At 45.3% G+C, this 288358-nt stretch overlaps 2 protein-coding genes across 4 annotated transcripts in view; both read left to right on the top strand.

The window, feature by feature from the left end:
• The first annotated feature begins 26630 nt into the window (after positions 1–26630).
• Positions 26631–230195, top strand: FEZ2 (fasciculation and elongation protein zeta 2). Of its 3 annotated transcripts, none has more exons than XM_040350753.1 (9): positions 26631–27178; positions 53405–53513; positions 69148–69264; positions 95882–96026; positions 125533–125801; positions 155409–155489; positions 173155–173230; positions 192526–192591; positions 230073–230195. In XM_040350753.1, exons 1-9 carry the CDS (start codon positions 26838–26840, stop codon positions 230168–230170), a joined length of 1302 nt encoding a protein of 433 aa, XP_040206687.1. In that variant the 5' UTR covers positions 26631–26837; the 3' UTR covers positions 230171–230195. The 3 variants fall into 3 exon arrangements, with proteins under 3 accessions (XP_040206687.1, XP_040206688.1, XP_040206689.1); XM_040350754.1 differs by lacking the exon at positions 230073–230195 and adding an exon at positions 210288–210930 and having other exon boundaries at positions 26632–27178; XM_040350755.1 differs by lacking the exon at positions 155409–155489 and having other exon boundaries at positions 26632–27178; positions 230073–230192.
• A 49978-nt stretch (positions 230196–280173) lies between these two features.
• LOC120937490 (multiple coagulation factor deficiency protein 2 homolog) overlaps positions 280174–288358 on the top strand; it is an 11791-nt gene continuing 3606 nt past the window's right edge. The window contains exons 1-3 of the mRNA XM_040350757.1: positions 280174–280380; positions 283670–283756; positions 286731–286855. Of these exons, the coding sequence (XP_040206691.1) occupies positions 280223–280380; positions 283670–283756; positions 286731–286855 (370 nt within the window). The 5' untranslated portion in view covers positions 280174–280222. The remainder of the gene's footprint in view (positions 280381–283669; positions 283757–286730; positions 286856–288358) is intronic.

Consider the following 288358-nt stretch of genomic DNA (forward strand, 5'->3'; position numbering starts at 1 on the left):
GGTGCTGAGTGTTGGGTGAGATGGCACCAAAGAGACGAAAGTTGAATTTTTCTGTGCGAGAAAAGCAAATACTTGCCAGGGCCATCACCCGATTTGGGCGATATTTACATGGCCCTGAGAGCCGGGACACCCCCCCGGCCAGGAAGAGGGTGATCATCCAGGAGATAACTGATCAGATCAATGCTGAGGGGGGGGAGACGAGGACCACCAGTGGGATAGCTAAGAAGATCAATGATCTCAGGAGCCTGGTCCGTGACAAGATGGCCAAGATAAATGCCCATGCCACAGGCACTGGCGGAGGACCACCCTGCTCCGTCAGGTGACTGAGGAGGAGTGGGCAGTGGCCCGGTGCTTCCACAGCCAACAAGTGGTGGGCCTGCCTGGCTTTGACTCAGAGGAGGGCGTGAGGACAGGTAATTTTTTTTCTATCTTGTGAGTAGCATGTGTGGGGGGGGGGGAATATGTGCCAAGTGTGTGGATCCTCCAACCTGTGTATGTTTTGTGTCATCCACAGATGGCCAGGAGATTGCTGGGCCATCAGGCCAGTCTGCACCAACCCCCGGACAACAGACTGCAGAAGAGCCCCAAGAAAGGCAGGAGTCCTCAGGGGAGGGGAGTGGCCACACCTCACATCATGAGGAGGTTGAGGGGGAGGAGGATGAGGGGGGGAGGATGGGGATGAACGGATGGACCCTTGCCAGGGAAATCTTTTGACTTTGGATGTGGTTCCCCCTGAGGCTACCCCTGAGGCTGGCAGCAGTCAGGCCTCCATCAGGGGTAGCCCTTCCCACCTGCTCCCTCAACAGGGCTCCCCCACAAGGGTCTCTCTCTCCCCTCTTCCCCAGGCACAAGCCTCAGCTGCAGGCAGGAAGGCTACCAGAAGACCAGGGGGTGGCTGAGTTCCTGCCGGCCAATCTGCGGAGGGGACCAGGCCCGGCAGACCCAACAATCTGGGTCAGGTCACCCGGACTTTGGCCCAGATGGAGGACAGCCTGGGCTTAATTAAGGACTCGGTCAGTGATGTGGGCACAAACTCCTTGGCGGTCATAACATGCATTTGTGACCTGCAGACCGCCACAATCAGGCGTGTCCCTGGAGGTGAGTGCCTGACCCAGGCTGTCCACGCAAACACCCAGGCTGTCCAGGCCAATACGGCTGCCCTCACTGTGGTCTGACCAGGATAGCCGTGGCCTTGGAGGGCAGGCCAGCAGGAGGACAGTCACCAGGGGAGGCTCCTCCTTCCCCTGCTCCCCCCCCCATGAGTCTCCCCTGGTTGGCCGTGGCCGCGCCCGTGGCCGGCCCAGGCATAGCTCACGCCGCCGCCGTTAATTTTGGTTGTACTTTTGATTTTTGATTTTTATTATTTTTTTAATTATACTGTGATTATGATTTGGTTTATGTGTGTGAATGATGTATGAATGTGGGGGTGACATTCCTGATGAAAAAAGGGTGTCACCACTCAGTTTTGGTGGAGTAGGGAGAAGTGATCCCAGGTCCATGTGAATGGTGTATGAATGCACAGTGACATAATTGGAGCCGTGGCATGGCGTTGCTGCTCCCTAGTACCATGGGGGGTACTTGGGTCTAATCCAATTCGATGAGGATGTGATGTGTCTGTGCTAGGGACCACAGTGGGTGTGCATGCATGCATTCTCATTGTGCCATGTTTAATGTGTGTGTTTACTGTGCAAAGATGCATTCTGCGAGGTGTCTCCTGGCTGCTGTTCCCTCAGAAGAGGGGGGTACCCTCGGTTACTAAAGTCACTAGTATAGCTATGAGCATGGATGCCCCTGGCTGTTGGAATACAGATTGTTTGTCCTGCAAGTGTGTGTGCTCAGCTCTTCCCTAACGGTGTTGCTTTAGCTGACATTTACACGGCTGGTGATTAAAGTTAGGGCAGCTTTTATAAGGTGTAATTTTACACCGTGAAACTAGCAGATGCGCACAGGGCGTAGCCTACGCCACACAAGCGTACTTTTGTGGATCGCCCTATCTCCCTCATTTGCTTATTAGCATAGAAAATCAATGGTGTGTCTAGCGTATTTTGCGCTTCAAAGATGCGCCGGTGTAATCATTTACGCTCGGACAGAAAAATCTGGTTTTCAGGCGTATTTCGTTTGAGGATCAGGCGCAAAGATACGCGCGGCGCATTTTTCAATTACGCCGCGCATCTTTAGATACGTCGGCGTAAGTGCTTTGTGAATCTGCCCTGTATGCTTTATTAGGTGTGTCATTAGTTATGCAGTGTGTATATTACTTTAGTGTATGCAATAATTTTAGTAAGCTCTAGGGGTGACCGTTGTAACATTTTGTCTCTGGTACAGTCACAGAGCTCTGAGCTATGATGCCAAATCAACCATCACACACAGATGATGTTGTTCATGCACAGATAATAATTTTTGCATGGCCATCTGGACTGAAAAATATAAGCTCCAGTAATATGGCAATGTTATCTTTGAGTCATCAAAGACAGTTGTATGAATATAGCAGACAGTCTTACATTGTTTATCTCCATAATATTGACGCCCCATGTGCATAACTCTATGTACCCTCTGTGTAGTGCCCTACCCCCCAAGTGGCCGCTGATGTGTCCTCTAATTCCAGAAAACAACGATCCTTCTGGAAATGCAGAACCCTCTGACACACCAAAGCTGGAGAAAAGGAGGATTTATTTCAGCTACACACCCAACAAAGCAACAATAAAAAAAAGTGACAGCAATAAATAATAATTAAAAAAAAAATCTGTACAATGCAACAAACAATGAGAGGATCAAGTATTTTTGTACCTGAGCCCTAACTTTAGTGACATCCTAACTAAATGCAGTACTATAAGCTAAAAGGTCCTTCAGTTTCTCCAAAACCCCTCCCATTGTCCAATATGGTCCCTCCACGGGCCACATCAATGAAGCCCTGCAAATGTGTCTGGCAACACTGCAGCTGTGATCACCTGCCTGGGGAGCTGCAGGCCACAAACCGCTACCCTCGTGTCAGAGGTGAGGTTCCCTGACTAGGCCGTCCAGGGCAAACACAGCTGTTATTGAGGCAGAGGGGAGACAGTCGCGGCTGGTTGCCAGGCTGAGACTAATACCAGCCTCACCCGCATTGCCGTGGCTTTAGAGGGGCTGGCCTCCAAGCCAGGGAGAGACCGGTGGATGCTCTCCACCTGATGCCTACCCCACCTGAGCCTTCTAGCAGGCAAGTTACAGAGCCGTGGCCGTGGCAGCAGGCTTGGTCCACGACAGGCCACTGATTTTTTGGATTTTCCTTTTTTTTTGCTCTGGTGAAGAGCGTTTTTGTTTATTTTTGCTCAGGTCATGAGCTGTTTCTTTTTCCTCAGGTCATGAGTTTTTTTTTTGGAACAAATACTGCACACGATGAGGCGTGCAGATTATAGTGTGACTGGTGTGTGTGAATGGGGGGGTGCCACTCCTGCCAGCAAAGGGGTGTCACCCTCGGTCATTGGGGAGAATTAATCCCCACAACCCATGTGAATGTGGTATGAATGGATGGAGTACTACGCGCTCAGGGTGTTTGCACAAAACAATCAACTAAAGGGTTAAAATAAATAAAAATAAAAATAAAAATAATGATAATAAAATTGATTAAAAGGATCGATTAGTTTGAGATAAAAATCACAAAAACACATTGGGGATATACAGTATGACTGTTCATAATCAAAAAACCATGATAGGTTCAGTCCCAGCAAAAATGCCTAAAAAGGCTGTGATTGATGAAAATGAGGAACTGATGTGGTTTGAAGGCAGTAGTTCAGGGCTGCTATCCAGGAGCGAAGCCAGCTCGGTGTATGCAAGAGGAAAGACAAAAGAGGGAAGCGCCTCTGAGTATGCCTGCTTTTAATTTAAAACATAAAATATATCCAGCACTTACATCATAGTAATATGGTGCAGTCGTGGAAGCTGGCGTGCATCTGTAGCAGACAGTCCGCAAAGCGTCAGAGCTGGGCAACCGGAGAGAGCCGGGGAGAGAGACGGCTGAGTCCTAGTTGTTGTGCCGCTGCTGGGGCAATGGATTCATCAGCTGTGCGTGACGTCAGGTCGGACGGAGGCTGAGGTGGTCCCCCTCAGCCTCCGTCCGACCTGACGTCACGCAACAGCTGATGAATCCATTGCCCAGCAGCGGCACAACAACTAGGACCAGCCGTCTCTCTCCCCGGCTCTCTCCGGCTGCCCAGCTCTGACGCTTTGCGGACTGTCTGCTACAGATGCACGCCAGCTTCCACGACTGCACCATATTACTATGATGTAAGTGCTGGATATATTTTTATGTTTTAAATTAAAAGCAGCATACCTCCAGAGGCGCTTCCCTCTTTGTCTTTCGAATGTGGTATGAATGGTTTAGCGACATAATTGGAGCCTTGGCGTGGCGTTGCTGCTCCCAAGTCCTGCATGGTGGACTTGGGCTAATCCAATGTGATGTGGTGTGTGTGAGCTAGGGACCACAGTGGTGTGCATGCGTGCATTCTCCTTGTGCCATGATGAATGTGTGTGTTTAACGTGCAAAGATACGTTCCACGAGACGACACCTGACTGCTGTTCCCTCAGCATACGGGGTAGCCTCGGGCAGGGGGGGGAATGTCTGGTTTGGGGGTCAGGTCATCACGTATGTCAATCTCCAGGCCCTTTCTCTCGGCAAAGTTGTGCAGAATGCAACATGCCCCCGATGATCTGGGCACACAAAGTTTGGGGAATACAACAGGGTACCCCCAAACTTATCCAGGCATCGGAAACGGGGACTTTAGGATGCCAAATGTGCGTTCCACCACTGCACGGGTACGTATGTGTTGCAGCATTGTAGTTTTGCTCTCCTGTGGTTTGGGATCCCGGAATGGAGTCATGAGATGGGGTCCAAGTGCATATGCAGAGTCACCTGTAAGGGAAAAGACAGGAGAATGTTAGTCATGCATGTGCCCCTCGTGATGTCTGCATCATGGGGTCGAACAGTCATGCCTGACACCCATGTCACTCACCAACCAGCCAGCTGTCCCCGTACACATTCTGTTTGAATTCTGTTGGGATGGTGCTTTGACGGTATATGTAGCTATCGTGGCTGGACCCTGGGTGTTTGGCACGGACGTGCCATATGAGGCATTGGGCATCGACTATCACCTGTACATTGATGGAATGCCAGTGCTTCCGATTGCGGTATATGTGCTCTGTGGCACGGGGGGCCGTAGTGCCACATGTGTGCAATCAATGGCCCCCACGGTGCGTGGGAATCCTGCAATTCTGACAAAATCCGCCATTGCCTTATTCCGCAGGTGCTCCTGGGTGGGTCTGATGATGTGGTGGGACATGCGTCTGAGGATTGCGGGGACAACCTGGTGCACACATCTGCTCATGCTGGTTTGTGACATCCCAGCCACAACTCCACTTGTACGCTGAAAAGATCCACTGGCGAGGAAATGCAGTGTTGCCAGTACCTTGACCAGTGGCTGCACTGCATGTGAGCGGTGTGTCTGGCTGGTGATGTCATCCTGCAGGGTTGTGGCTATTTCCAGGATGGCATCAGTGTTGAATCTGAAGATACGATACACCTCCAAATCCCCCATGCCAAAGATGTTCATGCGCGTTCGGTTTATCCTCTCCCGTGCCCTGTACATTGATGGAATGCCAGTGCTTCCGATTGCGGTATATGTGCTCTGTGGCACGGGGGGCCGTAGTGCCACATGTGTGCAATCAATGGCCCCCACGGTGCGTGGGAATCCTGCAATTCTGACAAAATCCGCCATTGCCTTATTCCGCAGGTGCTCCTGGGTGGGTCTGATGATGTGGTGGGACATGCGTCTGAGGATTGCGGGGACAACCTGGTGCACACATCTGCTCATGCTGGTTTGTGACATCCCAGCCACAACTCCACTTGTACGCTGAAAAGATCCACTGGCGAGGAAATGCAGTGTTGCCAGTACCTTGACCAGTGGCTGCACTGCATGTGAGCGGTGTGTCTGGCTGGTGATGTCATCCTGCAGGGTTGTGGCTATTTCCAGGATGGCATCAGTGTTGAATCTGAAGATACGATACACCTCCAAATCCCCATGGCCAAAGATGTTCATGCGCGTTCGCGTTTATCCTCTCCCGTGCCCTCCCACCTTCTACGCGCCTGGGCACACACTAGTAGTGCTATGACCATGCCTGCCCCTGGCATGTTGGCATACGGATGTGTTGTCCTGCAAGTGTGGTTGCTCCAGCTCGTCCGTAACGGTGCTGCTGAAGCTGCCTCTCCAGCTCACCTGCACACGTCTGGTGCAAAGTTACCCTGCTTTATGAGGGGTAACTTTAGGCCGGACGTACAGCTTACGCGCACCGCGCGTAGCCCTGAGGTCGGGCGTACGTACGTTCGGGAATCGACGTATCTCCTCATTTGCATATTTGAATAGGAAATCAATGGGAGCGCAAGATGCGCCCAGCGTAAATATGCGCCCACGCTACGCCGTCGTAGAAAAGTTACGTCGGTCGGAAGAAGCCTATTTTCAGGAGTATCTGGTTCTGTGGGTACGGCGCATAGATACGCCGGCGTATATATACACCTTACGCCGCGCATTTCGAGATACGCCGGCATAACTTCTTTGAGAATCTGGGCCCTTGGTGTATAGTGCAAGTGTGCTAATTACTTTGTACCTAAACGGCAACGGCGCTCCGTGGAAGCTGAAGACCCAGCTCGACCTCTATGGTTGCCATTTTGGGTGCTGGCATGCCCTTCCTGACAGTAGGTGTACGAGGGGCTACGCAGGAATGCAGGCAAAGAGATGCACATGCGGTGCTAGAGCTGGTGTGCTTGGGAGACAGGAGCTACACTGGGGCAGAGGTTCTGTCAGCTCTGCAAGGGCAGGCTCAGAGGTGGTTGATGCCACACCAGCTTAAGCCAGGGAATGGTGGTTACGACAATGGCACCAACCTCCTCTCTGCCCTGCGACAGGGACAACTGACCCATGTGCCTTGTTTTGCTTCATGTCTGAATTTGATGGTGCAGCGGTTCTTGGGCAGGTACCCGGCTTACAGGATGTACTGAAGCAGGCCAGGAAAGTGTGTGTGCGCATTTCCGAAGGTCATATAATGCAGTGCCCGGCTGACAGACCTCCAAAGGGAATACAACCTGCCCAAGAACCGCCCTAAATCTGTGACATGCCCCACCAGATGGAACTCTACATTGGCCATGCTGCAGCGGCTGCACACGCAGCAGAGGGCCATCAATGAGTACCTGTGCCAATATGGCAGCAGAACTGAGTCAGGGGAGCTTAGGTTTTTTCCCCACGCCAGTGGGCCTTGATCAGGGATGCATGCACTGTCCTGTCACCATTTGAGGAGGCCACGAGGATGGTGAGGCAGTGACAGTGCATGCATCAGTGAGACTGTCCCTCTTATTCACATGTTGGAGCACACGCTACGTGGAATAATGGACAGGGCCCTTGATGCAGAACAGAGGGAGGAAGAGGAGGACTTCCTTACCTCTCAAGGCCCCCCTTTATCCAGACATTGGTCCTGCTTGCCTGCCTAGCACACAGGAAGAGGAGGATTGTATCAGCCAGCATGGAGGTGGAGCCTAGCACTCAGCATCAGCAGCAGCAGTCTTCAAGGGATCAATTACAGTCTCAAGGAACCCATGGACTTTTACGTGGCTGGGATGAGGTGGCTGCGGATCCTGTCGTCCTCAGTGACCCCAGAGGACTGTGCCCCCGAATGCCTCAGCAAACCTACGCTGCATGGCCTCCCTGATCCTGCAAAGCCTGCGTAAGGATCCTCGTATTCGTGGTATCAAGGAGAGGGATATTACTGGCTGGTACCTCTCCTTGATCCACATTACAAAAGTAAAGGTTGCGGACCTTATCTTGCCGTCGCAGAGGGAGCAGAAGATGAAACATCTCTTGGGAGACCTTGCAGAAAGGTCTGTGCAATGCGTTCCCAGACCTGGGGGGATTACCAAATCCTGGTCCTGGTGGACAACGGGTTGCTGAGGCTTCGGTGAGTCACAGAAGGAGCGGGTGGAGAAGGGTGGCCGTCTGATCGATGCGTTCAGACAATTTTATAGTCCACAGCCCCAAGGTATGACCGGTTCCAGCAACCATCGCCAGCGTCTGTTTTACATACCTAGGGGCAAGATCAAGTCTTGGACACCTTTCCCCACCGAAAATCCTCTGGCTTACTGGGTCTTGAGGATGGATCACTGGCAGAGCTTGCACAGTACGCAATTGAGCTATGGCTTACTGGGCCTTTAGGATGGATCACTGGCCAGAGCTTGCACAGTACGCAATTGAGCTACTGGCTTGTCCTGCATCCAGCGTTCTTTCAGAACACACATTCCAGTGCTGCTGGAGGCTTTTGTGACCGATCACAGGGTGCGCCTCTCCACCAACTTAGGTCGATGACTGACCTTCATAAAAATGAATCAGGCTTGGATCAACACAGCTACCAAGCACCTGATGCTGATGTAACTGAATAATTTTTTTTGAAATGTCAGATCCCTCAATGATCTGCTGGATAGCTAGTAAGAACATTGTTGGTTCTGGGCACCGCCACCAGTGCCTTAGGCCCAATTTTTCTGCCCCTGTTTAACCGCGGCGTATCAATAACAATTTTTGATGCAATACTTTGCATGTGGCTCTTTGCTGCGCTCCAATTACAGGTATCTGTGAGGGGTTTGCAGTGTTGTGGCAGTGCCTAAGGCCCAATTTTTTCTGCCCCTATTTTAACAGGGGGTATAATAAAACATTTTGATGCAATACTTTGCAGCAGGGCTTATTACTGCGCTCCAACTAGAGTATCTGTGAGGGGTTGCAGTGTTGTGACACCAGTGCCTAAGGCCCCATTTTTCTGGCCCTGTTCTAGTATTTTCTTTGTTTGATTATTTCTGATTTGGGTTTATTGTAGCTTCTCCTAGGTTATCTAGTGCCATGTTTATTTTCCTGTACTAAATACTCATCATTGTCAATGTAAACACCACGGGGCATATTCTTATAGATCTGAGGCGGCGGAACGTATGTCCTTTACGTTACGCCGCCGCAAGTTTAAGTGGCAAGTGCCTGATTCCCAAACCACTTACCTGTAAAGTCCACCCGCGCAAGCCCTCCTAATTCAAATGATCCTGGTAGGGGGCGTGGATCATTTAAATTAGGCGCGCTCCCGCACCGATCGTAATGCGCATGCTCCGTCGGGTAAATTACCCGACGTGCATTGCGCTAAATGACGTCTCACGGACGTCATTTGTTTTGACTGTAACGTAAATGGCGTCCAGCGCCATTCACGGACGACTTACGCAAACTACGTTAAATTTTCAAATTTCGACGCGGGATCGACGGATTAACATTGAGTACGCCGCCTAGGGGGCTTCTTTATCTTTACGCCGCGTATCGCTTACGGAAACGACGTTAAAACACTACGGCGGGCAAGCGTAGGTTAGAGAATTGGCGTGACTAGTCATTTGCATATTCTACGCTGACCGCCACCTAGCGGTCAGCGTAAATATTGCAGCCTAAGATACAACGGCGCAGGCCGTCGTATCTTAGGCATGTTTAAGTGTATCTCATTTTGAGAATACAGTTAAACATAGGATCGGACTTACGTCGGCGTATCTGCTGATACGCCTGCGTAAATTATTTGAGAATATGGCCCCACAAATCTAGATTTGTTATTTTAGGCAGCATTGATATAATAATAAGCCACACGTTGTTGAGTATCCAATAATATTTATTGTTTCACCGTTTAAAAATGTCATTATTTTTTTTTTATCCAAAAAATATCTTATTAGAATTTTTTTTTTTTTTATTATCAAGAAATAATTTTGTCATTAAATATTTGTCATTGTTATTTTTTTTAGAGATATCTTTTTTTTGTATTTTCTTTGAGGAATAACAAAATTAACAAATTTCTGGTTAAAACGCTTAAAACAATGACCAACTTTTTTAGCATTTGTCATTGTTCATGCTTTTTAGCCAGAAAAACTAGAGATTCCACTTTAAAAAAATTAAAACAAAACATACATATAAAAACAAAGAAAACTAAAAAAAAAAAAAAATTTAAATCCTCCCCAGAAACATCCATTAAATTCTTTAGTTTTCGCTCCATCATTTGTGTTTTCTTTCTCATCTGCCCTAAACAGATGTGGATGTCCTCTATTTCAGCCCTGCAGGACAACACCTCTCCAATTAACAGCTGGGCGCTGTATGGCTTTGGATTCACAAAGCACTTACGCCCAACGTAAATCACTTTAGATCGACGTAGTGCAAAATGTGCGCCGTACCACAAACTAAGATACGCCTAAAAACAGGCTTAATCCCGCCGACGTAACTTGCCGGGCGTAGGGTGGGCGCACATTTACGCTGGCCACATGGTGGCGCTGCCATTGATTAGCCATTCAAATATGCAAATGAGGAAAATATGGCGATTCACGAACCTGCGCGCGCCCGACGCAGGCTAAGAGAGGTGCGCGTAAATTGTACGTCCGGCGCAAAGTTAAGCCCCATAAAGAAGGTGTAACCCAGCAGCAGACATGCAAAGGTCTGCACCAAGAAATACAAGCTGGCGTATTTTACGTTGGTCGTGTGTCTGGATAGGCGTAGGTTACGTTCACGGCGTATGCAAGTGATCCGGCGTATCTTAGGTAGTGTTCCGACGTGGTTATGAGCATGCGCACAGGGATGCGTCCACGTCACGACGCATGCACAGTTCGTTCAACGTACTTGTCTGGCTCTCAAACCCATCATTTGCATGGGGTCTCGCCTCATTTGCATGGGTTTGCATGGGGCAAGCCACTTCCACCTACGCGGCCTGCGCCTTCGAAACCTACGCAGCATTGGGGCACTGGCTTCATGAATTCCTTGCTTCGCCTCGCTGCGCTGCGTCGGTGTCAGTGTTACATTGGTTTGCGCTAACGGCAGCGTAATGTGCGGCCGCTCTCTGTGAATCTGGGCTATGAGTCCAATCCACCATCAACAGCATGAATACCTCCTGAAATTGGAAACCAAACCATGTATTACAATTATGCAGGCCTACATCTATTACCTGAAGCTGTGCTGTATGACACTGACCTGATGTGGGTGGCAGTTTCCACTTCCTGCACATCCTGTGGGGGTGGGGCATGGGTATGTGTGGGGTTTCTCTGCTCCAGTCTTGAAGCTTGATTGCGCCCCTATGGAGATTGTAAAAAAAATCAATACATGAATCAAAAAGATTAGAGGCCTGAAAGAGGAATATGAATCATTCTTTTTATAAAGTGTGGTAAAATTGTCTGTTTTTACAATCCTTCTAAGCTTAACACAGTATTATATCCATTACCAAAGCTGCTACATTTCTCTATCTTTGGCCAAGTTTCCTTACATGAAAACGCACCAAGTATCCACTGGATCACCTCTGTGTGACACCCTAAATAGGTTGTTCTTGTGGCCAAACACTCAGTGCCGATCCTGACCTCCCTGGGGCCCTAAGCAAATGACATGGCACATTAAAAATGAGAAGCGGGGGGGCGCTGACAACAGTGACATGTCACATTAAAGAAAGTTGAGAAGTGGGGGGGGAGGTGGTGTTCTGCTGTCGGAAATGACATCTTACATTAATTGAGAAGCCGGGCGTGCTGACTTCTTACCTCTTCTCCCATGCAGCCAGCGAGGTTGAGGTGAGGGGGCGAAAATTACTTCTCACCAAGGCGGGGCCTCTAGTAATTTGGGGGGCCTTCGCAACTTTGCAGGGGTCCTAAGCGCCTTGCATAGTGAGTCTATAGGGCGGATCGGCCCTGCCAACACTTGCTGCTACTGAGTCCATATGTGTAACCAACTGCTGAGCATACTCTCCTTTTACTGTATATTGACTTAAGTTGGATTATTTAAATCTAGTTAAGAAACACATCTACATTAAATAAAAAATTGGTCTCACATAAATAGATCATAAATAGAATGAACGACGACTCATACGACCAATTATTATGCCCGCAAACATGAACCTTGAGACATCTATTCTTGAACTGTATATATACACAACCTGAAAGAAAAAGCACATGCTGCACAATAATAAAAAAACTAATAAGAGTACACATGAATATTACTTTATTTCTTCTGAGACTTTTTTAATCTTCTCCATTTGCTCCGGCTCTCTTAATTTAAGGTCAGACCACCTTTTGCGGAGCTGTTCCCTTGACCTGCGCACCCCGAATTTATGGTGGAGACTCTTCTGTATATTGTCCATGATTGGGCCTTCAGTTGTTTGGGTTCTTGTAAGGGCCATGTTTTCCATCATAATCCTCCCTCCTTAGGATTGTCACCATTTCCCACCATCTCCTCAAATGCCATATTTGTAGCCTTGTGCTCCTGTGTCTGGTGTGTGCTACCGCCTGGCTTCGCTCCTGGCTTGAGGTTGCAGCTTGCTGTGTGTCCTCCATGGTGTAATTGCATTGAACGACCGAAAAGGGGCGGGGAAAGTAATAAAACGACGTCAGGGGCGGGGAAAACGTGCGGAGCTTCTCGCATTTGCAGTGTATAAAGGGATATCGCATGAGTGAAAACGTCGTTCACAGTCTGTGGAAGAAGGCGGAAGAAACGATTGTGTAGTACGACGGTACGTAACTTGATTTTGGACTTTATGATCAGTGGATGAGTTTGTGGGTTAGATATAGGAGAAAGCTTAGTAGTAGAGGCTTGACTGACATTAGCTTTTTTTGCTCAATTTTGACTTGCAAAAATAATGGAGGCCTTCAGAGAACAGGAGTTCTTCACAGAATTTGTTCAAAGGGGGCCCCGGATGGCAACCACCCTTTTTTCTAGAATTTTTCTTTCCCAAAAAAATAATTTATTCAGCCAAGATCTGGCATTGGAATGGATCCCCCTACCCCTAAAATAATCGACATATTGTTGCCGCACAGCATGTGCGCTTTGGGGGGCCATGCCTGTATAGCCAGAATCCGGGCCGCCACTGGAACATCAATGGCCTCATCAGGCACAAGTGTCATGTAGTTTGCTGAGTGTCTCTTTAGGAAATTGTGCAATATGCAGCAGCAAAGTATGACATGGTTCAGATTCTACTTAACAACAAACCTACAGTCCCTGTCTCTGTTTGTATACTGCTGTTCAAAGTATAATAGGGCCAAAGGGTCTTGTAATGACCTGGGGGGAGTGGGGGCGGGGAAACCATGATACTGTTTTATGTGTGGAATGTGACTTCTCAGCTGTAGTAATTAGGTCATGTTAAATCGGTGCCAATGTCTGACATAGAAATGTGTATTCTGCAGGTGAATCACTTATTGTCGGAGACGGAATGTCTGGTGAATAATTAGCTCAACGGGATGTCATTGTCTAAGAGAGTGTGTATTGAAGTGATGTGTGGGTGGAGAGTTTTGTTCCTTTGATTACTGTAACATGTTGTACTGTATATAAGACTTAGGCCCCGTACACACGACCAAACATGTATGCTGAAACTGGTCCGCGGCGACGACGCGGACACGCCCCTGCGTATTGTTTACGCGCGGACTTCTGTACGATGGTTAGTTACAAACCATCGTACAGAAGCCCTCTGGCAGGCATGTACGGTGAAAACGGTCCGACGGACCGGTTTATCGTACATGTTTGCTCGTGTTTGTACCGGGCCTGAGAGTTACCAATAAAAGTGTTTCATTCATTTTGAAACCAGAGACAGAGCTTGTGTTGTCTCGGTTATTCTGGGAAATGGGATGGATGGTTGGAGTGTCAGATAAGCTGTTGTGGTTGATGGAAGGAAAATCGTAACGGTGGTGACCGTTTACACCGCTCATCCACGCTTCTTCCCATTGAAAACAATGGGCTATGTATTAACCCATTGATCCGTGACCCTCATGCGTGTGTGGTTCACACGCATGCATTGTGGGGGATCTGACCCGGTGACGTCACACGCTGGCGTCACTCGGCCTGGTGTTAGATGCTGGGTCGGGAACTATATCTTGTGGGGCATGCCCGCTGGATGGTGCGGTGGATGGTTGTACAGGGGGGATATTGAACGAGGCAATACATCAGTTGAGTAGCAGCATTTCTATCTATTTAAGTGGAATGTAAATCTAAATTTTACTCTTTCTATTCTACAGGCATCTTAATATCCCCAATTCGTCGCTCTTTGTTTTTTGTCTTACTGCTTCCTTCTCGGGATATCGGCGATATACCCGAGTGGTGACGTCACTCCGCGGCATGCGCCATCTGATCGGTTAGACCGGCAAGCCGAGCGCTGCCGGACACAAATTAAATTTTCTATATATATATATATATATATATATATATATATATATATATATATATATATTATATATTATATGAGAGAGAGATATATCTATATCATAACATAAGATTATTATAATCTCTCTCTCTCTGTGTAAGGGCTTACCTTGAGTGGAGTCCATTTTGCAGAGTTGTAAGCTCACCCTTGCAGGTACACACAGCCCACGGTAATATAGGTAAGACACTACCTGGGCTGTGAGCCTGTGGCACGGGGGCTACATAGGGATTAGCCAAGGAGAGTCCGGGATTCCAGAATTCAGAGTAAGGTCCAGAAGCCGGGGTCAGTCTTGCAGCTGAGCAGACGTGGTATACTGATGATAGCTGAGGGTCAGGTAACTACTGACGGAAAGTTCAGGTTTGCAAACAGAACCAAGGACAAGTCCGGGGCACAAGCCGTGGGTCAAGGGCTGGAGAAGGTAGAGAAAGTCCGAAGGTACAGGCTGGGGTCAAAGGGCAGGAGACAGCAGCAATCCAAGGTACATAAGCCAAAGGGTCAGAAAGTATCGGGTGAGAGGAGAGTGGTCAGGAAGTCGGGTCAAGGCAAGGAGATCTGGCAGCAGGTAAACAAACTAATAGCTGAAGACAACCACAGGAACCCGTTGGCACAGACAGGACAATCATAGAACAATGAACTGACACATCCCTCATAGTGAGGCAGTGCTTTATACCCTGGTTGATTGGGTAACCTGCCTCAGCTGGACAAGGATAGACAGGTGCAGATTGCAGGGAGATCCAGAAAACAGGCAATCAGCACATAGTTCAGAACCAGGCTTCGATGGACAGCAAGCAGACTACCAACTGAGGAGTGGCTCAGAGGCAAAGACCTGGAGCAGCAACGGAGAGGTCCTGGGTTCAATTCCACCCAGAGCCATTTGGGGCGTCACCACGCCTCGCTGTCTGTTTGGCATGGTAGAGACCATGAAACTATCTCTCTCTATATATATATATATATATATATATGTGTGTGTATATATATATATATTGTGACAGGAAGTCAGGTAAATCTGTGGGTGTTGTCACAGACGGGAGATACATTTCTTGCCTTGTTTAGACATTACACCATAGACAATTGTTATTAGGCGTCGGCTGCAGAAGTAGCCAGAAAAGGTTTAAGGGCGTTGGAAACTTCAGCTGTTCAGAATGAGGCAATTAAGGTCTCTATAAGTAATCCAGAGGATTACCACTGATTTTGCTGCATCCTGAGGCTTTGTGAGTAAGGAGAGCAGTAGCTGAAAGTCTTTTGAAGAGGTTAGGTGGTGATTGATTTTTCTGTGTGATAAAAATCAAAAAGAGACGATTGTTTTTCTGCTGTATGACCAGCAGTGTCTGCCCAGCACTAGGCTGTGCCAGACTCCATAGATAGGTTCCTGTGTGGTGAAGGTAGACGCCCAAGTGGCCAGGGTTTATTTTTTGGGTTTGATTTTGTTTATGCTGTTGGATGCTTGCACTTGTTGCCAGCAAGATGGAAGAATAAACCAAAATCTATGTTTTCAACCGTCTTCGACTGCCTGTCTGTATAAATTCAGTGTGTAGTGAAACCATCTAGGGGGTCACACCACCCCACAACTACCGAGCTAACCCCTTACACATGGTGTGAGTGCCGCAGGCAGTTAAAGTAAACCCAAAATGGAGGGAGATACTGAAACAGCTGGCTATAGCAAATGCAAATCAACAGCAGACGAATGCAGGTTTGCAGCGGAGCCTTGCAGCTCAACAACAGGCTCACGCAGCTCAACAACAGGCTCACCAAGAGAGCATGGCAGCTCAACAACAGGTTTATCAAGAGAGCATGGCAGCTCAACAACAGGCTCACGCAGCTCAACAACAGGGCTCACGAGAGAGCATGGCAGCTCAACAACAGGTTTACCAAGAGAGAGCCTTGCAGCTCACCGAGAGAGCATTGCAGGCTTGGAACAGAGACACCAGCAGCAAATGGAGGCCATCGTGAAACAGCTTCAGAGACAGCAGACCGAGGCTGGGAGTCAGGCCAGTAACATACCGACTTTTCGGGTAAGACACTTATTGCCAAAGATGACTGCAGATGAGGACCCTGAGATGTTCTGACCACGTTTGAGAGAGCAGCGGAAAGAGAGAGTTGGCCTAAAGAACAGTGGGCTGGACTAGTGGCCCCCCCTATTATCTGGAGAAGCCCAAAAGGCATAATTTTGATTTGGAGCTTGCAGATGCAAAAATTTGATCGATTAAAAGAGGAAATATTGGCACATTTCGGTTGTAACCCTGGATGTCGTGCTCAGCGGGTCCACATTGGAGTTATCAGCAGAGGAAGCCACCTCGGTCGCAGATGTATGACCTCATCCATTTGGCTAGGAAATGGCTGCAGCCAGAAACTCTGTCCGGACCAAAAATTTTGGAGTAAGTAGTCATGGACAAATTCATAGGTCTCTTCCTAACACCCTGCAGAAATGGGTGAACCATGGTGGTCCGGATACTGCAGACAAACTTGTAGACCTGGTCTAAAGGTACCTAACAACAGAGAATTTGTCCTTTTCCACAGAGGACGCACAGACTTTCCACCCTAAGACCAGACCCTCCCCACCTATAGGTAAGACTGCATCAAGGGATGGTGGTGGAGAGAGGGACCAAGGAGCAACTAGAGGAATTATCGGGACTACTGCTAATGTTTGGCGAGAGCGGCCTGGAAGACCCATCCCACAGGAGAGGACCAAAAGGTTGATTTGTTACCGTTGCTGGGAAGAGGGACATGTAGCAGCGGTTTGCCCAGCGGGTGATGAAACCCATGCAGTGTGACTTTCTGACAGAGAGACGACAGTCCCTTTTTGCAACCACATGCACTGCAGTAAAGGGAAATGAGAAACCTTTATATAGAATGTGCTTAGATGGTAAAAATGTTGTGGTATTGTTGGATTCAGGTAGCCTGGTAACCTTAGTGAAAAGTGATCTAGTGGTGGGAAAAACCTTACATCCTAGGAAAATGGCTGTAGTTTGTGTACATGGGGACACTCGAGAATATCCGGTGACTACGGTTTCCTTTGAAACTTCCCTCGGAACTTGTGTACACCAGGTGGGTTTAGTTCCCAAACTGCCACATGACGCCATTGTGGGAAGGGATTTCCCAAAAGTCTGGGAACTCTGGACTGCCAGATTCCCCAGTAGGTGGTTCTGAGCCTGAACATCTACTCCAGAAACCTCTAACTGTGAGGATTCTCCTAAGTTTCCATTCTCAGTCTTAGCAGGGAAACACCAGTCCCTAGGAAGGAGCCTGCTACCTCAGAAGAGGAACAGCGGCCGATAGGGTTTGATGACCTCAAGGTGCACAGAGAAAATGTTGTCACTGAGCCAGTGGCGTAACTAGAACCTTCAGGGCCCTTCATGAAACCATGAAGGGCCCCCCTGACCCCCGGACAGGGCTCTTTTCTCTGAGCCTGTTGGCGGAACAGGACCCGGTTGCAAGTGGGTGGCTGCATATAAAGGAATCGATTTCTCCAGTTCCCCCTGCTTCTCCTCCTCTCCCTCCTGCAGGTATTCAGCGGCTGCAGGAGGAAAATGGAGGCATCGGTTGCTCTATGTCAGTGTTTCTCAATCTTTTTCCAGTCAGGGCACCCTTGAAGTATACCCTAGGTGAATGGGGCTATACTGCAAACCCCCCTGCAACTGTGTGCATTGCGTGCAGTTGCAGCATAGCGATGATGCATTTAAGGGGTTAAAACAGGCGGTCAGTAGGCAAGATATTGCCTCTTTACCGGCTGTCAAATGCCTCTGAAAAGCGATCTGAGCATGGATCGCTTTTTGGAGGAACAGCCTTTTTTTGCTGGTGCATACTAGCTGATTATGGCTTTTGCTTTTCAGGTTTAAAAAAAAAAAAATGACAACCGCTTTAACATACATACATATGCACACACACATGCATACATACATATACACACACACATATACATACACCGCACACACACATGCATGCACACACAACATGCATATACACACACACATATACATGCACATTGCACACACACATATAAACACACATACAGTAGATAGATAGTCATAAAAAAAACGGGCAGACATTTTCCTTGGCTCTTCCTGCCAGGTACTGCACTCTAGGGGGAGACAAAGAGCACACACTACTTTCATGTGACGAGCTCCTTCCCTGCACTGTTCGGGCTGACGATCGAGAAGCTCATCTCAGCCGCACCTGCCGCTCAATTGGCCTCTCCTTCTATCGAAGAGTACAGAGGGGCCTCAAGGGCCCCCTGCAGCAAGGGGCCCAGTCCCATTGCGATCTCAGCGACCCCCACTAATTCCGCCACTGCACTGAGCATTGATGTGACCCCACAATTGCTAAGAGCCCGGGAGAATGTAGTGACGATAGATGGGGAGTTAGTTAACCCTGACGAGAGGGTTGCCCTCCCTTACTTCATTATTGAAAGGGACCTGTTATATCGAGTGTCACAGAGTATAAGAGGTACACCTTTGAACAACTGGTAGTGCCTAGAAAACCGTCCGCAAGATGGTTTTGGAACTGGCCCATGGGCACTTTCTTGGGGGACATTTGGGAGGTTTTATTGGCCTGGGATCAATAAGGAAGTGGAATTGTACTGCTCTTCCTGTCAGTGTGTCAGAATTACTGCACCCATGCCACATTTCTGCAGTCCGTTGTACCCACCTGCCCATTTTCGAGGTCCCTTTTGAGGGATCGCCATGGACTTGGTTGGCCCCTTACTGAAGTCCACTAGTGGGCACCAGCACATCTTTGGTAATAATGGACTATGCCACCTGTTACCCAAGAAGCGATTCCTCTCCGAAAAACACCTCTGCTAAAACCATTTCAAAGAGTTATTTCAGGTTTTCAGCCGTGTGGGTCTTCCTAAGGAAGTCCTAACTGACCAGGGCACCCCGTTTATGTCTAGGGTGACCAAATAACTTTGTAAACTCCTGAAAGTGACCCAATTACATACATCAGTATATGACCCTCAAACAGACGGGTTAGTGGAAAGGTTTAATAAAAACCTTAAAACAAATGTTGAAGGTGGTGGATAAAGACGGAAAGAATTGGGATTATCTGCTCCCTTATCGGGATGTTTGCCATAAGAGAGGTTCCCCAATCTTCCACAGGGTTCTGTCCGTTTGAGCTACTGTATGGGAGGCACCCCCGGGGCCTACTGGACATTGCAGGGAAACATGGTGAGAGTGAGAGTTCCCCTCATCGAAAGAGTGTGATTGAACATGTGGCCCAAAATGCAAGACAGAATTATCCAAGTAATGACGATTGTGAAGGAACATTTAGTCCAAGCCCAATGGCTCAACAAAGATTTACAATCGTGGGGCCCAGGTCTGTAACTTTGCAACTGGTGATAGGGTGTTGGTGCTGGTTCCCACAGTCGAAAGTTAAATTCCTAGCCAAATGGCAGGGTCCCTATAAAGGGTTGGAGAAAATGGGGGTGGTGAATTATAAAATTAGCCACTGGGAAGACGAAAGCCTGAAGCAGCTCTATCACGTGAACTTGCTGAAACCATGGAAGGATAGAGAGTCCTTGGTCGCTAGACTAAACCCGATTTTCTGCTCCATTTAACCTGGCTGTCCCTGAAGTTGGGATAGCGGAGACTCTATCCAAAACTCAGCAACAGGAGGTTAAAGAATTTGTGCTCCATAATAAGGAGAAGTTTTCACACCTGCCAGGTTGGGTCTCCGGAGTTGAACATGACATTAACACCACACCAGGGGATAAGGTCAAGTTGAAGTCTTATAGAATTCCAGAAGCCCGACGAGAGGCAATTCGCCCAGGAAGTAAAACAAATGCTTGAGCTGGGGGTGATAGGAAGAGTCAAATAGTGATTGGTCCAGTCCCATTGTCTTAGTGCCCAAACCAGATGGAAATTGGCAGTTTTGTAATGACTTTCGCCGCCTGAATCAAATCACTAAGTTTGACACCTATCCTATGCCCCGCATAGATGAACTGATGATCGCCTAGGCACTGCCCGGTACATGACGACGTTAGACCTGACCAAGGGTTATTGGCAAATTCCTCTCTGAGTCGGCCAGGAAAAAAAAACAGCATTTGTAACTCCAGACGGATCTTTCCAATATCGGAGGATGCCTTTTGGGTTACAGAATGCTCCGCCACATTTCAACGCACCATGTATAAGACCCTTCGGCCCCCCTCACCGAGCCTATGCTGCTGCATACCTCGATGACGTTATCATCCACAGTGAGGATTGGGACTCACACCTTACCAAAAGTTCAGGCTGTGTTGGATTCCATCTGGAAAGCCGGGTTTACAGCAATCCAAAAAAATGTACCCTATGGGCTAGAAGAGGGGAAGTATCAGGGGTATAATTGGAAGAGGTCTAATCAAGCCCCAAATAAACAAAGTTGAGGCTATTCAGGAATGGCCACGTCCCACCAACAAGAAACAGGTTCGTGCATTTTTGGGGATCGCGGCTATTATCGCCGCTTTATCCCCATTTTGCCTCACAAGGCTGCTCCCCCTGACCAGTTTGACCAAAGGGAAGGAGTCTGTCATGACCAAATGGATCTCCGAAGCAGAAACAGCTTTTTCATGCTTTAAAACAGGCTTTATGTAGTCAGCCAGTTTTAAATTCGCCTGATTTTTTCACGGGACTTTGTGGTCCAGACAGATGCGTCAAATGTGGGATTAGGAGCTGTACTGTCCCAGATTTATCAAGGGGGAGGAACACCCTGTTTATGTACCTCAGCCGAAAGTTGAAGGTCCATGAGGGAGAATTATGCCACCATTGAGAAAGAGTGCTTGAAAATGGGCCTTTTGGATTCTCTCCGGTACTACCTCGTGGGTAGACAGTTTGAACTGGGTGACGGATCATGCCCCATTGAAGTGGATGGCACAGAACAAAGGAACCAATAGGAGAATAAATAGTGGTTCCTGGCCCTCCAGGAATTTAGTTTTTGTGGTAACCAGCATCACCCCGGTGCTAAAATGGGGAATGCAGATGGGTTGTCCCGAGTACATGCCTGCCTGGCAACCTGTGTCCCAACCCTAGGGTTGAAACAAGAGGGGGGGTATGTGACAGGAAGTCAGGTAAATCTGTAGGTGTTGTCACAGTCGGGAGATACATTTCTGCCTTGTTTAGACAATTACACCAATTATTATCAGGTGTTGGCTGCAGAAGTAGCCAGAAAGATTTAAGGGCGTTGGAAAACTTCAGCTGTTCAGAATGAGGCAATTAAGGCCTCTATAAGTAAACCAGAGGAATTACTACTGATTGCTGCATCCTGAGGCTTTTTGATGTGAAGGAGAGCAGTGAACAGAAATACTTCTGAAGAGGTGAGGTGCTGTTGATTTTTCTGTGTGATAAAAATCAAAAAGACTATTTGTTTTTCTGCTGTATGACCAGCAGTGTCTGCTCAGCAGTAGGCTGTGCCAGACTCCATAGATAGGTTCCTGTGTGGTGAAGGTAGACGCCCCAAGTGGCCAGGGTTTATTTTATGTTTGATTTTGTTTATGCTGTTTGGATGCTTGCAATTGTTTCCAGCAAGATGGAAGAATAAACCAAAATCTTTGTTTTCAACCGTCTTCCGCTGTTTCTCTATATCGTTCAGTGTGTAGTGAACCCATTCAGGGGGTCACACACCCCCGCTACCGAGCTAACCCCTTACACCCCAAAAAGACATACTGGGAGAATTCGCTCTGTTCACAATTTCAGCACTAGGCCTGTGGCAGAGGTCTCATCTAACATCCTAATTTAATCAGAGCCAAGTCGGTGGCAGAGATTTGTTCCTCCCAGAAGCTTTAAGTGACGCTTTGGCTGCCAGGCCTGTGAGAGAGGTCTGTCCAGGGGGCACTTTACCCACTCCGGCTGGAGTGGCGACGTGGACGAATACTGATTGCAAAAGAGTCAGGACTGCCTTTACTATCCATAGCCTGATACTGTGAAGTTGCTCTACCTTCACCAACCTATCCTGTCTACCTCAAGTTACATGTTGGTCGTGTTTGACCGGGAAAATAAAACATTTGAAAATGTAACCAACGGTCCTGGACATTCTGTTACTGCTCTCTTCACTACCATCACCCCTAGACACAGAATAGAGGTAACTTAAACACGCCGATCCCAAATCTAATCAGCGGCTCCTCCAGGGGTAGCGCTACATATATATATAAAAAAAAGGAAGTGCACCCCCTAAGGGGCCGTGAGTAGAAAGGGATCCCCCACCCTGCACAGCCCGGAACACTGCATCTTCACAAGCACACTGCAGTCAGGAAACAGTCCAGTGCCTTTTTTTTTTTGGTGTTTTATTTAGGGGAATAAACTTGGATGGGGATAGGAGTATTATAGGATGCCCACTTGACTTGCAAAACTTCAGGGGCAACTTCTCGTGTACAAACTATTTACACACTCCACCGCTCCTCAAGCACATCACTTGCTTGCAGCACAAAAATCCCAGGACCAGCTGGCACACTGTTAGGTGATCTGACAAAAAGGGTACAGACAGATGAAACAAAGGCCCATTACAGGCAGGGACAGTGGGCCCATTGGTTGTGTAGAAAAGTCCTAGTGCCCAGCTGTTCTTTTGTGGCTACTGATCCAAGCACCACCTCTTCAGGCACTGCCAGCCCACCTGGCTGCAGCTGTCCCTTTCATTAGTTCTCCTGGCTAATCTTCCACATTCCTCCCAGACTGACTCTGCAACCATCTCAGACTGCTCTTCCCAGTCCTCTCAGGCTGTTTCTCAGTTCTCCTCAACTGTCTCACTCACCAGTCCTACTGGCTGTCTTCTCCCTGGAGATCTCCGATAAGTGCTCACTGGATCCTGCTGTCCTTACACCTGCTCCCATGCCACTGGACAGGATTCCACCTTGGGTTATCAGAGGTATCCTCCTGCACCCGAGCTCCCAGGCCTGAGATCACCCTCCCCAGACTAGGGGGTTACCCTCAAGGGCTGACCGTCAGCCACCTAGCACTCCAACTTCCACACAAACTCTCCTGCCCTGCTGGGCTTATCCTGAGTATTTGAGGGGGCCTGTCAACCCTTCATGAATACTCCAGGCAGCTCCTCCTAACCTCCCTTTCATTCTTCTGTAAATTTCTCACAAGCTCCAGAAGTAGGGGGAGGTACCAGAGATGCTGCCTGCTTAGTCATACCAGCTTCCCTGGATCACTCACCCGACCCAGTTTTAAACACAGGCTTGGCTGCCAGCCAAGCCAAAACATTGTACCTACTCACGCACACTAGAGCATGCTACAAAAAAAGGAAGCCCAATTTGCACAGAAGAGGCGAGTAGGGGTGGAAGGGAGGCAAGATTCTATTAACGGCGAAGAGCCACTTCAAATACTATCTGTTCACATCTCTGTGCTGCGTTTTTTTTAAAGAGCACTGGCATTTTAAAAAATCCTGATTGCTGCATCTTTGATGCTGTTTGAGAAATGCACTAAAAACATACTACATGTTTTCATATGTGCGTTTTTTGAATCACATGCCCTTTGGAGACAGCTGATAAACAGATCAGGGTAAAGGGCCAATGACAGCCCGCCCCAACAGTGCCAATCAGTGCGGCCTTTAAGTGCCCATCGGTGCTGCCTATCAGTATCCATCAGGGATGCTTATCACTGCCCATCAGTGCCACCTATCACTGCCTATCAGTGCCACCTATCAATGCCTCCTCATTAGTGCCACTGATCAGTGTCCATCAGTGCTATATATCACTGCAGCCTCATCAGTGCCCATCAGTGAAGGAGAAAAAATACTTATTTGCTAAATTTTATAACAGAAACTGAGAAAAAGTTTTTTTGTTAATTCAAATTTTCGGTCTTTTTTTGTTTTTCAAAATTTTCGGTCCTTTTTTGTTTAGCAAAAAATAAAAACACAGTGGTGATTGATTACCACCAAAAGAAAGCTCTATTTGTGTACAGTGTTGCATGACCACACAATCATCATTCAAAGTGTGACAGCACTGAAAACTGGCCTGGGCAGGAAGGGGGTAAAAGTGCACAGTATTGAAGTGGATAATATTAGGAATAACAATAAGGCCCCTTTCACATACTGGGGTGCGTCGGCTATTTTTTGTGGCGCTTTACCATCAATTTTGCGGCGCTAGTGGGGTGCTTTTAACCCCCACTAGTGGCCAAAAAAGGGTTAAAACCACCGGCAAAGCGCCGCTTTGCCGGTGGTATAGCCACGGTGCCCATTCATTTCAATGGGCAGGAGCGGTGGAGGAGTGGTATACACACCGCTCCTTCACCGTTACAAAGATGCTGCTAGTAGGACTTATTTTAGCGTCCTGCCAACGCACGGCTCCAGTGTGAAAGCCCTCGGGCTTTCACATTGGAGAGACAGCAAGGGCTCTTTCAGGCTGCTTTGCAGGTGCTACTTTTAGCGTTATAGCGCCTGCAAAGCGCCCCAGTGTGAAAAGGGTCTAACATTCTCCAGTGTGAGCCATGGGCACCTGTACCGTGTTTCTGTACTCGTTATGTAAAGTTAAAGTTGTATAGCCGTGAACCTCCGCTTGCTCAGCGGGGATCGCTCCGTTGATCCCCGCTGAGCCGGCGGATGACAGGGTGGTCCCCGCACACTGTGCAGGGACCGCCCTGTCTTTTCTCCACTCTCCCCAATGGGGGGGATCGGATGAACACGGACAGACGGTCTGTGTTCATCTGATCCGATCGACGGATGGAAAAGTAGGTTTTTCCTCCGTCACACTTTGGCGGATCGGAGCGGGTCGGATGTCAGCGGGCATGTCACCGCTGACATCCGCGGCTCCATAGAGGAGCACGGAGCACCCGTTCAGGTCCGCCTAAAAAACTGGCAGGCGGACTTGACCGGGCCTCCCGTGTGAAAGAGCCCTAAGGCAAAAGGCATAATCAGCTAGTATGCACCTCATACTAGCTCATTATGAAATACTTACCTGATCCACGCCGAGGTAGCTGACATGTTGCCTCAGAGTGTCTTCTGGATATCGCGGCTCCAGCGCTGTGAGTGGCTGGAGCCGCAATGTCGTCACTCCCGTGCATGCGCGTGGGAGACTTGTTTTCGGCAAGGTCCGACGCCTGCCGGGCTTTCAGCCGAGAATCTCCTTTGCTCATGCGCAGCTGCAGTCAGCGGCTCATTGCAAAGGGAATATCTCCTAAACCTTTACGGTTTACCTACAGGTAAGCCTTGTTATAGGCTTACCTGTAGGTAAAAGTTAACAAAATGATATACAACTGCTTCAGCGGCAGTGAGTCCATAGTGGGCGCAGAAGCGTCGCCCCCTCTCTCCCCTGCACCGTGACTCAAGTCTACAATACATAGAGATTCATGCATTGCATGAATCTCTATGTATTGTCGCCGGCGCCGCTGCCGCCCACTATTTAGATGGCCGGCCCCCTGGTGAGCGCCGGCCATCTGAATAACATTAGTTGGTTGGCTTTTGGAAGTGCCTATCAGAGCCAGCGGCCTGTTGACTCTAATCGGCTTCCAAATAGTTAACCAGAGGATGCAGGGGGTGTGCGTTCCCTGGTTAACACTGACACTTGTCTCAGCCAATCAGGTTCACCGGGTCTGGTTACCGGTAACCTGATTAGCTGAAGCGACATTGAGGGCGGGACTCGGGAGAAGACATCGAGGGAGCGCGGAGGGAGGATGGTTGACCCGAGAAAGGTAATCTGGTGGTTTTCAAAGGGGGGAAACTGGCGGCAATTGATGGGCACGTGGTGACAATTGATGGGCACAGTGGCGACAATTGATGGCACAGTGGCTGCATTTGATAGCATGGCACAGTGGCTGTGTTTGATGGCATGGCACTGTGGCTGCGTCTGATGGCACAGTGGCGACAATTGATGGGCACAGTGGTGACAATTGATGGGCACAGTGGTGACAATTGATGGCATGGCACAGTGGCGACAATTGATGGGCACAGTGGCGACAATTGATGGGCACAGTGGTGACAATTGATGGCACAGTGGCTGCGTTTGATGGCATGGCACAGTAGCTGCATTTGATGGCATGGCACAGTGGCTGCGTTTGATGGTATGGCACAGTGGCAACAATTGATGGCACAGTGGCTGCGTTTGATGGCATTGCACAGTGGCTGCTTTTGATAGCATGGCACAGTGGCGACAATTGCTGGCACAGTGGCAACAATTGATGGGCACAGTGGCTGCATTTGATGGGCACAGTGGCTGCATTTGATGGGCACAGTGGTGGCAATTGATGGGCACAGTGATACTGCAATTGATTTTTTTTGTTTGTTTGTTTGCGCCTCCCCAAAGAAATTTGAGCACCAGCCGCCACTGAACCGCTTTAAGGTACATGAAAAAACACAGTCGCATCTAGGACACAAATGTCACTCCACCTTCCTGTGACAATCCAGACGTAGCTCGGTAAATACAGGTGACGTCGCTCTGCCAGGAACTAAAATGGAGAACTGCAGCAAAGTTTATGCAAGTCACGTGGTTTGTGCTCCACCCACATTCCCCTTCATTCAAGCCTGGGAAGCTCTCACGGTCCCAGTGTAAACACGTCTAGAGAGTTCCCTAGTTTCACTAGTGACAGTCAGGGAGCGGACACCGCCCCCCATCTCGTACACTAAGTGTACGAACAGTGAATACTTCTAACAGCAAGAGGGGGAGAGGTATAGAACCGGGGAGCGTCTGCTTCCCCCCCGACATGGCGGCACCGCTAGCCCAGTTCGATGAGGATTGGCAGGATTTCTATGAGTTCCGTCCTCCGTCCAGCTCTGGGGAGGCCAAGAACAGCCTTGACAAGGTGAACTCGAACCCTGCCAGTAGCCAGCCATGCAACCAGGGAGGCCTGAGTACCCTGGAGGACCTGGCGGAGCTGGACAACAGCTTCACTGTGGACATCATGGGAGGCTTTAAGTCCATGGAGGACCTGGTCAATGACTTCGATGAGAAGCTCACTGTTTGTTTCCGCAACTACAGCACCGACACCGGGAACATCGCCCCCGTCAGGCCCATCACCGAGGAGGGCATCATGAAGGATGACGAGTGAGTGTGAGCCTGTGTTATGTTCTATCATTGATTGCACAATCCAGGTAGTCTGGCTGTGTATCAGCACTGTGCACTTGAACTTCACACCAGTGCGTTGTGGCAGGGCAAAATTGCGTGCTTTCCCACAATGCACAAAAACACGCTGCCGCTTTGCAAACGTACGGCGGTGCAATTTGTTCTTGCTCTACATCTTGCAAATGCGCGCAGTGCAGTGCAATTTTTAAACCCGGGCTGGTCGAAATGTGCATTAAATGTGCATTAAAACGCATGAGCTTGGTCGCACCCCTGTTGTGTGAACAGAGCCGAATGCACTGCACATAACCCATCTGCCAGTTTTTGATTTGCATGCCTTTTTTTTGAGAATATGTACAGGAACTCTACCAGCACCCAACGTCGTAGCAGATGGTGGGTGTGGCCAAACTGCACGAACGGTAGGGCATTGTTAACGTGGAGTTCCACCCAAAAGTGGAACTTCCACTTATACGCTCCCCCCCTCCGGTGCCACATTTGGCACCTTTTCAGGGAGGTAAAAAGGGAAACATACACTGCGCTGTCTAAATAACCATGTAGCAGCCAGCTCAGCAGAAGATTAGTTGCAAAATGTGACAAAAGGGTAAATAAGTGCAGCGCTAGAATAGATAGTCCTAGAATTTTACATGTGCCACTTAAAAGAACAGTGACGGTGGTATCAGCAGAGCTTGCTGATGCGTTTCGTCTTAGACTTCATCTGGGATGATGAAGTCTTCTAAGACGAAACGTGTCAGAAAGCTCTGCTGACACCATTGTCATTGTTCTTTTATAAGAGCTTTTTTACTACAGAAATGTGACTGTAACTCCTCCGTTTTACTTATTAAATATTTACTGATTTCCTTACGGAATTGCGCTATATGCCTTCCTTCCTCTTTTTTACAAACTGAATGTTTGGGCTGATTGCTCATATAACTAACCAATTGAGGTCCACCTTTCTGAACCTATCACCTATCTGGAGGTCGTGTCTGCTGAGGGAGCCATCACATCCTCGAACTATTTTTGGTTCGAGGGGAAGTTTTACAAACAGGAAACGGGTGTGGCCATGGGGGCTAAATATGCCCCCAGTTTGGCCAACCTGTTCATGGCAAAGTGGGAGGAGGATGTCATCTATGGTGCTAATGTGCCTGAGCTCATGTTATGGGCCAGGTACATTGATGACATCCTCCTCCTATGGGATGGCCCTCTGGACAGGTTGGAAGATTTCATGCTTGGATTGAACCAGAATCAGAGAGGTATTCAATTGAAGTTTGAAGCCAGCCAAACAGAGGTACACTATCTCGACCTTAATGTCCGGATCAAAGGTAATGAGTTCAATACCTCCACCTTTTTCAAGGTGACGGACCGCAACTCCTTTATACCGCTGGGAAGTTGTCACCATGACCAGTGGCTTAGATCGGTTCCGAAGAGCCAATACCTTAGGCTCCGTAGGAACTGCTCTGATCCCATTGAATTCTCAGAGCAGGCTAAGGTGCTGACTAGCCGCTTTTTAGAGAAAGGGTATGATATTAACTCTTTAGAGGAAACTTTGGGGTCTGTTAGATCTATTCCGAGAGAGGAACTTTTGGTTGAGCGACCCCGAGAGCATTGTGAGCAATTTCAGGGTTGTGCCCCGTTTATTACTACATTTTCCATTCAGCATGGAGGTGTCAAACAATTAATAAATAAACACTGGCACCTGGCGAAAAATGACCCTGTTCTCAAAGAACTTTTGCCAGATAGACCGAGGGTCATCTTTAGAGGAGCACCCTCTCTACGCAATCGCATTGCTCCTAATATCCTAAATCCTCCTTGTAGGATTTCAAGTTTTTTTGACCAGTTGACGGGTTTTTACAGATGTAATCGGTGCAGGGTTTGTTCCAACAATTCCTGCAGAAGTAGACGTACCACTACTTTTGTATCCACTGCCACTGGCAGTGAGCATTGTATAAAGCCGTTTATTACTTGTGGGACTACAGGCGTGGTGTATTTGTTGCAGTGCCCATGTGGCCTGCAATATGTAGGCCGGACTAAGCGTCCACTACGTGTTCGTTTGAACGAACACATCACCAATATTATGTCGGGCTTCAAAAATCATTCAGTGTCGAAACACTACCTCCTAAAACATAATAAAGATCCATCAAACACTCTATTTCTAGGCATAGACACATATAAGCCCAATTGGAGGGGTAGTTCTTTGGTGAGGGAAATATCAAAGTTAGAAATGGCCTGGATACACCGCCTTAAGTGCTATACGCCCTATGGTCTTAATGTGGATACCGATGTTAATGCGTTCATTAACAATGCTTGAATGTTTAAATGTTTTATCCATTTGTAATAATATTTTATTTAAAGTGTTCTAGCCTTGCTTTGATCCCACCAGGATAGAGCCTGTTTTTTTAATATACAAAGCACGTTTTATTACGCACATGATTTTTGTAATTTACACATTTTTGCCCCTGTTTGGGTGGGGGCCGATTTAGGGGCATATATATACACGTTTATATTTAATATATATTTTTCTTCTATATTTATCTATATATATTTAAGTTTGGGAATGATGATTCATTTACTATTCCCTTAATTTATTTAGTTATAAATATTAATATTTTTATAACCAACTATATGTGGCACTTATTCACTTTCTATATCCTAGGCGTATTAATTAGGCCTTTGGATCACTGTAAATGTTTTGATATGAATATTTTCTTTTTTTGAATAAAGGCTTATTATCCATCGAATTAGATGTTTATGGCATGTGATTCTCCGCTTTTTCCAGAAGGGGGAGTGACTGCCTCTTGTCTGTTATCGTCACAGACATATATTTACATTTTTGGCCGCACTAAATTTTTAATGTTATTTGTGATAAGTCACATTAAGATTTATTTATATTTTTTGATATGCACACCTGCAATTTAAATAATTCTATGGAATATTCACATGTTTTTTCCGTATAGATACATTTTTCCCTGCTGCCACTATGAGACCTCCAGTCTCAATCGCTGTTACAATACAGTTTCCCATTTCCAAAATGGCGTTTTCGCCACTTCCGGTTCCTGGCGATCAAAGCGAGGCCTGGCTATTTAATGCGATGCATCACTGCAGAGCCCATCCCATTGAAAAAGTTATTGTATAACGAAACGCGTCTGGGTACGGCGTGCATTGACGTCATCCGCGGTGTTGACGAGGAGGAAAGGGGGCTCCCTATTCATTGCGGCCGGCATCTCATTTATGCTGCTATTACATTTTATGGATGTAAGTAGATTTTAATCTGTTTTTAAAATAAACTACGTTGGACGTATTACACATGTGCGCTTTCCTTTTTACAAGATATGCTGCTGATTCCCTGGAAAGGTCTTAGAGGTTTTTGTCTGTGCTGTTCCAACCACATCCCTCCGTGGATGAGCTGTATCCCTGATCCCAACCTGTGTGTGTTCATGCTATCTGGATATCTGCTGTGGATTGTATTACAACGCTTACATTTACCTACCATCTGGTAAGCCTCTGTCCGTTGTGGTGGTGGCTCACTATCAATATCGGTGCACCGGGTGTTGTTTGTCACAAGAACTTCATTAATTTTTGGACTTTTTTATTCACTTTTTTATTCATTTATTTGTGTTGTTCACAATGGACTTGAATGTTATTAATTAGTGGCGCAAAATTTTCTTTTCCATATATACTGGTGCTTTGTCACGGGTTTTTAGCTTGCCTTTTCTCATATTTATTTATTTTTTGTTTACAATTGGTGTGGTATATGCGCGATTTTTCTTTTTCCATCCCTGGTTTAACCACTCGCTACTGCCCATTGTCATAATCACGTCCCACAGATGTATCTCCCAACCCTGGGTTGACATCATATGGACGTCCTGGGCTTCCCAGCTGTCTAGGGGCGCGCCGGGGACACAGTGCGCGTGCCGAGCGGCCGCGATGTCCTGCTGGGCACCCGCGATTGCCCGCAATCACGGCAGGACTGTGAATCTGTGTGTGTAAACAAACAGATCCACGGTCCTGTCAGGTGAGGAGACCATTGTGTGTTCCCAGTACAGAGGAACACACATCAGTCTCCACTCCTTGTGAGTCCCCTCCCCCCTACAGTTAGAATCACACACTAGGGAACATATTAACCCCTTCAGCGCCCCCTAGTGTTAACCCCTTCCCTTCCAGTCACATTTATACAGTAATGAGTGCGGTTTTTATTTATTGCGCTATAAACAAAAGTACAGCGACAATTTTGAAAAAAAAAATCTATTTTTTACTTTTTGCTATAATAAATTAGTGCAATTTTTTTTTAGCGCTAATCGCTGTATAAATGTGAATGGTCCCAAAAATGCAATAAAACTATCCCCTATTTGGTTTGCGCAAAAGTTATAGTGTCTACAAATTACGCTTATTGCGATTTATTATTATTTTTTTTCTTACCAAAAATATGTAGAATACATATCGGCCTAAACTGAGGGGGAAACAAAAAATTTTTTATAGATTTTTTTTTTGGCATATTTATTATAGCAAAAAGTAAAAAATATTGAATTTTTTTCAAAATTGTCGCTGTATTTTTGTTTATAGCACATATAGTGACACCAGAAGAGGGGGGGGGACACCCAGTGACACCAGAAGAGGGGGGGGGACACCCAGTGACACCAGAAGAGGGGGGGGGACACCCAGTGACACCAGAAGAGGGGGGGGGAACCCAGTGACACCAGAAGAGGGGGGGGGAACCCAGTGACACCAGAAGAGGGGGGGGGACACCCCCAGTGACGCCAGAAGAGGGGGGGGGACACCCCCAGTGACGCCAGAAGGGGGGGGGACACCCCCAGTGACGCCAGAAGAGGGGGGGGGACACCCCCAGTGACGCCAGAAGAGGGGGGGGACACCCCCAGTGACGCCAGAGGAGGGGGGGGACCCCCAGTGACACCAGAGGGGGGGGACCCCCAAGTGACACCAGCAGAGTGGGGGGGACCCCAAGTGACACCGGAGGGGAGGGGGACAACGGTGATACTAGAGTAATTATAGTGATTAGGGGCAAGTGGACATCTTGTTACACCCAACAGAGTTTTCGATTCAGTTATTTTCAACACAAAACGGAGCTTATGTGCTTAAATACAGTATATGTAAATCTGACAGACTGTTTACATGTTAAATTTTAAAAGCCGCAGCAAACCTTACATGTTTGCTAATGTGACAGAACACCTCTGATTTTCAAACATGTAAGGTTTGCTGCAGCTTTTAAAATTTAAAAGTCTGTCAGATTTACATATACTGTATTTAAGCACATAAGCTCCGTTTTGTGTTGAAAATAACTGAATCTAAAACTCCGTTGGGTGTAACAAGATTAGTTCTTTTTTTTTTTTTTGCTGATCCGAAAAATGATCCGATCCGTGACTCCTGATCCGAGGATCGATCCGATCCGTGAGTTTTTTGATCCGTTGCACCCCTACGAATAATAGTATAAAACATATTTATTTGAGGGTTGTCAAATGTCACAGTTAAATTACAATGAATAAAACATGTAAAACGGTCGGGCCAGATAAATTCCTGCATATTCAAATATTACCATACATGCAAAATGTAGAACAAGATTACCATACATGCAAATTGTAAAACAAGATTGCATAGCATATGTATGTGGGTATATATCCCCAATGCGTTTGGACCATAGGGTGGTCATCTTCAGGGGGATCGTTGACTCTGAGACACATAATATGACTTCAAATACTCAGAACATATAATCATACATCAGGCCTCGACAAAATCCGGGCGCGAGGTCGCAATTGTGACCTGGTGCCTGGAGAAGCTTAGGGCCGGCCGGTAATTGAGGCAGTGGCTTTGCGGCTTTCACAGAAGTAAGCTTGAGGCCTGCAGAAGGAATCTAGAAGTGGCCATCTTGTGGTGGCCGTTGGCGTTGCGTACATTACAAGTAGCAAAAAACAGCAGTTCTAATGTGTTTTTTTCACTGCCATCTCCTTCCCTCTAATTAGAACCTCCAAACATTATATATATTTTTAATTCTAACACCCTAGAGAATAAAATGGAAGTCGTTGCAATACTTTCTGTCACACCGTATTTGCGCAGCGGTCTTACAAGCAGGGCTGTGGATTCGGTAGATAAATGTTCCGACTCCTCAGTTTTATGTACTTCCGACTCCGACTCCTCTGTATTAATATGCAAATGTATTTTATACATTCCTTGAGGGAAAGAAACGCAACCTACCACAGGACTACTGGCTGGGAAGCCAACAGTCTACTGTATTGCACAGTTTAAGCAAAAGACAAACACAATGAAAACAAAGTTTTTTATTAATTTTTTTTTATTAATCAATCAAGTGGCTGGATAGTAGCAGCAGGCATAAACATCAGGAACAGGATCTTTACCAGTTCAAAAATACAAACCACATTATTTGGTTGTTTTAGAACAAAAACAAAGCTTATCTATAATGAACCAAAAACAAAATCTGTAAAACCTAGAAAAGGTTTATATTAATCTTGAAATGTAGTTATAGGCTTAGCAAATGCAAAACAATTCAATGTAGAGTTCTAAGGAAGAGAATTGCCTCTGCCAGATCCTCTTTCATAGAGGCTCTTAAGTCAGACTTTATTATTTTTAGGGCTGAAAATAATCTTTCGACACTGAATGACAGCAGTTTTTCCAATGGTTTACAGCTTCAGTCTTGAACTATTGGCCCTCCATTCCCTTCACTTATGCAAGTGTCTCACTCTCTAGTCCTGCAAAAAACATATTTATTTAATCCCTTATCAGTGAGAGGCTAGGTTACACATGGACGCTGCGTTCCCTGTAAAAGCAGAACACAACACTATGGAAAGTATAAGTATTGCAGCTCCTAATTGTGCGTTGCATGCCATATAGTGAAGCACATGAAAAGCATGCTTCTTCACGGTCACTTAACGTGTTCGTTTTGCGGTTACGTGAGGCACTGCATGCATTGGTCTTTATTCTTACAGTAGAGAAGTCATTAATTATATCTTTTTGTGAAATGGGACATTTAAACTTGCTTTTTTTTTTTATTCCAATCTAAATTTAGTAGGAGTCGGAGTCAGAGTGGGTGCATTGTTTGCCGACTCCGACTCCAGGTACCCAAAATTTCCTCCGACTCCGAAGCCCTGCTTACAAGCGCACTTTTTTTGGGAAAAAATACACTTTTATTAAAAAATAAGACAACAGTAAAGTTAGCCCAATTTTTTTTTATATTGTGAAAGATAATGTTAATTGCGTCCGCTCGTGGAATGGCGACAAACTTTTACCCTTTAAAATCTCCATAGACGACGTTTAAAAAAATTCTACAGGTTGCATGTTTTGAGTTGTAGAGGAGGTCTAGGGCTAGAATTTTTGCTCTCGCTCTACCAATTGCGGCGATACCTCACATGTGTGGTTTGAATACCGTTTACTCACGTATGCATTCGCTTCTGAGCGCAAGCTTGGCAGAATGGGTGCGTTTTTTGGCTCCTAACTTTTTTAGCTGGCTCCTAGATTCCAAGCAAATTTGTCAAACCCTGTCATACATCACAATACAAGTATGGCATGGCGATATAGTTACTGCTTAAAAATGGAGTAGACAGTTGCACGGCCAGGAATGTCAGGAAACCGTGGAGCAATCGGGGGGGATCGTGTCATCGCCCGCCACCCCCCCACACAAGGGGAAGGAGCCCAACCCTGTGGGCTTACAAGAAGCCACACTGGTGACGCCTGTCAGAGGGCAGGTAAATAAGTACAGAGCTAGAATAGATAGTCTTAGAATGAATTAGGACTAAATTTACATGTGCATAATAAGTGAACTTAAAGCGGAGGTTCACCCTAAATTTCATGTTTGTCTAAATCTAACCACTAGCCATCGTTTAAGCACAATCCGATTTTTTTTTTTTATTTTTTTTTTTTTAATCCGATTCCTTACCTTTTGTAATGCTGCATTTAGTGTTGTGTCAGTCACCCATTCCCCGCGGGAGTGGGTGCGTATTATCTTTTCCCCGACAAGCGCTATGTCTCCTGGGAGTGAGTGATGAGAATCCCAGGAGACGTGCTGTACTGTAATCCCGCGATATCTCGCAGGTCACGTGATTCGGCAACTGTGCAGTGTTGACGGCGACGCTCGCCGTCAACCCTGCACATGCGCGGGATAGAGCGGTGAATGCTGGGAAGTCGGCATTCACCGTATCCCGGAAGGACATCCTGGTGGGCTTCAGAGTGCCCACAATCAAGATGGAAACGTCCATCTATGAATTTTATAAAGTATCGTTTTGCAGGACAAAAACAATGCTGGCGGCTCCACGATTGGGACACACGAGTTGCCAAATACCAAAGGTAAGGGCGCCAGAAGGATAAAAAAAAAAACGAAAATCTGCGGAACCCCCGCTTTAATACATGAGCATGAAAATATAAAAACAGTGATGATTAAAGTCCAAAGCAAAACGTCCTTGGAAATGAAACCATCTTTAAAAAGTGCATCAACATGTGAACATGAAGGGAGGAGCAGCACCTGCAACAAGTTCCCAAATTAACTGCTTGCCGACCAGCCGCAGTATAACAGTTATACGGCGGCAGGTCGGCTCTCCTGGGCGAGATGACGTAGCTATACGTCATCTCGCCGAGCAGCCAATAGGGGCGCTCGCTCGCCTCCTGACGCAGACGCGCGTGCCCGGCGGTCCTGATTGCTCATTACAGAGCGAGAACCGGGAGATGTGTGTGTAAACACACAGCTCCCGGTCCCGTCGGGGGGGGGGGGGGGAATGACCTATCGTCTGTTCATACAATGTATGAACAGCGATTTGTCATTTCCCCAGGTCAGTCCACCCCCCCCTTCAGTTAGAACACACCCAGGGAACATGATTAACCCCTTCCTCGCCCCTAGTGTTAACCCCTTCACTGCCAGTGTCATTTTTGTAGTAATCAATGCATTTTTATAGCACTGATCGCTATAAAATGTGGAAAAACTGTGGAAATTGGGGAAAAACATCAACAATCTCAAGGTTACAAGTCCATCTCCAGAGATCTAGTGTTTCTTTTGTCCACAGTGCGCAACATTATCAAGAAGTTTGCAACCCATGGCACTGTAGCTAATCTCTCTGGGCGTTGACAGAAGAGAAAAATTGATGAACGGTTGCAACGCAGGAAAGTCCGGATGGTGTCTAAGCAGCCCCAAACAAGTTCCAAAGAAAATTAAGCTGTCATGCAGGCTCAGAGAGCATCAGTGTCAGCGCAAACTATCCATCGACATTTAAAGGAAATAAAACGCTATGGCAGGAGACCAAGGAGGACCCCACTGCTGACTAGGGGTGCCGAATTTAATCGGTGCATCGTAAAATGGGGTGTCCCCGATGCGGCACTGATGCATGCGACCGCAATAATCGATGTCTAGCCCCGCCCCTCCCGGGAGAGTGCTCCGTGTGGATGTTGCCTAATTTCATAGTGTAGTGTTTGTATATGCCGCGCTCATGTGACTGACTGCCCGACCCGCCTCTCTCTTCTCTCCTCTCTGCTCTTACGTCTCACCTGGCGTCAGCCCGGAGAGAAGCGAGACGTAAGAGCAGAGAGGAGAGAGGCGGGTCTGGCAGTCAGTCAGTCACATGAGCGCGGCATATACAAACAAACACTGAGAATTCCCTGATGACTTGGGGGGGATGGTGAGCAGGCAGATCACCCTGGTCAGAGGGACAGCAATGACACAAGTAAGTTCCCTCCAATCATCCTCTATCGCCCGAGTAGTGTGCGCAGAGCAGCATGTAAGAACAGAGGAGGAGGGGGGTGCTGTGACGGGGGGGGGGGGGGTAAAGGCATGTAGTGGAATCTGATGTGTCACTTGTGATAAGTCATTGTCGCTGCAGGCAGGGACTGGGCTGTATGGAGGAGAATAATAGACAGGAGGAATTAGGGGTGCAACGGATCGTCATTGATCCGTGATCCGAACCGAAAAAGATTGATCCGAACCGCACACACGTGATCCGAGGATTGTTTTCTAAAAAAAAAATAATAATAATAATTTGCGCATGTTCAGTCCACACACAGCGTGGTAATGGCGAATGGAGGAGCTTGAATGCCCCGCGTCATTTAAATCCCCTGTATGGGAGAATTTTGGCTTCCCTGTCAAATATAATGATGAAGGAAAGAGGTTAGTGGATAAAACTGTGACGGTGTGTAGGCACTGTGGCACAAGAATGCCATATGACAGTGGGAACACATCAAGTATTGTCACTAGGGGTGCAACTGATCCGTACGGATCAGCACCTTCGGGTCGGGACACACGGCGATCCACGGGCCTCCCGGTCCATAGGAAAGGCCGTGGCTTCGGCCTAGCTATCGAAGCGGCGGCCATCGAGGTCCACCCGGCGCGGGGGATGCAGGCTGCTCCTCGGAAGTTTGTGGGCACTTGAGCTCAATATGTCATTGACTCCTAACAGCCCAGCGATGAGCTCCATGCTGCACCTTGAGGAATCCACACGGGGAGCCGCTGCCGCCGCCGCACCGGGCGTCCTGCTGCTTGCCAGAGAAGAGAGAGGAGGCGATCGGGGGGATCTGTATGGATTGAGCACGTAGGGGGGATTTTCACTAGACACTCAGCCCGCCGCTCAATGACACTAAAGGGATCTGATGATTGGGATAGTTCAGGTCACAGTAGGGAACTGGTGACACCACTTTCGTACATGGGGCTGCGACTTCCACTTGGCTGCACATATAAGTATTGCGAGATGCAGTTATTTCAACACAAAACAGAGCTTATACGCTTAAATACAGTATTTGTAAATCCGACGGACTGTTTAAATGTGAAAATCAGAGGTGTTCTGTCATATTAGCAATAAACAGTCCGTCGGATTTCCAAACACTGTATTTAAGCACATAAGCTCCGTTTTGTGTTGAGAAGAACTGTGAAATCTAAAACTCTGGTGGGTGTAACAAGATTTGTCTTTTTTTTTTTTTTTGCTGATCCGAAAATTATCCGATCCGTGACTCCTGATCCGAGGATCGATCCGATCCGTGAGTTTTTTGATCCGTTGCACCCCTAGGAGGAATAGTGCGATATCTTCCTGAATGTGAAAACGGCTTGGGAGGGGACACAGGATACCATTAGATTGTCAGAAATAAAAACACAAAATGTCTGCTCTTATTATTCCCAGTATGATGCTGTGTCCGCAGTCTCTGATCATCTCCTGTAGCATGTCCGCTGTCTCTGATCATCTCCTGTAGCATGTCCGCTGTCTCTGATCATCTCCTGTAGCATGTCCGCTGTCTCTGATCATCTCCTGTAGCATGTCTGCAGTCTCTGACCATCTCTTGTATTATGTCTGCAGCCTCTGATCATCTCCTTTAGTATTTTGGGGGGAGAGCCTGGAGCTCCTTTAACCACTTAAGGACAGCCTCCTGCGCATATACGTTGGCAGAATGGCACGGCTGGGCACAAGCACGTACCTGTACGTCCTTTTTAAGTGCCCAGCCGTGGGCCGCGGGACCAGCGGACCCGATCGCCGCTGGAATCCCGCTATTGGTCCCCGGAGCTGAAGAACGAGGAGAGCTGTGTGTAAACACAGCTTCCCCGTTCTTCACTGTGGCGCTGTCATTGATCGTGTGTTCCCTGATATAGGGAAGCACGATCAATGACGTCACATGTCCAGCCCCGCCCCCTACAGTTAGAAACACATATGAGGTCACACTTAACCCCTTCAGCGCCCCCTAATGGTTAACTCCCAAACTGCAATTGTCATAAACAAGTAAACAATGCATTTTTATAGAATTTTTTGCTGTGAAAATGACAATTGTCCGATGTGTCCGCCATAATGTCGCGGTCACGAAAAAAATCACTGATCGCCGCCATTAGTGGTAAAAAAAAAAAGATTAATAAATATGCAATAAAACTATCCCCAATTTTGTAAACACTATAAATTTTGCGCAAACCAATCGATAAACGCTTATTGCGATTTTTATTTTTTTATTTTTTTATTTTTTATTTTTTTACCAAAAATAGGTAGAAGAATACATATCGGCCTAAACTGAGGGAAAAAAAAGTTTTTTTTTAATATACTGTATTTATTGGCGTATAACACTCCACTTTTTTTCCTCTGAAAATAGAGGGTAAACTGTGCCTGCGTGTTATACGCAGGGGGCTGTGGAAAGTTTTTTTCCTGAAACTTCCCCCTTAAAGTTAGGGTGCGTGTTATACGCCAATAAATACGGGTATTTTTGGGGGATATTTATTATAGCAAAAAGGAAAAAATATTGATTTTTTTTTTTAAATTGTCGCTCTATCTTTGTTTATAGCGCAAAAACTAAAAACCGCAGAGGTGATCAAATACCACCAAAAGAAAGCTCTATTTGTGGGGGAAAAAAAACGCCAATTTTGTTTGGGAGCTGTACGTACTGACAATTGTCAGTTAAATCGACGGAGTGCCGGAAGCTGAAATTTCGCCTGGGCAGGAAGGGGGTATAAAAAACTGGCCAGGTCCTTTACCTACATTTTAGTCAAGTTGTCTGCTGTGTTTAGACTTTGTGATGGGCCGTACAGACGACCGAACATGTCTGCTGAAACCAGCGGGCAAATATTTCTGGACTTCTTTTAAAACAGTCCGCTGGAATCCTGCCCGCTCGGACATGTTCGGTCGTCTGTACAGACCTACCGTACATGTCCGAGCGCCCGCCATCTCTCGCATGCGTCGAATGACTTTGACGCATGCGTGGAAGCATTTAACTGGCAGGGCCGCCCACGTCGCCGCGGACACGCCCCGCGTATTGTTTACGCGCGGATTTCTGTACGATGGTTAGTACAGCCATCGTACAGAAATCCCTGGGCAGACGTACGGTGAAAACGGTCCGGCGGACCGGTTTCATCGTACATGTTTGCCCGTGTGTACGCGGCCTTACATGCAGGAAGTGTTGTGTGTGTGTGTTTTTTTTTTTTTTTTTTTTTTTTTTTAAGAACAGACAGAATAAAAAAAATGGAGTACTTTAATTTTTTTGGATGAAAGCCATGCGCACTTGCTCTGTAATCGTGATGCATTGCGGAATCGAATCGTTGACATGATAATCGTAATCAAATCGTGTGGCCAGTGAAGATGCTCACCCCTACTGCTGACACATAAAAAAGCAAGACTACAGTTTGCCAAAATGTTCTTGAGTAAGCCAAACTCTTTCTGGGAAAACACCTTGTGGACGGATGAGACCAAGATTGAGCTTTTTGGTAAAGCACATCATTCTACTGTTTACTGAAAATGGAATGAGGCCTACAAAGAAAAGAACATAGTACCTACAGTGAAATATGATGGAGGTTCAATGATGTTTTGGGGTTGTTTTGCTGCCTCTGGCACTGGGTGCCTTGAATGTGTGCAAGGCATCATGAAATCTGAGGATTACCAAAGTATTTTGGGTCGCACTGTAGAGCCCAGTGTCAGAAAAGCTGGGTTTGCGTCCGAGATCTTGGGTCTTCCAGCAGGACAATGACCCCAAACATGCGTCAAAAAGCACCCAGAAATGGATGTCAACAAAGCGCCAGAGAGTTTTAAAGTGGCCAGAAATTAGTCAGATCTAAATCCCATTGAACACCTGTGGAGAGATCTTAAAATTGCAGTTGGGAAAAGGCGCCCTTCCAATAAGAGACCTGGAGCAATTTGCAAAGGAAGAGTGGTCCAAAATTCCGGCTGAGAGGTGTAAAAAGCTTATTCATGGTTATAGGAAGCGACTGATTTGAGTTATTTTTTCCAAAGGGTGTGCAACCAAATATTAAGTTAAGGGTGCCAAGAATTTTGACCAGCCCATTTTTGGAGTTTTGTGTGACCAAAATTTCCAATTTGCTTTTTTTCCCTCCCTTTTTATGTTTTGTTCCAATACACACACAGGGAAAAAACGTGTATAGCAAAACATGTGTTACTGCAATACTTTTCCCAAATCGCCTTTCAGGACAACCCTGGAGAGAGCGCAGCTCCGCCTCTTTTACAGGAAACGCATGTCTCCTTTATTTTCCTCTTCCACCATGGCCTCAGTCGTGTTTCCTCCGCCAGAGCTACGTTCTCTCCAACCTTGTTTTTGTGCTGCCTGGAGTGCAGCGACCATCCCAACCCCCCCCCCCCATCTTAAGCAGGGGGTGCTCCGGAGTCCCCAGTTGCTCCTGCTCAGTGGAGCTATGGACTCACAGGAGGCAGCATCGTTGGTACCTGGAGGCCGCGGTTTGACTCTGGTGGTCGAGCGGGGGCCATTGTTGATCAGCGGCGTATACCACATATAGTTTCCGGGTCCCGGCTTGCGGGTGACGTCATGCACGGTGATGCAGCTTCCTGTGGGGGCGTGGTGCTCGTGGTTCCAAGCGCCTGGAACGCAGTGATCAGGGGGCGGGTCTTTCGACCAGCGCTTCAGTTTCTGGCCCTTGTCGATGACGCGGGAACCGGGAAAATTGAGAAACTCAGCATTTCTCTTGCACCTCGCTGCGATCTCTGCAAACACGGAGGAGAGACAGACAGCAATGGCGGATACAGGCGCCGCAACCACCGGTCAGGCCCAGGTAAGAGGGGTACAGTGGTACCTTTATTCTGAACCTTTGTGGGCTTATTGTTTTTGTTGTGTATTCTTCCTCTTTGAAGGGAGCCTGTGGCTACCGGACAGAAGTTTTATCTTTCGGTCCTGGCAGTCTTAATGGGGTGGTTGCTATCTACTTCTCACTGGGGACACTTTTTTTCTGCTGGTGGTGGTTTAAAACCCTAAAGTGTGTTTTTGGGTTTTAAAAAAAAAAAAAAAAAAAAAGAAAAATAGGTGATTTGGTTATTTTGTCTCGTTGCAGGAAAAATCTGTAGGGAAAACTAGGCATTTAAATCCACCAAACCAAAGGAAGTGTTCCTCCTGCAAAAATCCTCTAAGAGATTCATGGCAAAAAGCGTTGTGTAGATCAGGGCTCGACAAATCCCGGTCGCCAGGTCGCCATGGCGACTAGAAATAGGGTCCTGGCGACTTGGCTTGAAAGGGGGGCAAAAAAAAAAATTTTTTTTGTGAGCTGGGGCCATCTGGTGGTGAGCCGTTGGTATTACAAGTTATTACCACCAGATGTGAGCTGGCGCCATCTGGTGGTGGCCGTTGGTATTACAAGTTAAGCATTACAAGTTAAACAGCAATTCTAATGTTGTTTTTCACTATTTTTCACTGCTATCTTCTTCCCTCTAATTAGAACCCACAAACATTATATATATATTTTTTTATCCTAACACCCTAGAGAATAAAATGGCGATCGTTGCAATACTTTCTGTCACGCCGTATTTGCGCAGCGGTCTTACAAGCGCACCTTTTTCGTGAAAAAATTACACTTTTTTAATTAAAAAACAAGACAACAGTAAAGTTATCCCCATTTTTTTTATATTATGAAAGATAATGTTACGCCGAGTAAATTCATACCCAACATGTCACGCTTCAAAATTGCGTCCGCTCGTGGAATGCCGACAAACTTTTACCCTTTAAAATCTTCATAGGCGACGTTTAAAAAAAATCTACAGGTTGCATGTTTTGAGTTACAGAGGAGGTCTAGGGCTAGAATTATTGCTCTCGCTCTACCAATCGCGGCGATACCTCATGTGTGGTTTGAACACCGTTTACATATGCGGGCGCTGCTCACGTATGTGTTCGCTTCTGCGCGCAAGCTCGTCGGGACGGGGCGCGTTTTGTGGCTCCTAACTTTTTTACCTGGCTCCTAGATTCCAAGCAAATTTGTCAACCCCTGGTGTAGATCATGCATTAAGGATTTGGTTGAGGAAGAAGCATCCAACACTATAAAGATTTGTCTTCCTTAGTACAAGAACTTACAAGCTCCCCTCAGTTCAGTCAAATCTTTACTGGCACAGGGTCCAGCAGTTCAGGCGGAGCCCCAGCAACCACCATCCAGCTCGAAAGTCTCCTTATCTAGACCAGCAGAGGGGGATGAAGGGGCTGGTACTCTTTCCTCTCTCAAGGACCCGGATGAGGAAGATGATAGCAGAGCCTCCAGATATAAACTCTCTGTAGACGAAGTGGATGATTTACTGAAAGCAATCTACACTACTCTGGATATCCAGGAGGAGAAAGTACAATTATCTATTCACGATAAGATGTACCAAGGTCTGGACGACTCTAAACAGAGAGTGTTCCCAGTTCATAGAGTCCTGTCGGACACGATTAAAAAGGAGTGGAAAGACCCTGAGAGGGGTCCTTTCTTTTTTAAAACCCTTAAGAGAAGATATTTCCTTTTGAGAATCAAGATACGGAGGTGTGGAACAAGAAGCCACGAGTAGATGCGGCTTTCTCACAGGTTTCACGTCGCACAGACCTTGCTTTCAAAGACATGGGGGTCCTGAAGGACGCAATGAACAAAGGGGCAGATTCCCTTTTGAAAAAGGCATGGGATTCTACATCAGCCGGTTTCAAACCTGCTATGGCTGACACAGTGGTTGCTTGAAACTTAGAATGTTGGGTGAAGAAGCTGATAAGTCATGTAGAGGCAGGCACACCAAGAAACGACCTCTTGGAATCCTTTCCCTTGGTATTCAAAGCTGTCAAGTATATGGCAGATGCGTCAGCCGAGTCAACCAAGATGGCGGAGAGATCAGCAACACTTGTGAACTCAGCCAGGCGTGCAGTCTGGCTAAAAACTTGGTCAGGGGACACAGCCTCCAAGGTTAAACTCTGCGGCCTACCTTTTTCAGGGGGTTTTCTTTTCGGTCCAGATCTGGAAAAAGTTTTGGACATAACAGCTGACAAGAAGAAGGCTTTCCCTGCCAAAAAGAAACGGACTTCAAAAAAATGTTTTCGTTCCTTTTCAGCAGTCCTACAAAAATAAAGAAGACTACAAAAAACGTTGAGTTCCCCAAAAAGGTAAAGGAAGGGGTGGGGCTTTAGATCTCCCCCAGACCAAACCCCCAAAAACAAGTGACCATCCTACTCCAGTGGGTGAAGATTGTCTGCCTTCCTTCATCAATGGAATCGGACGTCCACAAGTTCCTTCGTAAAAAAAAATTCATTGCAGAGGGGTACAGTCTGGATTTTACAGAATGCCCTCCGAGCAGATTCTATGTTACAGCCCTCCCACGGGATCAGGAAAAGTCTTCCGCTATGATGAGCCTATTACAGGATCTGATTCAACAGGAAGTAATAGTTCAAGTCCCGAAACAGGAGGGCCGGGGGTTTTATTCCCATATATTCTTGGTAAAAAAAACTTCAGGCAAGTACCGTCTGATTCTGAATCTGAAGATCCTAAACAAATCAATACGGTACAAACTAGGCATGTCCCGATACCAAGCATTTCCCCGAGTACTTGTACTCGGGTAAATGCTCCCGATGCTTCACCCGATACTTGAGCGGGCAGGCAGGGGAGTTGCAAATCTTCTCTCCCCCATGGTCAGTGTTTTCTTCCCCTGTCCGTGCTGCTCTCTCCCCTTCCCCCCCGTCCGTCCGTGCCGTTCTCTCTCCTCCCCTTCCCCCGTCCGTCCGTCCCGTTCTCTCTTCTCCCCCCCCGTCCATGCAGTGCTCTTTCCTCCCCTTCCCCCGTCCGTCCCGTTCTCTGTTCCCCCCCCGTCCATGAAGTGCTCTTTCCTCCCCGTCCGTCCCGTTCTCTCCCCCCCCCCCCCCCCGTCCGTCCCTGCAGTCTCTCTCCATCCATCCCGTCCCCGTCCGTGCCGCTCTCCCCCCCTCAATCTGTCAGAGGGGAGAGCGGAGGTAGGAGCCGCTAAGCACGGCTCCTACCTTTTCTGAATGAACAGAGTCGGTGATTACCGACTCTGTCCATTCATATAACTGAGCATCGTAAACCGCCTGTGTTTACGATGCTTCAGTTTATGAATAGAGGAGCTTCCCTCCATTCATTTCATCTGAAGCTGCTGAGAAAGGGACTGGGGAATCTGTTTCCCTAGTCCCTTTCTCTGTCTTAAAGGGGAGATGCCAGAGGTCTGTTAAGACCCCTGAAATCTCACCAAAGCCCCCCAACAGGGCTGATTATTTTTAAAATAAAAAATTGCAATAAATATTAAAAAATAAATAAAATGTAAAAAAATAAATAAATAAAAAACACACTGATAATTCACCCCCCACCCCCCCCCCCTTAAAAAAATAAATAAATAAAAATCACTGTAAAAAAAAAAATAGTAAAAAAAAAATGTCACTTGACATTAAAAAAAAGTATCGGTATTCGGTATCGGCGAGTACTTGAAAAAAAGTATCGGTACTTGTACTCGATCTCAAAAAAGTGGTATCGGGACAACCCTAGTACAAACACTTTTGCACCTTCATGTGCCTATAGCGCCGACCTCCCAACGGTTTCTTCGCTTAGCTATCAACCTAGGGACCACGGTCTGGCATCTCCAGTTCAAGGCCCTTCCCTTTGGTCTTTCATCCTCCCCCAAGATTTTCATCAAAATTATGGCGGAAGCCCTGGAACCGAGGGGGATCTTGGTCATTCCATATTTGGACGACCTTCTGTTTTTTGCGGATTCCAGAGATTAGGTTGTGACAAACCTCCAAATGTCGCAGACTCATCTCAAGAGTCTAAGGCTGTTGTTAAATCTAGATCCAACACAGGAGATGAGGTTTCTGGGTTACACCATAAATTCGGTACTTCAAAAAGTGTTTCTTCCCCAGGAAAAAATAGAAAAGATCTATTCCGCTGTGAGTCGGGTTCAGACAAATCTCTCTCCGGACAGCTATGGCAGTATTGGACCTTCTTACGGCCTAGATTCCGGCTGTGCAATGAGCGAGATTGCATTCCAGACCCCTGCAGATGAACATCTTACAGGTTTGGTCGCACCAGGAATCGCTAGAAAAGCACTTTAAACTAACATCAAATGTAAAACGAGCACAACGAGAACAACCAATCTGACAAAGGGTGAATACTAATTTGGACTAGAAAAATTGACTTTAAACACACGGGTCATAAATATAAAAATCCTATAGATATTGTATAAATTTGTATAAAAATACATTCATAGATAATAATTATAATCATCATCAAAATACGACCCGACAAGTACTATAATCACACTTCCACAATGTTATAATAGTATAGGTACACTCAAGTATATGAGAAATACATAAACAATAATAATATATATAGAGGGCCAGATTCACGTACGATCGCGTATCTTTGTGCGGGCGTAACGTATCTGATTTACGTTACGCCTCCGCAACTTAGACGGGTAAGTGCTGTATTCTCAAAGCACTTGCTCCGTAAGTTGCGGCGGCGTAGCGTAAATTGGCCGGCGTAAGCCCGTCTAATTCAAATTTGGAACAGGGGGGCGTGTTTTATGTAAATGTTGTGTGACCCGACGTGATTGACGTTTTTCACGAACGGCGCATTCGCCATCCGTGGAAATCTCCCAGTGTGCATTGCTCCTAATACGCCGCAAGGACGTATTGGTTTTGACGTGAATGTAAATTACGTCCAGCCCCATTCACGGACGAGTTACGCAAACGATGTAAAATTTTCAAATTTAGTTGCGGGAACGACGGGCATACTTAACATTGGTACGCCGCACTTAACGCCACCATATAGAATGGGTAACTATACGCCGGGAAAAGCCTAACGTAAACTGCGTAAATGTACTGCGTCGGCCAGGCGTACGTTCGTGAATTTGCGTATCTAGCTAATTTGCATACTTGACCCGGAATTCGACGGAAGCGCCACCTAGCGGCCAGCGTAAATATGCATTTACGATACGACGGTGTAACACAGTTACGCCAGTCGGATCTATGGGAAATCTATGCGTAACTGATTCTAAGAATCAGGCGCATAGATACGACCGCGCAACTCAGAGATACGACGGCGTATCTCGTTTGAGAATCTGGCCCAGAGTGTATAGCCTTGATGAACATTGGGTACAATATGTAGGATTTTTATGCTTGCTCTGCTTATTTTTTCTAGTCCAAATTAGTATTCACTCTCAAATATATCGGGACGTTGTCACATGTATACCGATGCATCCACAGTGTCACCCTGTGAGGCTGCACATTTAAGCAATTATTTCCAATCTGACAAAGGGTCTTTCCTGGATCTTTCCTATAGACAAACGTCTAACAACGGACACAAGTTCCTGGGGCTGGGGAGCCCATCTGGACGGTCAAACCGCACAAGGAACTTAGTCCAAAGCGGAAACCAGAAAATCATCAAACTGGCGAGAACTAAAAGCCACCTTCCTGGGTCTCCTCGCTTTTCAACAAGCAGTGAAACAGGCTTCACATATGTGAGTAGCGCCCGCATATGTAAACGGTATTCAAACCACACATGTGAGGTATCGCCGCGATCATTGGAGCAAGAGCAATAATTCTAGCTCTAGACCTCCTCTGTAAGTCAAAACATGCAACCTGTAGAATGTTTTAAACGTCGCCTATGGAGATTTTAAAGGGTAAAAGTTTGTCGGCATTCCACGAGCAGACACATTTTTGAAGCGTGACATGTTGGGTATCAATTTACTCGGCGTAACCTTATCTTTCACAATATAAAAAAAATTGGAATAACTTTACTGTTTTATTTTTTTATTAAAAAAAGTGTATTTTTTCCCCAAAAAAGTGCGCTTGTAAGACTGCTGCGCAAATACAGTGTGACAAAGTATTGCAACCATCGCCATTTTATTCTCTAGGGTGTTGGATTAAAAAAAAAAAATATATATATATATAGATATAGATATAGATATAGATATAGATATAGATATAGATATAGATATAGATAGATAGATGACAGTGAAAAAAACACATTAGAACTGCTGTTTTACTTGTAATGCCAACGACCACCACCAGATGGCGCCAGGTCACAGAAGGAAGCTTGGGCCTTCACAAGGCCGCAAAGCCGCGGCCTCAATTACCGGCCATCGCGGGCCCACCGCGATCGTGCGGCGGGGGGAGGTGGGGGCGCATAGAGACACAGGATCCTGTGCCTCCGTGCGCCTCCACCTCCCCCGCCGCGGCCGGTAATTGAGGCCGCGGCCTCAATTACCGGCGGGCGCCAGGTCACAATTTCTTGTCGCAATTGCGACAGGGCGCCCGGATTTTGTCGAGCCCTGTTTTACAGGGTCTCACGAAAGTTCAGTTTGAACCCTTACAAAATGTATCTTAAAGAAACTTGGTTCTCAAAACAATTTTTTTTAGTTGCCATCACAATGGCAAGAAGAGTCAGCGAGCTTCAGGCCCTGGCAATTACAGAACCTTTTCTTAGAGTTTTTCCAGACGGATCCAGCCTTCTTACCAAAAGTGTCCTTGACTTTCCATCGGCCTCAAGAAATAATTTTACCTACCTTTTCCTCAGTTCCTACCAATGCAGGAGAGGAAGCTTTCCATACACTGGACCTGAGAAGATTCCTGCTTCATTTTCTTTCCGTTACTAAAGAATTCAGGAAATCGAACACTCTTTTTTTGTAATATTCTCAGGCCCCCGCAAAGGGGAGAAAGCTTCTAAAAGTACGTTAGGCAGATGGCCTAGACGAGCAATTACGGAACTTAAGAGAACAGTAAAACCAAAACATTTAAAACTAAAAGTCCCAAAGTCTTATGTAAAACTGTAGCAGCGCAACTGGTGTTTGAAACTCTTCTATATGCCACACGAATATAGGGAGTAGATGATAGTGCAGATGCAAAACCACAGCAGAAAAAATCCTTAATTAGTGCTCCTTTCACCAAGGGGGGGTGTTCACCACGTGGGGGAATGTTAACTCCCCTTTTGGAGATGCACTCATCACAAGACTGGAAATAAAAGGCCTGGTATATAGATCTCTGTGTTTATTCTAGAAGATGCACTCTCCACCGGCAGGTATGTTATGTTCAATCAAACCGCCATCACTACATCCTATATTCCAGGCCTTTTATTTCCAGTCTTGTGGTGAGTGCATCCCCAAAAGGGGACTTTACATCCCCCCACGTGGTGAACGCCCTTGGTGAAAGGAGCACTAATTAAGGATTTTTTCTGCTGTGGTTTTGCATCTGCACTATCATCTACTCCAGCCGTCACTAAATGGCGGCCCGCGGTCCGAGTGCCGCTTCTGCCCGGACCGCCAGGCTGCCAGTATAATCATTAATGTCCGCAGCTGTTTGTTTGCTGGGACCGCGAGTTACCCCCAGTGACGCTGCGTGCGTGCGTGCGTACGCCGGCTCCCCACTCCTCACCTCAGGTCTGAGATGAAAAGCTTGCATAGCCGCAAGTAGGGGCGTGACATCATGTGTGCGACCCGCCCCCCTGCTGCTTGCGATTCCCGGTGTTCTGACGAGACAATTGGTCCTGACTCTTCTTGCTAGTAGGGGCGTGACGTCACGGGTGCGACCCCCCCCCCCCTGCTACTCGCGGTTCCTGGGTCCTGTCTCCTTATCTTGCAGCTTCTGCCCCTTTTGTTGTGCCCTCATTCAAGGTATGTGGGCCACATGTTAGCTGGTATTTACTGCTGGGCATATTTTTTTTTATGTTAAGGGGCACTCTGATGGACAAATTTTATTTTAAGGGGCTCACTGATGGGTATATTTTTAATGTGCACACTGATAGGCATATTTTGTTAAGGGGCACACCGATGGACACATTTTGTTGTGCCCATTAGTGTCCCTTAACATAAAAGGTGCCCACCAGTATGCACATTAAAAATAAACCCATTAGCATGCCCCTTAAAATAAAATGTGCCCATCAGCGTGACCCTTATTTTATGTTAAGGGTCACGCTGATGGGCATATTTTATGAGCAACACTGATGGGCACATTTTGAATTAAGGGGCACATTTTGTTGTGCCCATCAGAGTGCTCCTAATATAAAATGTGTCCATCGGTGTGTCCCTTAACATAAAATGTCTGATGTAAGGAGGCATTCTGACAGGAATGCCTGATGTAAAGGGGCACCGTGATGGGGACCCCTGATGTAAAGGGGCACCGTGATGGGGACCCCTGATGTAAAGGGGCACCGTGATGGGGACGCCTGATGTAAAGGGGCACCGTGATGGGGACGCCTGATGTAAAGGGGCACCGTGATGGGGACGCCTGGGGACTTGAGATTCGGACCTCGAGCCAAAATTTTTTTTTAGTGACCGGACCTCCTTGAATTTTAATTCAAGACCCCTGATCTACTCCCTATATTCGTGTGGCATATAGAAGAGTTTCAAACGCCAGTTTGAAAGTAGCGCTGCTACAGTTTTACTTAAGACTTTGGGACTTTTAGTTTTAAATGTTTTGCTTTTACTGTTCTCTTGAGAGCCGGTTCACACTGGGGCGACTTGCGATCCGACTTCATGTCGCATCAAGTCGTCCAAAGTCGGGCTGTAGAGAATAACAATGGAAGTGAATGGGAGCGTTGTTAATACACACGACTCAAGGCGATCCGACTTCAGAAAAGGTTTCTGTACTACTTCAATCCGACTTGTAGGCGATTTGTACCCATTGATTTCAATGGAAGTCGCCTCAGAAGTCGGATCACTGTCTTAACTGAAGTGACTTTCCAGGAAGATAACATACATTTCTCAGGCAAACCTCTCCTGCCCCCCTCCCTCTCCCAGAGCTGATTGTTGTTTTATTGGCCACTGGAAAGTCTCCTGTCCTGGAGACGACTTCAAGTTGTGTTGTAAATCTCCCCAGATCGCCCTGTGGTTCATGCTCAAGTCGTGTCAGAGTCGCCTCTGAAAGTCGCGCTGGAAATCGTGTCGCCCTAGTGTGAACCGACTGTTGTTGTTTTTAAGCAGCTGCTATGATTTTCACTTATCTGACAATCTGTCGCTGATTGATCTTGAATTTACAAATCCTAAGCGATGATCTGTGCTATACTGAAGGAGGGTTGACATTAGCACTCATTTTATCAAGCAATTACGGAAGCCTATCAAGCTAAAGGAGAAACAGCAGTTTCCTGGGCCGAAAGGACCAGTGCCACGCCTGATCAGATTTGTAAGGCTGCGTCCTGGTCCAACTACTCAACATTTCTCCGACATTATAGGTTGGACTTGCTGTCCGCCGCAGAGCAAGCCTTCGGCAGGAAGGTACTGCAGGCAGTAGTCCCACCCTAGGGTAAGTTACTCGGTTATCCTCTCCAGGGTTGTCCTGAAAGGCGATTTGAGAAAAACATAGTTAGACTTACCGGTGACGGCATTTCTAAGAGCCTTTCAGGACAACCGCTATTTCCCTCCCTAAGTATATCATTGGAAGTATGGTTTAAGTGTCTATCATGGTTGTTGTGGTTCTTCTGTGCTTTTGTCTTCCAGTTTGTCGGAGACCACAATAACTGAGGCCATGGTGGAAGAGGAGGCTTAACCACTTGCTTACTGTGCACATATACCCCCTTCCTGCCCAAGGCGATATTTCAGCTTCCGGCACTGCGTCGCTTTAACTGACAATTGCACGGTCGTGCGACGTGGCTCCCAAACAAAATTTTCGTCCTTTTTTTTCCCCCCCGCAAATAAAGCTTTCTTTTGGTGGGATTTGATCGCCTGTGCGGTTTTTATTTTTTGTGCTATAAACAAAAAAAAGCGTCAATTTTGAAGAAAAAAACAATATTTTTTACTTTTTGCTATAATAAATATCCCAATTTAAAAAATAAAAATAAAAAAATTCTCAGTTTAGGCCGATACGTATTCTTCTACATATTTTTGGTAAAAGAAAAATGAATAAAAAACAAATCGCAATAAGCGTATAGTGACTGGTTTGCGCAAAAGTTATAGCGCCTACAAAATAGGGGACATAATAATTATTCTTTTTTTATTATTTTGTATTTTTTACTAGGAATGGCGGCGATCTGCGTTTTTTTTTTTTTTTTTTTTTTACATTGGGACTGCGTCATTATAGCGGACACTTTTGACACATTTTTGGGGCCATTCACATTTATACAGTGAACAGTGCTATAAATATGCCCTGATTACTGTATAAATGTGACTGGCAGAGAAGGGGTTAACACTAGGGGGAGAGGAAGGGGTTAAATATGTAGCCTAGTGAGTGATTCTAACTGTAGGGGGAGGGGACTGACTGGGGAGGTGACCGATCTGTGTCCCTATGTACAAGGCTTTAACCTCTTGACCACTGGGCACTTAAACCCCCTTCCTAACCAGACCAATTTTCAGCTTTCCGTGCTCTCACAATTTGAATGACAATAACTCAGTCATACAACATTGTACCCGTCTGAAATTGTTGTCCTTTTTTTCACACAAATAGAGCTTTCTTTTGGTGGTATTTGATCACCTCTGCGGTTTTTATTTTTTGCACTATAAAAGAAAAAAGACCGAAAATTCTGTAAAAATTGCAGAGTGTGGGGGGGGGGGGGGTATTGCAGAGTGTGGGGGGGGGGGTATTGCAGAGTGTGGGGGGGGGGGGTATTGCAGAGTGTGGGGGGGGGGGTATTGCAGAGTGTGGGGGGGGGGGGGTATTGCAGAGTGTGGGGGGGGGGGTATTGCAGAGTGTGGGGGGGGGGTATTGCAGAGTGTGGGGGGGGGGTATTGCAGAGTGTGGGGGGGGGTATTGCAGAGTGTGGGGGGGTATTGCACATAGTAGGGGTGATATTGCAGAGTATTGCGCAGGGAGGGATGGCTGGATCTGTGACTGCAATAGTCACAGATCCAGCCCACAGCAGCTGCTGCTGACACCCCGCGCTCCCCCCCCTCCTCTCACACTGTACCGATCGGTACAGACAGGAGAGGGAGGAACCGGCGTCATTACATGACGCCGGTTTGTTTACAAGTAATCGCTCCGTCATTTGACGGAGCGATCACGTGGTAAACCGCCGCTATCAGCGGCGATTTACCGCGATCTGTGAAGCGCCGGGTCTTCTAGACCCGGCGCTCACAGATGATTCCGGGAGCGCGCGAGTGAAGCATTCTGGGAGGACGTCCCAGGGACGTCGTCCCGGAATAACTCCACCGCGCTGTAGCAGTAAAATCGCTATGGCGCGGTGGGGAAAAGGTTAAAAGACGAAGACGTCATATGACGTCCTGTCAGAACAATTGAGCTACTGTGCCGCCATCAATTGACAGCGGCCGGGAGTAGAGTGGTTAAAGGAGACATGTGTTTCCTGTAAAAGAGGCGGAGCTGCGCTCTCTACAGGGTTGTCCTGAAAGGCTCTTAGAAATACTGTCACCGGTAAGTCTAACTAAGTTTTTCTGTGAGAAATACTTGATTTTCTGGAAAAATGTCTGGGGTGCCAACAATTACGGCCATGACTGTATATACCCCCCCCCCTTTTTTTTTATGTAGCGACTTCTTTGGAGTTGGGGGTTGTAAATTTGAGTAGACTGCATATCGGCTTATTCATTTACAGTTTCTTTTTTTTTTTGTATATTTCCATTTCAGAATCTGGAACGCTTTGAATGACAACTATGGCAATGTAATGCCTGTGGATTGGAAATCCTCTCATACGAGAGCATTGCACTTACCAACACTAAACCTTGCAGAGAAAGCTGTAAGTATGCAAATTGATGGTGGTTAATTTGCCTTTATGGCCTCTTTACACTTAAAGCGGTGGTTCACCCATAAAAACGACTTCCCCCTATTACACTGCCCCCCCGCATTACAATACGAATATGCCATTAATTTTTTTTTGACTGCTGTACATACCTGGGTACAGCTATTCACCCGTGTCCTCCGGGTTGCGAGTCCCGCGGGAGTGGGCGTTTCTACCATGGCGGTGATTGACGTTTTGACTAAAAAATGAGCTCCCCCCCGTCGCGTAAGCCGCGTCACGACTGGCGAAAGAAGCCGAACTGCGATGCGCAGGCGCAGTATAGCGCCGACTCGCCGTTCGGCTCCTTCCGCCAATCGTGACGCTTCTTATGCGACGGGGGGAGCTCGTTTTTTAGTCAAAACGTCAATCATCGCCATGGTAGGAACGCCCACTCCCGCGGGACTCGCAACCCGGAGGACACGGGTGAATAGCTGTACCCAGGTATGTACAGCAGCCAAAAAAAAATTAATGGCATATTCGTATTGTAATGCGGGGGGGCAGTGTAATAGGGGGAAGTCGTTTTTATGGGTGAACCTCCGCTTTAAGTGCATTTTGCAACAGTTGTACATGTATAAAGAAGAAAGTGGGAGAAAAAAAAAGGCAAAGCTAAAAAATCCCAGTACTTTTTGTAATCCTTTTTTCATTTTCTCCTGACTGGGGGGAGAAGAAGAAACTTGGTATATTGTTGAGCTTTTCTTAAAGTAGAACCTAAACTCCCAGAAATACTTGCCTCCACTTCAGGGATGTAATGGGTAAATCCCTCACCGGCTGCTGCCATTTTCTCCCAGGGTATATCACAATGTCAGGCTTTCAGCCTCTTGACTGGCTGATCAGGGGGTGGCAAGCGCATAGAGGTCTGTCATTCTGGCACAGCCGGATTATGCCGGGAATGCACGCTGAGCTGCGCATAGAAAGGTCAGTGGGCATTAAGTAGAATACTGCGAGCAGGCAGGTAGGTGTGTTCTTACTGCCTATTTCTCCTGCAATAAAGGGTTGCCTTCTTGCAGTTATTAGGTAAAGTGAAAGTTCAGTCAAACACCAACTATGCTTAAAGTGTTTGTAACCCTAAAAAAAAAATGCATCCAGTTTCTTTAAAGTGATCGTGCTGTGTAATTTGGCCCCCTGTATCACCTTAAATACCTGTGTGTTATGCATACTTAACCACTTAAGACCCAGACCAATATGCAGGTAAAGGACCAGGCCCCTTTTTGCGATTCGGCACTGCGTCGCTTTAACTGACAATTGCGCAGTCGTGCGACGTGGCTCCCAAACAAAATTGGCGTCCTTTTTTCCCCCAGAAATAGAGCTTTCTTTTGGTGGTATTTGATCAGCTCTGCGGTTTTTATTTTTTGCGCTATAATAGAGCGACAATTTTGAAAAAAATGCAATATTTTTTACTATAATAAATATCCCCCAAATAATATATAATTTTTTTTCCCTCAGTTTAGGCCGATACGTATTCTTCTACCTATTTTTGGTAAAAAAAAATCGCGTTTATCGATAGGTTTGCGCAAAATTTATAGCGTTTACAAAATAGGGGATAATTTTATTGCATTTTTATTAATAGTTTTTTTTTTTTTTACTACTAATGGCGGCGAATAGCTATTTTTATTTTTATTTTTTATTTTTCGTGACCTGCGACATTATGGCGGACAATTTTGACACACTTTTTTGGGACCATTGTAATTTTCACAGCTAAAAGTGCTATAAAAATGCATTGTTTACTGTGAAAATGACAATTGCAGTTTGGGAGTTAACCACTAGGGGGCGCTGAAGGGGTTAAGTGTGACCTCATATGTGTTCTAACTGTAGGGGGGGGGGGGCGCTGAACGTGTGAGTCATTGATTGCCTTTCCCAGATTGTGCCCAGCTGTGCCCCAGGTACGTGATTGTGCCCAGCCGTGCCATTCTGCCGACGTATATCTGCGTTAGGCCGGTCCTTAAGTGGATTAAAGAGGGCCTGGTAGTGAGGTGTGTGTGTGTGGTGTTTTTATTTTTTTTTTATTTTTTTTTTTAGAAGGTTACAAACACTTTAAATTTACGCCCACCCTAATTTTAAGCCTTGTCTGTCTATCCTGTAAAGAGCTTTTTGTACTTGCCTATGCTGAGAGTGCTTTAGTCTGGGCACATGATCGGGTCCCAGCACCAGCTTCAGTGAAGAGGAGAAATGACCACCACCAACAGCTGCGAGCCTGTGCAATGACATTACCCAAAAGGCTAACTATGGGGCATCCGTTGTATGCTGTCCTACCTCTACACTGAAGAAGGCGTAAAAACCCAATCATGTGACCTTGACTAGAGTGTTTCTGAGAATAGGTAAGTACAATGGAACCTCGGATTGCGAGTAACGCGTGTTTCGCAATATGAACACTGTATTCTTAAAAATCCTAAGTGTTGTCGCAAATGCTCATAATCCAAGGATCCACTGTATACAAATTAGGGATGCACCGTTACCAGTTTGATTTTGCTTTCCATAAAGAGGACCTGTCATCTTTATTTAATATTACAAGGGATGTTTCCTTTCCCTGTAATGGGAATAAATATGATCAAAAAAAAAAATAAAATAATTAAAGGGACAGTAAAAATAAAGTAAAATAAATCATTTATTCAAAAGCCCCCATTCCCTCTGTGCACGCAGAAGCGACGTTCCAACGAGAGCATTAATTCTTGTGCTAGACCTCCTCTGTAACTGTTAACAGATAACCGGTAAAAATGTTTAAAACGTTGCCTGTGAAGATTTTTAAGTAACATTCCAAAACGTGTGCGAAATTTAAACTGTGACATGTTGGTATCTATTGAATCGGTGTAACATCATCTTTCACATTTTACTTAAAAATTGGGTATATATTTAGTTTTTCCTTTTTAATCATTAAATGTATTTTTTTCCCCCCAAACGATCGCCATTTTTATTCCCTAAGCTAAAAAAAAAATGTATAATATTTGGAGATTATGAGTTAATTTTATAGCAAAAAAACTCATTTAAATTTGTAAACAAAAAGAAAAAGCCTGGTGTTAAAGTGGTTAACTGATAATTGCGCAGTATATAACAATGTCCATAAATAGAGCTTTCTTGTGGTGACATTTGATCACCAGTGTGTTTGTGTGTGTGCGCGTATTTTTTTTGCACTATAAATTAAAAAAAAATTGACAATTTTGAACAAAAAAAATATTTTTTACTTTTGATAAAAACATATTTAAAAAAAATAAAAATAAAAAATCAATATTTAGTCTACTACATATTGGCAATATGTAGTCTGCTACATATATTTGATAAAAAAAAAAACAATAAGTCTTTATTAATTGGTTTGCGCAAAAGTTATGGAATATATGAATTCTATGTATTTTTTTATATACTAGTAATGGCGGCGATCAGTGACTTAATGCGGAACTGGGATATTGCAGCAGACAAATGGACACTGACACTTTTTGGGAACCAGTGACATGGATAACCGTGATCAGTGCTAAAAACTATTCACTGTACTGGGATGGTATCAAACCAACTAGGATGATCAAAGGGTTAAATATGTGCCATACCAGTATTTGGGTGTACTATGTGTGGTGCTTTTTACTAAGGGAATTCATGGATTTGTTAAATTATTTTTACAAATTAATTAAGTGTTTAACCCCCAAACAAAAAGAGATCCTGGTCCCTTAACCACTTGACTGGGCACTTAAACCCCCTTCCTAACCAGACCAATTTTCAGTTTTCGATGCTCTCACAATTTGAATGACAATTACTCAGTCATGCAACATTGTACTAATGTAATCTTTGTCTCCCCCCCCCCCCTTTCTACAAATGGAGCTTTCTTTTGGTGGTATTTAATCACCACTGGTTTTTTTTTGTGCTAATAAAGAAAAAAAGACTGTAAATTCTGTAAAAATGAAATAAAAAATAATATAATTCATTTTTCTTTGTTATAAAATTTTGCAAATTAGTAATTTTTCTTCATAAAATTTTGGCCAAAATATATAGATGCCCTGACGATATGCATATAATTAACAAGGAAAATCAAGAAGTATGTTGGCGATGCCAAAACGCAAGAGGTACAATGTCACACATGTGGTACTATTGCTCGGGGGTGCTGGCATTTTGGTAAAAAATCTACAACTATATCAGAGAATCACAGGACTCACTGCACAACCAGATGTTTTTGGCCTCTGTATTGTCAATGATTCTGGGTTTTATAAAATCCATAAAAGATATTTTAAGACATATGCTAACAGCAGCACGTACAACTAGTTCTAGCTCGAAATTGGGAGAAAGGCAGTAGATCCCTCATTTGGCGAGATGGGTATGTGAGATGGACGAGATGCAGTCCCTGAAGATGATGATAAAGACAGAAGCAGGTTTTAGAGAACAATGTTTGGAGATATGGCAACAAAGGAAGGAGTTAAGAACCTCTGTAGCAATGATAGAATATATATAGAGCTATATTATAATGCAACTTGTTGTAAGATTTTTCTTCCTTTTTTTATTTATTTTTTTGTGTTCATGGGGGGTGGGTAGGGGTAGGACATTTGGAGTTATGTTTGTATGAGTCTGGACAAGACGCTTTCCCCGACTTGTTCATTCCCCGACTTGTTCATTCCCCGACTTGTTCATTCCCCGACTTGTTCATTCCCCAGACCCCTTGTTCATTCCCCGACTTGTTCATTCCCCGACTTGTTCATTCCCCGACTTGTTCATTCCCCGACTTGTTCATTCCCGACTTGTTCATTTCCCCGACTTGTTCATTCCCCGACTTGTTCTTCCCCGACTTGTTCATTCCCGACTTTGTTCATTCCCCGACTTGTTCATTCCCCGACTTAATTTGGGTAGGCGGAACCACTTTGGTGGGGGTGTGTCAGCCACGCCCTGTGACCTTTGACCTCTGGGAACCCTGCCTTTTGACACTTTGACCTTTAGGGGAGGTCCCTGTTCCAATTCCTGAGTCCTAGCCATATTCTTCAATGGGAAACCCTAACCCTAGCTGACCTTTGACCTAGACCTTTAATCCTAAGTGCATCTCCACTTAGTAAACTCTCCCCACCCCAAAACCCCTACCTTTCTCAGAACCTGCTCGGTTTGTCGGGAAGAGGGGTAGCCCGAGTGGAAACTCTTAGAAAGCTTTATAAAAAACATTTGCGCGCGACGCTTTCCCCGACTTGTTCATTCCCCTTAGTTGGGGTAGGCGGTACACTTTGGTGGGGGTGGGTCAGCCATGCCATGTGACCTTTGACCTCTGGGAACCCGCCTTCTGACCTTTGACCTTTGGGGGAGGTCCCTGTTCCAATTCCTAAATCCTAGCCATATTCTTCAATGGGAAACCCTTACCAGACAATTTGGGTATCCTAGATAGAGATATAAATCTTAGATTGTATATTCTAGATATAGAAACATGAATTAATGTTAATACAGATAATTGCAATGGTCAATAGATCTGTTTACAGAATACCCCAAACAAGTTCTCTTTTATGTTATGTATACTTGTGTAAAATGGAAAATTTTATAAAATAAAGATCTAAAAAAATATATATTTATCTCTACATGTCTTTGATAAAAAGTGACCAGCCTATTTCATTTCTTGAGATTCTAACACACCAGAATAGCACAGTACTCGGGTAAATGCTCGTATCGGTACCAATACTAGTATCGGTATCGGGACAATTCTAGTAATGTTAACGCGGCTTGACGCATTTTAGCCTTGTTCTTTGGTGGTTTTCATTTTACTGCTCCTGGAAGCACAGGCTGTTGTGTTTGTGTGTTTTTTTCCCTACCCCTAATCGATTATGCCTCCAAACGCCTCTGACCGTTTGTGAGCATGGACACACAGGCTAATAGGGGTGCAACGGATCAAAAAACGTACGGTTCGGATCGTTTCTCGGATAAGAGTCACGGATCAGATCATTTTTCAGATCAGCAAAAAAAAAATGTGTAACGTGGCTCAAGCACTTTCAGCATGTGTTTAAAGCCCTCAGTTTGCACATCCGAATATGGCCTCATGTCTGCACCTATAAACACATCAATGGCGTTTGTGATGGCTTTAGCCCGGTCTGATTGTGCAACAAGGGGCTGCTTAAATGCTGCGCTGATGAGCGGTTGTTGAGCAGCTTTCGTTTTCTCTCCTATCAGTGAAACACCAGGGTGATTTAGCTTCATGCGTGGCCATGCTTGATGTGTTTCCACTGTCATATGGCTTTTTTGTGCCACAGTGCCTACACACCATCACGGTTTTATCCACTAACCTCTTTCCTTCGTCATTATATTTGACAGGGAAGCCAAAATGCTCTCATACAGGGGATTTAAATGACATGGGGCGTTCAAGCACCTCCGTTCCTCCACTCGCCATGACCACGCTGTGTGTGGACTGAACATGCACACAACTTTTTTTTTCCAGAAATCAATCCGCGGATCACACGTGTGCGGTTCGGATCAATATCTTCGGTTCGGTATGCGGATTGATGACAATCCATTGCACCACTACAGGCTAACATGGAGGGGCTTTTAGAGGCAGTTAAAAAAAGTCAAACACACCTAACAGCAGCTGTAAAAAACATGAGCCCTTCATGGCGTAGTGTGTTGCCAATTGTTTTCTTGGTGACAATGGGCTGCCTTGACAAGATTCTCCTGTGTAGTTCTGAGGTGATTCCTCATCGTTCTCATGATCATTGAAACTCCATGAGGTAAGATCTTGCATGGAGCCCCCAGACTGAGGGAGATAGACAGTTATTTTGTGTTTCTTTTTTGTTCGTTGACGGACACAGCAACTTAAATCTTGAACTTAGGGTTATATCGCCACCTTCAGGAGAGGACTAGGCAGAACATGTTAAAACAACAACACTGCACAGTACCCAGGGGGTGGTCCTACTGGCTATAACCCCTCACATTGCATCCAGCAGCTCAGTTTTTTTTCTGCCTAGTGTAGGAGAAGGACCTGGCTCCCGGTGAGGACCATTGGTCTGGAGATTTTTTTCTTTTATAATGATTTTCATTCCCTGTGATCTACTATCAACAGCCGGGCTGGGTGACAGGCTGGATAATATAGATCGTGGGTAATCTCCCCAGCCCGGCAATAGAGCGTGAGCAGGCCCCTAGCTCTGCGCTGGGTTGGCCACGACATGCCCCGTTTGATCCAGGGGTGGCCGGCGAGCTATATGCTCCGGGGCACACACATGACCGGGCTACTGCTGTCCGTGTCACAGTGTGCCGTGGCCGACAGCCACCCCATACCGCTCGGGTGATGGGTCTGTCCGGAATGCGCCCAGTAGTCCCCACAGGAGGGGTAAGTATGGTTCATCCTGTCTTGGCAGGACGGAGCAGCTGGACATTCCCTGGGAGGTCAAATTGGGGGTCTCTCATGCTCCTCTTCTTCTCTCCCTGTTCTTTCCCTCCTCCCCATGCTGCGCTACTGAACGGGGGTCTTCTGGGGGCTGCGCTGGGTGCTGGGGGTCCGCTGTCTCTTCCCTTGTGTTTTTTGGGGTGTTTTTAGTGTGCACAGGGTGGGAGGCCTCTGCGCGGACGGGCAGCGTGGTCATGCCATTTTCCTGTAATTTTTTACTCCGTGAGGGAGTGCGGACGGCAATGGCACAGTACAGCACAGCGCTGTACTTAAACCGGGGTGGTGAGTCCTATTGGGGGGCCCTCAATCTGTGGCAGCAAGGTGTCGCGGAAGCATGAATCAGACGTACAACAACGGATAAATGAAATAGGAAGGCTTTATTAAAAACCAAACAGCAATAGCGGGGGGGACTAGACCGTCAGGGGACCGACATTCCCTCCTGTTCCACTACGGGAGGGTGTGGAGTGTGGTCTCGACCAGACTTGCCATCTCGTCCCCGCATGGCTACACCTCCCTGTGGCACAACGCTGCCCTCCCGGAGATGGAGCTCATTCGGGATTCTACAGTGTGGAGCTCTAGGGGAATATACACTCTGACGCACATCACCAGAGGCGGCAAACTGAAATCTTTTGACGTATTGCAAGCTGAATACAACTTACCTGACCATATGCTATTTCGATACGCACAGCTCCAACACGCCTTTCGGGCCCAGTTCCCACAGGACGACTTAGTGTTGGCTGACAACCCTCTTATGGCAGCAATTAAATACCCCGACCCCAAGAAATTGATCACTCAGTTCCACACCATGATTACACTACCGAGCGCGACAGTGTCGGCCTATGCCCTGAAACCTAGGTGGGAGCGGGAGGTGGGCTCCATGGAGGATGATGAATGGAGCGATGCTCTGGATGCCTGTAAGCTCGTGTCCCCAAAACTATCGGATCGCCTTACACAAACCTTTGTTATCAACAGGTCCTATCTTACGCCCCTTAGAGTTTCCAAATACAGAAGGGACTTCCCTGCCACTTGCCCAATGTGCGGCCAAAACACGGGTACCTTCTTTCACCTAATATGGGAATGTACTAAGATCCAGGCCTTCTGGGAACAGGTGGTGAAATTCCTGCACGATAAGATGGGGTCCCCCATTACCCTGCAGCCAAAGCCATGCCTGCTGGGGATCTTTCCAAATGCTGAATTGAACAAGTTCGTCAAAATATTTTTGCATGAAACACTCTTTGCAGCCCGGAAGGTCATAGCGAGGGTGCGGATGAGAACAGACCCCCCGGAGCTCTCTCACTGGCTGGTGGAGGTCAACACGGTCCTACCATACAAAAAACTGGTTTATCAGGAGCCAGAAGGATAGTCCGAACGAAGCCGGGATCAGGAGCCAGAAGGATAGTCCGTGGAAGCCGGGTTGGTAACCAAGCAGCACAATCACAGGAGAGTGTAGACGAGGAGGCCCAAGCAAGGGAATGCTGCAGCAGGCCTCAATATATATGCTGAGCATCCAGCTCCTCCCAGTGGGAAGGAGGAGCCGCAGGGTGTGGTAAGTTATAAGAACCCCAAGAAGCAAGATGGCTGCCAGCACATGTCAGTGATAAGAAGCCTGCAAGGAGGTAATACCATGACACAAGGAGAGTGGACTTTTTGTGTAACTGGCCTGCGGTCCCTACCGGGTGTCAGGCGAGTGTGGGTCAGCATGGCGTCGGAAGCTGGCGCTCCTTCCACAGACATACCTGTGGTGGCAACCGGTTCCCCTGCACCTGCGGTGCCTATGGACGCTTTGTTGGCAGTCCTGGAGTCTTTTGTTGCCAGGGTGGAAGCGGCGTGCAGGTGCAAGGGTGGTAAAAAACGCCCCCTCCCCCCACTGTCTTCTGGGGAAAGCTCTGATTCAGACTCTAGCCTTGCTGTGGCACACGGCCCCTGTTCTGACGTGTCAGAGGATGCGGACCAGAACCATTCAGACAGTGAGGATGACTCTGTGTCCGGGTCAGCGCAGGAAAAGGCGCTTGTAGGAGCAATTATAACAGCAGTGTGGGATACCCTAAAGATAGAGGATATGGCGGGGACATCTACAGAGGCGTCGGCCCCTTTTTGGGTCCCACAAGCCGGTCCGCATGGCTACGGTGTTGCCCTACTTGACTAACTTTGATGACTTTATTTACAAAGAATGGGAACGACCACAGTGGGCCTTTTCGGTCCCAAAACACATAGTGGTACGTTACCCCTTTGAGGCGTGTTTCCTGAAAAAATGGACATCTCCCCCATCTGTGGACCCCCTGGTCTCCTGGGTAAACAAGGTGACCATGTTTCCGGTGGAGGGGACCCTGGCTTTTAAGGACCCTGCTGATAGGAGGGCCGATGCGGTTGGCCGGTCCCTATTCTCATGGTGGTGGGGTCAGAATTACGGCCTGTATTGGCCCCTGCCCTGGTGTCCCAGACGCTCACTGAATCGGCAAAAATGTTGTGCCTTTCGAGTCTTTGCATGAGGCCTCCTTAAAAAAAAAAAAAAAAAATTCTTGAAGATTTCCTTCCTTTTGGCTTTTGCATCAGGGAGAAGTATTTCTGATCTACAGGCTCTTTCCTATAAAGACCCCTTCCTGAGGATTCTAGAGGACAGGGTAATGATTAGGCCTGATCCTTTCTATTTGCCCAAAGTATCTTCGAACTTTCATAGGTCCCAGGAGGTAGTCCTTCCTAGGAGGAGGAGGACAATTTTAGTCTTTTAGACGTGAAGAGATATCTTCTGCTTTATCTAGAAAAATCCAGTGGGTTTAGGAGTTCCTCCCAACTGTTTGTGTTCAGTGGCCCCAAGAAGGGGTCCAAAGCATCTAAAAGTTCTATTGCTACGTGGATTAGGGGAGCTATTTGTGAAGCGTACAAAGCATCAGGTCACACCCCTCCTAGAATTAGGGCTCATTCAACGAGATCCATGGCCACTTCATGGGCAGAAAGAGCGGGGGCATTATGGGAAGAAATTTCTAATGCTCACAATCCTTGTGGCCTCCTTAAATGGTGACAGGACAGTGCATGCATGCATCCCTGATCATAGCCCACTGGCGTGGGGGAAAAAAAACCAAGCTCCCCTGACCCTGTCCTGCTGCCATATTGGCATAGATACTCATTGATGGCCCTCTCCTGCGTGTGCAGCCGCTGCAGCATGGCTAACTTAAAGTTCCACCTGGTGGGCATGTCAGAGATTAGGCGGTTCTTGGGCAGGTTGTATTCTATTTGGAGGTCTGTCAGCCAAGCACTGGCATTTATATGACCGTCGGAAAAGCACACAGAGTTTCCTGGCCTGCTTCAGGACATCCTGTAAGCCCGGGTATCTGCCCAAGAACCGCTGCAGGGCGGAGATGAGGTTGGTGCCATTTTCGCAAACCACCATTCCTGGCTTAAGCTGGCGTGGCGTCAACCACCTCTGAGCCTGCCCCTGTAGAGCTGACAGAACCTCTGCCCCAGTGTGGCTCCTGTCCCCCAAGCACACCAGCTCAAGCACCACATGGCATCTCTTTGCCTGCGTACCTGCGTAGCCCCTTGAACGCCTACGAAGCACCGCTGGTTCCGAGGACACATCAGCACAGGAAGAGGTCACAGAGGAAGAAGAGGAGGGGATTGAGGCGAGAGGTGTGTCACAACTAGTAGTTGCATTTTCGAGGCGTGGTGGCGGAACAACCTCCAACACTACTGTACCTTGTCCTGCATCCTTCCCAGCTACCAGCAGAGTCACCCAATGTGCCGTGAAAGTTGGGTAACGTCCCTGTCCATGCCTGCTGGACCATAAGTCAGCAGTAATATGCACCTTACTACTGACCGCCCGCTCCAGTGAAGCATGGACATTGCCTTCCACATGCCGGTAGAGAGCCGGAATCGCCTTCCGTGAGAAAAAGTGGCGTTTGAGAACTTGCCACTGAGGTACCGCACATTCCACAAACTCGGGGAAAGGTGGCAGAATATACCAACTGAAAAGGCAGCATTCAACCGCTGGGCATGTGGATGGCTGGGAGAGAACTTCTTTCGGCGCTGCAGCAGCTGGGCCAGGGAAATTTGCCTGGTACAATCTGACGTTGGTGTACCGATAGTAGATTGCCGGCAAGTACTTGGCTGTGACGCACCTAATTCTACACCTTCAATCCCATCAGTGCAGGCTTCATAGAGGACTGAGGGTATAGTGGGATTGGAGATCCCAGCTCATGAGTGTTGTAATATGTTGGCCGATTTATGTAGGATATTTTATTACATTACCATATTGACCAGGAATTCAGTTGAACTGTCAAAGCCAGCTGATTTCTAACATATCAAAGGGACAGCTGAAGACCCTTTGATGTGTTAATCTTATTCAAGACTACCTAGGTGTGTGAGGTGTGTCCTGTTAACCTCAAAGGGTACATTGTTTACATATGTAAAAGTATTTTATTGATGGTAATTAGACTTGAGGGGGTATTCATTCATGGGAAACATTTGGTTGACCTGGCAGAACCCCCCTCCAGTGTGAGACCAGTATTTGAGACATTCAAGCTGGCATTCAGTCAGTCTTGTCACTCTGTATGACTATGAAGACACGGGTATAGAATTGATATAGTCAAATGGGACTTTGAATTATATTTACTCTGTGGATTTGTATCGTCTGTGGACTTTTGGACTTTGTTCTGTATTGAAAGTCAAATAAAATGCACTCTCTGGAGAACTTGGGTGTTGCTACGAAACATAACTTATAGTCATCATACCAGGGGTTGACAAATTTGCTTGGAATCTAGGAGCCAGCTATAAAAAAGTTAGGAGCCAGAAAACGCGCCCCGTCCCGACGAGCTTTCGCGCAGAAGCCAACACATGCGTGAGCAGCGACCGCATATGTAAACGGTGTTCAAACCACACATGTGAGGTATCGCTGCGATTGGTAGAGCGAGAGCAATAATTCTAGCCCTAGACCTCCTCTGTAACTCAAAACATGCAACCTGTAGAGTTTTTTAAACGTCGCCTATGGAGATTTTAAAGGGTAAAATTTTGACGCCATTCCACGAGCGGACGTAATTTTGAAGCGTGACATGTTGGGTATCAATTTACTCGGCGTAACATTATCTTTCATAATATTAAAAAAAATGGGGATAACTTTACTGTTGTCTTATTTTTTAATTTAAAAAAAGTGTAATTTTTTCCCCAAAAAAAGTGCGCTTGTAAGACCGCTGCGCAAATACGGCGTGACAGAGTATTGCAACGATCGCCATTTTTTTCTCTAGGGTGTTAGGATAACAAATATATATAATGTTTGGGGGTTCTAATTAGAGCGAAGAAGATGGCAGTGAAAATAGTGAAAAATTACATTAGAATTGCTGTTTAACTTGTAATGCTTAACTTGTAATACCAACGGCCACCACCAGATGGTGCCAGCTTACACATCTGGTGGTAATAACTTGTAATACCAACGGATCACCACCAGATGGAGCCAGCTTTTTTTTTGCCCCCCCCCTCCAAGCCAAGTCGCCAGGACCCTATTTCTAGTCGCCATGGCGACCTGGCGCCCGGGATTTGTCGAGCCCTGCATCATACTAATACCTGAATATCAATTATCTACTGGACACACACACATATATATACTTCACTACAATGAGGAGCAAGGAGAAGTCCACTTTGTTCTTTGGTGTGGGTCTTTGAGGTACGCTTGCCCAACGAACTACATGGCAATGCATATTCACGTAGCTTTAGGTGCACACTGTGCAGAGGACACAGTACACCACGTAAGAATACTTGCTGATCAGCCACTGCCTGTGGTATTAATATGAGAACAACAGCAATTGTATTCACGTAGCTTTAGGTGCACACTGTGCAGAGGACACAGTAAACCCAGTGAGAATACTGCAGCTAGCACAATCACCTGCCTGCCTGTCAGTATATTAGGAAGAGCGGATCTAGCTAAACTGAATACAGTGTATAAATATATATATACAACACCTGGGGTGCATATATATCCCCTACACACTGTTACTCTGACTAGCCTGCCTGCCTGCTCTATCCAACTTTAAAAAAATGACTCTCTCTCTCTCTCTCTCTGTCTTAACCACCGCAACACACTACACAAGGCCGACTTCCAGGCGGCCTTATATAGTGTGGGGCGTGTACGAAACTCCCTGAGCCATAATTGGCCAAAGCCACCCTGGCTTTGGTCAATTATGGCTCTCCGTTTTTTGTGCGCTGTGATTGGCCAAGCATGCGGGTCATAGTGCATGCTTGGCCAATCATCAGCCAGCAATGCACTGCAATGCCGCAGTGAATTATGGGCCGTGACACGCCACTCGAATTTGCTGCGAACGGCCCATAACATTCGTATTTCGTTGAACGGCCGAACATACGATGTTCAACTCGAACACGAAGCTCATCCCTAGCGCAGAACCATCAGTTGCATCAACCAGGAAGAGTAAAACTTTTATTACAATCTGCACTTTCTAAAAGTTTTTATAAAGCTGAAGACATTGGATATACATGTAAAACTTATGTAGGGAGATTTGTTTCATCTTTGTGTATCATCTGAGACTGTTTACTTCTCTGGGTATATGTGAGGGTTTACATCAACTTTTAAATTAAACCTTCATTGGAGGAAATATGGGGCTACCATTGTCCGCTTTCTAAAAACTGCTAATTTCTTGGCTGTAGTTATGAGCCTTGACTGTTCTGAAAAGCAAGTGACAGGCCATGGTCATCTTGGCTGCCAGGCAACTAACATTTTGCAATAGGAAATTTGGTAAAAATCCATTCTACATGTTCTGTGAACAATCAACGCATACACTTGTGTAATGCAAGAAAGCAAACATAGATGCAGAACTTTACAATATTCTCATACTAGTGATAAAAAAAATGTTTTAACTTTGTATAATATACATATTTTCTGCTACTTAAATATATATTTATTTTCTGATGCTGGGAAGCTCCTACAACAAAATGCCCAGTTTAGTTATCTGGAAACACAAAGGACACTTGAGGCTGTTCTTATCCATGTTGTACTAGATTAGTGTAAATTTTTCTATTTAACCGTAAATAGGTCATCTGTCCCCAGGAAATCCTATCGCATTTAGACCTCAAAAAATTAATGTTTTTCATTTTGAAAAAAAAAAATCAATTCGCTGTAGTATAGATTTGGTATTACCTCTGTGATTTGTCATGGTTTCATTTCTCTACGAAGTTACCTTTTTAAAAAGCATGGGAAAATTATGAAATCACCGATGGCTTGTAATAAAATCAACATACAGTAAAACCTTGGTCTGAGAGTAACTTGGTTTTGAGAGCGTATTGAAAGACGAGCAAAATATTTTAATAAATTTTGCCTTGATATACAAGCGATGTCTTGATATAAGAGTAGCGTCATGTCACAACGGAGTATAAAAAAGAAGAGAGGAGTCTCTAAGTGTAGAAATATAGTTTATATTTAACAAAGGTACAACATTTAGCAACCTATTGCTACACTTCTCTTCTCCTTTTGCTTTGATATACAAGTGCTTTGGATTACAAGCATGTTTCTGGAACCAATTATGCTTGCAAACCAAGGTTTTACTGTATTGTTGAATAGTCAATGTTGTTTGTTTCTGTCTCTGGTTGACTGTGATATGTGATAGCATATCTTGGATACTCCAACTGGAAAAACGTCTGCCACTGGGCAGTTACAGTATATGTGTTCCCACACATGTTTGCATCTAGCACATCCCACTACATTCTTAAAGCAGAGTTCCACCCAAAAGTGGAACTTACACTTTAAGCACTCCTCGTATCCAGCTCCCACTTCCTGCTCTTGTCGCCTCGCCACCTAGGTGACTCCTTCTCTCCTCCTAGGCAACTAACTCCTCCTCTCCCTCTCTGCAATCTTCTGGGACATGTCGCAGGTTCCAGAAGATTGCCTGACCACTAAGAGAGTGCACCTCGACTCGCGCATGCGCAGTGTACACCCGGCTGTGAAGCTGCCAACTGTCACAGCCGGGTGTCCACACTTGTAATACCAGCGCCATGGAGAGGCTTTGGTGTGGCTGCATCGCTCGCCCGTGGGACAGGTGAGTGTCTGTTTATTAAAGACACTTTTTGTAGCTGCTGACTTTTAATAAACTTACAAACGAGTGGAACTCCGCATTGTTATAAAATCTAAATAGGAGAATGAGAGTGTCCGCAGCAGGTATGTAGACCCGAAACACAAACGGTTGTAGAATTTTCTCTTGTTTGTACTTTGTGGCAATCCATATAATACTGTTCAAAATGTTTTGTGTTTTTTTTTTTTTTTTTTTTTTTTTTATTCAGACAAATGACAATCTAAATTTTGACCTATCTGATGACGAGGAGTTAAGGGAACAATTGGACATGCATTCAATCATTGTATCATGCATAAATGAAGAGCCACTCTTCACTGCTGAGCAGGTAAAGTAATGTTTTTCCTTTTTCATTTTAGTCATCACAGTGAGGCTGAATCACACACTGGTGTGGTGTCCACACCAGTGTGCTGTCACCGCAAGGACACACAGAAAATACTGTATTTATTGGCGTATAACACATTTTTTTTACCCTGAAAATAGAGGGTAAACTGTCCCTGGGGGATGTGTTAAGTTTTTTTTCCCTGAAACTTCCCTCTTAAAGTTAGGGTGCGTGTTATACGCCGATAAATACGGTCATTTTTTTTTACGTGTCCCATTCACACTTCTCTACAGTCCGGAGCTGCAATAAAATGCAGACATGCTGCATTTTATCTCAGTGCACCATACAGTGACATGAATGAAGTGTACTTTTGTACTCTTCAAATAAAGTTCAGTGAGAAAAAAAGGAATCGTGCATTACACTGCTCTCTACCACAGTCGGAATGGACAGCTGCCAGAGAGGAAACTGCTGCTGTTTACCTCTCTGGCAGCTGCCTATTTTAGCCCTGAATATAACAATAGATACAAAACCTTGAAAAAGTATTCATACCCCTTGAATTTTTTCTCATTTTGTCATGTTACAAGCAAAGACGTAAATGGATTTGATGTGATAGACCAACAGAAAGTGGCATATAATTGTAAAGTGGAAGAAAACTGATAAATGGTTCAACTTTTTTTTTTTTTTGCAAATATCTGAAAAGTGTGGCGTGCATGTGTATATTCAGCCACAATACTTTGTAGAATCACCTTTGGCTGCATTTACAGATGCAATACTTTTTGGGTATGTCTCTACCAGCTTTGCACATCTAGAGAGTGACATTTTTGCCCATTCTTCTTTGCAAAATAGCTCAGTCTGTCAGATTGGATGGAGAGCATCCGTGAACAGCAATTTTCAAGTCTTGTCACCAATTCTCAATTGGATTTAGGTCTGGACTTTGACTGGGCCATTCTAAAACATGAATAGGCTTTGATTCTAAACCATTCCATTGTAGCTCTGGCTGTATGTTTTTCGTCTTTGTCCTGCTGGAAGGCGAGCCTCTTCCCCAGTGTCAAGTCTTTTGCAGACTCCTCTAACAGGTTTTCTTCTAAGTTTGCCTAGTATTTGGCTCGATCCATCTTTCCATCAACAGTGACCAACTTCCCTGTCCCTGCTGAAGAAAAGCATCCCCACAACAAAATGATGTGTTCAGGGTGATATGCAGTGTATTCCATCACACATTGTTTCCTTTTAGGCCAAAAGGTAACATTTTGGTCTCATCTGACCAGCGCACCTTCTTCCACATGTTTGCTGTGTCCCCCACATGGCTTCTCACAAACTGCAAACGGGACTTCTTGTGCCTTTCTTTCAATAATGACTTTCTTCTTGCCCGATTTGTGGACTACACGACCAATTGTTGTCCTGTAGACAAATTCTGCCACCTTACCTCTGCAGCTCCTCCAGCATTACCATGGGCCTCGTGGGGAGGGGAGTAAATCACCGGGACCAGATGGCTTACACCCAAGAGTCCTTAACTGCTTGCCGACCAGCGCACGACTATATACCTTGGCAGCATGGCACGGACAGGCAGAAGGACGTATATATACGTCCCCTTTAAGTGTGCGGCATAAGGAAGAATGGGGAGATGCTTATGTAAACAAGCATCCCCCCGGTCTGCCTAGTGACAATGATGGTGATCACCGCTTCCTGTAATCGGAAGCGGTGATCACTGTGTTGTCACGTGTAGCCCATCCCCCCCACAGTAAGAATCGCTCACTAGGGCACACTTAACCCCCTACAGCGCCACCTAGTGGTTAACCCATTCACTGCCAGAATCGCAAAAAGTGGCCCAATCATTTGGCTGCATAATGGTCCGGGGCTTAAGTGGTTAAAGAACTCAGTCAGGTTATAGCCAAACTGCTATTCCTAATCTTCATTGACGACATACGGACATGATTGGTACCAGCAGATTGGCAAAAAGCCCAGGTGGTACCAATATTCAAAAAAGGGCTGAGATCTATTTCTGGGAACTATAGGCCTCTCAGTCTAATGTTGGTAGTTTGTAAACTATTTGAGGGGATGATAAGGGACCATATTCAAGAATTTGCAGATGAAAGCTGTATAATTAGTAGTAATCAGCATGGGGTTATGAAAGGTCGTGCTTGCCAAACTAACCTATTAACATTCTACGAGGAAGTGAGCTGCCATCTGGACAAAGGTAGGCTGGTGGATGTGGTATATCTGGATTTCGCAAAAGCATTTGATACAGTCCCCCACAAACGCTTAATCTACAAGCTGAGGTCTTTAGGCATTGACCATAGGGGGTATGTACCTGGATGGAAAACTGGCTACAGGGGTGTGATAAATAACGTATACTCAGAATGGTCTAGAGTGGTTAGTGGGGTACCCCAAGGCTCTGTTCTGGGACCAATTTGAGGATGGGATAAATGTCTCAATCTCAGTGTTTGCTGACGGCACAAAAATATGCAGGGTAATAACATGGCAGGATATAGAAACTTTACAAATACCTGAATAAATTAATGTTGTGGGCTACTACAAGGCAAATTAAGTTTGGCCAGCCCACACCCCTAATCCCCCTCCAGTGCTCCACTAGGCTGTGAGGCTAAAGGTGTCTGATCCTTATAGTGGAAATAGGGAGTCCAGATCTTCCAGTACCTTTCCTCCTGTTCTTTCAAGGTCATGGTAAGAGTTTACATCATCTGAATATCTGCTATTCTGGAACGCCAATGGGCAGTTGTAAGAGGGCAGGGATTCTTCCACAGAGCTGGATTACACGCTTTGGCTGCTGTGAGTAAATGTCAGAGTAAGGAATTGTTTTATTTTTTGTTGGATAGAGGAGTGTCGTTCAGCAGAAAAGCAGCTTTTTTTTTTTTTTCCCCCAAAAGATTTTATTGGAGTTTTTCACAAGATATACAGAAAAATACCGAAAACTGAGGTACAGGTTCCATATACAATAAGCTCAATTGAAGCTTACGGGTTGCTAACACACAATTGTCTAGATAGAAGTCCGGACACCACTATATGGAACTCTATAATAACACAAGCAATATGTAAGACTTGAACATGTAGTGACTTCTCTCTTTGAATGCGTGTCTTGGCTCACATTAACTCACTAGCACTCTCAGAGACAATCCGAGAAATCGGACGAGGCCTATTCATAACAGTCCTGTATCACCCAATTCTGCTTCTCAGGACGGTAGTCCGAGGGCCAGGGCCAACCCACATGATCGGCACTGATCTCCAGAAACAGCTGGGTTTTTATTGAGCGAGACCCCAGTCTTAATCATAGATTCAACCTCTGACCAGAAGCTGTTTCGTTTTGAGCATTTTCAGAAGATGTGCAAAAGGGTTCCCACAGATTCTTCACAGCTCCAATCCCCATGGCTTCTGACTTGGAGTAATTGATTTTATAGTTGGAGAGCTGACTGTATTTACTAAGCTTTGCCATGAGCGATGGAAGAGACACAGATGGAGATGTAACAAAGAAGATTAAATTGTCTGCAAAAGCTGCCAGTTTATGTTCGTGGCCTCTAGTCTTGATACCATTGATGTCTGGATGAGCCCTAACCGTTCTCAATAATGATTCCAGAGTGAGTATGAATATTAAAGGGGAGAGAGGGCAGCTCTGACGTGTCCCATTGCGTATTTGGAAGGTATCTGAGAGGACCTCATTGACCAGGGATCTTCAAACTACGGCCCTCCAGCTGTTGCAGAACTACACATCCTATGAGGCATTGCAAAACTCTGACATTCACAGACATGACTAGGCATGATGGGAATTGTAGTTCCTGAACAACTGGAGGGCCATAGTTTAAAGACCCCTGTCATTGACTGTCACCTTAGCAAAGGGTGTTGAATACAACGCATTTACCCACTTTTGCATACTCGACCCAAGTCCAATATGTTCTAGCGTGGCATTCAGAAATTTCCAATCCACCCTATCAAATGCCTTCTCCGCGTCCGTGGAGAATAATGCTAATGGTGAATGGGATAACTGCGCATAATGAATTGCATTCAGAACCTCTTGAGTGTTATCTCGCCCTTCCCTACCTGGGACAAACCCTGACTGATCCATGTGCACCAACAAAGGAATATGGGGAAGTAACCTATTCGCTATAATTTTGGTAAATATTTTTAGGTCTACATTTAAAAGCGAAATTGGCCTATAACTTGCACAATGCGCCGGATCTTTGCCCTCCTTTGGAATAACTGTCACATGGGCCAATAAGTTAGTATCAGAAATACTGCAGTCATCACTCAGGGAGTTGTAGGCTGATACAAAACGTTGGCTAATAGCGCTGAAAACGTCTTGTAATAAGAGAGCATAAAACCATCCGGGCCCGGTGTTTAGCCCGCTTTCATTGATTTTAGTGCCGCAAGGAATTAGTCGGTTGAAATGGGTAGATCTAGATCGGTTACACAAGGATTCTCAATAATGTCAGATCCATTCGCGAGTATTTCCACTCTTTGTAGGCGATGATTGTGGTGTCAAGTTATACAAGACTGTATATTATTCCCTAAATATCTTCGCAATATCGGTCAAGGTGCTAACCATTTTGTCGTCTTTTTGGCTTTAAGTTGGGATTATATAGGTGCGCGTCCTAGTCGACCTTGGTGCATTTGCCAAGATCCTACTGGGTTTATTACCATACTCGTAGAACACCCGCCTGCAGCATACTAGCTGTGCCTTAGCTTTTTCCATAAGCACTGAATTTAACTTGTCCCTCAAGTCCAAGAGTTTATCTTCCACTGGTTGGGCGGGCGAGGTTTATTTTTCATACATCATGGGACACAGAGTCAGGCTAATATTCATTACCTGCTGGGTTATACTTCATTATTAGATGAACGACACTGGTAGATCAAAGATCTTTAGACAGGAAGTGCCCCTCCCTATATAACCTCTCCCATATGGGAAGCGCATCAGTTTTTTTTACCAGTCTACAAGGTGAATTGCACGGTTTGTTGGAGCTCTCTGAGCTCCAGGTCTCTATTCCCACAAACGGTTCCAAAAGGAATCAAGGGATTGACCGATCGGATCCATTTGAATACAGGCTTTTATGTCTAAATAAACGGTACCCGAGCCTTGCAAAAGAAGACTCGATCCTGCAAGGTATTGCCTGTAAGCTTCCTCTGGGCACTGGACCCTGCAGAGTGGAAATCCTGGACGCTTCGGCGCTAAGGCATTTCCTGCAGGGTGCTATACAGGTCCAGGGGAGTGGACTCTAAAACTGAAAGGGTACCCAGTCCCTGAAGGTCCTGTATGACTGGAACCTACCGTGAAGGGTGAAGGTTGGGCCCTTCATTTCTAAGTGGCCCTGCACCTGGATGGGTGAGTGAAACCCCTATTATTATTATTAATAATTATTATTATTATTATTATTATTATCATCATCAGGGTTGCACCGATGCCACTTTTTTGTCGTCAAGTACCGATACTTGACGACATGTACTTGCCGATACCAATTACCGATACCTGATTTTGGTCGTGTGACCATTTTTTAAAAAAAATCATGAAAAATTGCACAGTGTCGCCATAATATGAGGAATTGAAACACAGTCAAAAGACATTATGAAAGAAAATCTGTTTATTTGATGGTCACAAAGCTGTTAAAGTGCAAATTGCACAGAACCTGTTATATAAAAAATGTCAATGTCATCAATGACCTATACATTGCAAGTTCACATTTACAATGTTTAGGCATGAGGAGACGCAAGAACAGTACAGTACCTCAGTCAACTCGCAACACAAGACATTATTAAAACAAAAACAAAAAAAAAACACAACATGTGTTTGTTTCCAGTTCAACTTCTTACACATGTGTAAGAAAAACACATTTCACAGACAGAACATTCCAGGATGCCAAGGCCTTACTGGCATGTAGGCTGCAGTAAGGCCTCATGCACAGCTCAAAGCAGCTGCTTCTCCAGGTGTTTTAGCTCTTTTGAGTTTTTTTTTTTCTCTACCTGTTACCTCTTCCCCTCCATGTTAGCCTATGTGTTCATTCATGGCCATTGGCCAAGCAACACTAGTGGCAGGTCCGCTTACACTTTCCTGCCACTAAACTCCTGAAACTAGTGTGCAATGGGCTGACATGGAGGGGAGGCGTTAATAACGGGCAGGAAAAAAGCTCAAACTCCTTGAGGAGCAGATGCTTTGAGCTGCATTGTACAGGCATTATGCCTTGAAGTTGAAAAGCTCAAATGTCACTCACAAAACATTAAATGATATCATTGTTGATGACGCCGCGTATAAAAACAAACATCACAAGTTCACGTCATCACATCAACCAACCCAAGTGCAATATAATGTTAGGCCTGAGGAGGAGCAACTGAACAGTACCTCAAATAACATTATTTATTTTGTAAACATTTTTTAAATAATAAAAAAAGTGCTAGCTTCTAGTTCAACTTATGAAAAAACACTTTTCACAGACAAAAATTGGGTTCATTCCAGGATGGCAAGGCCAAGGACTTAGCAGCAGTAAGGCTACATGGCTACACAATAAAGCTCAAAGTAGCTGCTCCTACAGGCATTTGAGCGCCTTCTTTTTGAGCCTTTTGTTTGCCTGTAGTGTTAGCCTAATATGGAGGCATAGAGTTATGTGTCCCCCATGCATTGCACGTTTTGAATCACCTATAGTGTGCAATGTGCACACCATAGGAGATTCACTTTTTCCCTTCACTTAAGGAAAAAGTTTGTGGCATGGAGTTAAAAAGGCAAAAAAATTGTTTTTTTTAAAGGCCAACATGGAGGGGAGTTAACAGGCAGAGGAAACGAAAAAAAAAACGCTCAAATGCCAGGTGGTGCAGATGCTTTAACCACTTAAGGACCGCCGCCTGTAGATATGCGTCCACAGAATGGCACGGCTGGGCAGATGGACGTACCGGCACGTCCTGTACATCTACCCAGCCGTGGGTCGCGAGCGCGCGACCCGGTCTGACGCTCCGGGACCGCAGGACCCGCGGACCCGATCGCCGATGGGGTCCCACGATCGGTCCCCGGAGCTGAAGAACGGGGAGAGACGCGTGTAAACACGGCTTCCCCGTGCTTCACTGTGGCGGCTGCATCGATCGTGTCATCCCCTTTATAGGGAGACACAATTGATGACGTCACTCCTACAGCCACACCCCCCTACAGTTGTAAACACACACTAGGTGAAGCCTAACTCCTTTAGCGCCCCCTGTGGTTAACTCCCAAACTGCAACTGTCATTTTCACAATAAAGAATGCAATTTAAATGCATTTTTTGCTGTGAACATGACAATGGTCCCAAACATGTGTCAAAATTGTCCGAAAGTGTCCGCCATAATGTCGCAGTCACGAAAAAAAATGCTGATCGCTGCCATTAGTAGTAAAAAAATAAAAAATAAAAATAATAAAAATGCAATAAAAATATCCCCTATTTTGTAAACGGTTTAAATTTTGCGCAAACCAATCGATAAACGCTTATTGCGATTTTTTTTTTTTTTAACAAAAAATATGTAGAAGAATACGTATCGGCCTAAACTGAGATAAAAAATGTTTTTTATATGTTTTTGGGGGATATTTATTACAGCAAAAAGTAAAAAATATAGCATTTTTTTCAAAATTTGTTGCTCTATTTTTGTTTATAGCGCAAAAAATAAAAACCGCAGAGGTGATCAAATACCACCAAAAGAAAGCTCTATTTGTGGGGAAAAAAGGACGCCAATTCTGTTTGGGAGCCATGTCGCGCGATCGCGCAATTGTCTGTTAAAGCAACGCAGTGCCGAATCGCAAAACCTGGCTTGGGCATTTAGCTGCCTAAAGGTCCGGGGCTTAACCGGTTAAGCTGCATTGTACAGGCATTATGCCTTGAAATTGAAAAGATCAAATGTCACTCACAGAACATGAAATATCATCATTGTTGATTATGTCACGTGTAAAACAAACCTCACAGTTCACGTCATCAACCAACCCAAGTGCAATACAGTTGTGTTAGGCATGAGGAGGAGCAACTAGAACAGTACCTCAAGTCAAAACGAACATTTTGTAAACATTTTTAAAGTGGGTGAAAAAACATAAAAGCCCTAGCTTGTCATTCAACTTCTTTTTTTTCACAGAACAAAATTAGGTTCATTCCAGGATGGCAAGGCCAAGGACTTAACAGCAGTAAGGCCACATGCACAATAAAGCTCAAAATAGCTGCTCCTACAAGCGTTTGAGCTCCCTGTTTTTGAGCCTTTCGTTTGCCTGTAGTGTTAACTCTATGCCTCCATATTGGGCTATGTGTCCCCCATGCATTGCATGTTTTGAATCGCCTATAGTGTGCAATGTGCACACCATAGGTGATTCACTTTTTCACTTAAGGAAAAAGTTTGTGGCATGGAGTTAAAAAGGCAATTTTTTTTTTTTTTTTTTAAAGGCCAAAATGGAGGGGAGTTACCAGGCAGAGGAAGCAGTAAAAAAAACGCTCAAATGCCATGTGTAGCAGATGCTTTGAGCTGCAGCGTGCAACTGTGCATGATGCTTTACAGTTGGACAGTAACAGGCGATAGATTACTTTTCCAATTCAAACGCAAGTGGCACGTTTTTAAGAAACTGAAGAATCTCTGCATGTTCAGTTAGAAGTCGGTTTCTGGTGTCAGTCAGAATGTGTGACGCTGCACTGAACAATCGCTCACTTTCCACACTACTGCAAGGAGCTGAAAGATATTTGTGTGCCATTTGGGCAAGAGTGGGAAATCACAGTTTGACTGCCCAATACTCAAGAGGTTTGTTCGAACGAGGCACAGTGAACTCTCCAAGATATGCTTCCAGTTGTATGGTAGGAGCTGTGGGAGCACTGTTCTCAAATGTAGATGAATAAGCAATTTCTTTAAAAACACTGTCCACAGTCACACTGGTACCTGGCTGTTGATCAGTGCGAGACCTTTTGGTAGCTGGTTTTTCAAGCACCTGAGGTGTAGCTGCCTGTGTCTGTAGTACCCCTACAGAGGATATTTGTAGCATTTCCTGCATGAACATCTCTCTGGCCTGCCTGCCAGCATCTGCATTTGAGAAGAACTGATCTTTATACCTAGAAGAAGAAAAAACAAGACAATGTCAAGCAAAGCAACAACTGTGGAAGCTTGCTGTGGGGGCACTGCTACAAGGAAAGGTAACGGCGGGGGACACAGCAAAAACAGTTGTCTGGCCTGCTCTGTGCAAAACCATTACACAGAGACAGACTAGGTAAGTGTGTTTGTCATTAATTATCGGTTTTGTTTTGTGTTTTTTATGAAGGTGAGATTTACAGTGTTATCACTTGCATTACAAAATTGTGACGGCTTTCTGAGACGAAACGCGTCGGATCCTTTGCTTCACAGCACCCCATACTGCTTTTATTTTGTAATTTTCGTGATCACTTTTATTTTGTTTGTCATTTTTGTATGACCCCTTTTTAAATAAACCTCTCATGATTTTTATGACCTGCACCATTTGGAGCACTCTTTTTGTCTCTTCTATTTTTTTGGAGCCTGTAAGAATTGATCCACATCTATCCTGCAGCAGAAGGTCTATTGGTCTATTTTGTCAGCCTTTGGGATGCATCCCACCGGAGATATTGAGATCATATCATATGGCAGGGATCGACAAATCCCGGGCGCCAGGTCGCCATGGCGACTAGAAATAGGGTCCTGGCGACTTGGCTTGGAAGGGGGGCAAAAAAAAAAATATTTTTTTTTTTTTTTTTTTGTGAGCTGGGGCCATCTGGTGGTGAGCCGTTGGTATTACAAGTTATTACCACCAGATGTGAGCTGGCACCATCTGGTGGTGGCCGTTGGTATTACAAGTTAAGCATTACAAGTTAAACAGCAATTCTAATGTCATTTTACACTATTTTCACTGCCATCTTCTTCCCTCTAATTAGAACCCCCAAACATTATATATATTTTTTATCCTAACACCCTAGAGAATAAAATGGCGATCGTTGCAATACTTTCTGTCACACCGTATTTGCGCAGCGGTCTTACAAGCGCACTTTTGTGAAAAAATTACTTTTTTAAATTAAAAAATAAGACAACAGTAAAGTTATCCCCATTTTTTTTTTTATATTATGAAAGATAATGTTACGCCGAGTAAATTCATACCCAACATGTCACGCTTCAAAATTGCGTCCGCTCGTGGAATGCCGACAAACTTTTACCCTTTAAAATCTTCATAGGTGACGTTTAAAAAAAATCTACAGGTTGCATGTTTTGAGTTAGAGGAGGTCTAGGGCTAGAATTATTGCTCTCGCTCTACCAATCGCGGCGATACCTCACATGTGTGGTTTGAACACCGTTTACATATGCGGGCGCTGCTCACGTATGTGTTCGCTTCTGCGCGCAAGCTTGTCGGGACGGGGCGCGTTTTCTGGCTCCTAACTTTTTTACCTGGCTCCTAGATTCCAAGCAAATTTGTCAACCCCTGTCATATGGAATGGGAAATCGTAAACGGTGTTAACCCCTGACCGTTACAATTGTTGGCTAGCAGTGGGATTATTCCATCGCCAGAAGAACAGCTACAAGGACACAGGACAATGGAGACGCAGTATGAACGGCTGAAGCTCTCTTCCCTCCAAGGACTTGCTGGAGAGCCGGGGCAGACCGGCCAGCAACCGTAAGAAAAAGGACATTATCGCAGAACTTATCGAAATGGATAGAGCTGAAAGGCCCAGCGTAACAGACAGGACACCCGAGGAAGAAAGTTTTGATCGGGCTGTTAAATGAGGACTGGCACAGTATGGTCCTAATTCTCCACTGGAGATTATAGACCTGGTTATAGCGGCTGTGGATGCAACTTGGCTACATCAAAGAGGTGCTGCAGCAGCAGAAGTCACAGCAGCGCCAACTGAAGAGAGAGGAGAGGTACAGATACCAGTCTCCATGGAAGAGGAATTCAGAAGGAGGTTACAAAAGATGCGGATACAGCACAGAGGACCAGTATCAGAGGAGGCCCTGCTGGGATGGTCGGATGTGATTCGTTGCCAACTCTGGAAGGAAGCGCTAGCTCTTGAGCAGCAACACCAGGGAAAGGTCCTCCCCTCCATCCATGTAAGGTACTGGCCGCAGTATGACGTACGAATGCCCTTGTTGGGGGGAACAACCGAAGCTGGAGTGGACAGCCGAGTTAAGCAGTCTGATCCAGGCAGAGATGCAGTTGGACGAAAGCTACAGAGCCCTCCGGTGGTATGTAGCCCAAGAGTGCCCGTGGTCAGCGGATGACAGCCCCACGGAAGGCTTTGACTATGATGGCCTGGGATTATTGTATTGGAGGATGTCCAGTGATCCTGACTTCGGGGATGATCGGGAGTGGTGCTTGGAGGAAATAATGGAGCACAGAGTACAAAAATTGAATGTCTCGGAAGGCCACTGGTTACAGGAAGATTTGGAGTTTCTGGCCATTCAGGAATCGGAGCTGGAGATCGCTTACAGACAGCTGCTAGACTCTGCTCAGCAGCAGGGTGGGGCTCCCATTGCCTGGGACTATGAGGACATTTCAGATGTGCCAGCTTCACTAATAACTCTTGGGTCTAGGGTCATCCTATGTCCTTTAGGGGCATAGGATGACTGAACTGATATCTCGGATTACATGAGATGGGACATTGATGATAATTCATGTATTGCAGGATATCTTGGAATATTACAGGTTGTTTATTCTAACCTCAACAGGTCAATAGAATAGAGTGACTCATTCAATGTGTAACATAGACTGTTGAGATGCTAATTAAGTCCACCTGGCTGTAGTGATGGGGCTTGCTGTGATTGCCTTTTGTTGTCCATTGTGCTAATTACGTCTGCTCCTAAGATCTTTCATTGTGTATGCTAATTACACTGTTTTGTGTGAAAATACTATTCATAATAGATGTGGAATGTGACTTGTCAGCTGTAGTAATTAACTCCTGTTGATTCGGTGCCAGAATGTCTGTCTAAGATGCGGATTGGGGGGGACTCGTTAAGCACCCATTGTGTGATGTTTTGGGTGGAGTGTTTCATTGTCCCTGTGATTACTGCAGCAGGCTTTCTAACTGTATAAAAATCTGAGAGTTTACCATTAAAGCTTTAATTCGTTTGAACCAAAGAGAACAGAGCTTGTGTCTCGTCTTTCTTGGGGGGAATTCTTATGGATCGTGTCTGCTGGATTGTGGAGTGTCGAGGAGCTGTCGTGGGTTGGTGGTATGGAATATCGTAAACGGTGTTAACCCCTGACAGTTACATTGTCAATGAAAGAATACATCTAGACTGGGATTCTAACCCAGGAGTTCTAACACATGCTGGACTCCCCTAGGCCCAGCCATGCTACTGACTGATCCGTCAGCAGAAGACAGCCTCGGTATGCCATTACTGCTATACCCTGGGACTTTAGACCTGCTAGAGGCGGGCCCTAGCACCCTATTAACCCAGGCACGGTGGCTAACCCAAGGGGCAAAACCACTAACTGGAGACAGTGCTGTTCCCCTGCGAAACGCAGACAACCTCTGCAGTCCCATGTAAACACATATGCAAATGGCTCCCCATACGTGTATGTGGCAAGTTTTAAAGCCATATGCCTCTATGGAAGCGTGTGTTCATACAAATATGTTTTAGGCAAAAACATAAAGGGCGCGCTGTATACACGCATACATATAGCATGTGAGCTATGAACAAGCATCTTGCAAGCAAGCATGCACTCTGAACATGTTATGCAGCATTGTGCAACATGTACCCCTGCAGACACGTATTCCTATGTAAGCCCATGGAATCCTGTACAATTAAAGGAGTTGTAAAGGAATTTTTTTTTTACAGGGTATAGAGACATAATGGTTAACTGATTCCTTTTTAAAAACGATTAAAAATAGATAAACAATCATATAATGTACCTGTAGTTTCAGTTTAGTTTTTGCATGTTATCCTGCCTCTGTGCTGTATAGAGCCATATAGAAGTGAAACTAGAACCTCCCAGTACTGTGGTCATCAGGAAACAGACAACCAGGAAGTGTCCAGAACAGAGCAGAATTACAGCAACATCAGAGCAAAAACGAACACTGAGGACATGAAACCAGGACTGCAGTAAGGTAAAGGAAGCTATTTAGCTAAAAAAAAAAACTTTAGTGACCCTTTAAGGAAACTTAATTATCATGCCCCATTAAGCAACCACGCAAAATCTAAGCAAACATGCATCCTTATTAGATTCAGCATTTTTCATGCGATCAAACATCTTATGCGTTTTATGCACTCCTGTGCGGACAAGTACCCTTGTGTGACCAAGGACTCTTGTGTGATCAAGCACCCCTGTGCGATCCAGCCTCCTTGTGCAATCGAGCATTTTATGCGATTTCAAGCATTTTTGCGGACACAACTTCTGTGTGACCAAATTTCCCTGGGTAATCCAGGACTTGGGTGACCAGGTAACCATGTGTGATCCCGCATCTTTATGCACTCCAGCATTTTTATGCGATCTTAGGCATTTCTGTGGAAACAAGCCTCTCTGTGTGTGACCAAATATCCTTGGGTAATCAATAGGGGTGCAACGGATCAAAAAACTCACGGATCGGATCGATCCTCGGATCAGGAGTCACGGATTGGATAATTTTCGGATCAGCAAAAAAAAAAAAAAGGGTCCGTTTTTTTCATTGTTCCAAAATTTTTATATATATATATATATATATATATATATATATATATATATATATATATATATATATATATATATATATATATATATATATATATATATATATATATATATATATATATATATATATATATATATATATATATATTAGGGCTGCGCATCTTCACTCGTCTCACGATTCGATGCGATTACGATTATCAAGTCCACGATTCGATTCGATTCGATTCGGCGATGCATCATGATGCATCACGATTACCGACGAGCTCTCACTTCCGCTTGGGCCGCCTAGGTGGCCCTTCCTCCCCGCAATCTTCTGAGACACATCACAGGTTCCAGAAGATTGCCCAGCTATGCAGGACAGCGCAGTGAGACATGTACACCTGGCTGTGAAGCTGCAAGCTGTCACAGCCGGATGCCCACAGAAGTATTGCCAGCGCCGTGGACAGAATGGAGTGTTCGGGTGGCAACATCGCTGGATTGTGGGACAGGTGAGTGTCTTTTTATTAAAAGTCAGAAGATACTTTTTTTTGTAGCTGCTGACTTTTAATGTTTTTTTTTACTGAACTCTGCTTTTAAATAAAAATAACCTCACTCCCTTAAAGTGGAGTTCCACCCAAAAGTGGAACTTCTCCTTTAAGCACTCCTCGCCCCCTGACATGCCATATTTGGCATATCATTTTTTTTGGGGGGGGGGGTCCTCTTTTTAGTGGGACTTCCTGTCCTGGCTGCCTAGGTGACTCCTTCTGTCGCCCTAGGTGGCCCCTCCATGCCAGCGATCTTCTGGGACACAGGTCCCAGAAGTTTGGCTGGCCAATGGCAGATCACAGTGCGCGCCTGGCCATGAAGCCGTAAGCTATCATGGCCGGGTGCCCACAGTAGATATGATGGCATTGAGGAGAGGAGCGGGGAAAGGTATGGGGCTCTGTGCGGTCGCATCGCTGGACCGTGGGACAAGTAAGTGTCGGTTTAATAAAAGTCACCAGCTACACTTTTGGTAGCTGCTGACTTTTACTAAACTAAAAAGCAGTGGAACTCCACTATAAAAAGTGATTAGTGCACTACAGGGTACAGGAATATACAAATGTGGCTGCTGGGAGGTCTGGAGGGATTATAATTCACAGCAAGTTCCCTGTACTGTCTGTGTTGAAATTTGAATGTGAAAAAAAGGGGAGGTACAGCGCAAAAAACTAATGTAAAAATTGAAAACCTGCACATGAGGCGCAGGTTGATATGTTGGTGGTAATGAATTGATGACACTAGAAAAAACAAATATATATAATCAATGGTTATTGGATGTAACATATGAAGGATAAACCCAATAATTATGACATATAGCTGGGAAATCTTCAGATAGTGCAAGAAAAAATTCTCTCAACAATACGTGCCAAAAGATGAAATCAATCAAAGAAATCCAAATAAATATGGTGACGTATGAGTGGGTGAAAAAAATCCACAAATAATGATCAAGTGAAAAGCTGTTGAATTATGTTGCCAGTATATAATCAATGGTATAATCATATATATAATCAATAGTTATTGGATGTAACATATGAAAGATAAACCCATAATTCAACAGCTTTTCACTTGATCATTATTTGTGGATTTTTTTCACCCACTCATACGTCACCATATTTATTTGGATTTCTTTGATTGATTTCATCTTTTGGCACGTATTGTTGAGAGAATTTTTTCTTGCACTATCTGAAGATTTCCCAGCTATATGTCATAATTATTGGGTTTATCCTTCATATGTTACATCCAATAACCATTGATTATATATATTTGTTTTTTCTAGTGTCATCAATTCATTACCACTAACATATCAACCTGCGCCTCATGTGCAGGTTTTCAATTTTTACATTAGTTTTTTGCGCTGTACCTCCCCTTTTTTTCACTTAGCTTTAAATTTGTATCTATAATTTTTGGTACCTGGCAGCACTTTTTCTGTATTCTGCGCAGTGTTTTTTTCTACTAGAAAAAGTTTTTCCTGTGTTGAAATTTCACTGACTTCCCAAGTTCGCACATTCCAGCACACTAGGAGTTAACACAATGGAATGTGCAAACTTAGGACACCAGAGAAATGTCAACATAGAGCACATGGAGGAGGAGAAAGAATACTGCTGTAATTAAGAATCCCCTATTTGCAATACATGCCGTTCTAAACCATTTAATGGCCACTGCTGCATGTGCTGTTTTAAATATATACAGTCAGCTTCTCATACCTTCGTTTCTGTGTGTATGCTGATCTCTGTATTTCCGCACATGTGACTCTGTCCTGTCTGGCCCGCCTCTCACCACTCGTTCTCCTCTTTCCCGACTTCAGTGGGAGTTCTCAGCCCCGCCCACCGACTGTACTATAGCTATCAGATGAGAAGAGAGGCGGGCGGGGCTGAGACGTAGGAGGTGAGAGGCGGGCCGGAGCTAACATGAGAGGATTCCGGAATATACAGACAGCAATATAAGTATGAAACACTGTGTATTTTAAAAAGTACATGCAGCAGTGGCCATATAGTGTATTATAGCGGCATTTAATGCAAAATGGGTATTTTATTAGACGCGCTCGGAGCGATCTCCCGGGAGGGGCGGGGCAAGTCGGGATGACGTCACCCGACATCGATTATTGGGGCCACATGCATCGATGCCGAATCGGGGGCCCCCGAATCGCGATGCATCGATGCATCGATTATATTCAACACCCCTAATATATATATATATATATATATATATATATATATATATATATATATATATATATATATATATATATATATATATTTTATTTTTTGGACCAATTAAAAAAGGGAACCTTTTTTTTTTTTTTTTGCTGATCCGAAAAAATAGCACAATAGCAATTCACAGGGGTGGATTAAAGAGGAAGCAGGTGAGGCTGTTTGGGACTTAAAGTACAATCTTGATGTTTTTACAGCAAAATATATATATATATATATATATATATATATATATATATATATATATATATATATATATATATATATATATATATATTTTTTGCTGTAAAAACATCAAGATTGTACTTTAAGTCCCAAACAGCCTCACCTGCTTCCTCTTTAATCCACCCCTGTGAATTGCTATTGTGCTCTTTTTTCCCCCTTTCCCCCCCCCTCCTCTCACACCAGTGCTTCACTGCTAACATTCCCATTCAGCTTGCTAGAGCCCAGTGCACAGCGTGACACGCCTCCCCGGGGAGGCGTGTCACGCTGGGCTCTGGCAAGCAGACTGGCCGCCGTTCCGGAGCTAGGCCGAAGCCGGGGACTTTCCTAGGCCTAGGCTCCGGAGCGCTCCGCGGATCGCGGGGTGTGCCGATCCGAACGGGGTGGCCCGTTCGGATCACGGATCGGTGACGATCCGTTACACCCCTAGTAATCAAGGACTCGGGTGATCAGATAACCATGTATGATCTAGCATCCTTATGCGATTTTAGGCACTTTAATGTGATTAAGCATCTTTATGTGACCATGTAAAATCATGCAAAAAAAAAAAACATGTATCTTTATGTGATCAACAATAAAACATGTTTTGTTACTTGTTTTTTACCCCACATGCATTTTGAACATTCCAAATGTATTTTATGCAAACATGCGGACTGGTAAAGAGGCAGTTATCCTCTGCAGATGTGCGTCTCCGCAATCCTGCGACGTTGGCCGTAGCCATTTGCCATGCCAGCAACTGTGCATCCCCCAGTTGTGCATTTGGTTAGCCTGAAGCCAACACCAGGATGAGGACCTTATAGAGACAGAGGCTCTGGCCGTCTTGGCTGAGGGAAGTTATATGCAGCTTGAATCTCTGAAAAAGACTGCAGCTGCAACCAGAGCTTGTGGGGCTTCTGATAGCTTCTCCTCATTAGGCTGCACTTGTTACCTGTCCTCTGACAGTGAACCTTCATCCTCAGGCCTTTCAATCCCTTTGTTTGAGAATTTAGAGCAGGGAAAGGGGCACACCCTGTTTTCTGCTTGTGAGGATGCTGCGAATATAGCAGTTAACCTCTTATAGACCCATAAATGCAATGCAATGCAAAAAAACATATGCAGAGTGGCTGCAATGTTGGGGGAGGCTGCAATGCCTGACAGGGCTGATGGCTCATTCTGTGAGCTGTCTTAAGTCTCTACAGGGGAGGATAGTATCATGCAAGCATGATAAAGGGCCACCAGATTCAGATGGCGATGGCCTTTATATTCCTACCCCTGAACCCTTTTTTACGGGAAGACAAAAGTCTTAAGCCAAAAGCAGTGGAACTTAACCCAGGTGCATCAACAGCTGAACTTAGTCTAGCAAAATAATGCCTGCTAATCTGCACAGCTAGATGCTGAGTAGGCGTCTTAGATGAATCTGTATCCAACCACACAAGGTGCTTACGTGCCCCAAGCTACTGTGTCCCCCTTGCTTTACAGAGCTCTGGCGTCTGGGCATTTTTGAAGGGCCTGCCCTGCGTCTGCACCATGAGCCAGCGAGCACGTGCGCCAGCGGCAACCACATCGCCCCCCGCCTACAGAGCGAACCACCCTCGCGCGCGTAGGGGAATGGTGGAGGCGGGGGGGGGGGCTAGAGAGAGTGAGTGTGAGAGATCCCCCAAGGAGCGCCGTGGACCCGGACTACGAGGGACCCCCCCCATACCACTGTGGCAGAGCCTGAAGCGGAGGAAGTGAGCCACACAATAGACCAGCTAACCTTGAGCTTCCGTTCCTGGAAAGCATGGTAAGCGAAACACCAGGCATGTCTTTTTACTGCCTTTAGTGGCGGATAACAGATAAGACATGCAGCTACTCATGGAAGACAATCCTTTTGCATAGGTCATAGGGGTGGGGTACCAGCCCCCTCAAGGGGAGATCTATGGGTACTACAGCCATCCTGTCTCAACAGACATAGTGGTTTCTTTTGCCCAGGCACACATGCATTACAGGCAAGACCCAAAAGCCCCTTATGAAAGACCTCCTGTCAAAACCAAGTTCTGCAGGTACTTCCCCTTACCTTCCTTGCCGCAGGGTTTGCCAAGGCAGAAGACCCAATCTTCACCCTTCACCATGGGTATTGTCTAGGACCTTCAGGGACCGGGGCCTATGGGCAGGATCACCACTCCCCTGGACCTATATAGCATCCTGGCAGCAGAAAAGCATTTGGTCCTTGGTAAGGCACAAAGTACTGGAACCCAGGATCCAGTCCTCCGCAGAGAGGCATTATAGGCTAAACCTCGTTCTTCGTACCGAGGCCCGGGTACCGTCCACTTTGGCTATGAAGCACCTTGGACGGATCCGGATTCTATGGAGGCTTTTTAAATCCAGCATGGATCCCTCCAGTGGAGCTCCTCCAGAGCACATGTTCACTCGTGACCAACACCTTAGACACTGGTGAAAAAACTGAGGTGCTCCCAGTATGGGAGGGGTTATATAGGGAGGGAACTTCCTGTTCTAATTGATTACACCAGTGTCCAGCACCTAAAGGTGGAACATATTACCCACTTAGTAATAACTAGACTCTGTGTCCCGTGATGTACGATAAAGAAATGAGGAAAATGGGGAAAAAAATTTAAGCACAAGTGTTTTTGTTTTCTGATTTTTATTTATTTTTTTCACACATGAAACCTACTATTTTTTTAATAAAATAAAGTTGCTCTCACCAGTGCTTGTTTGTTCCTGCTGCATCCAGCATCTTGGTATGGCCAGGTAAACCAGTGGCAGTGATGATGAAATCCATGTGTCGGGTACAACGGTCAGTATCTCTACAATACAAGAAGCAGAGGATGGTCTCGGAAAGGCACATGCAGGAAAATGATAGGCAAGAGACAATGATGATTTATGTAACAGCAGCAGTCATCTGCCGCCATGACGGACATGTTAGGCAACAGAGACAATGTGGGACAAAACTAACTTAAGTGTAACGCAGGCAGGCCAGCATGTTAGGCAAGTGAGAGAGACACCATATGGGACAAACAAAACTAACTTAAAGGAGTTGTAAAGGAAAAAATCTTTTTTGCTGAAATGACTTTTTACAGGGTATAGAGACATAATAGTTAACTGATTCCTTTTAAAAACGATTAAAAATAGATAAACAATCATATAATGTACCTGTAGTTTTTTAGTTTCGTTTTTGCATCTAGTTTAGTTTTTGCATGTTATCCTGCCTCTGTGCTATACAGAGCCATAGAGCAGTGATGGTTTGTAACATGAAACTAGAAACTCCCAGTACTGTGGTCATCAGGAAACAGACAACCAGGAAGTGTCCAGAACAGAGAGAAGAATTACAGCAACATCAGAGCAAACACGATCAATGAGGACAACCAGGACTGCAGTAAGGTAAAGGAAGCTATTTAGCTAAAAAAAATTACTTTAGTGACCCTTTAAGTGTAACAAAGGCCGTGAGGCCGCCCGCCATGTTAGGCAAGAGAGAGAGAGAGAGACACAATGTGGGACAAACTAAACTGTATAACACAGGCCGGCCGCCAGAAAGCAAGCAAGTGAAGCAACAGTTGGAGAATGAAATGGAGAAGACAGAGCACTCACCGGCCTCCATGAGGGGACATGGTATAAGGAGGACGCTCGCCATGTGGGGCAGCCATGTAGTAAGCGCAGCAGCAGCAAAACGCATGTCCTGAGGGAAACAAAACTCACCGCCGCAACCTTATATGGCTCCCGAGCTCCGCCCAAGCTGTCGTCACTTCCGGTATCGGTGCATTTTACCGATACCCCCGAAAATGCCAGGTATCGGCACCGATCTATATTAGTGGCGCAATGGAACGTCATTGATCCATGATCCGCAGGGATCAATGACTTCAGATCGGCACACACGTGATCCGTGGCGCGCCGCAGGATCGTAAAGCGGTAAAACACACATTGAAACTGTCTCCGTTCTGCTCGCACACAGCCCGGCCTGCTCCTAACCACACTGTGATAGACAGAATGCGGGTCCAAAGCTGGGATGTGTTAAGTCTATCACAGCGCAGGGTTAGGAGGAGGCGGGGCTGTGTGCGAGCAGCGTTTCAACATACAGGCAGTGAGTTGCTTTCTAGTGGAAAATGTGTGCAAAATATATACAAAAAAATTGTACTAACCGTGCCGCCCCTGCCATCCAATTGCTATTCTCCGTTGATTGGGGGGGGGGGGGTGCATTGCGGAACCTGGCCTTGGGGTGGCAGGGAAAGGAAATCCGGCCCTGCTGGCCGCCCTCTCGCTTCCTCCGCCCTGGCGAGGCTGCGATTTGGGGCACAGTGAGGCTGCAATTTGGCACACAGTGAGGCTGCAATTGTTTTTGCTGATCCGAGGAACGATCCGAACTGTGAGTTATTTGATCCATTTCACATATATATATATATATATAAATATATATATATATATATATATATATATATATATATATATATATATATATATATATATATATATATATATATATAAGAAGGCCAGTATGGTGGCCTGAGTTTATGGGAGGAGCCCGGAGGGTATTTAAGCAGCCCACTCACACATGCTCTTTGTCGGTTCAGTGTGCGGTACTACACGTCACTGGGCCGACTCTTCCCAGCTCACCTCATGTCCGTGAGTCTGCGCATTCAATCGCATTCGACATCGCAAGCGCTTTGCGGCTTCTCCCTTCATGGTCTTCGCCGGCGGTTCCCGCTTACTTCGCAGGTAGGATTCAAACCTTTTCGCATCTTGTGCAATCTTGCAATTCGTTATGCTTCCTATCCTGCATCCCTTTTGGAAAAAACCTGCCTCTGAGTTATTGTTGCTCATGTTCTAACATCATTCGGCTCAGGCGTAGTACATTTGTAACTTCCTTCTGCCAAACATACGATTCATTTGTAAATCCATTTGGAGATTGACATGTGTTTGTATGGGTTCTTTGGCAGATTGAGGTGGTAATTGGACTCACATGGTGCCTTGTCTGCACTTGATTAGCCTAGGGGGATGGGTGGTTGGTAGGTGTTCGGTTTCAAAGCAAGGGGTAGCATACACTCTACAACCAATTCGTATCAGATTCGTTCAATACTCCTTACTATCAATTCGTATCGGATTCATTTCATGCATTTTACAACCATTTTGTATCAGAGATACATTGCATACTTTCTACCGTTGTCATTCATTGTTTCCCCCATGTCGTGTGTTTTAGTTCCCGCAGTGGAACTTACGAATTGCTTGTACACGGCTCTTCTCTCTCATTTATTTACCAAAGTTATTGCCTGTGTGTCATGCATGGCACCACACCACACTCTTGGGATGTGTTGCACATCCACTCCAGTCCAAAGCAAACCCAGTCGCACGTTCACTGTCCCAGGTAGGATTCGTTAGCTTGTTTGTCATGTCAAATTCGTGGCCACTCATGGTGTCACCTGTACCATATGTTTTGGTTCCCGCAGTGGAGCTTACAAAGCATTGATACGCACTTCTTGTGTTCTATTTTCTACACCAAACCTTGTTGTTTTGCCCCATGCACGGCATCACGCTACACATTCCCGACATGTTTCACTCCAGTCACAGTCCGCCGCAAACTCACTTGCATGGCCCACTGTCGCAAGTAAGATTTGTTATTACATTCTTTATGTCTTATCAATTTGCTACCATTCGTTGTCCCCCATATCGTTCACTAGTGGCCCCTGCGGAACCTACGATTAGTGGCCCCTGCGGAACCTACGATTCAAACAGGCGTTGTCCTTCTACCTTATACTGCTTGCTTAAGGTACAAACAAACCAGGTGTTTCTATCCTTTCTCAGTAACCCAATTCTTATTGATTGAGACCTTGCAACCATGCAAATCATCTCAGCAGTCTGATACCCTTTCTGAGACCCTTGCAACACATGACCCTTACAAAATGCAAAAAAAAAAAAAAAAAAAAACGCAAAAAGGAAAAAAATATATAAACGCAAAAAAAAAAAAAAAAACAATTGCCGCCACGTAATCTCAGCCCAGCAACCCGACACCTGTTGAGACCGTTGCAACGACGCAAAATTCGTCTCCACAGCCTGACACCCTTGTTGAGACCCTTGCAAACGCAATACCGTCTCAGCAGCCCCACACTCACGGAGACTCTTGCAAGCACACAAAATTGTCTCAGCAGCCTGACACCCTTGTTAACCACTTACCCCCCGGAACATATTGCTGCCTAAAGACCAGAGTACTTTTTGCGATTCGGGACTGCGTCGCTTTAACAGACAATTGCGCGGTCGTGCGACGTGGCTCCCAAACAAAATTGGCGTCCTTTTTTTCCCACAAATAGAGCTTTCTTTTGGTGGTATTTGATCACCTCTGCGTTTTTTATTTTTTGCGCTATAAACAAAAATAGAGCGACAATTTTGAAAAAAATGAATATTTTTTACTTTTTGCTGTAATAAATATCCCCCAAAAATATATAAAAAAACATTTTTTTTCCTCAGTTTAGGCCGATACGTATTCTTCTACATATTTTTCGTAAAAAAAATCGCAATAAGCGTTTATTGATTGGTTTGCGCAAAAGTTATAGCGTTTACAAAATAGGGGGTATTTTTATGGCATTTTTATTAATATTTTTTTTACTAGTAATGGCGGCGATCAGCGATTTTTTTTTCGGTATTGCGACATTATGGCGGACACTTCGGACATTTTTGACACATTTTTGGGACCATTGGCATTTTTATAGCGATCAGTGCTATAAAAATGCATTAGATTACTATAAAAATGCCACTGGCAGTGAAGGGGTTAACACTAGGGGGCGGGGAAGGGGTTAAGTATGCCTGGGTGTGTTCTTACTGTGGGGGGGGGGGGTGGCCTCACTAGGGGAAACACTGATTTTCTGTTCATACATTGTATGAACAGAAAATCAGCATTTCCCCTGCTGACAGGAACGAGAGCTGTGTGTTTACACACACAGCTCCCGTTCCCCGCTCTGTACCGAGCGATCGCGTGTGCCCGGCGGCGATCGCGCCCGCCGGGCACACGCACGGGAGTCGGGGGCGAGCGGGGAGCGCGCGCCTCCGGCGGCGCGCACGCGCCCCCTAGTGGCGGCTATACGATAGGACGTATAGCTACGGGCTCTCGCCCAGGAGAGCCGACCTGCCGCCGTATAATGACGGTGGCTGGTCGGCTACTAGTTAAGACCCTTGCAACACATGACCCTTACAAAACGCAAAAAAAAATGCAAAATAAATAAATAAATAAAACGCAAAAAGAAATATAAAAAAATAAAAAAAAATTGTCACCACACAATCTCGGCCCAGCAACCTGACACCTGTTGAGACCATTGCAACCATGCAAAATCGTCTCAGCAGCCTCACACCATTGTTGAGACCCTTGCAAACGCAATACCGTCTCAGCAGCCCTACACTCATCAAGACTATATATTTTATATATATATTTTATATATACACACATATACAGTATATATACTTTATATATATATATATATATATATATATATTTTTTTTATATATACACACACATATACAGTATATATACATATATACATATATATATATATATATATATATACAAACTTCAGGTGGGTTACCTCTCTTTAAATTTTATGTAATGGAGAAAATGTCAGGGTGGGCTCCCGATTTTCCACCAATATCAATAAAAACGACATGTGCTCCAATTGTAAACGATTTTACTTTGATCTTCAAATCATGTAGACATAAGGTGAACAACAAAGCAGCTACTGTACAGGTTCAAGCATCCCTGCTCTTCATCAGGCTGACAGGCTTAGCAGCTGTTGTTAATTGTTAAGGATGCGGCCACCAGCTTCCCGGGCCCCTACCTTAGCAACTGGCTATATACAGTGCGTTTTAATGAGGGAAGAAAAAAAAAAGGGCTTAAAAACAGATGTAAGCGGCTCATCCACTAACATCTGTTTTTCGCCTGTTCAGTTTTATTTATTTTACAAAAGAAAAAAATTTGTTTTCTTCCATCATAAAAAACAGAGCTTAGCGGAGACGCATGTTAGGGGATGATCTTTTGCTAACGTCTGCTGTCCCAAAGAGTTGCATGTATGTCCGTTTTTTCATCCGTCAACAGATGGATGAAAAACGGACATATGGGACACCAGTGTGAAAGGGGCCTTGTTCTTATTTTTCCTTATTATCTTTGTTAACTTAAATCTACACCGTAGTTAATTTAGTGACTTCCCTCAAGAATTTCTGCTTTAGCAAGCTGTTTGGATCAGTGTATCCGCAGCAACTTTGGAGACCATACCTGGACTCTTCTGGACTGGAAGATTTTGGAGCTAGTCTGGAATGTGACTTTTTTGTACAGGGCTTTGCATGTTGGAGCTTTACATACCTTTTTGTGTACTGTTATTTAGCCACAAAGTGGTATTCAGATCCAGAGCCATGTCGGAGCCCTAGGTGTAACCCAGTTTCTAAAGACCTACTTTGTGAGTAATACCAGTCGAGCTTTAGCACCTGGTATCTTGTCCTTTTTTTTTTTTTTTTTTTTTTTTTGGAGGGGGGGAATCCTTCCACAGCTGGTTTCACTGCAGTAAGGGTTTAGAGTGAGAGACTCCAGAACTTACACCATCCATTAAGCATGCTCTTTCTACCGAAGGGAAAAACCATCCCACTGTTGCTTCTAAAGGACCACGTGGATTGTTTGGTCTTCAGTCTCATGTCACTGTTGGTCTACATTGACTTGGTTACCTCTGGCTGCCTGCCACTCTTATCAGCACCAGCTGCTTGGGTGTGTGTGAAAACAAGGCCTTGCCTTCTTTTGGACCTAGTTTTTTGTCTGTGGTGCAACTGTAATGGGTGTCCTCAGCTTATACACTCCTATTGGCTCAAGGTAATTTAGACCATTTTACGAAGACTGTAAAGAAACTGTATCAGTGGCCTCTGCTTGATAATGTGATAGTGTTCTTTGCTTTAAAAGGGAAGTTGGTCTCTGTCCATTGTAGATGTTCCAGTGATCCACCAGAACAAGCATACAACCAAATGAGTTGATAGTTTTTTCAACTTTCCAAATTCCACTGACAGGCATACTTTTTACTTAGTCCTAGATTGAATTTAAATTGAATGTTGTTGGTGGTGACTTTCATTTGAAAAACTACTTGAATTGGGTAGATGGTGGGCTAAATGTTTGCATGGCATCTAAAATTGCTGGTTCTTAGATTTTACCCATGGTTTCCTACATTTTTTAAGTTTTGTTTACAATTCTGTTTTAAGGCTATAGGGCAGGGGTGCCCAACCTTTTGAAAAACAAGGGCCACTTGAGTAACCAGTCGCGGGCCACAATGATCAGACGGCAGGTCTGCGCCCACTCTGCGTATGCAAAGCACAGACACAGCCCACTCTACTCTATGGGCCCTCTCATCTCATCAAATGGAAGGGGACAGATCAACTTCAGTTTTTTTTGCAGATCGGATTGGAAAGAGGCAGGTGTAAACGGACGCAAGTCTATTTACATCTGCAGCTCCATATAGGTGAATGGAGGGTCCGATTGGGTCAGACAGATAATGTTAAAGGGGCCTCAGGCTACTTTTACACTGATAGTCTGTGGTCTACCCACACCGTGGATGTAGCCCAGTGCACCTGTGGCTTTCCTGCAGGTTAGCTGTACTTTGCCATAGAATTCTATTATATCCTGCAGGTGTGGTGCACTTTCTGAAAGTTTACCAAACACACAGATAAAACCCAAAGTCTATGGCTCAATGCAGGCAAGCCGCTACACCTGCGGATCAGTTTAAAAACAGCCCAGTAACCACTGCAGAACAAATATGTCCATATATGCACTGTGATTTTAGTAATAAACTTGCTGTTCCAGGCAAGAGTGCATTTGGTATCACTCCGCCTATGACAGGAGCCGGTGCTATACAGTAAGTATTGGCTTATGCTTCACAGCTGCTTGTTTCCTCTACCGCTGGCTTCATTCTCAACGCTGATGCTCTGGCATGGCAGGTAGACAACCTGCAGTCTAGGCTTGCCAACCGACCATCACAGAGCAGGAGGTCGTGGGCCACTGGTTGGGCACCCCTGCTATAGGGGTTTATAGACTTTCAGAACTATGATGCTCACTAGTCCGTTGTATCCTTTCTCCTATCCTTTTTTTTTTTTCTGTATAGGTTATAGAAGAGATTGAGGAAATGATGCAGGAATCTCCTGATCCAGAAGAGGATGATACTCCTTCCCAGTCAGACAGACTTTCTATGCTTTCACAGGAGATCCAGACATTAAAGCAGTCCTCTACAAATAGTAACTATGAAGATCGTAAGTAAACAACTTAAAATATGTTAAAACATTCTTTTGTTGAGTTTCACAGAAACCTCCTAAAATGCTGTCTTTATTTTGATTATTTTATTTAGATAGTTTACATGTTTTTTAATTTCTTTGTGTTAAACAACTATTTCATGTACATTATTTAAAGTGTAAATTCAGTAATTTTTTTCATCTTTCCATCTATTAAATCCTCTACCCTTGTTTTACCTTTTTGGATAGTCAAACATTTTTCTGCCAGTAAATGCCTTATGCAGCACACTTCCTGTTTCTTGTCTAATAACAAGCCTAAGCTTATGACATCATGCACATCTTTCTCTCTTTCTCTTTCTTTCTCTTTCTTTCTCTCTCCTCTCTCTCTCTCTCTCTCTCTCTCTCTTTTTCTCTTTCTCTTTCTCTTTTTCTCTTTCTCTTTTTCTCTTTCTCTTTCTCTCTCTCTCTCTCTCTCTCTCTCTCTCTCTCTCTCTCTCTCTCTCTCTCTCTCTCTCTCTCTCTCTCTCCTTTGAAGAGTCCCTAGAGGGCCAACAAGAGCTGCAGACCTGGTGTGCCTCTTTGTAAATCCAGGAAGGGTACAACCTTAAGTCTTGACAAGTGGGTTATGTTCATAGGACTAGGCAGAACATGTTAGATAATTAAATACATGTTCATAGGCGTGCACACGGGGTGTGCCTGGGCACACCCTAATCCCATGCTGTCTCCCATTCACTGTCAAATGTTCCATCCAAGCAGTGTGTGGCCCGCGCTTGGATGGATCACTTTCACATACAGCGGATCCGATCGTGAGGAGAGAGCCGCTCACTGTATGTAAAACTTCTTGCAGGAGCTGTCAAAACGCCAAAGTGATTTTGGAGGTGGGCGGGCCCGAACAGCCATTAAACACCAGCCAATGGGATGTGGACTGGGCGGGCTGCTACATGTATGTGGCCCCACCCCCTTAGGCAGCCCGATCATTGGCTGTTTGATAGCTGCTCAGTCCCGCCCCTCCTCTGACATCACCCAGTGAGTTGTGACAGAAGGGCTGCTGGGTGCAGGCTTTCTGCGGGGTTCAGTGAGCTGGTAGAGGTGATCTGAGTTCCGGGCTGTGTTGTCAGCGCCGGACAGAGTGGAAAAGTTGATCCAGGATCCAGCTTCCTCCACAGAAAGTGAGTGGGACCTGTCTGGGGGAGAAGGCTGGAGGGGAGGTGATGGGAGCAGAGAGGAGAAGTATCGGGGCTCTGTACTGGGGGTCATAGGGCTGAGGGCACCTGATTGGTGGAAGAAGTCACCTGACTGTCTGATGTGACAGTCCCACATGTGACTGCATGCAGATACATAAAATCATGAAAGTTTCACACACCGAGCAGCTCTTGCCATGATCTACTGCATATAAAACGTCTCTCCTCTGTCCGTGTCAATGAATGCTGGTGCCCATTAGTTGCAATTACTGCTGCCTATCAGTGTCAACAAATGCTGCCCATCAGTGCCAATCAATGCTGCCAATCGGTGCCACCAGTGAGTGCTGTCTATCAGTGCTACCTATCAGCGCTGCCCATCAGTGCCAATCAATGCTGCCAATCAATGCTGTCTATCAGTGCTACCTATCAGTGCTGGCTATCAGTGCCAATCAGCACTCCCCATCAGTACCCATCAGTGCCAATCAATGCTGCCAATCAGTGCCCATTAGTGCTTCCTATCAGTGCCGCTATCCGTGCTGACCATCAGTGCCCATGAGTGCTGCAAATCAGTGCCGCTTAGTGTTGCCTATCAGTGTTGCTCAGTGCTGACAGTGCTGCCTATCAGTGCCCATCAGTGCTGCCGATTACTGCCCATCAATGCTGCCAATCCGTGCTGCCTATCAGTGCCACCCTTAATATAATAGGTAATCACCACATTACTATTAACAATAAACTACTAGAGGTAAAATAAAAAAGTGTCAGTAAAAGGCCTGCCGCTAAGCACTGTTATGCACCACAAAAAAAAGGTGCAGCCCTAACTTACTGATCAATAACTTAACTCAATAATGGTGGAACCCTCTAATGTATAGAAATCTCAAACGTCAATATTACCACAATACCGGTCTCTGTGATATGGAACGTCACATCAAACTGAAAAAATACATACAAATTAAACTTAGTGGGGATGATGGAAACCCCTCCTATAGATATTTGCCATACAGATTGACTCCAACTGCAATAATTCGAGTTATATGTGATTTCACATGTAATACACATCAAAATAAATGAGAATAAGACATACGTTTTTTTTTTTTTTTTTTATTTGCAGGGATGGTGGAAACCCCTCTACGGATAATTGCAATACAAATTAAGTTCAAGTGCAACAACTTTTTAGTTGGGAGGTTTAGTTTTTTAGATTGTTACACTTTTTTATTGTTTTAGTTACTATTATAATGTAAATTATTGCACTTGAAGTTTAATTTTCCTCCACCCCAAACTCGCTCATCCATGTCTTTATGGACCTTGCTTTGTGCACTGATGCGCAGTCATGTAGGAACAGGAAGGGACCGTCCCCAAACTCCTCCCACAAAGTTGGGAGCATGAAATTGTCCAAAATGTCTTGTTATGCTGACGCCTTAAGAGTTCCATTCAACTAAGAGGCCAAGCCCAACCCCTGAAAAACAACCCCCCACCATAACACCCCCTCCCCCCACCATAATCCACCTCCACAAAATGATTTGGACCAGTGCACAAAGCAAGGTCCATAAAGACATGGATGAGCGAGTTTGGGGTGGAGGAACTTGACTGTCCTGCCCAGAGTCCTAACCTCAACCTGATAGAACACCTTCGGGATGAATTAAAATGGAGACTGTGAGCCAGGCCTTCTCATCCAACATCAGTGCCTGACCTCACAAATGCTCTTCTAGAAGAATGGTCAAACATTCCCATAGACACCCTCCTAAACCTTGTGGACGGCCTTCCCAGAAGAGTTGAAGCTGTTATATCTGCAAAGGGTGGGCCAACTAAATATTGAACCCTACGGACTAAGACTGGAATGTCATTAAAGTTCATGTGCGTGTACTTTTGACATTATAGTGTGTGTGTGTGTGAGATATAGATATATACATACGCACGCGCGCGCATGTGTGTCTTAGCTCTGGGGTGCACACCCTAATGCAATAGGCTGCACACGCCTATGTACATGTTACTTTAACAGAGTTGAACAGCCCCGACCAGGGGGCGGTCCCTCCGGACATAACCCTTCTCCCTGCAGCATGCAGCCTCAGTTTTTTTTCTGCCTAGCAATGGAGGAGGATGTATGGCTCCCTTTTTGGGCCAAGCGCCCTGAGGAAATTGTTTAATTCTATTTGTTTGAAAATCTTATATCAACTGCCGGCTGAGTGACAGGCTGGATATATAGATCCTTGTAGTCTCCTCCAGCGATCGTGAACACACCATTGCTAAGGGCTGGTTCTGCCACGACATATCCCATGACTTCTGGGGTGGCCGGCAGGCTTTTTGCTCCAGGGTCCAGATATGTCTGGGCTGTGGTGTTGTCTCACTCACAGTGGACTGGGCCGACAGCTACTCCAACGTGGTTCTATGCCTGTTAGGAATGCGCCAGCGGGTCCTCGCATGGCTGGGTAAGTACAGTCCTTCCTGCCTCGGCGTGTCGGTATGGCTGGGCATTCCTGGGGTTTGGGGATCCTCCTATCTTCCCTTTCCCTGCTCTCTGTCATATTTCCCTCTGCTACCAAGGGACTGTGGGGTGTCTGGACCCATATTTTTCTGTGGGGTTGTGCTTTGCCTCAGGGAGGCCCCATTAGGCCTTCTCATCCACATCGCAGCGTTTCTGGAAGCGCCATTTTTTTGTAGTCTGCTGTTTGCATCGGAAATTTCCATTGGCTGACATTTTGTTGTGGTCGCGCTATGGCGCAGCTTGCTATTGTGGTCGGCCATTTTACTGTGGCCGTGCCCTGTTTTCTTTGAGGCGGCAGGCGGCCATTTTGTGAGTGGTTTTGGCCTCTAGTGCTGGTTTCTACACGGCACGCAGCACATATCTCCTCAGTTTTTTACCTCACTGCTTTTTCCTCACAGCACACACTGTGTACAGAGGGCGGGCATCGGCGCTAAACAGTCTCTTGCTGGGTTGGTAAGTCCCCTGGGTAACCCCCTGGTCAGCGCAGCAAGGAGGGTGGACACTTTTTTCAGGTCTTGAATAGGTCCCTGGGAGCTGTCTGTATTATGAAGTCAGTATCTGGTTCTTCTTCCCCAAACATGCCAGAGGTGGCAGATGGTGCTCCTGCACCTGCGGTTCCCATGGACACTTTGTCGGCAGTCCTGGAATAATTTGTTGCCAGGGTGGAAGCAGCGTGCGGTCGTAAGGGGGGTAAAAGGCACTCCCTCCCTCCACCATCTCCTGGGGAATGCTCTGACTCAGACACGGCCATGGCTGAAGCACAGGACCCCGGTTCTGTGTTGTCTGAGGATGTGAACCAGGACCTTCCTTGTGAGGAAGACTCCTCGCTTGGGTCATTGCAGGAGAGGGCACTTGTTGGTCAGGGACTCCCTTAAGCTGGATAGTGCAGCTGAGGCATCCAATGAGGGCTCAGTCTTTTTTGGGTCCCAGAAGTCGGAGCACTCTGTGAAGGTTTTTACTTATGTGTCCTTTTTTTGACAAGTTCATTGAAAAGGAATGAAAAAAGCCGCAGAAGTCCTTTGTAGTACCTCCGCGCCTGTCGGTCCGTTACCCTTTTTGAGGACAGCCTTTTTAAAAAATGGGCTTCTCCTCCGGTAGTTGACCCCCCACCCCCCCCCCCCAGTTGCCTGGTTAAATAAGGTGACTTCTCTTCCTATAGAAGGGACCCCTGCCTTCAAGGACCATACAGACAGGAGGTCGGAGGCGCTGACCTGCTCCATGTTTTCCATGCTGGGGTCTGCATTGCGGCCTATTGTGGCTGCAACCTTGGTGCCTCAGACACTCACTGAATGGGCAAAAGTTTTGCACCAGACTCTGGAGGAGCATCCGCTCCCTCCCAATTTTTTAGACTGCATGACCAGTTGGTCCAGGGCCTTGTATGTGTCTGGGATGCTACGCTGGATGCAGCTCCCTTGATATCCAGAGCTTCTGTGTCGGCGGTGGTTTTGCGTCACCTGATTTGGGTGAAATGCTGGTCTGCTTACCAAGCATCCAAAAAAGCCCTGGCAGATTTACCCTTCAAGGGTGGGAGGCTTTTTGGTACCTTGCTGGACGACATTATCAAGGATGTCACTGGGGGAAAGAGCACTCTCCTCCCTCAGTCCACCAAGGGGAAGGAGCCCCACTCCCTCGTCAGTCAGGGCACGCGGGTAAACCCTCCCAGGCCGACAACGGCTCAGCTGGGGGACAGGAACGTCCCTGGGTGTGTAAGCCAAACAAACCAGCATCCAAACCCGCCACTGCATGAAGTCTTGACCCCGCCCGACCAGTGGGTCTGCGAGGTGGTCTCTCCTGGTTTCTTTCCTATCCACCGAATGGATTCTTTCCCTCAAGTCTTCCTCTCCTTCCGGCTCGTCGGTCTGCCCTACTGGGGGCAGTGCAGGACTTGCTAAGTTGCGGATAATTTTACCTGTTCTGCAGGACGAGAGGTTTCAGGGTTTTTATACAAATCTGTTTGTGGTCCCGAAGAAGGAGGGGGTCCGTCCAATTTTGGACCTAAATGCCTTTGTGAGAGTAAGGACGTTCTGCATGGAATCCATTCGCTCTGTGGTGGCTTCGCTCCATCCGGGGGACTTTCTGGCGTCCTTGGACATCAAGGACGCATACTTGCATGTCCCAATTTGCGCAAGTCACCAGAGGTTTCTGCGCTTTGCGATAGGGGAGGACCACTATCAGTTTGGGGTCCTTCCTTTTGGACTAGCGTCGGCACCAAGAGTTTTCACCAAGGTGCTCGCACCGATCCTAGCTTTGCTGAGATAGAGAGGCGTTGCCATCGTGGGCTACTTAGACGGTCTTTTTCTAAGAGCAGCTTCTGGCTCAGAATTTGAGGTGGATGTGTCTATAGCCAGCCAGACCCTCCAAGAATTTGGGTGGGTGTTAAACATTCAGAAGTTGGTCCTGGTACCGGCTCAGCGTTTGGAGTACCTAGGGTTGATTCTGGACTCCTCGGAAACGACAGTCTTTCTTCCCCGGGAAAACATGCAGACTCTTCAGTCTGCAGCGAAGCTGTTGGCATCCTGCAAATGGTCGTCTCTCCGTTTTTTGCATGCGAGTCCTGGGTCTGATGTTGGCCTCCTTCCAGGCAGTACCTTATGTTCAGTCCCATGTGTATTGCGGAGGGAGATCCTGTCCAAATGGAACAAATCTCCGTTGTCTCTGGATCGTCAGATTCAGGTAAGCCAACTAGTCAGTCTCTCTAAATTGGTGGCTGAGATCCCCAGCTATTCGGTCCAGGAAGTCGTTTCTTCCCTTCCAGTGGACGGTGATTACGACGGACGGCAGCCTCACGGGTTGTGGGGGGGGGCGTCTGGGGGGTCCAGTCGGCCCAGGGTCACTAGACTCTAGAAGAATCCCATCGGTCGAGGAGGTTGCAAGGTCTCCCAATCAGGGTTCAGTCGGAAAATGCCTCGACAGTGGCTTATGTCAACCATCAGGGGGGAACACTGAGCTCGGCTGCAGCGTCCGTGGTCGATCACATCCTAAGGTGGGCGGAAAGAAGCGTGCCGGCTCTGTTGGCTGTCTACACTTTGGGCGTAGAAAACTGGCAGGCAGACTACCTGAGTCGCCAGATGCAAGACCAGGGGGAATAGTCATTGCATCCGGAGGTGTTTCAACTTTTGAAGGAGATGGGGCACACCGGACATGGATCGCCTGGCCTCTCGCCTCAACCGAAAGGTGTCAAGGTTCATGGCCAGGTCCAGAGATCCCTAGGCAGATGCGTTGATTGGCCCCGTGGGGTCAGTATCGGCTACTTTATGCCTTGCCCCCAGTGAAGTTGCTTCCTCCGCTGCTCCACAGAGTGGAGGCCAAGGGGATCCCGATGATTCTAATCGCTCCAGATTGGCCTTGGCGTCCTTGGTATGCCAATCTCTGGCGCCTGGTGGCGGATGTACGCTGGCGGCTGCCAGTGCGGGAGGACCTTTTGTCTCAAGGCCCCATACTTCATCCTACTTTACAGTCGCTGGCTTTAATGGCATGGCTATTGAAAGCCAGGTTTTAGGAGACCGGGGTCTTTCTGACTCGTCATCTCAACCATGCTAAGGGCACAGAAGTCTTCTTCCAGGAAGATCTACCATTGCACCTGGAAGGCCTACATCTTTGTGCGAAGAGATGGGGTGGCGTCCAGGGACGTATTCAGTTTCCAGTGTCCTGCTGTTTTTACAGTGTGGAGTGGATCAAAAACTTGCCTTAAGCACCATTAAGGGACAGATTTCAGCCTTGGCTGTATTCTTTCAGCGGCCTTTGGCGGCCCATTCTCTGGTGGGTACCTTTGTGCAGGGGGTTTGTCATATATACTTCCCCCCTCTTAAACCACCTCTTCCCCCATGGGATTTTAATCTGGTGCTGTTGGTTCTTCAGGAACCTCCCTTTGAAAACATTAGAGAGATTCCTCTCTTCACACTATCTCAGAAGTGGCCTTTTTGGTGGCCATTACTTCTGTCAGAAGGGTTTCTGAGTCGGTGGCCTTGTCTTGCAAGTCGCCATACTTGATTCTCCATAGGGATAAGGCAGCAGTGCGCCCGCAACCTTCCTTTCTTCCGAAGGTGGTTTCGGCCTTTCACCTGAATGAGGACATTGTTCTTCCATCCTTATGTCCTCGGCCGGCGCATCCTAGGGCGGCTGCGCTTCATACTTTTGAGGTGGTGCACGCTTTACGGGTGTACCTGTCTGCTACGGGTCCGTTTCGGAGATCTGACTCACTTTTTGTGTCCGTGTCTGGTCCACAAAGGGGCCTGGCGGTCTTGTCAGCCACCATTTCTCGGTGGATCAGGCAGACCGTCATACAGGCCTATGCTCTTAAGGGGCGGACCCCCCCCCTTTCCGGTCATGGCACATTCTACCAGGGCAATTGGTGCTTCCTGGGCTTTCCAATATCAAGCGCCTGTCTCGCAGGTGTGCTAGGCGGTGACTTGGTTGTTCATTCAAATTTCACAAGGTTGATGTGAGTGCATCTTCTGATGCTTCCTTCGGCCGCAAGGTTTTGCAGGCGGCTGTTTAAAGTTGCACCTCTTCCGTTGAGGAGCTCTGCTTGTTTTGGGGTGAAGTTGTTTGTTTTTACTGATACTGTTCCCACCCCTCGTTTTTTGACACTGCTTGGGGACGTCCCACTTGTCAAGACTTGAGAAGGCTGTGTCCGTCCATGGACGATGAGAGAAAATAGGATTTTATGTACTCACCGTAAAATCCTTTTCTCCATGGACAGACACAGACCCCACCCCTCCTTTTTAGGTTTGTACTGCTTGCTACGAACTGGGAGGAGGGTTATGTCCGGAGGGACTGCCCCCTGGACGGGGCTGTTCAACTCTGTTAAAGTAACATGTATTTAAATACCTAACAAGTTCTGCCTAGTCCTCTCCTGTGAACAGGAACATAGCCCACTTGTCAAGACTTAAGAAGGCTGTGTCCCTCCATGGACGACAGAGAAAAGGATTTTACGGTGAGTACAAAAAATCCTATTTTTATAACAAATTATGTGAGCAGACAGCAGTTCCTCTTTAAGGTCCTGTGTTAAGAGAAATGCATGGGCTGTTTTAGTAATTTTTATTAATAACCCATACTGTGAAATAATAAGCTGGATGTTATTGTTGACTTTATTTCCTAATCCCTGCCTGGAAAAGCTACGCAGAAGTTTTGGCTTTACTTGCCAAATTCTTGTTTCTACTCATTGACTCAAAGTATAAACATCACGCAGGGGTCTATGTATAAAAAGTTTGCTGAACGAATGTGGCAGCTCCAGCGTAACTTTTGCTATATATTTATTTTCTATGATCATAAGCTCCATTTAGTGGCCAACATTCCTTTTTCTTCCTGAAGAAGCCACTAGACGGTGCTTACAGTCTTGCTAGATAAATGTTACATAGAATATGGCACATTTCTTTGGAGCTGTGCAGATGTTTGTCACATTTGTTCAGTGAACTTTTTATACATAGACCCCATAGTGTCAGGCAACTGGCTTTTTCAGGTGCCTTCAATAACCAACAACTTGTTGTGCCATTAAGGTTTATTAAAAAAACAAATGTGTGTTTGAATTCCTTGGCCTAATTCAACCCTCATTTTCTTTGGTCCTCCTATTGTCTAACTATTCAAGCACGCGTGCCCATTCAGGGCAAAATGTTGTGTGCTCTTATAGTCCTATTTTCTGCTGATATTTAAGTTTTATTGACTCTCCCATGGGTAAGATTGATCAGTGTCCCAGAGCTCTGGCAGAGCAATGAGGGGAGAGGGATGCATGAAGAATTGATAGGTTTACCTTTCTTCATCCTCTTCGGCCCCATCTGCCTTCCTCTGCTGCCTGACTAATTAGAAAGCTCTTTGCGCATGCGCACTAAGAAACTGGCTGTGATTCCGACTGGTGATGGTTGCACCAGACAGCCAATCCGAAGAGCGGCTGAAGTGACGACATAGCGGGCTCCCTGGACAGACATAGCAGCATCTTGACCTTAGGGTATTTTCCTCCTGTTAGAAGATTGACTAGGCAGAAAAAACAGCATGTTAAGTGTTAAGTGTTTTTTTTTTATTTTATTTTATTTATTTTTTGCATTTTTTGATCCTGAGATCTACTATCAACTGCCGACTGGTTGACAGGCTGTATCCTCGATCCTTGTCCCCCCAGTTTGGCCATCAAGCACGTGTCGGCCTTTTTAGCTACACGCTGGGCCGTTCACGACATGCCCTGTTGCTCCAGGGGTGGCCGTGAGCACACATATGACCGGGCTCTATGTGCGTGTGCCAGGCCAACAGCCATGCCGTAACCGCGCGGACGTTGGTTCTGTCTGGGATGCCTTTAGCCGGTCGTCGCAGGACAGGTAAGTAGCAGTCCCCCTGCTCCGGCAGGGGGGTACAGCTGGGTATTCCTGGGGAGGTCGATAGAGGGTCCGCCCTGCTTTTCCTCTCTCCCTTCCTCCCCTCCTTCCCTAGGCTCTGGGTAGCTGGGACAGCTGCGATATGGGGGTCCACCTGGGGGGCTCCATCCTTGGGCTGGGGGCTGTGTGGCGGGTCTGTTCTCCGGGGGTCCTCTTATTGCCGTGTTTGTGGGGGGGGACTGCCTTGGGGGTCCCGGGTGTTCGCTGCCATGTTTTTTCTGTGTCTGTCTTTTTTTTACTGCAATCGCGGCCGTGATTTTGGCGGCGCCCAGTGCTATTTACACGTGTCTGCGGCCATTTTCTTGTAGCCCGCGTGCTCCGCTTACAGAGCGGCGAGTCGGCGGCCATTTTGAGAGGTGTATTTTGCCTCTAGTGGCCAGAATATCGTCGCGAACGGCTCCAGCACACTTCCTGAGGGACAGCACGGGGAGAGCACTCTAGGTGGCGTACGGTACCTGGTCGGGTGGTGGGTCTTCTGGGGAGTCCCTTGTCTTTCTGCGGCAGCCACGAGGGTGGTCTGTGTGTCTTGCCTTACATCCCTACGGGTGTCGGGGTGGGTCAGCATGACGTCGGAACCGGACACATCTTCCCCAGACATGCCTGAATTGACAATTCATGTCCCTGCGATTTCTGTGGACGCTATGGCGGCGGTCCTGGAGGCCTTTGTTGCCAAGGTGGAAGTGGCATGTGGACAAAAAGGGGGTAAAAAGCGTCTCCTCCCCCCGCCTTCTTCCACGAATGCCTCTGACACAGAATCGGGCCCAGCTACTGCTCCCAGCCCTGGTTCCAATATGTCAGAGGATACAGGCCTCGCCCGCACAGACAGTGAGGATGACTCTGCATCAGGGTCGGCGCATGATAGGGCGCTGGTAGGAGCACTTATCATCGCGGTGCGGGATACTCTGAAAATGGAGGATACGGCAGAGACATCAGAGGTATCGGTCCCTTTTGGATTCCGTAAGCCAGCCCGCACTGCTAAGGTGTTTACTTGTGTTCCTTATCTGGAAAAGCTTTTGTACAAGGAATGGGATCGGCCGCAAAAGGTTTTTTTCTGCCCCAAATGTTTAGCGGTCCATTATCCTTTTGAGGAGAATATCTTGAAAAAATGGACTTCTCCCCCGTCAGTGGACCCCCTTGTGTCCAGACTGAACAAGGCGACCACGTTACCTGTGGAAGGGACTCCTGCCTTCAAGGGCCCCGCAGATAGGAGGGCTGAGGCAGTGGTGGGGTCGGCGGTGCGACCGGTCGTGGCCGGGGCTCTAGTGTCTCAGACACTTACTGAATGTGCAAAAATGTTGCGTCAGGGGTTGGAGGAGCATCAGGCTCCTCCGGACTGTGTGGCACTGGCCGATCAGTTGGTTCAAAAAGAGAAGAGTTGTACTACACTAGGTAGCGACATGGCGGACTTTAGAGGGCAATCACAGGGACATTTATCATTATAAAAATAAAGTTTAATTACAAAATGGTACATATACAAATAAATTTCATATTAAAAAATGTTATCCAAAGAGAGAACATAGATACATATTTGAGCAATAGAACGTCTCGCCGACGCGTTTTGCCTTACGGCTTCTTCTGGACGAGTTGTATGGTTTTATAACACGGAAGTATTGCTACTTGTATGTGTCAATTGAGTTGGTGGTCATCCGCATCCATCACAAATCATTGGAGTAGTACCACAAATAAGTACGTAAGCCGGGTAACGAGGAGGAAGAAACGATCTCCTGATGGTATGGGAAGCCACAATAGTAGTAGGTTCTCAAAAATAGTATAAGAAGGCAACAACCGGGACCAGCAAGGCAGAAGACAGGTGGGAAAGACCTGGAGGGAAAATAGATTCCGTCGCTAGGTGACCACACTGCACTGTCCACAATAAAGGGCAGATCAAAGACTTAGGAACCTTGCCGCCTACAGAGTAGTGTGTGTCCCGGGGAGGTAGCAGCCTGTGCTCCACCAGTTGGCCGATCAGTTGGTACAGGGCCTTAAATTTGTCTGCAAGTCAGCTTTGGATACGCTTCCCTTGCTCTCCAGGGCCTTGGTCTATGTGGTGGTGTTGCGCCGCCTGATCTTGCTGAAGTGTTCGTCAGCGGATCAGTCTTCTAAGAAGGCCTTGGTGGATTTGCCCTTTAAGGGTGAAAGGCTTTTTGGGGCCTCTCTGGATGACATTATTAAAGATGCCACAGGAGGTAAGAGCACTCTTCTCCCACAATCCAGTAAGGGTAAGGAGCCTAGCCGTAGGCAGGGGCCCTCTTTTACCGCCCACAAGTATTTTTTTTTTCGCCCGCTGCCATGCTGCAGGTAAGCGCTCCCAACCCGCTAAGACGCCTACTGAAGGGCAGAAGCGCCCCTGGTTCCGCAAGCCCAACAAGCCTGCGGACAAATCTGCGTCCGCATGAAGGTCTGCCCCCGCCCGTCACTCGGGTGGGGGCTGTCTTCGCGAATTCGCGGCTCGGTGGACATCTCTTCTTTCCGACCGGTGGGTTTGCAAAGTAGTTTCCTCGGGGTACAAGGTAGAGTTTCTCTCTTGCCCACCCAACAGATTTTTTTCCCTCCAACCTCCAGCTTCCTCCGGGTCGTCGGAATGCCCTATTTGGGGCAGTTCAGGATCTGCTGGTGAGGGGGGTGATCGTGCCTGTCTCATTACAGAAACGGTTTCAGGGGTTTTTCTCCAATCTGTTTGTGGTTCCCAAGAGGGAAGGGGTTCGTCCAATCCTAGATCTCAAGGCCCTCAACTGCTTTGTGAGAGTGCAAAGGTTCAGGATGGAGTCAGTTCGCTCTGTTGTCGAGGCGAAACCTCACTTTGCCGTCCCCCCTTGGCTCCACCCCTGACCCAACCCCCTTTGCCCTGCCCATGTATATTTCACCTTTCTAATGAAGCGCCCATCAAATGCAGCCTCACCAGCGCCCATCATATGCAGCCTCACCAGCGCCCATTAATGAATGTTTTCTTGCTTCCATTCATTCAGAAGTCGGGACACAGACACAGCCCTCCTCCAGGCACTGCGCCTCTGACGCTATCTGTGAATGGAGCGGTGGCTGCCTTGCTTATGCTGAGACTTGCTTGCTGCAAAGAGTAGACAGTAGGAACACCAGTGGCCGGTGCCCTAGGCTGCCTAGTGGTAGCACCGGCCCTATTCTCACCTGTGCCCTTTAAATACAGCCTCATCCAGTGCCCATTAATGCCGCTCCACCAGTGCCAATCAAATGCCATCTCACCTGTGCCCATCAAATGCCATCTCACCTGTGCCCGTCAAATACAGCCTCACCAGTGCACATTAATGCCGCTTCACCACTGCCAATCAATGCAGCCTTACGGGGGAGGGGGGGGGGGGGCATTTGGCAGATCAGTCAATATACATATATACACACACACACACACACACTTTAAAATTGCATGTCGTTGTCATCACGTCACAAATACAATCTCAATCTCAAGCAACAGTTTTTACTCACCACATCAGTGTCACCAGGTGATGGTCTTAGGCTCAGCAAACTCTCGACATTCGACAATGTGAACGGTGTACCTGCCTGCTGCTTCTGTGTCGGTGCCCCTTTCAGGCTTCACCTGTCCCCAAGCCCGGAGAGCCACCGTCAGGCGCCACCTCCGCTACGCTACAGTATATCCCATGATGCATGTACTACTCGGCGCCAGTGACATGGCCAGGAGGGGGCGGAGTGCTGCTGGACATGGACACAGGACACTGTAGAGCAGAGGGAGAGCGGTCTCGGTGCTGGACACATGTCAGCGTGTCAGGCGGAGGGGGGGGGGGCTGGCTGCTGCCTGAACACATCTCAGAGTGGAGAGGGGGATTGCTGGACACACATCAGAGAGTGGAGCGTGCCCTGGGGGGGGGGGGGGGAGTGGTTGCTGGACACATTTAACATCATGATATCAGGGCAGGGATGGGGATACACATCGGAGCGGAGTGCTTGGTGCTTGGTGGTTGTTGGACACAGTACACATGATGTGAGTGACCGCTGCCTGGTGGATAGTTGTAATCTCTGTGGACAGTGCGGGACTGGAGTAGAATAACCAGCAGCAGTGCGCCCTAGGCGGTTGCCTAATCCGCCTAGTGGTAGCGCCAGCCCTGCATATCCCCATATGCTACAAGCATCAGAGATTTCTGCGCTTTGCGGTCGGGGAAGACCACTTTCAATTTGTGGCCCTCCCCTTTGGCGCCAATGGTTTGCACCAAGGTTCTCGCTTCAATTCTGGCTCTGTTGAGGCAGTGTGGAATCGCTTTTGTGGGCTTCCTGGACAACCTTCTTCTTGGAGCCTCTTCAAGCTCAGAATTAGAGGGGTGCTAAATGTTCAGAAGTCAGTGTTGGTACCGTCTCAACGCCTAGAATACCTGGGGCTGGTCCTGGATTCCTACAAACTACAAAACTACAAACGCTGCGGGCTGTGGTGCAGCGGTTGACAACCCAAAAATGGTTGTCGCTCCGCTTTTGCATGCGATTCCTAGGACTCATGGTGGCCTCCTTTTTGAGGCGGTGCCGTATGCTCAATTTCACACTCGAGTGTTACGGAGAGAAATTCTGTCGCGTTGGGACAAGTGCCCTTTGTCTCTGGATTGTCAAATCCCGGTGAGCCGCCTGGTCAGGTCCTCCCTAGTGTGGTGGTTGACGTCTCCGGTTCTTTGGGCCGGGAAGTCGTTACTTCCGTGTCACTGGACGGTGGTCACGACGGACGCCCAGGGGCACTGGACTCAGGAAGAATCCCACCTGCCGATCAATATCCTGGCACTCCGGGCGATCAGGCTGTGCCTCTCCAAGTGGTCTCTAATAGCTAGATTCAGAAAGAGTTAAGCCGGCGTATCAGTATATACGCCGTCGTAACTCTGAATCTAAGCCGTCGTATCTTTAAGTGTATTCTCAAAATGAGATACACTTAAATCTAGCTAAGATACGACGGCCTGCGCCGTCGTATCTTAGCTTTCTACTTAGGCCGGCCGCTAGGGGCGTGAACGCTGATTTACACCTAGAATGCGTAAATCAGCGAGATACGCCTATTCACGAACATACGCTTGCCCGTTGCAGTAAAGATACGCCGTTTACGGCTGGCCTAGCCAATGTAAGTATGGACCTCGTTCCCGCTTCGAATTTTGAAAATGTTACGTCGTTTGCGTAAGTCGTCCGTGAATGGGGCTGGACGTAATTTACGTTCACGTTGAAACCAATAAGTCTTTGTGGCGTACTTTGGAGCAATGCACACTCGGATATGTCCACTGACGGCGCATGCGCCGTTCGTTAAAGTCAATCACGTTGGGTCATGATTCATTAACATAAAATACGCCCCCTGTTCCTCATTTGAATTTGGCGCGCTTACGCCGGCCTATTTACGCTACGCCGCCGTAACTTAGGAGGCAAGTGCTTTGTGAATACAGCACTTGCCTCTCTGACTTACGGCGGTGTAGCGTAAATAAGATATGCTACACCGGCTGAAAAATACGCCGCCCTACGTGAATCCAGCTATGAGACTACAAGGCCGTCCAGTCAGGATCCAGTCGGACAGCGCCACGGCTGTGGCATATGTCAATCCTCAGGGGGGCACAAGAAGCTCGGCTGCAGCAGCGGAGGTCGCTCACATCCTCAGGTGGGCAGAACGGAACATACCGGCTCTATCGGCCATGTACATTCTGGGCGTACAGAACTGGCAGGCGGACTACCCAAGTCGCCAAACGCTGGACCAAGGAGAGTGGTCGCTACACCCGAACGCATTTCAGAATCTGTGTCTAAAATGGGGCATGCCAGTCGTGCATCTCCCGGTTAAGCCGCGACGCCAGAAGGTGTTAAGGTTCGTGGCCAGGTCAAAAGACCCGTGGGTGGACGCATCAGACGTGTTGGTGGCGCCGTAGGGTCAGTATCGGCTAATCTATGCCTTTCCTCCTCTGAAGCTTCTTCCCCGTCTGCTCCGCAGAGTGGAGGCCGGAGGGATTGCGACGATCCTAATTACTCCAGATTGGCCTCGTCGTCCCTGGTACGCCGGTCTGGTGCATCTGGTGGCAGATTTTCCTTGGCGCCTGCCACTGCGAGGGGACCTCCTGTCGCAAGGTCCCATTTTTCATCCGGCTTTACAGTCGTTGGCTTTAACGACATGGCTATTGAAAGCCAGGCGCTAAGGGACCGAGGTCTGTCGGACTCGGTGATCTTTACCATGCTGCGGGCGCAGGAGTCTACTTCCCGGAAGATTTAGCATCGCACGTGGAAGGCTTACATCTCTGTGTGAGGAGATGAGTTGGCATCCACGTGCATATTTGATTTCCGGGATTCTGCTGTTTTTACAGCGTGGAGTGGACCAGGCACTCGCCTTAACCACTTAAGGACCTTGCCTGTTTTTCAGATTTGGTGTTTACAAGATTAAAACATTTTTTTTTGCTAGAAAATTACTTAAAACCCCCAAACATTATATATATATATATATATATATATATATATATATATATATATATATATATATATATATATATATATATATATATATATATAATTTTTTTTAACACCCTAGAGAATAAAATGGCGGTCATTGCAATACTTTTTGTCACACCGTATTTGCGCAGCGGTCTTACCAAGCGCACTTTTTTGGAAAAAATTCACTTTTTTTAATTAAAAAATGAGACCACAGTAAAGTTAGCCCAATTATTTTTTATATTTTTTTTATATTGTGAAAGATAATGTTACGCCGAGTAATAAAAATCTCCATAGGCAACGTTTAAAAAAATTCTATAGGTTACATCTTTTGAGTTAGAGGACACTTGTGTGGTTTAACCACTTGACAACTGGGCACTTAAACACCCTTAATAACCAGACCAATTTTCAGCTTTTGGTGCTCTCACATTTTGAATGACAATAACTCAGTCATACAACACTGTAACCAAATGAAATTTTTGTCCTTTTTTTCCCACAAATAGAGCTTTCTTTTGGTGGTATTTGATCACCTCTGCGGTTTTTATTTTTTCCGCTATAAATGAAAAAAGAAAGAAAATTTTGTAAAAAAAATGAATTTTTCTTCATTTCTATTATAACATTTTGCAAAAAAGTATTTTTTTTTCATAAATTTGGCCTAAAATGTATACTGCTACATATCTTTGGTAAAAAAAAAAAAAAATTGGGTTATTATTTAGTCTGGGTGAAAGTTATAGGGTCTACAAGCTATGGTACCAATTACTGAAAATTGATCAATTTGATCACATCTGATGTACTGACAGCCTCTCTCATTTCTTGAGACCCTAACAAGCCAGAAAAGTACAAATACCCCCCAAATGACCCCTTTTTGGAAAGAAGACATTCCAAGGTATTTAGAAAGAGGCATGGTGAGTTTTTAGAAGTTGTAATTTTTTCCCACAATTCTTTGCAAAATCAAGATTTTTTTTTTTTTTTTTTTTTTTTTTTTTTTAACAAAATGTTCATATTCGCCGGTTATTTCTCACACACAGCATATGCATAACACTAATTACACCCCAAAACACATTCTGCTATTCCTCCCGAGTATGCCGATACCAAATGTGTGAGACTTTTACACAGCGTGGCCACATACAGAGGCCCGACATGCAGGGAGCACCATCAGGCGTTCTGGAACACCCAGACCAATTCTGACATTCCTCTCCTACATGGAAAAATCATCATTTATTTGCTAGAAAATTACATAGAACCCCAAAACATTATATATGCTTTTTTAGCAAAAACCCTAGAGAATACAATGGCAGTCGTTGCAACTTTTTATCGCGCACGTTATTTTCGCAGCAATTGTTCGAATGTGTTTTTTTGGAAATAAAACGGTTTTGTGCTTTTAAAAAAAAAAAAACATTAAAGTTAGCCCAATGTTTTTGCATAATATGAAAGATGAAGTTACGCCGAGTCAATAGATACCCAACATGTCACCCTTCAAAATTGCACACGCTTGTGGAATGGCGGCAAACTTCGCTACTTAAAAATCCCCATAGGCGACGCTTTAAATATTTTTACTGGTTACATCTTTTTAGTTGGAGAAGAGCTCTAGGGCCAAAAGTATTGCTCTTGCTCCAACGTTCGCAGCGATACCTCACATGTGTGGTTTGAACACCGTTTTCATATGTGGGCGGGACTTGCGTGTGCGGTCGCTTCTGTATACGTGCACGCAGGAACAGGGGCGCTTTAAAAAAAAAAAATATTTTTATTGTTCATTTCACTTTATTTATTTTAGTTTGATACGTTTTTCCCCAAAAATAAATGTTTTGATCACTTTTATTCCTATTACAAGGAATGTAAACATCCCTTGTAATAGGAATATAGCATGACAGGTCCTCTTTACAGTGAGATGTGGGGTCAATAAGACCCCACATCTCACCTCTAGGCTGGGAAGCCTGAAAAAAAATTTAAAAAAATAAAACGATCCTGGTTTTGATCGTAGCGGTGAGTCAGAAGAGGCACCGGAGGGAGAAGGGAGGGGAGACGTCCCCTTTCGCCTCCCGTAAGAACAATCAAGAGGCGGAACAGCGGCCATGATCGTTCTTATGGTGTAGGGAATCGCCGGCTGAAAAAAATGATATTTGAATGATGCCTGTAGCTGCAGGCATCATTCAGATATCCCCGCACAAAGTCAAGGACGTCATGACGGCCGGCGGGCGGGAAGTGGTCAAAACGCATTTTTTCCCCAGAGTATTTTCTGGGTACTGCAGAGTATTAGCCGGGGTATTGCAGAGTATTGGTGTTGGGGAATTGCAGAGTATTGGTGTGGGGGTATTGCAGAGTATTGGTGTGGGGGTATTGCAGAGTATTGGTGCGGGGGTATTGCAGAGTATTGGTGCGGGGGTATTGCAGAGTATTGGTGCGGGGGTATTGCAGAGTATTGGTGCGGGGGTATTGCAGAGTATTGGTGCGGGGGTATTGCAGAGTATTGGTGCGGGGGTATTGCAGAGTATTGGTGCGGGGGTATTGCAGAGTATTGGTGCGGGGGTATTGCAGAGTAATTGTGCAGGGGTAATGCAGAGTATTGCCGGGGAGTAATGCAGAGTATTGCCGGGGAGTAATGCAGAGTATTGCCGGGGAGTAATGCAGAGTATTGCGCAGGGGGGTATGCAGAGTATTGAGCAGGGGGGGTATGCAGAGTATTGCGCAGGGGGTGGTATGCAGAGTATTGCGCAGGGGGTGGTATGCAGAGTATTGCGCAGGGGGGTATGTAGAGTATTGCGCAGGGGGGGGGGTATGCAGAGTATTTCGCAGGGGGGGGTATGCAGAGTATTTCGCAGGGGGGGGTATGCAGAGTATTTCGCAGGGGGGGGGGGTATGCAGAGTATTTTGCAGGGGGGAGTATGCAGAGTATTTTGCAGGGGGGGGGTATGCAGAGTATTTCGGAGGGGGTATGCAGAGTATTGCGCAGGGGGGTATGCAGAGTATTGCGCAGGGGGTATGCAGAGTATTGCGCAGGGGGTATGCAGAGTATTGCGCAGGGGGGGGTATGCAGAGTATTTCGCAGGGGGGGGGTATGCAGAGTATTTCGCAGGGGGGGGGGTATGCAGAGTATTTCGCAGGGGGGAGTATGCAGAGTATTTCGCAGGGGGGGGGGTATGCAGAGTATTTCGGAGGGGGATATGCAGAGTATTGCGCAGGGGGGTATGCAGAGTATTGCGCAGGGGGGTATGCAGAGTATTGCGCAGGGGGGTATGCAGAGTATTGCGCAGGGGGGTATGCAGAGTATTGCGCAGGGGGGTATGCAGAGTATTGCGCAGGGGGGTATGCAGAGTATTGCGCAGGGGGGTATGCAGAGTATTGCACAGGGGGATATGCAGAGTATTGCGCAGGGGGGTATGCAGAGTATTGCGCAGGGGGGTATGCAGAGTATTGCGCAGGGGGGTATGCAGAGTATTGCGCAGGGGGATATGCAGAGTATTGCGCAGGGGGATATGCAGAGTATTGCGCAGGGGGATATGCAGAGTATTGCGCAGGGGGTGGTATGCAGAGTATTGCGCAGGGGGTGGTATGCAGAGTATTGCGCAGGGGGGTATGCAGAGTATTGCGCAGGGGGGTATGCAGAGTATTGCGCAGGGGGGTATGCAGAGTATTTCGCAGGGGGGTATGCAGAGTATTGCGCAGGGGGTATGCAGAGTATTGCGCAGGGGGGGGTATGCAGAGTATTTCGCAGGGGGGGGGGTATGCAGAGTATTTCGCAGGGGGGAGTATGCAGAGTATTTCGCAGGGGGGGGTATGCAGAGTATTTCGGAGGGGGTATGCAGAGTATTGCGCAGGGGGGTATGCAGAGTATTGCGCAGGGGGGTATGCAGAGTATTGCGCAGGGGGGTATGCAGAGTATTGCGCAGGGGGGGGTATGCAGAGTATTTCGCAGGGGGGGGGTATGCAGAGTATTTCGCAGGGGGGGGGGTATGCAGAGTATTTCGCAGGGGGGAGTATGCAGAGTATTTCGCAGGGGGGGGGGTATGCAGAGTATTTCGGACGGGGTATGCAGAGTATTGCGCAGGGGGGTATGCAGAGTATTGCGCAGGGGGGTATGCAGAGTATTGCGCAGGGGGGTATGCAGAGTATTGCGCAGGGGGGTATGCAGAGTATTGCGCAGGGGGGTATGCAGAGTATTGCGCAGGGGGGTATGCAGAGTATTGCGCAGGGGGGTATGCAGAGTATTGCAGAGTATTGTAGGGGGGGGTATTGCACAGTATTGTAGGGGGTTTCAGGGATGGCTGAGCAGGGATGGATGGATCTGTGACTGCAATAGTCACAGATCCATCCACAGCGCTGCTGACACCCGCGCTCCCCCCTCTCACACTGTACCGCTCGGTACAGAGAGAGGAGGGAGGAACCGCCGTCATCAAAAGACGCCGGTTTGTTTACATGTGATCGCTCCGTCATTGGACGGAGCGATCACATGGTAAACGGCCGCTATCAGCGGCCGTTTACCGCGATTCGTGATCGGCCGGGTCCTATGGACCCGGCGGTCACGAATGTTCCCGTGTGCGCGCCCCAGGGGACGCGCGGGAGACGGACTCTGGGAGGCCGTACATTGACGCCCTCCTAGAGTTAACCACCCGCCCTGTAGACGTATATTGTCTATGGGGCGGTTACCAAGTGGTTAAACACTGTTTTCATATGCAGGTGCTACTCACGTATGCGTTTACTTCTGCGCGCGAGCTCGTCGGGACGGGGCGCTTTAAAAAAATATTTTTTTTTGTTTTTCTTATTTATTTTATTCATTTTTACACTTTACACAAAAATTGGTCACTTTTATTCCTGTTACAAGGAATGTTAACATCCCTTGTAATAGAAAAAAGCATGACAGGTCCTCTTAAATATGAGATCTGGGGTCAAAAAGACCTCAGATCTCATATTTAGACTAAGATGCAAAAAAAAATAAAAAAAAATTGTCATTTGAAAAAATGACAACAAGAAAATATGCCTTTAACCACTTCAGCCCCGGACCATTTTGCTGGTCAATGACCAGGCCACTTTTTACGATTCGGCACTGCATCGCTTTAACTGACAATTGCGCAGTCGTGCGACGTGGCTCCCAAACAAAATTGATGTCCTTTTTTTTCCCCACAAATGGAGCTTTCTTTTAGTGGTATTTGATCACCTCTGTGGTTTTTATTTTTTGTGCTATAAACAAAAATAGAGCGACAATTTTGAAAAAAATATTTGAATATTTTTTACTTTTTGCTGTAATAAATATCCCCCAAAAATATCCCCCTCAGTTTAGGCCAATACGTATTCTTCTACATATTTTTCGTAAAAAAATCGCAATAATCGTTTGGTTTGCGCAAAAGTTATAGCGTCTACAAAATAGGGGATAGTTTTATGGCATTTTTATTATTTTTTTTACTAGTAATGGCGGTGATCAGCGATTTTTATCGGTACTGAGACCTTATGGCGGACACTTTTGACACATTTTTGGGACCATTGGCACTTTTATAGCGATCAGTGCTATAAAAATGCATTGATTACTGTAAAAAATGCCACTGGCAGGAAAGGGGTTAACACTAGGGGGCGAGGAAGGGGTGAATTATGTTCCCTAGGTGTGTTCGAACTGTTTACACACACAGCTCCCGGTTCTCGCTCTGTAACGAGCGATGGCGGGTGCCCCGGCGGTGATCGCGCCCGCGGGCACGCGCGTCGGCACCAGGGGTGAGCAAGGGGGCACGTGCGCCCCTAATGGCTGTAATGCTAAATGACGTATAGCTATGTGATTTCGCGCAGTAGAGCCGACCTGCCGCCGTATAACTGCGGCGGCTGGTTGGCTAGTGGTTAAGGAGCATGGGCGGAAGTGACGTTTTGACGTCGCTTCAGCCCTGCTATGCTATGGAGACGGGTGGGGGCCACCTTGCCCTCGTGTCTCAGCCAAGCAGGAGACAGGACCCGATCGCCTGTGCCACTGCCGACGGCTCCGGTAAGTGGCGAATGGCGTGACCACTGTTATCGTTTACAGTACCGCTCACTGAAAAGATGGATATCTCGGTTGTGGCAGCGGCTGCTGCCATTATCGACATGTCTATCTTTAAAGTACCGACGTATATGTACATGACCGCTGTCCTTAAGTGGTTAAGTACGATTAAGGGGCAGATTTTGGCCTTGGCTGTTTTCTTTCAGCGATCCTTGGCGCACTCTCTAGTGCGTGCGTTTATGCAGGGGGTTCGGCATGTGCCCCCTCCGGTACCTCCTCCACTGCCACAGTGGGACTTGAATTTAGTTCTCTCTGTGCTTCAGAAGCCCCCGTTTGAGAACATTAGAGAGATTCCCTTATTGACTCTCTCCCAGAAGGTGGCTTTTTAGGTGGCGATTACATCGTTCAGACGGGTTTCTGAATTGGCGGCCTTGTCTTGCAAGGCTCCCTATTTGATTTTCCACAAGGATAAGGTGGTGCTGCAACCGCAGCCGTCGTTCCTTCCTAAGGTTGTTTCGGCTTTTCATCTTAATGAGGACATTGTTCTTCCATCCTTGTGTCCTCGGCCGGCGAATCCCTGCGTTGCATTCCTTGGACGTCGTCCGAGTCGTATGGGTGTACCTGTCTGCGACGGCTCCGTTCCGGAGATCGGATTCACTGTTTGTGCCGGTGACTGGTCCTAAGAAGGGTCTGGCAGTCTCGTCAGCCACCATGTCTAGCTTCAGGCCTATGCTCTAAAGGGGCGTGCGCCTCCCTTCCTCGTTACGGCGCATTCGACCAGGGCAATTGGTGCCTCTTGGGCTTTCCGCCATCAAGCGTCTGTTTCCCAGGTGTGTAAGGCGGCGACCTGGTCGGTCCACACTTTCTCAAAGTTTTACAAGGTTGATGTGTGTGCATCTTCGGATGCTTCCTTTCGGCCACAAGGTTTTGCAGGCGGCTGTTTTAAGGTTGCACCTCCTCCGTTGAGGAGCTCTGGTTTGTTTGGGGTGAAGTTTGTTGCTGTTTCCCCCCCCCCCCCTCATTTTTTGACACTGCTTGGGGACGTCCCTAAGGTCAAGATGCTGCTGTGTCAGTCCATGAACGGAAGAGAAAATAGGATTTTTGTACTCACTGTAAAATCCATTACTCTGAGTTCATGGACAGACACAGCACCCACCCTTCCTTCATTGTACTGCTTTTCTACAAACTGAGGTGCAGGGAGAAGGGGGGTGTACCCAGGGTTTTTCTTTTGACAGCTCTAAGCAGAGAACGGCTCTGCACTGTTTACATAGAACCCTGCAAATGCCTGATTAAGATCGTGAGGGGTGTTGAATCGAGATTGTGATTTTTTTTTTTACGATTAATTGTGCAGCTCTTTCACAGATTCCTGCTGCTGGGATTTGCAGCGTGTATAAAGATCCACGTGAAGAGTTTAGGTACAAGAGTTTTATGCAAACAAAAGAGGATCATAGTAGGCGTAGTGCTGAATACAACAGATGGGAGTCCTCAGTAAAAATACAGAGGTTGATTTACTAAAGGCAAACAGACACTGCACTTTGCATGTGCAGTTGCTCCAGAGCTTGGTAAATGTGGTAAAGCTCTGCTGACTTCCATTATCCAATCATGTTGTGCAAACAACAAGAATGCTTTATTATTTTCTCCTTGCATATGATTGTGTATTCTTTGTAAAATAAAGCTTAAAGGAAAAAATATTTTTTGCTGAAATGACTGTTTACAGAGTATAGAGACATAATAGTTAACGGATTCCTTTTAAAAATGATTAAAAATAGATAAAAATCAATCATATAATGTACCTGCAGTTTCTAGTTTCGTTTTTGCATGTTGTTTCCTGCTTCTGTGATGTACAGAGCCACAGAGCCAATACAGGGCAGTGATGGTTTGGAAAACGAAACTGATTGGTGCTGTAGGGTTTTAGACACACAGTAATCACACCTCCTTTATTAGTGACCACAGAGAGAAAGCTCCCAGTACTGTGGTCATCAGGAAACGGACAACCAGGAAGTGTGGAGATCAGAGAAGAATTACAGCAACTTGAGAGCAAAAACGAACACTGAGGACATGAAAACGACACTGCATTAAGGTAAAGGAAGCTATTAAGATAAAAAAAAATCCTTTACAAACCCTTTAACTTCATTTAGTAAGCTCTGGAGCAACTGCACTTGCAGAAGGCAACTGCACATGCAAAGTGTACGGTCTATTTGCCTTTAGTAAATCAACCCCCCTATGTCACCACCTTTCAATACATGTTGGTGTGTTTCAATACATGTTTTTATGTCTGCTTTTTATTAGATGGGTGCTTTTTTTTCCCCCCATATACTATTTGTGTGTATAATTCTAGCAAAGTGAGGATAGATGCAAGCCCGTTACTACACACATTACGTTTATTTTTTTGTTCAACCCAGCGGTCACCGTACTATGTGATCTTGTCCGCAAAGCCGATCCTGGGTGAGTACTTGGGTGCACCGCACCTAGGCGCCGCAGAGGTAGGGGCGCTAAAGTGCCAGAGTGCTCCTTCTCTCTTTGTGCGTGTCCAGTGCGTGCATAAGGCAGTCTGTCCAGCCTGGCAGTGGTCGGGGGAGGGGCCACCCCTCTTCCTGACACAATGGTTCCTTTAGTTTTGCTTTCAGTGGCTGCTGATGTGCAGGAATGAATTCCTCACACTAGAACCCTGTACAGTGCCTTGCGAAAGTATTCGGCCTCCTTGAGCTTTGCGACCCTTTGCCACATTTCAGGATTCAAACCTAAAGATATGAAAGTGTAATTTTTTTGAAGAATCAACAACAAGTGGGACACAATCATGAAGTGGAACGAAATTTATTGGATATTTTAAACTTTTTTAACAAATAAAAAACTGAAAAATTGGGCGTGCAAAATTATTCAGCCCCTTTACTTTCAGTGCAGCAAACTCTCTCCAGAAGTTCAGTGAGGATCTCTGCATGATTCAATGTTGACCTAAATGACTAATGATAAATAGAATCCACCTGTGTGTAATCAAGTCTCCGTATAAATGCACATGCACTGTGATAGTCTCAGAGGTCTGTTTAAAGCGCAGAGCATCATGAAGAACAAGGAACACACCAGGCAGGTCCGAGATACTGTTGTGGAGAAGTTTAAAGCCGGATTTGGATACAAAAAGATTTCCCAAGCTTTAAACATCCCAAGGAGCACTGTGCAAGCGATAATATTGAAATGGAAGGAGTATCAGACCACTGCAAATCTACGAAGACCTGGCCGTCCCTCTAAACTTTCAGCTCATACAAGGAGAAGACTGATTAGAGATACAGCCAAGAGGCCCATGATCACTCTGGATGAACTGCAGAGATCTACAGCTGAGGTGGGAGACTCTGTCCATAGGACAACAATCAGTCGTATACTGCACAAATCTGGCCTTTATGGAAGAGTGGCAAGAAGAAATCCATTTCTTAAAGATATCCATAAAAAGTGTCGTTTAAAGTTTGCCACAAGCCACCTGGGAGACACACCAAACATGTGGAAGAAGGTGCTCTGGTCAAATGAAACCAAAATCGAACTTTTTGGCAACAATGCAAAACGTTATGTTTGGCGTAAAAGCAACACAGCTCATCACCCTGAACACACCATCCCCACTGTCAAACATGGTGGTGGCAGCATCATGGTTTGGGCCTGCTTTTCTTCAACAGGGACAGGGAAGATGGTTAAAATTGATGGGAAGATGGATGGAGCCAAATACAGGACCATTCTGGAAGAAAACCTGATGGAGTCTGCAAAAGACCTGAGTGTCATACCTATAGGCATAAAAATGTGGTCTATTCTTGAGAATGACTGACAGGGATAGGAATAGTGAGTGTATTGCATTTTAGTTTGATTCACTTCGCGCCAGGAATCCACTATGTTGTACTTTGCGATTCGTTTTGAAAAGGATTGTTTATCAGTTTTTGGGGTTTGTGGGATTGGCGACTTGTCTAAAAAAGGGAAGATGGTCTGATTTAGGGGTGCATCCGTGATCCGAACGGGTCACCCCGTTCGAATCGGCACACCACGCGATCCGCGGAGCGCTCCGGAGCCTCGGCCATAGTAAAGTCCCCGGCTTCGGCCTAGCTCCGGAGCAGCGGCCATCTTGCTCCACCCCAGTGGAGACCGTGTGCTTGCCAGTGCACAGCGTGACACTCCTCCTCGCCTCAGCGCGCTGACTACAGACCTCGGACCACCGACTACAGGCATGTGGAGACAGTGTCTGTGAGATCTGCACCTGCTGGTAGGAGATAGACTGTCTGTCCTGGGGAGCATGGCTGTCTGTACTGAGCGGAGGAAGGGGGGACACCTGTGTCACCCGAGGAGGGGGGGACACCTGTGTCACCCGAGGAGGGGGGGACACCTGTGTCACCCGAGGAGGGGGGGACACCCAAGGAGGGGGGGACACCCGAGGAGGGGGGACACCCAAGAAGGGGGGACAACGGGGACACCCGAGGAGGGGGGGACACCCAAGAAGGAGGGACACCGGGGACACCCGAGGAGGGGGGACACCCAAGAAGGAGGGACACTGGAGACACCCGAGGAGGGGGGGACACCGGGGACACCCGAGGAGGGGGGACACCAGAGTGGAGTGGAGGACCCCGGTGACACCAGAGTGGAGTGGAGGACCCCGGTGACACCAGAGTGGAGTGGAGGACCCCGGTGACACCAGAGTGGAGTGGGCATCACTGATGAGTCACTGGCTGGCATCACTGATGAGTCACTGGCTGGCATCACTGATGAGTCACTGGCTGGCATCACTGATGAGTCACTGGCTGGCATTACTGATGAGCAATGATTGGCATCATGGGCACTGAGTGACATCCCTGGTGGTCATCAATGATGTGCAAGAAATAGAAAACTCGCGCCAGATTAATATACACTAATTGTAAACTTGATATACCAAGTGACTAACTGAGTGAAGCTGCTCCCAAAAAAAATCAGATGACTGACTTATGTAATGGTGCAATAGAAGTGATGAGCGCTAAAATTAATATAATGGATAATGTGTCACAATACTATTCAAGTGATCTATATCAGACCATATATTCAAATATAATCAGACCATGTACTCAAATATAAGTGAATAAAATAGATGATGGTAATATATCTTTAAATGCAATAGTGCCCAGATGATGTGAAATAAAAAGTCCAAAAAAAAAAAAAAAACGCACGATGAGTGCAACGTTCCAAGATTGGATCAAGTGCAAATACAAATACAAATAGTGCAATCCCAGATTGCAGAGATAAAGTGCAAATGCAAAGTGCTTGTAGATCTTCAAACAAAGTGCGAGAAGGGAGTGGTCCGCCTTCACCTATAGGTCACCAAAGTAATAATGGATGGCTCCTTACCACATGATGTTGACCAGATTAATTAAAATGTGGTCAATAAGGCTTAGTAGTAATATAAATCAGCAGGCTCTCATGGGTTCCAGTTTCAGCAATTGCAGCAGATGGTGTACCAAATGAGAGGAGATGCCACCATAGCCTAAAACCATTTAATAAATGAAAATAAAATACAAGTGCAAAATGGCCTCTTACTGTTGCTGGTGCCCTTGTCCCGGCACTGAGGCTGTGGGTTTTGTAGGGATATTAGACGAAGATTAGAGGTGGCCGCGTCCTGGTCTGCTAGCGTGCGTTTCACCGCTAGCTGTCCATCAACCAGTGAGACCAGAAGTGCGTGGCTGTGCGTGCGTGCGTGCGTGCCCGGATACCGCCTCGACGTCACGTTTCAGTTAAACCATCATCAGGAAGCGTCCTGATGACGGTTTAACTGAAACGTGACGTCGAGGCGGTATCCGGGCACGCACAGACACGCACTTCCGGTCTCATGACCTATTCTCATTTCTTGATGGCCTAAAATGCCAGGACAATACATATGCCCCCAGATGACCACTTTTGGAAAGTAGATAAAGTAATAAAGTAATTTTTTGTCACAATTTTTGGAAAATTAATAAATTTAAACAAAATGTTTTTCACATTTTATTTTTACATACTGTCACTGTAACAGCAATGTTTGAACTGTCATGAATGCGTTTAATTTCACAGCTGTGATTACTATTATGATGCTGTGATTGGCCTACAGCTATCACATGGTACAGGGTGCTGTGATCAGGTTCAGGTACCATGTGATAGCTGAGGGCCAATCACTGCATCACGATACTAAGCACAGTGAAAACCATAACATAACAGTTGTGTTTACATTGTTATCATGTGATTGCAACTCAGCCTCATTCGCACTAGTGTGCATGTGCTGGATGATGCGCAGGTAGGTCCCTGGCCTGTAGCTGGCACCCGTTTGCAGTAAAACTACTGTGGGTGGACGGCAACGTTTTTTTTTTTTTTTAACATTTTGCTGGCTGGAACCTGAACAGTTGGACATTTGAGTGTTGAGTGAAAAACAGAAAGTTGTGCTTTTGACTGCTGGTGATTGCCTGTGGTTACAATTGTTTTCTTCTTTGGGATCTTTGCTATCTGCTTTTTACACAGCTAATCTGCTAATTAAGGGGAGTGGTAATTGTTTCCAGGTTCTACAAGTAATCTATAACTTTCTGTAGTACTTACTTTGAGCTTGCCCACATTTTGCTTGATGGAACTTTGACAAATTTGGAGAGTTTAAAGGGGTTGTAAAGGTAATTTTTTCCCCTAAAATGGCTTCCTTTACCTTAGTGCAGTCCTTCTTCACTTACCTCATCCTTCAATTTTGCTTTTAAATGTCCTTATTTCTTCTGAGAAATCCTCACTTCCTGTTCTTCTGTCTGTAACTACACACCGTAATGCAAGGCTTTCTCCCTGGTGTGGAGAAAGCCTCTTGAGGGGGGAGGGGGCGAGCAGGAGTGTCAGGACACTCTCTGCTTTGCAGATAGAGAAAGGAGCTGTGTTAGTGGGCATCCTGACACTCCTGCTCGCCCCCTCCCCCCTTAAGAGATGAAGATATATGATATGATATATAATCATATTAATGTAAAGATATTAATATCAAATGTAACACAGTGGACAGGGGCAATCCTAAACAAACGCGTGTCCATTTTCGTGCAGTAAAACATCAGTACTACAAACTGCACGTTCCTCAAAAAAGCAATACAATAGTTTGGATGTAATGTGGATTTGTATGCATATTTTGTAATTTTTTTTTTTTTTTTTTGCAAAGGGGTGAAGCAGATGACTGTTACAGAGCTAAATGATCTTCTGGAGGAAATTGAGATTGCCATTAAGAATTATTCAGAGGAACTGGTACAGCATCTGGACTTAAGAGATGAGCTTGAATTTGAGAAAGAAGTAAAGAACAGTTTCATTTCTGTCCTAATTGAAGTTCAAAATAAACAAAAAGAGCACAAGGAAAATGTAAAAAAGAAGAAAAAGCTAAAAAGTAACAGCACACAGAATGGCAAGCAGGAAAGAAGTAACTTACCAGGAACGGTACATATATTTACCTAATCTTATGTATTTGTGAAAAGTATTTATAGTGTGAAGCTGCCTATGCCTATGTGAATTGAATTTTACAGTAACTGTTACAGGGAACCAGTGAAAAAAAATATGGAGTTGTGACTGCTGTCTTGGTTTATGTCCCAGACACTTATCCTAATCTTGGCTTCACGTTCAGGTTAACAAACCTGGAACAAGTATATAGAATGGGACTGGGCTGTTTGCTTGTTCAATGCATGCTTGGTCATTGATTCAAGAAATATTAAAACCAGCATCAGAATGGCACACATTCCAGAAACGAGTCAGCAGAGCAGTGTCTATATTTCTATTCTCATAGGTTTAGTTTTAATGGACAGATCACTCGGAACTGATATTTCAGTTATGAAAGGACACTAGTGAGTTTTGTGCACTGCATTCAATTTTTTTATGGACTTGGGTACATTTTCATGTTTCCATTTCTGATCAGCCCTTTTACAATGGAGTTTTACAGCATCCGTAGTAACGAAGACCTTTGAAATCCTTGCCAAATGAGAAATTTAGTGGCCGAAATAACATTTACCGATGCCTATTTTTCGTTTTTTTTTTTTTTTTTTTTTTTTTCACTGCTCTGGACCCGACCCTGTATTAATGAGCTTTGCTGTGTTTATGGTTCCATAGACTATAGTGCATCTCATCTCGTCTTCATTTCAGCAAAAAAACGCAGAGTTTTGCTAAAAGACAAATTAATACTCTTCGCATTAATGCCTCTTGCACACAGGAGTAAAAATGCTGTGTTTTTTTTTTGTTTGTTCACTGATTTGGAATGAGATGCATTGTTTTATGGAACTGTGCACAGTAATACAGCGTTGAGTATAGAGCAGTACATTTTTTTAATAAAGGGTACCTGTCACTTCCTATGCTATCAGTGATGTTGTTCATCCCTTGTGATAACTATCACAAAAAAAAGAGTAAAATTACTGGTATGTTTTTAAAAATGAAAGCACCCCTGTCCCCTAGTGCTCATATGCAATATGTGAATGCCCATGTAGGTCCTGCACGCATATGTAAATGGTGATTGCACCACACCTGTGAGGTATCATCTTGACCGTCAGTGAATGACAACAATATTGGCACCAGAGCTCATGTTCAACTCTAAACTGGTAACCTGTAAAAGCTTTTAAAACGTCACCCATGGAGATTTTTGGGTACTATATTTTTTCTAGTTTCATGGGCATGTGTGGCATGTTGAGTATCTATTTACTCGCCATAACATCTTTTCTATATTTACCAAAAAAAAGGTAGTATTATACACACACATTGTGTTTGCGTGCCCTAAAATACATTAAAGTGTATTTTTTCCTGGAAAAGTTGTGTTTGATAAATTGCTGTAAAAATATTTTGCGACATGATAAAATTGCAACAGCCACCATTTTATTCGCCCGGACCTCTGCTTTCAGAAAACATATAATGTGTGGGGGCTCTAATACTTTTTCTAGGAAACAAAAAATCAGAATTCAACATACATGTAAAATTTCAACTTTTGCCCTTTCGTATGAGACACAGGATGAAATCTTTCAGGTACAGTACATTGGGATTTTTGCTAGTGAACAGTTCTATCTTCTCTGAAAGAAGCAACCATTTTTCCTGTATCTTTTGTACTTGAAGATTCTTTTCTTCTAGAAGGTTTCTACAGTTGCTGTGGAGCCAGAAGGAGCTCACTTGGCAGCTCTCCAAATTGTCTGTCTGATCTTGGACATTGCCATGGAATACATACTCCATTTGACTCTACTGTGAAGGATTAAGGGAGACTGACCTATACGGTGACCTTGAGCTCTGGGCTCTACTGAAATCCCTTGGTGTAATGTGTGAGTCAGCCAAAACACTTTTACAGGCTGTGCTGCACTTACTGATAGAAACTTGTCCCTGAAAACCCTCTAGGGGGGTAGCCTGTCACCAGTGCGAAGACTTTCTTGAAAGGGTTTAATTCCCTGCACTCTACCTAACACACTCCAGTTCACACCTCTAATGGGTGTTGGCCTTTTGCACTGGGCACACAACATAACCAATTTGTTGCCTGGCCACAGCTCCTCAGGTTTTCACCAAGGAGCTAGCCCCTTCTTTTGCGGTTTCCCTCTCAGGGCATCCCCATAATTGGATATGTTGCCTAGCTTCTTCTGAAGATCAGTTGGCGCAGGCTTTATCAGCCAATGTCCAACAGATTACCTAGACCCTACAGAAGTTCAGATGGATCGCAAATATTCAGACATAAGCACTGGAATTCATTTCATTGCTTGGAGTACCTAAACCCTGTCCTAAATTGTCCTGCCACAAGACAGACTGCAGACTTTTTCTGCTTCCACATTCGAACTCAACAGACCTGGAGCCTGCCAACCCTCCTTTTTTTCCTTGAGGGTTCTAAGCTTAATGGTGGCCTCTTTCTGAACAGTTCTTATATGCTGAATTACAATCCAGACCATTGCAGCACAACATTCTGACAGCGTGAGGCTGGCCTGCACTGGGCTGTTGCATTCACCTGCCAAAATTAGGCTTACCCTGGTGGATCACAAGTACAGAGCTGAAGACGAGGAAATCCTTTCTTCCACTGGTTTAAAAGGTTCTTGGAACAGATGCCAGCCAGTCAGGCTGGGTATTCTCTCTGTGCAGGGGATGTGGTAACCAGAGAAATCTGGTCTCCTGATCAATATTCTGGAGCTCAGAACAATTTGGTTATCCCTTTTAGTGCTGGACCTCTCAGTTTTAAGGTAATCTATACTAGGATTTTCCTGGCAATGCTACGGCAGTGGCTTTATATCAAACATCAGGGAGAAAACAGAAGTCTCGCAGCTTGAACAGAAGGTGATTAGATCCTGACTTGGGCAGAATGTCACATTGATATGTGTCTGCACTGTACGCCATGCATTTCCCAGGCGTGGAATATTTTCAAGCAGATTTCATCAGTCTTCAGTGTCTGGGCTCGTAGAACTTCTGGTTTTTGGTTCAACACAAACTGAGAATGTTTGTCTCAAGGTCCAGGAATCCTCTTGCCTTTGCAGTGGATGCTCTGGTGACTTAGCGTGGTCACTCTGTTCCTCCTCTAAACCCCCTTCCTCACACCTGCTCTGCAGGATCAAGGCTGAATGTACACGGCTAATGTGTAAGTCTTGGAAAAATATTTGCAAATGGATAGAAACTGACTAAAAGACCGAATTCAGAGAGTAGTGGTTAATTATTCATTTTTATAATCCCCTTTTTTTTCTTTATTATCACAAGTTTCAACATAGAACATAAAACCAACCAAATTACCCTCTTTTCATCGTATAACATATTATCCCCCCTCCCCTGGACACACATTAATTACTTTCCTTCTCAAAAAAAAAAAAAAAAACCTTAAAGGCGCTTATAAGCCCCTTATTATATTGTGCCATTATATAATATCCAGTGCACCGTTAAAAATTTAGAAGGCCGCTTACTAGCGCCTTACTGTGTGGATTTATTACTCCTATGTGTGATTTCCCGTAAACCCCAATTAAAAGAAGAAAAGGGGGGGGGGGGTTAAGGTGTAGATGGGAGACGGTGGCACTCACCATGACGCATACATATGTACCCTCCAAATACCAGAGTCCTCCCTTACCCCCAGCCCCCCCCCCCCCCCCATGTGTCTTCCCCTGGGAAGAGCGGACTACCTACCACAAAGGAAAGGAACACACAACAAAAAAAAACAACAAACACAAATGACTTACAACTTACATCTCTCTCCTCGGATCCTCTCCCCCACCACCCCCAACCTACCTAATCTATTCCTATCTCAGGGGAGTGATATATCCATCCTGCCCATGTATCTTTGAATTTATTCTGTTGGTCCTTAACTATATGTATCCATCTCTCTGCCTCCAGAATCCTCTCCAGCTCCATCTTCCAGTCCATTATAGTAGGACATCTTGATTGTTTACAATATCTAGGTATTCATGCCTTTGCTGCATTTAGCAGATGTGGAGTGACACTTCTTTTATAGAACTTTGTAGACGATGGCATCCCGTGGAAAAGAAAATGTAGTGGAGAGAACTCTATAGGTCTGAGTGTCATTCTTTTAATCCAGGGGGCTATCTCCTCCCAAAAATATTTAATCTTGGGGCAGTACCACCATAGATGTAGGAACGACTCCCTCTGGTTACATCCCCTCCAGCAGTTGACATCTGCCGTTGGATATATCTGAACCAATCTTGTCGGTGTACGATACCACCTAGCTAAGAACTTATAGGACATCTCTTGTATGCTGGAGCTTATTGAGGAGTCATGTGTTGTTTCCATCAACCTTTTCACTTGTTCTGATGTAAAATTGTGACCCAGTTCCCTTTCCCATTCCCGAATGAAATAGGGAGTTGTCTGGCTTTGAGCACTCAGCACCAATCTATACATACGAGATAGAATATGGCCTGGCTCTGACAGTTCAACACACCACTCCTCAAAGGTAGTCAGGGTATTTGCTGGCCTAATCTGATGTTTCCATTTATTAAATAGATCCTTTAACTGACAGTATTTCCATTCTGCCATTGTCACTTCCCCCCACTTCTGTACCAGTACTCCCAATGACAACAATTTCCCTTGTGGGTGCAATTCCTGCACAGTTTCCCCTCCATATAAAGAAAATGATCCCACGGGAGACGAAGATAGGATACCTCTGGGGATGTAAGGGGCTACTAAGGCAATGACGGACAGTGATGTAGGTCAAAGTATGTTTATTCAATAATGATACAAAAATACAAAAATGCTGGGATAAATGGTTATCAAAAATAGGGAGCTACAAGTAGCAAATGTTAAAAAAACAACTTGCTTGGCCTGCCAGTACTGCACCAATGAACAAAGTTAATTGAAAATTGTAGACAAACACATAAAACACATGGACAAACACAGACAACGGGTAACTAAGGCGGTCCGGACGCCTAATGGATCGCACCTCCTGAAATTCCCATGCGGTAAAAATACCGTGTATAGAATAATTAATAATGTTTATTATATGTAAACGTTTTGGGAATAAACAGGGTGTGCGTCCCCAAGGGAGACTTGAACTGTGATCTAATGGCTGGACAATATGCGGGGCTAACTACTGCTGTCTGATTTGCTGACGCAAACAAATCCGGGAGTGATCTTCAAATATGTCCCAAAGACTGGGTTTATCCCAGGGCTATGACATTGCAACAAAGATTGTCCTGTATCTGGGCTGTAGAAAAACGAAAATTATTTCCGTATGAACATTGTTTCCCAGGATTCCGGTATAATAATTGCTGTTGAATGCAAAGCGCAGTGGATCTGCAGAACACCTGGACTTATACAAGCCTGACTGCAGTCAGTGTGGTGCGCATTAAAAAGTTTCTATGAGGCCAGGTGTAACATGATGAATAGGCATTTGGGCTACACTTTGGTTGTAATGAAACATGAACGATCTTACCGGTCTCTTGTAGATAGAGAACTGAAGCTAAGCGGCTGGATCTTACGTCTGACACTTTCTGTTGAGGGTATGCAGCTGCCGGCGTCTGTGACATTCAGATGCGCCTCTGCTGGTCAGTAGTTAGTAAGTCGCCGAGCCGTGCGATCTGATGTGGAGTCCAATGCCTCTATTCCTCCGGATGTTCGCACTGTTCTGTCCCGTGTGTGCCGTGCGTGTGGCACACGCTATTGTATTGGTATGTTCACAGCCAGAACTTTTTTCTTTCGTTCAATCTCCCGCTTAGCTGGGGAGTAGCTTATGCGGCGTCCAGGCGCCGCGTGACGTCAACGCGTTTTGCAACGTGTAGTGCGTAGCTTTGTCTGGACGGTTTCCCCTCCCCTCCCTTCCCCAGGACTCTAAACTTCCCTTTTCCTCCCCCGGAGGGAACCAGGGAAATCCCTCTAGGGGTGTTATTGGTGAAATTGGGGGAGCAAACCTTCCTGTGCCATTCATTCTGTCCCATATAGTTAATGTTGTTCTTGTCAAGGGCGATGCATACTCCGACAGCCCCCTATAAGGGGTTGGAATCCAAGGCGCGCCCGCCTGATTCCTTCCTGCTAGTGTTTTCTCCAGGGGTACCCACAGTTTACTCACCGAGTCATGACACCAGTTCATTATACAGATCAGGGCCATGGCTCTGTAGTATAACACTATATCTGGTAGGCCTACCCCTCCCTCCCCCTTTGATCTCAGAATCTCATATGCCAGCCTGGGGTGTTTATCTCCCCATACAAATATCACAAAGGCCCTCCTTAGTTGTTTAAAAAATAATTGTGGGAGGGTTATGGGGATGGTATGTAGGACATAAATAAGCCTAGGGATTACACTCATTTTGAGCACATTTACCCTACCAAACCATGTCAGGGTGAGACTTCTCCACTTCTGCAGGTCTTTTAATATGGATAACACCAGGGGCCCATAGTTTAAATCTAATAGGAGTTTTAAGTCTGGGGTTATATATATCCCTAGTTACGATAGGGAGTCTAAACACCATACAAAGGGAAATAATCGTTGCAGCTTATTCCTCATCCTCACGGGCACATGAACTGGCATTAACATCGACCTTTCGATATTTATTTTAAAGTTTGATATAAGACTAAATTTCTGTATCTCCACCATCAATTCTGTCATGGACTCCTGAGGTGAGGAAAGATACAACAATAGGTCATCTGCATAGGCTGATATCTTATGCTCTATTGGACCAAATTATTTGGATCCTGTTATTCCCCCTAATTGTACGCAGGAAGGGTTCCAGTACCATAGCGAATAGTAATGGAGATAGTGGACACCCCTGTCTCGTCCCATTACGTATCCCAAAATAGTCTGACAGTCTACCATTAACTTTAACCCTCGCCCTGGGGTCCGCATACAATGCCATCACCCATCCCATCATCCGTTCTTTCAGGCCCATCTCCCTCAGAACTCCAACCATAAATCCCCATCCCACTCTATCAAAGGCTTTCTCCGCGTCTATTGAGATTACCACACTTGGAGTTTGATTTGGTCCTTTATACATCCAATGTAATACATGCAGAGCCCGGATGGTATTATCTCTAGCCTTTCGGCCCTTCATAAACCCTGTTTGATCCAAATGAATAAATTTGACTATGTGATCTTGTAATCTTAAGGCCAGGATTTTAGACAGGAACTAAGTGTCGGAGTTCAAGAGGGAGATAGGCCTATAACTGGAGCAACACTGGGGGTTTTTCCCTTCTTTCGGAATAACCATCACGAATGCCAACAATGCCTCTGGAGGCAATGGTTTAGAAATTGATAGAGAGTTAAGATGTCTGCAAAGAGGGCCTTGCAGAATCGAGGCAAACTTCTTGTAGTACATATTTGTAAAGCCATCAGGTCCCAGGCTTTTACCTAGTGCTGAGGCCACAATCACTCCCCCTAGTTCTTCCATAGAGATAGCTTTTTCCATTTCCTCTAGGGCCTCAGTCGGTATAGCTCGCGGTCCTGAGCCTTCCAAATATTCTCGTATTCTATCCCCCTGCCTGTAGTCCACTCCTTAAAGATAAGTAAAAGCGATGAAACTCTCCTGCTATCGCCTGAGAGTCTACTATTTGCCTTTCGCCCCTCTTTATAGTATGTTCATGACGTGTATCTTGTTGTTTCGTTACTTGTCTGGCCAGCAGCCTCCCACTCTTATTCCCCTATTCGTAGAAGCGATGTGTGAAATATCTATGTTTTATTTTTAACTTCTCGATCCAAAAGTTGTTTTGTTTGAAGTCTTTCCGAAATTTCTCCAGTTTCTGCTCATCTCCCGGTTCTAAATGGGCTTTATGTTTAATTTCCATTTTATGTATCTCTTCTAATAGCATAGCCATTTCCTTTTGTCTTTCTCTTTTAATACGTGAACCCATTGAAATGAACTCTCCTCTAATAACCGCCTTGTGGGCCTCCCATACCCCTTGGTCAGACACCCCCTCTGACACGTTATTCTCAAAATATGTTGTAATGTACGGGAAAGAGATTCCACATTCTGTTTGTCATCCAAAATGGATTCATTTAGTCTCCAAATTTTCTCCAGGTTTCCAATCGATGCCGGGTTTTCCGTTACACAGACTGGAGCATGGTCAGATATGGTGATCGAATCTATGTTCGATGAGTCCACTTGATTCAAATAGTATTGATCAATCAACAACATATCAATCCTTGAGTAGACCCCATGCGTTTTAGAATAATAGCTGTAATCTCTGTCCTGTTCATGCATCACTCTCCAACAATCCACCAAATGTATGGCGCGGAGACGCTTTTTAACACTTCTTAATGCCTTATGTGATATAAACGTTTTCCTGGAGGAGGTGTCTAGACCCGGTTCCAGGGTAATATTAAAATCCCCTCCCATAACCAGTAAACCCTCTCTAATCTTTTCCAAAATGTCCAACGTTTTAATAAAAGTAACTGTAAATCATAGCAAAAGTGTAATATTGACCCTGCATCTTCCCCTTAACAAAAAGAAAACGACCTTCCGGGTCTTCCTGTGTTTCTATGGGTATTAAAGGACATTGTTTATGTATTGCAATTGTGACTCCTCTGGCTCTGGGAATAGGTGAGGGTGCATGGAACCATTGGTTATAGGGATAGAAAGGCATACGAGGGATCGACCCTGCCACAAAGTGCGTCTCCTGGAGAAAGACTAGGGGTGCAACGGATCAGAAAACTCACGGATCGGATCGATCCTCGGATCAGGAGTCACGGATCGGATCATTTTTCGGATCAGCAAAAAAAAAATACTAATCTTGTTACACCCAACAGAGTTTTAGATTCAGTTATTTTCAACACAAAACGGAGCTTAAATACAGAATATGTAAATCTGACGGACTGTTTACATGTTACATTTTAAAATCTGCAGCAAACCTTACATGCGTGCTAATGTGACAGAACATCTCTGATTTTCACATTAAGTTAAATATTAATATCAGAGATGTTCTGTCACATTAGCAAGCATGTAAGGTGCCATTAAACGCAGCTATTCACAAAAAAAAAAAAAACTATTTGTTTTTTTACCAAAAAACATTTATCAGAGTACAAATTGGCCTAAATATATGAGCGACACAGTACCGTATCGCAAAAAAATGCTCTGGTCAGGAAGGGGGGGGGGTAAATCTTCAGAGGCTGAAGTGGTTAAACGGGGACCTGGACAATGCCATACACAGTGTGTGAAGCAAAGGGACGGTGTACTGTGACATGCTGTGTATACAGTGGGGGAAGTGTAGCACACACACAGACAGTAGCGATGTACAAACACACACTGACAGGTTAAGCCCTCTCCACCCCTCCTAAGGACTCTCATGATCCCCCTCACAGCCCGGTGTGATTGTTCCAGCACGGCATTCCAAGCAGGCAGGTTAGGGAGAGGAGAAAGTGAGTGAGAGGAAGTAACAAGCTGAACACACACTGCTGGTTTAGTTTCTCACCTCTCTATACAGTGCACTTGTTCCCGATCCCTCACCTAACATTATCTTATCTGTAGAGCAGAGGCTGGCTGTTCCCCCTTCCAGACACTTACAGATTACTGTGTAATCATGGGTGAGTCGGTGACATCCATCGCTTCTGTCGGAGCAGCCAGGGGAATTCAGTCCCATGCTGTGAAGGGTCACTGGCAAGCACACGCTCTCCACTGGGGTGGAGCAAGATGGCCGCCAGCTCCGAAGCTAGGCCAAAGCCGGGGACTTTCCTACGGCCGAGGCTCCGGAGCGATCCGCGGATTGTGTGGTGTGCCGATCCGAACGGGGTGGCCCGTTCGGATCACGGATCGGTGACGATCCGTTGCACCCCTAAGAGACTATATCGGCCTTCTTATGACGCAGTTCCTGCCAGAGATGGCCCCTCTTATTGCCTGAGCCAAGACCCCTCACATTATACGATATAATTTACATTCTCTCTGCCATCTATTATACTATCGGATACTCCCTTTAAAAGGCGGTCAGTCGGGCTGGGGGGAGGACACACGGAGAGAGAGAGTGACAGACAACCAAAAATTAAAAACTCAGAAAAAAAAAAAAAACACCACACTTCTATCACCATTCACAAATAACCTACTATACCTCTGTATATATTAAATAAACCTTTCCCTAAAAGGATGGTAACCCCTGGACCCGGCTTTCCCTTCCCTCCCTGTCAGAGATCCCTCTTCCTCCTGCCCCTGGCAGTAAACCAAGTCCCTTTTGGGACCTACCTATTCGGGGGGGGGGGAATTATTGAAAAAACATGTGCCGGGCATCTCGTGCTCCCCGGGCATTTCTTTACCTATATGCCTGTGCCATTCTGTATTTTATTCCAACTCAATAAAGGGTAACAAGAGAAAATAAGAGCGAGAGAAAAAAAAAACCTCTCCTTCTCTCCCCCTTCTCCTCTTTTGGAGAGGGCACTTCTTTCCCCCTCTCTCTCTCTCTTCCCTTTAAAAAAAAAAAAAAAAAAAAAACCAAGAAGGGTAGATCACGCCCTCAAAAATATTATCTCAAAATAGAGAACACGAAAGAGAAGAGAGAGGGAAAAAAAAAAAGATCTCTTTCTTTATCATTACATCACGGGACACAGAGCGACATTCATTACTATATGGGTTATATGGAGTACCTTCAGGTGATGGACACTGGCAATCTCAAACAGGAAATGCCCCTCCCTATATAACCCCCTCCCATAGGAGGAGTACCTCAGTTTTTACGCCAGTGTCTTAGGTGTTGGTCATGGTTTAGCTTGCCTCCGCATCCTTGGGATTAGGTGAGCTAACCGGTTCTGTCCAAAGGCCTCAGCGCTAAAGTGGTCAGTAACCGGACCCCAAACCCTTGGGGTATAGCCCATAATGCTTTTCTTTTGAGAGAGCTGGACCCTGGGCCCAGAACTTAGAAACCTTTGGGTGCCTAATGTTTCTGTTGCCAGAGTGCTATATGGGCCCAGGACAGTGGATCCTTCATAGGAACCCAGGGCCTGAAGGTCTAGACATCCCCACGGAGATGGGGGAAGATTGGGCCTCTTGCTTGGCAAAGTCCTGCGGCATGGAGCAGGTAAGTGAGGGGAAAACTTGCGGAACTTGGTTCTTAGCAGGTTTTTTCTGGGGGGTCACAGGGGACATGCCTAAAGTTATGCGCTGCATCTAGCAAACTAGTCACATATCTTAATGATAGGATGGCTCTATGTGTATTTTTTCCCCATAAGAAGTGACCTCCCTTGTAGTGTTGGAAAAGCATTTGAGTAGGGCCTGTGTAATATAAAATGTATGTGTGTGTCAGAGAGCTATGCTTACCTGCAAGCCTCCAGGCGATGCTCCATCAGTCTTCCTCCTCAGAGCCTGCTAAGCAGGCAAAACGCTGACCTCCTCGTGGTTCCAGCTGGAGCAGAGAGGCTCCCTTCCCCCCAACCCCCCCCCCTATCGGCGGGCGCGCGCGCGTTCACGTGTTATAGGCGCAATTCGCGCCGTTTAGCTGAGGGGGGAAGGGCGGGTCAGTGGTTTAAGTAAGGGGCGGCCCTTCCTTTTCGTTCCAAACAGCATTCGATACATTGGAACTGGGGAGGAAAGACCAGAGCGGCAGCACGGGGCGCCAAGGACACACAGTGGCCAAAAAAGAATATTGCAGTCTTCAGAAGACTGTTTTCAAGCCTAGAAATAGGCTGTTTCTTTCCATCTCATAGTTTTTCTTGCAATACTACTCAGGGGGACAGAATGATTTTTCTTTCCTGGATTTGAAAAAAAAAGAAAAAAAAAGGTCATCTAGGGGAGAGGAAGCACTTTTTATCCCCCAAACAGGTGTTTGGGCAATTAACTTTTATAGTTCCAAGTACCAATAGGTAGCAGGTGTACCTCGGTATTGTACCATGGCATCCGGAGAGGGTACAAGAGGTGGGGATTCCCCCAGAGAGTCTGAGGTCTCGGACAAAGCTATGCCGCTGCTTTCCCCTCAGGGAGCCTTGGGGCCATCGGGATCTGGGGCTGGAGCTGGCGCGGGTCAGTCCAACCCTAAGATGGTCACGGACGAGGTATTACTCACCTCTTTAAGAGAGATGGAGAAAAGAATGGGAAAAATGATAGCCACAGCTATGCGGGGCAGTAAACAGATTAGATCTCCGTCGCCCGAGCGTGGACCCTCAGAAGAGGAGGTCCTTTCCTCAGGGGAATTGGACGATCTCTTGGACAAGGACCAAGCAGGTTCAGGGATCGAAGATCCGGATACAGAGGAGTCTGGAGCAGTCTCCCAAGGGGAGGGCTGGTGGATTCAAGCCTTAACGGACTTGGTCCATAATGCATTCAACTTGCCAGTACCAGATCTCCAGGTATCAACGGTTTCAGCTTTGGGCTCACTGAGGGCGCCTCAAAGCAATGCAGTGTTTCCGATCCACCCTCTATTAGAGGGAGTTTTGTTCCAAGATTGGAACAAGCCAGATAAAATCTTCTTACCACCTAAAAGATTCTCTGCCCTATATCCTATGGAAGATAAATTTTCCAAGAAATGGGCTACTCCTGCAGTGGACGCAGCCATCTCATGTGTTAACAAGTCGTTAACATGCCCTGTAGAAAACATACAGGTATTCAAGGATCCAGTTGATAAACGCTTGGAAGCACTACTTAAGAACTCCTTCACTACGGCAGGGGCAGTAGTACAGCCAGCGGTGGCTGCGATTGGGGTTGCTCAAGCATTATCGGATCAAGTTAAGCAGATGCTTAAACTTATTCCTGCCCAGCAGGCAGAAGAATTTTCGGATGTCCCTAGGGCCATATGTTTTACAGTAGACGCAATTAAGGATTCTATCCAGCAAGCGTCACGTTTATCGTTATCCCTTATCCATATGAGAAGACTCTTATGGTTAAAGAGCTGGGAGGCCGAGCCCCCATGCAAGAAGCTCCTGGTAGGGTTTCCCTTCTATGGAGGACGACTCTTCGGAGAAGACCTAGATAAATACATTCAGACCATTTCAAATGGCAAAAGTACTCTCTTGCCAACTAAGAAGAAGTTTCAGGGGCCTGCGTTTAAACGACAGTACTCCCCTGGGCAGGGGCCCTCTAATGCCAAACAGTATCGACGGCCTCCTGCGAAAGCAAACTTCGGCTTCAACAGCAAGTCTCAAGGACAGGCTGCTAGAGGCAGAAAGCAGTGGTTTCGCAAACCAGCAAAACCAGCCCCCAAGCCCTTATGAAGGGGCGCCCCCACCCACGAAGGTGGGGGGAAGGCTGCGACTCTTTTCAGAGGTTTGGGAAGCCAGCATTCCCGACGAGTGGGTACGGTCTTCCGTGGCCACGGGCTACAAATTAGATTTCCTAAAGTTTCCTCCTCCTCATTTCCAGGAGTCGAGGATTCCAAACGATCCGGAGAAAGGAGCCGCATTAATGTCGGCATTAAATCATCTACTTTCCCAGGAAGTAATAGTAGAGGTACCAGTCCTGGAACAGGGACTAGGTTTCTACTCCAACCTATTCATCATCCCGAAGTCCAATGGAGATGTCAGGCCAATTTTGGACCTAAAGATGGTAAATGCATACCTAAAGATCCGCTCATTTCGGATGGAATCCGTGCGGTCAGCAGCTGCCACACTCCAAAAGGACGACTTCATGGCGTCCATAGACATAAAGGATGCCTACCTTCATGTTCCAATTTATCAGCCACATCAAAAATATCTACGCTTCATGGTGGCTTCGCGTCACTTCCAATTCGTGGCGCTTCCCTTCGGGTTGGCTACGGCCCCCCGGGTGTTCACGAAGGTCCTAGCTCCAATCCTAGCCAAACTAAGGATCCAAGGGGTCACGATCCTAGCATACCTGGACGACCTCCTAGTCATAGATCACTCGTCTCCCGGCTTGGAGCGAGCAGTGGCCCTCACGGTCCAATACCTCGAAGTTCGGCTGGGTCCTAAATCGAGAAAAGTCAGCTTTCCTGCCCACAAGGCAGTTGGAATATCTCGGCATGAGATTAGACACAGAACAACAAAGAGTGTTTCTACCTCTGAGGAAGGTCAAAGCCATCAAGGAATTAATCCTACTGGTTCTAAGCAAAAAGGAACCGACTATTCGCCTATGTATGAGGTTACTAGGCAAGATGGTGGCCACATTCGAGGCGGTACCATACGCCCAGAGTCACACTCGCATCCTGCAGGCAGCCATCCTGTCAGCATGGAGCAGAAGGCCACAGGCCTTGGATATCCCGTTGCCGCTCTCATCAAGAGTCCGACAAAGTCTGTGTTGGTGGTTAGACCCTCAGAACCTACTGAAGGGGAGATCTTTCAGCCCAGTGGCTTGGAAGATAGTGACCACAGACGCCAGCCTGACAGGCTGGGGAGCAATTTTGGATGGTTGCACTCGCCAAGGTACTTGGGCAAAGCTAGAGGAGCAGTTGCCCATCAACATCTTGGAGCTCAGAGCTGCTCGACTAGCCCTCAGGGCTTGGACGTCAAAATTGCAGGGGTTCCCGGTGAGAATTCAATCAGACAATGCCACGGCTGTGGCATACATAAATCACCAAGGGGGAACCAGGAGTCAAGCCGCTCAGAGAGAGGTGAGCTTGATTCTCCTATGGGCAGAGGCTCATGTGCCCTGCGTATCGGCAATATTCATTCCCGGAGTGGACAACTTTCAGGCGTACTTCTTAAGCCGCCAGACTCTATGGCCGGGGGAATGGTCTCTGCATCCACAAATCTTTCAAGCACTCTGCCAAAGATGGGGAGTGCCGGACGTGGATGTCATGGCATCGAGACTCAACAAGAAGCTAGACAGGTTCATGTCCCGCTCAAGGGATCCGATGGCCTGCGGAACCGATGCGCTGGTTTGCCCTTGGCATCAGTTCAAACTTCTTTATGCGTTTCCCCCGCTTCAGTTACTACCCCGCCTGCTGCGCAGGATCAGGGTGGAGCACATACCAGTCATCCTGGTAGCTCCAGCATGGCCCAGAAGGGCATGGTACTCACTAATCTTAAGGATGGTAGTGGGAGACACTTGGACTCTTCCTCTACGGCCAGACCTGCTATCGCAAGGTCCGATCCTCCACCCTGCCTTACGGCATCTAAATTTGACGGCCTGGAAGCTGAATCCCTGATTCTCAGGGGTAGAGGTCTGTCTCAGAAAGTAATCTCTACCCTAATCAGAGCCAGGAAACCGGTCTCTAGGGTGATTTATCACAGGGTCTGGAAGGCCTATGTAGGTTGGTGTGAGTCCAAGCTATGGCTTCCTCGCAAATTCACCATTGATAGAGTTTTACGTTTTCTCCAGCTAGGAGTGGATAAAGGATTGGCATTAAGCACAATCAAGGGACAGATTTCTGCTCTGTCAGTGTGGTTTCAGCGGCCGCTGGCCACCCACTCGCTGGTTAAGACCTTCCTTCAAGGGGTCTTACGTATTAAACCTCCAGTTAAATCCCCGCTTTGCCCGTGGGATTTAAACCTTGTTCTGTCAAGTTTACAGAAACAACCGTTTGAGCCGTTGGCTGAAATTCCTTTGGTTTTACTGACAAGGAAGTTAGTATTTTTGGTCGCCATAGTTTCCGCAAGAAGAGTATCGGAACTGGCGGCCTTATCCTGTAAGGAACCATATCTTATTTTTCATAAGGACAGGGTCGTTCTCCGCCCTCATCCTTCCTTCCTACCGAAGGTTATATCCAGTTTTCATTTGAACCAGGATTTGGTATTACCATCCTTCTTCCCTAAACCTACTTCCAGAAAGGAAGGGTTGCTGCATACCTTGGATATCGTCAGGGCCATGAAGGCCTATCTTAAAGCTACAAAGAAGATCCGGAAAACAGATGTGCTGTTCATATTACCGAATGGGCCCAAGAAGGGGCAGGCAGCTGCAAGGTCCACCATTTCTAGGTGGATTAAGCAATTAATCACTCAGGCCTACGGCTTGAAAGGGTTGCCTCCTCCGTTATCATTAAAGGCTCATTCTACTAGGGCCATGGGCGCCTCCTGGGCAGCACACCACCAGATCTCTATGGCTCAGGTTTGCAAGGCGGCAACCTGGTCTTCTGTCCACACGTTTACAAAATTCTACCAGTTGGACGTAAGAAGGAATTCTGATACAGCCTTTGGGCAGGCAGTGCTGCAGGCTGCAGTTTGAGACCCTCGGATTCCGGGGGCTCCTCTTTTTTGAGTTAAATTTAAAATTTAAGATTATTTTTCTCAACTAAGTTGGATTTATTATGATTTGAGTATTCTCTAAATTAAATCCTTTTGTCTTGGAGATGTTCTCCCTCCCCTCATTGTAAGCATTGCTTTGGGACATCCCATATAGTAATGAATGTCGCTCTGTGTCCCGTGATGTAACGATAAAGAAAAAGAGATTTTTAATACAGCTTACCTGTAAAATCTTTTTCTTGGAGTACATCACGGGACACAGAGCTCCCACCCCTCTTATGGGGACCATTTTGGGAGACATACTGCTTGCTACAAAACTGAGGTACTCCTCCTATGGGAGGGGGTTATATAGGGAGGGGCATTTCCTGTTTGAGATTGCCAGTGTCCATCACCTGAAGGTACTCCATATAACCCATATAGTAATGAATGTCGCTCTGTGTCCCGTGATGTACTCCAAGAAAAAGATTTTACAGGTAAGCTGTATTAAAAATCTCTTTTTTCCTTTCCCTCCCTTTTCCCCTTCCGAGAGGGCACTTCTTCTTTCCCCTCACTTCTCTTCCCTCCAAAAAAGAGGCAAGGGAGGATAGATCACACCCTTCAAAAATATTACCGCAATAGAGAGAGAGAATAAAAAATTTTAATAAAAAAAAAAATTCACACAACTAAGGGGACGGGTGCCGATGGAAGGGCCAAAAAAAAAGGTGGGGGATGGGAGAAGAGGAGAAGAAAAAAAAATATTTCTCCTAAATGTTCTTCCTCTCCCATCCTGCCATTGCTATTTTTCTTTTTGTTGAACTGTAAACCTGTAATTGTTCTCCAGTCTGGAAAGTCCACTTGAGGTAGCTCCAAAATCTCTATAAAGTTTTGTAGATCATCTTTGTTTCGAAGTGTTGCTGTTCTTCCATTCCGCGTTGCTGTCACTTTGAAAGGGTACCTCCAACGATATTTAACTTCTGCTCGCAAAGCTTCTAGTAGGGGTTTAATCATTCGTCTCTGCATAAGAGTTCTATATGATACATCTGGAAACAGCGATATCTCCGCCCCCTCAAAATTAACTATAGGTTTATCTCGTACTGCTTTCATAATGGCTTCTTTAACTGGGTATGTAAGAATTCTACAAATTACATCTCTTGGTCTCTCTGAACTTTGAGGGGTTGGAAGGAGAGCACGATGAACTCTTTCTATTTCAATCTCTTCTGTTATGGGGGTCCCCAAAATTAGCTGGAACAGATTAATCACTTTTGGGAGCAACTCCATATTTTTTTTTTTTTCCGGCAGGCCCCTTATTCGTATGTTATGCCTACGTTCTCTGTTTTCCAGATTATCTGTATGGTCCAACATAAAATTCAATGCTTCATCCTGCTTTGTCCTTTCTTGGGTATCCCCCACTACCTGTCTTAGCTCCTCTTGGCCTGCCTCCAGCTCTTCTACTCTCCGTCCCAGCCCTACGACATCCTCTCTTAACTCCTCCACCTCTTGTTTACATGATGCTTTGACGGCCGATATAAGCAACTGAATATCATTTTTTTGTTGGAAGTGCTCTCAGATGTTCTCTCAGGTAGCAGTCTATTATAAACTCAGTTTGGGTCTTGGTTATATTTACCTTTGGGTCTTGTTTTAAACAGCTGGCCCCTTGCTCCCTCCCCATAATGTTCATAGTGCCTGTCTCTGCATTACCATTCTTCTCCTCCATGCCCAGCGGCTTAAGGACTTTTCCTGGGGACTTCTCCATCTCTTGAAGGCTCAACTCCATTCCTATCTGTCCCCATCTAATTTAACAATCTGGCAAACTTGGGTCGGGTGTCTCCACCTTCTCCCAAGGGGTTTGCATACTGCTTTAAATTTAGGGGGGAATGTCCCTGATGGATATATTTCCTCTCCCAATTCCAGCTCCCCACAACCCTGTCCAGGTACTTCTTGCGTGGTCATTTTGGTTCCTTTTTTCAGATCTGGGGAACTGCCCTTTTTTTCCTCCTGAGTCGACCGCCTTTTTGCCAAACCCCCTGGGTCCACACTCTGTGTAGTAAGATACTCTCTGTCTGTTTACCTGTCCTTTCTCGGCACACGCTGGGGGCATAGCTGTGCGACGGCGTGTGGACATTCCTCTCTCTTTTCAAAATAAATAGAGAAGGGGCGAGAGGAGATGCAGTCCACCTGAGAGGACAAAAGAAAGAGCAACCCAAACTCCCAAAAGGCGGCGGGGGATAAAAAAGGGAAGGTAGGGGGAGGAAAAAAAAAGCCCCACTCCTTAATCCCCCAGGCAGGGTCCCTCTCTTCCTCCGTTAATTCAGGGGCTTCAGGTTGTCTTTAACTAAACCTGTTTATATCCTCTAACACCACCACCTTCCAGACCAGTTCCTTCTTTCATATACCGCTCTGCTTCCAGTAGATAAACAAACAAGTCACAAAGGTCCCCCAGTAAATTTATAATTACAAGTCTCTCTGTACGTTTCCTTGCCTCCACGCCCACATAAGAGTCTGTTATTTTAATTTTACCCTTTGGGTAGACCAGTACCAGTATCGGATACCAGATATCCAGAGGGTTTAGGTACAGCTTAATAGATTTACACCATTCTGATGTAATGTTCAGGGCTTATTTACCCCCTTACAATTTAAATGTTCCTCAGTACCTGTGATTATTGTCCAGTCAGTCTCATAAATATTAAAGCAAACCAGCATTTAATCTGTGAGTATCTGACCAAATGGTAACTGAGGATCGCCTATATATTTGGGTGTCTCTATTTCAGCGGTATTCAGATGGATATGTACCGTATAGCCACGAATCGGTGGATATGTAACAAAATGTCCATATATATTTATACTATGAATACATCAAATGAATTCACATATCCCCCTACCGGTATGCAGTTATCTAAGCATGTATTTATATTCTGTCCCTTGCCGTTTTTCACAGTTTCAAGCGTGTTTGTCTCCTCATATACCGGTGCACTTCAGCAAATAAATATGTCTCAAAGGTGCCCCCATAGATTTATAGCTTTAGATATCTCAATGCATATGATTGCCCCAAAACCGACTTGTGAGAGTCTATAAAATTAATTATATCATTGAGATAACCAATGTTGGATATCCAGAAGGCTTATCATTCAGTTTAGATGTTCCTTTAAATCTGTTAAATCTGTTATTCTCCTCCAGCACTTTTCTAGCAGACTTAAATATGTAGGCAGACCAGCCTTTAGTCGGTAGATATTTGACCAAATGTCCAGGTGTCTTTGTGCTATGAGTATACTAGGTGTCCAGATATCTGTACAATAGTTACTTCATATATAACTTATCTGAGGTCTTCCTGAGGTTTTTCCTCCTCTGCTCTTATCTCCGGCTCTCCCACACTCAGAAATTACACCTGTCTTCTCCTCTATACTCCTTCATGATACAGAGTAGTCAAAGTAACTGAATGTCTCCGCTCACCATCCTACACGAGGGGAGCGTCCATTTCCTCTCCTCCCTGCTCTTCCATGCTCTGTAATCTGCAGCCGGGACTCACCTGCACAGCTGGGCGTCTCCACTCTTTGTCCCCGCGAACCCACGTTGTACCAGAGCTTTCACTTTCAGACCGCGCACTCCCCACGCTTACGAGTGCTTCCAGTCAGACACCTCCAATCAGCCAGCTGACCTCCGCAGTCAACCACCGCAGCCGTCTCAGTAACCCTCCGGCATCCCAGCTCACAGCCCACACGCTCACATGGAACGGCACAGGTTAGCTTCCTATATGGCCATTAACACCCAGGAGAGCCCGCAGTGAGAGCTCACACCCTCACACTACTGCTCGGCACCATGTTGTGGCTCCTCCCCACCCATTGTAAAAACTTCAACGAAAGTGGAATATTTTCAAGCAGATTTCATCAGTCTTCAGTGTCTGGGCTCGTAGAACTTCTGGTTTTTGGTTCAACACAAACTGAGAATGTTTGTCTCAAGGTCCTGGAATCCTCTTGCCTTTGCAGTGGATCCTCTGGTGACTCGGGGGCTCTGTTTAGCATGGTCTACTCTGTTCCTCTAAACCCCCTTCCTCACACCTGCTCTGCAGGATTAAGGCTGAATGTACACGGCTAATGTGTAAGGCTTGGAAAAATCTTTGCAAATGGATAGAAACTGGCTAAAAGACCGAATTCAGAGAGTAGTGGTTAACTATTCATAATTTGAATGGTCTAAAGTTATAAGTGTTATATCCCAAGGTTCAGTGTTGGGACCCTTACCTTTTAATATATTTATAAATGGGGTTGCACCAATATCGATACTAGTATCGGTGCTGATAACGAGCATTTGCATGAGTACTTGTACTTGTGCAAATGCTCCGATGTTTGACCCAATACTTGGGCAGTTGCAGGGATGATTGGTGCGGCGGTGGGGGCAGTTACAAGCATCAATCTTCCTGTATAGCTTTTCTGACAGCTGCTTCTCCTCCGCTCCCTCCCACGGCTGTGGAGATCAGTGCTTTAAACTGCCTCCACCACCGCACCAATCACCCCCAGCTGTCCCCCTCTGTGCTCCACGTGTCCTCCTCCGGGTCCCAATATGTTTTGTCCTCTGGGTCCCCCTCTGTGTCATTCTCCAGATCCCCCTGCGTCCTCCCCGGCTCTGTGTGCTCCTCCAGTCCCCATAATTTCCTAGATCTTTCAGGATGGAGAGCGGAGGAAGGAGCCAGTAAATCTGCCATACTGGCCCGTTCCTTTTCTGAATACACAGTGATCACTGACTAAACATTGTACTGTGTTTTACGATGCTTCAGTTTATGAATGGAGAGGTATCTCACCTAAGTCCCCCAACAGGGCTTAAAAAAAAAATGTAATAAAAATTTCAAAGTTAAATTGTAAAATGGAAATAAAATAAACAGACACCAATCCACTTAAAAATAAATTGTAAAAAAAAAACTACTGACATGTGCCACTGTCACATGACATGAAAAAAGGTATTGTATCGGCGAGTACTTGGGGGGAGGGGGTAGAGTATTGGTACTTGTACTTGGTCTTACAAAAGTGGTATCTGTGCAGCCCTCTTTATAAATGATATAGGGCCTAGGATTTAAAGTACCATTTAAATCTTTGCAGATGACACCAAGCTATGCAGTGGACATCCTTACAGAATGTTACAGCTTGCAAGCCAACCTCAATGCCCTCAATGCCCTGTTTAGTTGGGCAACTCTGTGGCAAATGAGGTTTAATGTTGATAAATGTTAAGTTTTATGCATTTGGAGGAGTACAACTGGGGCAATCTATGGTGGAAAGGGATCTGGGTGTTCTGGTAGATCAAAGGCTTAATAATAGCATCCAATGGCAAGTTGCGGTTTCCAAAATCCTTTCTGTATTGAGATGTATTTGGAATATGCAGTTCAGTTTTGCGCACCAGTTCATAAGCATGATATTGTGGAACTGGAGAAATTGCAGAGAAGGGCAACCAAACTAATAAGAGGCATGAAGCGCTCAGCTTTGAAAGATTAAAAAGATTAGCTGAGTTTACTCTCTCAACAAGAATGGGGGATATGATCTCCATGTATAAATACACATGTGGTCCATATATTTAACTTGGTGTACAGTTTTTCACTTTAAGGTCAACAGAGGACAGGGGCTTCTTCACAGTAAGAGCTGTGAAAATGTGGAATAGACTCCCTCAAGAGCTGGTACTGGCCAGCTTAGTAGATTGTTTTAAGCAAGGCCTGGATTATTTCCTAAATACACATAATATACAGTGCCTTGCGAAAGTATTCGGCCCCCTTGAACTTTGCGACCTTTTGCCACATTTCAGGCTTAACACATAAAGATATAAAACCTGTTTTTTTTTTTTTTGAAGAATCAACAACAAGTGGGACACAATCATGAAGTGGAGCGAAATTTATTGGATATTTCAAACTTTTTTAACAAATAAAAAACTGAAAAATTGGGCGTGCAAATTTATTCAGCCCCTTTATTTTCAGTGCAGCAAACTCTCTCCAGAAGTTCAGTGAGGATCTCTGAATGATCCAATGTTGACCTAAATGACTAATGATGATAAATAGAATCCATCTGTGTGTAATCAAGTCTCCGTATAAATGCACATGCACTGTGATAGTCTCAGAGGTCCGTTTAAAGCGCAGAGAGCATCATGAAGAACAAGGAACACACCAGGCAGGTTCGAGATACTGTTGTGGAGAAGTTTAAAGCCGGATTTGGATACAAAAAGATTTCCCAAGCTTTAAACATCCCAAGTAGCACTGTGCAAGCGATAATATTGAAATGGAAGGAGTATCAGACCACTGCAAATCTACGAAGACCTGGCCATCCCTCTAAACTTTCAGCTCATACAAGGAGAAGACTAATCAGAGATGCAGCCAAGAGGCCCATGATCACTCTGGATGAACTGCAGAGATCTACAGCTGAGGTGGGAGACTCTGTCCATAGGACAACAATCAGTCGTATACTGCACAAATCTGGCCTTTATGCAAGAGTGGCAAGAAGAAAGCCATTTCTTAAAAATATCCATAAAGTGTCGTTTAAAGTTTGCCACAAGCCACCTGGGAGACACACCAAACATGTGGAAAAAGGTGCTCTGGTCAGATGAAACCAAAATCAAACTTTTTGGCAACAATGCAAAATGTTATGTTTGGCGTAAAAGCAACACAGCTCATCACCCTGAACACACCATCCCCACTGTCAAACATGGTGGTGGCAGCATCATGGTTTGGGCCTGCTTTTCTTCAGCAGGGGCAGGGAAGATGGTTAAAATTTATGGGAAGATGGATGGAGCCAAATACAGGACCATTCTGGAAGAAAACCTGATGGAGTCTGCAAAAGACCTGAGACTGGGACGGAGATTTGTCTTCCAACAAGACAATGATCCAAAACATAAAGCAAAATCTAAAATGGAATGGTTCACAAATAAACATATCCAGGTGTTAGAATGGCCAAGTCAAAGTCCAGACCTGAATCCAATCGAGAATCTGTGGAAAGAACTGAAAACTGGTGTTCACAAACGCTCTCCATCCAACCTCACTGAGCTCGAGCTGTTTTGCAAGGAGGAATGGGCAAACATTTCAGTCACTCGATGTGCAAAACTGATAGAGACATACCCCAAGCGACTTACAGCTGTAATTGCAGCAAAAGGTGGCGCTACAAAGTATTAACTTAAGGGGGCTGGATAATTTTGCACGCCCAATTTTTCCGTTTTTTATTTGTTAAAGTTTGAAATATCCAATAAATTTCGTTCCACTTCATGATTGTGTCCCACTTGTTGATTCTTCAAATAAAATTTACAGTTTTATATCTTTGTTTGAAGCCTGAAATGTGGCAAAAGGTCGCAAAGTTCAAGGGGGCCGAATACTTTCGCAAGGCACTGTAACTGGATACTAATATTTATAGGTAAATTTGACCCAGGGAATATCTGATTGCCTCTTGGGGAATCGGTTAGGAATTTCCTTCTTTTTTTTTTTTTTCTCTTCTTTGTTGGTTGAACTGGATGGATTTGTGTTTTTTTTTTTTCAATCAGATTAATATGTGTTCTGGTGAATCTACACTCAACTTGGTCAGGTGAACGTGGTACTCGGACCTCGTCCGACTCCTCCCATGACAGTCGTTCATGGGTCCGCCAAGATCATCCAGATCTTTTGTCCCATGGACAGGTTTATCATTCTGCTTCTCAGTTGCTGGCTTTAACAGTCAAATATTGTGGAATGGAGGATTGCAGTCTGTTACGGGGAAACACATTGGAAGGAGAAGTTATGATGCGATGATGATCCAGACCTGTTGGTGATCCCTGGGTTGGATTAACCTCTCTACTGCTTGTTTTATTTACGATGCTGTAAGTGCATATTTTTAGGCCAATAAATCTCTTATGTTTATATAAATACGCAATGAAACTTCCCTCTGTTTTTAACCCTACACATATATCGAGAGTGCAGAGTCCAGATTGACGCATGCTAGGCTGGGAAGCTGTATCAGCAGGCTGTTTGATCATTCCATCACATAAGTGGGAATATACACTGGTTGAGTCGATGCATCTGTCCACCTCATGCGTATCATGATTTCCCATACAGTGCAACCTCGGATTGTGAGTAACGTGGTTTACAAGCATTTCGCAATATGAGCAATTCTTTTTTTTTTTATTTTTTTTTTTTTTAATCCTAACTCTGTTTGCGAGAGTTGTCTTTTTCAAAACGAGCATGATTCAAGCCTCTGCAGTACTGCATTTTGCCAGAGGTGCGGGAGCGCCGGTGACATTCTAAGCCATTCGGAAATACTCTGAAAAAACGGGTTTTCCAAGTGCAGCCGAACGGTCTCAGAGTATTTCCAGCGCCCCCACCTCTGGCCACATGCGCTATTGCATGCCATAGAAGTCAATGTGGAATGAATTATCTTTGTTTCCATTGACTTCTATAGGGAAACACCTTTTTGATATGCGAGTGCTTTGGATTACAAGCTTTCTTCTGTACCGGATTTTGCTTATAATCAAAGGTTCCACTGTAATTTAAGAGGTCACGGGGATCCAGCAAGAGGCACATCCTTTCCATTTGTAACAAAGATTGAACATTACCGTGTCGCTATTTTTGGAACAAGATTTTGAACATTTATTTGAATAAACACACATGGACACTTGATTTGTAGTATTACAGTATTTCCTTTATTTTTTTATTATTATTATGATCTATTCCCATTTTGAATTATTTGTCGTTGGGTCACAGTATATTTAGATTTTTTCCACATACAAAACCATGCATATCTTTTATATTTTGAGCACAATAAATAATATAGCAAAAACATAGACCATGTAAAGCATAAATAGTCCAATGGTTATTTTTGTATATTTAATCTCTCTTAAATGGCTGGTGCTTTTAAATAATTTTCTCTTCTATAGTTCCAAACTCTTCAGCACCAACATTCCACTTTGTGCAAAACAATGCCCTTCCCCAATGGGACCACACTCACGCAATGCCTCTTGATGATGTCTTGTGGAGTGATGACACCTGTACCCTAAATTATATAGAACAAAGGAACCCCCTTAAAGCGGTGTTTCACCCTAAAAACAAATTTTTAGCATGCCATCAAGCATACTAGCGCGAGCTACAGTATGCCTTTCTTTTATTTTTTGGCGCAGTACTTACGGTTTACTGCCGTAGTGAAGTTTCAGACTCCCTGCGGGGAATGGGCGTTCCTATGCACAGGGAAGATGATTGACGGCCGGCTATGGCGCGTCACGCTGCCCGAAGATAGCCGAAATAGGACTTGCCTCTTTACGGCGCTATACGGCGCCTGCGCACAGACATCGGAGCTGACTGCGCAGGCGCCGTGAAGAGGCAAGTCCTATTTCGGCTATCTTCGGGCAGCGTGACGCGCCATAGCCGGCCGTCAATCATCTTCCCTGTGCATAGGAACGCCCATTCCCCGCGGGGAGTCTGAAATTTCACTACGGCAGTAAACCGTAAGTACGGCGCCAAAAAATAAAAGAAAGGCGTAATGTAGATCGCGCTAGTATGCTTGATGGCATGCTAGAAAAAAAAAAGTTTTTTTTAGGGTGAACCCCCGCTTTAAGTGTGACTGTACTGGGCTATTGGATGAAAATTGTGTTTATAACAAAACTTTATTTATACATAATTAGACCAAGTACAAATAAAGCTGAAAGCATTGGTGCAGTTGATATATATTTATATATATCTGTGTGTGTGTGTGTGTGTGTGTGTGTGTGTGACATATACCAAGGTTACATAGATGGAATGGCTTTTGGTTCTATCCAAATGGGTCTGGATACCATGGGAGACAGAAATACCAATGCATTTCGAATGACCATTGTTTTGGATTTTTCAGGGGTACAGACAATTCAGAGTGTAATTATTCTGCAATAAAAGGGACATAAACAAATAACCATCAACCATTCATTGCTATACAAATGATACTGACCCTTTTGTAAATGACACGATTGAAACCACTTTTATTTAAACATCATTATTATTGTTGTTGTAGAATAATTACACTGTAAATGTCTGTAGCCCTGAAGAAGAATCCAAAACAATTGTCATTCTAAATGCATTGGATATCTGTCTCCTATGGTATACAGACCCATGTGGACAGAACCAGCAGCCATCCATCTATGTAACCTTTTTGTGTGTGTGTGTGTGTATATATATATAGATATATATATATATATATAGATAGAGATAGAGATAGAGATAGAGATAGGGATAGAGATATGTGTGGATAGAGATATGTGTGGATAGAGATATGTGTGGATAGAGATATGTGTGGATAGAGATATGTGTGGATAGAGATATGTGTGGATAGAGATATGTGTGGATAGAGATATGTGTGGATAGAGATATGTGTGGATAGAGATATGTGTAGATAGAGATATGTGTAGATAGAGATAGAGATAGATATATGTGTGGATAGAGATAGAGATAGATATAGATATATGTGTGGATAGAGATAGAGATAGATATAGATATATGTGTGGATAGAGATAGAGATAGAGATAGAGATAGAGATAGAGATAGATATAGATATATGTGTGGATAGAGATAGAGATAGATATAGATATATGTGTGGATAGAGATAGAGATAGATATAGAGATATATAGATAGATGAATATATACCGGTAGATATATTATATAGAGAGAATATATAGATATAGTATATATAGAGAGAGAGAGAGAATATATAGATAGAGATATATAGAAAATTACTTGGAACCCCCAAGCAATATATATTTCCAGAAATTAAAGGCCATTGATGATAACATGTTTGATATTGCAATATTTATATGTCGCACGATTTTTGCGCAGTGGTTTATCAAATGCAAATTTTCAGGAAAAAATTTACTTTCATGAATTTAAGGCACACAAACACAATATAATTACCAGATTTTTTGGTAAAATATTTTACATTTTAATGCTGAGTAAATCGATGTAAAACTGCACATGCTCATGGAATGGCAAAAAGAAACGGCAGTACATTAAATTATCCATAGGCAATGCTTTTAAAGCCTTTACAGGTTTACCATTTTAAAGTTGGAGGAGGTCTGGTGCTAGAATTGTTGCTCTCACTCTGATGTTAATGACGGTTCTTCACATACGTGGTGCGATCACCATTCATATCTGTGAGTGGGACCTTTTTGTTCTCATTTGTGCATGAGCTAAAGGAGGGGATGAAGGAGCTTTAAAAAAAAAAAAAATGTATTTACTTTTTTCACTTTTTTTATTTAACTTGAACTTTATTACCATCACCTTTATTGCTACTGCTATGAGCAACATCACTTGCGATAGCATGGACAGTGACAGATATTCTTTATGGAGAGACCCTCAGGACCAGTTCACACCAGATGCAGTTCCATTCAGTTCTGTGTGCTTTTTTTTCTGCACAGTGTTTTCCATGTATTCCAATGGATCTAGTTGGCTCTAGTTCACACCATGCAGTCAGTTTCCGGTCAGTTTTTGCACCGGAAACTGCATGGTGTAAACTAGAGTCATTGGAATACATGGAAAACACTGTGCATGCATTTTTAGTTCCGAAAAAAATGCACACAAAACTGTACAGAACTGTCTGGTGTGAACTAGACCTCAACTCTACTCTGGCCTCCAAAGCAGCCGATCAAACTGAGTTTTGTTTAACTGCTTTACAAGCAGCTGAAACAAACAAACCAAGACTGAAAGTGATGAAATCCTTGTCATTTCCTTTTTCTGACATCACAGAGGAGAGGGAGGGAATATAAGTGGGGCAGGAGAAGTCTGGGAAAGGTGGTGGAGGGAAGGGAACCCTCTTCTACCCCCTGTTAAAGTTATTGGGTAGCTGTAGAGCTATTTGATCACTTTTTAGCAGAAAACCATTACCTGCTCTAAGGAACGATACCAGGATCATGGCTGCAGTTGCAGCCATAATCCTGGTATAACTGCTTCCCTCTAAGGGTGTTTTTCTACAGCCTAGGTATGTGAAGCAGTCAATTTTTAACATTTATTTATTTTATTTGTTTTATTTTTAGGCACATTTTGTCAATGTTGCCAGTATGTTTGCGTAAATATGTGTGTAATATATATAATTAGGGCTGGGCAAATTAAAGATTAATTCCTCGATTAATCTTTAATTTTTTTGATCGATCAAAATTCTTTTGATCAATCAAAATTCTTGACGTCACTGGATAGTAAGACTTACCCTGCTGGATGCGAGCAAACTGCACCCATTGGATTGAGGTACCTTTTGCATCTTTGGAGCAGGAGGATGCAGGAGGATGCATAAGGCTCCATCAGGGGAAGGGGGCAAAAAAAAACATTCGTTTTCCTGTCATAAGCAGTTTTGTGCAGACAATTCTGTGTATCGGCAAAATCTGTTCCGGCCGAAAGACTTTTCAGTTCTTCGGGGTATATTGTCAATAAAATGTGAGATCATGTCTGCTTCCAGAAAATGTAAACACTCTGGTATGTCTGCGTGACTGACCAAAGTGATGCCTACTATAAAGTGACTGACACTCAATATACTAGATACGTTTTATAATTAAAGTTAAACTAACTTTCTACGTTTTTCTTAAAGTTTAATAAGAAAAAATTACTTACGTCAGTGCTACAGTTTGAATTTAAAACGGATTTGTGTGAACTGTGAAGTTAAGTCATGTATTGTGGAAACTAACTAGTGTCGGGTGATTGTATATAGTGTATACCACATTTGCCACTGACTAATGCAGAGTTGCAATGCAAGGAGATCAGCTAAAGGTAGTTGGATCTGTATGTGCGTTATAATTAATCGAAATTTGCCGATTAATCGATTAAAAAAAACCGATTAATCGAACACGAAAATTTTAATCAGTAACAGCCCTTGATGCACATCATGCATCCCAGGAGGAACCGTGTCATTTGCCTACGCGCATTTCGGAAGTTTGGGGTGGACCAAGCCTATTAAGCTGAGTGAGTAACCTAAAAAAAAAATCAGTAACCCAATATCAGTGCTGCGGAGAGGAGCAGAGTTCACTTTGAGGGTGAAGGTCCACTTTAACAGTAAACGAGTGGAATTCTCTCCACTTTGCTCCTCAATCAGTGACAACTGTAATTTTTTTATTCCCTAACACTTTGTTTTGCCGTGACCATGGTCACCAGGACAAATAGGGAGGGGAATTCTTCCCGTGGGGACACAGTTAAACCTGACAGGGATTCTAGCCCTTTTCTACCATATCTATAACCATAAAATAAATGATTTAAGGGTTTAGCCATGTTTTAACTGAAGAACAATAATTCATCAGTCCAGTGTCAGATGTATATGTTTAGAAACGTACATAATGTTACATAAATTATACCTAATGTGACTTGGTCTAGCCAAGTAAGGGACAAATACGGGCAGTCCAGTGTCTGAAGATACTGAATCACTTCAGTAATACTTTCTTTTCTGTTTCAAATCAAAATCACAGTATGCTTACAAGGGAATTTTTTTAGGTGTCTTAGTTGAACGAGGTGCAAGCTAGTGTCAAATGGAGTTCCAGCCTCTTCTAATGCTTACAAGAAGTTAGTGTTGCTGCATTTCTTGCAGGTTTGTCTGAAATAACATGTCAATTATAAAAGACCTTACTAACCACCTTTCTCTTACTTTCTCCACTGCTTGCTACTTCTGCGCTTCTGTAGCGCTTCAGCATGGAAGGTCTGTCAAATGTCATACAGAATAGCTTTCGGCAGACGTTTGGGAGTTCAGGTGGCGAGAAACAGGTGCTGGGATTCTTTTCTCTTATTTCTGCTGTCTTTTTAAGTTATTTTCTCACTTCATCTGTCACTTGTTTTTGTACGTGCATACCCACCAGTAATTTATACACTGCTAGGGGGTAACCGTGATGGGTTCAAAAACAACTTCAGAATATGATTTTTAACTTTTAGACAGTACTAATACAGTTCCTATACAAATATTATTCTAGAAAATTGAATTGCAGTGGATTTCATTTATATTTGTGTTTTTTTACATAGTTCAAGTCATATAGACCCTTTTCATAGCAAAGATAAACCGATCTTTGAAGTGCCTTAAAGGAAAAGTATGACCAAAGCTCTTTTGGCCATACTTCTCCTGTGGGTCACCAGAGTGCCCTTAGTCCTGCACTCCTGTGACCCAGGTTCAGCTGACAGCAGGTTAAAGTCTCCTGTTGGCTGAAGTCACATAGCTGTTCCAGGCTCTACAGTGATCCAGACAATGACGGGTTCCACCCAAATGCCTGACTGGCAGCTGGCTCAGCTTCTCAGTGTGTTGCTATGAGCCTGAGTCCAGCCGCTTCCACCCCCTCCCAAGCCAAGTGTTCTAGTGAGCGCTGGAGGGACAGAGCCAGTGACTGATAGTTACCACTCTTTGCTCAGAGCCGACCCGAGATCATGCAACTTATAGTTGAGTTAATCTTCTTATTCCTGTGTCAAACGTTTTAGCTTTACTTGAGGTCATTGTTTTGTTGCAAGGCCAATCCTCTCCAAGGGCTTTTATACACCTTTTCTCCCAGCATTCATTGGGGGGCATAATCTTTAAAGTAAAACCACACTGCATCTGAGGACCACAAATCAAAAATGCTATTTAACTAATTTTTAACATTCAAAGCAGTCTCACCCATCCATTCATGTCTACATGCTTTATTTCCCTCACAGTCTTTCAGGACAGCCACAATGAGGGACCTGGGCTCCTCCCCTTCATAGGAAACGCTGCACCAGCTCTTAAAATTCCACTTCCCCCTGCCAGACTTCAGTTGTTTGTGTTTCCCCTGGTGGGGAGACACTGTTAGGAACCTGGCCAGACAGTCAGGGAGACTGTGGCTATGAAGTCCTGTAGGGGAGGCTGGGAAGCTCCCAGGGACGCGTTAGGGTACATACCTGACCGCACAGTCCACCGCCCCATCTTTGCTGAGTGCGGGCGGAAGATCCAGGGACCCTGGTGCAGGCCACAGTGGGGCCAGGGCAGGCAGAGTGGCGGGTGATGTCATTGAGGGCGGATGCTTCCCTTTGACCCACGACTTCCGGTTCCAGGTTGCGGTGCTGATAGCAGGCTGGAGAGGAGTCGGGAATGCAGCACAGGCAGCGTGAGACTCCACAGCAACCACCAGTGTGGCCAAGTTCAAAGCGAATGCCCAGACAGGGCACATCGATGTTAGATCCAGCCATCATAAAGTAAGGGTACTGGGGAGGGGTCCATTTCATCTAGGATTTCCCGCCACTGTGGATGGTTCCTTGTAGTGGGGGGTCTCAGGTCCTTGCCTTTTATAAAAGGCCTGCAGCACTTCCCAGGGTTGTAACCTGTATGTACTTGGGGGTGGCGAAAGGTGATGCTATTTATATGTTACATGTATTTTAGAAAGCTACTGATAAATCAAGATCCTCACATAGCTCTAAGAGAGAGTGCACCTCTTGTAGGGATACCCTAGGGGAATCTTGGACAGAAGTTTTTTCTTTTTCGTACATCACGGGACACTGAGCGGCATAGTAATCTCTATGTGGGTATATAGGCCTACCTTCAGGTGATGGACACTGGCATGCCCAAGACAGAAAGTCCCTTTCCCTATATACCATACCGGAAGCACCTCAGTTTGTTCGCCAGTGTCTAAGGTGTTGGTTACGGTTAAAGATGTTTCTTCAGAAGTCCTGCTGGAGGTCCCTTTGGGCCAAGCAGGCTATACCGGATCCGTTCAAAGTGCCACTGAGGCCAAAATGAGCGGCATCTGGGTTTTGGTTGTGAAGAACGAGGTGTTGCCTGTAATGCCTCTCCTCGGAGGGCTGGATCCTGGGTCCCCAGTTGTTTGGTTATACCAAAAACCAAACGTTACTGTCAGGATGCACTACAGGTCCAGGGGAGTGGATTTCCCGGTCCCTGAAGGTCTATTGACATACCCGCCATGTTGAGAGAAGATTGGACTCTGTTTTTTTTTTGTTTTTTTTTTTTTAAAGCAGGGTCTTGTGGCAGGGAATAGTAAGCAGAGGTGCCTGTTTGATCTTGGGTCACTCAGGATTAAATCTTCCATACAACTTATTGTCATACCCGTGTTGGCCGCTAGATGTCAGTATTTTACCTGGCTTATCCTGATGTCTGTGTAAGATTTGTGGTGCAGTGCGGGCCGGGAGGACTTATGGTTAAACAGTAAGCTATGATATCCTCATGTAAAGCTGTCACCTTTGGGAGCAGATTCCCGGCCAGGAAAAGCAGTGCCTTTTCCTTCCCATACAGGGCTGCAGCCCGTATACGCGTGCAGCGTCACGTGCACGCGCGCAAATCTGTGATTTAAATGGGCAGCCAGGGGGCGGCGCTTGGGCAGCGCTGTGACGTGATGAGTGTCGCCTGGACGGCACATCAGGCCCCTTATCTATAAATCTGTATACTATTCACATGTTCTGCTGGAGGGACACAGGGAAAGGCTCACAGGGATATGGTGATACAGGCATCCCCATTGACACGTAAGTACTCTGCATCATGCTGATTTGGATAGCAGCTCCTTGGGCTGGACTATTTCAGCAGTGGATGCGATTCCTGGATCAAGTACCTCTGCTTTGTGCTTGGGACTATTCCTTCCAGGAATTCGGGGATGAAGAATGCCAAAAAACCGAAGGGTTTCCCGTCAGGTTCTGAGGATCCTGGTCAGACCTCTACTATGCCCTCCTCTCCTGACAAGTCGCATTTGTCCGCTCAGGGTGAGTCATCGGGGCTGTTAGGTACTGTATCCGCCCTCAGCCCACCTGCTCCTGTATTTGTTACAGAAGACGCTCTGGCCTCAGCCTTAGGGGGGGTTGGAAGAGAGGTTGGCAGCCTTATTCGCATCTTCCCTTGCTGGTTAAAAGCATAGCAGGTCCCCCTCTTGGGCTCCTTAGAAGCTGAGCAACAACTCCCGGAAGAGGTTGACTTACCCTCGGGGGATCAGGAGAAAGCACATTCTGATATGTCTGCCTCTGAAGAATCTACGGTAGAAGAACTCTTCTCAGCCTCACAGTCCGAAAAGTTAATGGTACAGTCCCTTACTGAGATGGTTCGTGCAGCATTTAAATTGCCCACAACAGAGCCAGTGGGCAGGCCAGTTTCTTCCTTGGGTTCACTTAAGGCCCCGCAGGCTAGTTGAACTTTTCCTACCCACCCTTTATCTGAGGATTGGGATCACCCAGATAAGCATTTTCTCCCTCCTAAGAAGTTTTCTGTTCTTTATCCTATGGAGGAGAAATTCATCAAAAAATTTAGTCTGCCTGCAGTGGCTGCAGCCATCTCCTGTGTGAATAAAAGTTTAACATGTACCGTGGACAATGTACAGATGTTTAAAGATCGGTAAGAAACTGGAATCCTTGTTAAAGTTTTCCTTTTTCTGTGTCAGGGGCAGTGGTACAGCCAGCGGTAGCGGCTATTGGCATCTGCCAGGCTCTGAAGGATCAAACAAAGCAGGTTCTTAAAGACATCCCTCCTTAGCAAGCTCGGGACTTGGCCGACTTACCAAAGGCATTATGCTTTGCAGTGGATGCCATTAAGGATTCAATTCATCAAGCCTCACGCCTAACGCTCTTATTGGTGCATATGTGAAGGCTATTATGGTTAAAGAATTTGTCTGCTGAAGCTCCCTGCAAAAAGCTTTTGGAAGGGTACCCCTTTCACAGTGAACGTTTATTTGGAGATGATTTGGACAAATATATATCCCAAGAATTTCTAACGGGAAAAGTACTTCCTCTAAATGTGCTACCTCTCCAGTCCCTGGAACCTCTGCCTCCAGGCAGTCTCAACGGCCTCCGCGGTCCATGCCTGGAGGAAAGTTTCGGGGTCAAGCCCAGGGACACAAGAAGCCCTGGGGCCGTAAACCAACTAAGCAGCCCTTCAAGTAGACCTTATGAAGGGTCGCCCCCCACTCGATCAGGTGGGAGAAAGGCTTCAATTTTTCTCAGAGGCTTGGTGGGAGGAAGTTCGGGACAAATGGGTCCTCTCCACAGTGTCGCTAGAGTACAAGTTGGAGTTACGGGAATTCCCCCTCCTCGTTTTCTGAAGTCAGGGGTGCCAAAGGATCCACTAAAAAGAAGGTCCCTCTTTCTAGCATTAAACGGCCTGTTGTCCCAAGGGGTCATCATAGAGGTTCCTCCGGAAGAACACAGCTTAGGTTTTTATTCAAACCTTTTTACAGTCCCAAAACCAGTTCCTGAATCCTTTTGTATGGAGTGGATTCGGTCTGTGATCTCCACCCTTCAGGGAGGAGAGCTACTAGCGTCAATCGATATCAAGGACACGTATCTATTTTTCACCAGAGACTCTTGCGGCTCGAGGTAGAACACCACCATTATCAGTTTGTCGCCTTCGGGCTGGCCATTGCACCTCGAGTATTCACAAAGGTTCTGGCCCCTCTCTTGGCCAAGTTGAGGGCTCAGGGGGTATCAATAATGGCATATTTGGATGACCTGCTGCTGGTGGATCAGTCAGGGGTAAACATAAACAAGGCTGTGCGCTGCACAGTCAAGTATCTGGAGTCCGTTTGTTGGGGGAGGGGCAGATGCGTGATGGAGTGAGAAGCTCCTAAGCTGAGGAGTGGAGGTCCGACAGAAGCACGCCTGATAGAGCAAAGTATACCCTGGAGAAACCCTGAGAGCCCTCGATGGAAGATAGAGGATCCCTCTATAGCTGCATAGCCGCAGTATAACCACATCGTTACATCGCTGAACCGTCTAACTCCCCCTTGCTCTAACTAAGTGATATAGAGACTCTTTAACGGGGGTGCGGTTACCTGCTGGATTGCGTGGCTGGAGTCCGTGGCTGGAGCGTACAGCTGGCGTTGTCGCCCGGGGCGGCCGTGGTGCGGGGTTCTCCGGTGTCTGGACGCCTAGCTGGGAGAGGATGGGTGGACTGGCGCCGGAGTGAGGAGGACAGAGCCCAGAGCCTGGAACACGGCAGGGGAGGTTGGAGCAGCCCCAGGAGAGTCCCGTGAGACCGGACGCCGAGACTGAGCTGGGGCTTCTGGGAAGTGTAGTTCCAAGCAGTTCCTAACCTGCATGGAGGACATCGTGGAGCAATCACTAAGCCGAGCCCCATAAGTGTCCGCACCAATCCCAAGCAACAGGACTGAGAAGAAAAGCTGGGGGGAGAGTGAGGAGAGATAGAGGACTGTGATCAGGAAGACAGTGGCGGTGGTAATGTATGCCAATCTATGTTTACCTAGCCATATCAGTCTAAGTCAGCCTAAAGCACAGTGAAACAAAAGGGATGTGTAAAATGGACAATGAATCATATAAAGGAACAGGAGGCACGTAATAATATTGTCTGAAATCACCCTGAACTATTCTGAATGAAATGATTTGCAGTGCCATGTTAGTACTCAGCTAAAAAAAAAAAAAACTATTATTTTTAGGAAGACCCTGTATGCAATCTCCGGGTCTCCAGGCACATACATTGAATAAGCATCGGAGCATATTTGACCTTTTGGACACCTCGATCTCTTTTTTTTTTTCTTTCTGGGTGATTCCACCTATGTTTGTATATACATTCATATCTCCAAGTGAACTTAAATACACGGGGGATTAAATATATCTGGAGTGTACCACAGGAAAAACCAAAGAAACAACCCACCTGTGCATTTATTTTTATTTTTTTCTGGGTAGGCGTTCATAAAGTAGCCCGGACTGACGGTTTGGAAAATATTACCATTACCATTCGATCACCCTCCATTGATATAACAGTTTATCAACGTCCATTCTAAGGAGGGGGAAGAGCGGGGCAGGTGGGTTTGTTTCAGGCACACAATTCACACCAACCCACACCTACCTTACCCGCTACATGTCAGGGAGACAGGACACCCAACAGGACCCACGTCAGAAGGTGAGGAGAAGTGTGGGAGGAGACGTGGGGCCCTTGACACGGGGGGCACTGCCTGAAGTGTCAGTACCAGCACAGGCGATCTCCCTTTCGCAGCAGTCGCTGCAAGTAAGGAGTGGCACAGCCGGGGAGGCAGGAGAAGTGTTGGACACTATGGCGGATGGAGGAGAAAGTAGATCAGGTGCGGCGAAACATCTTAAAGACTCAGATTATGGACCATAATTCACAGGTTTGCCTGACAAATGTGCCTGATGGCCAACAAACTGCGCAAAATGAACAAGAAGGAGAAATGGATATTAGAAAACTTTTTCAGCTTATTCAGGCATTACCTACCAGGAAAGATATACAAGAGATTATGGTCAATTTAACAAGTACACTACGGGGGGAGATTGAGGAGGTCCAAACTCAGGTAGGGCGGGTGGCAACAGAGATGCGGCTTGGGATGCTGGAATGCAAGGTTCAAACACAGCAGTTAATTATGTTACAGCTCCAAGCCGAAGAAAGTAAAAATAGGAGCAGGAGAAATAATATCCGCCTCAAAGGGGTTCCGGAGAATTTAGAGGGTCTAGAATTAAGAACTGTGATGATAGACATTCTGAACCTATTAAAAAAAAACAGAGACTCATATTAAAATAGACCGAGTACATAAAGTGCCCACAACAGTGAATCGGACTCAAAGTAATCCACGAGATGTCTTATGTAGGATACATTTTTTCCGGGTATAAGAAGACATTCTTAGAGCAGCCTGGCAAGTGGGAACATTGGAATATGAGGGGGGGCGGATACAAATTTTTCCGGATCTGTGTAGACAAACGAAAATGAGGAGACGTATGCTAAAACCAATTTTGGACTATATTCTAGTGCATGGGTGCTCAACCTGTGGCTCTCTAGCTGTTGCGGAACTACAATTCCCATGAGGCATTGCAAGCCGCTGACAGGTACAAGCATGTCTCCCAAAGGCTGAGGCATTATGGGAATTGTAGTTTTGCAACAGCTGGAGAGCCACAGGTTGAGCACCCATGTTCTAGTGAATGGGGGAACCCATAGATGGGGATATCCATTGGCTGTCCTTGTGAAAAAGGGAGGACAAAGCTTCAATTTATGGGAACCAGAGCAGCTTCCTGAACTCTTTAAACTTATGGGGGGGGGGAGCCCCTCGAAATACCTAATTGGCTAGGAATGCCGGAATGGATGGAATACAGTCCACGCCCACATAACAACCCTACTCAAGAGGGTAGGGGATAGAAGAAAAAGACTGTAAGAGACCAAATCAGAGGAATGCCCCAGAATATCTAGGGGCGAACCTGTAACAGACTACCGAAAAGAAAAACATTCTCTTTTTTTTTTTGTGTGTGTCAGTTGGTATTGTTTTTTTTTTTTTTTTTTGTCTCTATATTTATTCCCCTACTCGCCGTCTCCTTGAACCCTATTATCTTCCCATGGGGGTGGGGGTAGACAGCGGAGACAGTGGATGGGTAAATGGGAACTGGGTATCGATGGGAGAGCAAAAATATAATGTCCCCTGCAGCAGTAAATGGGAGGGGGAGGGAGGGGAGTTGGTATTTTTGTATAGGCACTATATCACATAAGATAATATGGGTGTTTTTTTTCCCTGTTGTTTTTTTTTTTTTTTTTTTTTTTTTTTTATTATATTATAAAGGTTGGCACAGTAGGGTAGTAGGATACTGTCCCTTATAATGTGGATAACACACATATATATAGATTTGGGGTGTATCAGAAACAGAGTAGGGAAAGGGGTTCAAGTAAGAGAGGCGGGCCTAGGCCCACTGGAAGCACAGAGGGTGAATGGGGATCACATAAGCATATATAGTTAATATATGCGTATATATAGAGGTAATAAGTTGAGGGGGTAGAAGTTGGGGGGGAGGGGTGGGTAGCGATGGGGAATAGAGGGGGGGGATAGTTGCAGGGGGGAACAAGACCACCTGATATGGGAACAGAAAAATCGTTTTCCCAGTCCATGATGTCTTGGTGGAAACCGTAAAAAAAAAAGAGTGGCAGAATCCTGAATGGAAACCCTTTTTTCTCTAGATCTTTAAAAAAAGATTTCCATTTTTCAGAAGATCAAGGCACTGTGTATATATAGGTAATAATAAGGTAATAACACTCAGTGTATAGCTATCTTTAATATATGCACTCCGTACCCCTCTCCCTGCACATACTAACCACCGCTGTACACTCCGTTCCCCTCCCTCTACACATGCTACCCACCACCATACACCTTGTACCCCTCTCCCTGCACATTCTAACCACCGCCATTATACTCCGCATCCCTCTCCTGCACATGCTACCCACCACTGTACACTCTGCACTTCTCTTCTGCACATTCTACCCACTGTCATATACTCCTTACCCCTCTCCTGCACATACTTCCCACTGCTGTACACTCTGTACTCCTCTCCTGCACATACTACCCACCACCATCATACACTCTGCACTGTACATTCCCTTATTAACATTACCCCATTCTGCACTATGTCAGTCATCCAGACCCTATTTAACCCCCCCTTTAAGGCACGCCCAATATTTATTGCAATTTAACTACTTGCTCTCCAGAAAGTTTACCCCCTTAATGACCAGGCCATTTTTTGCGATACGGCACTGAGTTGCGTTAACTGACAAATGTGTGTGCATGCGACGAGGTACCCAAATAAAATTTGTCCTTTGTTTTTCTACAAATGGAGGGAAAGAGTCTGATGGGGACTAGCCAGAGAAGGATCACTTTACTGCATTTGGCCAGCTTGACTATGTACTCATTATGCGGCGAGCCCTGAGTTCAAAAATTGGCAAATTTTAAGTAAATTTAACAGGACTCTTGATTCCAGTGTATGTTTGTTTCAAAAGACAATGGGAGAGCGAGAAATTGAAAGGGTATAACTTAACTAGTTTTCCTGAATACATAGTACCCTGTAAAGAATGTAGGTTCTTGTAAAAAAAAATAAGTTAAAGTGTTACCAAACCCAGGGACCTGCATTCACTATATCTGGTCTTCCACAGTACACAGAAGATGGAAATGCAACTATTTTAGTAAATATACACTGCTAAATACCTTTTCTCATCAGCAGTTTATAGCAGTCTTGCCACTTCTGTCTGTGTCTGGTTAAAGCTTGTAGGAGTTTTTTTAATTCCCCTCTGACTGTCCTATGAGGATGCAGGACCCCTGACCCTCTGTCTGGACATTGCTGATTGGCCCTGTGCTGATCACATGCACGCTTCCAAAAGAAAATAAAACCCTGATCTTCTTGATCTGATCTTCCTCTTCTCCCACTGTGCCCAATCTATCTCCTGATGAAACGGAGCCTTTGGAGTAACTCTGCACATGCTTAGTTTGGTGCGTATTGCCAGAAGGGAGGGGCCAGGATCACAGAAGAGGAGGTTCCAGGCTGCTCTGTGCAAATCAACTGCAATAGAGAGGGTAAATATAACATTTGTTATTTTTATAGGGAAAAAAAACAGCTTTACAATCACTTTAATCCTTGCGACTGGATTACATGCAGCTACCTTAAGGTGATTGATCTCTGGCAAAATAACAAAACAACAGCTGCAGCGACATTCCCCTTTATAGACCCCCACACCACCCCATTGCTAGGTGGATCTGACTAGCTATCATTGGATCCTATAGTATGAAAAATGCACTTCCTCTCTTCCATGTTGGGGTACACTGTATCATGCTTCATGGGATTTTGACAAATATGACATATTTGTTTGTGAGCCTGTTGCCATTTTGTGCAATGTTGCCCATTAGTCAGTTGGACTGTTTTTAGACCTATCCTGTATGACTGAGAAAATATAGCTAGATTCAGAGAGACTTAGGCTGGCGTATCAGTAGATATGCCAGCCTAAGTCAGAATTTGCATCGGCGCTAATTTAAGCGTATTCTGGTAACCAGATACGCTTAAATTAGGCTCAGATACGAGCGGCGTAAGTGTCTTACACCCTCGTATCCTAAAGTGTAATTTTTAGGCTGACCGCTAGGTGGCGCTTCCATTGCGGTCGGCGTATAATATGTAAATCAGTAGATACGCCTATTCACGAACATACGCCCGGCCGACGCAGTACAGATACGCCGTTTACGTAACGCATTAGCAGGCCTAAAGTTATTCCATCAAATAGATGGAATAGTAATGTTAAGTATGGCTGCCGTTCCCGCGTCGAAATTCGAAAATTTTACGTCATTTGTGTAAGTCGTCCGTGAATAGGGATTTACGTTGTTTACGTCCACGTCGAAATCAATAGGCCTGTGCGGCGGACTTTGCCACAATGCACACTGGGAAATGTAGGCGCATGCACATTTCCAAAAAAACGTCAATCACGTTGGGTCAAGCCTAATTATCATAAAACACGCCCCCCTCAGCCTAATTTGAATTAGGCGCACTTACGCCCGCCCGCTTTAGGCTACGCCGCCGTAACTTAGCAGACAAGTACATTGTGAATCATGTACTTGCCTCGCTAACTTACGGCGGCATAGCCTAAATGCCATAAGCTACGCCGCCGCAAGTATGCGCTCGCCATCCTGAATCTAGCTGATAGGGTTTTTGACTTGCCAGTAAAATCAGTTTCTTGGAATACAGTACATTGGTCCTTCTGCTCTGTTCCTGCTATTCTCTCTATTTTTTCCTGCAGTCTAATTGGGAGGGTTGAAATAGGTGGTTATCCCTGCAAACCTTTTTTTTTTTTTAACAGTTTCTAATCACCTAAAGGTAGCTGTATATGACCTAGATGTAGCCCCGGAGTCCCATACTGTACCCCAAGAAATGATTTTTGTTATTCAAAAACTTTCTCTCATCGTCCATGGACGGACACAGCCTTCTCAAGTCTTGACAAGTGGGTTATGTTCCTGTTCACAGGAGAGGACTAAGCAGAACATGTTGGATAATTAAATACATGTTACTTTAACAGTTGAACAGCCCCGCCCAGGGGGCGATCCCTCTGGACATAACCTTCCTCCATGCAGCATGCAGCCTCAGATTTTTTTCTGCCTAGCAAGGAATAGCTATGGCTCCCTGTGGGCCCAGCGCCCTAAGGAAATTTTGGGTTTTATTTTCTTTTTAATTTTATTTATTTAAGAATTTTCTATCAACTGTCGGCTGAGTGACAGGCTGGATATATAGATCCTTGTAGTCTCCTCAGTCCCGCCAGTGAGCGTGCGCACACCATTGCTAAGAGCTGGTTCTGCCACGACAAACCCCATGACTCCTGGGGTGGCCGGTGGCCTTTTTGCTCCAGGGTCCACATATGACTGGGCTGTGGTGTTGTCTCACTCACAGTGGACCGGGCCGACCGCTACTCCAACGCGGTTGTATGCCTGTCAGGAATGTGCCAGCGGGTCCTCGCATGGACAGGTAAGTACAGTCCTTCCTGCCTCGGCGGGTCGGTATGGCTGGGGTTTGGGGGTCCTCCTATCCTAGCCTCCCTTTCGCTGCTCTGTCAGATTTCCCTATGCTGCTCTACTGCCGCTACCAGGGTGGACCTGTGGGGGGGCTCCTTTTCCCACCAAGGGACTGTGAGCTGTCCGGGCCCATATTTTTCTGTGGGGGTGTGCTTTGCCTCAGGGAGGCCCTATCAGGCCTTCTCATCCACATTGCGGCGTTTCGCCGCCATTTTTTTGTAGTCTGCTGTTTACATTGGAAATTCCCATTGGCGGCCATTTTGTTATTGCGGTCAGGCATTTTACTGTGGCCGCACCCTGTTATCTCTGAAGCTTCCGGCGGCCATTTTGTGAGTGATTTTGGCCTCTGGTGCTGGCTTCTACATGGCGCGCAGCACATATCTCCTCAGTTTTTTATCTCACAGCTTTTTCTTCACAGCACACGCTGTGTACTGAGGGCAGGCAGCGGCGCTGAACAGTCTATTGCTGGGTAGGCGAGTCCCCCGGTCATCACAGCAAGGAGGGGGGACTTTTTTCAGGTCTTGAATAGGTCTCTGAGAGCTGCCTATATTATGGAGTCAGTATCTGGTTCTTCCCCAAACATGCCAGAGGTGGCAGCTGGTGCTCCTGCACCTGCGGTGCCCATGGACACTTTTTCAGCAGTCCATGAATCATTTGTTGCCAGGGTAGAAGCAACGTGCGCCCCCTCCCCCTGCCATTTCCTGGGAAATGCTCTGACTCAGACACGGGCCTGGCTGCGGCACAGGACCCATCGGGTCTGTGTTGTCTGAGGATGTGGACCAGGACCTTCCTTGTGAGGAAGACTCCTCACTTGGGTCAGTACAGGACAGGGCACTTGTTAGTGCGCTTATCAGTGCTGTAACTGACTCCCTTAAGCTGGATAGTGCAGCTGAGGCATCCACTGAGGGCTCAGTCTTTTTTGGGTCCCACAAGTCAGACCGCTCTGTGAAGGTTTCTCCTTATGTGTCCTTTTTTGACAAGTTCATTGATAAGGAATGGGAAAAGCCGCAGAAGTCCTTTTTAGTTCCTTAGCGCCTGGCGGTCCGTTACCCCTTTGAGGACAACCTTTTGAAAAAATTGGCTTCTCCTCTGGTAGTTGACCCCCCTGGTTGCCTGGTTAAATAAGGTGACCACTCTTCCTATAGAAGGGACCCCTGCCTTCAAGGACCATACTGACAGGAGGTCCGAGGCACTGACCCGCTCCATGTTAACCATGCTGGGGTCTGCATTACGGCCTATTGTGGCTGCAACCTTGGTGTCTCAGACACTCACTGAATGGGCAAAAGTTTTGCACCAGACTGTGGAGGAGCATCAGCTCCCTCCCGAATTTATTAGACTGGCCTGACCAGTTGGTTCAGGGCCTTGTATATGTCTGTGATGCTACGCTGGATGCAGCCCCCTTGATATCCAGAGCTTCTGTGTTGGCGGTTGTTTTGCGCCGCCTGATTTGGCTGAAATACTGGTCTGCTTACCAAGCATCCAAAAAACCCTGGCAGATTTACCCTTCAAGGGTGGGAGGCTTTTTGGTATCTCACTGGACGACATTATCAAGGATGTCACTGGGGTAAGTGCACTCTCCTCCCTCGGTCAACCAAGGGAAAGGAGCCTTGCTGTACGCTGGGTCCTTCGTTTCCCACTCAGAAGCGGTATTTTCGTTATTCAAGGTAAACCCTCCCAGGCCGACAAAGACTCAGCTGGGGGACACAAACGTCCCTGGGTGCGTAAGTCGAACAAACCGGCATCCGAACCCGCCACTGCATGAAGTCTTGCCCCCGCCCGACTCATGGGTGGGGGGACGGCTTTGCAGGGTCACAGCTCGGTGGACCTCACTGCTCTCCGACCAGTGGGTCTGCGAGGTGGTCTCTTTGGGGTACAAGATTATTTCCCTCAAGTCTCCCTCTCCTTCCGGCTCGCCTGTCTGCCCTACTGGGGGCAGTGCAGAACTTGCTAAGTTGCAGGGTAATTTTACCCGTTCCGCAGGGCGAGAGGTTTCAGGGATTTTATTTGAATCTGTTTGTGGTCCCGAAGAAGGACTGGGTCCGTCCAATCTTGGACCTCAAAGCCCTAAATGCTTTAGTGAGAGTAAGGAAGTTCCGCATGGAATCCATTCGCTCGGTGGTGGCTGCGCTCCATCCGGGGGACTTTCTGGCATCACGGACGCATACTTGCATGTCCCAATTTGCGCAAGTCACCAGAGGTTTCTGCGCTTTGCGATAGGTGAGGACCACTATCAGTTTGTGGCCCTTCCTTTTGGACTAGCGTCAGCACCAAGGGTTTTCACCAAGGTGCTCGCACCGATCCTAGCTTTGCTGAGACAGCGAGGCATTGCCATCGTGGGCTACTTGGACGATCTTCTTCTGAGAGCAGCTTCTGGCTCAGAACTAGAGGTGGATGTGTCTATAGCCAGCCAGACCCTCCAAGAATTTGGGTGGGTGTTAAACATTCAGAAGTCGGTCCTGATACGGACTCAGCGTTTGGAATACCTAGGGTTGATTCTGAACTCCTCAGAGACGAGGGTCTTCCTTCCCTTGAAGAAATTGTAGTCTCTCCAATCTGCGATGAAGCTGTTGGCATCCCGCAAATGGTCGTCTCTCTGTTTTTGCATGCGAGTCCTGGGTCTGATGGTAGCCTCCTTCAAGGCAGTACTGTATGCCCAGTTCCACACTCGTGTATTGCAGAAGGAGATCCTGTCCAAATGGAACAAATCTCCATTGTCTCTGGATCATCAGATTCAGGTAAGCCAACTAGTCGGTCTCTCTGAATTAGTGGCTGAGATCCCCGGCTCTTCGGTCTGGAAAGTCGTTTCTTCCCTTTCAGTCGACGGTGATTAGGATGGATGCCAGCCTCACGGGTTGGGGGGGCGTCTGGGGGGTCCAGTCGGCCCAGGGTCAATGGACTCTAGAAGAATCCTTTCTGCCGATCAATGTCCTGGAACTACGGGCGATCAGGCTATGCCTCTCCTTGTGGTCGAGGAGGTTGCAAGGTCGCCCAATCAGGATTCAGTTGGACAATGCCACGGCGGTGGCTTATATCAACCATCAGGGGGAAACACGGAGCTTGGCTGCAGCGTCTGAGGTCGCTCACATCCTAAGGTGGGCGGAAAGAAGCGTGCCGGCTCTGTTGGCCGTCTACATTCCGGGCAAGATGCTGAACCAGGGGGAATAGTCATTGCATCCGGAGGTGTTTCAACCCCTTGGCAGGAGGTGGGGCACACCAGACGTGAATCTCCTGGCCTCTCGACTCAACTGCGAGGTGTCAAGGTTCGTGGCCAGGCTCAGAGATCCCTGGGCAGACGCGTTGATGGCCCCGTGGGGTCAGTATCGCCTACTTTACGCCTTTTCCCCTTTGAAGTTGCTTCATCGGCTGCTCCACAGAGTGGAGGCCGAGGGGATCCTGATGATTCTAATTGCTCCAGATTGGCTTCGGCGTCCTTGGTACGCCGATCTTGTGCGTCTTGGTGGCGGATATACCGTGGCGGCTGCCAATGCGGGAGGACCTTCTGTCTCAAGGTCCCATACGTCATCCTGCTTTACAGTCGCTGGCTTTAATGGCATGGCTATTTAAAGCCAGGTATTAAGAGACCGGTGTCTTTACGACTCTGTCATCTCAACCATGCTAAGGGCACGGAAGTCTTCTTCCAGGAAGATCTACCATCGCACCTGGAAGGCCTACATCTTTGTGCGAATAGATGGGGTGGCGTCCATGGACATATTTGGTTTCCAGGGTCCTGCTGTTTTTACAGTGTGGAGTGGATCAAAAACTTGCCTTAAGCACCATTAAGGGACAGATTTCAGCCTTGGCTGTGTTCTTTCAGCAGCCTTTGGCGGCCCATTCTCTAGTGGGTACCTTTTGTGCAGGGGGTTCGTCATATACTCCCCCCCCCCCCCTTAAACCACCTGTTCCCCCCCCATGGGATTTTTATCTGGTGCTCTCGGTTCATCAAAGAGATTCCTCTCTTGACACTATATCAGAAGGTGGCATTTTTGGTGGCCGTTACTTCTGTCAGAAGGGTTTCTGAGTTGGCGGCCTTATCTTGCAAGTCGCCATACTTGGTCCTCCATAAGGATAAGGCGCGTTGCGCCTGCAACCTTCCTTTCTTCCGAAGGTCGTTTCGGCCTTTCACCCGAATGAGGACATTGTTCTTCCATCCTTATGTCCTCGGGGCACGCGTCCTAAAGTGGTTGTGCTAGATACTTTAGACATGGTACGTGCCTTGCGGGTGTACCTGTCTGCTACGGCTCCGTTTCGGAGGTCTGACTCACTTTTTGTGTCAGTATCTGGTCCACAAAGGGGCCTGGCGATCTCATCGGCCACAATTTCTCGGTGGATCAGGCAGACCGTCATACAGGCCTATGCTCTTAAGGGGCAGGCGCCCCCCTTTCCGGTCACGGCACATTCTACCAGGGCAATTGGTGCTTCCTGGGCTTTCCGACATCAAGCATCTGTCTCACAGGTGTGCAAGGTGGCGACTTGGTCGTCCGTTTACACTTTTTCCAAATTTTACAAGGTTGATGTGAGTGCATCTTCTGATGCTTCCTTCGGCCGCAAGGTTTTGCAGGTGGCTGTTTAAAGTTGCAACTCCTCCGTTGAGGAGCTCTGCTTGTTTTGGGGTGAAGTTGTTTGTTTTTACTGATACTATTCCCACCCCTTTGTACTCACCGTTAAATTATTTTCTCTGTCGTCCATGGACGGACACAGCACCCACGCCTCCTTTTTAGGTTTGTACTGCTTGTCACAAACTGAGGCTGCATGCTGCAGGAAGGAGGGTTATGTCTGGAGGGGCCGCCCCCTGGGCGGGGCTGTTCAACTCTGTTAAAGTAACATGTATTTAATTATTTAACATGTTCTACCTAGTCCTCTCCTGTGAACAGGAACATAACCCACTTGTCAAGACTTGAGAAGGCTGTGTCCATCCATGGATAACAGAGAAAAGGATTTTACGGTGAGTACAAAAATCCTATTTTTCACCTAATGCTAGTAACTAAACTAACATTTACTGTCTATACAGAATAGCTTGAGGAGGACAAAATTTATGATACACTTCTTTAGTCTGCAAATATTTAGAGGATTATGGAATTCCTGAAGTGCATGTTGAAGAGTCCAGACTAGGGAGCTGCACAGGAAAGGGTCTGGCAGGTATTGAGAACTGGGGGAAAAGAAATAGACCAATGAAGTAATCCACATGAGAGAAAATTGCATCCTTGGTGCAGAAAGACACCAACTTCAGTAAAAGTCTTACTGAGGTTCTACCCTTGGTAAAAGAAAAACAAAGGTCTGGCATACTATAGTAATTTATCATGGCTGTGGATGGGGAGGATTTCTTAGAGTAGAAGTCCAGGCTGTTACTAACTAATCCTAAACACCTCCTTTCTAACTACCCTGTAAAAGAATGATGCGTATACATATTTTCAGAGCACTCCGGCCAGTTGGCATGATCAACTCTCAGCGGCAAATTCAGGGGAGAGGAGAAACAGCCAACAACAGTAAGCCTATGGGTGCCGTCAGCGCTTAGGTATTGCTGCTGCTCTCTCCTCTCCCCTGAAACTGGCTGCTGGGGAGGTCACATGACAGGACCACAGCATCCTGAGAAGAGGCAAGTATAAGCAGCTTCCTTTTATAGGGTAGTTAGAATAGGAGTTAGAAGTGGTGGGAGCAGGTTTATGCTTAAAGGATAAGTTCACCTTTTTCAGAAAAATCTGTAAGGTGAACTTACACATGACCTCAAACCCCCCACCGCCAAGTCCCGCTGACCTGGATGAACTACTCTTCATGTGCTTGCTTCAATTTTGTAAGCTACACTAGAAAAATACTCGGTGTCTCATTTTTAATGCAAAACACCCTCACCTTTTTATGTACAGAAAGCAAAGGAGGAGGTGGTCCTGTGTAAGTTTTTTTTCTGTGAAGGGGAGTTTACCCTTTAATTGTTAATAGCTTGGACGTCTACTTTAAGGCTTTTGCTTTCTGTACATAAAAAGGTGAGGGTGTTTTGCATGAAAAATTATACACTGGGTATTTTTCTAGTGTAGTTTACAAAATTGAAGCAAGCACATAGAGTGGTTCATCTGGACACCCCCTTGACTTTCATTTTTTCATGGTCTTTTATATGCATTCTGTGATGCAAGATGTGAAATGCAGAGTTAAGTGTTTTATATATTTATTTATTTATTTATTCACAGTATTTAACCACAGTTATTCCTTATGAGAAAAAAAATACTCCACCTTCGGTTGAAGATCTCCAGATACTAACCAAAAGTAAGTAGGCATGTGTATTCACTTTGTGTGTTAGATATTCTTTTTTTCTAAAGTCACTTTTGAATAGGGTAGGAAATTGTTAAATCCCCTATTGAGTTTTTAAAAAATGTCTTCTGAAATTCTCTTCACTTCTGTCCCAGAGACAAGACAAAAAGTAAGCGGAAATATCTCTAAAGTGAAGTTGTGCGAATAAACGGTTGCCAACAGATGATTTTTGCTTTCTGGTGACAGTAGTAAAGTTGTGAATTTCTTATTTTCTGTCCTGGTGGAGGTGCCAAGGCAGGAATACGAACAACAGTAAAAACGTTCTGCACTTTTCAATCACACAATTAATTTGGCAACATATTCCCTATTCATAAAACAGTTACATGCCTGATAACCTGTTCACGGATGTTTGGCAACATCTGTTTTTGAATGGGAAAGGGTGCTTACTGTAGTTGAATAATTTAGATAACAGTGAATGTTACCCTCCCGGTGTTCTATCAGTATGGGTCCCCCCCATCAGATAGTGCCCGGGTTGCACTGCGCATGCGCAATTGGAGATCACGGAAATTGCAGAGACTTAAAGCGGAGTTCCGGCCACAAATTGAAAAAAAAAAACTTTTTAAATATGAATACCCCTGTAATACACAAGCTTAATGTATTCTACTACAGTTAGTCTGTAAACTAAGGTCCGTTTTGTTAGGTTGTTACAGCATTTAGACACTTTATAAAACAGAAATTGACTGGGGCCATCTTAAGTGTGGGCATCATGAAGCCAGACTGTATGACTTCCTGGATTTCAGCCTCGCACATGCTCAGTGTTGTACAAGCAGTGTAATGGTTTCAGATCAGTTTTCAATAGCAACGGGAGTGTCAGAGGAAGTTACCGCCCCTTATCTATGCAAACCTCTCCTCCGCCCCTCCCCCCCTCCTTCCAGGAACCAGTAAATATAAGAAATAATTTGTTCCTGTGCAGATATATCTACATAACAAGATGATATATATGTCTTGTTATATATGTGGTGTGTATATATATACCAGACATGTGCACTGTCAATAAATTCATTTTGTTAGTGCGGTGATGTTAGTGCGGTGATGTTAGTGCGGTGATGTTAGTGCGGTGATGTTAGTGCGGTGATGTTAGTGCGGTGATGTTAGTGCGGTAATGTTAGTGCGGTGATGTTAGTGCGGTGATGTTAGTGCGGTGATGTTAGTGCGGTGATAGTGCTGCGATGTTAGTGCTGCGATGTTAGTGCGGTGATGTTAGTGCTGTGATGTTAGTGCTGTGATGTTAGTGCTGTGATGTTAGTGCTGTGATGTTAGTGCGGTGACGTTAGTGCGGTGATGTTAGTGCGGTGGTGACATTAGTGCTGTGATGTTAGTGCGGTGGTGACATTAGTGCTGTGATGTTAGTGCTGTGATGTTAGTGCTGTGATGTTAGTGCTGTGATGTTAGTGCGGTGATGTTAGTGCTGTGATGTTAGTGCTGTGATGTTAGTGCTGTGATGTTAGTGCGGTGACATTAGTGCGGTGATGTTAGTGCGGTGGTGATGTTAGTGCGGTGATGTTAGTGCGGTGGTGATGTTAGTGCGGTGACATTAGTGCGGTGACATTAGTGCTGTGATGTTAGTGCGGTGATGTTAGTGCTGCGATGTTAGTGCTGCGATGTTAGTGCTGCGATGTTAGTGATGCGATGTTAGTGATGCGATGTTAGTGATGCGATGTTAGTGCGGTGATGTTAGTGCGGTGATGTTAGTGCGGTGGTGACATTAGTGCGGTGACGTTAGTGCTGTGATGTTAGTGCTGTGATGTTAGTGCTGTGATGTTAGTGCTGTGATGTTAGTGCTGCGATGTTAGTGCTGCGATGTTAGTGCGGTGATGTTAGTGCGGTGACATTAGCGCGGTGATGTTAGTGCGGTGGTGATGTTAGTGCGGTGACATTAGTGCGGTGATGTTAGTGCGGTGATGTTAGTGCGGTGATGTTAGTGCGGTGACAGTGCGGTGATGTTAGTGCGGTGATGTTAGTGCGGTGATGTTAGTGCGGTGACAGTGCGGTGATGTTAGTGCGGTGACATTAGTGCGGTGACATTAGTGCGGTGATGTTAGTGCTGCGATGTTAGTGCTGTGATGTTAGTGTGGTGACATTAGTGCGGTGATGTTAGTGCTGTGATGTTAGTGCGGTGACAGTGCTGTGATGTTAGTGCGGTGATGTTAGTGCGGTGACAGTGCGGTGATGTTAGTGCGGTGACAGTGCGGTGATGTTAGTGCGGTGACAGTGCGGTGATGTTAGTGCGGTGACAGTGCGGTGATGTTAGTGCGGTGATGTTAGTGCTGCGATGTTAGTGCTGCGATGTTAGTGCTGCGATGTTAGTGCTGTGATGTTAGTGTGGTGACATTAGTGCGGTGATGTTAGTGCTGTGATGTTAGTGCGGTGACAGTGCTGTGATGTTAGTGTGGTGATGTTAGTGCGGTGACAGTGCGGTGACAGTGCGGTGATGTTAGTGCGGTGACAGTGCGGTGATGTTAGTGCTGTGATGTTAGTGCGGTGACAGTGCTGTGATGTTAGTGCGGTGATGTTAGTGCGGTGACAGTGCAGTGATGTTAGTGCTGTGATGTTAGTGCGGTGACAGTGCTGTGATGTTAGTGCGGTGATGTTAGTGCGGTGACAGTGCGGTGATGTTAGTGCGGTGACAGTGCGGTGATGTTAGTGCGGTGATGTTAGTGCGGTGACAGTGCGGTGATGTTAGTGCAGTGATGTTAGTGCGGTGACAGTGCGGTGATGTTGGTGCGGTGATGTTAGTGCGGTGACAGTGTGGTGATGTTAGTGCGGTGATGTTAGTGCGGTGACAGTGCGGTGACAGTGCGGTGATGTTAGTGCGGTGACAGTGCGGTGACAGTGCGGTGATGTTAGTGCGGTGACGGTGCGGTGACAGTGCTGTGATGTTAGTGCGGTGACAGTGCTGTGATGTTAGTGTGGTGATGTTAGTGCGGTGACAGTGCGGTGACAGTGCGGTGATGTTAGTGCGGTGACAGTGCGGTGACAGTGCGGTGATGTTAGTGCTGTGATGTTAGTGCGGTGACAGTGCTGTGATGTTAGTGCGGTGATGTTAGTGCGGTGACAGTGCGGTGATGTTAGTGCTGTGATGTTAGTGCGGTGACAGTGCTGTGATGTTAGTGCGGTGATGTTAGTGCGGTGACAGTGCGGTGATGTTAGTGCGGTGACAGTGCGGTGATGTTAGTGCGGTGATGTTAGTGCGGTGACAGTGCGGTGATGTTAGTGCAGTGATGTTAGTGCGGTGACAGTGCGGTGATGTTGGTGCGGTGACAGTGCGGTGATGTTGGTGCGGTGATGTTAGTGCGGTGACAGTGCGGTGACAGTGTGGTGATGTTAGTGCGGTGACAGTGTGGTGATGTTAGTGCGGTGATGTTAGTGCGGTGACAGTGCGGTGACAGTGCGGTGATGTTAGTGCGGTGACAGTGCGGTGATGTTAGTGCGGTGACGGTGCGGTGACAGTGCGGTGACAGTGCGGTGATGTTAGTGCGGTGACAGTGCGGTGATGTTGGTGCGGTGACAGTGCGGTGATGTTGGTGCGGTGATGTTAGTGCGGTGACAGTGCGGTGACAGTGTGGTGATGTTAGTGCGGTGACAGTGTGGTGATGTTAGTGCGGTGATGTTAGTGCGGTGACAGTGTGGTGACAGTGCGGTGATGTTAGTGCGGTGACAGTGCGGTGATGTTAGTGCGGTGACAGTGCGGTGACAGTGCGGTGATGTTAGTGCGGTGACAGTGCGGTGATGTTAGTGCGGTGACAGTGCGGTGACAGTGCGGTGATGTTAGTGCGGTGACGGTGCGGTGACAGTGCGGTGACAGTGCGGTGATGTTAGTGCGGTGACAGTGCGGTGATGTTAGTGCGGTGACAGTGCGGTGACGGTGCGGTGACAGTGCGGTGATGTTAGTGCGGTGACAGTGCGGTGACAGTGCGGTGACGGTGCGGTGACAGTGCGGTAATGTTAGTGCGGTGACAGTGCGGTGATGGTGCGGTAATGTTAGTGCGGTGACAGTGCGGTGATGTTAGTGCGGTGACGGTGCGGTGACAGTGCGGTGATGTTAGTGCGGTGACAGTGCGGTGACATTATGTGCAGAGTGGGGGAGGTACAGATGATCAGGCATACAGAGCACATCTCGGTCTGTGTAGGTCTCTATGTGAGTACAGTGATCATAGTACAGCCCCGCCTCCCTGCACTAGAATTGTAACACACAGTACAGAGAGCTCTGTTTCTATGTACAGGGAGGCGGGGCTGTACAGGGAGGCGGGGCTGTACTATGCACGGTGCTCTCACATACAGATCTATCAGACAGAGACTCGCTCTCTCTGCCTGATGATCTGTATCTCCGTGCATCGGAGACAGATGGCAGGTGGGCGGGTGGTGGAGGGAGGAGGACGGGGGCGGCGGTGACGGACGGGTGGAGGAGCTAGGACGGGGGCGGTGCTAGGACGGGTGGAGGAGCTAGGACAGGGGAGGAGTTGGAGAGGGAGAAGAGGAAGGACACCACCTCTATGGGCGGCACTGCCCTCCCTCCCTCCCGCCCCCCGAGATGTTCATCCACGGCTGCGATGTTCAGCCCAGCCTCCTGGGATTGAAGAGACACATATCCCAGGAGGCATAGCAGCGCTGGATGCGGCGGGGGGGGGGGGGGGGGCCATTCCGCCGCGGCGGGGGAATAAGAGACTCACAGATAAAAACGTGAGTTTTTAAAAGACAAAAATAAAACATCCCAAATGTATTTAAAGGGGCAGTGTTAAAACGAATGCAAAGAAGTTGTAAAATAGGGTGGAACTCCGCTTTAACATCTGTTCTGTCAGCTGTTCTTGGAGCATGCGCAGTTAACAGGCCACGTCTCTTCCGATGCTTATCCGCAACACTCTGTATCAGATCGGGGACCCATCTCGATAGAACAGCGCTGGTCGCGCTCACAGCAATTCAGCAAGGTGGCGGATGGTTTTTAAAAAGGGGCGGGTGTATTATTGAGCAGTGATTTTTGACAGGTTGGACATCTCGATAGAACAGCGCTGGCCGCGGTCACAGCAAGGGGCAGATGGTTAAAAAAATCAATGCTCAATAATACACCCGCCCCTTTTTTAAAAACCAGCCACCCCTTGCTGTATTGCTGTGAGCGCGGCCAGAGCTGTTCTATCGAGATATCCAACCTGTCAAAAATCACTGCTCAGTAATACACCCACCCCTTGCTGTATTGCTGTGAGCGCGGTCAGCGCTGTTCTATCGAGATGGGTCCCCCATCTGATAGAGCGAGCACCGTCGAAAAGGATCGGGAGTGAGCGTTGTAACTGTGCATGCTACAGCTGACGGAACAGATGTTCAGTCTCTGAGATTTCCGTGATCTCGGACTACACATGCGCAGTCCAACCCGGGCACTATCTGATAGGGGACCCAGAATGATAGGACACCGGCCCTTTGCACTGACAGTCATTGAACACATGCTGACTTTCAGGGGAAAAAACAAAACATTTTGGCTATACTGTCACCTTCAGGAGGTTTGAACACTGTCAAACTTGAAAAAAATGTTAAGCCAGCCCTCTACTTCCAACCCTCATGCCTCAGTTATCTTATCTGATCTGACTGCTTATTGCCCTGAACTGTCTAGCAGTTTCCAGATCAGTTACTCTTAAATCACCATAGAAAGTTCAAATCTCGGCCAGTCCCAGCTGAACCGGCTGAGATTTGAACCATTTTTAGGCAGGCAGATTATACATTAGTTGATCAACCGATCAACTTGGGTACAACCAGCCTGTCGAACGTTTTATGTGAAGATTGCCAGCAGCTATAGCTGCTAGCAATAATCACTGTGTTCTCCCAGCCAGGATGACTCTCCAGCCCTCTGCCAGGAGAACACAATAACTCCGTGGGAGGGATTCCTTCATCAAACTGCTATCCTGGAGTCTATTAGACTGCAGATCTCTCCTCTGCCCTAAAAGCATCTGATTAAACCAAGATCAGTTTGACCAGATGCTTTACAAGCCTTAACTGCTTGTAAACATCAAACCGAAACCAAAAATAATGGAAATCCTCAGCACTTTTGGTTTCTTGCATCAGAGGGGAGGCGGGTATAGATGAGTGCACCAGGTATTCAAGTGGCAATGGTACCAGGCTCCCCAATCACATGGGAGCGCCCCATACAGGTGGTGGTGGCCCTTCCACGCCCTGTAGAAGTGAATGAGCAGCTGTACAGCCGCCTGGATCACTTCTACATGAAAGCCCATCACCAGCTGAAAATATTGATACCAATATAACCTCTTCTTCAACCTGAGATGTACAGATGCATCCTAAGGGTTAAAGTGGTTAAATACTTCAAGGGGTAAAGAAAGCAGGTCAGTATATTCAATATAAAGACAAGATTAAGAACATGGGGACATGTCTTCAAACAAGCAGGAGCAAAGTTCAAAACAAATCTTGGAAAATACTCTCTAACTACCCTTTTGGTAAAATAGTAACTCCACTTATGTTAAGGAAAAAACATTCCTCACTGGGTAATCTTTGAACGTAGCAGGGATTTTAACAAACTTTGTTGCAAATTCTTACATTTTGTTGTTCTGAAGAAATAGGTTTGTTTGTGACCATGAATCTGTATGAGGGTGGTTTTGCAATTGTCTAACAGCTGCTGCACCTGCAGGGCTCTAATGAGGAAAGCGGCAGGGTCTACATTTCTTGAGTGCCTTTGGGCGTTTCTCACCAAAAATTACATTTATTTCTCGTACACCACGGGACACAGAGCCATTGTCTTTACATAATGGATTGTATGCTCACCAGAGGTGATTGGTCAGTTCCCCTCCATATAACCCCTCCCATCAGGGAAGTACCTCAGTTTTCCCCGATCGTCTTTCAGCACAGCACCTTGAGAGTGTGGCTCCACCCACTTGACAAGAAAAACACCTCCACCAAACTTCTTAAAAGGGAGGCTCCTTCCACTTATCAGTAGTTTTTGTTTCCTCCGGCGGGAACACATGTGGGGGCTAGGAGCTCTCTAGGTGCTACCTGAGAGGTCATATCTCCGTATTCCACCAGTTTTTTCATACCTCAGAGAGTCCGTTTCCTCCCATTCACTGGATAGAGAGTGCCTTGTGCATGGGCTTCTTCTCCCTCATCGGTGCTCAGAGGAACCAGGGACTGCTCTGGGATGCTACCCCTCGGCAAGGTAGACGGCGCGGAAATCTTTTTTTCGGGTCCGGGCAGCCGAATGCTGCCGCCATCTTGGGAAGGTCAGTCTAGCTGCTTCCCCCAGAAGTGAGGTAACTGGAAGGGGGCGGCATCCTACGCGCGGGCGCAGGGCATAGATGTAATTTCCAGAAGCGCTGAGGGAGGGAGGGAGGAACAAGTCTGGTGCCTTGTTAACCGGTTCTGGTCCAGTGCAGTGGTGCTAGTGGAGTCCGGAACCAGCGGTTTTGCCACCAGCATCATGCTGCTGCCTCAACATGGACGCTGGATCCGAGTGGAACAGGCACTGACACCAGCAAGGCCCAGGTAAGGAGTAGACTGAGGTTCTACTCTCATTTATTATGGGGTCTCGCTCTAGATCTCTTCCCCCTGGGTACTCACATTGTAGTGATAAAAAACAGGCATATAAAAACAGGGCGTTCGCCGACGTCACCTCCGGTACCTCTTATGGGCTCTATGTTTTACTCATACGCACATTCGTCACTTCTCGTAACTTCTTCAGGAGTCACGAGAAGTGACAAATGCGCGTATGAGTATAACATAGAGCCCAAAAGAGGTACCGGAGGTGACGTCGGCGAACGCCCTGTTTTTATATGCCTGTTTTTTATCGCTACAATGTGAGTACCCAGTGTATTATCTTGTTTGAATAAATCCTTTTTTTAAACGATACTGCACTATTGGCACTTTTATCTCCCTGGGTGCGAGTCACTGTCACTGGTTGGACGTGACTACCGAGAGGGATCTATTTTTCCAATTACAGCCCTTTTGGATGATACCGTATTTGGATTTGACCAGAAAAGTGTACCTGGGTTTTTACGCTGTTACCTTGTTTCACGTCACTTTGGCATTTACACCAGCACTTTTATTTTGGATTTTCTCCTGCTGTTATGGTTACAGCTATCTGCTGTATGGACATTTAATTTAGTGTTGTTGCAGTCACCGCTGTGTGTTGTAGTTTGCACGCTGTACACCCTATTGTGTATCAGTACATTTGGTACCATTATATTGCACTTTATGACACTTGCACTGTCACTTTGTACTACTTCATTATTTGGCAGCTAGCCTTGGCTGCACTGTAGCACGTTTACTTTGATGTTATTCACTTGTTATGGCATATTATTATCATTTTTACTGTGATTGTGATTATTGGTCAGACCTTATCTTTCCATATATTAGGATCTGCCATATTTCCTTTGCACATTATCCCACTACCCACTCCCAGCGCAGCACTACCCCCCCTATTCTCTACAGCAAGTACATCACTTCACAAGGTGCAACAAAGGAACAGGTAGATAGCCGACGCGTTTCGCACTGAGCTAGTGCTTAATCATGCCATGATTAAGCACTAGCTCAGTGCGAAACGCGTCGGGTATCTACCTGTTCCTTTGTTGCACCTTGTGAAGTGATGTACTTGCTGTGTTTTTTTGAATAAAAGACAACCGTTTGGTCATTGGAGTGCGGCTATCCATCCTCTTTCTTCGTAACTTTTAGGATTAGAGGAGGAACGTAAAGAATTGTCTTTACACGACAGGATGTATTCAGTGAGCCCAAGATGCGTACCTTTCCAGTCCATACAGTAATTTCTGAAGCGATCAAGAAAGAATGGACTGTTTATTGTTTCATAGACAAGATCTTCTGATCCAGCATTTGAGGACATGGGGATTCTGAAAGACCCCATGGATAAGAGGATGGATCAGCAATTTAAAGAGGGCCTGGCAATCCATCATAAGCAACCTTAAGCCAGCAATGGCGACTACTTGCTCCTCCAGAAATATGGAGTATTGGTTGAACCAGCTTAAGGAGCATAGAATAGCTGATTCTCCAAAGCAAGAAATCCTAGACTCCTTTTCAACCCTGTCAGCAGCTGTAGCCTATGTCTCGGATGCATCAGCAGAATCTATCAGAATGACGGCAAGATCCGCGGCCCTTACTAATTCAGTTAGGAGGGCGATGTGGTTAATAACCTGGCCGGGGGACACTGCATCTAAAAACAAGCTGTGTGGAGTACCCTTCCAAGGGGATTTATTGTTTGGCCCAGATTTTAGATGCAGTGCTTGACAGAACTGCAGACAAGAAGAAATCTTTTACTGTCAAGAAGAAAAAGCAGACAGGCAAAAGGTTTATTCGTCCTTAAAGGGCTCAAGAACAAAACAAGCCTCAAGAGAGGAAGAAAGGTTGGTCAGGGCAGAAGGGAAAGGGCAAAGGGAATGTCCTTTTTCTATCCTCCTGCGGCAACCAGCAAAACACAATGACAACTGGTTGCAGGTGGGGGGAAGACTTCAAAGTTTTCTCCCTTTCTGGGCAAGCATAACAGAAAATCAATATATTCTCTCTATGCTGTCCCAAGGTTACAGAATAGAGTTCTTGGACCTTCCCCCAGAGAGGTACCTGTTAACAAATCTACCAAAAGATATAGTCAAGTCCCTAGCAATGAAGAGCCTATTGAAGGATCTGATGAACCAGGGGGTTGTAACTCAAGTACCACAGGGGGAGCTTTATCAGGGGTTTTATTCCCACATGTTCATAATAAAAAGCCGTCCGGAAGTTTCAGACTTATCCTCAACCTGAAGCCGCTGAACAGATCAGTCCTATACAAAAACTTCTGTATAGACTCAATCTTCACGGTCAAAAATCTTTTGCAATCCAGCAAGCATCTCGTCTTGCACTCCAGTTGGTGCATATGCGCAGAATCCTTTGGCTAAAGCATTGGTCTTCAGAGGCACCATGCAAAAAGCTTCTGGCTAGTTTACCCTTTCGCAGTGAGCGCCTCTTTGGGGAAGATTTGGAGAAATATATCCAAAAGATATTGAGTGGAAAAACTACTCTATTACCAGAAAAGAAGAAAAACAAGCGACCTTGTTTTAAACGTTCTCTCTCCCCGTCTCCTGGTAAAACTACCTCCAGCCAGTGGCAACAGCATTTCAGCCAACCACAAAGGCTAATGAAGACCAGGTCCAGAAAAACAAGAGGCAGTGGGGTTCAAAGATTAATAAGCAAAACCCCAAAGCTTCTGCATGAAGAGGCGCCCCCGTTCGGCTGAGTGGGGAGACAGCTTTGTCAGTTTTCAGCGGCATGGCAGACAGAAATCCAGGACAAATGGGTGGCATCCACAATATCCCTAGGGTACAAGCTGGAATTTTGAGAAATCCGATCTTCTCAGTTCCGAAGCTCAAGGCTCTCCAAAGATCCTTTAAAAAGAGCGTTCTTTTTCAAAGGATTGGATCACCTGCTATCCCAAGGGGTAATCCCAGAAGTACCCTTAAAGGAGCAAGGTTCAGGTTTTTATTCAAACCTCTTTGTTATCCCAAAACCAAACGGAGAAGTCAGACCCATTCTGGATCTAAGATCTCTAAATCAGTTTCTGAACATTCGCCATTTCCGAATGAAAACTATTCGATCAGTGGCCGCCACCCTACAAGACGGAGAATTCATGGCGTCTATAGACATCAAGGAAGCATATTTACATGTGCCTATCCATCCCGCTCACCAAAGGTTCTTAAGGTTTGCGGTAGAACATCGCCACTTCGTTTGTGGCTCTACATAGTTACATAGTTAGTCAGGTTGAAAAAAGACACAAGTCCATCCAGTTCAACCACAAAAAACAAAAAAAAAAAAAAAAAAAAAAAACACAGTAAAATCCTATACACCCAACTCCATACCCACAGTTGATCCAGAGGAAGGCAAAAAACCCCAGCGGAGCATGATCCAATTTGCTACAGCAGGGGAAAAAATTCCTTCCTGATCCCCCGAGAGGCAATCGGATTTACCCTGGATCAACTATACCTACAAATCTTAGTACTCAGTTATATTCTGTACATTTAGGAAAGAATCCAGACCTTTCTTAAAGCAATCTACTGAGCTGGCCAGAACCAACTCTGGAGGGAGTCTGTTCCACATTTTCACAGCTCTTACTGTGAAAAAACCTTTCCGTATTTGGAGGTGAAATCTCCTTTCCTCTAGACGTAAAGAGTGCCCCCTTGTCCTCAGTGATGACCGTAAAGTGAATAACTCAACACCAAGTTCACTGTATGGACCTCTTATATATTTGTACATGTTGATCATATCCCCCCTTATTCTCCTCTTCTCAAGAGTGAATAAATTTAGTTCCTCTAATCTTTCCTCATAGCTGAGCTCCTCCATGCCTCTTATCAGTTTGGTTGCTCTTCTCTGCACTTTCTCCAGTTCTCCTATATCCTTTTTGAGAACTGGTGCCCAAAACTGAACTGCATATTCCAGATGAGGTCTTACTAATGATTTGTACAGGGGCAAAATTATATCTCTGTCTCTGGAGTCCATACCTCTCTTAATACAAGAAAGGACTTTGCTCGCTTTGGAAACCGCAGCTTGGCATTGCATGCCATTATTGAGCTTATGATCAACTAAAACCCCCAGATCCTTCTCCACTACAGATCCCCCCAGTTGTACTCCCCCTAGTATGTATGATGCATGCATATTCTTAGCCCCCAAGTGCATAACTTTACATTTATCTACATTAAACCTCATCTGCCACTTTGGTGTGGCCACCGCACCCCAGGTATTTACAAAGGCACTAGCCCCTCTGTTGGCAAATCTCAAGGCATAGCGATAACCGCCTATCTAGATGACCTGCTTGTGATAAATCAGTCCGTGACAGGATTAGATCACACGGTGCTCACCACTATAAAATACCTGGAGCAGTTAGGATGGATTGTAAACTTACAAAAATCCTCTCTGCCAGCCCAAAGAAGGGTAGAGTATCTGGGCATGATTATAGATACAGCCCAAAACCGGGTATTCTTGCCAGAGCCAAAGATCAAGTCACTAAGGGACCTGATCTACAAGGTCAAGGCAAAAAAGAAACCATTGATTTGCCTTTGCATGAGGCTATTAGGGAAGATGGTAGCCTCCTTCGAGGCTATCCCTTACGCTCCGTTTCATTTGAGACTACTTCAAGGCAGTATCTTAGCCGCCTGGAACAAGAAGATCCAAGCCCTGGATTTACCCATGCACGAAAAGAGCCTACCCATCAACATATTGGAATTGCGGGCAGTATACTTGGCCCTCAGAACCTGGACATACAGGGTCACCCAGTTCCGATTCAATCCGACAGTGCTACAGCAGTAGCTTACATCAATCACCAAGGAGGCACCCGCAGTCAGGGCGCTCAGAAGGAGGTAAAACGCATTTTGACATGGACTGAGTCGCCAGCAGCTGTCACCAGGAGAGTGGTCTCTCCACCCCGATATCTTTCAGTCCATTTGCCAAAGATGGGGGACCCCCGGATGTGGACCTGCTAGCTTTCAGGTTCAACAGAAAGTTGGACAACTTTGTGTCCAGGACGAGAGATCCTCTGGCCTATGGATGGGATGCTCTGGTGGTTCCGTGGAATCAGTTCTCACTGATCTATGCGTTTCCTCTGATCCCTCTCTTACAAAGGCTACTTTGCAGGATCAAGAAGGAAGGAATTCCTGTAATCTTAGTGGCCCCAAATTGGCCCAGATGTCCCTGGTACGCGGAAATCATAAAGATGACGGTAGGAAGACCTTGGAAACTTCCGCTGTCACAAGGTCCAGTGTTCCATCCTTCCTTACAAATGCTAAATTTGACAGTTTGGCTGCTGAGATTCACATTCTGAAGAAACAAGGGATCTCAGGTCCAGTGCTTTCTACACTTATTAATGCCAGAAAGCCAGATTCCAGGATTATCTACTATAGAGTCTGGAAAGCATATGTTTCATGGTGTGAAACTAACAAATGGAATCCTCAAAGATATGACATAAGTAGGATTCTTGCCTTTTGCCAGCTAGGAGTGGATATGAAATGAGCCCTTAGTACTATTAAGGGTCAAATATCGGCTCTATCAGTCTTCTTTCAAAGACCGCTGGCATCTCATTCCCTAGTTTGGGCTTTTATTCAAGGGGTACTGCGGATCAATCCGCCAGTCAAGTCCCCCTCGTGCCCATGGGATCTGAATCTAGTATTGTCAGTGTTGCAGAACCAACCTTTTGAACCTATACGCCAGATTCCGCTGATTCTTTCAAGCAGGAAATTGGCCTTTTTGATTGCTATCTCTTCGGCTAGAAGAGTATCTGATTTAGCAGCTCTTTCCCACAAAGAGCCTTATTTAGTTTGTCACAAAGACAAAATTGTACTACGACCCCATCCTACTTTTTTTACCTAAGGTGGTGTCTGCTTTTCATTTAAATCAGGACATTGTTCTGCCTTCCTTTTTTTCCGGATCCGCAGACAGCGGAGGAAAGATTATTGCACTCTCTAGATCAAGTGAGAGCAGTAAAGGTGTATCTGCAGGCAACTGCTCAGATACGTAAAACAGATGTTTTGTTTATTTTGCCAGATGGTCCCAGGAAGGGACAAGCGGCATCAAGATCCACTATCTCTAAGTGGATTCGACAGACAATTATTCAAGCCTATGGTTTAAAGAATACGACTCCTTTTTCTGTTAGAGCGCACTCTACCAGGGCGATAAGTGCTTAATGGGCAGTGCACCACCAGGCTTCGTTGGCTCAGATCTGCAAAGCTGCAACCTGGTCCTCGGCCCACATATTTTCCAAATTTTATCAAGTGGACGTGAAAAGGACAGGAGGATGCCACCTTCGGGCGAAGTGTGCTGCAGGCAGCGGTATAAAGCTTCTGGTCCAGAACGTGGGACGTCCCATTATGTAAAGACAATGGCTCTGTGTCCTGTGGTGTACGAGAAAGAAAATAGGATTTTTGAAACGGCTTGCCTGTAAAAATCCTTTTCTTGGAGTACACCACAGGACACAGAGGTCCCTCCTTCTTCTTATGGGAACCTTAATGCTTTGCTACAAAACTGAGGTACTTCCCTGATGGGAGGGGTTATATGGAGGGGAACTGACTCTGATTGGTTGTGCCAGTGTCCAATCACCTCTGGTGAGCATACAACCCATTATGTAAAGACAGTGGCTCTGTGTCCTGTGGTGTACTCCAAGAAAAGGATTTTACAGGTAAGCTGTTTCAAAAATCCTATTTTTTGTTGAAGGGGATGCCAAATTTTTACTTGTATTTTAATGCAGACTTCTGGGAAAATCAGTAAGCCAATAAAACAAGCAGAAAAATATATTTCTGGGGGATGTTCTGTACAGAACACCTCCAGGTAGCCATATTGCCTTTTACAGAACATTACAGCGCTGCAGTTTTTAAAAAGGAAATTTTATTTTTAAACGCCTTCAATTACAGTATGATTTTATTTGCAATTGTATGCACTATATTCATTTTTATTTGCTTTTTTTCCCACAAATGTGGAGTTACTCTTTAACCACTTAAGGACCGAGCCTCTTTCTGAGATTTGTTGTTAAAAACATTTTTTTTTATGCTAGAAGATTACTTGGAACCCCCAAACATTATAAGATCCTAGAGAATAAAATGGCGGTCATTGCAATACCTTCTGTCACACCTTATTTGCGCAGCAGTCTTGCAAACACCCTTTTTTTGTAAAAATAAATAAAACATTTGGAATTAAAAAATAAGACAACAGTAAGGTTAGCCCAATTTAGTTTTTATATTGTGAAAGATAATGTTACGCCGAGTAAATTGATACCCAACATGTCACGCTTCAAAATTGTGGAATAGGAACAAACTTTTACCCCTAATCTCCTTAGGCGACGTATAAAAAAATTATACAGTTTGCATGTTTTGCGTTACAGGAGGAGGTCTGGAGCTATAATTATTGCTCTTGCTCTACTGATCGCGGCAATACCTCACATGTGTATTTTAAATACAGTTTTCATATGCGGGCACTACTCACGTATGCGGTTGCTTCTGCACGCAAGCTTTTATTCCTATTACAAAAAAAATAAAGCATGACAGGTCCTCTTAAATATGAGATGTGGGGTCAAAAAGACCTCAGATCTCATATTTACACTAAAATGCAATAAAAAAAAATGTAATTTGTAAAAATGAAAAGAAAATGACCCTTTAAAATCTATGGGCGAAAGTGTCGTTTTGACGTCGCTTCCGCCCTGCAATGGTATGAAGACGGGTGGGGGCCATCTTCCCCTCACTCGTCTACATACCAAGCACAGAAGAGGATCCAATCACCTCTGCCAACGGCTCACGTAAGCAACTGAGGGTACCAGAGAGCGGCGGAAGGGGGGACCCTCTCCCGCCACCGATGAAAGTGATCTTGCGGCGAATCCGCCGCAGAGACCACTTTTATCTTAAACCGGACCGCTCACTGAAGAAACAGATATCTGGGTTATGGCAGCTAGCTGCTACCATAACAAAGATATCCCTCAATGTTGGATGGGCCCGTGGCTGGATTGGTAAAGGGCAGAGAGCTCCAGTCCGACTCAGACGCCAGCAAGGTGGAGGTGGAGTACTGGTTTGGGCTGGTATCATCAAAGATGAGCTTGTGGGGCCTTTTCGGGTTGAGGATGGAGTCAAGCTCAACTCCCAGTCCTACTGCCAGTTTCTGGAAGACACCTTCTTCAAGCAGTGGTACAGGAAGAAGTCTGCATCCTTCAAGAAAAACATGATTTTCATGCAGGACAATGCTCCATCACACGCGTCCAAGTACTCCACAGCGTGGCTGGCAAGAAAGGGTATAAAAGAAGAAAAACTAATGACATGGCCTCCTTGTTCACCTGATCTGAACCCCATTGAGAACCTGTGGTCCATCATCAAATGTGAGATTTACAAGGAGGGAAAACAGTACACCTCTCTGAACAGTGTCTGGGAGGCTGTGGTTGCTGCTGCACGCAATGTTGATGGTGAACAGATCAAAACACTAACAGAATCCATGGATGGCAGGCTTTTGAGTGTCCTTGCAAAGAAAGGTGGCTATATTGGTCACTGATTTGTTTTTGTTTTGTTTTTGAATGTCAGAAATGTATATTTGTGAATGTTGAGATGTTATATTGGTTTCACTGGTAAAAATAAATAATTGAAATGGGTATATATTTTTTTTTGTTAAGTTGCCTAATAATTATGCACAGTAATAGTCACCTGCACACACAGATATCCCCCTAAAATAGCTAAAACTAAAAACAAACTAAAAACTACTTCCAAAAATATTCAGCTTTGATATTAATGAGTTTTTTGGGTTCATTGAGAACATGGTTGTTGTTCAATAATAAAATTAATCCCCAAAAATACAACTTGCCTAATAATTCTGCACTCCCTGTATGTCTGAGCAATTTCTTATATGGTTTGGCCATTTTTGGCTGAGCAAGGCCCAACAAGAAAAATTTAGGTGTCGGGGTTATCCTGACACCTAAATTTCAGGATAGTAGTTGTGTAGATCGCCAGAACGGGGCTATGAGGAAACATGACCAATATATGTGAAAGAGAGAGCCTCTGCATCGCTGGCAGCGCCAGCAATGGTCAGAGGTAGAGGGATAGATTTTATGGGGTACATCTGGGTTCTGGTACCAGAAAAAAAAAATTGTATGCATTTTCTTTATGTAGGGTACATAGGGAGCTTTTGGCAGCCTGCCTCCAGACGGTCTGCCAGGCCTCCATTGGAAGTTCCTCTCCCAACTCACTCTCCAACCATAGCATGTATGCATGTTTTGCTCGAGCTGGAATGGTGTATGCATTCAGAATCCAGTATATGTCTGAGATCAGTCCTCTACGGAAGAGCCCCTCCAGTATAATACGTTCAAATGGAGAAGGTGGGGAAAATTGGAGATGTGGGGCTATGGTTTGGGCAAAATGTCTGATCTGTAGATAACTGTAGAACACCTGTCTTGGCATGTCATATTTTGTTTGGAGATCCGAGAATGGCAGCAGTTTACGAGACCTAGGATCTACAAAATGGCCAAAATTAAACAGATTCTGTGAAGGCCCAGGGCCAGGACATCTGGTGGGTCAGACTGTCCGGTATTTTAGGATTGCAAAGAAAGATCATTTATGAGGGCGTGGTTAGGAGCGGAGCATGGCAGGCGTTGGCTGGTGCAACTGGTGGCAAGTAACCCTTAAGGTCTGGCTAGTTGCTCAGAACTTTGAGCCTTGCCTTACACTCATCCCATGTATTTTCAAGAGAAGAGGAAATCACATTGTGTTCCCAGAATTCGGCCAATAGAGGTGGGATTTTTTTTAGCTGGGTCTGAATGAGCGACCCAGTGAGGTCAAAGCCATCACAGAGCAGCACTGCGTGAAGCAGGGGAGCGAAGCGCTATAGCCAGGGGACTAGACCGCTAGGCATATAGGATGCCTCCATTACATTCCAGAGGAGGAATTGGCAAAGGCCAGATCGATATGGGAGGCAGTCTTATAGGAGGCAGAGAAACAAGAGTAAGATCTAGTATTTGGGTTTTCATCGCCAAACCTCAGTCAGTCCCTCCGCTTGAGCCCAGGTGGAGAGATCAGTGGAAAATCATTGGGGGGGGGGGGGGGCGGGTCTATTTAGGTCAGGCGACAAAATGGCATTAAAGTCTCCCATAAATAGTACTTTTGCAGGACAATAAGGGGTGATTCTCTCCAGAACAGTATACAGAACTGTTTAAAAAGGGGGGATGGAGATATATTGCAACAATTATATATCTTTGAGACTAGCACAGTAAGGACTAGCACCACAAGTTTTCCCTGGGGATCTGTATGAATCTCTTCAATCAGACAGAGAAACCCCTTATGTACCGGCACCAACATTACCCAACCAAACGTGGAATAAGTGGCATGAAATGCCTTTTTTGTATCCATGGCTTTTTTTAAAGCTAGGATTTTGCTGCCCAGGAGGTGTTTCTTATAAAAGAATTAACTCAGGACAGTGAGATTTCAGATATTAAAATAAGAGAGCTCTTTTAAATTTAGAGTTGAGCCCCCGAACATTCCACGAAAGAACAGGTTACAGTCTATAGTGCCGACATGTGAAACGGGAAGGGGTGTTTTTCTAAAGAGGGGGATTTGGAACCGGGCTACACCCAAGTCTTGTGGTAAGAGCAGGACAACTGCGAATGGCTTGTAGTTGATACAGTCAGAAAAACCTGGCAAAGCTGTTGGCGCTTCAATGATGTATTCAACGCATGTTCACTATATGTGGGTAAAGATTGGGGGGAAGGGAGAAGAGTTAAAGGCAGATAACAGTACCCACAGTGTGTCCTCTGCCCTCCCTTTCCCCCATAGCAGTGACCTGTGTCCCTTGCCTCTCCCAAATAGCACGTCCTCTGCTTCCTTAACATCACCCCCCCCACACAAAACATAAGCAGAGTCCTACCCTACCTACCCGTGCACACAGAAGAGAGAGTGGAGGGTAGCATACTTCTAGAAGGAGGGTGGGAGCGGGAGCCTTTCATATTAAGAAGCTGGTGTTTGGTTGCTAGGACTGTCCACAACAGTCTGCTTCCAGGGCCCCTTCACTCGCATGTGATTGCTGCATGAGTGATTACATTTTAGTGGTCAATGATTGGCTGCATTATCTGGCAGCCTCCCATTACTTTCCACGGGACGGGCTGCCTCTCCAAGCTAATTAACCAGGGACAATCTGCTGGGATTAGAATTTGCAGCGGAGTGGATCTGCAGGTGTGAATGCACCTTTAATTGTGCATATAGCAAACTTGGTGCAAAATTGTTTACTTTAAGGTACTGCAAAAAAACAAGGGGCCACTCTTGGGCCTGAAAGGAAAAGAGCCTTAACGCTAGTACACACAGGCCCGACGTTCGGCCCGTGTGTACTGGAATCGGTCTCTTTCTGTCTAAGTAGCCATCCATTGGCTGAGGAGCGCTGACCGCCGTGTGCTGGGGGGGGGGGGGGGGGGGGGGGGGTAGGGTTTTTTCCATTCAACCCAGCATACTGCTGGGTTGAATGGAAAAACTACCAGTGTGTTTTGAGGCTTTACCCTTCATATACAGAAAGAGTTCAAGCTATAAAAATGTGGAATAGTCTTCAACGGCAGTTTAAAAAAAAATACAGAATTTGAAATAAGGCACATAATATAAATTACTATTAATTTATAATAAATAGCATTTGTAGAATGTTGATCCATGGAGTATCTGATGGCTTTGGGAAACCAGAAACGATTTTGTACTGTATTAGTGCAACTTTGATGCTTCATAATTTTATTTACTGTTCTCTGAAATAACTTTCTTTTCATGTAACCATATCTTTTTTTCTTTTTATATTGTCAGTTCTCAGTGCAATGAAAGAGGATAGTGAAAAAGTTCCAACATTGCTAACTGACTACATTTTAAAAGGTATGTTCTGTTATGTTAATGTATATGGAAACCTTAACTTTTTTATATGCTCTTTGTTCTCCTTCTCCTGTTTTTATCCCCAAGTGCATAACTTACATTTATCAACATTAAACTTAATTTGCCACATAGTTGCTCAATTAAATAGTGCATTGTGGTCAGCTTTTACATTGGAGACATCATGTAAGGATGTTATTGTACTATATAACTTCATCTGTAACACTGAAATGGTACTTTTAATCCTAAACTCTGTTATTTTAATTATGTTAAAAAGTAAAGCCCCAAACACATAGGCCGAATGTCATAAGAAAATGTCCGCTTGGCCTGTGTGTATGTCTGTCTGGAAAGCCGCAGCCGACTGACTCCCAATCCGCACGCTCAGCCAATGGCAGATAACACTGATCAGAATGATTTGGCAGGGGGGCGTCCTTCTGTCTGAAAACCATAGCTCAGTAGGAGGGATCGCTGAACTAACCTTGCATGGTTATTACAGCAGATTGGACCGGAGCTGTCCAGGTTTTTTTTTTTTTACTGCAACCATCTGGGTTGCATGAAAAGAACTGTTAGTGTGTACCCGGCTTAAGAGTCCCAACACTGAGCCTTGGAATACACCATTAAAAGCCCTAAATCATTCAGGTTACGACTCAATCACTAATCTCAGTCCCTCGTAGCAATTCTGCCCGAGATTTAAAAACTAGGGATGCACCGATTATCGGTGGCCGATACATATCGGCCGAAAATAGCATTTCTGGCTCCCTGCCGAAATAAAGTTAAAATGCCGATATAAAGCTGGGTGATACCATTTTTTTTTTACTAGAGGGGGGGAGGCAATGTTCACAATGAATGCAGACCCACACGCTGGCCGCCAGACCTGCACATAGCGCGAGCAGCGGCAGTGGCACTGTACAAACTGTGTGCCGACTGCTGATAGCGCTCCACCTTGTCCTCCTAGCTCCTATCTGTTGTTTGGACTCCCCCTATGGGGGAGTCTCTTGGTTTAGTCCAGCGGCGTGAGCTGCGTGACGTCACTGCCGGAGGCGGGGAGGACTCGGAGCGCGCAGGGAGCTGTGTCGTCGGAGCATCAGGCTGAGAGACTGAGGCAATCACACTGCCTGCCTAGGAGGAACCTAGCAGTGTCCTCCACTAAAGTAAGCACTCTAAGTTCTGTACAAAACAAAACAAAACCTGTTAGGACTAACTACTGTGTTCAATCTGTTAAATCCCTAGTTCCTGGTGTGGGGGGTGCGGAGGCAAGTGGTTAACTGAGGTGACCAGGTAAAAAAAAAAAAAAATGATCTGCCATTTTTTCACAGTAGCACAGTGAGGCTGCAATTAATATTTGTTTTGGTAGTCAGATAAGGCAAGCATTGCTCAATAACACTCAAACGTTTTCTTTTAAAAAAACGTTTGTGTGTTATTGAGCCATGCTTGCCTTATCTGACTACCAAAAAAAAACATTAATTGCAGCCTCACTGTGCCATCACATACAGCCACTGTGCCCATCACATGCAGCCACTTCGCCATCACATGCAGCCACTTCGCCATCACATGCAGCCACTTCGCCATCACATGCAGCCACTTCGCCATCACATGCAGCCACTTCGCCATCACATGCAGCCACTTCGCCATCACATGCAGCCACTTCGCCATCACATGCAGCCACTTCGCCATCACATGCAGCCACTTCGCCATCACATGCAGCCACTGTGCCAACACATACAGCCACTGTGCCAACACATGCAGCCACTGTGCCAACACATGCAGCCACTGTGCCAACACACGTCGCCACTGTGCCCATCAAATGCAGCCACTGTGCCAACACATGCAGCCACTGTGCCAACACATGCAGCCACTGTGCCAACACATGCAGCCACTGTGCCAACACATGCAGCCACTGTGCCAACACATGCAGCCACTGTGCCAACACATGCAGCCACTGTGCCAACACATGCAGCCACTGTGCCCATCACACGTCGCCACTGTGCCCATCAAATGCAGCCACTGTGCCAACACATGCAGCCACTGTGCCAACACATGCAGCCACTGTGCCAACACATGCAGCCACTGTGCCAACACATGCAGCCACTGTGCCAACACATGCAGCCACTGTGCCCATCAAATGCAGCCACTGTGCCCATCAAATGCAGCCACTGTGCCCATCAAATGCAGCCACTGTGCCCATCACATGCAGCCACTGTGCCATCACATGCAGCCACTGTGCCATCACATGCAGCCACTGTGCCATCACATGCAGCCACTGTGCCATCACATGCAGCCACTGTGCCATCACATGCAGCCACTGTGCCATCACATGCAGCCACTGTGCCAACACACGTCGCCACTGTGCCCATCAAACGCAGCCACTGTGCCCATCATGTAATACATACAATTATTGAAGAAAAAAAATTGAAATAGGGGGAAAACAAAGAAAAGTCATTTTCGGTTTCCGTTTCGGACTGAATTTTTTTTTTATTTCGGTTTCGTTTCGGTTCTGAAATTTCCATTTCGGTGCATCCCTATTAAAAACGCTCTGCTAAAATGATAAAACGCACAATGCAAATTTCAGATGCCGTTCATTTAGTGGCTCCCAAACAAAATTGCCGTCCTTTTTTCCCCCACAAATAGAGCTTTCTTTTGGTGGCATTTGATCACCTCTGCGGTTTTTATTTTTTGTGCTATAAACAAAAATAGAGCGACAATTTTGAAAAAATGCAATATTTTTTACTTTTTGCTATAATAAATATCCCCAAAAAATATATAAAAAAAATATTTTTTCCTCACTTTCGGCTGATACGTATTCTTCTACCTATTTTTGGTAAAAAAAAATCGCAATAAGCGTTTATCGGTTGGTTTGCGCAAAATTTATAGCGTTTACAAAATAGGGGATAGTTTTATTGCATTTTTATTAATTGGTTTTTTTTTTCACTACTAATGGCGGCGATCAGCGATTTTTTTCGTGACTGCCACATTATGGCGGACACTTCGGACATTTTTGACACATTTTTGGGACCATTGTCATTTTCACAGCAAAAAATGCAATTAAAATGCATTGTTTACTGTGAAAATGACAATTGCAGTTTGGGAGTTAACCACAAGGGGGCGCTGAAGGGGTTATATATGACCTAATATGTGTTTCTAACTGTAGGGGGGTGTGGCTGTATGTGTGACGTCATCGATTGTGTATCCCTATAAAAGGGATCACACAATCGCTGACGGAGCCACAGTGAAGAACAGGGAAGCTGTGTTTACACACAGCTGTCCCCGTTCTTCAGCTCCGGGGACCGATTGTGGGACTCCAGCAGCGATCGGGTCCGCGGGTCACGGAGCTTCTGACCGGGTTGCGGGCGTGCGTCTGCGACCCACGGCTGGACACTAGCACAGCACATGCATGTGCTCATTCTGCCGACGTAAATGTGCAGGAGGCGGTCCTTAAATGGTTAAAATGAACAGCATCTGAAATTCACATTGTGCGATTTGTCATTTTAGAAAAGCGTTTTGAAATCGCCATCATTCTGCCCACTATTCAAAATACCCAGGTGGAATCCAGCCTGAATAACTGTCACATTTTCTTGTGCTCTCAACCGAACGATCAAGCCATCAAATGGCTGGTGTCACAGCTGATCATTTGTGCAGCACCATGGCAACTGCTGGTCAAACAGAGGCCAAGATGGCCACTTCCTTGTAAACTATAGGAGGGTTTAGTTCCCTTTTTAAAGCAGTTCTTCACCCTCTTGGTTACTTCCCTCTAATGAACCCCTGCTCCCCTCCATCCAGAGGCGGCTCTTTAACTCTTTAATTAGGCGGTCACCTAAGGCCTCACACTCACAGGGGCCACCTAATTAAAGGGGTTTTTAAACCCTCGTGTTTTTTTTTTTTACCTTACCACTCTGCCGGATTCTGACGGGGGGGGGGGCACTCTGCATGATTCTGACGTAAGGGGGGCCACTCGGCCGGATTCCAACGTAAGGGGACAGCTCTTTCTTTCTTTTTGTGCTATTCCTTACCAGGCAACAGTATTCCCCTTGCCCATCGCTGACCATCCATCTCCAGTCCCTTTGACACCTATCTATTTGCTTCCCACACAAGCAGAAGCAGTAATAATATGCTCTGCCTCGGAGTTCTTCCTTAACCCCCTGCAAAGTGCTGGAAGAAAGACAAACTCAAGACAAGAGGGGAAGGTAGAGGGGGATTTGTCATTCCATTTGTAGATTTAGCCCAGTTACAGCCTGCCAGAATGGGTAGGATCTGTGAGAGCAGCTTCCGTGCACAGCTATGCTTAACCACTTGAACGCCGCACGACGATATACGTTGACAAAATGGCTGGGCACAAGGGCGTACATGTAGGTCCCCTTTAAGAGCCCTGCCGTGGGTCGCGCAGCGTGCCACTGGCGGCGTGCTCGTGACCCGGTCCTCTTCTCAGTGGCGCCGGTGTCCCGCGATCGGGTCACAGAGCGGAAAAACAGGGAGAGGTAAGTGTAAACAAACCTCTCCCTGTTCTTCCTAGTGTGACTGTCACTGATCGTCTGTTCCCTGTGTTAGGGAACGACGATCAGTGACATCACACGCACAGCCACGCCCCCCACAGTAAGAACCCTCCCTTAGGGCACACTTAACCCCTACAGCGCCCCCTCCTGGTTAACTCCTTCACTGTAATTTTCACAGTAATCCATGCATTTTTATAGCACTTTTCGCTGTGAAAATGACAATAGTCCCAAAAATGTGTCAAAAGTGTCCGATGTGTCTGCATAATGTCGCAGTCACGAAAAAAATCACTGATCGCTGTTTTTTTTTACCAAAAATATGTAGAAGAATACGTATCGGCCTAAATTGAGGGAAAAAAATGTTTTTCTATCTTTTGTGGGGATATTTATTTAGCAGAAAGTAAAAAATATTGAATTTCTTTCTAAATTGTCGCTCTATTTTTGTTTATAGCGCAAAAAATAACCACAGAGGTGATCAAATACCACCAAAGGCCCTCTCACGCATTTACCCCGCTGTGTCCGATCGTTGCTGGAGGGGTTGTGGCCTTCGTGGCACCCTACTCCACATATGGTGGGAGTGCCCGAGGATCCGTCCTTTCTGGGAAGCGATTCGGGCACAAATTAAGGCCATATTGGATGTGGACGTCCCGTTTCAGCCCTTGCACTTTCTTCTCCATGTCCCCTCTATGCCGATCCGTCGATACAGGAGGTGTGCTCTACCGCACCTCCTGAATGCTGCCAGGCGCCTGATTCCCATCTATTGGAAGCAAGCTTCTGTTCCTGGCCTCGAGGACTGGTTCAAGAAGGTGCGGGAGATCAAGGAGGCGGAGGAGTGGGTGGCGAACTGCAAGGGTTCAGGTGAACGCTTTAGGTCCATTTGGGATGCTTGGCTGCAGCATGCTCCAGGGGTGGGGTTTGTCCCCTCTAGTCTAGACATTGCTTTACTGGAACTTGCTGAGCCCTCACTTAGGGGGAGAAGGGGTGCTGTATCGTAGGCCCAGGAGGTGGGTGCAGGAGATGTAGGAGTTTGCATGCTGTGCTGAGCCCTAATAGCATTTTTTCCGATTGGCAGAGCCATGGGACAACGTGGAGCATGCCTGGTGGAGGCCACCATATCTCCCTATTTCTTCTCTTCTTTCTTTTTCTGGACTTTCCACTTTCCTATCCCCCTTTGTTGTCTGTCCGTCCGTCCGTCCGTCTGTCTGTCTGTGGTTTGTGTGTTTTTGTTGGTCTGTTTGTTTTTGTTTTTTGTGTTATTTAGTTTCTATTCCCTTGTTCTTCTTCTTTGGGAATTAGTACATGGATCCCTGCGCACCTGCTTAGCTCAAGTGGTGTTTTCCGCCGCTGGGGTTAGCCCCTTGTTTGGGCCGGATCTCATTGTGCAGCTGTGGTCTCGCCTCCTTCAGCTCTCCCCTATGGGGAATCGGATGAATACGGACCGTGTGTCCGTATTCATCCGATCCGTTCCGCCAGACAGAAGAAAAATAGGGTTTTCTTCCGTCCGCAAAAGCGGATCTTTGCGGACACGGATCTTTGCGGACGTTAGCGGATGCATTATCCGCTAACGTCTGCAATCCCATAGGGAAACATTACAAGTCCGTTTACGGACTTGTAAAAAACGGACCGTTTGTCCGCCCATGTGAAAGGGCCCTAAAGTTGTCTGTTATGCATGACCCCCTCTTTGTCCATTAGGAAGGTCATATGGTTGCTAGGCAACCTGCAGTGTTGTAGTGATGTAAACAAAACAGCAAAGTCATCTGAGTTTCAAACATAAGGAGCAAGATATAGCCTGCATTGTTCAAAATGCATCTGAGGGAGGTCCTGCAGTGTAACTAGTTACTAGCCAACAGCCATGCAGCATAGGTGAGAGGGACCCACATAAAATATCCTTGTTGTATGGCATATGTTGGCCAGTAAAGTAGTAAAATAATCTTGACAGTAGGGCTATGTTCCGTCTATCAGGAGAGGACTAGGCAGACATGTTAAATGTTTAAAAAACATGTAATACAGCAAAGCCGAACAGCACCGCCCAGGCTGCATTTTTCTGCCTAGCACAGAAGGACCTGGCTCCCTAGGGGTCCATTGGTCCTAGGAGAACTTTTTTATTTTTTGATGCTGAGATCTACTATCAACTGCCGGCTGGGTGACAGGCTGCATAATATAGATCCTTGTAGTCTCCCCAGTCTGGCCATCGAGCGTGAGCAGACCTTTAGCTGCGTGCGACATACCCCATTACTCCAGGGGTGACTGATGAGCTACATGCTTAGGGGCTCACTTATGACCGTGCTACTGCAGTCTGTGTCATGGTTGACCGTGGCTGACAGCCACGCCATACTGGTACGGCGGTGGGTCTGTCAGGAACGCTTCCAGCGGTCCCTGTGGGACAGGTAAGTAGGTTCCTCCTGCTCTGGCAGAATGGAGTAGCTGGGCATTCCTGCGTGGTCGTTTAGGGGCTTTCTCGCCCTCCCTTTCCTCCTTACCATGTGTTGCTGGGCCTGCTGTTTTCCGGGGTCCCTGGGGGGGCTCCAGGTCCTGTACTGGGGGCTGTGTGGGCACCCTGCCATTAGGGGGCCTCCGCTCAGCGTTTGCGACCTTCTTTTACCTCAGGATTTGCACCAGCGCCATTTTCTTGTAGCCGCACTGTATTTATTTCAATGCAGCTGGCGGACATTTTCTTGTAGCGGCGCTGTTTCGAACGTATTTGCAGCTGACAGCCATTTTCTTGTAGCTTGCGCTTTTTTTATGAGGCAAGCGGCAGCCATTTTGTTGTGGTTTTAACATGGGTTTTGGCCTCTAGCGCTCAGATGGCTCTTTCTGTACGGCGTGAACGGCAGATCACCTCAGAGACTCCTCAGGCACACACTGTGCTGAGTGTTAGTGGCGGACCACAGCCGTTCTGGTGGCCATTACATCAGTCAGGAGGGTTTCAGCCTTGTCTTGCTAGTCCCCCTACTTGATCCTCCACAAGGATAAGGCGGTGCTACACCCGCAGCCTTATTTTCTTCCAAAAGTTGTTTCGGCCTTTCATCTTAATGAGTGCTTCCATCCCTGTGTCCTCGGCCGTCGCATCCAAAGGAGGTTGCTCTGCATTCCTTGGATGTTGTCCGAGCTCTGCGAGTATATCTCTCTGCTACGGCTAAGCTCCGGAGGTCAGACTCACTGTATCGGTGACTGGTCCAAAGAAGGGTCTGGCGGTCTCGTCGGCCACCATTTATCGGTGGATCAGACAGATGGTGATTCAGGCCTATGCCCTACAGGGGCGGGCGCCTCCCTTTTTCTGTCACCGCGCATTCAACCAGAGCAATAGGTGCTTCCTGGGCCTTCCGACATCAAGCGTCTGTCTCACAGGTGTGTAAGGTGGTAACCTGGTTGTCCGTTCACACCTTCACTAAATTTTACAAGGTTGATGTACATGCATCTGCAGATGCTTGCTTCGGCCATAACGTTTTGCAGGTGGCTGTTTAAGGTTAAGGTTGCAACTCTGTTTTGTTTTTGGGTGGAAGTTGGTTTGCTTACTGTGCCCACCCCTCGTTTTTTTACACTATTTGGAGCTGTGTCCGTCCATGAACTTCAGAGAAAAGGATTTTACGGCGAGTACAAAAATCCTATTTTTTTTTCTTTCACACAAATAGAGCTCTCTTTTGGTGGTATTTAATTACCACTGGGACCTTAGTTAAATAAGATCAAATCCCCAGCCTGCAGTGCCACCCTAGTAGCGGCGGCAGTGAGAAGATGAGGGAAGAGAGCTGGGACAAGGAGCAGCCAGTGGGAAGTGCCGCATGATCGGTGGAGGCGGATGATGAGATGGAAGCCCTGCATGTACTGTAACTACGGCGGGCTTGCCGCGATATCCACTCCCTCCTTCTGGGCGCTCGGGGATCTGGTATGCAAGGACAGGAGTAAATCAATCACCTGCTGCTGGTTTAGGTATAGTGGAAGCACAGGCAGCACTCTCAGTGCTGTAGCCTGCACCCAGTCACAAAAAATAAAACATTGACTCTGCTTTTAAGTTAATAGTGCATTGCACTGTGTACAGAGGGGGTACTGATATGTGCGTGGGGGGGGGGGCAGCCGTGTAGGGGGGGTACTGATATGTGTGGGGGGTACAGACGTGCAGGGGGGTACTGATATGTGCAGGTGGGTTCTGATATGTGCGGGGGGGGCAGATGTGCAGGGGGTACAGAGGGGAACAGATGTGTGGGGGGGGGGCAGATTGTGTGTGTGTAGGAGGGACAGGCATGCAGGGTGGTACAGAGGGGGAACAGATATGTGTGTATAGGGGGGACAGGTGTGCAGGGGAGTACAGAGGGGGAATAGGTGTGTGTGTGGGAGGGGGGGGACAGATGTGCAGGGGGGTACAGAGAGGGAACAGATATGTGGGGGGGGGCGGCAGACATGCAAGGGGTTACAGAGGGGTAGCAGATGTGTGTGGGGGACATATGTACAGATTCACCGATGTTACTCGTGCATGCGCAGTGCCGTCAACTTCCTTGTTGCCATCACAACGGGCAGCGTCATTGATGGTTCACGCCCCGTTGTGATGGTATTTCGCTGGACGGCGTAGAGCAATGTGGGAATGACGCTGTGCTCCCAGGAGAACTCCCAGATCACATTGTGGCGCCGGGGAAAGGAGTAGCAATGCCTATTCCCACACGAGTGAAAGCCCGGAAGTCGCAATTCAACCAGCTGTACTACGGTAATTACAACATAAAAAAAAAAAATTATGTGGCTATTGAACAGGTCTGTACAGTAAGGAATATGATCCGATAGAGTTGTTATTTTGGGTGAACCTCCGCTTTAACTTCACACTACACAATGGAGTATGCTCCATTCCCCTGAAGATGCTAATTGGTAACATATTGGGCAGGGCCTAGCTGGTGATGTCATTACGCCTGCCGTGTCTGGATGGTGTGGCGTTCTATGCTTGTGTACTCTGTTTCCCTGGCTGTATAAGTGCCTGTATATTGTAGATCCACTAAGAATGCAATAAGTCTTGTAAGAGTGTGATCAGGGCAGTACAAATAGAACACAAGAGATGCATAGCAGAGGAGAGTAAAAAGAATCCCCCAAAAATGTACCTATATTAATAGTAAAAAAAAAAAAAAGCAAAGTCAGAACATATTGTCCCCTTAAAGGATGATGTGGTACCAATATTCAAAAATGGGCCTAGATGTTTCTAGATATACCTAATGGCCAGTCAGCCTAACATCAATAGTGTTTCTGTATTTCTTTCATAACACCCCATCCCACATACCTAGGTCCTTCTTTAGGCAACTGGAAGGAGTGCTAACGTCATTTATCTGGGCCGGGAAGCCACCCAGGGTGGCGAAACCGATACTATGCCTTCCCCTTATCGGGTGGAGGTCTGGCTCTCCCGAACTTTCTGCTGTACTACTGGGCGGCTGTCTTAGTCACTGTACGCTGACGATTCTCCCAGCCTAGACGGAATCCGGTGGTGAGACTTGAGGTGGCCATCTTGGGATCATATACTGTCTTGACCAATCTAGTATATAGGGGTCTCAAAGCCCCCCATCCTTTGACAGTCCTCCTGAGGACGACCATTAGAGCATGGCGGGAGGCCAGAGTTATTTGTGCTACACCAAACTCCATCTCCCCACACAACCCGCTGTGGGGTAACCCCACACTGCCCCACCTCTGCAATATACCAGACCCCTCACAATGGGCCAAACAGGGGATCACCACCCTTTAAACATATAGTAGCGAACGGCAGTATCAACCCCTTCCGTGAAATGAAACGACAGTACTCCCTACCCAAATCCTTTGAGTTTAAATATTGCCAGTTGAGACACGCGACGACGCAATTCCCAGATGCGTTAACTCTGGAATCGGACTCCATTGAATGACTGCTGACTTTGAGCACGATGGGGAAACCCCTATCCACTCTGTACCTGACAGTAGCCCACGACGTTTAGCCCACGACGTTAAACCCACTTGTTCAATGAACATATAGAAGGACATCCCGACTCTGGGGGTGGGAGGACTGCATTTCCACATACAATCCTGTCCATGATAGCAGCCAAAGTTGGGTTCATTCAGCTCGAATTCTTACACAGGGCCTACTTCACCCCCCAAAGATTGGCCAGAATATACCCACATCTAGACCCGAGCTGTCCAAGGTGTAGGACCAAGGAAGGGACATTCTGGCATATGGTTTGGGATTGCCCAAGACTCTGAACATACTGGGAGGGGGTGGCGGACAGGCTCAGTGACATAGGGGGAACTAGGGTCTCTTTTGACCCCTTGGTACTCCTCAGCCATTTAGGAGAGGTGGAGGGGGACAGATACACTAAGCTCTGGATTACATTTCGTTGTTCTATGCTAGGAGGGAGATAATGCTGCATTGGAAATCGGCCGCGCCCACCACCCTTAACTTCTGGAAAAAGGCGTGGATTCAGTGCTACCCCTTTATAAGCTCACGTATGAGAGTAGGCAGTGCCCTGCTAAATTCAACAAGGTCTGGTCGGCTTGGGTGGATGCGTGCGGGTGAGGGGATGGGGGACCGAGTGATGGATTCCCTCCCCCCCCGTTTGGCCTGGGGGTCAGTTGCCTTCCCCGCCGGGTGCCGCCCGACCCTGCCTGATGAGGATTGAATCTAATTGCGCAAACTTGTTATGTACCTGGGGGTTTCTCATGGGGCGAGCGAGTCTATATCCTACTGAATGTGAGGGCGGGCATTGGACGGGTTTATACTTGGAATTTACCGGTTTAGAAATGTTAGGAAGAAAGTTTTAGGGATTTGTGAAATGTTATAATCTGGAAATGAATATCTCAGACTAACACTGTAATTACAAATACTTGAGTTGTCGACTGCTGAATGTATTCTACTGCTGCTTTGTTAATAAAAAAATCTTTCTGTTAAAACAACTATTGGATAAAATGATAAGGAACCATATCCAGGAATTTGCAGACATAAAATGGTATCATTAATAGCAACCAACATGGATTTGTAAAAGATCATTCTTGCCAGACCAATCTATTACCATTCTAATGAGGAAGTGAACTGTAATCTGGATAAAGGAAGGCAGGTGGATGTAGTGTATCTAGAGTTTGCCAAAGCATTTGACACGATACCCCATAAATGCTTAGTTCACAAATTGAGGTCTGTTGGTGTTGACGATAGTGTATGTACCTGGATAGTAAACTAGTTTCAGGAGTATGTCCAGGGGTTGGTGATAAAAAGAATATCTCCTGAATGGTCTGCAGTTATAAGTGGGGTACTCTAGGGCTCTGTCCTGGTACCAATCCTGTTTACCGTGTTAATAAATGATATAGAGGTTGGGATAAATATTTAATTCTCAGCTTTTGCTGATTATACAAAGCTAAGCAGGACAATATCCTCACAGCAGGATATAGCAACTCTTCAGGAAGACCATGCTAAAATAGAGGGTTGGGCAAATGAGGTTCAATGTAGGGAAATGTAAAGTAATGCACTTGGGGGCTAAAAATATGGGTGAGAACCTCTGGGGGAATGGAGGATGGAAAAAGATCTTGGGGTCCTAGTTGATGACACTCGGCAATAGCATGCATTAAAAAGGGTATTTACTCAAGAGATAAAACTATAATTTTACACACCTTGAGTATGCCATTCAGTTCTGGTCTCCCAGTCATTTGAAGGGATGTTCTGTAACTGGAAAGAGTCCAGAGAAGAGCAGAAAAACCAGTAAGAGGGCTAAAGGATCTCGGTTATGGGGGATAATTACAAACATTACAATTGCAATCTATTTTTCTTTTATCGTCCATGGACGGACACAGCCTTCTCAAGTCTTGACAAGTGGGTTATGTTCCTGTTCACAGGAGAGAACTAGGCAGAACATGTTAGATAATTAAATGCATGTTACTTTAACAGAGTTGAACAGCCCCACCCAGGGGGCGGTCCCTCCGGACATAACCCTCTTCCCAGCAGCATGCAGCCTCAGTTTTTTTCTGCCTAGCAAAGTAGGACGTATGACTCCCTTTGGGCACAGCGCCCTAAGGAAATTTTTAGTTTTATTTTCTTTTTAATTTTATTTGAGAATCTTCTATCAACTGCCGGCTGAGTGACAGGCTGGAGATATATAGATCCTTGTAGTCTCCTCAGTCCGGCCAGCGAACGTAAGCACACAGTAGCTATGGGCTGGGTCTGCCCCAACATACCCCCATGACTCCTGAGGTGGCCGATGGGCTTTTGCTCCAGGGTCCACACATGACTGGGCTGTGGTGTTGTCTCACTCACAGTGGACCGGGCCGACAGCTACTCCAACGCAGTTGTATGCCTGTCAGGAATGCGTCAGGGGTCCTTGCATGGATGGGTAAGTACAGTCCTTCCTGCCTCGGCGGGTCGGTATGGCTGGGCATTCCTGGGGTTAGGGGGTCCTCCTATCCTCCCTTTCCCTGCTTTCTGTCATGTTTCCCTCTGCTGCTACTGGGGTGGACCTGTGGGGGGGCTCCTTTTCCCACCAGGGGACTGTGGGGTGTCTGGGCCCATATTTTTCTGTGGGGGTGTGCTTGCCTGAGGGAGGCCCCATTAGGCCTTCTCATCCACATTGCGACGTTTCGCCGCCATTTTTTGTGCTGTTTGCATTGGAAATTCCCATTGGTGGCCATTTGGTTGTGGTCGCGCTATGGCGCAGCTTGCTATTAGTCGGCCATTTTACTGTGGCCGTGCCCTGTTATCTCTAAGGCATCTGTCGGCCATTTTGTGAGTGGTTTTGGCCTCTGGTGCTGTCTTCTACACGGCGCGCAGCACATATCTCCTTACAGTTTTTTTTGTTTTTTTTACCTCACAGCTTTTTCCCCCACACACACGCTGTGTACAGAGGGCGGGCAGCGGCGCTGAACAGTCTCTTGCTGGGTTGGTGATTCCCCTGGGTAACCCCCCGGTCAGGAAGACTCCTCACTTGGGTCAGTACAGGACAGGGCACTTAGTGCGTTTATCAGTGCTGTGAGGGACTCCCTTAAGCTGGATAGTGCAGCTGAGGCATCCACTGAGTGCTCAGTCTTTTTTGGGTCCCACAAGTCAGACCACTCTGTGAAGGTTTTTCTTTGTGTCCTTTGACAAGTTCATTGATAAGGAATGGAAAAAGCCGCAGAAGTACCCTTTTGAGGACAGCCTTTTGAAAAAATGGACTTCTCCTCCGGTAGTTGACCCCCACGGTTGCCCGGTTAAATAAGGTGACCACTCCTATAGAACAGACCCCTGCCTTCAAGGACCATACTGATAGGAGGTCTGAGGCGCTGACCCGCTACATGTTTACCATACTTAGGTCTGCTTTGTACCTGCAACCTTGGTGTCTGACACTCACTGAATGGGCAAAGGTTTTGCACCAGACTATGGAGGAGCACCAACTCCCTCCTGAATTTTTTAGACTGGCTGACCAGTTGGTCCAGGGTCTTGTATATGTCTGTGATGCTACACTGGATGCAGCCTCCTTGATATCCAGAGCTTCTGGTTTAGCGGTGGTTTTGTGGCACCTGATTTGGCTGAAATGCTGGTCTGCTGACCAAGCTTCCAAAAAAGCCCTGGCAGATTTACCCTTCAACGGTGGCAGGCTTTTTGGTACCTCGCTGGACAACATTATCAATGATGTCACTGGGAGTAAGAGCGCTCTCCTCCCTCAGTTCACCAAGGGGTAGGAGCTGCGCCATAAGACGGGTCCTTTGTTTCTGACTCTGACGGTATTTTGTCAGTCAGGGCCCACGGGTGAACCCTCCCAGGCCAACAGGCTCAGCTGGGGGACAGAAATGTCCCTGGGTGCGTAAGGCGTACAAGCCGGCATCCAAACCCGCCACAGCATTGAAGTCTTGCCCCCACCCGACTCATGGGTGGGCGGACGGCTTTGCTGGTTCACCGCTCGGTGGACCTCCCTGCTCTCTGACCAGTGGGTCTGCGAGGTGCAAGATAGTTTCTTTCCTATCCACCAAACAGATTCTTTCCCTCAAGTCTTCCTCTTCTTCCGGCTCGTCGGTCTGCCCTACTAGGGGCAGTGCAGGACTTGCTAAGTTGCGGGGTAATTTTACCCGTTCCGCAGGATGAGAGGTTTTTAGGGTTTTTATTCAAATCTGTTTGTTTTTCCTGAAAAAAGGATGGGGTCCGTCCAATTTTGGACCTCAAAGCCCTAAATGTTCTGGATGGAATCCATTCGCTCAGTGGTGGCTGCCCTCCATCCAGGGGACTTTCTGGCATCCTTGGACATCAAGGACGCATACTTGCATGTTCCAATTTGCGCAAGTCACCAGAGGTTTCTGCGCTTTGCGATAGGGGAGGATCACTATCAGTTTGTGGCCCTTCCTTTTGAACTAGCGTCAGCACCAAGAGTTTTCACCAAGGTGCTTGCACCGATCCTAGCTTTGCTGAGACAGCGAGGCATTGCCATCGCGGGCTACTTAGATGATCTTCTTCTGAGAGCAGCTTCTGGCTCAGAATTGGAGGTGGATGTGTCTGTAGCCAGCCAGACCCTCTAAGAATTTGGGTGGGTGTTAAACATTCAGAAGTCGGTCCTGGTACCGACTCAGCTTTTGGAGTACCTAGGGTTGATTCTGGACTCCTCGTAAGCAGGAGTCTTTCTTCCCCTGGAAAAAATGCAGACTCTTCAGTCTGCGGTGAGGCTGTTGGCATCCCGCAAATGGTCGTCTCTCCGTTGTTTGCATGCGAGTCCTGGGTCTGATTGTAGCCTCCTTCGAGGCAGTACCGTATGCCCAGTTCCACACTCGTGTTTTGCAGAGGGAGATCCTGTCCAAATGGAACAAATCGCCATTGTCTCTGGATCATCCGATTCAGGTAAGCCAACTAGTCAGTCTCTCTGAATTGGTGGCTGAGATCCCTGGCTCTTCGGTCCGGGAAGTCGTTTCTTCCCTTCCAGTGGACGGTGTTTATGACGGACGCCAGCCTCAAGGGTTGGGGGGGAATCTGGGGGTCCAGTCGGCCCAGGGTCACTGGACTCTAGAAGAATCCCGTCTGCCGATCAATGTCCTGGAACTTCGGGCGATCAGGCTATGCCTCTCCTCCTGGTCGAGGAGGTTGCAAGGTCGCCCAATCAGGATTCAGCCGGACAATGCCACAGCGGTGCCTTATGTCAGCCATCAGGGGGGGAACACTGAGCTCGGCTGCAGCGTCCGAGGTCACTCACATACTAAGCTGGGCGGAAAGAAGTGTGCCGGCCGTTTACATTCCGGGCGTATAAAACTGGCAGGCAGACTACCTGAGTTGCCAGATGCTGGACCAGGGGGAATGGTCATTGCATCTGGAGGTGTTTCAACTCCTTTGCAGGAGGTGGGGCACACCAGACATGGATCTCCTGGCCTCTTGCCTCAACCACAAAGTGTCGAGGTTTGTGGCCAGGTCCAGAGATCCATGGCCAGACACGTCAGACGTGTTGGTGGCCCCGTGTGGTCCGTATCGGCTAATTTATGCCTTTCCCCCATTGAAGTTGTTCATCGGCTGCTCCGCAGAGTGGAGGCTGAGGGGATCCCGATGATTCCAACTCGCCCCAGACTGGCCTCGGCGTCCTTGGTACGCCGATCTCGTGCGCCTGGTGGCGGATGCACCCTGGCGGCTGCCAATGCGGGAGGACCTTCAGTCTCAAGGTCCCATACTTCATCCTGCTTTAGAGTCGCTGGCTTTAACGGCATGGCTATTGAAAGCCAGGTACTAAGGGACCGGGGTCTTTCCGACTCGGTCATTTCAACCATGCTGAGGGCATGGAAGTCTTTTTCAAGGAAGACCTACCATCGCACCCGGAAGGCTTACATCTTTAAGCGAAGAGATGGGGTGGCGTCCACAGACGTATTTGGTTTCCAGGGCCCTGCTGTTTTTACAGCGTGGCGTGGATCAGAAACTTGCCTTAAGCACCATTAAGGGACAGATTTCAGCCTTGGCTGTGTTCTTTCAGCGGCCTTTGCGGGCCATTCTCTGGTGGGTACCTTTGTGCAGGGGGTTTTCTCGTATACTTCCCCCTCTTAAACCACCTCTTCCTCCATGGGATCTGAATTTGGTGCTCTCGGTTCTTCAGGAACCTCACCTTGAAAACATCAGAGAGATTCCTCTCTTGACACTATCTCAGAAGGTGGCCTTTTTAGTGACCATAACTTCGTTCAGACATGTTTCTGAATTGGCGGCCTTGTCTTGCAAGTCGCCATACTTGGTCCTCCATAAGGATAAGGCGGTGTTGCAGACGCAACCTTCCTTTCTTCCGAAGGTGGTTTCGGCCTTTCACCATAACAATGACATTGTACTTCCATCCTTGTGTCCTTGGCCGGCGCATCCTAAGGAGGTTACGCGTCATACTTTGGACGTGGTACGTGCTTTGCGGGTGTACCTGTCTGCTACGGAGGTCTGACTCACTTTTTGTGTCAGTGTCTGGTCCACAAAATGGCCTGGCGGTCTCGTCGGCCACCATTTCTCGTGGATCAGGCAGACCGTCATACAGGCCTACGCTCTGGGGCAGGCGCCCACCTTTCCGGTCACGGGACATTCGACCAGGGCAATTGGTGCTTCCTGGGCTTTCCAACACCAGGCGCCTGTCTCACAGGTGTGTAAGGCTTCAGATGCTTCCTTCGACCGCAAGGTTTTGCAGGCGGCTGTTTAAAGCTGCACCTCCTCCGTTGAGGAGCTCTGCTTGTTTTGGGGTGAAGTTTGTTTTTACTGATACTGTTTCCACCCCTCGTTTTTTGACACTGCTTGGGGACGTCCCACTTGTCAAGACTTGAGAAGGCTGTGTCCGTCCATGGACTATAAGAGAAAATAGGATTTTTTGTACTCACCGTAAAATCCTTTTCTCTGTCGTCCATGGACGAACACAGCACCCACCCCTCCTTTTTAGGTTTGTACTGCTTGTTACGAACTGAGGCTGCATGCTGCAGGGAGGAGTGTTATGTCCGGAGGGACTGCCCCCTGGGTGGGGCTGTTCAACTCTGTTAAAGTAACATGTATTTAATTATCTAACATGTTCTGCCTAGTCCTCTCCTGTGAACAAGAACATAACCCACTTGTCAAGACTTGAGAAGGCTGTGTCCGTCCATGGACGACAGAGAAAAGGATTTTACGGCGAGTACAAAAATCCTATTTATTTATTTTTTTGTAGTGCATAGCTTGAAAACAATATGGTTGTCATATGCAACAGTAATCTTTTCCTGTACAGAATTTTTAATATGTAAGCCACTACTGTGCAATGGTTAAGTTTCTTGACTATTTTTTAATAACAATGAATATTTTTTTTGCAGTCTTGTGTCCTACTTAGGATTTTTCCATCTCCATTGAACGACCTCACTCGTGTTTTAGAAGATGCATTTTTCATGGACACCTCAATGTTAAATGACCCTATAGAGGATCTGCTTTCATCTGCATCCTGTATCAGTTTGTCGATTTGGTGTTTTGAGCATGTTGATATGATTAATCAGCTGTTACCATTGTCTGTGGTAGCAGAGTGTTCGGAGCTCCTATCATTGCTTTTGTGGAATACGTATAACTTGTCCCTTAGGTTGGATAAATTTGATGTGCGATTTATGAGATTAGGACAAATGTACAGTTTTAACTTGTTTTTATGCCTCTAGTTCTATTTTTACAGTACATGTAAGTAAAATTGTGCAATGACCCATTAATTTTAAGATGAGAACACAAAAGTTTCATATAGTTTTATCAAACTGCAGAAACAAGTTTCATACAGATATATAGTTTTATCTATCAGCTGATGATAAAATCGCACATTTCAGGAACATTTTCTCATTTAGTCTAGTTATAAAAGTGATCAAATACAAATTGCACTGATATATAAACAAGTTTTTTCTTAAAGGGTAAACATTTTTTTTAAACTTAACAAAATAAAACATATAGGGATAGATTCAGATAGAATTGCCTATCTTTAGGCGGGCGTAGCGTATCTCAGATACACTACGCCGCCGTTACTTAGTGAGGCAGGTACCGTATTCACAACGAACTTGCGTCCTAAGTTACGGCGACGTAGTGTAAATGGGCTGGCGTAAGCCCGCCTAATTCAAATTATCCAGGCAGTGGGCGTGTTGTATTATAATGAACCTTGACCCCACGTAATCGACGCTCCTAACGAACGGCACATGCGCCGTCCGTGAACGTATCCCAGTGCGCATGCTCGAAATCACGTCACAGTCCTATTCGCGCACGACTTACGCAAACGACGGAAAAATCAACGCTGTCCCGACGTCCATACTTAACATTGGCTACGCCTCATATAGCAAGGGTAACTTGACGCCGAAAAAAGCCTTACGTAAACGACTTAAATCAATGCGCCGGGCGGACGTACGTTTCTGAATCGGCTCATTTGCATATTCTACGCGTAAATCTACGGAAGAGCCCCTAGTGGCCAGTGTAAATATGCACCCTAAGATACGACGACGTAGGAGACTTACGCCGCTCGTATCTAGGCCAAATCTATGCGTAACTGATTCTATGAATCAGGCGCATAGATACGACCGCGCTCATTCGGACATACGACGGCGAATCTGAAGATACGCCATCGTATGTCCTTTATGAATCTAGCCCATAAGCACTACAAACTTATTTTAGCAAAAGTCCACTTTAGGAAACAATTCCACTTTGCTCCTTCTAGACAAAGCGACAAAATGCCCCCTTTTATCCTGTCCCTACCTTTCCCACAATACATTGTAGTCCTAATCATGTAAGCTCCTTCTTAGATTGTTGCATAGTCTGGGCCATCTAGTTCAACCAATACTTTGTGATGGAGCTTACATAGGGTCCAGTCTCTCCTCTTCCTAGGAAGAGGCACTGTGTTTTATACAAAGTACCCAGGCTTCCTAATTTCTGAGTACTTTGTTGCTGTGTGGGGGGACATTGACATGGAGAAAAGTATGAAATGGGTCCTGACTAAGTAAAGTTAGACTCTCTTTTTAAATGGAACATGTCGGGTTAGAGGGATGGATTTAAATTTTTTCAACAGGCATGTACTCTCTATCGGGACTACAGGGAGTTTCCCGGTGGGCCGATGGCTCAATTGGCCGGTTTTTAAGCAGTGTTTGGCCGTTAAAGACACCCCTGCCCATTGAAATGAATGGGCAGCGATTCCAAAGCACCTTGAAAGCGCTGCAAAACATGTTCTCGCGTGACCTTAAAAAAGCGACCCGCTAGCGTGCAAAAAGTGCAGCAAAAACACCGCGCTTTAGCGGCTGTTCTAGCAGCGTTTCAGTGTGAAAGGGGTCTAACAGTTTCTACTTTATAAATTGTATGATGTGCTATCGAACAGTATTCAGGCCAATATGTTGCACTTGTGCATGTTTCAAAGTTTGAGATTTGTGTATTTTTATTTATCATGTTAAGAGAAGACTCTTGAATGCACAGTGTTATTTTTACTCTTTAATAACTATAACTTTATTTTTAGAAGACTAATGTATTAACATTGATCAATAGTATGGGACGATGTGTATTTTATGCTATATTGTCATGCATTTTTCTACATTATACACATCTTATCCCCAGTATCATTTGTTATGTAAGGACATAGATATTAATTGCGTTGGTTCATATTGTTTACATTGACAACTTGTTTTCTCTTATAGATTTCTACTTTTAAATCTTTCATCTTTCTAATGAAGTACACTTTTATAGACCTAATTAACTGCATCCTAACAAGATTTGATTATTTCTTTTGTCTGTATTTCACAAGATAATGGCACAAGACAGCTAGATGCATACTTACAACTCCAAGTCCAAAGGCCTGCAACCATCTTCACATTCTTGGTCGAGTCTTATTTTTATTTTTTTAGGCTAAGTCTAGGGCAATCAGGGTAACAGTACAATTGTCAAAGTATACTTACCATGTATCACACATAATTTAATGGGAGTTCTTGCTGTTGGCAGGCTGCGATTCTGCTGTAATATAAAGGGAGGGGTAGGCAAGTCCAAGATTGACTGACATGTACTGTCATCTGCCTGTATTTTTTATCTTTTTGCCATAATTATTTTACAAAAGGTAACCTCTAAGCCTGGTAATAAAATGAAAATGTTTGTACACCCTAACATACAAATTTTACCTTATTTTCTCCCTTTTGGTCCGCCATACCATTGAAAAGATTTTATTAACCCCTTAGTGGTAGAAATGATAGTGCAAGGTGTTCTGTAGTTTACCAGGAGACAAATGGGCAGAGCTAAAACCATTTCATGTGATTTCAGATCAGAAAAGACACTGCTATGTAGTCCGCCAAAACAGAAATCGGGAACGGAGTGCATTTCTGTCAGATAAACAAGTACTTTTTTGTACTTGAAGGGTCTTTTAAAGGATAAAACATGGTTATTCATTCCATTCATGTGGTAAGGGAAAAAAATTCCACATCCAGTGCTCTCATGACATGGCTAAGCAGGAATAAAAATATTGTTTAATGATGCAGTAGGAGTTTCCACTTTGCTGTGAGGAGTGCGTGGTGGTCAAACAAAACACAATAAACGTAGTTCCTCAACTAGAGACTAGCTGTTCTGCCATTGCAAGAGAGATGGGTAAAATAAAGTAATTATATATAGTGGGGCAAAAAGTATTTAGTCAGCCACCAATTGTGCAAGTTCTCCTACTTAAAAAGATGAGAGAGGCCTGTAATTGTCATCATAGATATACCTCAACTACGAGAGACAAAATGTGGAAACAAATCCAGACAATCACATTGTTGGATTTGGAAATAATTTATTTGCAAATTATGGTGGAAAATAAGTATTTGGTCAATATCAAAAGTTCATCTCAATACTTTGTTATATATCCTTTGTTGGCAATGACAGAGGTCAAACATTTTCTGTAAGCCTTCACAAGGTTGTCGCACACTGTTGCTGGTATGTTGGCCCATTCCTCCATGCAGATCTCCTCTAGAGCAGTGATGTTTTGGGGCGGTTTCTGGGCAACACGGACTTTCAACTCCCTCCAAAGGTTTTCTATGGGGTTAAGATCTGGAGAGTGGCTAGGCCACTCCAGGACCTTGAAATGCTTCTTATAAAGCAACTCCTTTGTTGCCCGGGCGGTGTGTTTGGGATCATTGTCATGCTGAAAGACCCAGCCACGTTTCATCTTCAATGCCCTTGCTGATGGGAGGAAGTTTGCAATCATAATCTCACGATACATGACCCCATTCATTCTTTCATGTACATAGATCAGTCGTCCTGTTCCCTTTACAGAGAAACAGCCCCAAAGCATGACGTTGCCACCCCCATGCTTCACAGTAGGTATGGTGTTTTTTGGTTGCAACTCAGCATTCTCTCTCCTCCAAACACAACAAGTTGTGTTTCTACCAAACAGTTCTACTTTGGTTTCATCTTACCATATGACATTCTCCCAATCCTCTTCTGGATCATCCAAATGCTCTCTAGCAAACATCGGACGGGCCTGGACATGTACTGGCTTAAGCAGGGGGACACGTCTGTCACTGCAGGATCTGAGTCCTTGGCGGCGTAGTGTGTTACTGATGGTAGCCTTCGTTACGTTGGTCCCAGCTCTCAGCAGGTCATTTACTGGGTCTCCCAATGTGGTTCTGCGATTTTTGCTCGCCGTTCTTGTGATCATTTTGACCCCACGGGTGAGATCTTGCGTGCAGCCCCAGATCGAGGGAGATTATCAGTGGTTTTGTATGTCTTCCATGTTCTAATTATTGCTCCCACAGTTGATTTCTTCACACCAAGCTGCTTGCCTAATGCAGATTCAGTCTTCCCAGCCTGGTGCAGGACTACAATTTTGTTTCTGTTGTCCTTCGACAGCTCTTTGGTCTTGACCATAGTGGAGTTTGGAGGTTGTGGACAGGTGTCTTTTATACTAATAACAAGTTCAAACAGGTGCCATTAATACAGGTAATGAGTGGAGGACAGAGGAGCCTCTTAAAGAAGAAGCTACAGGTCTGTGAGGGCCAGAAATCTTGTTTGTAGGTGACCAAATACTTATTTTCCACCATATTTGCAAATAAATTCTTTCCAAATCAGACAATGTGATTGTCTGGATTTATTTCCAAATTTTGTCTCATAGTTGAGGTATACCTATGATGACAAATACAGGCCTCTCATCTTTTTAAGTGGGATAACTTGCACAATTGGTGGCTGACTAAATACTTTTTTGCCCCAATCTCTCTCTTGGTCTTCACTATAGTGGAGTTTGGAGTGCAACTGTTTGAAGTTGTGGACAGGTGTCTTTTTATACTGATAAGTTCAAGCAGATGCCCTTTAATACAGGTAATGAGTGGAGGACAGAGCAGCCTCTTAAAGAAGAAGATACTGGCCTGTGAAAGCCAGAAAATTTGTTTGTAGGTGACCAAATACTTATTTTGCACCATAATTTGCAAATAAATTCTTTCCAAATCAGACAATGTGATTGTCTGGATTTGTTTCCACATTTTGTCTCTCATATTGAGGTATACCTATGATGACAATTACAGGCCTCTCTCATCTTTTTAAGTAGGAGAACTTGCACAATTGGTGGCTGACTAAATACTTTTTTGCCACACTGGATGTGTGATGGTTACAAAAGTCAGATCCAGATTTAGAAGGCAGTAGAATGTTTTGATGCTTTAAATCCATTCTGCAGCCAAGCATGTTTATCAGTACAATTGGGGGAGGATTTGTTGCTTGCACTGCTTACTAGTAAGACAACAGTGCTGAGCAGAACAGGTTTTTCCAGCATCTTCTGTCAATGTTCCGACTGACAGCCATGACTAAGCACTGACTGCCAGTGCGAAACGCTTCGGCCATACTGTATGTTGTTGTTTTGCAGTGACTGTATGTACAGTTGAAAAATAAAAAGACATCTCTTTTTTAAGTGATTTTGGAGAGCGGCTGTCGAGTCTTTGTCCTTTCCATTGTTGCAATGTTCCGACTGAGAACTGTCAGCTGCTGAGTGTTTACCTGCCACTGTGGACATGAGATGGTCACCCGTCCCAGCCAACAGTCATTTGATGTTTATATCCTGAGTAATTCTAACCAATTCTTGCACATTGGAGACATACAGTATTACCCTGAATATAAGAGCATACATTTACAGAAAACATAGCACTGTGGAAATGTTAAGCAGTTCTTCCACTACCAACTAAGCAGGGCTAAATTGTTTGGATTTTTTTTCAGTTATGTAATTGTCCAACATTTTTATACTTCCAGGAAATTTGACTCAATAGTTTTATTATTCAGTCATTAGCAGTTGTTACAATAAACTTAACATTTAAATGATATACATACACAATTGATCCCATTATGAATTTAATGTTTAAAAACAGAATTAATACTAATATAAAAGTAAACTTTGCACAGCACTTTGATAAGAATACAAGGGAACATAATTGTTTAACAGTGTGTTTAAACTATGCAGTACATGGTTATGTAATTTCAGCTAAAGGGAATATTTAGTAATTGTATGTTGCTTGGTTACTTATTTATTTACAGTTGCACGTATACTTTGCATATGAAATGTGCTTAAAGCTGAATGAAACATAGTTCACACGTTTTAGTTGTACCATGGAAACTCTGCTCTAATTTTCTTTCCTTTTTAGTACTTTCACAAAATATTTACTTTTTAATTTGATTTTTTTTTTTTTTAATCAGCAATTCTTATTTTATCAGTTTCCTAAGCATGCTTTGTTAAAACATTATTTGATGGCAATGTTTTTTCTTCCAAGAGTATTTTCTTAAGCTTTACTCCCTGTGAAGTCACTACCCTGAAACCACTGTGTGGTTTGGAGCTTCCATTAGTGACTTTTAATATAGGTGCCTGTGCTTAATGGCAGATTATTTTTTAATTGCAAGGTTGCTAATGATTGTGAGGAAGCCAGATGTGATATGCTCCACAGTTTTTACATAAGATAATAAAAAAATGTACATTGTCTTCAAGTGTTAATTACCCATTCAATATGTGTACAAAATATTTTAAAGCTGCTGCCATTTTTCATTCACCAATTGTTTCCATTTAGTATAAATGTTAATTTCATTAGTATGTTGCAAAGTTTTTGTTTTTAATTCTGTATGTAGGTTTTTTGTGGCCTTTTTTTTGTTTTATTCATCATGGAGCAAAAAGCAAGTCCAAAATAAATATTGATTTACATCTAAAACGGTGTGTATTTTTTCCTTTTAATGCTTGTAATTTATGGTATGCTTGCTGGCTATATGTGTTGTATACATTACCTAACCCTTTAGAACTCAACAGAACTTGTAATGTTTACAACAAATTTAGTTAACTCTAAAAATGCTAATTGGTAGTCTATAGCCTTCTTGTACAGGCATTTTCCTGACTGAGAGCTGTTCAAAAATGTTGGGGCCTGTCAGTCTACAGTTAACTTTTGCTCTTTTAAAGTTTTAGTACAATAGCAATTTATGTTGGCAACATATTCTTTGCAATAATTTCCAGAGAGCATTGAACTATTCACAGAATTCCCTGACTTAAAAGGACATTGCACATTTATGTCCCTTCCATCGTATAAAGGAAACCAAATCATACTGAGACTACCCACACAAAAAGGGGGGGGGGCAGGCAAACTTCATGTAGCTAGTTTGGCTAATGTTACATTGCACATTTTAATTTCTTGCCACTGAGAATTTTAACTTCCCGACTCATACTGGCACTTTCCAACTGTTAGAATGGCAGGCTAGATGTAAAGAGTAATACAACAGTCACAGGAGCAGCTGCATATGTTGTCGGTACAGTAAAACCTTGGTTTGCGAGCATAATTCATTCCAGAAACATGTTTGTAATCCAAAGCACTTGTATATCAAAGCATTTTGTTTTACAGGGTATAAAAGAGAAGAGAGGTGCCTTTAGAGGCACTTAGGTGTAGCAATAAGTTGCTAAATGTTGTACCTTCATTAAATGTAACCATATTGCTACACTTAGCGGCTCCTCTTCTTTTTTTTATACTCGGTTGTGACATGACGCTACTCTTATATCAAGACATCGCTTGTATATCAAGGCAAACTTTATTAAAACATTTTGCTTGTCTTGCAAAACGCTCTCAAACCAAGTTACTCTCAAACCAAGGTTTTACTGTATTTGCATGATCCACACTTGTATGTGCCTGTTTTTAAACAAAGCTGACCCCGTTTACATTTCATATAGTGGCTCTTTACGAAGTTATTTAATTGACACAACACATTTATATACAAATTCAGGGGCTTCCATGGTGTAACCCAAAACTTTTGTTTTTGCGTTGAGCAAATGGCAGTATTTTATGATTTTACTTAACTGGTTATGTCGTCTCATGTATGAGACGTGGAATCCTTTGGGATTTGTGCTTACAAGTAACAGATTCTCTAGATCATGGGTCTTTAAACTACGGCCCTCCAGTTGTTCAGGAACTACAAGTACCGTCATGCCTGTAAATGTCAGTGTGTTACAATGCCTCATGGGATGTGTAGTTCTACAACAGCTGGAGGGCCGTAGTTTGAGGATCCCTGCCCTAGATCTTAGTTTGGCTCTGACTATATCCCCTTTGCAGCAGCCATTCTCTTTGAAAATCCACCATATCTGAGCAGTTGCATCATCGACACCAGTATTGGCTTTATGGTATGCTTCAGACTAAAGGCGTCAAATGCACATTGCTTGCATGTAACAGTGTTAACTGCTGTCTGTTTCCTAAAGACTGTACTAGCAAGGGGGGCCATCTACATTTTGAAGATGTGTACATCCAAAAAAAGATCTGCAGGAATCAAAGGTCACGTGGTTCAATAATTCCACAAATGCATCCAGTTGTTTCTGGTTGCCATCCTACAACATAAAGACATTGTCAATGTACCTGTACCATGCAGCACGGATTCATCACAAAAATAAATAAATCTGTTCTTCCAATCCCTTAGGTAAAGAATGGCATAGGACAGTGCACTGCATGCACATGGAGGAAGTGGGAGCCACCAAATACATTATCTGCTAAAATTATACTAAAGTCAAAACAAAATGTATATTTCTATTGCTATTGACCTAACCAACAGACATTTTTAAACTACCTCCAATCCTTTCCTTTGTGGTAATATCCTTTATAATGCTTTGATATCCAAAGCCACAAGCCATGTCCCAGTAGGGACATATTCGTCTTCAGTAATTTGTGATAAGAACACAGTAAGCCTTGTAATGACACTCAAGGTATGTATTAGTGAGCTTACTTTCATTTCTGTCAGGCACCCCTGCCTGTCTCAACTGGTCTGCCCAGCAGATGCTCGGTGCTTTTTATGGGTATTGTGCAATGCATAGTATTTTAGGGTAATCTAATTTTGAAAACACCCATTTTTTTATTTATTTTTTGTCTTAATATACCTTTACAATAATATTAAGATATTCATTACTAAATGCATTAGTAACGAGTATTAGTTTATACTGTTTTCTATTTTCTTTTTGACCCCAGATCTCATAGAGCTAGCCAAAAATCACCTGGCCCAGATGGGCTCCCAATAGAAATATATAAACGGTACGGCAAAATATTGCTTCCAGAATTGTTGAAGACATTGGAGTGGGCCTTCCCACCTCAATGACGGAAGCGGCTGTCATTGTAATTCATAAAGAGGGAAAAGACCAATTGGATCCTTCTTCTTATCGACCAATCTCACTACTTTGTACCAATGTAAAAATCCTAGCTAAAGTGCTGGCAACTTGCCTAAATGGGTGTATCAATTACCTTATCCATCCCGACCAGTCGGGTTTCATTCATAGTTACATAGTTAGGTTGAAAAAAGGCACAAGTACATCCAGTTCAAACAGGTCAACAAGTATCAATATTAGAAGGGTCTTCCTAAACATGCAGATTTCAACGGATAATGAGGGCCCCAGAGCTGTGCTGGTCCTTGATAGCCTTGAGTGGGTATATCTGTGGAAGGTTCTAGAGAGCTTTGGACCCTCTTATTAGGTGGGTCAAATTACTATACAGGGAGCCAAGAGCAAAAATAAAAATAAAATATAAGTTGTCAAATGTTTAATCTGGAGAGAGGGACGAGACAGGACTGTCCCTTCTCCCCCCTCTTGTTTGCCCTCAATATGGAGCCATTGGCAATTATGACCAGATCGGGGAAAGGCATACAGGGGTTTAGAAGGAAGCTGGAGGAGGACAGGATAGCATTATTTGCAGATGAGGTCCTGTTTTTTTTAGGCGATGTTGAAGCCTCGTTGGCTACAGTGATCCAAATGGTTACATAGTTAGTTAGTCAGGTTGAAAAAAGACACAAGTCCATCCAGTTCAACCATAAAAAAACAAAATAAAAAACACAGTACAATCCTATACACCCAACTCCATACCCACAGTTGGGGAGTTTGCACAATTTTCAGGCCTGGCTATCAATTGGGGAAAATCGGCTTTGTTACCAATAGACCCACTCGGTGACCAGATACCACTCGGAGTCTCCCAGTTAAAAGTGGTTACAAAACTAAAATACCTGGGGGTCTGGATTACAAGAGATATAAAGGATTTTGTCAATAATAATATAGCCCCACTACTACTTAAATTGAAACAAAAAAGAGACATTTAGAACCATCTTCTTCTGTCTGTAGCAGGGCGGTGTACATGGATGAGCATGACAGTATGTATCCCACTAGCTCAAGCAGCAGGGATAAGGATGTCACCTAATAGGATGTCACATTCAATAAACACATTGCCATTACACTCTAAATGTGTGTTTTGCTCACCATTTGAAAGGTTTATCTGCTCTGTCAATGAGAAGCTGCCTAGCAAAACCAGATGAAACAGCCCATTTTCTGAATTTTCAGATGCACATGACAGTATGTATCCCACTGGCTCAAGCAGCCAGGGATAAGCATGACCCATAATAGGATGTCACATTCAATAAACACATTGCCAATACACTCTAAAGGAGTAGTTTATGCTCACACTTTTAAAGGGTTATCTTCTCTGGCAATGAGAAGCTGCCTAACCATACAAGGTGAAGCAGCCCAATTTCCGGATGGACATGACGGCATACATTCTGCTTTGTTCAAGCAACCAAGGATAAAGATGACGACACCTAACAGGTTGTCACTTTCATTAAGCCTGTAGTCAATACAAACTACTTTTTTCTGAAGTCGGATTCTGTATTAACAGATCCGACGTTGGCATGCGACTTGTGCATAAAGGGGAACTCCACGCTAATAAAATAAAAAACAGCATGGGTTCCCCCTTCATGAGCATACCAGGCCCTTCGGTTTGGTATGGGTTTTAAGGAGAACCCCACGCCGAAAAAACGGCATGGGGTCCCCCCCCCGGAATCCATACCAGACCCTTTTCCGAGAACCAGCCTGGCCGGTCAGGAAAGGGGGTGGGGACGAGCGAGTGCCCCCCTCTTGAGCTGTACCAGGCCGCATGCCCTCAACATGGGGGGGTGGGTGCCCCCCACCATATGTGAATGAGTATGGGGTACATCGTACCCCTACTCATTCACCTGGAGGGAAAAAGTGTCAATAAAAAAAACTCACTAGACAGGTTTTTAAAGTAATTTATTAGGCAGCTCCGGGGGTCTCTTCCGACTTCTCCGGCCTCTTCTCCCACTCTCCGGCGTCTTCTCCCCGCTCTCCAGTTCTACTCCCGCTCTCCGATGCCTTTTGCCTTCTGCTGGGCTCCTCTATCTTCTACCAGCTCTTTTGCTAGCGTTGGCCTGGTCTTCTCCGTTGTCTTCTTTCCTCTTCTCTTCTTCCGATGTTGACGCGACGCAACGCTCTCTCCCACTACGCAGTACGCAGCGACTTATATAGGCATGGGGCGGGGTCACAGTTCCAGCATGCCTCGGGTGGTGACGTCATAAGGGGGGAGGGGTCACAGGATGACATCACCCGGTGACCCCGCCACATGCCTATATAAGTCATTGGGCACCGTGCACGTGGCATTACAGCGGGAGAGAACGTTGCGTCAACATCGGGAAAAGAGAAGAGGGAAGAAGACGATGGAGAAGACCGGGCCAACGCTAGCAAAAGAGCTGGTATAAGATAGCGGAGGAGCCCAGCAGAAGGCACCGGAGAGCGGGAGAAGAACCGGAGAGTGGGAGAAGAGACCGGAGAAGTCGGAAGAGACCCCGAAGTCAGAAGAAGACCCTTGTACTCATCAACATGGGGGCAAGATGCTTTGGCATGGGGGGCGCAGGGCCCCCATTTCCCAAAGCACACACATCCCCATGTTGAGGGCATGCGGTCTGGTACGGCTCAGGAGGGGGATGCCCGCTCGTCCCCACCCCCTTTCCTGACCGGCCAGGCTGGTGCTCAGGTAAGGGTCTGGTATGGATTTTGGGGGGACCCAAGCCGTATTTTTGCAGTGGGGTTCCCCTTAAAATCCATACCAGACCGAAGGGCCCGGAATGCTCATTTAAAAAAAAATTGGCGTGTAGTTTCCCCTAATTATTGGGGGATCAAAAACGCGTCCCTGCTCATTAAAGTCGTACTTCAAGTTGTGGGGCAAAGTCGTATGACTGTCTTGTCAAAATCGCGCGACTTTGGAGTAGCACAAGTCTGAAAGGGGCCTAAGGCCTCTTTCACACTTGTACAACTTATCCCACAATTTGTGATGGCAAACTAGCACGACAAGTCGTTTCCCATGATTTCCAATGACAACCATTTATATTAGTACAACTTCAAAGTAGTCCCTGCACTACTTTGGTCCGATTTTGATGCCACTTACACAGGCATTCCCTAAGGCCCCATTCACACCTGAGCATAGTGTTTTCAGGCAGAAAGTCGCACGATTTTGCCACAATTTTTACCCGTTTTTCCTGCGATTTTGTACAAGTCAAAAGATCACCAATGTAAAAAGCAGAAAAACACCCAAATCTGCCTTAAAAAAATGTTCCAGAACTTGTTTGAGCTTCAGGCATTTTGGAACAGAGATGTGAACCATCTCCATAGAGAATAATTGATTTTTTTCTCCTCGAACGTTTTGTAGCCTGAAGCTTCACGCTACAATACGCTCAGGGGCGTGTCTGAGCTCCCCAGGACCGGCGCTATAATCCTGATTTTACAGAGTGCAGAACCACAAAAAACGACCCTCCTGTGCCCCTCCAGGCCATGAAGCCGGACATCGGGCACAAGGCCACAGCCGCGGCCTCGCCTTAAACTCCTGCCCGGATGGAGAACCAGGCCGAAGACCCCGAACGGCTGCCTTCTACGTGGCTGTTTTTAAAGCGGTCATGCAGGCCATAACTACCCTGACTGATAAAGTGGACCACATACAGGCCAATGTGGAGTTCATTAGGAAGGACTTGTGATGCATTTTGTGGCTGAATGACTGAGGTAGAGCAAAGGGTCTTCTCATGGGGCTGACCTTCATACACTTAAGACCAGGGTTAAGTGCTAGAGTCCCGCGCAGAAGACGCAGAAAATCGCAACAGAAGAAATAAACTTGCGTATTCTGGAGCTCCCTTAGGGGGCTAATGGCGCAGACCCCATTGCGTTGCTGAACGCTTGTTGCAACAATTACGACCCCTCAGCATGTTTTTCTCAATCTTTTTACTGTAAGAGGGCCCATTTGCATACCCTCCACTAGGGAGCCCCAGGGAGCACCACCTTGCACTTTTATCTTTAAAGTGCTTTACTTCCGGGATAGAGATACGGTGATGAAGGAAGCTAGAGCTCAAGGTGAACTCCGCTTTGTAAACGCCAAGCTCCTAATCTTCCCAGATTATTCGCTTGAAACCCAGAAACAGTGTAAATCCTATGATGCAGTAAGAGCCAGGCTTCGCTCCAAACATATCAAGTATAGTATATTGTTCCCGGACAGATTGAGGGTAGAGGACAGAAAATCTGTTTGGTTTTTCACATCCCCAGAGGAGGCCTCCATGTGGATCGACACGCTACCGCGCAGATAAGTAATCAACATGGTTGCCTGTTCATACAGGCCAATTTCACCTGCTGCCTTATGTGTCTTCTTTCTACACACTGACCTGTGTCTACCTTCTGGGTCCTGATACTTCCCATGTGTTACTGTACTCCCAATTTCATGACCCTGGAGACCAGGAGGCTATACTTCACACTGTCCCCTGAAGCCTAACTGCTGGAAGAATCCCTACGAGACTGTATCCTGTTCTTTCTCCCTCTTCCCTTCTTTTCATCTGAGACCCAGGCCTTTGGTTTGACAACACATACACCGTTATTGTTTAAGTTGTATCCCCGACACCGCTGGGAGACTGCACCCACATTTCTTATTTTAATGTTTTGTTATCTCATTGTACTTTCAATGTTTTAGATACGTGACATGGGATGCTTGGGTCATGGTCCTGATTATGTGATAGTCCGGGTTTCGGCTTCTGGCCTAGTAGTGTATTCCAGCTTAATCTACCGCCGCAGGTGAATATGAGTGCTATATAATTTGGCTCTGGAGCTGGGACCCAGACAGGAGATATGTCATATTGCATGTTGTGATAGATAGGCTGGAGATAGTGGAGGTGGGTCTTTACTTACCCCCCCGGCCTCCATGAGACTACTCAACCAACTTATATCCAAGATTGCTGTATTTGCTACGGACCTGCTCTCATGAGTGGATGCCTCCAACATGACTGATGTGTGGAGTGGCGTTATCCTCACCACAAGCCTACACATGTCACTCAGCCTCCTACAAAACATTCTCACGCATAGACCAGGCCTATACGGGGGTCTGTCCTCCCTAGGATTCGGACATCTCCATCCTTCCCCGGGGGTTTTATCGGACCATGCTCCTTTGGCGTTGAAGCTGAACATGTCCACCGCACTGGGGGAGGGAGACTGTCCAGATTCTGGCTGTCTGACTCCAGGATCTCTGAGCCATACAGATCCGAGGTGATACAATACTGGCGGGACCTTGACTGTTCTATACCCCTGACCACATCATATCGCTAATGCGTCGGGATTTCACCTCCCAATGGTTACCCCCCTTAAACTGGACCTTAGAATTGAAATACCTAGGGGTACTGATTAGAGCGCCTCTGTCCTTATACGTAGAATTAAATCTCATACTGAAGACCTTTTCTCAGAAATGCACAGCCTGGAAATCTCTCCCTCTTTCACTAGAGTGGGTAGGGTGAACTTGGTTAAGATGATTTATCTACCTAAATTCCTATACTTTTTTTGCAACTCCCTGCTGATCCCCCTGGCCTCATTTTTTTCCAAACTGAATGGTATCATATCATCCTTTTGTACTGAATGGCAGCCCCCCCACGTTTAGCCATTTCCACTTTACAACTCCCCATTGCTCAAGGAGGCCTATCCCTACCGGACTTTTAGGTGTATTTTTGGATGGCGGTTCTGGTAACAGTCAGGTGGTGGTTCTCTCAGCTCAAAGACAACCCAGCGGTAACCATCGAAGTGGCGATTATGGATCGTACTCCTCCCTCAGCAATCTGGTGTTCAGGGGACCAAGATCTCACCCCGGCCTTACAGAACTTATGCGTACAACAATCTCAGTGTGGTGCAGGGTTAGAACATGAAATAGCTCTCCCGGGACATACTCCCCCCCCCACCTCCCCCTCTGGGGTAATCCTAATCTCCCACACCTGAACAAAGTCCCAAACCTTGGTCACTGCTTCCTGCAACACCCGGTTGTTGCGGCTGAGGAAATCCACTGTGCTCTGTACTGCCGGAACTGGAGATTCTGGAAGAAAGTCAAGTAAAAATGTAAATGGAAATTAGGCAAATAAGGGGATTGCCCAGTGGCAGAATAGTTGGCATTATTATAGGCGAACTCTGCTAAGGGCAGTAGGGACACCCAATCATCTTGTGAAAAGGACATACAACATACAAGAGTCTCTGATTTGTCCTCTCAGTTTCCCCGTTGGTTTGGGGGTGATAGGCTGAGGACAAAGCAAGTTCAATTTTCAAAGTCTCACACAGAGCTCTCCAAAAACGTGAAGTAAATTGGACACGATGTTTGAAGGGACTCCATGTAATCTGATAATTTCCTTGATGAATACACGGGCAGCCTCAGCAGCGGATGGGGTGCCCTTTAGTGGTAGGAAATGGGCCATTTTAGACAGGCGGTCTACGACCACAAAGATTGCTGTACATTCCTCAGAACATGGAAGCTCCACTATAAAATCCATAGCAATCATTTTCCATGGCCTATCAGGTACAGGTAGGGGTTTCAGCAGTCCCCAGGCTCGGTTCCTTGTTGTTTTGTTTTGGTTACAGACAGGGCATGCACTGACGTATGATTTGCAGAACTCCTCCAGACCCGGCCACCAGAATGTACACCGTACCAGTTCAAGAGTCTTGCGAACTCCATAGTGTCCTGCCAGCGGGTGGTCGTGGAGAAGCTTTAGTACTTCAACCCAAGTGCTTCCCGGAACAAAAATTCTGAATAACCCATCTCTGGATGTCAAGGTGGCACCAGAGTGTTTAGAAGAGTCCGTGGATGTTTCCCTAATTTGAGAGAGCAGATCTGTCTGTAGGAGTATAAAATTACCTGCTGGTAAGATGGCATCGAGAACAGATAAATCCTTGGGGTTGTCGTGCAGACGTGAGAGTGCATCTGACTTGAAGTTTTTTGAGCCTGGCTGGTAGGTGATGTGAAAGCAGGAGCGTGAGAAAAATAGGGCCCAGCAGGCCTGCCAAGGTTTCACCTGTTTAGCGTATCTTAAATATTCCAAGTTCTTGTGATCGGTATAAATTAATACTGGATGGGCAGCGCCCTCCAACAGGTACCTCCATTTCTCCAAGGCGGCTTTGATGGTAAGTAGCTCCCGATCACCAACATCATAATTTCTCTCCACAGGGGAGAGTTTCCGGGAGAAAAAAACCCACAGGGTGCATTAAGTCCTTGCTTCCTTGGTGTTGAGAGATGACAGCCCCAACTGCTACTTCGAATGCATCCACTTAAAGTATGTAAGGCAGAGCACAGGATCAGGATGGCTGAGAATTGGAACTGATGTAAAAAGTCCTTTAAGTGTATCAAAGGCTTTTTGGGCCTCAGGGTTCCAATGGAAACGTGAGTTCTGCTTGGTTAATTGCGTAATGGGTGTGATTATTGCGGAAAATCCCTTGATGACTCTCCTATAGAAATTTGAAAACCCCACAAAACGTTGCACTCCTTTTTATCCAAGGGTACTGGCCAGTCCAGTATAGCAGATACCTTTTGGGGATCCATCTTGATGGATGTAGGGGAGATTACCAAGGCCAGGAATTGAATGGTTTGCTGCTCGCATCTCTCCGCCTTGGCATACAGTCCGTGTTGGCGGAGGCGACTTGGTACCCTGCGGACATGTTCCCCGATGTCTGTCAAATGACCCGGAAAAGACTAGAATGTCATCTACAGATAGATAGACAATGACAAAGATGTCAAAGTCTCTGAACACATCATTGATAAAGTGCTGAAAAGTGGCAGGGGCGTTGCACAGCCCGAAGGACATAACCAAATATTCGTAGTGGTCGAACCGGGTACGAAATGCTGTCTTCCACTCATCCCTGGCCCAAATGCGGACCAGATTGTAGGCCCCCCTCAGATCCAACTTGGTGAAGATGACAGCAGACCTTAATTTTGGACGAGTTCAGGTATCAGGGGTAGCAGATAAGGGTTCTTGACTGTGATGTTGTTTAGCTCACGGTAGTCCACACATTGGCGAAGGGTCTGATCCTTTTTGGTGACAAAGAATTTTCTGGCGCCCGCTGGTGAGGTAGATGAACCCCTTGCCCAGATTTTCGTCAACATATACCTTCAGAGCCTCTTGTTCCTTTTCTGATAACGGGAAGATGCGCCCAAAGGGAATCTCGGCCCCAGGGTGAAGCTTGATCGGGCAGTCATAGGAGCGGTGAAGCGGAAGGGAGTCGGCACCCCGTTTTACTAAAGACATCAATGAATTCATGGTAAGGTCTTGGGACAGACTGAAGCAGATTCAGGTCAGAACAGAGTAGCAGACGGGCTGGGGGGTCCGGGTAGACAGTACTTCTGGCAGTAGGGGGACAGGAATGACACTTCTCCAGATACCCAGTTGATCTGTGATCGGGATTGTGAGCCTGGAGCCATGGTATACCCAGGATCATGGGAAACGGGAGAGGAGATAACATCAAGGGTCAGCAACTCCTTATGTTGAGAGGTAATGGTGGCAGGCAGAGGGTTTCCTGGGTTACCCGTCCTGATTTTATACGGGAGCCATGGGCCAGGTAGACAGAAAGTCCATGAGTCTTTTCCTGCAGAGGGATGTTGTGTTGATTGGCAAAGGTGGAATCGATAAAACGGCTACATACGCCATAGTCAATGATAGCGTTGACTGGAAACGTCCTTCCCTGGAGCTGAGAGAGAGGGAGAGCAAGGTGGGTTGCATTGGCAGATAAGGCTGAGAGGGACACTTACGCATCTTGACAGGACAGTTGCGCACGTAGTGACCTGCTTCACAGTCATATAATATATATACTGCTGTTCAGAGTATATAGTGCCTGGGGGGGGCCCCCACACCATAAAAAAAATTGGGTGCAGGGTTCCCCTTAATATTCATTCCAGACCCGAAGGGCCTGGTAATGGACTGGGGGTAGACCCATGCAGGTTTTTTCAATGAGTTTTATGTATATTGCCGAGGCCCAACAGTTCATTACAGCCGCGATCAGTTTTAAATGACTTTTTTTCCTTTAGAAATTTAATTTTGCTGTGGCAATGTTCTAAACACAGGAAAACTGTGTCACTTCACAGGCATACTATAGACACCCCAGGCATGATATTTAAAGGAATATTTTATTTTTATTGTTTTACTTTAAGTATTATTAAAATCACTGCTCCCCATAGACTTTAACCACTTCAGGACCGCCGCATGTACATATACGTCGGCAGAATGGCACATACAGGCATATCTACGTACATGTACGTGCCTGCCTTCCCGCAGGTGGGGGGTCCAATCGGACCCCCCCTGGTACATGCGGCAGTCCGTTTGGCTCCAGGAGCGTTTGGCTCCAGGAGTAAGTTACACCAGCACACTTTCACCCCCAGTACCCCCAGTCACAGTGTCACCGTTTGAAGTGGTAATTTTATTACTGATCACTGCAATCAGTGTCATTTGTGACAGTAAAAAGTATCAAGGCAGTTAGCTTTAGACCCCTTTAGGTCCAGGGTAGCCCCCTAACCCCCCTATTAAAGGTTTAACCCCTTGATCGCCCCCCAGGTAACCCTTTCACCCCCGCCAGTGTCACTAAGCAATCGTTTTTCTGATCTCTGTAGTAGTCGCTGGTGCCGCTAGGTAGCCAGTTATTTTTTTAGGTTCGCCGCCAGGTTTTTATAGCGTCCATTGTCATAGGGAGGCATGCACGTGCAATCGCGATTCCGCGGACGTCAGCGCAGCTGGACAAACTTTACCATCTGATGGCATGGAGGTGCATTCTCACATGCATGCCTACCTATGACAATGGGCGCCTCCTGCGCTCACATGTCAGCCATCCACACATGGTGTTGGGGCGGAGCCTTCTGGGCTCTTCCGGGGTTCAATTGGAGGTCAGGCATGGCTTGGATTTCATTTCACTCTTCACTGAGGACACACACAGGTGTGGAGATTGCCTGCTGTGTCTCATTACTTTTATACTTGGGATATTCACCATACTCAGGTACCTACTATATCCACCTATATTTAGGCATTCCTTACACACAGCTCAATTCTTGAGAACTTATTACTCATTTATTTTTATATTTATATATTTTTGTTTTGTTTTTTTATATCACACATTCCTCCACACAACCAAGTTCACCCCTTTTCCTCTCTCTCTTTTTCATCTTGCCACTTGCTAGTACCCCTTTGCTATCCTGTTTTCCATCATTTCCAGGTCCCTACCATCTTTGACCCAGGCCCTTTATTGAGATGTATACATCTTTATGCTAATACTCATTGATTTTACTTTACTATTGCAGATACCCGATAAACATATTTATAGCTTATACTCTTTATGGAAAAAACAAGGGTTCTAGGGATACATCACCATACACACAGTCACAGTTCACCTCTTTTTCCTATCTTGTCATCTGCTAGTATCCCTCTGTTATCCCACATTTCTAACCATCTCCGTGTCCCTACCATCTTTGGCCCAGGCCTTCATTTATACATATTCTTATGCTTATACTTATTTACTCTACTTTACTACTTTAGATGCCTGATAAACATACTTATGTTCACAGCCTATACTTTTTATGGACTAACGAGGTCTCTATGGATACATCACTACACCTATGCCATGCCTGCTCTCCGTTTGGCCCCTGGTGGGGTGCCTTTCTGACTCCGCCCCCTCAGTTCCCGGGTGAGGCACCTGCTGCCGCCGCCTTGGGGCTGCACACCTGTAGCCATGGTCAAGCTCAGTGGTGAGTATGGGGACCCATAACCCCTCCTACCCTGTGCCTTTACAACCAATACTGTGCCATATTGCCAAACATATATGTATATTTTTTCATCTTAGGTACAGTGTTACACACCCCTGAAGAGCGAGCTGGATCTTGCGAAACTAGTCGGGTAGTATGATGCCCGTGTACTCTGACCGATCCTACATATATGTACCAATATTTTTTGTTTATGTATCTTTTTATTGGCAACTGTTGGTGTTATCTATCTGCATGTAAAGAATTTTACTTGAATAAATTATATACTGTAACAACTATTGTTATTCTTACCGGTGGTAATGGTACCCACTTCATTTAAAGTCCCGGGGCGAATCCTTTGTTTGACTATATGTTATAGGGATGGAAGTGTGTTACTGGGGACACCAGGCCTTTCCTCTTTCTAGACAGGCCTGATCCCTGCGATCGCTAACAGTTTTTTTGGTAGCGTTTTATACATTTGCTGACAGGTGCTTTTTTACCTGTGAATCCTTACTAGTGTACCACTAAATTTAGAGCCCGAAATGGCAAATCGAAGGTACACTAGTAAGGAGGCCTACAAGTTTCTGAGCATGACAGATAGTGAAGAGGAGTTCATGCATCTGTCAGATTCAGGCTCAGAATAAGATCCCGTAGATGACAGCGGCTCCATGACAGATAGCTCTGGCGACGAAGGTGAGGTCCCTGCTAAGGTCAGGCGTAGCCGACCCCATTCTGCTGTTGTTGAAGTGCAAGAACCGCAGGTCCCTCGTATGGAGAAGAGAGCCAGTACTAGCGCCGCTATTCCTTCTGGTGAACTGGCAAGCACCAGCGGCCTAGTACAACCTGGACATACATCCAGCACTGCAGTAACACTTGGTGATGTGGAGAGTCCCATAAGTGCAGTTCAAGCTGGCGAGGTGGCAAACACAAGTAGTGTCCCGCTGCCACCAAAAAGAAGATAAAGGCAGGCCCATCGTGCCCATAGTGCCCTTCCTGCAGAATTTGCCAATCCCGATTGGATCCCCACCACTTCTGCAGCACCACTTTTGCAGCACCCAGCACAGCAATAATAATCAAGTGGCGTAAAAACAGCTGTTTCCACCTGAATACCAAGTGGAAACAGCTGATTTTACGCCACTTGATTATTATTCGCTGTTTTTCACGGAAGATCTCTATAGATCTATTGTGGACCAGAGTAATTCATTGCCACTAATCCCCAGTTGCCTTCCTTTGCCAGAGACTGGAAACCAATTACGGTTCAGGAATTTAAGATCTTTCTGGGCCTTTCCCTCAACATAGGCATACATAAATTCATGAAGTTGCGTGTCTATTGGTCCACACGCCCAATTTACCATATGCCCGTGTTCTCTGCCTCCATGTCCAGGGCACGATACGAGCAGATCTTGCGGTTCATGCACTTCAACGACAATGAACTTTGTCGTCCTCGTGGAGACCCTGAATTTGATCGGCTCTGCAAAACTCGGCCCCTCATAAACCACTTCAACGAACGTTTTGCAGCCTTGTTTACTCCCGATCAAGTTGTCTGCGTTGATTTTTCGTATAGTGTATAGCCACCATTAGGCTGGGGGAGAGAGCCTGCTTGAAGTGTAATAATTTGCTCGCTGTGAAGTGGAGGCATAATAAGAATGTTTTCGTTCTTACCTCCCTTCACGCAGACACGACAGTCCAAATTCGTACTGCGACTGGTGTTGTGGAGAAACCCCTCTGTGTCCACGAATATAACCAAAATATGGGAGGGGTGGACCTCAACGACCAGTTGTTGGCGCCGTACTTAATTGCCTGTAAGGCCTGTAAGGCCAGACGCTGGTACAAAAAAGTGTCTGTTTACTTATTTTAATTGGCTTTGCTGAACGCTTATTTATGTGCTATAAGCAGAGCTTCAGGATGGATTTTATCCTTCCTTGATTTCCAGGAAGAGATTGTCACAGACCTCCTGTATCCAGGCAGTTCTGCACCTCACCATTCCCAACCAAATGCAGTAAGCCGGCTGCATGAGAGGCATTTTTCGTATGTCCTCAAGAGTACCCCTACCCAACGAGCCCCCCAAAGAAGATGTCATGTCTGTAGCAAGCGCAGATATAGGCGTGACACCCGTTATTATTGTCCATGCTGTCCTGACAATCCTGGTCTTTTCATTGGTGTCTAACTTCTACTGTATAGTTGGGAAGATACTGGAACGTTTAATAAAAGACCACATGGATGAGTTCTTGCTGGAAAAAAACTATTTAAGCAGCAGACAACATGGATTCATGAAAGACAGAAGTTGTCAGACAAACCTGATTTCCTTTTATGAAGAGGTAAGTAAAACCCTGGACAGAGGCGTGGCTGTGGACGTGATATATTTGGATTTTGCAAAATCGTTCAATACAGTTCCGCACACACGGCTCATGTGTAAGGTAAGGTCTACAGGATTGGATATATCAGTTTGTAAATGGATAGAAAACTGGCTGAAAGACAGAATTCAGAGAGTAGTGGTTAATGATTCTTACTCTGAATGGTCTAAGGTTATCAGTGGTGTACCCCAAGGTTCAGTGCTGGGACCCTTACTTTTCAATATCTTTATAAATGATATTGGGTCTGAGATCAAAAGTAACATTTCTGTCTTTGCAGATGACACCAAGCTATGCAGTGGAATAACGTCCTTGCAGGATGTCGCCAATTTACAAGCCGACCTCAATGCTCTGTCTAATTGGGCGACTGAGTGGCAGATGAGGTTTAATGTTGATAAATGTAAAGTTATGCACTTAGGGAATAAGAATATGCATGCATCATACATGCTAGGGAGAGTACAACTGGGGCAGGGCCGCTGATAGAAATCATGGGGCCCCGTACAGCCTACCTGACGGGGCCCCCTTCAGCTCCACCCCTGGTCCCGCCTTTAGCTCCACCCCTGGCCCCCGCCTTGAAACTGTCTCTGCAGCACGTTACGGGATTGGCGCCATTGGTAGGCACCTGGAGCAGAGAACCGGGGGGAAATTGAGAAGCGGGAGGGGGGGGCTGCCGCGAATTGAGAAGCGGAGGGGGGCCCTTTACAAATTATTAATAAAAATGAAAAATGAAAAAATAAAAATAAAAAAATATATAAAATAAATAAACATTTATAAAAAAAAAGGGGGGGTTGCCATTCAGGGCCCTGGGGACCTCTGGGCCCTTTAATTAAAAAAAAAAAAACATTTATAAAAAAAAAAAAAAAACAAGGGGGCTTGCCACATGGAGACCTCATGAGCCCTTTAATATATATATATATATATATATATATATATATATATATATATATATATATGGAATAAAAAGAACAAAAAATGAAATAAAATAATATGAAAAAAAAAAGAATTTATAAAAAAAGGGGGATTGCCAATCCGGGGCCCTGGGGACCTTTAATAATAATTATATATAAAATTTATTTATTTTTTTATAAAAAAAAGGGGTGTTTTCATCCCGGGCCCTGGGGATCTCCGGGCCCCTGGGGACCACCGTACCCTTAAGAAAAAAAAATTGTCCCTTTAATAAAAAATAAAAATATATATATATTAGAAAAAATATATATTTTTTTATAAAAAATAAATAAAAAAGGGGGGGGTTGCCATTTTTTTTTTAAAGGGGGTTGCCATCCGGGCCCCTGCTGGCCCGGGGCCCCCTACAACAGGGCCAGTTGTACTGGCTTATCAGCGGCCCTGACTGGGGGGATCTGTAGTGGCGAAGGATCTGGGTGTTTTAGTTGATCATAAGCTCAATAATGGCATGCAATGCCAAGCTGCGGTTTCCAAAGCGAGCAAAGTCCTTTCTTGTATTAAGAGAGGTATGGACTCCAGAGAAAGAGATATCATTTTGCCCCTGTACAAATCATTAGTAAGACCTCACCTGGAATATGCAGTTCAGTTTTGGGCCCCAGTTCTCAAAAAGGATATCGGAGAACTGGAGAAAGTGCAGAGAAGGGCAACCAAACTGATAAGAGGCATGGAGGAGTTCAGCTATGAGGTAAGATTAGAAGAACTAAATCTGTTCTCTTGAGAAGAGAAGAATAAGGGGGGATATGATCAACATGTACACATATATAAGAGGTCCATACAGTGAACTTGGTGTTGAGTTATTCACTTTACGGTCAACACTGAGGACAAGGGGGCACTCTTTACGTCTAGAGGAAAAGAGATTTCATCTCCAAATACGGAAAGGTTTCTTCACAGTAAGAGCTGTGAAAATGTGGAACAGACTCCCTCCAGAGGTGGTTCTGGCCAGCTCAGTAGATTGCTTTAAGAAAGGCCTGGATACTTTCCTAAATGTACATAAAATAACTGAGTACTAAGATTTGTAGGTAAAGTTGATCCAGGGTAAATCCGATTGCCTCTCGGGGGATCAGGAAAGAATTTTTTCCCCTGCTGTAGCAAATTGGATCATGCTCTGCTGGGGATTTTTGCCTTCCTCTGGATCAACTGTGGGTATGGAGTTGGGTGTATAGGATTGTACTGTGTTTTTATTTTGTTTTTTTATTTTTTGTGGTTGAACTGGATGGACTTGTGTCTTTTTTCAACCTGACTAACTATGTAACTATGGGTGAATGTTTTGAACGCTACCACACACTAGTGAAGTTTTAGCGTATGGTACAGCATTTAACAAACTAGGACACACTTACACAGGGTCTTCCAAGATGCCATCGCATTTTGAGAAACCCGAAACGTTACAGTTTAAAAAAAAATAGTGTAAAATAAACGTAAAAAAAACCCCACAAAAAATATATATAAAAAAAAATAGTTGTCGTTTTATTGTTCTCTCTCTCTCTCTATTTTCTCTCTATTGTTCTGCTCTTTTTTACTGTATTCTATTCTGCAATGTTTTATTGTTATGTTTTATCATGCTTGCTTTTCAGGTATGTAATTTTTTTATACTTTACTGTTTACTGTGTTTTATTGTTAACCATTTTTTTGTTTTCAGGTGCGCCATTCAGCTGCAGCGCAAATTTATTTATCTTGACAGCAACAGTGTTTGCTCCCACGATACATAAAGCTGTGACTCCAGTGCTGTAGGAGGTGATTTCACCACCACAGTTAAAAAAAGAGCATATATGCCGAAGCATGGGGGCAGCAGGGGCAGAGGAGCGATTTTGCTGCTAATGCCGCGTACATACGGTCGAAAATTCCGACGGAGGCTTGCCCGTGGAAAAGTCTGACTGTGTGTACACGGCATAACTTTTTTGCAGGAGGATGCCCCCATGCTTCGCTTCGGCATATATATATATATATTTTAGGCACAGGTTGCCTTAATTTTTTTTTATTTTCTACAGTTTTTTTGGTATTTGCTTTGCAGGTATGGTATGGTAAGGTCTTAAGCCTCGTACACACGATCAGTCCATACGATGAGAACGGTCTGAAGGACCGTTGTCATCGGTTAACCGATGAAGCTGACTGATGGTCCGTCGCGCCCACACACCATCGGTTAAATAACCGATCGCGTCAGAACGCGGTGACGTAAAACACAACGACGTGCGGAAAAAAATGAAGTTCAATGCTTTCAAGTATGCGTCGACTTGATTCTGAGCATGCGTGGATTTTTAACCGATGGTCGTGCCTACTAACGATCGGTTTTGACCTATCGGTTAGGAATCCATCAGTTAAATTTAAAGAAAGTTGGCTTTTTTTTAACCGATGGTTAAATAACCTATGGGGCCCACACACAATCGGTTTTGACCGATGAAAACGGTCCATCAGACCATTGTCCTCTGTTTAACCTATCGTGTGTACAAGGCCTTGCTGTTATACTGTAATTTTACTTTGTTTTAATGTTAACCATCATTTGCTTAGCAGGTATGCCATTCAGTTGCAGCGCGGATTTATTTATCTTAACAGCAACAGTGTTTGCTCCCACGATACATAAAGCCGTGACTGCAACGCTGTAGGAGGTGATTTCACCAAGCATGGGGGCAGCAGGGGCGGAGGAGCGATTTTGCTCCTAATGCCGCGTACATACGGTCGAAATTCCGACGGAGGCTTGCCTGTGGAAAAGTCTGACCATGTGTACGTTGCATTACTTTTTTGCGGGAGGATGCCCCCATGTTGTTATCAGCATTTATAAATGGTGCATGTATGCCCATCATTAGAAGTGGGTGGATGAAGGGAGGTATTCAAATGGTAGGCATAACCACCGATCAATCGCTTTTTTTGGTTCAGCCAACAGGCTGCATGAAAAAAAAAGACTACAATATATGTCCAACAAGACCAGCAACATACTGGTATGATGTTGCTGGATTTGAATGGTTATACCAGAATGATGCCTGTGGGTTAAGCTATCATCTTGGTATCATTATTTTCAGCCAGCGGTCGGCTTTCATGTAAAAGCAATCCTAGCAGCTAATTAGCCTCTAGACTGCTTTTAAAAGCAGTGGGAGAGAATGTCCCCCCCGGATATAAACAGCACCATTGGGAAATTGGGAATGCATTTTATCACACCGATTTTTGGTGTGGTCAGATGCTTTAAGGGCGAAGGAGAGACCCCAGTTTTTTCAAAAAAAGAGTACCTGTCACTACCTATTGCTATTATAGGGGATATTTACATTCCCTGAGATAACAATAAAAATTATAAAAAAAAAAAAAATGGAAGGAACAGTTAAAAAATAAAATAAAAAAGCAAAATAAATAATATTTAAAAAGCACCCCTGTCCCCCCCTGCTCTTGCGCAAAGGCGATCAGAAGCGTCGGTCTGGCGTCATATGTAAACAGCAATTGCACCATGCATGTGAGGTATCACCATGAAGGTCAGATCGAGGGCAGTCATTTTAGCAGTAGACCTCCTCTGTAAATCCAATGTGGTAACCTGTAAAGGCATTTAAAAATGTATGTAGCTTGTCGCCACTGCGTGTTTGTGCCCAATTTTAAAGCATGTCGTGTTTGGTTTCCATGTACTCGGTCTAAGATCATCTTTTTTATTTCATCAAACACTTGGGCAATATAATGTGTTTCAGTGCATTAAAATTTGAAAAAGTGTATTTTTTCCCAAAATATTTGTTTGAAAAATCGCTGCGCAAATACTGTGTGGAAAAAAATGCAAACCCCCCATTATAATCTATAGGGCCTTTGCTTTAAAAAAATATATAATGTTTGGGGGTTCAACGTTATTTTCTTGCAAAAAAAATATATTTCCATGTAAACAAAAAGTGTCAGAAAGGGCTTTATCTTTAATCATTAGCCGGCCAGCCGCCACAGTTATACGGCTGCAGGTTGGCTTGGCTACGCGAGATCACGTAGCTATACGTCATTTTGCATTGCAGCCAATAGGGGCGCGTGTGCTCTGCCAGAGGCGCGCACGCCCCCTGCTCGCCCCTGGTGCCCGGCGGTCGCGATCACTGCCAGCACCCGCGGTGGCTCGTCAGGGGAAGAAATGACTGATCGCATGCTCATACAATGTATGAAGAGCGATCTGTCATTCCCCGTAGTCAGTCCCACCCCCCCTTCAGTTAGAACACACCTAGGGAGCATAATTAACCCCTTACTCGCCCCCTAGTGTTAGCCCCTTCCCTGCCAGTGGCATTTTTACAGTAATCAATGCATTTTTATAGCACTGATCGCTATAAAAATGCCAATGGTCCCAAAAATGTGTCAAAAGTGTCCGAAGTGTCCGCCATAAGGTCGCAGTACCGATAAAAATTGCTGATCGCCGCCATTACTAGTAAAAAAATATATTATTAATAAAAATGCCCTAAAACTATCCCCTATTTCAGTGTTTCTCAACTCCAGTCCTCAAGGCGCCCCAACAGGTCATGTCTTCAGGCTTTCCATGATTTTGCACAGGTGATTTGATAAGTGCCACAGCCGTTTCATCTGGGGGAAATCCTGAAAACATGACCTGTAGGGGCGCCTTGAGAACTGGAGTTGAGAAACACTACCCTATTTTGTAGACGCTATAATTTTTCCTCAAACCAATCAATAAACGCTTATTGCGGGGTTTTTTTATGAAAAATATGTAGAAGAATACGTATCGGCCTAAACTGCGGAAAAAAATATATTTTTTAGATATTTTTGGGGGATATTTATTACAGCAAAAAGTAAAAAATATCTATATATTTTTGTTTATAGAGCAAAAAATAAAAACCGCAGAGGTGATCAAATACCACCAAAAGAAAGCTCTATTTGTGGGAAAAAAGGACGCCAATTTTGTTTGGGAGCCACGTTGCATGACCGCGCAATTGTCAGTCAAAGTGCAGAATCGCAAAAAGTGGGCCGGTCATTGACCAACAAAATGGTCCAGGGCTGAAGGGTGAAGTGAAGTGTGACATAAGCTTCTAAATGTTGTGCATAAAATGCCAGGACAGTTCAAACCCCCCAAATGACCCCATTTTGGAAAGTAGACACCCCAAACTATTTGCTGAGAGGCATGTCAAGTCCATGGAATATTTTATATTTTGACACAAGTAGCGGGCGAAAAAGACACATTTTTTTTTTTGCACAAAGTTGTCACTAAATGATATATTGCTCAAACATGCAATGGGCATATGTGGAATTGCACCCCAAAATGCATTCTGTTGCTTCTCTTGAGTACTGGGATACCACATATGTGAGATTTTTTGGGAGCCTAGCCGCGTACGGGACCCCAAAAACCAAGCACAACCTTCAGGCTTTCTATGGATGTACATTTTTGATTTCACTCCTCACAACCCATCACAGTTTCGGAGGCCATGGAATGCCCAGATGGCACAAACCCCCCCCCCCCCCAAATGACCCCACTTTGGAAAGTTGACACCCCAAGCTATTTGCTGAAAAGTATGGTAAGTATTTTGCAGATCTCACTTTTTGTCACAAAGTTTTGAAAATTAAAAAAAAAAAAAAAAAATGTCTTTACTTTCTTAATTTTCAAAAACAAATGAGAGATGCAAAATACTCACCATGCCTCTCAGCAAATAGCTTGGGGTGTCTACAAAATGGGGTCATTTGGGGGGGTTTGTGCTATTTTGGCATTTTACAGTGAGGTCCATAAATATTGGGACATCGACACAATTCTAATCTTTTTGGCTCTATACACCACCACCATGAAATTAAACAAACACGATATGCTTTAACTGCAGACTTTGAGCTTTAATTTGAGGGTATTCACATCCAAATCAGGTGAACGGTGTAGGAATTATAACAGTTTGTATATATGACTCCCACTTTTTAAGGAAGTACGTCATTATTCGATCACTTGGGACAAAAAAATCATATTCAATGGGCTCAACATGCCTCTCAACAATTTCCTTGGAGTGTCTACTTTCCAAAATGGGGTCATTTGGGGGGTTTTGTACTGCCCTGTCATTTTAGCACCTCAAGAAATGATAGGCAGTCATAAGTATAAACTCTAACTTTTGCGCAAATAAATAAATATACGCTTATTGACATTTTTTTACTAAAGAATGTGGCTGAATACATTTTGCTCTAAATGTATGACTAAAATTGAGTTTATTAGATTTTTCTTATAACAAAAAGTAGAAAATACCATTGTTTTCCAAATTTTCGGTCTTTTTCCGTTTATATTGCAAAAAATAAAAATTGCAGAGGCAATCAAATACCATCAAAAGAAAGCTCTATTTGTGGGGAAAAAAGACGCACATTTAATTAACATTGCATGACCGCGCAATTACCAGTTAAAGCAGCGCAGTGCGAAATTGTAAAAAGACCTCTGGTCCTTAGGGCGACAAATGGTCTGGGGCTGAAGTGGTTAACGGTGTTCCCGTGTTCGAACAAACCTTTTTGCCTGTTCGCATGTTCTGTTGTGAACCGGGGAGTGCTCATCCCTAGTGATAGGTATCGTTCACTGACTCCATTCATAACTGAGTAAAGGTAAAGGTAACCAACCTTTTGAAGAGCGAGGTTCACTTAAGCGACTTGGTAATCGGTCGCAGTCCACAATGAGCGGAGGGGGTGGATGGCATGTCCGTGTCTGTTCTGCATATGCAGAGCGGACATGGACACAGCCCACAATACTTTTTATCGGATCGTTTTGGAGGTAGGACACAAGTCGGTCTATGTCTGCCACTACTTAGAGGTGAATGGATGGTCCAAATGGTCGGACTGTCCGTGTGAAAGGGGCCCAAGGCTGCTTTCACACTGATGCGCTGCGGTTTACCCGCACACTTTGCAATAGACTTCTGTTATATTCGGTTTGGTGCACTTTCAGAAAGCACACCAAACTCGCAGGTAATAACAGAAGTCTACGGCTCAGTACAGATAACCCGCAAGTAAACTGCTCTGCACCTGCGGATCAGTTTGAAAGCAGCCCAGTAACCACTGCAGAACAGATATGCCCATATAGACACTGATTTTTAGTAATAAACTGACCTTTAATAACAGTATTCTATTCTATTCCATCCCAGAGCAGGAGGTCGTGGGCCATAACAGAGGGCTCAGCGGGCCATTGGTTGGGCACCCCTGGAGTAAACTATCTTTACAATGCTTCAGTTTGTGAACGAAAGGACATTTTCTGTGCAGCTGAGAATCTCCTTTCTCTGTCTCCAAGTTGGAACATCAGAGGTCTGTTTAGACCCCCAATATCTCACCAAAGCCTCCCCAACGGGGCTCCTAAAAACATAAAAACTAAAAGCATAAATAAAATATTGTAGAAAAAAATATGTTAAAAAGTAATAAAAAATAAATAAAAATACTGACATAGGTGGCAGAACTACCAGGGTCGCACTTGCGACTGAGCCCACTGGGCTTTGGGGGAGGGGGTCGCAGGCCTGTGAGAAATGTCTTGCATTGGGGCCCTGAAGGTTCTAGTTACACCTCTGGTCCGTATAGTGAACTTGGTGTTGTTATTCACTATAAGGTCATCACAGAAGACACTCTTTATATCTGGAGGAAAAGAGATTTATAGGTGGATTCAGGTACAGTTACACTGGGGTATCAGTAGATACGCCGTCGTAACTCTGAATCTGGAAACCAGATACGCTTAAATTAGGCTAAGATACGATAAGGCTAAGATAAGGTATCTTAGGGTGCATATTTACGCTGGCCGCTAGGTGGCGCTTCCGTTGAGTTCGGCATAGAATATGCAAATGACTAGATACGCCGATTCACGAATGTACGTGCGCCCGTCACAATTAGTTGCGCTGTTTACGTTAGAGATACGCCGGCGTAAAGATAAAGCTGGTCTCTAGGTGGCGCATCCCATGCAAAGTATGGACGTCGGAACAAGCGTATCTTTTTACGTCGTTTGCGTAAGTCGTATGCGGATAGGGCTGTGCGTAAATTACGTTTACGTCACAGGCATTGAGCCGACGTATCTTTGGGCGTAAATACGACGTGATACTGAGCATGCGCGCACATGCGCCGTTCGTTCGGCCATGCATCTACATGGGGTCAAGCCTCATTTAAATACAACACGCCCCCTACAGCCTACTTTGAATTTTGCGCACTTACGCCGGCCCATTTACGCTATGCCGCCGTAACTTAGGAGGCAAGTGCTTTGTGAATACAGCACTTGCCTCTCTAAGTTGCGGCAGCGTAGCGTAAATACGGTACGCTACTCCCGCGCAACGTAGATCGGCCGTACGTGAGTCTAGGCCTTAATCTCCATATACGGAAAGGTTTCTTCACAGTACACGCTGTGAAAATGTGGAATAGACTCCCTCAAGAGCTGGTTCTGGCCAGCTCAGTAGATTGCTTTAAAAAAAAAGTCAGGATTTTTTTTTATAAATGTATATAATATAACTGGATACTAACATTTATAGGTAAAGTAGATCCTTGGAATATCCGATTGCCTCTCGGAGGATCAGGAAGGAATTTCCTTCTCCCGCTGGCGCAAATTAGATCATGCTTTGCTGTTTTTTCCTTCATCTGGATCAACGGTGGGTATAGGATTGTGTATATAAGATTGTATGATTTTTTTTTCCCTTTTATTGGTAGATAGCATTGTGTCTTTTTTCAACCAGACTAACTATGTGACTGTGTAACATAGCAAAGTCTCCATTTCAAATTTTAAAGACATCTTACTGAAATCTTACTGACTGGAAAAGTACCAACAATTGGCGTAGAGCAAAGAAAGGATACCAGGAAACTACAGACCAGTCAGGCTAACATCAGAAGTATCTAGGACATATATTATTATTATACAGTATTTATTTACTGTAGAGAGTTCCAGAGGATGGGAGATGCTCTGGAGAGGTCTTGGAGGCAAGCATGGGAGAAAGAGTCTAGGGAGTGTGACCGGAAGCCAGGAAAAACTACTGGTCGTGCCCAGGATGGAAGATATATTTTCCCAGATTCAAGCAATATACAGAGGTCCAGATTCAAGAAGCAATTGCGCCTGTGTAACCATAGGTTACGCAGCGCAATTGCTTACTTGCTCCGGCGTTACGAATGCTCCTGATTCAGGAACATCGTAACGCCGACTGCAGCCTAAAATCTGCGTGGCATAAGGCTCTTATGCCACGCAGATTTTAGGCTGCATTCTTGCGTTGACCGCAAGAATACGCTCCCATTGTGATCAGCGTATAGTATGCAAATTGCATACTAACACCGATTCACAATTGTTGCGCGGGCCCTGCGTACGCAAGTTACGTCGTTTCCGTATGGCGTGCTTAGCGTAAGGCTGCTCCTGTTAATAGCAGGCGCAGCCAATGCTAAGGATACCCGTCGTTGTCGCGTCGCGACGTTCGAATTTTACGTCGTTTGCGTAAGTGAATCGTGAATGGCGCTGGACGCCATTCACGTTCACTTTGGAGCAAATGACGTCCTTGCGACGTCATTTGCCGCAATGCACGTCGGGAAAGTTTCCCGACGGAGCATGCGCTTTACGATCAGTGTGGGAACGCGCCTAATTTAAATGATTCCCGCCCCCAGCGGGATCATTTACATTGCACGCGCTTACGCCGGGCAATTTTGCCGGTGCGCCCTCGCAATTTACGTAGCTACTGCTCCGTGAATCGAGGGCAGCGGCGCAAATTTGCGGGGGCGCAGGGCAAAATCGTTGCCCTGTGCCTCCGCAAAAGAAGAGCAAATCTCTTTGAATCTGGGCCAGACTGTTTTTCTTTTTGTGCTGTGTGGTGAGCTTGTTTGGCTCACTGAGGGGTTAACAAGCTCAGCTGAAGCAGGTCTGTGTTGTGTTAGAAATTTTTCAAATCCAGATTTATAAGATTTGTATGAAGATGTAGATGTCTTTCTTTTACAAGGCTTTATTATTAATGTGACTGGGATTTGTCTTTAGATGACTCTGTCATCTGAGGAGCATGTTTTTGGAGTCAACAGCTTGCCCAGCTGTGGAAGTTCACCTAACAAAAGGTTCTTTTGGCCATATGTTGGCATAGGGATGTTAACTCAATGGGGGGGGGGGGGTGATAAATGCCCCCTCATTGTATTAAAAGAAGTTCCTGTCATCTGTCTGATTAAAAAACACATTTAGATTGCCTGTGTTAATTAGAAATGCCCAATCATACCAGGTGTGTGTGTGTATAGAGTTCGGCCAGACAATGAAGCCAGGGGTCCTATGTCAAGAGGATGTGACAACAATGGGTTACTGGGTGGGGGGGGGGGGGTCTGTCATACTGAAAAGACACATGAGCAACCAATCATATCAAAAGGTTTTTTAGAGTTTTTGGAGGGAAAAAGTGTAGTCTGAGGGGTATAAAGATCAGTCAAGTTAGATTGACTGAAGGTCAGCGTATGATGTCCTGATCAAGCAGACTGAATCATCATGGATGAGCTGACCTAGACATGGTGATGTGATGTAATCTCTCTCCATCCCCCTCTCTCTCTCTCTCTCTCTCTCTGTCTCTCCCTCTCCCTCTCTCTCTCTCGCTCTCTCTGTCCTCTCCCTCTCCCTCTCTCTCTCTCTCTCTCTCGCTCTCTCTCTCTCTCCCTCTCCCTCTCCCTCTCTCTCTCTGTCTCTCTCTCTGTCTCTCTCTCTACAACTTATCATTACTTATTGTTGAATCCTCTATAGCAGTGGTCTCAAAGTACCGGCCCGCGGGCCATTTGCGGCCCGCGGACTGGTTGAAAATGGCCCACAGGCAGGGCGGAGGGGTGCCGCGGAAGTGGGGGTAGTAGATTTCCTTCACATGCAGAGTAGCGCAGGAAGCATCTCTGTCATAAGTTCACTTCTCAGTCTCACGCTGCGGCTGCTCCCCGCCCCCCGGCGCCCCCCTCTCTTCTCGTCCAATCACATTTGCTTGTGATATCACCTGGGATGGACGAGAAGAGGGGGGGGCCGCCGGGGGGCGAGGAGCAGCCGCAGCGTGACACTGAGAAGTGAATTCATGACAGACGCTTCCTGCGCTACTCTGCTTGTGAAGAAAAAAACACAACAAGTAAACGCTGACATGTGCCGTGATTGTGCCCTGATTGTGCCCCATGTACCCTGAATGTGCCCCCTGTACCCTGAATGTGCCCTTATTGGGCCCCCATGTACCCTGATTGTGCCCCATGTACCCCGATTGTGCCTCCATGTGCCCCATGTACTTTGATTGTGCCCCATGTACTTTGATTGTGCCCCATGTACCCTGATTGTTCCCCATGTACCCTGATTGTGCCCCCCATGTGCCCCGTGTACCCCGATTGTGCCCCATGTACCCCGATTGTGCCCCATGTACCCTGATTGTGAAGTCATGTGCCCCATGTACCCTGATTGTGAAGTCATGTGCCCCATGTACCCTGATTGTGCCCTCATATGTCCCATGTACCCTGATGTGCCCCATGTACCGTGGATGTGCCCCATGCATCCTGATGTGCCCTATGTACCCTGATGTGCCTTAATGCGCCCCATGTACCCTGATGTGCCCCATGTGCTCTGATACGCCCCATGTACCCTGATGTGCCCCATGTGCTCTGATGCGCCGCATGTACCCTGATGTGCCCCGATTGTGCCCCATGTGCTCTGGTGTGCCCCATGTACCCTGATGTGCCCCATGTACCCTGATGTGCTGGGCTCTATACCTTGATGTGCTGGGCTCTGTACCCTGATGTGCTGTGTCCTGTACCCTGATGTGCTATGCCCTGATATGCCATGTGCCTTGTCCTGATGTGCCATGCCCTGTACCCTGATGTGGCCTGTTGTGCTGTGCCCTGATGTGCTGTGCCCTGATGTGCTGTGCCCTGTACCCTGATGTGCGCTGTGCCTTGTACCCTGATGTGCGCTGTGCCCTGTACCCTGATGTCCTGGGCTCTGTACCCTGATGTGCGCTGTGCCCTGATGTGCTGGGCTCTGTACCCTGATGTGCTGGGCTCTGTGCCCTGATGTGCTGGGCTCTGTGCCCTGATGTGCTGTGCCCTGATGGTGTAGTGGTCAGTGTGTAGTGTAGTGGTCAGTGTGTAGTGTAGTGGTCAGTGTGTATTGCTCAGTGGTCAGTGTGTATTGTTCAGTGGTCAGTGTGTAGTGTGCAGTGTAGTGGTCAGTGTGCAGTGTAGTGGTCAGGGTTAATAATGCGTCCGCTCACACCAGCGCTGGGGGTTAATAATGCGTTCACTGACACCAGTACTGTTGTTTTTGAAGTTTGAAAGTTTGTATGCGGCCCCCCATGGGATATGAAAACTTGTCTTGTGGCCCTCAGGTAATTTGAGTTTGAGACCCCTGCTCTATAGCCATATTCTTATTAATATCATGAATGTTGTATCAGTATTCAGTAGTATCCTCTCTGTTTTAACAAGTGATATAATTTATGTTATGGTTGTAAATATTGGTTTAATACAAGTGTCTTCTTTGTTCAATAAATGTACCGTATTTGCCGGTGTATAAGACGACCCCCTAATTTTACATTTTTTTACGATTTTTTGCCTGTACTCTCCATATAAGACGACCCCCCTTCTGAGGCTTCCGACGCTTCATATTTCTTCCTTTTGGAGACATATTCTTCTTCCTTCTTGCTGGAGCTGGAGCCAATCACAGCAAGCGATGTATTCTATTAATGAATACAAATCCTGCTTGGATTGGCAGAGGCTGTAACATCATCAGCCCACGCCTCTCTGACTCTCAAAGCCAATCCGAGCAGGCTACTGTATGTAGCCTGCTCGGATTGGCAGAGGTTGTTACTCCAATCCGAGCAGGCTCTGTATTCATTTGAATACATCGCTCACCGGGATTGGCTAAGCGGTATATACTGTATGCCGAAGCTACATAGTTACATAGTTACATAGTTAGTCAGGTTGAAAAAAGACACAAGTCCATCCAGTTCAACCACAAAAAATCAAAAAACAAAATAAAAAACACAGTAAAATCCTATACACCCAACTCCATACCCACAGTTGATCCAGAGGAAGGCAAAAAACCCCAGCAGAGCATGATTCAATTTGCTACAGCAGGGGAAAAAATTCCTTCCTGATCCCCCGAGAGGCAATCGGATTTACCCTGGATCAACTTTACCTACAAATCTTAGTACTCAGTTATATTCTGTACATTTAGGAAAGAATCCAGGCCTTTCTTAAAGCAATCTACTGAGCTGGCCAGAACCACCTCTGGAGGGAGTCTGTTCCACATTTTCACAGCTCTTACTGTGAAAAAACCTTTCCGTATTTGGAGGTGAAATCTCTTTTCCTCTAGACGTAAAGAGTGCCCCCTTGTCCTCAGTGTTGACCGTAAAGTGAATAACTCAACACCAAGTTCACTGTATGGACCTCTTATATATTTGTACATGTTGATCATATCCCCCCTTTATTCTCCTCTTCTCAAGAGTGAATAAATTCAGTTCCTCTAATCTTTCCTCATAGCTGAGCTCCTCCATGCCTCTTATCAGTTTGGTTGCCCTTCTCTGCACTTTCTCCAGTTCTCCGATGTCCTTTTTGAGAACTGGTGCCCAAAACTGAACTGCATATTCCAGATGAGGTCTTACTAATGATTTGTACAGGGGCAAAATTATATCTCGGTCTCTGGAGTCCATACCTCTCTTAATACAAGAAAGGACTTTGCTCGCTTTGGAAACCGCAGCTTGGCATTGCATGCCATTATTGAGCTTATGATCAACTAAAACCCCCAGATCCTTCTCCACTACAGATCCCCCCAGTTGTACTCCCCCTAGTATGTATGATGCATGCATATTCTTAGCCCCCAAGTGCATAACTTTACATTTATCTACATTAAACCTCATCTGCCACTTAGTCGCCCAATTAGACAGAGCATTGAGGTCGGCTTGTAAATTGGAGACATCCTGCAAGGACGTTATTCCACTTCATAGCTTGGTGTCATCTGCAAAGACAGAAATGTTACTTTTGATCTCAGACCCAATATCATTTATAAATATATTGAAAAGTAAGGGTCCCAACACTGAACCTTGGGGTACACCACTGATAACCTTGGACCATTCAGAGTAAGAATCATTAACCACGACTCTCTGAATTCTGTCTCTCAGCCAGTTTTCTATCCATTTACAAACTGATATATCCAATCCTGTAGACCTTACCTTACACATGAGCCGTGTGTGCGGAACTGTATCGAACGCTTTTGCAAAATCCAAATATATCACGTCCACAGCCACGCCTCTGTCCAGGGTTTTACTTACCTCTTCATAAAAGGAAATCAGGTTTGTCTGACAACTTCTGTCTTTCATGAATCCATGTTGTCTGCTGCTTAAATAGTTTTTTTCCAGCAAGAACTCATCCATGTGGTCTTTTATTAAACGTTCCAGTATCTTCCCAACTATAGAAGTTAAACTAACAGGTCTATAGTTACTTGGTAAAGACTTTGTTCCCTTTTTAAATATGGGCACCACATTGGCCCTGCGCCAATCCAGTGGTACTATTCCTGTCTTTAATGAGTCCCTAAATATTAGATACAGTGGCTTTGAAATGACAGAGCTCAACTCACCTAGGATCCGTGGATGGATGCCATCAGGTCCAGGTGCTTTATCCACCTTTATTCTGTCTAAATATTTCTGGACCATATCACTTTTGAGCCATTGTGGATTTGAGGCTGTGTCACTCCCACCCCCATTTTGGACATGAGCTCCCCCATGCTCCATTGTATACACAGAGCTGAAGAAAACATTTAATAAATTTGCCTTCTCTTTGTCCCCAGTCACCCACTCTGGATTATTTTGTAAGGGGCCTACATGCTCAGACTTCACCTTTTTACTATTAATATATTTAAAGATTTTTTTGGGGTTTGCCCTACTATCTTTTGCAATCTGTCGTTCGTTTTGAATTTTTGCATCCTTGATTTCCTTTTTGCATATCCTGTTATATTCTTTGTAACATTTAAACAACACTAGTGTTCCTTCATTTTTATATTTTTTAAAAGCTACTTTCTTATTGTTTATAGCTTTTTTAACTTTGACCGTGAGCCACATAGGTTTCATTTTTAGCCTTTTAAACTTATTGCCCATGGGAACATACTTTGCAGTGAGGTTCCACACAGTCTTTTTGAAGAATTCCCATTTCTGTTCTGTGTTCAGCTGTGCCAATAGTCCCTCCCAGTCCAAGTCCTGGAGAGCAGCCCTCATCCTTGGAAAATTTGCTCTCTTAAAATTTAGTGTTTTAATATTTCCTGTATGTATTTCTTGCTTATAGTTAACATTAAATGAAATCATGTTATGATCACTGCTACCCAGGTGTTCCTTTATCTGAACATTAGTAATAAGCTCTGCATGGTTTGAGATTATCAGGTCCAACAGGGCATCATTCCTAGTTGGGGCCTCAATAAACTGCACCATAAAATTGTCCTGCAATAGGTTTTTAAATTTTTGTCCTTTAACTGTCCCAGAAGTGCCATTAATCCAGTCAATTTCTGGGTAGTTAAAATCCCCCATTATTATCACCGTCCCAGACCTTGCAGCCCTTTCCATCTGTGCAAGGAGCTGAGTCTCCACCTCCTCATTAACATTGGGTGGTTTATAACAAACTCCAATGATTAATTTTGAACTACGCACATCTGTATGCAGTTCCACCCATAATGCTTCAGCCTCATCACACTCTCCATCAACCAGGTTCTCTTTCACGCTTGCTTTGAGGTCACTTCTCACATAGAGACAGACCCCTCCACCTTTCCTTTTTACCCTGTCTTTCCGAAAGAGAGCATAGCCAGGAATATTAATAGCCCAGTCATGTGAGGATTGAAGCCAAGTTTCAGCAATACCGATTACATCATAGCTCTCCTCATGCACCAGAGCTTCCAGCTCACCTGTTTTGCTTGCCAGACTTCTTGCATTGGTGAACAAACACTTAAATGTATTGTTACATTTTTCTCTGGTGTTTTTCATATAATTTATAGTAGTACAAATGGCACTATTATTTCCAATGGCTGTTTGCAACATGGGAACTTTCTTGTCACCTGCCATAACCCTTCCCCCATCTATCCCCATTCCACTCTCCATTAATGTCTGACCACTAACTGACCTGTCTGCTCGATGTAATTCTAATTCACCCTCCCCCCTCAATCCTAGTTTAAATACTCCTCCAGCATTCCCATAAACCTCTCCCCAGCACAGCAGACCCCCTTCCATTCAAGTGCAAACCGTCTTTAGCATATAGGTTGCACCCCAATGAAAAGTCAGCCCAGTGCTCTAGAAACCCAAATCCCTCCTTCCTACACCAGGTCTTTAGCCATGCATTCAGCTCTCTAATCTCCCCCTGCCTTTCCTGTGTTGCGCATGGCACAGGCAATATTTCAGAGAATATCACCTTGGAGGTCCTTCCCTTCATCTTGCAGCCTAGTTCTTTAAATTGATTCTTAAGGAGCCTCCACCTTCCATGTATACTGTCATTGGTTCCAACGTGGACCAAGACAGTTGGGTCATGCCCAGCCCCTCCCAGTAATTTATCCACCCGGTCCACCACATGCCGAACCCTGGCACCAGGGAGACAGCAAACCATTCGGTTGAAGCGATCCTGGCGACAAATTATTCTATCAGTCCTTCTGATTATAGAATCCCCTATTACCACCAACTGTCTAGGCATACCTGCACTCCCCTCCCCACCTCTACTAGATGGGTTGCTCTCCCGGCTGTTAGGGGTAGCAGTAACATCTAGGGCTGCCACCTCTGTGCTTGCCACCTCCACATCATCACCCAACTTGGCAAATTTGTTTTGATGCACAAATACAGGACTGGCCTTCCCTTTCTTCACGCCCCTTCCACTCCCTCTAACTGCATTAACCCATCTCCCTATCTGATAATCCTGACTTGCCCCTCCACCCTCCACATCAACCTTACTGACCACTTGCTCAGCGAGCAGAGGACCCCTTTCAAGGTTGTCATTTCTACCCAGTGTTGCAACTTGCTCCTCCAGATCTCTAATACGAGCTTCCAGAAGGGCAACCTGCTCACATCTGTCACAGCGGTATCCATCTTGGAGCTGTTGCACCAATTTTGCATACATGTGACACGCTGTGCACTGAGCAAAACCTTCAACCCTGCTAGCACTCATTTCCCAGTTACAATATAATTACTTGTATGAAGATTAAGATGATACTTAGTTTTAGAAGACTACTGTCTTAACTCTTGTTTTAAACTCCTGGTTTTTAACTCTTCCACTTGTAATCAAAAATTCCACTTCTGATCAGAAATTCCACACCAGATCTCAGCAAGGAGCCAGCTCTTATGGAGTTTTTACAGACACTTATATACTCACCTGTTAACAATTAGACACTCCCCTGTTAACAATTAAACACTCCCCTTAATTAGCAGAAAGGAAAAAAAGAAAAAAAAAGCTGTTTAAAAAGTGTCAGAGAAAAAAAGACAAACAATTGAACACTTGCAGCAGAAACAGTTAAAAGCAGCTAAAAGCAAATCCTGGTTTTTAACTCTTCCACTTGTGATCAAAAATTCCACTTCTGATCAGAAATTCCACACCAGATCTCAGCAAGGAGCCAGCTCTTATGGAGTTTTTACAGACACTTATATACTCACCTGTTAACAATTAGACACTCCCCTGTTAACAATTAAACACTCCCCTTAATTAGCAGAAAGGAAAAAAAGAAAAAAAAAGCTGTTTAAAAAGTGTCAGAGAAAAAAAGACAAACAATTGAACACTTGCAGCAGAAACAGTTAAAAGCAGCTAAAAGCAAATCCTGGTTTTTAACTCTTCCACTTGTAATCAAAAATTCCACTTCTGATCAGAAATTCCACACCCATACATACAGTATTACCGCACATCCAGCAGGCATCTGAGCAGCTGACCCGGTATATAAGACGACCCCTGCTTTTTGGCCAGTTTTTTTTAAGTGTAAAAGGTAGTCTTATACGCCAGCAGATACAGTAATCCTTTTTCTCTTTTTCGCACCCCTATCGTTTGCTTTAATTTTTATATAGACAAAGGGGTTTTTATAGCTTATTTTAATTATTTACGTGCAATATTAATATTTCTTTGACAAATGTTGCCCCGTGTGTAAGGAGAGTTTAAAGTTTGGATGAATATGATGTCTTGTATGGTAGACAGAGCTGGTTTAAGTCTTTTGTTTTAATCTGTCTGAATACCTAACAACAAACTAACTTTTCAGAACTTAACTTTTTTCTTTTTGTCTATGCGAATATGTTGATGAGACCGATTTTGAATAATGTAGATATATATAGAATGAAATTGCAGAAGGGTGTCAGTGCGGATAATAAGGATTCTGTTTGGAATCTTGAAGACAGTGTGCCTCTCTGCAGTTGACCCTTTGAATGAGATTAGGCCAATCTTTGTGAGTGAAACACACCTATGCTTTTGGGCTGCGTTTCCACTGGTGCAACTCCAATGTCGCCTGATCCAGGGTGCAATTTTGAGATGCAACTTTAGTACGACTGTGGTGTGGCTTTGAATGCGTTTTTAATCCAGAAGTCGCATCAAAATGGTGCAGGTACCCTATCGGTCGCTGCAGCTTTGAGCCACATAGATTGGAATGGGTGCTATTGAAATCAATGGGCTGCGATTTGTAATGTGACTTTGTGTCCAAAGTCGCATGGCAAATCGCATCAGTGGAAACGGAGACTAAATCACACTGAATTATCTGGATGTATGTGAATCTATTCCTCTGTTTAAACTAATAACTGGGTATTGTAAGCGGTGTAATTAAATCTGGAAACACTGGCTATATTGTAACTGCTAAAAAAATCATAGTGTAATTAGATGTTTGTCAGTTAAAATTGCATCCTGTACTACAAGCCATCATAGGGCCAGATCCACAGAGCGAGTACGCCGGTGTATCTACTGATACGCCAGCGTACTTTCAAATTTTCCGCGTCGTAGCGTTGTTTTGAATCCTCAAAACAAGATACGACGGCTTCTGGGTTAGATCCGACAGATGTACGTCTTCGTACGCCTTCGGATCTAAGATGCAATACTGTGGCGTTCACGTATTTTTCCGCGTCGGGTATGCAAATTAGCTATTTCCGACGATCCACGAACGTACTCGCGGCCGTCGCATTCTCTTACGTCGTCTCTAGTCGGCTTTTTGCAGCGTATAGTTAAAGCTGCTTTTTTGCGGCGTATAGTTAGATTTGTCATGTTAAGTATGGCCGTCATTCCCGTGTCGAAATTTGAATTTTTTCTTTTTTTTGCGTAAGTCGTCCGTGAATCGGGATGGATGTAAGTCACGTCTAAGTTTAAAAAATTACGTCCTTGCAACATCATTTCGCGCAATGCACGGCAGGAAAATGTAAGGGACGGCGCATGCGCAGTTCATTCGGCGCGGGTACGCGCTTCATTTATATGAAACACGCCCCCTAATCGCCGATTTGAATTTCGCGCCGTTACGCCGCTTGAGATACACTACGCTGCCGTAACTTACGGTGCAAATTCTTTGGGGATTCAAACCGGCCTAATGTAAGTTACAGCGGTGTAGCGTATCTCACATATGCTGCGCCGATCTATTTGTATGTGAATCTACCCCATAGAGTCTAATCAAGCTTAACTCTTGGGAAGCCCTGTGGTACAGTAAGCATTTCTTTTGGAACACTTTGGAAAGTCCGGGGGGAGATTGAACCATTTGGTTTGGAAAATCTCCGGGCTAATTTTTTGAAGGACTATAATCAGTACATGGATTGTTCTGGCAAGTGGTGAAAAAAAAGCGGTAAAGGGCACGGGGGAAGTACCCGTCAACCCAATCATGTCAAAGTGTAGCTAGCTTTGGAATAAGCGACCTATAAGGTTTACGGGATCAGCTCAAAGTCCTTCGTCCGTAATGGGAAATCAAATCGCTTCAAAAAGGAAGTCTAACCGTGGGGAACCTTACCACTTGACTCCGAAGGAAGAAATGATAGATAAATATGGACCTTGGATTGTGAAATATATAGATGATGGGAATCGCTAGACTGGAAACGGTATTTTTAAGAGAAATGAGAGATGCTTGGAGGGCAGGGATAGTGGGATAACAGAACTGATGAGGTGAGTATTTTTAATAGGGACAGCCACTAAAATGGTGTGAATCCACATCCCCAGAGAAGTGATGAACAGAGGTTATGGGTTTAAGTAGGATATAGAACATGCGGATCTGTGTAAGGTCTTGAGGTCATATTTGACCTAGCTAAGTGTGTTGTGCGGAAATGTGTGAGATCCATGGATTGTGATGGTGTGTGGTGGCATGATGATTTGTTTTGTGTTGGTTAAGGTTTAAAAATTGGGAATGGTGTTCTATAGTTCAAAGAGCAACCAACCCCCCTCTCTTTCCTTGACACAAGTTAAATTGAGAGTGTGTGACGTGTGTTCTCAGCTGCTGACAGCCCAGATTACCCCCCTTCTTGCCAGGTAGGTAAAAATGTAAAACAGATCGTATTGACTTGCAAATGACCTGAGCCAAGGAAACATCTGTAATGGTGAATCGAAAAGGGCATTTACTAAAAAATTTTTTTTTTTTTTTTACAGAAGGTTCTGTGAAAACGTTGTGATGAAGTATTATGATTGGTTAATAAATGGTACCGTTAAAAGGTTTATTACGAGTTGCATTTTTTTTTTCCTCCTACCATGGTGAAATTTTTTTTTTTTTTTTTTAGGAGGAATTATTGGTATACCATAAAACGAAAATCCACATGACATTAATATGTATTATAGTAATACATATTAATGAAAAGTTGAGCTCAACAATTTTTGGTATTTAAAAAAAAAAAAGTGCACGGTTTATGTAATATAATGTAATGTATATTTGTGTTTCATATGCTAATGTCTTGTGACAGGTATATAACCATTGTTTTTTGTCGCCAGGTTAAAAAAAAAGGTGAATGTTTATTACTAACTTTTATTTTGTGTTTTATCCCTCAGACTCAATAACTGGGTTTTCAGGATTTCAGAATAAGAGGAAATCTTTATGTTGGTCAGTCGGTCAGGTTTCACAAGGTTTAGGTTTTCATGACCATTATCTAGTTGGAACGTCTAGTTGTCAGTCCATCAGACTATGTTTTTGGACCACCTAGTGGGGGTTACATGTTCTGATCCACTGAATAGCAGAACCAACTAACTGAGGTCCGCGTATTAGTTTTTTTATGAAAGGTTGAGTAAGACTGCAGGGGGTAATTGGCACTCTATTAGGCTAAGTAGCGTTCAGGGATACCACACTTAGTGGTAAAAGGGTTTTGGGGTATTCCCCAGAGGTGGAAATGGATCGGCCATAGACCCGTGGCATATCTGTTTTCTTATTACCGAAGATCAGCCATGCTGACATGTGTAGTTCCATAGCTCTAAAAGGTAAAAGCATGATGCTACTTTGGCCGGACTTGTGTTTAGATCTGCTTAAACTCCCCCCCCGCTGTTAAGCCTGGCTGTACAAGGTTGCATTGCCTCAGGCTAAGGTTTGATAATGTCCCTAGCTATCTGTATGTCCCCAAATGAAGTTCACAACGGTTTCCTTCCGTGTCACCATGCGACACTATTTTCTCCTAGAGTTTATTTTTGTCAGTTGTGGTGGCTATTTGTTACCAATTGCCTAATGAATAGCTGTGTGTGTCCAGGCACACGGGTCGGCTCGTGTATCTCCTACTGTTCAGGGATCCCGGCGCCTCAGTGCTACAAGGGATTTTTCTTAGTCTATTGGTCAGTTGTGTCTGGTAGCATCCGTTCCTTTGAGCTGGATACACATTATGCAATTCTTGTTTTCCAATTTCTTTTAGATTTACAGGCAGACATGTAGTACGAGGGCCTGCCTGGTGGCATACGAGTTGAAAGTGCATAGGTCTGGCCTCGTATTGTATAGTTTTTGTATAGTTTTTGGGTTGAGTCTGGAGAAAAGGTGTGCAGGAAGATTGTATGGGGTGATACCAGCTCTTGGCTGTTCCAGGGGCCCTCACTTCAGATATATATGTGGGCATGCAGTATTCTCCTCAGTTAATATCCATAGGTGTCCTTCCTGTCCTAGATTACTTGTGTACCTTAACTGGTGGTCTGTGACTTGCATGCCAAGAATATCAGTGCCCCAGGGTGGCACTAGACTCCTGTCTTTCATGGGAGTCCTGTCTGAATGGTGAAGGCAGTTTGTTTTGTAGGGGTGAAGGATAACATAGTCTAATTACTGAATTGATAGAGGAGGGAGGTGGCAGGTGGTTTTCAATCCGGGTATCCAGACTATTTCCCATACTAAAGAGAAGCTCAATGGCGACTGTCTTTGGAGCGGGAGGTGGGTCATTGGGTACCGTAATCACTATAGAGCTGGAGATAATCAGGAACACATTGGGAGGCCCTGGGCTACATATCAGGGAAGGGTTAGGAAAATCCAAATCGTTCTATTCTCATCCCTAAGGGCAGGGACGGAACTTTGTGCATATATCACGGTCAATTTGGGTACTATCCTATCAGACTCTACTGGGTTACACCCTAGAGTCCATCCTGTTCTGAAGGTTTTGAGTCCAGACAGGAATTGAAAGAAATGTTTGAATGGGTGACTAGTATGACATAACTGAATGTGGTGCAGGTACCCAGGAGACTGGCACCTAAGCATAATAAGGTGTCTGTTGGCCAAACTAGAGGGTGCCAGATGATACATCAATGGGGTGAAAACTTCCTCGTAGAGGCAGTGTCTCAAGCTTAGCAGTCCTATAAAGAAGCTTTCGGTTACTGGAAAACTTCGGGGGTTGTAGCTCGACGACCAGAGGTCACAGAAACCCCACATTTGGGGGGTAGGCAGTTGAATACCTACCCCACAACTGGTGAAAATATGGGACGGCTATCATTTATGGTTCCGGAGATACGGGCCTGCTTGCACAGCCTGTCAGAAGCTACATTCAGAGCGGCCAATATAAATACAAGCTGACACACTGCAGCAGACTGATAGGATCACAGGGCTTATAATAATTATTTGTATATTACTCATGGTAATTAACCCCTTGCCACCCAGGCCAATTCTGACACTTCTCTACTATATGTAAAAATCATCATTTGTTTTCTGCTAGAAAATGACTCTATGGTGGTCTTTGCACTGTTTATGTTGCACGGTGTAGAGCTGCACGATTCTGGCTAAAATGAGAATTGCAATTTTTTTGCTTAGAAGATAGATCACTTATTTTTGTGGCGTAACATCATCTTTCACATTAAAACAAACAAACAAAAAAAATGGGCTAACTTTACTGTTTTGTTTTTATGGTTTTTATTATTCATTGAAATGGGCAAATGCAGTGTGACATAAAATATTGCAGCAATTGCCATTTTATTCCCTAGAGTCTCTGCTAAAATATATATAATGTTTGGCGGCTCCAAGTAATTTTCTAGCAAATAATATTACTTTTTAACTTAAGAAACAAGTGTTGGACTTTAAGTGGTTAAATTTCGCGCATTTACACACAGAAGTTTGATCTAAGAAGGAAGTTAGTTACAATGTTTCATTTTTACAAACTTGGCAGACTGCCCAGATATTTTCTTTACACACAGAAGTGTATGCCTTTGATCTAAGAAGGAAGGTTAGTTACAATGTTTCCTGTTAAAAACTTGGCAGACTGCCCAGATATTTTCTTTTGACAGCTGAAAGTCTCTCCACTTGTTATATGAAAGAATCGGCAAACTCTGCATTGGAGATTGTCAGGGGGGTTGAATCGAAATCACGATTTTTTAAATGATTAATTGTCCAGCTCTAGCATGGTATTTGCACAGCAATTTTTAAAACGTGTTTTTTTGGAAAAAACTGTTTCATTCATTAAAAAAGAACACTAGTTAGTTAAGTTAGCATGATTTTTTTTGGTATCCTAAGCGATGCTTTAAAAAAATTTTTAGGTTACATGTTTAGAGTTACAGAGGAGGTCTAGTACTAGAATTATTGCTCTCGCTCTAACGATCGTGGCGTATGTAACCTGTGTGTATCTGGCTCTGATACTACCAGTGCCTACCCAGCCACTGACTAGTATCTCTCCCCAGCCTGTCCCCACACACCCTCTCACCTGCTGACCTGTGGATGGGGGAATCACTCATGCAGTGTTATTGTGTTCTGCCAGTGCATACAATGATCAGTGTTGCTAACTATAGCTGGCAGCATTGATTGTTTTGGGAAAAACCTAACAGGCTGGTTGTACTCAAGTCGATTAATAGATTGACTTGTGTAAAACCAGCTAGCCCATACATAGATCGACTATGGCTGGTCTCTGCATAATTGGCGTAATTTCAATCCATGTATGACCCGCTTAACCACTAAATATCCTTCCACTCCTGTACATAGTGCTCACTGTCATACTCTCCGCACTCCTCTCCTGTACATAGTGCCCACTGTCATACTCTCCACACTCCTCTCCTATACATAGCATTCACTGTCATACCCTCCACACTCCTCTCCTGTACATACTTCCTCATCATATCCTCCACACTTCTCTCTGGTACGTACTACCCTCTGTCATACCCCCACACTCTTCCTGTACATACTGCCCATTGTCATACCCTTCACACTCCTCTCCTATACATATTGCCTGCTGTCATACACTTCTCTCCTGTACATACTGCCCACTGTCATACCCTTCACACTCCTCTCCTGTACATATTGCCTTTTGCCGTACCCTTTGCACTCCTCTCCTGTACATAGTGCCCACTGTTAGACCCTACACATTCCTCTCCCTCACCTGCACATACTTCCCACTTATATACCGTCCATACTCCTCCCCTATGTCGCTTACCCACAAAAACAGTTCTTTAAAATTATACTGAATACCCTCAATGTTACCAGCTCTAGAATGGACACACTTTTGTTCAACTAAAGGAAATCTCAGTTCTCATATTTGTTCTGCCCCATTATTAGTACTCATTTAATTTTGTGATTACTACTATGATGTATAGAGGAACATCGGGGATCTCAGCTACTCTAAATATAGCACTTATATAAAAAAGTGTCCCTGAAAATATTTTTTAAATGTTGGCAACTGTGCACTTAGGCACTGCCCAAGGGCCACTGGGTCAGTAGGGGCCCCATGAGAGGCTCCTGGAATCCTGTGATATTAAAGAGGTAGTAAACTTTCCTGACATTACTACTTTTTAGAGGCCCTGGGGTAGGTTATGCCACAATGTACAAGTATGCACAGCATATTAGCACATTAGGGTACACTTAAATTTTCAGACTGAGCCCTCCAGTGCTGCACTGTGATGAATCAGGCGGGGCCCGGGCACTTCCATCTTCACCCGGTCTTCCTTCTGGGTTCTGTGCCTTTGGTCACTTGCCTTGGCCGGGCTGCGTTCATGTCATTCCCACGCATTTATTTATTATTTATAAAAGGCCCCACCAAAATCCTCAGCACCAGGCCCATGATGTTCTTAATCTGGCCCTGGGTACACCTAGTTGATGTCTCAGCTGAGAGGTTGAATCCCTGCACGAGTAATGCCAGTAACTACATACAGGAACATGCCCTGTTAAATAAAGGGAATAAACGCTGGCTAACAGGGTACAGTATGTCTTCACCACATGGCGCTGCAGCATCTCACAGTGGTTCATAAGACTATTACCCTGTATGTGCTGAGTATACACTGAATCAAGTGATTGTTAAGTGACCAGTGGCTTTCTCCCAGAGATGTGTGGACACAGAATGAGGTTCACGCAGGACGCTTATTTCTGAGGAGTAACCCAACAGAGGAGGGGTGTATTCAGCACTATATAGGGGGAATAGGAGCTGGGATGGATATTAGTAATAGAGTGGACGGCGGTCTCCTGAGGAACAAACCCACAGCCATGGCTTCAGACAATAAGCACGGCTTTGTTGCTCAGATAGATTGGTGACAGTTGTGACAACATGCAACAAAGTTACATAAATACCCAGTTTAATATGGCTCAAGATTTTATCGACCATGATAAGAGGTTGGAAGAGAGTGTGATAGGGTATAGGACAAAAAAAAATATGTCATTGGCTCTGGCGTACATGCAGGGGAGGGCGGAGTTATTGACCAGTATCAGGCTTGTACAAATCACTGTATGATGGGTGGTAGTTAGCATCACCACTCAGTAAGACTTTGACAAAACTCGTCGCTTACACTAATCCAAAGTGGTAGTCAAATGCCGGGATGGGCTGTACTGGTTTGGATTGTGAAAGGTGAGGTGCTGTATGATCCCATATACGGAAGTGCAGACTCGGTTTGTAGATCTGTTGTCATCAATGAGCTTACTGACTGGGGATTCTATCTTGGTGCATTTGTGGCTAAGTGACCCACATGTTAGCAGAGGGTACGGAAGCTGAGAGCAGGTTGATATTTCCCCTGTCAGAAGCGTGACCAGGTCAATACACGGTGGTGAATGAGGAATGTTGGGAAGGCATTTCACTCTGTGTTCTGGATGGGGAGATCATGGCGGGGGAGGAAACACCTAAGTATTAGTTAGGACATAGGAAAGTTTTGTTTCTTTGTCCTAAAGGATACCAATGGGGTGTTAGTCATGGAACTAGGGTGTTTCTTTAACCTACCAGGTGGTAGAGAGGCAGGGTCACTGAAATCTAGTCACAAGGATGGAGTTTTTTTGGGTTTTGTCATTGTTTCAATGGTATATGTGCTGTTAGACTCAATACCGAATGCCGGGTTACTGGTGCTGGTATCACATGTCTAATCATGCACTGTTGTCAGCACTAGGTTGAATTATGCCCAGCTGGGCACACTACCTCGGGGAGTCTATTGTACCTATTCTCTTGTCCTTGGGATGGATATAGATGGAACCCCGGGTTACACCCCGAGTTGCCCTCAAGAAAGGTTTTATAGCAAACCTGACATCCCCTTTACACTTACTGAAACTTCCGTTGGGATTCGGGGAGGAATTAAAAGTTAGGTAGTTAAACTTTGGGCAACAGGATTTAAATGGTGCCAACAGTTTGTGCAAGGCGTGAATAAAAAGGCCCGTCTCAAGGGGTTTATAATCTAAGGGGAAGGGGGTGGAACAAATATAATAACTGCTGGGAATTATCGGACATGGAGCTGGCTGAGAGAACATTTTAGGTGGAGGTGGGGTAGGCTTCCTGGATAAAATATTTTTTTTGTTGGACACCTAGGTGTGGAAAGGGTAGTGCCTGGCTGGACATATGGGGGTGGGGAGAATATTCCCCCATTAGAGCAAAGAGAGACCTAATAGATACTGCCTGAGGAGCAGGAGGTGTTGTCATGAGTAGCCTAAACACAAGGGATTTAGAGGTACTCAGAAACAAGCTAGAAAGGTTGGCACAGCAGGTTGGGGAAGGGGTTGAGGTGCAGCTAGATGTGAATCATATTCTTGAAAATCTACAACATGCTCATATTGATGCTACTGCCTCATTGTCTGAGATAATGAAACAGAAGTTCACCGGACTGATAGCGGGATTATCCAAGGTACAGGAAGACATACAACTTGCTTTATCTTGCACCCAGGTACAATTAGAACTGTCCCAGGACCTCAGAGTAATGATTGCTTCAGCAGGACAATTTCCACTAAATTTTAGAAAACAAGCAGGTAGGGTAGTATCCAAATTTGCTATGAGTCATATGGATTGGTGGATGACTCAATTCCATGGCTGTCAAAACCTGATTTGCACAGTCTCATCCCTGATTCCGGTCGCCGGGATTGAACATCGTGCTTATACCACAGTTAATTTGGGTACTATCCTATCGGGCACTACCATGTTACACCCCCGAGTCCATCATGATCTGATGGTTTCTGAGTCAGAACAACCTCAAATGATTGATACTGGTGGGTGCTGGAGAAAAGAAGGGGTGGTGTTATGTCAAGGGAAACAGGATAGGATCATGAGACAACAATGCTGGCACAAGGAAGGGTCGTGTCTCCTGGATGCCGAGGAATTGTCCCAACCTTATGTAAAATACTCGGGGCAAGGGTATTGGTGCTGGTATCGAATGTCCAATGATGCCCTATATTCTGCCTACGGGTTGAACTGTACTCAGCGGGGTACATTACCTCAGGGAGTCTACTGTACATCTTCCCCAGTCCTGGGAATAGATATAGCTGAGACAAAAGGACGTACCCCGGTTACCCCAGAGAAAAGGCTTGATGTCAGAACCTGACACCCCCATACATCTTCAGAAAATATATGTGTGTGTGTGTGTGTGTGTGTGTGTGTGTGTGTGTGTGTGTGTGTGTGTGTATATATATGTGTATCCAATTTTTAATTTTTGGTTTTTTAGTAATTTTTTTATTCATTTTTTATCCATTACAATTTTTTTACTTTTCATTTTTATACATTTTTAAAAAAAATTTGTAAAAGTTATTTTTTATTCATTTTTTTCTCTCTCGGTTTTATTTCAATTTTTATTCATTTTTTTAATAAATTTTCTAATTTCTAATTTTTTTTGGTCAGTTTTATTTTTATTTTTTTCTCAAATTTTTCTCCCTGAAGTGTTATGGTTATCATTTTTTACTTTAAATTTAAAAAAAAAAAAAATTTCATTATTATTTTTTTCCTCTTTCTCTCATGTCTTTCAGGTGAGAAAAGTTCCAAAAGGTTTGAACTTTGTCCACCTGAAGGGGGGAGTAGTGGAAGGAAGGAAACAATGAATAATGCATTGTTTTTTTTTAGTTGTCCTTTTGTTAAAGAACTATATATTATTTTTTTATTATTATTCTTTGGTTTGGGGAAAGCCTCTAAAAATGTTTTAGTAATAAGTACAGTCGGGTTTGACTAAATTCTAAAAGTGTTTTGGCAACCATTGTTTAGTCTCTCCTTTTTAATATTTAAATTTTTTATGTTTTCAACCTGACTTGTAAATTGTTAAGTGACCATGGTCATGTTCACCTGTTGATCACTAGTATGAGAGAGGAGTCGTTTTTAACAGAACAATATTTTTTATTTTTATTTTTCTCGCTGTCAGCTAAAGTTGGCAGGGCAACTAGGTATTAGTTTTTTTTGGATACCGATTCAATGCTCTTTAACAATCTAAAGTGGAATGTAAACTGGAGATCTTGGTTGGAGCAGCATTAAATCTGTAGTTTTAATTTTTTATGTTTATTATTTTTTTCTATTTTCCTTATTCTTTTTCATTACTCACCTCTCTTCCTTTCCTCCTTTAATATTATGCTCTCTAAGTTTTTATTTTTGGCTTCTATCATACATCTTCTCAGGATAATGTTTTTTTTTTTTTGAATAAACATTTTATTGAAGCAATACAGCGTAATCCAAGACTTAGATACATCAGTCATATTTCAAATAAAAAAAGTCTTAACAGGATCTTATAGTAACAAGTAATCATAAAAGATATGTCATATAAGACAAGTCAATGACATTGTTGTCTATAAATGGTTCATATTCCGAGAACAAGTGTCAAAATGCAAACATTAAAGCCCACGTTAACAGGAGAGTACGGAACATCGTAGTTCCCCACTGAACATTTGTGACAGAGGCTCCCCTCTGCCCTACCCACCCCTTATCGGGGACATTCTGTGGGCAGCGCAGAGAGGAGAGGGGTGGAAGTCGGGGCAAAATAGGCTTAACTTCCAGTGTTCAAAAAGGGTAGGGAAGGCAACAGCAAATATTTGGCATACCCGAGCTATCTCTATCTTTTCCCTCTTACCCTTTGAGAAGAGCTAAGTCGGACTCTGTGTCCAACGGGAGTGTATAACCCTGTGGGGGGTTGAGATCAGATGGGAGGGAAGAAAGGGTGAAGATGTATCTAACTGTTAGATCTTTGGGTAAGTATAACCCCTGATGTTATGTTAGAATTTCTCTGGGTGCCGGATGGTACTTGTGAAGGGGGGTTTCTATACAGTGACCAACATGACCATGTTTGTCTGTATTTCTCGTGCGTGTCCTTAGCTTGGTGAATAAGGCGCTCCATTTCCTCTATCCTGTCAACACGTGTATGCCATTCTTCAATTGTTGGAATAGTTTTAGACTTCCAGTATATAGGGATGCATTGGGTGGCTGCATTTATAAGGTGTAGAGTTAGTGATCTCCGGTATTGTAATCTTGGAATGGGAGTGTGATGCAGCAGGAATTGCGCTGGGGCAAGGCTTATTGGTATTGTTGTTATTTGTATAATACGTTCATGCACCTCTTTCCAAAATCGGACTAACAGAGGGCAATCCCACCAGATATGTAAAAACGAGCCTTCCGCTCCATCACACCTCCAACAAGACGGGGAAACTGCCGGAAAAATTTTATGAAGTTTTTCTGGTGTTCGGTACCACCTAGTGCAGAGCTTGTATCGATTTTCTTGTGCTGAGACATTAATAGTTCCTTTATGTGTGTGATCCCATATAATGTCCCAATCTTCGTCAGATAAGGACATGGAAAGATCCTTGTCCCATGCTGAGCGAATATTTGAGGAAGGAGTCGATTTTGGCATCAGTAGTGAGTGTAAAGTGGATATCAGATGGCGCTTTGGTTCTCCTGCAGTGCATATTTGTTCTAAGGGTGAGAGATCTCTGCACCATTTCCGTTGTGTCTGGGTAGGACCTAAAAAATGTTTAATTTGGAGATATTTAAATACAGACATATTCACCTGAGGGAGTGCTTTAGTTAGTTCTGGGTAGGTTAGTAAGTCACCGTTGTGGGAAAGTTGATGAGCTCTAATGGCCTGAGAATTGTGATCCATCACTGGATATTTGTAGGTTATATTTGGTATGAAATCAGGATTGTGAGATAAAGGTGTCAACGGGCCCGGGGAGGGAGTTATTTTCAGGGTTCGGCATATCACCTTAAAATTTTGGAGCGTAGGACCTATTAAAGGGTGGTTCAAGCAGTCTGTAGGAATCAAACGATGTTCTATCCATGGCAAATGGGTAATCGGGAAGGAGAGGAATGCGTTTTCTAAGGCAATCCAGTCCTTATTTCCAGTGTGGAGATGCCAATCTACGAGTGCTTTGTGGTATAGGGCTAAGTCAGGTATACCCAGGCCCCCCCTGTGTTTTGGTTGAATCAGTTTATCCCAGCTCAATCTGGGTGCTTGGCCTGCCCATAGGAATGTTCTACAGTGTCTTTTAAATGTTGTAAAAAAGGTCTGTGGGATCATGATTGGAACCGCCTGGAGAAGGTATAAGACCCTCGGAAGGATATTCATCTTAAGGATTGCTGTTCTACCGAACCACGAAAATCTGCCGTTGTTCCAATCCGATAGATCTGATTTGATAGTTGAGAGACTTGGTAGAAAATTTAATGCGAATAGCTTACTTAGATCTTTAGGGATCTTAATGCCCAAGTACGTGATATAATCAGACTCCCATTTGAAGGGGAAGTTTTGTTTACATAGGTCCACTACTGGGGTTGGCAGAGAAATATTCAGAGCTAGCGATTTGTCAAAATTAATTTGTAGATTAGCTAAAGTGTTAAACAATTTAAAGTCTTTCAAAAGATTGGGGATTGTAGTTATCGGATCCGAAAAGAATAGCAAGACATCATCTGCGTAAGCTGCTGTCTTGTAATGCTTTCCCCGGATCTCAATACCCTTGATTGCGTCGTTCGCCCTAAGCTTTCTAAGAAAGGGTTCCATCGTGAGAATGAAGATAAGGGGGGATAAGGGACAACCCTGACGGGTTCCATTGGTTATGGAGAAGGCGTCCGATAGGTGGTCATTTACCCTAACCCGGGCAGTGGGACTAGAGTACAGCAATTGGATCATTTGTGATGTGATGGTAATCCCATTTTAGTTAGGACCGCCTGCATAAAATCCCAGGCCACTCTATCGAACGCCTTCTCAGCATCTAGTGACAGAAAAAAAACACTGTTTTTTGTGGAGGACAGCCAATGATGTATGTTGAGAGCTTTTATAGTGTTGTCCCTGGCCTCCCTGCCAGGGACAAACCCGACTTGATCAGTTGTGATAAATTTGGGGATCAATGGGAGAATACGGTTGGAGAGTATTTTGGCATATAATTTGACGTCCACGTTTAATAGCGAAATCGGTCTATAGTTGGAGACGAGCGTGGCATCTTTGCCTGGTTTGGGAATCAGGGATATATGGGCCTCTAAAAAATCTTTTGTGCGTGAAGGGGAGTCCGGAAGGGTGTTAAAGGTTGACAGAAAATTGGGAATTAGTGTATCAGAAAAGGTCTTGTAGTAACTTAGTGGCAAACCGTCTGGACCGGGACTTTTCCCCGGTTTAAGTTGGCTTAGTGCTAATGTGACTTCTTCAGTGGTGATTGGGGAGCCTAGGTCAGCAATGTCTTCAGGGGCGGTGTATGTTGGGCAGAATTCCGATAGAAATTCCTCTATCAAGGTCTTCCTATCAGGAGCTGTTACCTGCTGACGGGATTTCTGCAGGTTATATAGCCCAGAAAAGTATCTAACAAATTGATCTGCAATTCCATTGTTAGTAACAATGGATTCCCCGGAAGTGGCAGTGACATTATTGATGGTATGGGATGCCTTTTTTTTTTTGCAAGGCCGCTGCTAAAATTTTGCCTGACTTGTTCCCATATTCATAGAAAAGTTTGCTTGTCAGTGTGTGTTTACGGGCAAGCCTTTTCTTGATTTCCCCAAGGAGTTCTTCACAGGCTTTTACTAGCTCATCGTGTGTTTGGGTAGCTAATGTTCGTTTGTGTGTTAGTTCCAGGGCCTTAACTTTGTCTGACAGCTCTAGAATACGCGCTTTCCGTAGCTTGGCTCGTTTGGCCATTATTGAAATGAATTGTCCTCGAACCACACATTTATGAGCGGCCCAGACCAATGGAGCAGAAGTGTCTTCTGCTATGTTTTCCGAAAAGTAATTTGAGAGGACCTTGGATATATCAGAGGTGTGATTATTGTCTAGCAAGATGGAGTCATCCCGTCTCCAAATGGACGTTCTGGGACGACTTGTAGGGATCGAGAGCAAAATAGTGATCGGGTGATGGTCTGACAACAGCATTGGGTCGATAGTGGCGTTGACTAGGGAGGTAAGGTCGTTTTGTGAGAGGAAGAAGTGGTCTATCCGTGAATATTTTTTATGAAGTGGTGAAAAATAGGTAAAATCCTTCACGTTTGGGTAAAGGGTTCTCCAAGTGTCATGTAGGGTCAAGGTAGAGAGGGTGGATTTGATAGCTTTCAGAGCACTGAATTTTAAACAGGTAGAGCCATTGGATGTATCTAGATCTGGTTGTAAGGGAACGTTAAAATCCCCACCTAAAATAAGGGTACCTCTTTGGAAGGATGTTAGTTGATAGAGGGTTGAACGGAAGAAGGATACTTGTTTTGTGTTGGGAGCATATATATTAGCTATCGTGTACATCACGTTATGTATGGTACCCCGTAGGAATATATATCGTCCCTGAGGATCCCTCTGAGTTTCTAGGACTTTAAAAGGACAGTGTCGAGAAATTAAAACAGAGACTCCCTTGGATTTCGCCTCACTATTAGGGGCGTGAAACACTAGCGGGAAGTTCCTATCAGTTAATTTGGGAATTCCAACAGTACGAAAATGTGTCTCTTGGAGAAGAGCTATGTGTACTTTTTCTTTTTGTAGTAAGAAGAGTAAGCGAGAACGTTTCTCGGGAGTATTCAATCCCCTAATGTTCAAGGAATATAATTTAATGTGACTTAAAGGTCCCCCCCTCTGTGCAGTGGGTAAGGGGGATGATACCGGAGTCATGTCTGCGGAGCACTAATCTGGTGGGAAAAGGGAAGGAAATATGTTAGGAAAGGGCTAGGATGGGAAGAGCACAGGCCTCAGGAGAGGTCAACAATGAAAAGGGCAATGTTGGTAGAGTAGGCCAAGCGGCCTGTAATTTCTAGTTACCGATTAAGTGGTGGAGGATATTCCACTCACTTTCTATTTACAGAGGACAATCGGAAAGTTACAGTGGGTACCAGACCCCCAGGACCCTACCAGAATCCCAGAAGCGCCAGCACACCACTGTTGTGGGGTTAGCCAAGGCCAGCACAGGAAAGTGAAATTCTGTTAATGAAGCTTTACCTATGAGTCTATAACTAGGTTTCTTAACAAACAAGTAAATGTAACCGATATTAGCCAAGTCACCCCAGAATAGATTCAGACTGAGAGGAGACAGGGTGCCTATTAAAGATGCACCAGGTGCCAATTTTGCTAGTAAACCTAAAGTGGATCATAAGAACTGGTTAAATTAGAATAGTAAGGGATCTCTCAGTGTGAATCTCACATTCCTATCAAATCAAAAACTTTACTACTTCTTATCGTATAATAGAGCAGAATAAAGAAAAACTGTTCAACATTTAGAAAGTAATATAGATTCACTACTAAAATTATTATTATCCCTTTTTTTAACTGCACCTTGACCAATAATGTTAGGCAATTTCCCATCCGGGAAGAGTGTCAGTGGCATGGGTATGCTTCCAACATGACCAGTCAAGACTTTTTACCTGCTACCGTAAATACTCATGGATGTCGAGGCCCCAGCAAAGTCATAAAGGGGGGGGGAGAGGTTAGAGAGTCCATGGTGCTCAAGTGTCACAAGTATGAGAACATTACTATAATAGGTAGTAGGTTTGGAATAGAGTACTAGAATCATACTACCCAGGTGAAATGATGGTCGAAGTGTTTTCAGGTAACTTCAGTGACCGAAGACCTATTCCAGGTCTATCAGTCTCTTTGGTCATCCAGAGCTAACTAATGGAGAATTACCAGAGATAATCGAGGGTAAATGAATAGCCCACAATAGAGGGCAAGATGACAGTGCAATGTTCTTTGGTCAAAGTGCATCTTTGGTGCCCATAGGACAATTTCTGAGGTCAAGATATTTCCACTATTAACCACAGAGGGAAGTTTATGCGGTTAGGCCAAAGGACATCAGTCAGTGTTGGCACAATTGTGGAGAACAGATATCTTTATGTCCTGAGGGTGAGAGAGAAAGGTAGCTCTCAGTATCAGGGTCTTAGATGAAAGATGATCTTGGTTAAATAACAGAGAAAACTTTCCCTTAAGAACTCAGAAAAAGGAGGAAACATAACACATCAAACAGCAATTGAAGAAACTTTCGAGGTCCGTTAGATAACCTGGACATATGTCAAGCCGTTTATTCATTGTGATCTCTTCTGGCCCTTCTGGCCTCCGGTGGGGTCATTTGGTCTTGCTCTCTTCTTGCTCCGGAGGAGTTCTGAGGGAGTCTTGAGTTGGAGGGGGATCTCATCCTGCGAAACCTGGTAGCTTGGGTTTCCATGGGTGTTTCAGGTGGTTTCCCCCTTCTCCCGACTGACCGGCGGTAGGCTGCATACCAATCAGGCACTGAGATCGGGGGCAAACCAAGTGTTTCACAAAACCTGGGCAGGTCTTCTGGCACTCTCAAAGATGCATTGCGACCTTGGTTCGATGTTGCCAAACAGAAGGGGAATTTCCATTTATACCTAATGTCTCTTGACCGCAAGACTTCCAACAATGGTTTAAGATCGCGCCTATGTTGCAGGGTGATTCCTGAAAGATCTTGGTACAGTTGGACCGGGGTTTCACTGCAATACAATCTCTGTCCCCTGGCCCTGCTCAGAATTTCTTCATTTAGTTTGAAATCTGTCATACAACATATTATGTCCCTAGGGGGATCTGTATCTCTACCCCTTGGGCGCAGGGCACGGTGTATTCTCTCGAAATCGATAAAGGTTTGAGGGGGTTTACCTACAATGGAGTTGAATAGGGTTGTGACTTCTCTTTGGATCTGATCTCCCTCAATTACCTCAGGCACTCCTCTCACGCGAAGGTTCCGGCGTCGTCCTCTGTTGTCTAAATCTTCCAGCTGTCGGTTAACTTCCCTCAGCTGGAGGGTATGGTCATCTATCTTTCTGGTAGATTTTTGAAGAGTTACCTCATGTTCATCCATCATCTGTTCAGTAACTGACACCCTGTCAGAAAGGGAGCGCAGGTCTATGCGGAGTTCTGCTATTGCTGCAGCAAGAGTGTCCTTGATGTCTGCCGCCACTGCTCTTAAGTCCATTATATTAATCTGTGGCAATCCAGCACTCCCGGTATCAGCCATACCCCTTATGATTTGAGGGGATATCTCTGGTTCCGGAGCCGTCAGCACAATATCTGTGGGTGTTTGTGAGGATGCCTGGGGTGTGCTCTGGGTAGGACCCCGGCGGGTGGGTGCCATGCTCCCTCGGGGAGTGTGGGGTTGATCCAAGGTGTTATGCCCTGCTGCTCCGGTGTTTTCTCTGGGAGACCGGGAACGAGATGCAGAGGAACGGCGGGATGAAGTTCCCATACTAACCGGTACCTGAGAGAGTTCTCCTGGGTAGTTTGTGCCTTTGTATACTGCAATATCTCCTGACAGTAGGCTGCAAGGGGGTATATTGCTGCTAGGCAATAAGATTAGCCAGCTTAGTCAGAGGTATTGTAGGCCACCTCTGGGTGGACCAAAATGGCTGCCGGGTTGGAGATCTGACTGACTTTGCAGGCCTTTCCGCTGTTCAATCCAGGCACAGCATATAGCAGTGATATTGTTCCCCGGCCGTCCGCTTATTGTTGCAGAAAAATGGTGGATTGTTGGGGGGTCCGGAGGAACGGATATAGGGAGCAGAAGGGTGTCTCCGGGAGGACCAATATGGCCGTCGATACAGGGCAAGGGCCGGAATTGCGGACCACCAGGCAATTCTTCCAGGGGGCGGTGTACCTCGGCGGTGTCCCCAGACCACTTGGTCCTCAATTCAAAGGGTGATGTGGTGTCAAGTAGGCTCGAGCACACAGGGTGTTTTCCTGCTAAATATATTTTTATATCTGTCGCAAAAGCTAGTGTGCTTTTCTGAGGTGACAGGAGCTCTGAGATTAGGCGTCCATCATCCCTGCTGGCTTGGCCACGCCCCTCAGGATAATGTAACTAGGACATCAGTCATATCATTTTGTTTTTAAGGCCCGTGAGCATTCCTGCCCGCCAGTGCCATATTGTATCCCTGGACATCCAGGTTTTCATGTCTTAAAGTAATTCTACCTCCCCTAGTCTACCTACGGCTTTATAGTCATAAAAGCCACCCCACTGCTCCTGTCTGACATTCCTCCAATAACTGTACACTGACGTTCTCCTTTCTCCTTTTGTATTCATACATGACTGTCCGGAGGCCCACCCAACCACCACCTGAAGAAGCAACGACAACCAAGTCATTTTTTTTTTTAAGACAAGCGTGCCTTGAATAAGACTCACCTAAACTTTCCTTCATCATGCTGAAAAAGTGCTGTCTCGTGGTCTGATCCAATGGTGACAATCGGAACACCATATTTCCAAGACTAAATATATAAGGATCCCACCATCAATGTTGGAATTCCACTCCTCCAATGCAGAGGGGCGATGAAACATTGCAGTACAGACACTCATAGTTCAGATCTGAAGTTTCAAAGGCACCAGGACTGTCTCAAGTCTACCTTGATGAGTTACGGCGAGTTCAAGAAAGGAAGAGGTGGTGGGGGAAGGGTCGGGGCTTCTGGGCTGTTGTGGGTGGGTACCGGATCATTGAAGGAGGACATAAGTTCAAGGATGAACTTCAGGGGGAACTGTGGTAGAGATTTTTCAAATCCAGATTTATAAGATTTGTATGAAGATGTATATGTCTTTCTTTTACAAGGCTTTATTATTAATGTGACTGGGATTTGTCTTTAGATGACTCTAAAGGAGCATGTTTTTGAAGTCAACAGCTTGCCCAGCTGTGGAAGTTCACCTAACAAAAGGTTCTTTTGACCATATGTTGGCATAGGGATGTTACCTCAATGGGGGTGGGGGATGTGATAAATGCCCCCTCATTGTATTTAAAGAAGTTCCTGTCATCTGTCTGATTAAAAACCACATTTAGATTGCCTGTGTTAATTAGAAATGTCCAATCATACCAGGTGTGTGTGTGTATAGAGTTCGGCCAGACAATGAAGCCAGGGGTCCTATGTCAAGAGGATGTGACAACAATGGGTTAGTGGGTGGGGGGGGTCTGTCATACTGAAAAGACACATGAGCAACCAATCATATCAAAGGTTTTTTAGAGTTTTTGGAGGGAAAAAGTGTAGTCTGAGGGTTATAAAGACCAGTCAAGTTAGATTGACTGAAGGTCAGTTTATGATGTCCTGATCAAGCAGACTGGATCATGATGGATGAGCTGACCTAGACATGGTGATGTGATGTAATCTCTCTCCTTCCCCCTCTCTCTCTCTCTCTCCCTCTCTCTTTCTGTCTCTCTCTCTCTCTGTCTGTGTCTCTCTCTCTCTACAACTTATCATTACTTATTGTTGAATCCTCTATAGCCATATTCTTATTAATATCATGTATGTTATATCAGTATTCAGTAGTATCCTCTCTGTTTTAACAAGTGATATCATTTATGTTATGGTTGTAAATATTGGATTAATACAAGTGTCTCCTTTGTTCAATAAATGTAATCCTTTTTCTCTTTTTCGCACCCCTATCGTTTGCTTTAATTTTTATATAGACAAAAAAGGTTTTTATAGCTTATTTTAATTATTTACGTGCGATATTAATATTTCTATGACAGAGTACTCTGGGCTTTATAAACTCCCAGGTTGCCTAGGGAAGATGCTTGATCCTGGCACCAGATCTCTGTACAGGACAAACTGGGGAGTATCTTGTTTGTGTGGTGAGATTAAGTCTGTGTGACTAAAGACTATGATTCATTCCATGTGACAGTCGGGTGCTTGGACTGCTAAATCGTAGGTTGCTCTAGGACAGGTAATTCGGATCCAGTGCTGCCCAGTGTGGCAAGATTTTATTTTCTGTCCTTATTTGTGATTGTTTTGATGCCTGTACTTTCTCATTCACACAAGAGTCAGGATTCTCCACTCTTAATAAACATCAACCCATTCCCTTTGGTCACTGTTTCAGAAAGACATGTAGACACAAGGGATATTGGCCCTTCAGATTGTTCGGATTCCTTGTCCATCATTTCAGCTGGAACTCTCTGTACCACTAATGATATGAGTACTCACGATCTCCACCATCCCTTAGTCCCTACCAATGGTGCTACAGATACACCATCACATTCAAGAACAGCCATCCCAACCAATACTGATTTTGGCTCCCCAGATTTTTTTTAGTACTTTCCCCCTTGCAATCCCACAGCCAGCCCACGGGCAAAAGAAAATTAGAAGAAGAGGAAAACGAGGGTAAAGACATTGCCACAAACAAAAGGGCCAAATTCTACAAACAGTAAAGATTTTTAATTTATCGTATTATAATTTATCTGGTTCAGAAAAGTCCATATTGCAACGAGGCCTAATTAAGGCCTAATTAAACATGTCAACCACGACCAAAAGGAATTTAGGGTCAAAGGCAAAACATTTCAGATTTCTAGTTAATTCAATTGATCCACAGAATTCGTGGTCTATTGTGTTGTCTATCCCTGTGGTCTACATTACGTTGGGCGAACCATCTGGACTTTGAGAAAAAGATTTGGAGAGCACAGTGTGCCTCGACACTTTCTTAAACAACATGACAAATCCTCCACGGGCCTCAGGGTGTGGATCAAAGAGTCCATCCCTGGTACGTTTTTACTGGCGGAGTGTTTCAAACATCTCTGCCAGAGGGAAACTTATTGGATATACAACTTGAATTCTCTCACGTCCGGAGGCTTGAATGAGGAAATAGAGATCAATAGTTAGATCTGATTTACCATTGGGCCATATCCCCCATTTGATCCTTTTTCTTTGAACCCCCCCCCTCCTTTTTTATGCATAATTTTATTTATACCACTGTTCCTTTGTGTGGGATCTGTGGGCGTATGAGTGCATTTGCATGTTTTGAGGCACGGATCCATGTGTGTGCATCCACCAACACACCCACATATATATATAATATATAAAATAATATAGATTTTTTTTTTTCATGCCATCCAGTTTTTTAATCCATATTATCCAATATTATCAACGTACCTCTGTTTTTATTGTATCATTGTGCTCACTGCCATGACTAGAACTTTACATGCTTAAAAGCTGCGGGATCCTAGGTCCCAGCAGTAGCGGCAAATTTGCTTAAAATCTCACATCTAGCATGGCCCCAGATAGGCCTGAAGAAGGCGCGCATGCTTCATAAATGCTTTGCCTATTGTTCCATTACGTCCCATGAGTGACATCATTCCCGGCTCCCTGTGCGTTCCAAAATCCAGTAAGTGTTGGCAACCACCGGCTCATCCCGCTCTGAGCACTCATCATAGAAGCCAGATGTACCCACTCCATGGACACCCACAACTATATGTGCATTAAACTTATTTTTAATACTACACTTAGATTGGCGCCTGTGTTTTATCCCCAGTGTTTTACCAAGATCTTGCTGTCTGCTGTGACTTTTAAACCATGTTGTGAACTCATCGAAATAGTCACTTGCTGCTGAGCTAATTCCTCACAGGAGCGAGAGAGCAGGAGGTCTTGGGAGGAGCGGAGAGGATGATTTGGTTAATAAATACAAGAGACAAGATTGGTGATGTAACTTGGGGCAGAGTTATAAATGGATGTTGTTAGTATTTTAAATTTAATTTGTAGGGCAATCAGAAGCCAGTGGAGCGATAGGCATAGAGGTGTGGCGGACAATGAGTGGTTGGTAAGGTAGATGAATCTGCCAATAAGAAGGAAGTAGATGAGTAGGCCTATGAGAAGAAAGTTGCAATAGTCGAGCCGAGAAATAACAAGGTAGTGAATATAAAACATAATTTGGGTCCATGTCCAGGAAACTCCCCAGACCTTAATCCCATTGAGAACTTGTGGTCAATCTTTAAGAGGTCCGGTGTGTCTCCATCTACCGTTTCAGGTCCGATTTCAGCCTAAATATTTGGCTGAATTCGGACTTGAAACAGACCAAAAGACGCGCAGCACTATTGTGCAATTTGCACCGGAGTCACTCTGGAGATGTGTGAACTGGCTCCATAGAGAGCCAGGCACAATCTCCTGCTATGCAAATTCAATGTGGGAAAACCGCATCCAATTCGCAATCGTGTGAACACAGCTTGAAGCAGCAGACTTTGTCAAAATTAATATTTGTGTCATTCTCAAAACTTTTGGCCATGGCTGTACATGTGATTTTTTTGTTTTTTAATAATTTTGCAAGACAAGCTTCTTTCACGTTGTCATCATGGGGTATTGTTTATAGAATTTTGAGGAAAATAATGAAGTTAATACATTTTGGCTGTAACACAAAAATGTGGAAAAACTGAAGCGCTGTGAATACTTTCTGGATGCACTGAATACAAAGAAAAAATCAAGAGATGGTGTTGCACACCAATAGCATAGAATGGTGTAATTGGTAAAATGTATAAATAACCAAAATAGTATAATTGATAAATGAATGTGCAAATATGCAAATAGACTGACTGAAAGATAAAAATCGCTATAAATGCTAAGATAAGGTGCATCCAAAGGTGTACAGAATTATTGTGCAAACAGTGCAGATAAGGTGACTCTGGTGCATAAATAAAATCACAACTTATAATAATAGATTATTGTATATGCCGTCGCAGAGGAAATCGCAGGATGGTGTTATGCTCCAATCAAAATGAATGACTGGACATAACTGATATACAACAATGATGGATGAATAAAACAGTGAACTGAATAAGAGTGCAAATACATACAAATAGGTGACTGTATAATGTAAGTAAAATCACATCATATGAATGGTGGATGGAACCGCAAGATTGTCCAATTGTTAAAGTGTAAATGGTGTAACTGCGACTCAGTCCAAGAGGTGAAGATATTGCAAGGTGCAAGTAGAGTGCTGGGTGCAGAAATAGAATCTCAGCATAAAGATAATATATGCTTTTGCAGAGGAAATCGCAGGATGGTGTTATGTTCAGTCATTCATGTTGATGGGAGCATAACTGATATACACCAATGATGGATGATGCAACTGCGACTCAGACCAAGAGGTGATGCAATTTAATCAAAAGAAATTGCAAAGTGCGAGTGAAGTGCTGGGTGCTAAATGACATCAGCAGGTGGCAAGGTGACTTGGTGAATCTTCGGTGTATAGTGACACCCGAAGTTGTGCTAGCAATTACCTTACGGCTGCAAGGTAAGCAGCTTTCAATAAAACCAATGGAATCACTAGGGGGTAGAGGAGGGGATAACTCCTATCCATCCTTCCAGTAGTGTGGTGCCTAGGAGGTTAAGGCTTCCTTCCAGGCAAGGTAAGACAGCTCCAAAGTGTGTCACCTGACAGGGTAGAGAAAAACATAGAGGAAGCTCTCTAGTGTAATATGTTTTAAACACTCAGCGGTTTACATATAACAAACAGGGTACTCACATTTAAAACAGTAATACAGTGTATATCAGAAACGAGCAGCGAGCTCACACTGTACAAACGTCACTTCCGGTGTCCTAGTGTCTGACGCGTATCTTCACTGTCACATGACTTCATCGGAGATACATTCTGGACGTCGGAAGTGTCTTTATATAGTGAATAGGAAAAATGCAGATCAGCCATTTTCTTGTAGCCCCCCTATAGTTAGAATAGCAGCAGCCATTTTCTATTTGACTATTCTAATGGTCTACAACCGTGGCCATTTAGTTGTGGTTATATATGGACATACAGGCACTGATGGCTTCTTCTTGTGAATTGTTTACAGGTATATAACTAAAATTGTGATGTGAGCCGCACAGAGTAACTTATATCAAAGGGCAACATACATTTTATTAAAATGGGTGAATAAAATTTGATAAAATCGGGGGAAAAATAGCGTATTAGGAGAAGATAAAAAAACAACAAGATAATAATAGGGGTAGCTATGGTAAAAATAAAAACGGGTGTTTAAATTAGGATTTTGGAAGTGATGTTTTAACAGAAGAAGGCATAAAATCAATTGCCAATAAAATCAGTAGCCATAGATATTCTAAAATAAATTGCGGTATAAAAATATGTATATTGTGCTGTTAGGAGGAGGGCCAAATATGATAAAATAAGAGAGGACTGGTAAACACCAATATAATAAATATATAAAAGGAGGTGGGATCAAAAATAAATAAAAATCACGGATAGACCAAAGGAAGAGCGTCTATAAAAGGAGGCGTGGGATCTTAAAAGTCTGATAAAACTATTAAGATCAAATTCTATGTTAAGGCCACGGGGCGTAAATGTGTCTAAGTGGCAAAGTGGGAAGATGAGAACGTCTTTTCGGATACCCCCATCGAGCTTGTAATTTTCAAACGATACATAGATGACATCTTTATCTTGTGGAAAGGAGAAAAAACACGATTGGTACAATTCTTAGAAAACTTGAATGTAAATGATAACGTGTTTCCCCGAAAATAAGACCAGGTCTTATATTAATTTTAGTCACAAAAAACACACTAGGGCTTATTTTCAGGGTAGGGCTTATTTATTTACGGTATGTACATTAAACAACATTTATTCAAATACAGTCATCTCCATTTCCCTTTGAACCATTGGTCCTAATCTCTCATTTACAGCAATATATGGTAGCTCTCCCTAAACAACATTTATTCAATTACAGTCATGTCATCTTCTTCTGGAATATCATCATAACTCTCCAAACCCTGATTGCCAGCCTGAATTTCTTGCATCTCCATTTCCTTTTGAACCATTGGGACTCATCTCTCATGTAAAGCAATATAGCTCTCCTTGAACGAGTACTTCTTGTCCATGTAGCCTGCTCGTAGTGCTTTGGCAACACAGCTGTTAGTGATCTTATACCATAAATTCTTCAGCCATGTCACGACCTCTAGCAGTTTAGGCTTCACAACGTTTCCACGCTGATTTCTCTCCAATCTATTTTCAGTGTATTCATTGATTTCCGTGCGCAAATGGTCCTTGAATGGTTTGTTTATTGCAATATCAAGAGTTTGGAGATAAGCAGTCATTCTTCTCTCTGCAAGGAAGTTCTTCATGTCTTTTGCGCGGTGAGTGCTGGCTGAATCCCAGACTAGCAGACCTCTTTAGCCACCTCTCAGAACAAGTGGCTGCATTAAATTGATCCACTTTCTTATAACTGCTTGTGTGCACCAGACTTTTTCTGTTTCAAGAACATAAATACCTGAAACACGTTCAATCGTATCTTTCTTGCCCTTTGCGATAATTAGAGGTGTGGCTTTTGTTCCATCCAAGTAACAGGTGCACTTTCATAACCAGTAGAGGGAACGCAGATTGAGGAGGCTCCCGTCTGATCAATTGTCGTTTGAGTTCCTTGGCCCATATACACTGCAGTTTCATCCATTGCAATCATGTTGGAGAGTTGGTATTTAGAAACAGTCTATGCCATCAACAAAGAACTTGAATGCAAGTGCCCGTTTAACAACTTCATTATCTTCCAGCTTGAACAGGGTTGTCGATCTTCTTAGAGACAGTTCATATCGCTGAAGGAAGCCATACAGCCAGTGGTGTGATGCTTTGAAATCTTCTGGGGATATGTCGAATTGTGGTGCCATTGCAAGGGCAAATGCTTGAATATCAGCCCTGCGCACAACCAAAGCCTTTGCTCTCTTGTCCCCAATCCATTCACAGATGATATCTTCCAGCTCAAGATATAATGGCTGCCGACCTGATCCACACTTGCGCTTCTTAGCATTTCCCTCGTCCATCTTTTGAGGTTACCGTACTCTGCTCGCCATTTTCGGACCATTCGGAGATCTAACTTCATCTCTTTGCAGAAAGCGGTAAGATTCTTGCCGTGGGAGTTCTCCACGATTCCTTTCTTGTACTCGACAGAATAGCTCTATCTCTTTGAACTCATCTTGTCTGGGGATCAAAATACCATACTGTATTAATACCGTATACGGTACGCATAAAGGGCCAGATTCATAAAGAATTGCCGTATACGCTACGCCTGGCGGAATTTCGAATCCAGGAAGATTTTGTGCCGTAAGTTACAGCGGCGTAGTGTATTTCTCGGCGCATATTTCAAATTGGGCGGGTAGGGGGCGTGATTCATTTAAATGAAGCGTGTCCCCGCGCCGATTGAAATGCGCATGCTCCAATTCGAAATTTCCGCCGTGCTTTGCGCGAAATGATGTCGCACCGACGTCATTTTTTGAACGTAGACGTGAGTTACGTCCTTTCCTATTCACGGACGACTTACTCAGAAAAAAAAATTCAAAATTTGACGCAGGAACGACGGCCATACTTTAACATCTATCTATACACCACGAAACAGCAGCTTTAACTATACGCCGGGAAAAGCCGATTAGCGACGATGTAAGAGAATGCGACGGCCGCGCGTACCTTCGTGGATCGCCGGAAAAAGCTAATTAGCATACCCCACCCAGCGTGCGCCAAAGTATTGCACCTACGATCCGAAGGCATACGAAGCCGTACGCCTGTCGGATCGAAGCCAAAAGCCGTCGTATCTTGGTTTGAGGATTCAAACTAAAGATACGACGCGGCAAATTTGAAAGTACGCCGGTGAATCAGTAGATACGCCGGCGTACTCTCACTGTGAATCTGGCCCAAAGTGCGTAAAAGGTCTTAAGTCTGTCTGGCTGGTTGTTGCTTTAAAAAAAATCCTGTTCCTTTAAAGCATGATAAACAACACAGTGTTTGTGCTGTGTCATTTATCCCTCTCTATTTTCTTAAAAACCTGTTAAAATCTAAAAATTCTGTGTCCGCTGTCTACCCCTCCTCTACCCCCGAGTGATTCCATTGGTTTTATTGAAAGCTGCTTACCTTGCAGCCGTAAGGTAATTTGCTAGCACACCTTCGGGTGTCACCATACACCGAAGATTCACCAACAAGTCACCTGCTGATGTCATTTAGCACCCAGCACTTCACTCGCACTTTGCAATTTCTTTTGATTAAATTGCATCACCTCTTGGTCTGAGTCGCAGTTTCATCATCCATCATTGGTGTATATCAGTTATGTTCAGTCATTCATGTTGATGGGAGCATAACACAATCCTGCGATTTCCTCTGCGACTGGATATATTATCTTTATGCTGCGATTCTATTTCTGCACCCAACACTCTACTCGCACCTTGCAATTTATTCACCTTTTGGACTGAGTCGCAGTTGCACCATTTACACTTTGTAACAATTGGACAATCTTGCGGTTCCATCTACCATTCATATGATGTGATTTTACTTACATTATACAGTAACCCATTTGTATGTATTTGCACTCTTATTCAGTTCACTGTTTTATTCATCCATCATTGTTGTATATCAGTTATGTCCAGTCATTCATTTTGATTGGAGCATAACACCATCCTGCGATTTCCTCTGCGACTGCATATACTATTATCTTAACGATGTGATTTTATTTATGCACCTGTGTCACCTTATCTGCACTGTTTGCACATTCATTCGGTACACCTTTGGATGCACCTTATTGTAGCATTTATAGCGATTTTTATCTTTCAGTCAGTCTATTTGCACATTCATTTATCAATTATACTATTTTGGTTATTTATACATTTTACCAATTACACCATTCTATGCTATTGGCGCACAACACCATCTCTTGATTTTTTCCACGTCTCACTGTGGGTAGTGGTTGGCCCATACGGTAGTTGCCACACCTTTACCCTCTGCACATAGTTTCCACTGTAGCACAGGAATAACTACTTTACCCACTGTATACAAAGGTTTTCTATTTGTTTTGGTTTCTTCCTGTTAGTTGAACTAAAAGAACTTGCCTTTTTTTTTAACCTATGAAAAAAATGTCTGGAGTTAGCCTATAAGTGACATTTGTACCTAAAAGAGACCTAAATTGCTCAGTACGTAGCTAAAAATAATTAGAGCAACTTTGTAGCATCTGTAATAGTGGGAGGACACTGTTCAACTACTAAGTCTTCCAATGTCATATGCTGTTGGGTTCTCTGGGAAACTGGGCAGCTGTTAAAAAGGCCACCTCAGCAGTATTCATTCCCAGTCACAGAGTCATGATGGAGGCAAGAGCAAGGAATGTCTTATGTTTTGTGCTGTTCTTTCTTGTGCCATGGAGTGTTGTCAGAGCACGACCAGATGAGAAAGGGACATCTATTAAGAACAACTTTCCTACCAATGCATTTCATAATAAGACAATCATCACTGACCACCAGTAAGTTTGACAATAAGGGGAGATCTGTATGTAAACCATTTATTTACAGGATTCTGGGCACAGGGGTTGCAAATACAATGTAAACTTGTCACAGAGACTTTGCTAAAAGATGGGTGAGCCTGATTCTTGTCTAATTGTGTCACTAATTTACTTGATACATTTACTGATACACAAACTATTTCAAATAACACACACACATTTATAGTGTGCAATTATTACTAGTAGCAGCTCTGGTTGTAATTACATTGTGCCATTTGTTGGTGCACCTCTGGTTCCACCAATTTTTGCCTATTCCCAGAAAATTGCTTTTTCTCTGTCAGATTTGTGGGGATTTGGGATGAATAGTTCTTAAGCATTGACACTTGGGGGAGATTTACTAAAGCTGTAGCAAATAGAATCTAGTGCAGCTGTGCATAGCAACCAGACAGCTTCTAGGTTTTATTGTCAAAGCTTAATGGCTCGTAGACACAATCCGAAAATTGGATGACAGATCGTCTGACTTTTTCCGCTTAATAGTCGCAAGTAGGAATTGAATAGGTTACTAAAGTCACGAAAAAAATTGGAAGTGATGTCATGTGTTGTAATGTATTTGTATTGAATTTTCGGACGACAACTATACTGACTAAATGAAAATCATACGATCTGGCATCGTACAAGGAAAATTTTCATGCTTGTCCGATCAAATAATATCAGATGAATTGTCGTGATCAGCTCTCGAAAGCTCTGTACTAACGATCCAATTTATCGGACGATTCTTCCTTGGAAGTTTTCGTACGATATTTGGATCGTGTGTAGGGCCATAAGTGAACAGGCTGAAGTTAGAAGCTGATTGGTTACTATGCACAGCTGCACTAGATTATATTCTGTGTGCTCCAGTTTTAGTAAATCTCCCCCATATTGCCACTTTGATTGAGGTTTGGGCTTTGAATAGCAAAACCACAGACTTTGTTAAAAGCAAACCTGCACATAAGAAGTATGCAAGTTTACAATTTACAATCTCACCCCCTGAAGATACTATTTCTCTGGCTGTTTGCAGAAATATATTTAAGGGTTGTAAAGCATGCAATAAATATATTTATGTTTTTGTATTCAAATAACTAAAGTGTTTATGAAAAAATACCAACTTATTGCAAAAATGTGAAAGGATATAAAATGTAAATAATAATGTGAAAGACAGATATTCAGGTTAGTGCACCCATGTTTGTCCTAGGGAGGTTCTAATCAATGGCACTTAATCTGGAATGTCAGATTTTTAATTTATTAAATTAGAGGTAGTTGCAAATAAATGTACTTATATTTTTCACATAACAAATTTGTATTTTAGTTCATTTAAATTATGAAAATAAATACGCCATGTCAGGTTTATATGTCATATGTTTACGGATATCACCTTTAGCTGTAGGTACTGTTGTTAAATGAAGATATAATGTTTGCCTGTTGAGGCAACTACTGTATTTTTTATTGGGTGAACTTACTCAAGTTGCTTTATCCAAAAGAAGAGGCATAGTATAATCCACTGTTTTGTGATATGTAATTTATACTTGAAATCGATTTTATACATCAGTTATTTGTTCGACTGTGATATGTAATTTATACTTGAAATCGATTTTATACATCAGTTATTTGTTCGACTAGAACACCGGGTGTTTGCCCGTTTGCCAAATTTAGAACATTATGGGCTAATCGCGGGAAATTTGAGCGCCCCGTGGAACGCTCCATAATGCACTTTGAGACCGTCAATGCACTTCGAGACCGTCAATGCACTGTGAGATCGCAATGCATTGACGACTGCGGATTAGCCAAAGCATGCACCTGACCTGCATGCTTTGGCATATCACAGCACGCTCTGCTGTGAGAGCCACGATTGGCCAAAGGCAGGGTGCCTTTGGCCAATCATGGCTGAGGGGGCTAAGTCCATGCCCCACACACACTATGTGAGGCTGCTTACATAGTTGACGTACATAGTAATGAATGAGAGCAGAAAAATTACATTTCTATAGGATTTTTTTTTATTAAAAACTGCTCGTGGCTGTAATGTATTGCCGGATCCCGGCAATATACATACAAATCATTGAAAAATGGGTGTGAGTTGCCCCTCCCCAGTCCATTACCAGGCCCTTTGGGTCTGGTATGGATATTAAGGGGAACACTTTGCCAAAATAAAAAAAAAGTGGCGTGGGGTTCCCCCTAAAATTCATACCAGGCCCTTCAGGTCAATATTCAATATTGAACCCTATGGACTACAGCGTGAAGATGCTCTCTTATCCCTCACAGGCATGGAGGCTAAGCCTAATGGGAACTGTAGTTCCCATTAGGCCGTGATGTAGCAAGAATGAATGCGCACCGTAAACCAGGAAGTCAGTGAGAATAACGATTCAGGAGTGACGGAGGTGAATAAAACAGCTCGATTTCAACAGGTATCAAACTAGTTATAATGCAAAACATTACTTTTTACTTTATCAGCTACTGTCAGACTTTAATTTAAGAGGAAAATATTTTTGTCTTTACAACCCCTTTAAGTTGAGAAAGGAAAACAATGGTAAGTATTTGATAGGGAATTTTCCTTTTTTAGCTACTGCTCTTCATGGTCTTAACCCCCCCCCCCCTCCTCTTCCTGCACTTCAGACACAGTTTCTACCCTGAAACTGTGTTCTTGTGAAGTTAATGGAGTAATGAGGAGTTTTAGTGAGGTCTCTTTTGATGAAAGTCTTGCAGTTTTGAAAAAAGGTGAAGAGAGATATCTTATTGTGGCTATTGGAATATTTAAATCTTTGTAAAGTAGATAGCCATCCCTGTATTCTGTGATGATTGTCATTGATTTTCCTGAGTAATATGCATCCTTGCAAATGTCTGATAATTTCAAGATAATTTCCCCTTGAGCACACTGCTTCCTGTACTACAAGCTGAAGCCTATGTGAACAAGGCCTACAACGTATAAACCTTTCATATTTAAACTACATCACTGCTCATGTTGCTCTTTAATCAAAATTCTTCTATTGCTGTCCTACAAAATATCAATAATTTGCCTAATTTGCCTTACTTTTTGTTTCACCAACTCAGTCATCAGTATCTAGATTGCGAAATCTGAGGGCAATAATGATCCTTTAATTCTCTTTGAATATGTCCCATGTACAATATTCTTTTTCTTCTGCCATGAATTAAAAAAAAAAAGATTTTATGACTTAGGGCAGGCAGGGCATTAGAAACTCATTGCTTTTCCTTGGTGACTGAATTTTTTTTAATGATGTACAAATTAATACCAATGATTATCTACTCTGTACCTGTCTAGTCATTTAGAAGATGAGTTAAGGCACGAGATGGGAGAAGTTGATTTAGATAAAGCCTCAGAAGATGAACTTGAATTCTATTACTTCACGTAAGTGTGATTTATTGTTATAAGTGATACTAAAGGCATTGGCAATGTTACATGAATAAGAATGGATTTTTTTTTAAATGCATATAATGGTATCTAAGCACTTAAAAAGCAATCAGATATTACATACATACAGTATCTGGTTTAACTAGTAACGGTCACATTCAAATGGACTTGTTCTTAACCGTTAAAGGCATTTTGCTACTTGGCTTCCTCAGCTCAAATGAGTGTCAGAAACATACCCCAGCATTTATAATTACATAGGTAACCATCACCTCAATCTAGTCATCATAGTATAGGGTACCTACCATGCGATGTTTGAGTTTATCTTGCTGCATGGCTAATAATACCTCCACCTTCTGACATGTTTTTCACTTATCATTCCCAGCAAGATTACTGTCATAGTTAGTCAGGTTGAGGATAAAAAAAGACACAAGTCCATCTAGTGCAACCTGTATTGGCCCAACTTCTGCTGATTTTTAAAGAATCAATATACTCAGGTACAGAATTTTTTTTATTTTCACCCTGCATGCCCCATGTCTATTACCAGAATTAGTGTTTTCACTTAGGCCAGTACAGAACACTTTTTCTTTTAACCATTCCACCATGGTGGATTTGCTAGTGTGATTAAGATAATTATGGTGTTACATAGTAGGTGAGGTTGAAAAAAGACACAAATCCATCCTGCATGTGTGCGCTTTTATGTCAGTATTACATTGTATATCACCATATGTTGTGGACGATCAGGTGCCTATCTAATATTTTTTTTTTTAATTATCGATGCTCCCCGCTTTAAACCACTGCCTGTGGAAGAGAATTACACATCGTAACAGCTCTTACAGTAAAGAACTATGCAGTTTAAGGTTAAACCATGTCTCATCTAATTTTAGTGAATGGCCGCGTGTTTTTTTTTGAATTCCCGGGAATTACCGCATTTATCGGCGTATACCGCGAATTTTTTCCCCTCAAAATAAGGGGAAAATCGTGGGTGCACGATATACGCCGATACCCGCTTCCTGCGCTCAGTTTGAACGCCTCCGCCGACATATACTGAGTGCAGTACACTCGGGTACATTCGGCAAGGCTCGGCTTCGCTCGTGCTCACGCATAAACGTCACAGAGCGTGACCACGAGCGAAGCCGAGCCTGGCCGAATGTACCTGTGCAGTGTACTGCACTCGGTATATGTCGGCGGAGGCGTTCAAACTGAGCGCAGCAAGCGGGGATTCAACTCGGAGACAGCGCGGGAGAAGCCGGATGACACCACCGAGGCCCCAGACGGACACCGGACAAGGCCGCCGATGGACACCAAAACTAAGTATAAAATGTTTTTTTTACAGGAATTTCGGGTCCACATTAGGGGTGCGCGCTATACGCCGGAGCGCGCAATACCCCGATAAATACGGTAATTTTGCAGGAATTTGTGTTAAAATATTTATTTCTGGTTCAAATTCAACTTTTTGGATAGATGGCCTCACATTCTCATTAAGCACACTACATTATGATGCAGAATTCCTAGCTGACATGATTGCAAGCTACCCAGGCCCTGAAACAGCAAACTATAACATTCCCACCATTAGGCTTCCCAGTTCATATGAGGTTCTAAATTTGATTCATCAGTCCACTGGCAAGGACTTCTAATTTCAAAAAACACTTAGGGCCAGATTCACGTAGAATCGCCCTACGCTGCGGCGTCGTAACGTATTACATTTACGTTACACCGCCGCAAGTTTTCAGCGTAAGCACTTGCCTGTAAACTTGCGGCGGCGTAACGTAAATCCGCCTGGCGCAAGCCCGCCTAATTCAAATGGGGCGGGGACCATTTAAATTAGGCGCGTTCCCACGCTGAACGTACTGCGCATGCTCCGACCCTAAAATTTCCCAACGTCATTGGTTTTGACTTTAACGTAAATGGCGTCCAGCGCCATTCACCGACGACTTACGCAAACTACGCGAAATTTTAAATTTCGACGCGGGAACGACGGCCATACTTAACATTGGCTAGACCACCTAGAGGGCAGGTTTAGTTTTACGCCGCGTATCTCTACAGAAACAACGTAAATTTACAGCGACGGGCAAAGCGTACGTTTGTGAATCGGCATAACTAGTCATTTGCATATTCTACGCCCACCGCAATGGAATCGCCCCTTAGCGGCCGGCCTAGAATTGCAGCCTAAGATCCGACGGTGTAAGTCACTTACACCTGTCGGATCTTAGGGTTATTCTATGCGTAACCTGATTCTATGAATCAGGCGCATAGATACGACAATCGTATCTCAGAGATACGACGGCGTATCAGGAGATACGCGGTCGTATCTCTTTTGTGAATCTGGCCCTTAGATCGGCACCTTTGCATACGCAATATTCAGTGACACACACACACATTGAACAAGATGAACTGGTGTCTTTTTTAAACCTTACAAACGATGCCACTCTTTTCTTGCTTGAGAAATGCTTTTTTGAATATTCATAGTTGTTATAAAAGTATGGGGCTGGTGCATTTTTTTACATTAGCTATGGATTCCATACACCCTGGCAGGTACCATTTAAGTGACAACAAATGGGTGGGCAGCTCTTGGCAGTATAGTTCCGAGCACATAAGCCCCGTACACACAGGCCGAATATCAGGCAGTACTGGTCATTTCAATAGAAACCAGCCAACATTCGGCCCGTGTGTACAGCATCCGGTCCGTTTCCTATCAAAGGGACAAGACTGAAGAAGGTCTGTCGATCAGCACTCTCCATTGTGTTCCGGGGGGGGGGGGCTATCCCTCCCATCAGAAAACAATAGCTCAGTGGGGAGATCGCTGTACTAACATCATATTGTTAGTTCAGTGGCTCTTCAGTTTGTTTTTTGTTCAGCCCTTTGGGAAATAATAAAAATAACTACTAGTGAGAAACAGGCTTTAGCCTTTTGTATTTATCTGCTGTTAAGTTAAAATTAGGATGCTTAATGCTCTTATTTTTATCTTCTGAAGGGTACATGATTTTGATCACAATAAACTTCTAGATGGACTGGAGATTATGGCAGCATTGCACGATTCCCTTGATGAACACATAGGCAATGTATTTACAAAGGATGAAAAAATTAAGCACTACATTGGTATGTTACTCTATTTGTGTGATGGTGATAAAAATTACTTATGTAAAGAGCTTAACTTAATTAAGAGTATTATTAAAACATCCATTATATTCACAGGGCAGTCTTAAAGCGATTGTAAAGTCAGATGTTTTTTTTTTTATCTTAATGCAGTCTATGCAGCAGCCACCCCAGCACCCTCTAATACTTACCTGAGCCCCATCTCTATCCAGGGATGTCCACGAGTGCCTCGACCATATAGGACTCTCCCTCCTGATTGGCTGAGACACAGCAGTGGCGCCAATGGCCCCTGCTGCTGTCAAAGTCAGTTAGCCAATCAGGAGAGAGAGGGGGCAGGACTGAACAGTGGCTCTGTGTATGAATGGACACAGGGGGCTGTGACTCAGCTTGGGTGCCCCCATAGTAAGCCGCTTGCTGTGGGGGCACTCGACAGGAGGGAGGGGCCAGGAGAGCCGAAGAGGGACCCGAGAAGAGGAGGATCCATGTTTTTTGTTATTTTTATGGGGAAAAAAATTGACTTTACAATCACTTCAATGTAATGTTGATAATGTTTTGATTTTTTTTAAAGGTATAGTTTAAATAAGTAAGGCGATGGATATTTTTACACCATATCCCCCACAATTAAATCAGAGTACAACAGAATGTGGGACTTGTCTGTAAACAAACTATTGGCATTTAAAATTATTATGTATACGCCTCTTGTCCCTGATGAAGATCTCACATTCTGTTTTCAATTTTTTTTAAGCTTGTAAGAGCGCACCAACAACCTAAAAAGGGATGAAAATAAACTCTGATCCTCGTATGAGGGGAACCCAACATTTCCAGGCATAAACAGATGCACTACAGTAAAGTATTAGTGGAAGGATGGCTCCAGAAAATGGGGCTTTTCCGGGAACCCTTAGTGTCTCAGAGAGCTCTCCTTACACAGGCCCCCCGTAGGGGCTTAAATTGCGACACTTCTCAAAGAGAGTACTTGTTCGGGGGTCCCAGTGTTGGTTGTGAAAAGATCATAGTCTTCTTTATGAGAGTCTCGTGGGTGGTTACCAGTGTCGTTCTATAGGGTACAAGGTAAGTTAAAATTTACAATTACCCACAACAGATGTCCACCCCTTTTCCCCAGGAACCCCTCTCCTCCCATGGACCACCCCACATCCATCCCACCCTTCACAGGAGCTTAAGCAATGGCATTAGTGACCGTGAGGTGGCAAGGCTGTAAAACGTTTGTTTTTGTTTCTTCCCCCCTCCCTGGGAAGGCCCCAGGCGTATCAGGGGGAACCAGTACAAATCAGGTGAAGGTGTCATTGGGACCCGACGGGGAAGGGAGCAAGTTGGAGTGGGCATCCGTGGTAAGGCACTAAGAGAAAGAGATGTGTGTGCATGGTCTCACCATAGTGCTGCCACCACTAGGTTTCCCTGGATTCTTCCGCTGATGTGATGCAGGACCCCTGTTTGCTCCTCTGTGGCCGCAGGGAGCGGGATCTCCTCTGACTTGAACTGTCTGGTCGG

This window comes from Rana temporaria, chromosome 4 (genome assembly GCF_905171775.1).
Source record: "Rana temporaria chromosome 4, aRanTem1.1, whole genome shotgun sequence".
NCBI lineage: Eukaryota > Metazoa > Chordata > Amphibia > Anura > Ranidae > Rana > Rana temporaria.

Coding starts and splice junctions, on each gene's coding strand:
- FEZ2 (XM_040350753.1), top strand. CDS start 26,838: ATGGCGGCACCGCTAGCCCAGTTCGATGAGGATTGGCAGGATTTCTAT. Junction 27,179..53,404: donor GGCATCATGAAGGATGACGA/GTGAGTGTGAGC, acceptor TTTCCATTTCAG/AATCTGGAACGCTTTGAATG. Junction 53,514..69,147: donor TAAACCTTGCAGAGAAAGCT/GTAAGTATGCAA, acceptor TTTTTTATTCAG/ACAAATGACAATCTAAATTT.